The sequence below is a fragment of the Mustela putorius genome, unplaced genomic scaffold (assembly GCF_011764305.1).
Source record: "Mustela putorius furo isolate JIRA1106 unplaced genomic scaffold, ASM1176430v1.1 tig00003875_pilon_pilon_pilon, whole genome shotgun sequence".
NCBI lineage: Eukaryota > Metazoa > Chordata > Mammalia > Carnivora > Mustelidae > Mustela > Mustela putorius.
This window is the reverse complement of record NW_025422026.1, coordinates 3,953,674-4,163,956: the sequence shown is the minus strand read 5'-3', so window position 1 is coordinate 4,163,956 and position 210,283 is coordinate 3,953,674. Positions and strand designations below refer to the sequence as shown.

General features: G+C 49.4%; 4 protein-coding genes across 12 annotated transcripts; 1 reads left to right on the top strand and 3 right to left on the bottom strand.

The window, feature by feature from the left end:
• Window positions 1-5,745: 5,745 nt before the first annotated feature.
• On the bottom strand, window positions 5,746-88,474 carry HOMER2 (homer scaffold protein 2). 2 transcript variants are annotated; one of them, XM_004763668.3, is made up of 9 exons: window positions 88,300-88,474; window positions 42,064-42,220; window positions 31,422-31,553; window positions 19,254-19,346; window positions 13,772-13,878; window positions 10,785-10,941; window positions 8,932-9,042; window positions 8,038-8,118; window positions 5,746-6,975 (listed from the first exon to the last, which is right to left on the bottom strand). In XM_004763668.3, the coding sequence occupies exons 1-9, from the start codon at window positions 88,431-88,433 to the stop codon at window positions 6,787-6,789; spliced, it is 1,161 nt and encodes a 386-aa protein (XP_004763725.1). In that variant the 5' UTR covers window positions 88,434-88,474; the 3' UTR covers window positions 5,746-6,786. The 2 variants fall into 2 exon arrangements, with proteins under 2 accessions (XP_004763725.1, XP_044923180.1); XM_045067245.1 differs by lacking the exon at window positions 88,300-88,474 and adding an exon at window positions 86,254-86,449.
• A 2,204-nt stretch (window positions 88,475-90,678) lies between these two features.
• Window positions 90,679-134,674, bottom strand: CUNH15orf40 (chromosome unknown C15orf40 homolog). 3 transcript variants are annotated; one of them, XM_045067287.1, is made up of 4 exons: window positions 134,509-134,674; window positions 133,692-133,818; window positions 131,206-131,333; window positions 90,679-90,975 (listed from the first exon to the last, which is right to left on the bottom strand). In XM_045067287.1, the coding sequence occupies exons 1-4, from the start codon at window positions 134,620-134,622 to the stop codon at window positions 90,694-90,696; spliced, it is 651 nt and encodes a 216-aa protein (XP_044923222.1). In that variant the 5' UTR covers window positions 134,623-134,674; the 3' UTR covers window positions 90,679-90,693. The 3 variants fall into 3 exon arrangements, with proteins under 3 accessions (XP_044923222.1, XP_044923224.1, XP_044923223.1); XM_045067289.1 differs by lacking the exon at window positions 90,679-90,975 and adding an exon at window positions 127,334-128,848 and having other exon boundaries at window positions 134,509-134,673; XM_045067288.1 differs by lacking the exon at window positions 90,679-90,975 and adding an exon at window positions 129,040-129,919 and having other exon boundaries at window positions 134,509-134,670.
• Window positions 116,864-121,977, top strand: RAMAC (RNA guanine-7 methyltransferase activating subunit). Of its 5 annotated transcripts, none has more exons than XM_004763667.3 (4): window positions 116,874-116,994; window positions 117,527-117,574; window positions 119,877-120,055; window positions 120,766-121,977. In XM_004763667.3, the coding sequence occupies exons 3-4, from the start codon at window positions 119,886-119,888 to the stop codon at window positions 120,950-120,952; spliced, it is 357 nt and encodes a 118-aa protein (XP_004763724.1). In that variant the 5' UTR covers window positions 116,874-116,994; window positions 117,527-117,574; window positions 119,877-119,885; the 3' UTR covers window positions 120,953-121,977. The 5 variants fall into 5 exon arrangements, with proteins under 5 accessions (XP_004763723.1, XP_004763724.1, XP_044923226.1 ...); XM_045067291.1 differs by having other exon boundaries at window positions 118,420-120,055; XM_004763666.3 differs by lacking the exon at window positions 117,527-117,574 and having other exon boundaries at window positions 116,864-116,994.
• Window positions 134,675-135,600: 926 nt separating the features above from the next.
• On the bottom strand, window positions 135,601-175,047 carry BTBD1 (BTB domain containing 1). 2 transcript variants are annotated; one of them, XM_045067285.1, is made up of 8 exons: window positions 174,538-175,045; window positions 163,870-164,026; window positions 157,344-157,449; window positions 152,356-152,553; window positions 147,365-147,557; window positions 141,398-141,485; window positions 137,930-138,076; window positions 135,601-137,460 (listed from the first exon to the last, which is right to left on the bottom strand). In XM_045067285.1, exons 1-8 carry the CDS (start codon window positions 174,939-174,941, stop codon window positions 137,302-137,304), a joined length of 1,452 nt encoding a protein of 483 aa, XP_044923220.1. In that variant the 5' UTR covers window positions 174,942-175,045; the 3' UTR covers window positions 135,601-137,301. The 2 variants fall into 2 exon arrangements, with proteins under 2 accessions (XP_044923220.1, XP_044923221.1); XM_045067286.1 differs by lacking the exons at window positions 135,601-137,460; window positions 141,398-141,485 and having other exon boundaries at window positions 137,974-138,076; window positions 174,538-175,047.
• Window positions 175,048-210,283: the final 35,236 nt, after the last annotated feature.

The following is a 210,283-nucleotide window of genomic DNA, read 5'->3' as shown; positions in this document are numbered from 1 at the left end:
TTCGTGGAGACATTTAGTCTAAACATGCGATGGCAAACAATGGGGTACCAGTGCCAGACGTGTCACACAGAAAGCTCAGAAGGACACTTAATGATATAGAAGGATTGGGTATACAGTAAAAAATGGAATTTCTCTATCTGTAGAGAAAGGACACATTCCCCAATTTGGAAAAAAAAAATTCCCGATGGATCATAGATTTAGCTTTTTTTTTTTCACTTTATTTTTATTATTTATTTATTGGCCTATTTTTTAAAAAAATTCCAGTATAGTGCATACACTAACATTAGTTTCGGGCATGCGATACAGTGATCAAACAAGCCTCTCTCTCACTCGCTGCTCATCATGATGCATGTGCTCTTAATCTCCTTCCCTTTGTTCACCCATCCCCCCACCCACCATAGATTTAACTGCTTAAAAACAATGAGAGTGTAAGAATAAAATCCTGGTGACTATTTATACAGTCTCGGAATTAGGATCCGAAAGATCTTCATGAGCCTAACAGCAAAGATAGCAGGCATGAAGGGAAGGATAGGTTTGAATAAAAAGAAAGAAATGCTTAAATGTCCAAACATTTTAAAAAGCCATACGTACTTTTTTTTTTTTTTTTAGAGATATTTATGGGGAAAGGAAGAATTTCTTAGAAATCACTAAGAAAGCTACTCATCTTATGAGAAAAGGGACCAGAGCAGATGAGTAAGTGAAGTACCAAAGAATACTTTCCAACCGATAGTTTTGCGAGTGAGGGTCACACTTGAATCAAACAATGCATACCGAAACTAGCGCCACCGCCCCACGGGAACACCAGTGTTAAAGGGGGAGCAGGACATTCTCACACAATGCTGGTGGGAGTATAATTTGGAATCATCTTTCAGGAAGGCAATTAGAGGCAATATATATTAAAAGTCCCCAAAATGTGTGTAGCCTTTTCTGTTAGTCCGGATAGGACATGTTAAGCTGCAGTGACAAATTAGCCCTGAAACCCCAGTGGTGTGACGCCCGAGGCTTACCGTTTACCCCACGCTCCATTTCCGTGCAGGTGCGTGGGTGGGTGGCGTGAGGGGAGACGGAGGTTCTTCTGCAGTCCCTCAAGGACCCCGGCTGACAGACGCCCCAGGGCCGGGACATCACCCTGGGTGTAGGCAAGGGTGCACAGCCTGGAGAACGGGTCATGGGCATCTCACAGTCTTGGCCTGGGAGCTTCCCAGGTCTCTTCTGTTCAGGTCTCACTGACCAGAAGGTCACAGGACCCTGCATGACTTCAGATAAGGGGGCTCGAGTGCAGTCTCCCGTGTGCCCAGCAAGGACAGGAGGAGACACAGAGCAGCGTGGGTGCTGCTCCCCACACTTCGGAACTACCGAGTTCGATTTTAGAAATGATCCTCAGTAAGTCTGACAAGTTTACAAAGATGTTAGAACAATGGATTTCATCATATCCTTGACCGTGACTAAAAAAATTGGGAACCACCCAAGTATCCGTGGGAAAACCCATATAGACATTAAAAATGATGAAATTTACCTCGAGTGACATATAGTCATGATATAATGTCACAATTGAAAAAAGTTACGAAACAGTTATGTGTAACATAATTGTATTTCATGAAAAAGAAATGAAATGAATATAGGTGCATTAAAAACAGTCTGAAAAGAGATATACTAAAATGTTAACAGTGGTTATAATCAGATGGTCTAATAGCAGGTGATTTTTTTTCTTTTCACTCATCTGTAGTTTCTTTTGAAAAATGTATATATTATTTAGGTACCAAAAATGCATTTAAGAAGGGAAAAAGAAACACGCCCTCATACTTCTGGGAGAGTCCACATGACCACCTCATACTAATCATTAAATTCTTATATTTGTTATAAGATATGCCTAATGGGCTGTTATATCACAAAACATCGCTACAATTTATTTAAAGTCAGGACTTTACATTGAAAGCAGTACAACAGGGTAAAAATAGTAACACGTTCCCCACAGCTGCCAATCATCAGACCTGTCAATCATCTGCCAAAATGTCCCACAGTCTGGCCTTCCGCCAGGTGTGCCAGGGGTCTGTGTGGCCTCGGGGACCACTTTTCACAAGGCTCTGCATCATCAAAGAGAGTAGGGCTCTGTACAATTGGACCCAAAACAAAAGACCCACAAACTCTTCTCAGAAACAGATTCCAGAACATTCAGCATCACTACCAAGATTATCAAAGACCATTCTTAGGTATATATATATTTTTTTATTTAAAACACTTCCTTATAGTTTCTCCCACTTTTTCCAATCACACACACACACACACACACACACACACACACACACACTCCTAAGTTCACCTTACCAAAAGTCACCTTCTTGCCTGGCAGGTTTTTAAAGAGGAAAACCCCATACCCTTGAGACAGATGTACAGAAAAGACAGGTAAAGAACATACATTTCTGCACAGGATTCCCTCTCTGTGATGCCACCGCCACTGCCCCTCCAAATATATGATATTCCTTTTGAAGAAATCATGTACTCAGAATTAGGCTCCTTTTAAACCATGCTCAGAATTAGGCTCCTTTTAAACCATGCTCATCATTTAAAAATACATACAGACAATGATTGCAAGCTTCTATATAAATTGTCAGCGCTTCAAAAATCCAGTGACATTTCAAGGAAATTAAAGAGTCGTGACTTTTAGAAGGACCAGTGGCACAAACAACCCACTTTCAGTGACGAGCAAAGGGCATGACGGTCTCCATCTCAAAGGGCAGACTCTTTTGAACGCCTATTCTAAAATCCCATCACAGCTGCCCCCTTTTAAGGTACACCCCGGCACAGTCCGTGGCCTGCCCGGTTGCTGGCTCTTATCCAACACTGCCTCCATTTCTAGACAAAAGCAGTCCCTTAGAATGGTCTGAGCTCTACTCTGTACTACCCCAGACTCGATGCTTCACGCCAAATGCAGTATCTACCCAAACCACCGGGTACCCCCAATCCTCAAGGCAGAGTTCACGGGCTGCCTGAGTCTGGAGCAGTCCACAGGGAGCCTGCGGATTGGAGACCACTGCCCACCTGGACAGTCTTCCTGGGGTCAAGCCAGGTCCCGCTCACCCAACTGTAACCATGGGGCTGGCCTGCTCCTTCCCCAGAGCTGGCTCATGTCGGGCAGGAGTGGGCAGCGGCTGGACAACCTCCCCACTCTGCCCTCTCAGGGCTCCCCACCTGTTCAGGACAATCCACTCTACTACCACCAAAGCAAGCCAAAAACAAAGAACTTGCAATGTTTGTGTTCTGCAGATCTGGCCTCTCAGAGCTTGGACATTGTTTTAACCAACATGCTCTCAGAAAGATCTCTGCAGAGCCAGAGACATTCAAACATGGAACTTACGGTCTGCAATGACTATAAATATAATTCTGGTTCACTCGTTTGTAAATCATCACTTGCTGTGGACATATATTAAAATGACTTAACTGCCATGTGCCCTCATCAGGGTCCCAGAGAACTTCTGTCTTGGCACGCAAAGGTCACAGAAGGAGAGCAGTGGCATGGCGCCCAGAAAGACACCGGACCGAGGTCCGGAAGAGCTGGATACGCAGAGCCTATGAAGGCTGCTGGGTGACGGGCATGTCGCTGTCTGTCTCTGTTCCCCATCTGCAAAATGGGGAATGACAATGCCCAATGCTCTCACCCACCTGAGGTCTAACGTGACAGCACGCAGGACAGCACGGGACAGAAGGGCCACCCAAGCTCCAGGTCTCTATGGATGCTGGCTCACTCTACCTTCAAGGCGTGACCACACTGTCCCAACCTGTCATTTGGGGGTTGCAGTCCCTGGACACTAGCAAGACCCCCCCAGCCCCTGCCCCGTCCTTCTCGATTTTGATGCACCCAGTTGGGTCTTTACTTAGAAGAAAAATTATTATTATTCTTAAAGATTTATTTATTTGAGAGAGAGAGAGAGCATAAGCAGGGGGAGGGGCAGAGGCAGAGAGAGAAGCAGACCCTCTGCTGAGTGGGGAGCCCCACAAGGGGCTCAATCCCAGGACCCTGAGATCATGACCTGAGCCAAAATCAAGTCGGCCACCTAACTGACTGAGTCACCTGGGCGCCCCAGGAGGAAAATTATTTTTAAGGCCCATTATGATGAAGGGGTTCCACGGTTCACCTCGCCTCCTTCAGGCCCCAGGTTTCACAGATGCAGGAAAAGAGCTAATCCCCGCTCAGGCGACCAGCCCTGGACACGTCAACCTCAGGAGACGTGACCTGGCAAGGAAGTGGGGTCCTGGCTCGCCATGGCCGAGCAGTACGGCCTGGCCGGCGGGTGCACGAGTGTGAGGCAGGTGTGAGGCCCGTGTTCGGCCTCGGTGAGGACGACTGAAGGACATCTGTGTAGTCAGATGTTCCCGTAAGCGAGGGCATGGAACTGGCTCTGGCAGAAGGTAGGATACACGCAGCACCCATGGGACCCACCCTCATGGTGCCAGGGCCTGTCTCTCCACAGACCCTCCGTGTTGCCCCCAGGGCCATCTTTTCTTAAATAAAGTCAGCGAAGAAGCACTAAGATCTTTAGAGAAAAGCAGAAGGGAGTGAACGGCCAGCGCTCTCCTAGAGCTGGGGTGCCTTCCCCGCTGAACCTGACGCCACCCGCAGGGGAGCCCCTCCTGCTCTTGGCTCCTGGGCTGCAACATAAGAGGCCACAGTGCAGATCCTACCACCTGGAAGGCGCTGACCACACTTCCCAGGGACCACGGGTCCTGACCACGGAGGGTCGCAGCAGCCCACTGTCATGGTGCTGCCCCCACAGAGCTTCCCACTGTCACTGCTGCAGGACACACAGAGAGCTCTGGCAACTCTATCTTCCTGTGACTGTGCCCCCACCCCACCCCCAGCAGGCTCCAGTCAGCCAAGACTGTTCCTTCCAGATCTGTAAGTCACTGAGCAGACGGGGTGGCGGGCATTGACGCCCCGAGCTGAGGTTTTGGGATCCCAGCGTGGACTGCTCCCAGGCAACTAACTCCAGGTCCCGTCTGCTGATAGGTGGGCTGACCTGTCCTGAGAAGAAACCCCTGGAGTCGGCGCTGGGCCACGGGGCCGAATCATGGCCAGCCTAGCAATCTGGGCTCCTGACCAGCAGGGAGCTGCTTGCTACTCCCCTGAGAGCCATCTGGGACTCCGGGGAAAACGCAGGCCAGCAGCAGCATGTGTCAGGTCACCAAGAGTACCACCGGAGCACAAGATCCGGAGACCACCAGAGACCATAATTTCCACTTTGTCTGCCATGAGTCCAGTGTGTCCAAGCGGAGCTGCTCCCCAGCCTGCAGGTGCGCCCCCCATCCCCACTCCGAGGTGCCCGGGTGCCCAGCCGGCTGGCCTTCCCTCCCTCACCCGGACAGGAGCTCTCTGCTCAGAGACATGGTCTCAACAGCAGGGTTCATCCCAGGGCCTGGCTCACATGTGCATGTGCCCACCTGCCTCCTCAGGCTGTTTCATTGTTCACCCAGATCCACTAGGGGGAAATTCTAGAAACTCTTTCTAGAAGGAGATGTTCTCTTGGTGGTTCCCAAAGCAGGCAAGGGGGGTAAGGAGACACCAAAGACTCCACCACACAGAAAGGCATTTAGAAATGCCCATGGCCAGGGACTCAAACCATCTTGCCACATGCAGGAAGCCCAGATGCCCCTGGCCCTGCTGAGAAACTCAGTAAGAGAGGAGGGCTTTATGGCTCTGGTCCTTTCCTCAGCAGGAACAGAGAGAGGGCAGGGGCAGAAGCTCCTGTCGCTAAGGCCAAGGCTCAGACAGTTTGAGCAGACTCTCTCTTGAGAACTCCTGTGATTTATTTCTTAGTTGTCCAGTCCCAACATGGGGTCCCAGCCTACATCCCCACCCTAGAGAAACAGGGTGGTCCCAGTTCAAAGGCACCGGGGGCAGAGCAGCATGGATGGGTTAGTGAGCGGCCTTGGACCAGCTCCTGCTGCCTCCTCTGCCACCCACCCTGCCCGGGGGCACCCAGAGGCAATCCAGAAGCTGAACTGCACGCCATCAGTCCAACTCCTGTCCAGCGCTGCAAGAGGATGGATTGTCCAACAGGGTCCGATGGACTCCGCTGGGGGGGTTGATTAAAACACTAAGTGCTGTTTAAATGTTTGGTCGAACAAATATTTATTAAGCACCTACTCTATGCCAGGCACCGTCACCGCGTGTGGCTCCCACCGCACAGCGATCTGCTCCGAAATTAAAACCCGGGAAAGGACCGTTGTGGCAACCCTACACACAGGAGGTGGGAGGGAGGGGGCGGAGGGGAGGCAGGTGGTCCCCTGCGCCCCCGACACCTGTTCTTTCTCGACCAGCGTCTACTAAGTGGCTGCTGGAAAGCATCTGGGTTCTGACCCGGAGGACAGCTGCTCCCCGTGCCCCCCGCCCCCCACGGGCACCCGGACACTCCACGCTCCTCCGAAGGTGTAAAGGGTGTGCGTATTTGGATTAGAAAACACCTTGCTCAGGTGGTGCGGTTGCAACAGCCCTTGAGAAAGATACAACCGTCCCCGCCCTGACCGCGTGTTGACGGGGGACCCGGCGCGGGGTTCCTGAGTCAGCGGCTTCCCGGGGTCCGCAGCCTGGCCCGGCGGGAGAGGCGAGAGCGACCGCACCACCCACCACCAGAGCGCAAACGGGCCCCCTCCCCCCCGCCGACACACACGCCCTGCGGGGACAGAGGCACCGCCCACAGGAGGACGCCCCGCCCCCAGCCCCGCCCCCGCGCGGACAGAAGCACCGCCCACGGGAGGACGCCCCGCCCACCCCGCCCCCCCGCCCAGCCCCTAGTTGTCGGACCCCAGCTTGGAGAGGCCGCGGCGGAAGTCGTGCAGGTCGTCGATCTTGCCGTCCAGCACCTCCAGGAAGCTCTTGAGCTCGACCTTGAGGTGGCGCTGGCGGTACTTACTCTCCTCGATGTCCGTCTTGAGGGACCGCACCTTGTCCTCTAGGTTCTGATTGTCTCTCTCTGCGGCCTGCAGCGAGACCAACGCGAGAAGGGCCTGGAGCAGAGCCAAGGGGGCGCGTCCGCCGAGACCCTGCCCCAGCCCAGCTGTCCCCTCTCGCCCCCTCTCCTGGGCCTGTGACTGGGAACATCAGTGCAGAATGTGGGGCGTCCCGGTGCACCCCGCTCTCCTGCCTGTTCCCCGGCCGAGGTGCTGACAGGCGGAGCGCAGGACCCACTCTGGCCTGGTAAAGGACGGCCCTACACCGTGCAGAGCTCGGGTCCTGCCGGGAGGAGCCGGCTGCAAATGGGCCCTTTCACAGAGGCCCAGCAGAGGAAATGTGCAGGCCCTCCTCCCAGAAGGGTCCGCAGAGGCCACACGTGAGCTCAGCTATGGGAGAGAGAAAGGGGACAAACCACGCAGTGACTTGTTTCCTCTGTTCTACGGGAGAGGCCAAGGCCTCCCTGTCCTCAGTGAGGCAGGATGGGCCGTGCCAGACTCGGGGCCGGCAGTCCCCACTCTGGGATCAGGCGGTGTGACTGGGGAGCCAGTTGGGCTCCTCCTAAGGGCAGGGTGGCTTTGAGTCCCCAACAGAGGCATAGGCCAGCGCCCCACACTCCCAGTGAGGGGCTGACTTTCTGGGTTTCCAGGAACCAGCGGCTGATACTGGGGTCGTACACCTGAATAACGTGCTCCTGAAGTAGGGGGAGGTGAAAGAGGACGTGATCAGGAATCTGAGGCCAGTGAGAGGCACCGCTCAAGGTCATGTTCAAGGTCACTGGCTGGAGAGTAGAGAGGTGGCCCTGCTCTGGGGCTTACACTCTGCCCTGCCCTCACCCCGCTCCTCACAGCCCTAAGGCTCCATGGAGACTTCTGGGGGTGGGACACGGTCCCTGCACTACAGCTCTGCACAGGCCACTTTGACAGAAGCACAAAAAGCACAAGCCAGTCGTGCCGGGACTGCGGGCTCCTCCTGACTAGGAAGTCACTCTTCTTTACCAGGGGAGCTGTGAGAGGGGAGGCCCCAGAGAAACGATGACACCACACATGCCTCCTGGTCTGGGCCAAGGTGAAGGGAGACGCCCCTCCTACCTCTAACTTCTCAGAGACGTATTCACACTCTGACATGAGCTGAGGTATGATTTCACTTTGTTTGCGGAGGTCTTTCAGTTCCTACAGGGGACGAAATGAAAATGAAAAAGGATGTGAAAGCAAGTCAGATAGAGCGTCTCCTTGAAAACCTTAAAAAAGGGCGCCTGGGTGGCTCAGGGGGTTAAGCTGCTGCCTTGGCTCAGGTCATGATCTCAGGGTCCTGGGATCGAGTCCCGCATCGGGCTCTCTGCTCAGCAGCAAGCCTGCTTCCTCCTCTTTCTCTGCCTGCCTCTCTGCCTACTTGTAATCTCTCTGTCAAATAAATAAATAAAATCTTTAAAAAGAAAGAAAGAAAGAAAAGAAAACCTTAAAAAAGCACGATCTGTGTGTATGTTAGCGGAAGCAGCTCTTGGAGTCTACACCGTCCTGGATAATAACAGAGGTGCTGGAGTCAGTACTCAGCACGCGGGTAACCTCGAAGGCTGAGTGTGTCACGTGTGTTATCACGGGAAGCTTGTACACCACCACAAAGAGATGGGAATTCTCAGCATCCCCATCTTCCAGGCAAACGGAGGCGTAAGATTGGTGCCTGGTCCACAGTCTCCAGCGTCCGTGCGCTTAGTGGTCCTGTGCACTCCTCCCCCAGAAAACAAACGCCCGCACTGCAGGGGCTCTCGCTGGATGGACAGCACAAAGCCACTTCCGAGGACAGATCACCCACAAATGTTTCCGGCTGTTTTATGAATGTCCGGCTCCCCCTTGCGTCCCAGCCTCGGTGCAGCTCTTGGCTGGCCCCCGTGCTGCCCCCCTCCCACCCAGGGCTGGTCACACCCCCCTACCCCGAGACACCTGCCGGGTCCCGGGAGCACAGGGCCGGCGGGCACCTCCACTCACCGTCTCCTTCTCCCGCAGCTCCGACTCCAGCTCCTCGATTCTCCTCTTGAGCTGCGTGTTCCTCTCCTTCTCCCGGTTTATCTCGCTGCACTGCTCCTCCAGCTCGTCTATCTGTAACGCACCCATAGGCTGAGGCCGGGAGGCTCCCCTACTCCGGCCGCTGAGCTGTTCACCACAACTGAATTTCACCACGGCTGTTTACGCTCTCACAACGAACTGTGAACTAACCCACTTATGCATTGTTCCCTGTGGCTACAAGCAGACCCCGTGTGGCTCCCCCGCGGGGCTGCCCGCCCTTCCCTGCGTGCTCAAGATGCCCTGTCTAACGCCAGCAGAGCCACGGCAGTCACAAAACCTGGCCACGGGATGCTCCTGGCTTCTGTTTCCCTCTCACCGCCACAGGGGGGAACGGTAGTTTGCTTTAAAGGACTTGTCTCGAGTAGGGACCAGGTGTCCCATGAATCTATCTGCTTCTCCCCATAATGACTTTTTACATCACTTGATCATGTCCTGAATTATTCTATTTCATCTGAAAGGTTTAAGACTGCAGGGAAGAGAACTGATCAACGCTGTGGGTCACCGGCCGCCCAATGAGACGCAATGACATTTCAAACATTTTAAACCCGGGTGACCTTTCCTTACTGACGCACGCAGGAGGGCCTGGCCTGTGGCGAGGCTCCTCCGGGAGAGCTGAGAGGTACAGGCTGGACGGGTGAATCCCCAGAGTGCCTTCTCCTCCCCTTCCCAGGCCTGACCCCTCGGAAGGGGTTCAAAGGCCTCACAGCCTTGGCCTTGCGTTCCGACGCTGAGCGCTTCCCAGTGGCCAGAGAGAGTGTGCAGAGTACAAGGCAGAAGGGAACCAGCAATAACACAAAAGCCCCCCACTGGTGGGGTCCCACAAGCAGGCAGGAGTCCTCAAGGCCAAGGGCGCTGGGTGGTCACAATGACGACACTTTCAGAGGCAGCTGCACGCCAGCCCCCGGGATCTGAACCCCCAGCCCCAGGAGCCACTGGGGACTCCACCTCCTTCTACCTGGTGTCCTGGAAATCAAGTTCCCAGTGCTTCCCAATCAGGCAGCAAACTCTAAGGAGTGTACTTCCTCTCTGCCCCCATCACACTCATGCAAAGGGACAGAGCCAGCTCCCTGCTTGGAAAGAAGACCGGGCATTCGATCCCGCTGGCAGCCAGATCGGCCTGGCCCCGGCAGGGAACGCACGGAGTCAGCACTTGGCCTGGTGCCCTCACGGTCAGCACTTGCAGCATGGAAGTGAAACAATGACACGAGGCAGTTTTATGTGCCATCTGCAGCGGAGCTGGGCGAGCAGGGGAGTGGCCTCTGGTGGCTCCATTCAGGCTCCATTCAGGGCAGCTTACAGATGGGGGACCAGGGAGAGCGAAGACCTGTCTTGGGGTGATGTGACCCCCTAACACTTACACGGAAGCTGCTGCCCACGGCCTGCCAGACCAACGTGCTGAGCGTCAAAGCATGGACACACAGGGACCCCAGGGTCTCCATGGGGGATTTTCTGGCAGCGGTGGCATGGCAGTCGGGCGGCGGAGGGAACGCTCCTCGTGGTTCCCTGAATCTCTTGTCCTCGCTCACCCTCTGGCTCTCTGTCCTCTACCCAAAATGAATGCACCACGGAGCGTGCCACAGGAGGGCCACCCCTGACCGGCGTCGGAGGGTTGAGGCCAGATGAAACCTGCTCACTCCCTCGTGTTCCTGCTCGGGAAAGTGGGGAGGTGGGGGGAGCGACAGTGACAGCGACGCTTCGTCCCGCCGCAGGGAGTGGCAAGGGAGGTGGTGGGACAAGCGAGGTGGACGGGGACCCCCCGGTGCCCGGGCACCCACCTTGTTCCGGAGCCGGTCGTTCTCGTCGCGGCAGACGGAGAACTGCCTCTTCCACTGCTCCAGGCTGGCGGCCGACTCCTGCAGCGCCGTGGTCAGCCGCGCGTTGCTCTCCCGCAGGGTCTGCAGCTCCATCTCCCATTTCTTCACGTTGGCGGCACTGCGGGCGGGCCAGGCGGTGACCCGGACGCTGGGGGCCACCCACCCCGCCTGACCCCACACCATACCCTGGCCCCCCCGCTGGCCACGGGGGATCAGGTGCCACGAAGGGCTGGAGCCTCTCTAGTGCCAACAGGTCACCTTGCCAGGCTGCTTTCTTAAAGAATCGCTTCAGGAAAGCACAAAACTCTTGGGGAAGGAGCAGCCGAAGCTCGGAAGGAAGCCCTCGCTCCCTGCAGAGCCCCTGCCCCAGACGCTGCTGTCCTGTCTCTTCCTGAAGCGAGCCCCAGGGTCGCAGGCTCTGAAACAGGCCCTCGAGGGTCTCAGGAATCCCTGACACCCAGGACCCTGGGCGTGACGGGCAGCCCAGCAACACGTGACAACCTGTGCCTCCTCCCAGCCCGTAGGGAATCCAAACTGACGTCCAGAGGGCAGAGGGGACAGGGACTGTGTGTCCCCCTGGCCGACCTCATGTCACCTCAGGGGTGGGGGAGGTCCACAGGTTTGTGGGACGCCTCCATGCGACCAAAGCAATCTCGCCTTTGTCTTCCATCCTACGTGCTTCACAGAGGAGTAGTTTCAAGAAACAAACCACAATCGGGCTCCCCTCAGGGTCTGGTTCATGGTCCTTCTGCCTTCTGGCTTTGCAGCCCACACGTGCGCGGGGCTGCAGGTGCCCCGAGGCCAGAGCTGCATAGGACACGCAGGACACGTGGGCACGCAGGACACGTGGGCACGCAGGACACACAAGACACATAGGACACGTGGGCGCGCAGGACACATGGGCATGCAGAACACACAGACACGCAGGACATGTGGGCACACAACATGCAGGACACATAAGACACACGGACAAGCAGGACCCGTAGGACCCATAAGACATGCAGGGCACACAGGACATGCAGGACACGTGGACACACGGACACAAAGGACATGTAAGACGTAAGACACAAGGACATGGAGGACCCGCAAGACACACAGGACATGCAGGACACGTGGGCACACGGACACACAGGACATGTGGGCACACAGGACATGCAGGACACGTGGGCATGTAGGACATGCAAGACACAGGACACATGGACACACGGACATGTGGGCACACAGGACACATGGACACAGAACATGTGGGCACGCAGGATACGCAAGACATGCAGGATCCACAGGACACAAAAGACACAAGGACATGCAGGACCTGCAAGACACGCAGGGCATTCAGGACACGGAGGCACACAGGACACGTGGACACACAGACATGTGGGTACACAGCGCACACAGGACACGTGGGCACGCAGGACACACAAGACACACAGGACACACAGGACCCGCAGGATACACAGGACATGTGGACACACAGACACGTGGGCACACAGGACACGCAGGACACACCCCACTCAAAGTGTCCGGCTTCTAATCAATCCGGCCTGGCTGATGTCACTTCTGTCTCTAAAGGCCTTTTTTTTTGTGGGGGGGGGGGTAAGTAAATAGGAATGTTTCTCTGTAACCTGTGTTCTCCTCCATCCCACAGCCTCAAGGACAGGGGAACATGACTAGAAATACAAGCTTTCAGTTTCAAACACTACAGGCAAAAAATAGCAAGATGGAATCTGGTTAATCTCAGAACACATGATGGAGAATTTAAGCTGCTTTAGGGAAATGGCTTCACACCCATTCCTAGAATGCCCTTGCTCATTAAGTTGGGATTTAAAAAAACCTTTATTTTTAGGGGTGGAACGTTTTCATCCAACAGCATCTTGTGTCTTAACCAACAAAAGAGTGAAAAGCAGGCAGGACGGTGGGGAAATCGCCTTAACATGACCTTAAGCAAGGATGCATTTTACCACCGAGACTCAGTTTCCTCAGTTTACTCCTGTAAAATGGAGTTAATGTGATCTAGCTTTTTAATGGGGCAAGTCTGGGGAGAGCAGCTTCTCAGCCACAGAAAGGCTGGGGGGAGCTGGCCAAGCCCCCGTCTGGGATGAGGACAGCGTGATTCCCAAGGACAGCCGCTCTGAGCGGGCTCACAGGGCCGGCCCAGCCGTCGGGAAATGGGCCACGCTCTCAAGACAGGAACATGTAAGCACAGCCTGTGTAGTCATTAAAAATTAAAATCATGTTGATCTTATTATGGGGATTATGTTAAATTTATGCATCCATTTATAGGAAATGGATTCTTTTTAAATATGAAGACATTTCTACCACCTCCCAATAGAATATATCTTTCTATTTGTTAAATTATTCATTTATGGCCCTCAAAATAATTTTAAAACTTTCTTCACAGAGATTCTGTGCCATTAAGTTTTCTGTATTTATGTTTCTAGTTCATGTAATTGATGGTTTTAGTTTGTATCACAAAGGAATTTCTCATCTTCAAATACATATTTTATGTGACACTTGTTTGTATCTAGAAAAGCTATTGATTTTTGTGAGAGGTTGTATTCTTAACAGTTTTTTATAGATTTTTCTTGGATGTTTGAGATTCAGTCTTACTCTGTACAAATCAATGATATATTTGTTTCCTCAAAAAACCAGAACAAAACAGAAGCACAGGGACCAGTCTCTCTCACACTTGTATACACACACACACACACACACACACACCTCTTTCGCACAATCGGAAATCTCGCACACACACCGGCGGGCACATATGCTCCTGGTCTGGGCGGTCAGACAGAGAACAACCATGAAGCCAGCTGGCCTTGCTTTGGCCCGGAGACAAGACCAGACACTCTGAGCAGGACCTGGTCTCCTCATGAAACCCCACCTGGCGGGAAAGGCCGCGGGAGGCAGTGACCTCAGGAAAAGGCCCTGTGGATTGCAAACAGCCATACCTCTGTGTCAAGGCGATCTTCAGCTTGTCGTTCTCAGACTTAAGCTGTGCGTCAGCAGGACCCACGTGAGAGGCCTTTTCATCGTCTGTCCCGTTGACGCTGGACACCTGAGTAGAAGACGGGGTTTCACACCCAGGTTCTGGGCCAAAGGGAGTCACCTTCACACCGGATTTGCTCATAGTAGCAGCAGGTCAGGCATAATGAGAAAGTATGTTCATGAGCAGGGGACAACCAACTTGTCAGACCAGAACGCGACCAAGACTAGCACGAGAGGCTAGCAATCATTACATTCTTCCGAGGAAACTTAATTTTAAAAATGGGGGGCGGCACTTGGGTGGCTCAGTCAGTTAAGTGTCTGCCTTCAGCTCAGGTCATGATCCCGGGGTCCTGGGATCGAGCCCCGCATCAGGCTCTCTGCTCAGCCAGGAGCCTGCTTCTCCCTGTGCAGCTCCCTGCACTCCTGTTCTCTCTCTCTGTATCTCTCTGTCTCAAATAAATAAATAAAATCCTTAAAAAAAAGTTGTTTAAAAAAACAAAAAAGACCCAAGGAAAAGGCCCGGAGGAGTCCAGGGAAAGCTGAGAAAGCGTGTGAACCTTCCTGACCAGAGCACACGTCAGTCGTGGTACCCCACTCCACAGAGCCACCAGACAAGCCTGCATACCCGGTCTCCCTTATTCAACACCAAAGCCACGGACGAGAGGGGAGTGGGGCTTACAACAGGGGACAAGAAACAGTGAGTGAGGAAAAGAGAAAAAGTATCAGAAATGGAGACAACCTATAGCCCCTGGGGCCAGAGAGAGAGCAAGACGCGCGAAACCAGCAGGGATGAGCCGTGGATGTGTGTGTGGCCTCCACGGCTCGTTAGCCTTATTATAAATATTCTGAAATATTTTCTGTAGTAAGTCATGCCACAGGGTGGTGAAATCTCATTTGCTCTTGGAGAAGATCTTAGATCTTGGCCTCCACTGAGCATAAAGGCAAAGGAAAGAACCACGGAGGGAACGATGCCTACATTTGACTACCGCTGAATTTCTGCACTGGAAAAAAAAAATGCCGTAAACAAAATTAAAAATGCACAAAAACCTGGGGAAAATATCGGCTGCTGAACATTTGCATATATGAAAAACAAGATGTTAATACCTTTCTTATCTGAAAAACTTCAAGCGGCCGTGTCTTTTTAGAGCCACATGCTGACATAGCTATGGGGGAAATGATAAGATGTTTAAGATTTGCTTAAAATTAGGGGGGGGCACCAAGCAAACAATTGATCATAAATTCCTAATTGTTTAAAGCTGATCTGTATGTCGCATGGAGGTTCATTATACAATTCTGCCTAGCTTTGAGTATGTTCAAAAATAACCATGTTAAAAAATAAAATTCTTAGAAAGCAACACAAAAAGGGGACGCCTGGGTGGCTCAGTCGGTTAAGCATCTGCCTTTGGCTCAGGTCATGATCCCAGGGTCCTGGGATCAAGCCTCCCTTCTCAGAGGGGAGTCTGATTCTCACTTTCTCTCTGCCTGCCTCTTCCCCACTCCTAACCCCTCTTGTGTTCATGCTCTCTCGCTCTCTCTCAAATAAAATCTCAAAAAAAAAAAAAGTCAACACAAAAAGATGAATACTTCGATTCTTTTTTAAAAGGAAAAATATACATAATTGACATTTACAGAAGAAGAAATGGATAGAATCAATCGACACAAAAAATATTTAATCTCACTGGTAAAGAAACATGAAGTGAAAAAAGCCAACAGAATACATTTTCCTGCTGTCAAGTCAACAAAGCTTTGTTGGTGAGAGTGTGGGAGGAAAAAATTGTTCCCAGTCCCTGCTGGTGGGAGTCAGAACCATACGTTTCTATAGGCTAAGTCTGCAGTGTTTGTCAAAAGCTTTTAAAATGTCCCTATCTTTTAACCTAATCCTTTCAAGAATTTATCCTGTAGAAATTACCAAATGCAGAGATGTACAAAGACGTTGATCACAGGGTCATTTATATTCCTGAAAATTAGAAATCACATCGATGTCCCAAAGTGTGGGTTAATGGAATATGTTGCTATACAGACAAATGCTAGGCTAGCCATTGAGGTAGTTTTGAAAAGGGATATTTGAAAACACAGGGGAATGATCATGAAATATAAAGTAAAAAAGTTGGGGCGCCTGGGGGGCTCCGTTGGTTAAGCGTCTGCTTTCGGCTCAGGTCATGATCTCAGGGTCCTGGGATCGAGCCCGGCATCGGGCTCCCTGCTCAGCGGGAAGCCTGCTCCTCCGTCTCCCACTCCCCTGCTTGTGTTCCCTCTCTCGCTATCTCCCTCTGTCAAATAAATACATAAAATCTAAAAAAAATAATAAAAAGGTTAAAAAATATAAAAATATATTATAAAATTAATATACATATATATATATATATATATATATATATATAATATAAAAATATCAGGAACACACCTAAACATGAACAGTGTCTTTGTGTTGTGAGAAAGCAGGTCGTTCCCATTCTCCTGTTTAGACTACCGCATGGTTTTGATTTCTATGGTAAATAGTATTGCTTTCACCTTCAGGATAAGACCCATGTAGGATGTTTTAAGATCTTCAAATATTTGGGAAACTTACCCAAAGTGTTCATTTCCCTAAGAGATTCAGGAAAGCAAGCAAATGTATGTTTTCCAATAAAAATGCACAAAAAATGTACGATGATCTCTACATTTGGGGAAACATCAGGAAGATAAATGAAAACTAAAGCTTGGAGACAAAAAGCTGACATATAATTAATACATATATATAAAATAGCACCTTAGGGATATAGTTGTTTTTTTAAGGTTTAAATGCTTTTGCGGGGGGACGCCTGGGTAGCTTAGTCGGTTAAGCCTCTGCCTTCAGCTCAGGTCCTGATCCCAGGGTCCTGGGACTGAGCCCCGCATCGGGCATCCTGCTCAACGGGGAGCCTGCTTCTCTCACCCCTCTTTTTGCTGCGCCCTCTGCTTGTGTTCTCTGTCTCAAGTAAATAAGGAAAATCTTTAAAAAAAAAAAAACAAAACCTTTTTGGGGGGTGAACCTGGGTGGCTCAGTCAGTTAAGTCTCTGACTTTTTTTTTTTTTTAAGATTTTATTTATTTATTTGACAGAGGGAGATAGTGAGAGAGGGAGCACAAGCAGGGGGAGTGGGAGAGGGAGGAGCAGGCTTCCCACTGAGCAGGGAGCCCGATGCAGGGCTCGATCCCAGGACCCTGGGATCATGACCTGAGCTGAAGGCAGACGCTTAACCCACTGAGCCACCCAGGCGCCCCTAAGCATCTGACTCTTGATTTTGCCTCAGTTCATGATCTCAGGGTCGTGAGACAGAGCCCCACTATGGGCTCCACACAAGCAGGGAGCCTGCGTAAGATTCTCCCTCTCCTTCTGTCCCTCCCTCCATGCCCAGGCTCTCTCTCAAATGGCTAAATAAACCCTTTGAAATTAAAAAAAAAAATACTTTTTTGGTAAAAACAAACATTAAAACAGAAACCTTACATAAAGAACTTCTGATTATGAAGTTCAAGGATACTTCTATAATATGTGGTATTCAGAAAAAGATCATGTATTAGAAACTCTATTTAGGTTATGGACCATTGCTGGTATCCAATTTTACAGGTCTTCAGCGATTTACTCAGTATGGTAATTAGTGTATGAAATTAAGAGCGTCATTCAGATCATATTAAAGATTCTTTAGAAAGATTCAGGAAAGTTCCTGTTCACCTGAAGCCTAATACACATTTCGTAAATTCACACGGGGTATCTTTCATATGACGAGCCAGGACAGGCACTGGGAAATCCCGGGTCCTCGGGGCCAGCCCCGGCAGCAAATGCAGAGCCCTGCCTGCGGAGCGCGCTCCTGCCTCGGGGTCGGTGATGGGGAGAGGTCTCCTTCTCTGCAGTCTTCCGGGGCGCTCTTCCCACAGCTGGGTGCATTTTCCAAGGCTCTAGCTTTGCCCTCCCTTTTCCCACTGCTTCTTTCTTTCTTTACTGTTTTAGATTTTATTTATCTATTTGCCAGAGAGAAAGCGCAAGCCGAGGGAGCAGCAGGCAGAGGGAGAAGCAGGCGCCCCGTAGAGCAGGAAGCTGGATATGGGACTCGATCCCAGGACCCTGGGATCATGACCTGAGCTGAAGGCAGACGCTTAACCCACTGAGCCCCCCAGGCACCAGCCCCCCACACTGCTTCTTGGTATACTCAAGGCTTCAGCTATTATTTCTTTAAAGCAGACGGTCAACTTGAAAATGTCCAACTTGACAGCCCAGTCCCCTGGCTGTCCCCAACCTCCACCCCCTCCTCTTTACCCCCGGGGCTGTGTCCTTGCCAATCTGCCCGCTGTCTGTCACTCTGACTTCCTTCCCACCTGCAAGCAATGCCCTCATGTCGATTCCAGAGAAACTATCATGCAACACCTCCAATGTCTGCCCAAACGATGAATCACAATTAAGTAAATAATAATTAATAAACTAGAAATAAAGAATCTCCAAGCACATCTCTGATTCCTCCCACAGTGCACTCCGCTCCCGCCAGGCAGACTCCCGGCTGTCTTGCTGCTGCACCATGCTTAGTGCCAACCCCGAACCTTCCCCCACTGTCTCCTGTTCCCTTATCTCTCTGCGCAGAATCTTACCCCTCAGTCAGGCCTTCTGCCCTCCACTACATATGCCAAACCAGACATCAAGAATGCAGGGAGTTTTACTTTGGGTTAAAAGAGATTCCTTTTGGTCAATCACCACACTTTCAAGTAGACAGAACACTTAATTTCTGGCAAAGCCACATCTCCTTTGCTAAATCCAGAGCTGCTGGAACACCATCTCCCGTCCAGCTTTATTAAAACATAGACAGACGGACGCCTGGGTGGCTCAGTGGGTTAAGCCTCTGCCTTCAGCTCAGGGCATGATCTCAGGGTCCTGGGATTGAGCCCTGCATCCGGCTCTCTGCTCAACAGGGAGCCTGCTCCGCCCCCCCCCTCCGCCTGCCTCTCTGTCTATTTGTTACTCTGTCTGTCAAATAAATAAATAAAAATCTTAAAAAAAAAACAAACAGTTCACTTCTGCTCTCTCTCTTTAAAAAAACAGAACAAAACAGAGACCGGGGCTCCCTAGCATCAACTGAGTTTTCCGTGTCGCAGGCACGAGGCACCGTATTTTCAATGCACACCTCCCAGCACAGGAGGGAAACACCCTGCTTCTCTCTGGTGCGGAAACACAGTGACAGAGAATGCCTCTGAGCAGCCAGGGGTGTGCAGCGATTCTAATCGCATCAGTTGCTTTCTGTCCAGATGTGCTGGCACATCTGGAAAATCCGAGTCTCGTGCAAACATGTCTTATCCACCTCAGCGGGAGCACGTGAGCCGCCGGAAGAGCCTTCAAAATGCCCTCCTGCCACAAGTCCCTATTTCTTGTCAAAGTGACAAGGAACAAAGAGTCCCACTTACTGATCCCACGCCGGATTTATTTTGTGCACAAATTACGTACCTGGGAATGGTTGCTCGAGGTCTCGATTTTCTCCTGGGACTTGTCTCTGGCCAGCCTGGCAGCTTCTTTCACCTCCTGGAACTTCTCTGCAAACTGAGCGTGAACAGGAGTTACTGGAGTTGTTCTCGGCCCTGAGCGCGCCGGTTTTCAGAACCCAACTTCGGTGCTTTGCACTCATTTTAAGTCAATAAACCATATAAATCCAGAAGATGGTTTTATTTGAGATGAAAAGAAATGCACATAAGGAACGCTTCTTCCATCAAACTACCAGCCAAGGTCAGATCCAAATAACTTTTTTAAAGATTTATTTATTTTAAAGAGAGAGAGCCCATGGGCATGGGGGAGGGGCAGAAGCAGAGAGGGACCTCAAGCTGATTCGCCGACTCCCTGCTGAGCGCGGAGACTGACACGGGGCTCGATCCCAGGACCTTAGATCATGACCCCAGCTGAAACCAAGAGTGGGCTGTGTAACTGAGCCCCCCAGGTGCCCCTGATCTGATCTGATCACTTCCAGGCTGCTGAAGCTAGTTTAATAATGAAGTAGTAAAAACAAGCGCCTCCCATGGCAGGAACTTAAGTGTAGCTGTATCACAGAAGGGTCCACCCTAAACTTCACCACCTCGATGGAAAGATCCAAGAACTCCTACAATATGACAGAAACCAACAAGATCAAGAGTTGGGGAGAAGGCACTGTTCTAGATTTTAAAAGCTTAAGATATAAAATAGCAAAATGCAAAACAGCAAAAGGCAACATGTAGCCTATGACTGTGTGCTGAACAGACCATCTGTAACTGGGGGGAAACTGGGGTGCTTGGGTGGCTCGGTCAGCTGAGTGTCAGGCTCTTGGTTTCGGCTCAGGTCAAGATCTCAGGGTCATGGCATCGAGTCCTGCATCAGGCTCTGTGTTCGGTGTGGAGTCTGCTTCAGATTCTCTCTCCCTCTGCTCCTCCCTACACATGCTCTCTCTCTCTCAAATGAATAAATAAAATTAAAAAAAAAAAAAGAAAGAAACGCCAATGATGTCATGGTCATGAGGGAAAACATCATTATTTTTTTAGAGACAGACACTGAAATCTTTTGCTGTCTGCAGTGTCCTTGAAAGTACTTCAACAGGGGCGCCTGGGTGGCTCAGTGGGTTGAGCCTCTGCCTTCGGCTCAGGTCATGATCTCAGGGTCCTGGGATCGAGCCCCGCATCGGGCTCTCTGCTCAGCAGGGTGCCTGCTTCCCTTCCTCTCTCTGTCTGCCTGCCTACTCTGCCTACTTGTGATCTCTCTCTGTGTCAAATAAATAAATAAAATCTTAAAAAAAAAGACTTCAAAAACAATAAAAGAGAGGAAGAAATGTGGCAAATGTTAATAGGCACTGAGCCTAATACATATCACTAATAAGCGATATGTATATGGGGGTTGATTATATGATGCTCTCTACCTTTAAAAAACTGTTTCGGGGCGCCTGGGTGGCTCAGTGGGTTAGGTCCTGGGATCGAGCCCCACATCGGGCCTCTGCTCCACGGAGGGCCTGTTTCCTCCTCTCTCTCTCTGCCTGCCTCTCTGCCTACTTGTGATCTCTGTCTGTCAAATAAATAAAATCTTAAAAAAAAAAAAAACTGTTTCTAATATTTCCATGCTAAAAAACATCCTTCAAATGCCACGGCAATCAAATCAATCATGGGCTTATGGATACAGACAAGGCAACTGATTTTAATTAGCAAATACACAGTCGGAGCAGAGAAGATCCTAGGAGGGCGGTGTCGGCAACACAAAGCAATAGAGAGAGCAGCGTGCGGTTGCCGGGCACAGGGAGCTGGCAGGGAGCAAGGCTGCCGACAGTTCTAGGGCTTCTGCTGAGAACACATTAATTCCGGAGCGCGGGCTACCCTCTGACTGTCTGCACGGCGCAGGTGGCAGCGGTCTGCTTTGGGAAACCTCGCCGGATGACAGACCCCGGGGAACGATGTGCCCTGGCTGGCGCGGGAGAGGTCAGCCCTTCTGTTCTGACCCGTGTTGCTCCTGCAGGACCAGAAATAAAGCCAGAGCCACCGGGTTTTGTATGTAGCCGCCCCACAGCTGTCGGAGGAAAACCACATGACTTGGGTAACACATGTGAGGTCCAGCAGGGACGGACAGAGCCCCTCCCTGGCCTGCTTCCTTTTTGGGGGGCCCTTAAAGTGAACACCTTATGTAGAAGCTCCTTGATGGCGGGCTCCACGCCTTTCCCCACGGCCTCCTCGCCAGCACCTGCAGGAAGCAGGTGTAAGTCGGTTTGTTGGGTGAACGAAGGACTCGGGTTCCAGACAGACGCCCCCTCCCCCCCCTGACCACTTGAGAACAAATCATGTCAAAGGCACGGGTCTAGCCTAAGAAGGACGCAGCTCTTCCTTCGCTGGACAGATGAGAAAGCGCTCAGTGAGGAACTGTGGTTCGGTGTCCGGGAGCACCCCACTCCCTCCTCCTGCTTCCTCAGCTGACCCGACCGGATCTCTCCCGGGAGCGAGGCCAGGCTTCCCTCGGAACATGAACATGGGCCCAGGAAAGTTTTTTTTGCAGGCACCATAAAGGTCTTTCAATCTTATTAAGACATTAAAAGACTGGATTTTTAAAGGTCTTATTTTCAGTGGTTTTGTATCCAGTATCAATTAAAAGTCAAATGTGACTTGAAGGAAGCTGTAAGAGATCCCCTTGCTGACTGAGTCTCAGCCACACTGTACGCTGTCATGGGGGGGTTGGGGGGACGCCTCTCCCCCCGCAAGCCTCTCCAACCAGAAGCGCTCTCTTTCTCCTGTCCCCGTCCCCATCAGGGGCGCTTTCTCTCATGGGTCTTATTTGAAGTTGCTTCTAGACTACATTGGAAACGTCATTAGCCAGAGTCACGCTCATTCAGTCAACAAACACAGTCCAAGGAGCCCTCGCTCCTTCAGTGAACAAGTGTTTTCCACCGTCCCTGAACCAGGTCGTGCACAAAGTTGGATACCGGGGCGAGTACGCTGTGCAGCCAGATGCAGTTCTGGCTCCCAGGAGGCCAAGAGCTGAGTAGAAGACACGGGCAACCAAGTCAGTATGTAAAATTCTGCCAGGCTTTGACAGAGCCAGTCACTTCTGGACAGAGCTTGGGGCCTGCATTCCCTCTTTCTCCTACTTCACTCTGACCATCCCTACCTGGTGAAGACCTTGGTTCTACTCTTGGAGACCCTAATCCTAGGGTATCGACCTTCAGCTCCAATGGCTTCTTGCTTCTCCGTCCTGGACACACCTTCATGGCCCTCCCCTCCTCCCCCGGGCCCACAGGACAAACACATCTGTATGTTAACGAGTTTAATGGCTTCTTAACTCACGTTCTCTCTTGGGCTCCTCACCACTACTCTGTAGGGCGGGGATTCTCATTTACGGTTCCTAGATGAGAAAGGGCAGCCTTAGGCAGGTCAAGCCCATGACCACACAGCTAATAAATAATAATAAATAATAATAATAAATGTAAACCTGAACCTGGACCCAAATCCATCTTCCATGCCTCCAGTTACCGTCTTGCGCCAACAAGGACACCAGAAGTCTTGCTCATGGCAGTTGCTAAGTGTTTACCAATTAGATTTTCCATTCGCAAAGAGAAGCCCCATTACCTTAAAATGTAAGATAGAATCGTACTGGCTCCCTCTTTCAAAGAAAATTACCTGTCAAAGCTTCAACTTGAAATAGGCCATGGGGACCTTGAAGGCCAAGACAGGCCTGAGGCAAAGAATAGTGACAAGGAGTGGGGGCCCCGGCCAGCTCCATCAAGCCACTGTCCTTCTCAGTTGCAGAAGGGAGACTGCGAGCAGCTGTCACACGTACGTCTATAACACACATCCCCACAGGACTGCAGAGTGATGGTGTCATTCCCAGTAATAACCGCCTTGAACATCTCAGCCAAGGGAAAAGGACACACACTCTTGGCTCACAGGGATGCGAAGAGAAGAGCCGCCGCAGTGGCTGGTCTCACTGCGGTCACCGCCACGCTCGGGGGCTCGGGATACCGAGAAGGACAGCGTGGAGGGGGGTCTCAGAAGCACCAGCATCACACAGACCATCGGACACCAACACTGGACACTACGTGTGCTGAGATCTACCTGCTTCCCGGCTAGCTCAGGCAAGCTGCTCAGCTCTGCCTCTCACCAGCCTTTCCAACGTAGGCCACTGAGCCCCGCCGAGCCCCGGCCTCCTCCTCTGCCGCTGCCCGACAACGCACCTCGGCACCACTGGAGGAGGAGAGATGTGGCTTTGCTGGGTGCGTGGCAGGGGCACAGCAAAGGGAACTTGGGCTTCTCTGGCCTTCATTTGGTTAATTTCTTCAAGTAAAAAATGAAAGTGAAAAATCCAGGAAACCACAACCTTTAGTAAGAGAGCGCCATAAAATTCATTCATTCAGAAATAGGAACTCGTTATGGCTACGTGCCAGAGGCTGTTCTGGGGACACCGAGATATGCAAGAAAGATTGGGTTTCTGTCCCCAGAGAAACTCTGACTTTGTAGAGGGTTTGGTTTTACACTCAAACGGGTGAGAATCAGAAAATTCCAGAAAATAAGCTTAAAATGCAATGAAGTAGGATAAACCCTACCAGATAAATTTTAAGTATATAATCGTTCTAAAAGATGGGCTATCAGTAGACGCACGATGGTAACGGACCCGACCACAGATATCAGCGTGAGCTGGTGACAAAGGAGGAATCTTCCTTGGACGGGGAGAAATGATTGGATGCGTAACACGTGATACAACTTCAGTAAACAGAGGGAAATGAGTTTAAATCCCTACTACAAACGAGGTGCATGATACACTTTCAGTGAGGTAAAGGGGTAAGCATGTTTTTCAAAAATCTGCATGTGTCGGGCCCCTGGGTGGCTCAGTCGGCTAAGTGTCTGCCTTCTGCTCGGGTCATGATCCCAGGGTCCTGGGATCCAGCCCCGCCAGCAGGTTCCCTGCTCAGAGGGGAGCCCGCTTCTCCCTCTGCCTCTGCCGGCTGTTCCCCCTGCATTCTCTCTCTCTCTGTCACATAAATAAATAAAATCTACTAAAAAAATAATAAAATAAAAATAAAAATCTGGATGCAAACAGAATTGAACATTTAACAAACTCCTGCTTGAAGGGTGAGAGAGTAATTATCTAAACTTGGAAGAAATAAAAGAAAAATCACGGGAGTGACAGACTCGACTACACAACCATTTAAAGCTTTTGAACAGGAAAGGGGAAAAACATGAAATCGGAAGGGAAACAGCCACCTGAGGGGGGAATATCCGTAGCTAGGCTGGCACCCCGTTCTCTGTGCACACGGAAAAAATGAAAAGCCCAATAGATAAACGGCAAAATTCACTAATAAAAAAAAAAAAACCACACAGTAAGTAAGCAACTGATAAAAGAGACTGTTCAGTCCCGCCGGAAATGCAAATCACAATAATGAGGTACTATTCTTTGCTCGCTAAATTAGCAAACATTAAATACAATTAGAATACCCAGTGTGGACAAGATATTTCCAGGCCATTGTGTGGGCGGCACGGCCCCACTGAGAAGCCATTTAGAAATGGGGATCATCAGTGAAAAAAGCATTCATACCCACTGACCTAGTGATACCACTTCTGGGAAACAATTCTATGGAAAAATTGAGTACATTAAAAAAAAAAAAGTCTTCAATACAAAGATGCTAATCCTAGCATTATGAATAATACTGGAAACCCGGCAGCAACCAAGGGCCCCCAGAGGATTGTCCTTCGGTGAAAAAAATCCCCTGACTTCAAATCTACAGTTTTCTAATCTTCCCCTTTATTCTAAAATATCACATATGCTTGTGAATTTAGAAAGGGTAGCTTAGAAAAAAATATTTTTTAAACCTATAGTCCTACCACCCAACGATACGCACCGACTACATACATGTCCAATAGCTTCCTGTGTGTATGCATCCATTACATATATATATATATATATATATATATATATATAAAGATTTTATTTATTTATTTGACAGGCAGGGTCGGGGGAAGCGGGCTCCCTGCTGAGCAGAGAGCCCAATGTGGGGCTCCATCCCAGGACCCCGAGATCACGACCTGAGCCAAAATCAAGAGTCAGATGCTCAACGGACTGAGCCCTCCAGGGGTCCCATTACACATATCTCTTCTCAAAACCAGAACCATGTCGTCCACCTCATTTTATAGCCACTTTTGCAATTAACGGTGCAACATTAATATTTCCATGTAATCATACAAAATTCTGTTACAGCTTCTGAACTGCCATACAGCACAATATCCTGAAGGATATACTGGAGTTCATTTAGCCTGGATTCTTACCGCTGGACATGTGGATGGTGTTTTTGCTTTTTATTTTGCTTTTGCTGTTACAAATGATGCTGCAAGGAAAATTCTTCCAGCGAAATCTGTGCCCAGGTATAATTATTTCCTTAGAATAGATGCCAATAAATGAAACCAACAGATCAAAGGATATTCAAAGCATCCAGGTTTCTGAAATGTATTCCAAATTCTCACATCTTTACTTATTAGGATCATTTTCTGTAGTGTTTAAACTTGTACTAATAATCTGTTAAAAAAAATTAAAATCATCATTTTTTTCATCATTATCATGCCAGAAATGAAAGACCGTTGTTTCATTTGTGGGGTGTTTTTTTGTTTTTTTTTTTTTTTTTTTTTTTTTGGCCTTGGCCATCGAAGACCCTGCGACAGACGCTACTTGCTTATTCAGAATCCATTTCTTGTTTTCTCTTGGCTTAATAACATCTCAAATTGGATCAGAGCAGAAAATTTCCCAGGTGGGAAAGAATGAGAACCAGTCTAAGCTGGTCATAACAACCTAATTCTCTCTGCAGCCCCCAACCCCTGCTGTGGGAAGGTGGCCCAGGGACTGAAGACTGACATTGGATCCAAGGAGCTGCCAAGGGAGCTCACAAGGGACCCTTCTACGTTCTCCCTATTGCCATGAATGCAGATGTGATGGACAGAGCTTGAGAAGCCATCTTAGCACCATGAGGAAAAGGCCAATAAAAGAAAAACAGTCACGCACAGCCCTCATAGCCAACGTCATGGGGCCACCGTATGGATGCTGGCAATGGCCTGCCTCAGGACTTCAGTTTTTATGAAAAGAATAACTCTATTTGCTTCAGCACAGTGACTCGTTCCCTGTTACATTCTCCCTACAACATATCAAAAGAATGATGAATCTCCCCCACTCTAAAACAATGGCTCTTAAATAGGAGAGGTAGAAGAGAGAGCAATGTTCCTACAACAGCACGGACTTGATGAACCTAACGATACACATCTGAATGACAGATGAAATCATTAAAATGGGTCAACAGCAAACGCTGCGCGCGCGTGTGTGTGTGTGTCTGTGTGTGTGTGTGTGTGACTTTAGACAAATCAGTCACACAGCACTATCAGCGCCATCCTGGATCAGCCCCTCTGTGGCAGGATGGGCTTCCTTCTGTCTGTGATAAGTGACACGGAGCCCAACTTGGGACGGCGGCCCCTCGAGGTCAGCTGCTGGAGAGAACATTCCCCTCGACCACCGGTTCACGCTCACGCTCGCATCGCCCTCCTTGGGTCTCTGTCCAGCAGCTTGTTCTTTTATCAGCACATGCAAGCCGCTTCCCAGGATCTTCAGGAGGGCTGAGGTGGACCGATCAGCCCCCGCTTACCTCTGGGAATATGCAGCTGCTATCGTCTTTGGAAAGCCTGTCTCAGGGGCAGACAGTGTCCCTGTAGTGCTTTGGGGACTGTGGTGTGAAGGGGTCCTTATCATGGGAGTAGCAAAGACTAAGGCACCTATTTTCCTTCTGGGGGGGTAGAGAGAGATGGAGTGTAAATTGTTCTTTTTTTTTTTTAAAAGGTTATTTATTTATTTATTTATTTGACAGACAGAGATAACAAGTAGGCAGAGAGGCAGGCAGAGAGAGAGAGAGAGAGAGGAGGAAGCAGGCTCCCTGCTGAGCAGAGAGCCCGATGCGGGGCTTGATTCCAGGACCCTGGGATCATGACCTGAGCCGAAAGCAGAGGCTTTAACCCACTGAGCCACCCAGGTACCCCCGGAGTGTAAATTGTTCTTAAGCGAAAATAGCTACAGTTCCTTTCCCTCACCCAGTCAGAGGGTGTGATTTACCGAGCCCTCTTTCCGGACCGCGGGGCGCTGCTCGGAGGAGTCAGAAACGTGCGGCCACAGCCGTCCCCTCGGGCCCGAGCTCCTCTCTGCCAGCTAATTGCCACTTGTCGAGACTGCCAGCCTCACTTGACGGTAATTTATCAGTGTGTGGCTAATCGTTCCCTTCAGGGAGATGGAGAAGAGGGTGACCTGAAACATTCTGAACAAAGGAGACACCCGAGAAGCCTTTATGACAACGGCAGGTCCGACCAGCGTCGCCCAAGGTGGCCGAGGGACTCAGGGAGACGGGGCCTCCTCCGTGATGACAGGACTTTTCCCTTGGCCTGGGGGAGTGAGGGGTTTGCGGGGAGGCAGGCACGGCCTGAGGCCTCCTCGCATCTCAGAGGCCCAGGGGGTGAACATCAACAATGTGTTCTCGTTTCTGTCTTGGGTTCTCGCTTTCGATTCTTTTCATTAGAAACATTCTCCGTTTATGCTTCCCAGCTCCTCTGATTCCTCCAAAGAGGGAAGAAATTCTTCCAGGCCCCTGAGAGCGATTCTGTCAGCCGTGGACGCTTCTGGAAGGCCCGGAGCATCGGGCGGGGTCAGGGGCGCTGGGGCCCTGCCTCCCACGGGAGCCTCTGCTTCTCTGCGGGCTCCCCCGGAGGCGTGAGGACACCAGCCAGTGTGGGGAGGAGACACGGGGGGGGGAGGGCTACTCCCAAGTGTCCCCCTCGTCCCCACACCACGGCCACCTCCAGGTGCTCCTTCAGAGGGGACAGGCACCCAATCTACTGTCCACTTCGGACGGGTGCTGGTAACACTTGTTCAGCAAATCACCATCAAACCTGCTTCCACGTCACATAAATTCTCAGATTCTCACAGCCCTGTTCTTCGTTTCAGAAAACAGCAGTTCCCTCTGTCTGTCAGTCCGTCCTCATCTCAGAACCCCTGCCTCCCACGTACACTCACCAGGTCCCCCCGGTTCAGCTCCTCCGTGGTGCCCAAGTCCCTCCGGCTCCTACTCAGGCCCTCGTCATCCCTCATCGGGACCAGAACAACCCAGGCTGCCGGGAAAACCTGCCTACGGCTCTGAGCCGCTTGTTTTCCTTCTTGGCTTGAGATCTCTCACAGGCCACGGTCTCAAGTCCCGGGCTGGGCTCTGGCCACAGCCTTGCCCATCCTCACACCCCCACATCCTGGTCACAGCCTCTCTCCCGGGGTGTCATGGGTTTACTCATGCTCCTGCTGTTGTGCAGAGGATGACGGAAAAGGGAAGTCTTCCCCTGGGATGTGACTTGGAACGTCTCATTGTCCAGTGTGCACAGGGCAGGTGGCCTGGGGTCACGATCTGCCCTGAACCTTGGGAAAATGGTCAGGGGCCTCACTGCCCGGGCAGGGACCGGGAAGAAACAAATTTGGAAGGTTAGTGACAAAGAGATCAGTGGAACCCAGGGGGGTCCTGTGGAACTGGAGTCCGAAGACACTCACATCCCACGTGAGTGCTTGCAACTGGCTGGAAGCCTGTGACCCCCTCAAGTTTGTATGTTGAGATCCTAGGCCCCGGGGTGAGGGATCAGGAGGTAGGGCCACTGAGAGGTGATGAGGTCACCTCTCACCTCAGGAGGGTGAAGACCGCATAAATGGGACAGGCGCCCTCATAAGAGACCCCACAGAGCCCTGCGGCTCTCTTTCCAGCACAGGAAAGCACCACGAGAAGGTGCCAGCAAACAACCAGGCAGCAGGCCTTCGGTGCTGGCCTTGGTCTCAGCCTTCTGGCCCCCCGGGCTCTGAGAACGCAGCTCTGCTGTGTGTGGCCCGGGGTCCTGACAGCCCAAATGGACTAAGACAGTCTCCCCAGCTCCCCGCCTCTGTGCCAAAGGGAATCCTTAGGGCCAAGCTAGGGACACCCAGACCTTCTCCTCCTGGCAGCCCAGGGCCTGCCCACAAGGCTCACAGACACACTGGCCTGGGCACCATGTGACCTTGACAACTCACTCCTGCTCTCCAGGCCACCCCGATCTCTGGCGGACTGTGTGCCCACCGCCAACCACAGTGATCCCGCCGCAGCCCCCAGTTCGGCCTCATTCCCTGACGTGAGCACCGAGGTGCTCGGTCAAGAGTCACCTGCCTTGGCCCCTTCATCCACAGGACACAGTGACTCGTCCTCACCTGACAGACACGGTCAGCGTTGCCAGTCCCGCCGCTCAGAGACCCGCCTGAGGTCGTCTACACCACACAGCACTGGCTCAAACCAGCAAACCCCCTTCTCCACAGACAAAATGAAGTGAAGGATTCTCAGTCTTCCCACCCTGCAGAACGCCACGGGGCTGTCTGCCGCCACACACGCTTTCCAGACGCGTGGGACACGCTGCTTCCCCTCTGAGGCACAGCACACGAGTCCGGGGACCAAAGGACATTGTTTCCACAATGACATCCACAGACCTAGACTCAAAAAGTTTGCTTCCTTCCCGGTGTCAGGGCCCTGATGAACTGGCAGGGAGGTTTATTATTATTTTTAAAGATTTTATGTTTTTACTGGAGAGACAGTGAGAGAGCACGGACGGGGGGGGGGCAGAGCGAGAGAGCGTGAGAAGCAGGATCCTCGCTGAGCAGGGAGCCCCAATGCAGGACTTGATCCCAGGACTCTGGGCTCATGATCTGAGCTGAAGGCAGATGCTTAATGGACTGAGGCGCTCGGGCACCCCAGGAGGGGAGGTTTTGTCACCCAGAAAAGAATGCTTCTGCAAGCTTGCAGGCATAAGAGGGATGCCCAGAGGGCCACCAGGCCATTTCCGGTCTCTGGGGCTCCTAGGGAGTGGCATCCCCATGGAAGTACGTGGAGATGCCAAAGAGGACGGTCCGTGGGGTGTCCTCTATCAGGGGCTCCTTTCTGCTGGAGGCAGGATGGCTGCCTTGCGGGCCGCAGGCCTCCTCAGAAATATGCGTGTGTGCAGAAGTGTGTAGGTGCGTGTGTGCACACAGCCTGTGCTCGTGTGCTAGACAGACGCGAGGTGCAAATCTGTGGGCCCCTGCATGGTGGCTTCCCGACCTGTCTCCACCACTCTCCCCCGAAAGCTGTCTTCAGTATACACAGCGAGCCCAAGCAGCCAGGTCCATACCCAGCGACCCAGTCAAGTCCCCTGGAATCTGGGATTCTGTGAACGCCTCTGGGACGGACCACAGCTCTGTCTTCTCAGCACCGGGCCCCGCGTGGGCCCGGCCACAGCTCAGGAAGTACGTTCACAGCAACTGTCTAGAGATAAGTCCTAAAGCCAAGCCTCCTGCAGCCAGCCCGGCTCTGGCCCTTCCCTTTCCACACTCCCTCAGATTCTCCAAGACCCTCTGACATCCTTCCTGTAAGTTCTGTGTCCTGTAAACTAGCCAGTCTTGCTCTCGGGCAAGGCCTTCCCCGCACCCCGCACGGCTCTTCCAACAGCCTACGACGAGAAGACCCCTTCGCCCAGAAAAGCTCTGTCCCGCCATCTGAGGCGCTCAGACTGTTCCAACAGACCTTGGGGTTCTCCAGCTGTGTTCGGTCACCACCGGCTCCTCGACACCTTTCTGACTGTCTACAGAGTGTGTCCCAAGCCCCATCAGAGAATCAAATCAAAGCTATGAATCCTTTCCCCAGGGGAAAAAAAGCGACCCGCACCCCAAACACTGTGACCTTTTAAGGGGTATAGGGACCCCAGGACAGGAACTGTGTGCTGTCGGTATTCGGCAGCCCTGTCCTCTGCTAACCGGTCACTGATGCTGACGGCTGTCAGGTGCATGTGGGACCCAGGGATCGGGGTGACCCCACATGGGAAAAGAACCACAGGTAGAGCGGTTTGCTGGTTTGCTGGGGCCGCGACCTCAGGCTCTGCAGGGGCAGGTGGCACGTGAGCTTTCCTTCCCCAACTACGGCTCCACTTCGGGGCACCTGGGGTCTCTAAAATGTCATCGGGTCGGGCAGCCCTGCGGCACCGGAGGGGCTCAGATCAAAGCCTGGAGAGGAATCCTGTCCAGGGGCGGCATCCGGGGACCGAGGGACGAGAGCGTGCGACGGGACGACTGCCTTACCTTCGTCAGTTGCTGCTCCGAGGAGAACCCCAGGCCAAACACGGTGTTGGCTCTGCTGTCAGCCCACTGCCCGAACTTCTGCGACGTCTTGGTGAAGGTCATGTTGGGCGTGATGGTGCTGTTGATGATCACCTGCAGGAAAGAGCCAGAAGAAGAGGAGCTGAACGCTGGATCTGACCTGGACAGAGCACCCAGCGCGCACCCTCGCCCCACGGCGCCTGCCCCCAGGGCCTGCCAGCACAGCCTCCGCCGCATCAGACACACACCCATAATCAGGGGTCCCTGCAGAGACCCCAAAACAGACAGTCGCTCTACAATATCTTACAGTTGGCGGGAAAAAGTCTGCCCTAAGGAGAGACTAGTTTCCCAAACTGCTGTTTATTTCCCCAAAGCTCCGGGGCACCAATAGCCTTTAGCGGGGAGCCAGCCACGCCGCACACTCTCGGAGGAGCTGCGCTACATCCCTTTTCAAGCACCTGGAGCCCCCGTGTGCTCCATCAGTGACTGGGGCTCACCGTTCCCCGACAAGAAGGAACAGCCATGCTCCGACCGGGATGACCGTGGACGGGTAATTTACAGAGAAAGCAACGGTCGTGGTACGAGTGGGGTGTAGAGAAGCCGTCGGCAGGGGTGCAGGGACCGGGCGCTCAATGGTGCCCCCTCCGTGGCCTGAAAGGACGAGGGGAGGAAGAGGCCACAGGCTGCAGAAGGCCAGGGTCATGGTTGGCAGCCACAGGCTGTCTTGACAGACGAGTCTGCGCCCGGCATCCCCCCGGAGGGGAGCCCACAGAGCCGATACCCTCGCTTCTGCCTGTGGTCCCTGCCAGCGGCCGGCCCCACCCAGAAGCCAGAGACTCCGCGGACGCAGGGCTGGAGCCCGCAGATCAGCCTCTCGGAGACCCCGGCAGGGGAACGAGGGCACCGAGTGAAGCGGGGGTAAAAGGAGGCCCTCCAGCCCCGGCGGGGTCCGGCCGGCGGGGTCCGGCCTTCGGCGTCTACCGAGCATCTGCTCGCCCAGCGCGCTGCTCACCGAGGACAAGGGGCGGAAGAGTCCGGACTCCTGATCCTCCCGCCGCCAGGAGTAGGAAGAGGGGAGAGACGTGTAAACAAACAACCACTGAACGATCCAGAAGTGTCAGTGAGTAATCAGCAGGAGGCTCACCCCGGCAGAAGCCCTTCGAAGCCCTAGGCCTCCCAGGGACACTCGTGGGGAAAGCGGATGTCTGTGCCAGGCTGGAGGGCAGAACCCACAGCTCACGGCTCCCGTGAAAGAGTCTGTGACGATCTGAGCAGAAACACAGCCTTCTGAGTGCGGGCACACCTGGCTCCGCGGCTTCGCTTTGTCCCGTACCCCGATAACCGATAACCGCACTTTCTACCAACTGAAGGTTCGCGGCAACCCTGCGGGCGCGGCCGTCCCAACAGCTTTCGCTCCGTTCGCCTCTCGGTGTCACATCGGGATTATTCTTGTAGCATTTCAAACATTCTCAATTCCTGTCCTTGGGATAATGACCCATGATCGTTGACAGCAACTCACCGAAAGCTCAGAGGATTGTTAGCATTTTTTGCAATAAAACTGCATTTTTAAATTAAGGCGTGGACTTTTCCCAAAGTCCTGCTGTGGCACGCGGAGCGGACGGACGCAGCACACACATGACGAGCCTGTGGGAAACCACACGGCTCACGTAACGTGCTTAATCGTGACACTGGCTTTATTGCCTTGGTCTGGAACTGAACCCACGTATCTCTGCGGTGTGCCTGTAAGAATGCTAAAGGATGACTCTACTAGCAGTTTTCCTTATTAAGGGAATGTGCGTTCTCGACAGTCAGCTCCACTCATTACTGATAAAACAGGGAAAAGAAAACGCTGACGAGCATGACCTCCCTTTCCATGGTGGGAACGTCAGCCGATTATTTCGCTGAAGGACGGACCTTCTGGCCACAGATTCTTGCTTTAACTAATAAGGAGACCCAAACAGGGAGTCAGAGTCGCCTCTAGAAACAGAGGTATCATCGCTATGTGTGTATGAATGCCTACTGAGCTTTCTCTTTCTCTTTTTTAAAGATTTTATTTATTTGAGAGAGAGCGAGAGCATGAGAGAGTGAGCACGGGCAGGGGGAGAGGCAGATGGAGAGGGAGAAGCAGGCTCCTCAGGATTCGATCCCAGGATTCGATCATGACCTGAGCTGAAGGCGGACGCTTAACGTCTGAGCTCCCCAGGCGCCCCGCCCCCTACTGAGTTTTCTAAGGAGGCATTAGCTCAAGTACAAACCTTGTTTATTTGCCAAAATAACTCTGGAAGTTAATACGAAGAACAGCAATTGCTACGTATTGAGCATGTCTTGAATGGTTTACTTCCATCAGCTCGTGTGACATGTGCGGTGGGACTATCCCCTCCATGTCACAGGGGAAATGACCTGGTAAGGAGCAGAGCCTAGAGAAAAGACTCAGAAACCTGCATTTGGAATTTCTGTACAACATGCTTCTCATTCTGCACCATGGACGCCTCCACTGAACTCCCCATCCTTTCCCTTTGACCATCATAACTCCTAGAACACCACAGTTCCCGCGAGTGAAGACACGTGACCAAGCATTTTTCAGATAGCGATGCAAGCAGAGCGGGTCCAGAGCTCTGCCTGCTGTCACCCGACACTATCAGAGATGGGGGCAGAGGAGTGGGGCATGGAAAATGCAGACCTAAACCAGGAGCGAGCATGAAGAAATGCTTCTGGGACCTCAGAGGTTGGCTGGGGTCTGGCTCAGCCCCAGGCGGGACTGATATGGTGCAATCAGAGCAGGCTGAGGGCAGGTGTGTGGCGGGGCGCTGGATCAGAGTGGATCACGTGATCCCAGAAAGCCAACCCCGGTCACCTCCCAATTACCAGAATTCTGGGAGGGTGAAGCAATCACCAGACCCATTCAGAATCCTGATTCTTTCTAGATCTTTGTGCTCCTATGCCTCTAAGTCAGCCTCCAAAACCCCTCCCCAAAGCCCTCTTGAAAAGCAGAGGACAGAGGCTGAGCGGAGTACAGGACACACCTCCCGAGCTCGCCCCAAACACGCTGTCCCAGGGTCAGTCAGGCTGGAACAACAGAGGCGAGGACCCCTGGTATTTCTTTGCAGTATAATAATTCCCAAGGCACTTTTTCACACCATCTTCTTTCTCATCCCCATTTTTACAGATGGGAAAACTGAGGCTCAACAAAGTCAAATGACACGTTCAAGGTCACAGAGCTAGTAAGTGGTTAAAAGGAATATAAAGTATGTACTACTTACAGAGCAAGGACAAACAGGCTTCAAGAGCTGAATCTGTATCCTGCTGGGGGTTCATTTAGCTTCTCAAACCTGTAGACTCAATTTTCTTTCTTTCTTTCTTTTTTTTTTTTTCTGGAAAATTCTCACCCATTCTAAGAACACCGCTTCTGCTCCGTCTTCTCTGCTCTCCTCTGGGGCTCCAAGTACACATATGCTAGACCTCCTGAGTGCGCCCAACACAGTTCACGTTCCTACCGGTTCTTATCACCCTGATTCTTGGTTCTCTCTGTTTCAATCTGGATATATGTTCTATCGGTCTGTCCCCCAGTTCATTAATCCCGGCTCCTGACAGAACCCATCTGCTGCTAAACTGAGTCACTGTAACTCAATTTTAGACTCTGCATTTTTTTTAGTTCTAGAATGTTCATTTGATTCTTTAAAAAAAAAAAATGTCTAAGTCTTTGGGGGCTATCCTTCCTGTCATCTACTTTGTCCATTTCCCCCTCTGTTTCCTTGAAGATAATAATCATGGTTCTTCCGAAATGCTCGATGCTGACTCTGACGTCTGGATTGTGCCGGAACCTGGTTCTACTATCTGGGTTTTGCTTCTCTTGACTCTAGGCCGATGGTCTTGCGTCTCTGGGTGTCCAGGCTTTTTCACCGTATGGTGGGAAAAGGGTATGAAAGGACTGGTTAGGGTTCCACGGGATACTGTCGCCTACACAGGACGTGTCCTCCCTTGTCTGCTGGGCAGGTAGGAATCCAAGATATCCTTATTTCGCTCTGGGACGGAGCTGTGTCAGGGCCCCATTTCCGGTCTGGTGAGGTTCCCTCTGCCTCTGCCTCAGGGCAGGCCCTCTAGGGCTTTCCACGGGGAGCCTGGCCGGTCTCTATCTCCACTTCCCCGAGATGCTTCAGGAGATTCAGTTCTGTTTGTCAGACGTCCCCAGCTTTGCTCTGAGGCCTTCCAAATTTTAACTTCCAAATCGGGCAAACCTCAGCAGGAGAAGCTGGCCGTGTGTCTGGGCCACTCGCTCCCCAGCCTCTCATTCTAGCTCCCAAGTCCCTCCTGCTCTGCTTTTCCCGGGAGTCGAGCATGGATTTTCAGCCTCTACCTCCTGCCGCACCGGCGAGTGCCCTTCCCAGGGGAGGAGGGTACAGAGACGCCCCCCCCCCCCCCCGCCGCGAGACTCCCCGTCCCCGCTGTCTCTGGGGCTCTCGGGTCTTTGCTGTTCCCTTCCAGACCCCTTGGGGAGGCCTTCGTTCTAAGCACTGTAAATAGGACCCGCAGCGACATTCAGCCTGTCCCTGTAGACCCACACACACCTGCCGTTCAGCCGCATCTAGTGGGGAAGCCAGCCTAAAGACCCTCTGGCCCCCACTGTTCCCTGCCCCGGGGGCTTCTCTCCTCCCCCAGCAGCGTCCACCTGCAGCCTGGCCTGGCCAACGCTCACGGCAGAAAAGAGCTGCCAACTGCCATTGTCATCGTCATCTCTGAGCGGTCCTCACGTCTCTGGAATTTTAGTCCCTTGTGTTCACGGTGTTTCTATGGTTTCGATGGTTTCCTTCCTTCCTCCCTTCCTGTCGTTTCCTGATGCCTGCCTTTCTTTCTTTTTAAGATTTTGTTTATACGACAGAGAGAGAGCACAAGCAGGGGGAGCAGCAGACAGAGCGAGAGGGAGAAGCAGCCTACGTGGGGCTCGATCCCAGGACCCTGGGATCATGACCCGAGCTGAAGGCAGAGGCTGAACTGACTGAGCCGCCCAGGCCCCCCTCTCCAGTGCCTTTCAATTGCCATTATCTGGGCTCTGCTTTCAGCTGCCAGAAGGACCACCGCATGCCAGAATGTATATAATTTACTCAAAAACTCAAGTGCTGACTCTGGGAAAGTTCAGAGAGATGCAATTTACTCTGTGTCTCAGGTGACATTTTCTGCTGTGGGAAGCATTAACTCGCACAGGGTGCTGTTTATCTCAGGAGGCAAACCCGTACTGCGAGGCACCCATCTGGCTCGTTCGCGGGACTTCAGCGGGTGGGTCCCATTGGCGGCAGACGCTCCGCAGATGCCCCCCGTGCCCGCTCCGAGCAAGGATCCCAGACCCCCAAACAACTGCCCAGCTCACTGCTCCCTTTCTGTCACCCACGCGCAAATGAGTCAGTGGGGAGGTGTCCCCCAGCCTGTGATTTAGTTCCCGACCCCGGCCGGCGCCCCTTATTCTCTTGTCTCACAAGAGAAGGAGGGTCCGTTCATCTGCCCAGAAGTCAGCCAGCCTGTGCCCTAGGTCCCTTCCTCACCCCGCCTCCAGCGGCTCCTCCCACCGACACACCTGCACTGGACACTCGCCACCACAACCATCTCTGAATTCCAGTGGTGTCCTGCGGCCAGGTTCCCACTCTGCAAGTGACTCCCTAAATCGACAGGTCCCCCAAGCCAACCCTGAGCTGGCTCTGTTCCACAGCTTCGGAGTCAGCCCCCCTCCCCTCCACACCCCCCCCCATCTGATTTCTCTTAGCTGCCTGGTTTGGCTCGCACGCCACCGCACCGCCGCAGCCTTCAGGAGCCGCAGAGCTGGAGGAGAGAGCGGCTGACACTTGGACAAATCACTAAAAGCCCAGCTAAGAGGACTAAAAGCACTTTCTCAAAGCAAGTCATTTTATCTGTATTTAAGCCCAATGTATCCTTGGATAACTTCACCGACACCCATGCAAACCCAGCTCGAGGACAGCAGATGAAGTGACAGCAGATAAAAGGAAGCAGGTCAGCCTGATTCACCACCCCTAGCAGAACATCCCGGCACGAGGCGCGGCGATGCCAGCTCAGAAGCCCAGAGAAGGGAAGAGGTAATAATAATAATAGAATAGAAGAAAATAATAACAACAACAACAATAATAATAACAATAACAGAGATAATAATAATAATAGAATAGAAAAATAATAACAATAACGACAATAATATAATAACCATAACAACAATAACAACGACAATAATAATAATAATAATAATAAAGGCACCTTGCAGATATTCACTCATCAAACACAACTGCCTACCTCCTGGGTGCCAGGCACTGCCACGTGTGCTCAGCAGAACCCTGTCCTGTCTCCTCCTCCTGTTTGCTTAAAGGAGAGAACCAGCCCCTGCCAGTCTTTAGATATCTTTGCCACACCAGCTGCGGCCATCCAAACACGGAAGAAGACACGCGGCTCGCGTGACATCGTGTCAGGATGCGCTGCTCTACCGGCCGGGGCCAGCCTGCTGCAACCCAAGCGCTGGGCAGTTGGAGTCCCGGGGTCTGACCACAGGCGCCGGCCTGCCAAGCCTCACAGGCCGTGCGAAACTGGGCTGGGTGACTGCCTGTCCTCGACCTCAACTGTGAAATGAAAACTTCTGGGCTCCCTTCCTCCGTAGGAGGAAGGGTTGTGACAACTGGAAGGAAAAGACAGGATTGAGGCGCCCGACCAACGTCATCCGCAGTTTTCGCTCTGCTGAGAGAACGCAACTGAAAGGAGGGATTCTGTCTTAGGACAAGAAGCCTCGTCAGGAGATCAGGAGGAGACGAGGCTCTCCCAACTTCCCTCGAGGACATTCCAATGGAGGCTTCTCTGCTTTGGGGGCTCTGAGGAGCAAGAAGCATCCACCAGGCCCCATTCCCCTGCTCAAACCCCCAGTCCCCTGCTTCCGAGGGCTTCTGGCCTACAGGCAGAGGGTGGGGCAGGCTTCAGGCAGGAGAGGGGAGCCGGTCAGAAGGCTACAAAAAGGGGCGCCTGGGTGGCTCAGTGGGTTAAAGCCTCTGCCTTTGGCTCCAGTCATGATCCCGGAGTTCTGGGAACGAGCCCCGCATCGGGCTCTCTGCTCTGCAGGGGGCCTGCTTCCCCTCTCTCTCTGCCTGCTTGTGATCTCTGCCTGTCAAATAAATAAATAAAATGTTAAAAAAAAAAAAAAAAGAAGGCTACGAAAATTCTGAGCAAACAAAAGGTGCTCAACATCCCTCCTCCTTAGCGAAATGCAAATTAAAACCACAGTGAGACAGCACCTCACACCTGTCACAACAGCCAGGACTGAAAAGACAAGAGGGGCGTCTGGGTGGCGCAGTCTGGTAAGCGCCTGACTCTTGGTTTCAGCTTGGGTCGTGATCTCAGGGTTATGGGATGGAGCCCCCCATCAGGCTCTGTGCTCAGTGGGGAGTCTGCTTGGGGTTCTCCCCCTTTGCTGGGACTTCTCTCGCTCTCAAATAAATAAATCTTTTCTTAATGATTTTATTGATTTGTGACAGAGAGAGCGAGAGAAGGAACACAAGCAAGAAGGAGCAGGAGAGGGAAACAGGCTCCCCGCTAAGCAGGGTGCCTGAGGTGGGGCTCGATCCCATGACTCTGGGATCATGACCTGAGCTGAAGGCAGACACTGAACGACTGAGCCACCGAGGCGCTCCTCAAATAAATAAGTCTTAAAAAAAAAAAAAAAAAAAAAAAGAAAAGAAAAGAAAAAAAAGACAAGAAATAACAGATGTTGGCGAGGATGTGGAGGAAAGGGAACCCTCAGGCACTGCTGGTGGGAACGTAAACTGGTGCAGCCCTTGTGGAAAACAGTCAGAGCTTCCTCAAAAAATCAAAAATAAAATTACCCTACGATCCAGTCATCCACTATTGGGTATTTACCCAAAGAAAATGAAAACACTAATTTAAAAAGATACGCACCCTTGCGTTTCCCGGGCATTATCTACAGTCACCAAAGTAGGTGCGGAAGCAGCCCAGTGTTCATCCCCGATGAACGGGCCAAGGGCGCTGGCATATGCACACAACAGAGCATCCCTCAGGCTGGGGGAAGGAGCTCTCCCCACCTATGATCGCGCGGATGGACCTAGAAGGAGTCAGGCTACAGGGAGCAAGTCAAAGACAAATGCCATCTGATTTCACTCATTTGTGGAATCCCCAAAATAAACGAACCAACAAAAAACAGAACAAACCGACGGTTGTCAGAGGGGAGGCAGGTTGGGAGGGAAGGAGGAAATCTGTAAGGGCCCCTGAGAGGGGTGAACTTCCGGGTATAAGATAAATAAATGAGTCGTGGGGACGAGAAGTACAGCATAGGGAAAACAGCCCATAATCCTGTAAAAGTGTCTGTTGGTGACCGACAGTGACTACCCTTCTCGCGAGGAGCACCGCGTGAGGGACGGAACTGTCCAACACATGGTGCGCCTGAAACCCAGACAACACTGCAGGCTAGTCATACTCCAATTAAAAAAAAAGACTTGGGGCGCCTGACGGTTCAGTGGGTTAAAATCTCTGCCTTCAGGGACGCCTGGGTGGCTCAGTTGGTTAAGCGGCTGCCTTCGGCTCAGGTCCTGATCCCAGCGTCCTGCGATCGAGTCCCACATCAGGCTCCTTGCCCCGCAGGGAGCCTGCTTCTCCCTCTGCCTCTGCCTGCCACTCTGTCTGCCTGTGCTCGCTCTCACTCACTCTCTCTCTGACAAATAAATAAATAAAATCTTTAAAAAAACAAAAACAGGGGTGCCTGGGTGGCTCAGTGGGTTAAAGCCTCTGCCTTCGGCTCAGGTCATGATCCCAGGGTCCTGGGATCGAGCCCCGCATCGGGCTCTCTGCTAAGCGGGGAGCCTGCTTCCTCCTCTCTCTCTCTGCCTACTTGTGATTTCTGTCTGTCAAATAAATAAATAAAATCTTTAAAAAAAAAAACAAAAACAAAAACAAAAAAACCTCTGCCTTCGGCTCAGGTCATGATCCCAGGGTCCTGGGATCCAGCCCCGCATCAGGCTCTCTGCTCAGCTGGAAGCCTGCTTACCCCTCTCTCTCTGCCTGCCTCTCTGCCTACTTGTGATCTGTCAAATAAAGAAATAAAAAATCCTAAAAAAAAAAAAAAGACTTTCAGGACAAGTTATGGTCTTAAAATACTAGGCATAAATGTGAGGCCCTTCAAAAGCAGACTCTCTGACCAACTAAAAAGGGAATGAATTTGTGCTTTTTTTCTTTTTTTTTTTCCAACCTAAATTGATAGGGAATGAAAATGGGGAAGCGGTTTAGAGGGAAAATAGGGGAATTCTGCTTCAAATACAGTGAATTTCATTTTCTTCTTTTATAAGTGACTTTGTTGATTTACCTAATTATTCTAAGTAAACTACCTCCAAAATGGTGCTTGAACTCACGATCCCAAGATCAAGAGTCACACACCCCACTGACTGAGATACCTGGGTGCCCCAGATACACTGAGTTTAGGGTGACAGCAGATAATGGAAATTGTAAAACTGTCCAGTGGGATGAACACTGCCTAAAGACAGAAAAGAAATCATAAAGCCTCAAATCTACTTTTTTTTCTGTTAACTTGGCGATACTTCTGTTGCTATCCCTTCTTTACCCTGCCGCCATAGCAACGTGGCAAAAATATCAAGGAAGACAGCAGAATAATACAAATACCTGGGGAAAAAGGTATTTCAAGAAATTCTCCAAAATCTTTTAATCAAATTCGATCGCTAGGAATGATAACATAAAAACCAGACTAGATCTAACACCTATCTAGTTATAATTGCTAGGACGTGTGCAATATGCCAGCATTCTCATGCACACTAGAAGAACGGACTCTGCAGAAAGCAATCTGGTCACAGTGGTCACATGCCATGAATCAATGGTTACTATCTCAGCCTACCGTATTTCCTCCAGGAATCGAACCTAAGGAACTACCCAAAAGAAAGTAATAGGTACATGATGAATGAGTGGGAGAACTTGTTTTATAAAGATGCTCATTATCTAGACCAGGAAAAAACTGGAAGCCATGAACATAGGCAACCATAAAGGGAGAGATTAAGAAGAATGCAGGCCCTTGGTGGAACTGTTACACAAGCATTAAAATGCTAGTTACGAAGACAACGTGGTAACAGGGAAATAATCTTCTTTTTTTTCCCCTCATTTGCCATAATTTTTTTAAATTTATTTTTTATTTATTTTCAGCATAACAGTATTCATTATTTTTGCACCACACCCAGTGCTCCATGCAATCTGTTTTAAATGGAAAAAAAAAAAAAAAAGGCAGGGTGTGGCTTAGACCAGCGTCATGACTGTAACAGGAACACCTGTGTAACGTGGCAGGAATTGGGTGCATCCTTTCCCTCCACTTTGAAACATAGCGTAGTGACATTTTTTCCTAAGATTTTACTTATTTGTTTGAGAGAGAGAGAGAGGGAGGGAGAATCTGAAGCAGACTCTGCTCTGAGCACAGAGCCCAAGGCGGAGCTCGATTCCAGGACCCCGAGATCACAACATGAGCCAAAACCAAGAGTCAGACACTTAACGGACTGAGCCCCCGGGGCACCCCCGTATCCTATGGTTCTTGCTGACAAGGCAGGGACTGGGAATGGTGACACTGGCCTCCGGGTGGTACCTTGGCTCCATCCACGCTGATGATGCGATAGCTGTTCCTGGTGACATCGTAGAAGTAGGAAACGGTGACCGCCTGCTTGCTCGCCGGCACCCAGTTCTTCTTGGTGCTGGGGTCGATCTGGAAGACGTGCGCCCGCGTGGTGAAGATGGGCTGTTCTCTGCGGGAGGAGAGGAGGGCGCGTGAGGGTCAGAGCAGGATTTCGCAAGTCATTTAGGACGTCTCGCCCCACCTCCTGCGGTCCCCAAAGATCTCAACGGCTTATTGGAAGAGATGCATATACAGGAGGACAAGTAAACTAAGACCAGGGGGAAGGAGAGAGGCCGGCACGGGAGTCACGGAAACCCACCCCCCATGGGCTGTGGGCGACTGGCAAGGAGCGACTCGCTCTACATGCGGGTCCCGAGTCCTCGCTTCCTGCCAAGCGTCCCGGTCCTGTCTGACATCCCGCCGGCACACTCGGGATGCTGTGATGCATTTCTTTTGGAGGATCCTGCCACAATTTTAGGATTTGCAATCCATGTGCAACTTCCTATTATATTTCTAGTAAGTCATTCTCAAATTCGCAGCATCTTACCCAAGACGCGTTCGTTCGTAATGGACGGAGCCTTAAGGTTTTATGGTCCCAACTTAGAAATCTTTGGAGGTTCAGGAGCTTAACTCAGGAAATCCTTCCCTTTTGCTATTCTTGCCTCTGTAGGGTTGTTGCTCTTTGGCTCCTGTAAATCCTTAACATGACTGTCAACCAGATGGACACAGGATCCAGGTTTCTTTCTGGAAAGTGGGGAACTGTTTTGATCTTGACAATAAAGGATCAAGAAATAAAGCAGATGGATAAAAATCTGAAACCGATGCCACAGCATTTCATTCTGTAAGCTATCGACCTCACAAAGTAATGTAAAAGGAGACACAAACTCATTACAAAATAGACTTAATTTTAAAGAAAGGGTTTTTGGGCAAACTGGCTCAAAAAATCCTTTAAGTGTTCCAAATATGATCACACAGGGGCGGCGGGGTGTGGGGGGCGGGAAGCAGCTCCCAGCAGGTAAAAGTGGCCCCACTGTTCATGAGATGCCTCAAATCTACTTGTTGCTGTTGTTAACTTGGTGATATTTCTGTTGAAGTATCATGTTCATGAGATTTAATGAGCATTTATTAGAGATAAAAACAAAACCAAAAAGTAACTCAAAACACATTAATTTTTAACATCCTTACAGTGTCCAAAGGGGTGGCATAAAATATAGGACACTCAGTGGATATAAAAAAAAAAAAAAATCAAAGGGAGAAAGTGAATTTCAAGTGTTCTGGTCTCCAGATGGAGAGGTTTTAGGCAAAGCAGTCTTTGAACCTGTTCTGCCTAGACGAGGCTCATTACTGGAAAGAAAGCTCTTTTAGAAGAGAATCGTCTTCCTAGAAAAGCAATTTACTATTTGAGCCTCCTGCAAAGAATACTATCGCCATAAACATCAGCATCAACCATCAGTCGTGGCTGCAGACCCGTTTCCATGACCGCTCTTCCAGGAGAACAAAAGCCAAAGGCATGCTACTTGTGCTAACTCAATGCAATGGGTTCAAGAGGCCAGCTTTCCAGAAGAACCAATGGAAGCATTTCTTGCCCCCCGAAATCTCCCTTCTAGATTCCAGAGGAGGACAAGCCCTTCCGGGAACGTGGATCACTCGGACGTCTGTCTTTCCTCAACCGTGGTTAAGTGTACCCACCCTCCCGAGCCTCAACTGACACCCTCCCAGCCACGGGGTGACAGGACTTAGAGACAAAAAGAACATTCTTGCTGCAGTTTCCCGCATCGGTCGTCACCAGGAGGGCCAGCCTGCGGGGGAGCCTGTGTGCCCACGACAGCCGCGTTCTTTGTCAAGTCCCCGCGGGGAAGTCTGGCATCTGGGCTCCCCAGCTGTGTTACCACCAGCCCAGGCACCATATTTTGCTAATCATCGAAGTACAGCACCGGAAAGGAAAACGCCTGCTCACACGGAATCCTGCAGATGCGAGAGGAGGCGACGGTTGGAAGGACAGTAACCGCAGGAGAGAGTTTTAGAGGAATTCTGCAATGTATACAAACACCGAATCATGCTGTGTACTTAAAACTAACGTGATGTTATACGCTAATTATTCCTCAATTAAAAAAAATAATAATTGCGTTGTGCACAAGTCTCTCTGCCTCCCTCCCACGGAGCACTAACGAGCGGGGGAGGGGCACCGGGTCAGGCAGGAGCCCCGGCGGCTGGGGCAGGGGCCCGGCTCTCTCACCCGCACTCACGTCCTCCACACTGAGCAAGAGGGACTGGGTCTGGGCTTTAGCGCCTCCAGACCAGTGTTTCCTAAACCTCTGACGGAAATTAGCTGAGCACTTCATAAAAAGCAAGTTTCTGGGCCCCAACCTGCTCGCCACCGCCTCCCACCCCCGCCCCGCAGGAACTTGGCTCTCCAGGGACCAGCCTGGGGAGCTCCGTTTTTAATAAGAGCTCCGGGTGATTCTGATCCTCAGAGAAGCTGCGGAGAAACCCACAATGAGACATTAACAGGTGATCTAGACAAAAGACGGAAGAAGTGAGCCTATGGCCAGCATCTCGCCTCCTCCGCAAAGACACTACGAGCTTTGAATGATTCCAGATCTTCCTCCCACAGCCTGAAGGGGACTATGGTGATACCTGATACCGAGGACAGGATTTTGGGGGTGCAAAGCGTGCGGAGGCAGAAGTGCTCTGGGTAGAGATGGGGGGGGCGCGGGAAGGCCGTGTGGCCAAGCCATCACTGACTTCAAGCACTCTGTGTCCCTGAGCCCGGCAGGACAGAGGAAGTGAGGGGAGCAGGGAGACCAGAGACCAGGCAGGAAGGACAGGGAGGCTTCCTGACCGGGGATAAGCCAAAGTCAAGAGTCACCTGTGAGGTGTGATTCAGGTCAAGTTGAGCACAGGGACATGAAGACGTCCCCATCTCCAGACCTGCCGGCTGGGCTCTGGGGATGGACCAAAGCTATGGTGGGCCCCCCCTGGGGACCCTGGCCAGAAATGCAAGGATGTCAGAAGAGGAAGGACCGTGGACCCAGCTGGCCACAACGTCCGTGGCTGCAGCCCGGGTGTCCCGTGGTCAGGCCTCTGCAAGGGGAGAGGTGCGGGGAGTCCCACACCCCTGCTGAGGACAAGCATGGGGGAGACCAGAGACCTCATTCCTCAGTCCTGGGCAAGCTGGGGCCAGTGTGATCGCAGCCTTGAACCCAGGAAACTGCCCACAGGACTGAGATTTCCACAAGAATAACCGCGTCTGAGGCCAGTGGGGAGTTCTAATGAATTCTTCTAAAATTCACAAATCTAATGGTGTTTAAAGAAAAGGAAGAAAGGATTAAAAAAGTCAGTATTTACTGACTCCTTCCACCTGCCATGTTTTACACGTGACCTCTCCTCTAGGATCATAAAGATCCTTTGTGGGAGGTGTGCAGGTGACGAAATGGGGTCTCAGAGAGGCCAAGGACCTGCCTTGGGTTATACAGTCAGTGACAGATTTGAGACGCGAAAGCAGGTCCAAGGGACATGGTCCCCTTCCTCTTAAGCATTATGCTCCACTCTTTTGGAAAGAATAGCTTTCTGTAAGACACAGCTTCTGATGTGGTTCTCAGTGATCCCCACCTCCTAGTAATTACTCCCTATGGAATCCCCCTTCTCGCCCCGAGCTTGAGGATGGTGGTGGCGGAGGGACCTGTGGCTTGTTTTAAACAAAAGAGTACAGCAAAGGTGATGGGATGTCATTGCGCAAGTAAGCTACACGAGATTGTGAGGTGTGTCTTGCTAGCAGATTCTCCTGACTCTCTTGATGGCTTTGGTGAGGTGTGTTGCCATGCTGGGGGGACCCACATTTGCAGGAACTGAGAGTGGCCTCCAGCCAACAGCCAGAGGGAAACTGAGGCCCTAAACTGAGGCCCTTCGCCCAACACCCCCTGGGGAACTGAAATTCTTCCAACAAACCACTTGGAAACTTGGGGATCAGATCTCTCCTGAGACCCCCACCCCTCTTTGACACCTTAAAGATACTTCCTAAGAGACCCAGAAGCAGAGGACACAGCTAAGCCACGCCCAGACTCTGGACCCAGAGTCTTTTGTTTTAAGCTGCTAAGGTGGTGGCAATTTATTACTCAGTAAAAGAGAACTAATACCTTGACCGTCATAGAAAGTCTACTACATATCACAAATCCTGACATCGGGATGGGCAAAATCAGAGAAGTCTATAAACCTCGCCCCCAAATTCAGAAACGCAGATTCCCAGCTCTGAGAGATCATCTTGCCTCACCTGGAAAAGCAGAAGTGCTGGAACTAGGACACAGGAGTCAGTTCCAATAAGTGTGCAAATCAGTATAAATAGAAAAATTCAAGAGAAGCAGAACTTTCCAACTCAGGAGACCGCCTTTCCCTCTCAGCAGGGAAAAGCTGAAGAGAGTGTGTATCAGAGAACAGAAACTACCTTCATACCCAATTTTATTCTCTTTTCTTTGCTGTTCGATGCTTAGGGAGTGGATTTCAAAAATACTCCCATTCCTTCTTCAATGCTTTAAATAGAAAGCAGATGTTTCCGGATGGCGAAACGTTGCTTTAGGCAGACAATATAACCCACTGTTCCCTCGCACAGTCTTTTTAGAGTTGAATAAACACCAATTGCTGCTCATTGAACACATTTTGGAACCTGACAGTAATTGTCCCCGAGAATAATTAGACACTCTGTGCAACATATGTATGTTTGGAATATGAAACCCACTCAGCAGAGACACCACTCCTGCTCTAAACGGTTTCTGGCTCCGTGTAAGAGAATTCTGCAAAGAACTGGCAGGACTAATTTTTGCAGGGGAAAAAATAAAAAGAAAAATGATGTTTTAATTTATCATCACCCTCCACTTGCCACAGCAATGCTCAGCTCCACGCTTTTTCGGATACGGGTCTGTGAAACCTCACCATTCTTATTATTCCTACTTCTGCTTGACTTGAATGAAAACCAAACCATCCAGACATTATTTTGCAGCTATTTAAACAGTGTTTCATGGTCTCACAGGAAGCCCTGGCTAGTTTATCTATCTCGGGTCTCAAACCCCTCCAAACATCCAACACTCAGCACCAAGAGAAACGCTCACCACCAAGCTCGACAGATTAAGGTAAGGCACGCACCCCCCCACCCCACCCCCTCCCCCCAACTGTCGCAAAGACCTTCCCTGGCTCTAGCCCCCATCGGACACACTCCAGGTGTGTTAGAATGTCCCCCCAGCCCGGACCGCCTGGCCCTGCTCCTCACCTGTCAGCATTTCCAGGTGCCCCCGCACATGCCCTGTCTTGATCCTAAACATCCCACCCTCTTTGCCGGTCGGAAGACCTCCTCTTCGTCCTTCACATGCAGTCACGGCCTCCTAAAATGTCCCATCTGCGCCCCAGGACACGGACCCTGGACTGAGTGTCTGTCACAGGTACCAGCAGTGTAGGCTCTCCTGGCTCTGAGCCAGTTGGTTATTAACCTGGTTATTAACCGGGGTGGTTAATAAGGCCCTTCACAGGGATGCCTGGGTGGCTCAGTTGGTTAAGTCTCTTTCTTCGGCTCCAGTCATGATCCCAGGGTCCTGGGATCGAGTCCCGCATTGGGCTCCTTGCTCGGCAAGGAGCCTACTTCTCTCTCCGCCTCTGCCTGCCACTCTGCCTGCTTGTGTGGGCTCTCTCGCTCTCTCTCTCTCTGACAAATAAATAAATAAAATCTTTAAACAAACAAACAAAAAAATAAGGCCCTTCGCAGACAGGGTCAAGCCTCCAAAGACGAGGACCCAGAGTGGATAACAAAGGAAAGATGGACAGAAGGTCCGTCTAGTACATTCTCCATCCGAGACTCGAACTCATGACTGTGTTATGGCTCTCCTTGCATACCAACCCCCGTAATAAATAGAACAGAATGAGGCTACTGTTATTTGCAGCTAATGTGACCGCCACACCTACAGTGCCCAGGAAAATCAACTGAAAAAGTGAGCATGAGTAATAAAGTTCAGTAAGATGGCTAGTTACAAGATTAACAAAAAATAAACTCAACAGCCTTCTTCTAGATGCAAACAACCTTGCAGGTGATGTAACAGATTTTTAAAGATCCCTTAGAGAGCAGCAAACAGAAAGATACCATTTCTAGAAATCTATAGAAGTGTGCAAGATCTGCCTCAAAAACATCAAGACAAGAATTTCTGGAGAGAGGGGCGCCTGGGTGGCTCAGTTGGTTGGACGACTGCCTTCGGCTCAGGTCATGATCCCGGAGTCCCGGGATCGAGTCCCGCATCGGGCTCCCAGCTCCATGGGGAGTCTGCTTCTCCCTCTGACCTTCTCCCCTCTCATGCTCTCTCTCACTCAAATAAATAAAAATAATAATAATTAAAAAAAAGAATTTCTGGAGAGAATTTCTAAAGGCACAGAAAAGCAGACTTTAATAAATAAAACACATTCTGTTCTTAAATAGGAAAAGTCAATATAAAGATATCAAATACTTTTGGGGTGCCTGGGGGGCTCAGTGGGTTAAGCCTCTGCCTTCAGCTCAGGTCATAATCTCAGGGTCCTGGATCGAGCCCCGCATCGGGCTCTCTGCTCAGCGGGGAACCTGCTTCTCCCTCTCACTTTCCTCTATGTGTGTTCTCTCTCTCTCTCTTTCAAATAAATAAATTCAGTCCTTAAACAAAAAAAAAGTCAAGTACCCCTAAACTAATCCGTACATTTGTCACAGCATCAGCAGGAGTATCTTGAGAACCAAGACAGGGCTATTCATGTGGGAAACTCGCCCCACGAAGACAGCCAGGAAAATTCTGAAAATGGAGAGCAGTGAAATTCAGCCCTGTCGGATAATGAAATACTTAACTGTAGAGTCCAGCACGTGAAACAGGGGGTTATCGAGCAAAGAAGTAAATTAATGGAACAGAACAACCAAGTTAGAAGCCCGAGGAACTGAGCACATGGTGTAGGTGGTGCTTCTTATCCATGGGGGGCACGGGAGTCGCCCCACATACCCTGTTACAACAAGGGGTTAGCAACTCTCCGGGGAAAGCCTGCACCTGCACCTGCACCTGGCCAGAAGTCTGTCTCCACGCCTGGTCTGAGCCCTGCCAAGTGAGTCAGGGCGGACCCAGTCTATCAAAGTTATTTCTACCTGCCCCCAAACTGCCCAGATTAACCCAGCTGATTAAGGAGAAAGCTCACGTAAGTCACATCTGTCACCAGCCCTCCAAGGACTGGGGATTCTCTTTTCGGGTCACATTTACATCAGAGAACGGAATGAGGCAAGTGACCCTGTGGAATGCTGATGGGCTTTGTTAATGATGCTGCCTTAGGTCCCAGGAGGCGGGACAGTTTCTCGGGAGCCCTCCGCACACATTCTCTGTGGGTCCTCCTATGATATGGGGCTGACCAAGTTCCGGGACGAGGTCACAGGCTGCGGGGCTGCCCCAGATCAGATCCACTCCCATGTGCTCTGGGAAAGGGCCAGGAGTCTCCAACAGTGGGTGGGGACCCTGACAGTGAGGAGGGGGAAGAAGCAGAGTTTCAGAACATCAAAGCTGATATGGAAGGCAACTACTTGCGTGGGGGTAGCGTGGGGGCTCTTCTGAGGACGAAGGATAAGAAAACAGATTATGGGAGGACAAGACCAAGGGAGGAACAAGAGAGAACATAAAACAAAACTCACCAGGGTGACAAGTGAAAGGGACGTGAGGGAAGCTTCCGGGGGACCAGTGATGTTCCGTATCTTCATCTGGGTGATGCTTACATCATTGTGCTCACTTTGTAAAAACTCACTGAGCTGTACACATATAATTTATGTATGCACTTTTCTGTATATATGTTACAACTAAAAAAATTTTCCTTAAAAATACATCTTATGCAAAACTGACAAAAATGATGATACACCAGAAATAAATCTGGTTAAAGAACTGTTTTAAAAGAAACAACCCACCTCTCTGAAAACTATAAAACACTGATGAAAGAAACTGAGGATATTACAGGAACATTCCATGCTCATGGATTAGAAAAACAAATATTGTTAAAACGTCGTATTATCCCAAGCAACTTATACATTTTAGGCAATCCCCATCAAAATACATTTTTCAACAAAACTAGAACAAACAATCTGAAAAATCTGTGTGGAACCACAGAAGACCCTACAAAGCCAAAGCAATCTTAAAAAAGAAAAGCAAAGCTGGCGGCATCACAATTACTGACTTCAAGCTCTATCCACAAAGCTGTCGTCATGAAAACAGTATCGTGCCAGCACAAAAACAGACACACAGATCTATGGAACAGAACAGAAAACCCAGAAATGGACCCTGGACTCTATGGTCAACTCCTCTTCAACAAAGCAGGAAAGAATATCTAATGGGAAAAAGACCATCGCTTCAACAAATGGCTTGGGGAAACTGGACAGCCTCATGCAGAAGAATGAAACCAGACCATCACTCTCTTTTACCATGCACAAAAGCAAACTGAAAATGGACTAAAGACCCAAATGTGAGACCTGAAACCATAAACATCCTAGAGGAGAGCACATGCATTAATCTCTGACTTCATCCACAGAAGTATGTTTCTAGGTCTGTCTCCCGAGACAAGGGAAATAAAAACAAAAATGAACTGTTGGGACGACATCAAAATAAAAATCTTCTGTACAGCAAAGGACACAATCAACAAAACAAAAAGGCGACCCACTGGATGGGAGAAGATATTCGCACACAATGTATCTAATAAACGGTTAGTATCTAAAATCTATAAAGAACTTATCAACTCAACACCCCCCAAAATGAATAATCCAATTAAAAAACGGGCAGAAGACACGAACAGACATTTCTTCAGAGGTGGCATCCGGACGGCCAACAGACTCCGGGGAAGACGCTCCCCCTCCCTCTTCATCAGGAACATGTACATCAAACGACAATGAGGAACCACATCACACCTGACAGAGCGGTTAAAATCAACAACACAAGAAACTAAAGGCGTTGGTGAGGATGCGGAGAAAGGGGGACCCCCGTGCGCTGTGGGTGGGAACGCAAACTGGAGCAGCCACTGTGGAAAACAACATGGAGCTTCCTCAAAAAATTAAAAACAGAGCTACCCTACGACCCAGCAATCACACTACTGGGTATTTACTCCAAGAACACAAAAACACTAATGCAAAGAAAGGGATACATGCCCCTGATGTTTATAGCAGCAACACACACACACACACACACACACACACACACACACACTGGAATATTATTCAGCTCTTAAAAAAAAAAAATGGAATCGTGACATTTGCAATGACATTGGGGAGCGAGACAGTATTCTGCTGAGTGAGATAAGTCGGTCAGAGAAAGACAAATCCCGTATGATTTCACTGCTATGTGGAAGTGAAGAAACAAAGAAAAAAGATGAACCAAGAAACAAACTGCTGGTGACCAGCAGGAGGGGGACAGGGGAATGGGCAAAACAGGTGACGGGGACGCAGGAGGTCGCCCGTCCTGATGAGCGCCGGGCAGTGTACGGAAGTGTTTCATCAGCATATCGTACACCTGACACTAATATGACACTGTATGTGAAACCGGAAATGAAATAAACACTTTTAAAAACCGCACCTCGGGGGTGCCTGGGTGGCTCAGTGGGTTAAAGCCTCTGCCTTCGGCTCAGGTCATGATCCCAGGGTCCTGGGATTGAGTCCCGCATCGGGCTGTCTGCTCGGCGGGGAGCCTGCTTCCCCCCCCCCCCTCTGCCTGCCTCTCTGGCTGCTTGTGATCTCTCTGTCAAATAAATAAATAAATAAATAAATAACCGCACCTCGTCATCAGTTACGCTGTCACCCCATCTTCATGTGGCCCCGTCTATCCCCGTCCAGACCCTCTCTCCCTGCTGCGCACTTCCACCCTCCGCCGTCCCCCGCACCACTCTTCTGGGCCTGGCAGGTGCGGGGCAAGAGGCCCTCCAGACGCCGCAGGTGTGCCCGGAGACAAGCCGGCACCGCGGTGCGCGCGGCTGCGGAGCGGAGAGAGGAGACGAGGCCGGAGGGAGGGCCCGGCTGGATACCCCCAGACGCTGACCGCCACACTAAGGAAATGAGTCTCCACCTTGGGGCCACCCACTCCCACCTGGGCTCCACGGAAGGTTTATGTCCAGGCCATTTTCTCTTCAAATACATTCCAAGAAATACACGTGTAGGAAAATGTGAGATGCATCTGGCTAGTTGTTTTCTTCACCATGTGGTGTCACCTTTAGGAAACAGTACCCTCAGGGCACCTGGGTGGCTCGGTCAGTTAAACATCTGACCTCAGCTCTGGTCATGACCTTGGGGTCCTTGATTGGCGCCCCATGTCAGGCTCTGCTCTCCATGGGGAGTCTGCTTCTCCCCCTCCCTCTGTCCTCTCCCTCTGCTTGTGCTCACTCTCTCTCTCTCCAATAAATAAATAAAATCTTTAAAAAAATAAAAAAGAAAGAAATGGCATTCTCCATCGAAGACCGCTGGAAGTCATCCGGGAGCTGTGTGCTCGCCACACGCAAACTGACCGTCACCTCGATGGGCACCTTCTGTCCGTGTTCACCCTGCGGGAGGCGTCCTGTCTTGGGATTTTAGCATGGATTCGTGCTAAAATTCGTGCTATCTCCTGCTGTGTGTGGCATACTGAGCTTTTATGCTATCAGAACTCATTCTATCTGAATCTATGGTGGAAAGAAAAAAGGGAGTTTTAAACAAAAAAGCAGCGTTTTATGATTCATGGACTGTGAACACCAAGCCAAGAATCAGATCACCCAGGTGATGATTTCTGAAAAGCCCGGCGGCGAGCTGCCCAGGTCGTAACGATTAATGAGTCCTGGGACGGCTAATTCAGGGGAGCCCCAAATGCGGCTGGAGAAGCGGTCCATGCTCTTCCTCGCGCTCTAATACATCTGGGCACAGAGTTCCTTAGGACACTGCAATGACAACAAAATACAGAAGACTCGATGCCAAACGTGAGATGAGAATGTGACTTGGCGACAGTACGCCCCATCACAGCAGACGCGATGTTCTTAAAGGACCGGAAAACACATGCTCCTAACCTTAAATGCTGGGGACTGGCGTTCCCGTCTGTAGTAAAAATGGGGAGAAGGCGGTGTGACTGCTAACGGGTTCTGGGTTTCTTGGAGGAGGGATCAAAATGTTCTAAAATTAGATTGTGCTGATGGTTGCCCCAGTTCTGAATAAAAAAAAAAAATCAGTGAATTGTATATTTTATAAAACTGACTTGTACTGTACTTGAGTTACGTCACAATAAAATGACTTTGGTGTGTGTTTGTTTGTTTTGTTTGAAGATCAACTGTGCGTGAGAACGGGCAGAAAGAAGACCCAGTGACTGAGTTTTCGGGCTGCCGCGGCTGAGAGGGACCTGCACGGTGCCGAGCCCGCAGGGTGTGCGGCCACCCAGCAGAAACGCCGGAAGGCGGACAGGGTCCCTTTCTGGGGCAAGTACCTCGAGGGGTCCCCTGGGTCGACCACACCACACAGAGCCCACAGGGAGAAAGGAGGGGACACACGACCGAAGCAGGGACCCAGCACAGCAGGAAGAGGAGCAAGGAGCAGGTCCTGAAACTTAAGAAAGTCCTCAGGCCACCCAGGCGGACGACCAGGGGCTTCATGCCCTCTAGAAGGCTACCAGGCTGCTCTACCTTTTCTGAGAAAGGAAAACAAAGGGACAGAAACCCGAATGAGGGACTAACAAGATTTGAGTCCTCCTTGGTCTCAGGGCCATTACAGGACACTTTGTCCTCATCAGGGACAAGGCTGAAGAAGTGGAGGGACTTCTGGACAAGTCAGGAGGAGCCGTGTCAGGGCCCCGGGGCAGGGGATGCTCTCCCTGCCTGTGCGACCTGGGGCCAGTCACCTCACTCTGAGTCCCACCAGCCCAAGGGACTGTGCAAAATGCTTGTCACAAACAGCTGCCTGGTAAAGGGACGTTGTAAGACGCTAGTTACGGCAGAGACCCCGCTGCGCGGACGACCGTCCCTTTCCTACCTTGGACAGCTCAAGTCGCCCGGACACAATCCAGCCGAGCGGTCTCTCCTAAAAGCATCAAATTAAACAAAAAAAAAAATCTTTAAGAAGAGTAACTATGTGTGTTCATAATTAAAAAAAAATTTTTTTGTTCAAAGTTTAAAAGTCTGAGACTTGTTTTCTCCTCTACTGATGAATTAGTACTGGTTGTGGCTAATTGCTTTCATGGTCCACACTTTTAGTTTCCTGCGTGGCCGCCAGGTGGGGGGCGGGATTCTAGTTCCAGTTCGAGAAGCCAAACCCTCGTTAAGGGCATGGCTACTGCTCTGAATTCAGATTTTGGGGGAGAGAAGCTGTTTTTGTTTTCGTAGACTTACTCTTGTTCAGAACGAAAAACATGCGGTGTGAGGGGGCTGGTAACTTGCCAAGCCCCCTGCAGAAGATGTAAAACACGGAACCGAAGGTGCAGACACACCTTCAATGCACGCCCTGACGCCTTCATTTATGCCATCAACTGGCCTCTCGGGCTCTTCGATTTTTTACGTATTTCAGAAAACTTCATTCATAAAAATAGGTGGCAACTCTAAAGTTGCCAGATTTGGCGTGCGTGTGCGTGCACAGACACACAGACAGACAGACAGACACACACACACACACTACAGGATTTCTGGCTAAACTTGACTTTCAGATAAACCATGGACAGTTTTTATGTTATTGAGTTATAATTCAGACACCACACAACTCCCCCTTGGGAAGTATACGATTCTGTGGGTTTCGGTTTGCTCACGTAAGTGTGCGGCACCACCACTGTCTGACCTCAGAGCATTTTCAGGAACCCCCCCCCTCCATATCCCATGCTCATTAGCGCTCACTCCCGCTTCCCCTCTGCCCGCTCCAGTAACCACCGATGCACGCTCGGTCTCCATCGATCTGCCCTCCCCGGACACTTCCCATAAATGCAGTCACACAGGTCGTGTGGGCCACATCTGGCCGTCCTCACCAAGCACAGTGTCTTCGAGGGTCATGCATGTTGGGCATGTCTCACTACCTCACCGGGTTCTGTGGGGGACATCAGTTGGCTGTACGGACACACTACATTTCGTCTCTCCGTCCTTCAGGAGAGGGACATCTGTGTGGTTCCCACCTTTTGGCTCTTGTAAAGAATGCTGCTGTGTCCTACCTTCAGGTGGACCTGTGTTTTCTTGGCTCTTGGGTACGTCCATAGGCGTGGAATTGCGGGGTCACAGGGCCGCTCTGGGGAGGGGCTGGAGCCTGTCCGAGAGGCTGCACCATCCTGGGTCTGGTGACCACACCCCACAGTGACAGAACTGTGCCTCCTCTGTGTTCCCACACCTTCCTTGGTGGCTGCTGCCGAAGGAAGGAACCAGACCGCTTACCTCAGTCTTTTATGAACAGGAGAATTTGTTCATGCTTTGAGAAATATAAAAAACACAGAGAGGTGGGGTTTAGAGAGAGGCAAGAAAGGGATTCGGTAGATAGCGCAGCCAGGGGTTTTTGTTTTGTTTTGTTTCGTTTTTTAAAGATTTTATGTATTTGACAGAGAGAGAGAAATCACAAGTAGGCAGAGAGGCAGAGAGAGAGAGAGAGGAGGAAGCAGACTCCCTGCTGAGCAGAGAGCCCGACGCGGGGCTCGATCCCAGAACCCTGGGATCATGGCCTGAGCTGAAGGCAGAGGCTTAACCCACTGAGCCACCCAGGTGCCCCCCAGCCAGTGGTTTTTACGTAAGGCAACCTCGGAAGACCCAAGCAAACCTGTAGACTGGGGGTGGGCCACATTTCAAGGTCAGGAAGACGTCCTTCTGGGTTCTGCCCTTCTCCATTTGTCCAGAGTGACCTGGACAGTTATGGCTCTGCATCCCCGTGCCCTAGGGTGGGAGGAGTGGCTTATAGGAGCCCCCAATCCCCTGGGAGCACCTCCACTCTTCTTATAACTGCAAGGACAGGAGAGCTCCAGATCCTTCTAGAACCTCTTTTGTGCAGCTGGGAAAGCCCTGGCTGCTCCTGGCCACTCCTGGCTAATGGTGTCTACCTGCAGAGGCCCAACAGTCTGACCTGGTACCCCCCATCCCAGAGCCCGCGGCGCTCCTGTCCCCAGATCTCAGCTACTGTCCTCGCTTCTGGCATCTCATCCCAGCAAGGAGCACGTGGGGCCTCCCTCCCCACAGCCACAGGAGCCACGTTCACGGTCATCTACGGACAGCCAGTCGACCGCACCATCAAGCTCTGCAGCCTTAGGAAACTGTTCTTGCCCCAGCCCCCTGCCCGGACCCTTGGTCCAGACCCCCCAGGAGCAGGGTCCCCACACGGCACGGGTCCTGGGAGGCTGCAGGGGCCATCTCTTTGTTGTCACTTATCCGGAAAGCATGCGGGGCTTACGGAAGAAAGTTTGCAGCTCCTCCCAAGAGGTAAACATAGAATCATCCTAGGACCCAGCAACTCTAGGCACACACCCAAAAGTACTGAAAGCAGGGACTCACAGAGGCTCGGACACTCCCGCTCACGGCCCGGTTCACAACAGGCATGAGGCCGAAACAGCCCACGTGTCCACCGACAGATGAGCGGGTAGACATGCAACGGATCAGTATTTAGGCATCAAAGGGAGGGCATTTTGATGCCTGTGACAACACAGGTGAACCCTGAAAATAAAGCTAAGTGAGATAAGCCAGCCACAGAAGGATAAAAACGGTATGGTTCCACTTCTGTGACCCAAACAGTCAAATGCATAGAGACGGAAAGTAGAAGGTGATTATCAGGAGCTGGGGGGCGTGGGGGGTGTGGTGTTAGGGCTCCGTGGGGACAGAGTTTCTGTTTGGAAAGATGAAGAGGATCTGGAGGTGGATGGTGGTGACAGGTGCATGGCACTGTGAATGTTCTCCATGCCGCTGAATTGCAAATGCATCTAGAAATCGTTACAATGGAGAACTTGATGTTGCGAATGTTTTACCACGAAAGCAGAGTGGCTGGAGAACTTGAATGTCTCTCAGAATCTCTTGCTTTGGAGAAAAGAAAACAAACAGCAAGAAAAGAAGGAAGGGGAAGAAAACCTTGTAGGTTTCAGAATTCCCACAAAACCTAGCCAAAACTAGGGCTGCCAAGGACACAGTATTAAGAGAAAAGGTTACAGGATAGCATCCTGCTCTGCTCCCATTCTTATAAATACGCATACTAATACCGATACATACTTACTTAACAAACATTTACCAGCAGCTGCACGAGAGGGCTGAGCTGGGCACTGAAAACACCCCAGGAAATAAGCCTAAGGCATTGCCTCAGGATCCAGGGAGCTCCTTCCCTGTCTGTGTCCGGGCCCGTGTGTATGCAAGGGGACAAGTGTGGAAAGGTGACCATGTAGCCGGGGTGTTCTCTGGCAGGACCAGGCTCATCAAAACATGCAATGTGGACCGGTATCTGGGCAAGGGAGAGGCCCCTGTCTCTTGCTTCCCAAGCTTAAGGTCAAAGGCACAACCACGTGCACCAAACAAGACAGGGGTGAGAGGACCCCAACCCCCCCTATGGACAGAGGGAGAGAGGCAGGTACTCCCAAGAACTTTCTACAGCATGGCGTGAAACTTGCAAAGAGGGGAAATCTCATGGTAAGTGTTCCTAGAGTGCCGGTATGCACCCCCCCACACACACACAGCAATGATGATGAAGCGGGCAGGAGAAAGCTTCAGGGACAAGGGAAATATTTACGGCATACACTGGAGTGACCATTTCCTGGGTATGTACGTACCTCCGGACTCATTAAGCTGTATCCATTAAATACGCACAATTTCTTGCAAGTCATATATACCTCAATAAAGTGATTTTAAAGAGTTTAGATAGCTGGGGACAAACATGACAGGAGCTGGATGGGGACACGGCACCGAGGGGCCCTCTGAGCGCCCAGGTGCTCGGCTGGCGATCTCTAAACCAGAGGCTGCCCTGGAGAAAGCCAGAGCCTCCATCCTGAGTTATCATCTGGGTTTGCTCCTGCCGCACGGTTAACCCGCTGGTTTCCAACCTCGTGACCAGGAAGTAACTTATTATTTGTGTCTTCCCTGTGGACCCCATTTATTGAGAGAGTTTGGCCTTCTGGGCGGTATTTATGAAAGAATAATTTGTTTTCTCTTTTCTTTATCAATCAAAGTCACAGCGAACTGCCAAACAGCTTTCTACCCGGCAGGACTGCACCGAGGTGGCCCCAAGAACGGATAGGATTCCAGCCAAAGATGCAGGAACGCTCGGTGCCAGCCTCAGCCGTCTGGGCACCCAACAACTTGCCCTTTGTCTCGGGGCGAGAGCGGAACAGCGTGGACACCTGTCCCTGCTCTCCCAGGCCCCTGGGTGGGGACAGCTGGAGGGCCATTTCCCTCTGCGTCCAAGGATAGTGCATGTGACATCAACGGCCTTTGTGGGAAGTGCAAGCTCCGGCGGTCTACCTGCGGGGGAGGCAACAAAGTCCAGCACGCACAGAAGGGAAAAGCGACACGTTCAGGATTTCACATTACAAGGCCGAGGCAGTGGGTGTTTCGAGGAAGGAGACCTAGTAAGTAAAAATAAGCCCACCATGCTAGAGCTGCTTGAGTTCACTCGGGACACATGGAAACGGGGCACCTCCCAAGCTCTGTGCACACAGTAGGTCCAAAATATTTGCTAAACTGAATTATCTGGCTTTGATGTAATGTGGAAACCCCATCACTTGCCCCAGCAAGGCAAAACAACTGTTGTTTCCCACCACTGTCAAGGGGCAGAAGTGTAGACCAGCTTGTCTGGTGCAAACACACAGGTCCCCAGACAGGACTCCTGCAGTCCCTGGGGGACCCCCATGGGACAGCTGCCAACACCTGAGCCCTGCAGGAGAGCCAGACTAGTCCCGGGTGGGCCACACGCTCTGTGGGGCAGCTCAGAGCAGGGATCCTGGGGAGCCCCTGCAGGAAACCCTGGGCCGGGAGCTGGCAGGGTGCTGGTGCCCCAAGTCGCCCAGAGTCCAACTCTGGCCTTCCATCTGCGGTCATCGGTGCCTTTCAAAAGTTAGACACCAGGCCCCAGGGGCAGACCCACTGCACTCGCCAAGAGGAAAAGCCGGCGGTGCCGGAGGGTACTGGTCCGGGGCTCCCGGAAGGCGGTCAGAGGTCTCTGCCAGGGATGCCCTAGGGCAACGCGATCCTGCTGGGACAGGACTCCACCGTGCACAGCAGCAGCATCCCCTCCCATGGAGTACCAGGCCCCTCCTTGACAAGGGCTTGTTCAAGATTCTCCTCCAGGAACACTTTCTATGCCTCAGTTCCACAGGGTTGAGAACCATCTCTCCCTGGGGAGCCCCGGTGTGTACCTGCGGCCCAGGTGTCTGCGCTGAGCTCAGCGGCTGCAGCGCCCGTCCCTGCCGGCTCTGCCCGCAGCCCCGGCTCAGCGAGTCCCGCATCAGCTCCAGCAGCGAGCCAGGAGCCCAGGAGCTCATGCCCCTCGCCACCTGGGCCCTCGGTCTCCTTGCACACAGCGTGCTCGCGGGGGCCACCGGCGAGCCGAGCCAGCCTGCGACCGATGGCTTGGCACACAGTCTGAGGATGGCCGTCTCCGTGCTCCCAAAGATCTGTACTCTTCTGCCCAGCATCGAGCACGTGGCAGAGATCCGGCAGGCACTTACAGGAAGGACTGCCTTCTTCTCAACGGCGCAGATGTCTTCGGGCTGGGAGCAGGAGGCTCTCCTCGAGCTTCTGGGTGCAGAGCTCAGCCTGGGGCACAACTGGAGTGCCCGGCCGGTCACATCTGACCACGAGTGGGCTTGTCCATGTACCCGTGCGCTGAACAAAAATGTGCTCTGTGTCCGGGACATTAAAAAAGACTGGGCAGGGGCGCCTGGGTGGCTCAGTGGGTTAAGCCGCTGCCTTCGGCTCAGGTCATGATCTCAGGGTCCTGGGATCGAGGCCCGCATCGGGCTCTCTGCTCAGCGGGGAGCCTGCTTCCCTCTCTCTCTCTCTGTCTGCCTCTCTGCCTACTTGTGATCTCTCTCTGTCAAATAAATAAATAAAATCTTTAAAAAAAAAAAGATTTTATTTATTTATTTGACAGAGAGAAATCACAAGTAGATGGAGAGGCAGGCAGAGAGAGAGAGGGAAGCAGGCTCTCTGCTGAGCAGAGAGCCCGATGTGGGACTCGATCCCAGGACCCTGAGATCATGACCTGAGCCGAAGGCAGCGGCTTACCCCACTGAGCCACCCAGGCGCCCAATAAATAAAATCTTTAAAAAAAAAAAAAAAAAAAAAGACTGGGCAATGCCAACCTTGATTATAATAGTCTCTTTCTGTGTCTGGATCCTTTCTGTCAGGACATACACAAGCTCGGGTTTCTCCCATTTCAACCCGACCTGTGAGTCGGCCTGCCCGTCCCTCCCAACACGCCCTCCTGGCTGCCGGCATCTGCTCAGGGAAGCACCACCATGCTGCTTGGGCGTACAGGAGCAGGGAAGCCCACCGGCCGGTCAGCCCATAACGGGGTCGGTCTAGACCAGCCACCTCCCTTCGGAACTGGGTCATCACTCCTGCACGTAAGGCCCCTGCCCCTCCATACATAAATACACATGACTGGAGTGACAATTCATTTCTCCAGCCCTTCCAACAAGGAGGCTTCACGGATCAGACGGACGTCAGATTCCGGCATGACTTACAGAAAGGTCCACCAGAAATTACACAGAATGCCCAGCACCAGGAAGAGTTAGATCACTGAGTTAACACAAGAGTATAGTGTAACCTAACCACCCAAAAAAGAGAACATTATTAGAACTAGACAAATATTGTTCCCTGCAGAGCCAAGAAATGAGACGGGATCCTATTTCTTTCTGGACCTTTTCACTGCCCAGAGCCAAGTGCTCCTCAAAGACAAAAGCTCCCGGCACTGAGATCAGAGAGAAGCTTCTCTTTAGTACTCTCCCAACTGTTCAAAAAACAAGAAATACAGGGGGCACCGGCTAGCTCAACAGTATGGCAGGTGATGCTTGATCTTGGAGCCGTGAGTTCAAGCCTCATGTTGGACAAAGAGTTTACTTTAAAAAAAAAAAAAAAAAAAAAAAGCAGGTGGGATCCTAGTGCCTCTCATATTTGGAATAGGACGTGCCTGGGAATGTTCTTATTTTTTGTGTTTTTCCTTTGCCTTCTTTCTCCGACTGAGAAAAAGAAACACAGCCCATCCCTCCACCACACTAGCGTCTCCCAGCTTCTTGTTTGTTCTGTCCATCGTCTGGAATCCGTTCCAGTTTCTGTCCTGAAGACATTATTCTTGGAACCGGGAACTCTCGGTTCTAATCGGCGCTGGGGGGCCCGCTCACAGCCATCTGTCTGGGACTGCTTTACTTCAGACTCCTGGAAGACACGGCTCCTCCGCGTGCCCCCACCCGTCTTACTGCTGTGGACCCTCGAAGCGATTGGGAGGTATCCGTTAAGGACCCCAATATCTGTAACCGCCTTTTTGCCTGATTGCTTTGGCAGGCGCGCGTTTCCTAGGGCTGTGGCACTGAGTCCGTGCTGACTTGCGGGCTTGAAACAAGAGGTCCGGACCCCCTCACAGAGCGGAGGCCAGAAACACAACGTCCTTGCCCCTGGGGTGAAACCACGGAGCCAGGAGCGCTGCGCTCCCTCCGGAGGCTCTGGGGGAGGGTCGGGTCTGGCGTCCTGACTGCAAAGCCAGCAGCCTGGCATCTTCAGGTCAGTCTTCCTGCTGAGGGCCGCACGTCCCCTCTGTCTTCGGCCTCGGTCCCAACGGGACACCCCTAATTGCATGTAGGGTCCGCAGGCATCGTTCAGGAGAAGCTGCCCATCTCAAGGCCCTTGCTTTAATCATGTCGGCAAAGACACTCTTATCACATGCGGTCACGTTTGCTGGTTGCAGAGGTCTGGGGCCGAACAGCTAAGGGGGCGCGCTTCAGTTGCCCACACTGGACAGGAACTTTTTATTTCAGTGGCTGACAAATGGTTTTCCCTCTGAGCCTTGCTTTACCACCGTCCTGATCCCCTGTATCAGATGAGAAGCTCATTTGCTGGTTCCTCCCCTTCCAGACTCCTCGGTGCTGCAAGCACTGCCTGTCCTCACTGATCACACTTGTTCCACGGTTTCCAATGCCTCCTGCCCAGCCGGGTCCCTCCCAGACCAGCGCGACTTTATTCTACAATGCCGACCCCTCCCCCCACACCGCCTCACCTCGGCCAGTATGTTCACGTGCCCTCAGTTTCTCCTAATACACACAGCGCCCCTGGGAGCTTCCATCCAAGTTCTAGCTTCTGGCCCCATGTCTCAGGCCTGCCCAGGGCGGGACCTGTGGGCTGGGTCAGGAGGCTCAGGGGAGGGCCACAGGGCAGACTGCTCCCCCCTGGAACCCCCCCCACCTGCAGCCCCTCTGCCCAACTCCAGGCTCCTCGGACACACTGTTGGCCTCACCATTTCCCTGCCTGCTTTCCTGCATCCGGGGATTTGCAGCAATCTCCCCGCTGCTGCTACTCCCCTGGGATCACAGTTCACCTTGCCATTCTAGGGTTATGTGATCGCGATACCAGCAGGTTGATGGTTCTGGGTAGGCAAGGCGCAAGAACGCACCTGCTCTGAGTCCCCTACCTCTGACTCGGTTGCTCTCATCCACTTTTCAGTGACAACGTGCCTATGCTGAGACAGCAGACGCTCTATCCTGGGGCTCCTCTTGGAGAGAGCGGGGCAGGCAGGTTGGCAGGGCCCAGACTTACAGCCCACCCGGTCCCACCCCCGACGCCCGAGGACCCCCCCCTTGTCCGAGCAACGCAGCTCAGGGCCCAGCCCGGCGCATGCACCTGCTCGGAAAATGGCAAACTGAATGTGGGTTTCCTCTTTCCAGGATTTTGTTTAAAGAGCAAAGGACTTCTGTGGCCTTCCCCAAAACGCCGATCACATGTGCTGAGGCGGTAAATGAAAAGCAAGGACAACTTTACACTGAGAACATCTTTTGCCGGTTCCATCAGTCCGAGAGAACCTTTTTACTCAAAAGCAAAGCCTGTATGATACCTCCTGGCTATACAGAGGCGCCGGTTTAAAAATAAACACAAGCGTTTGAAGGACCACAAAAATAGTCTTGTGCCCACAGCGCCCCGGAGCCTTACAACCCGGGGCACACGCGGGCTCAGAAGGAGCGAGAGGCCGCGGTCCACGGAAAGTTAGCCCTTGTGGACCTCAAACGGGTGACAGGAGTTGAAGGGAGCCTTTTCTGTGCCTGATCCCCTGTACAACAGCGAGTCAGCCGCACTCCGTTCAAACCAACCTCAGATGTCCGCCCTGTCCAGCCATCCACACCCGGGCTCTGAAGACGGCCCCCCGACCCGGAGCTGAAATGCGAGACCCTCACCCAGCCTTTGTCTCCGCCTGACTTTGGTCTCCTCCCCAGCAATCCCTGTGCGCAGCCCCCAGGCTTCACCGAACAGAAGTCCCTGCTCGCCCCATTCTGGTGCTTTCTGGAAAGCTGTGCGCTCCTCCTGTGGCCTCTCGCTCAAGCCCACCCTCCACCACTCAGAGTCTTGCACGTTCAAGGTGAAGGGTAGCCAAGGCTGCTCTTCTGTCCCAGGCCCCAGGTTCCAGCACCAGTCGGCGCTCCCTCCCCGGAGCCCGGCTGTCCGTACCGCCTCCGTGGCCCTCCTCCTCTGCCTTGTCCTTGCGTACCTGCGAGTGCTGTGCCCCCAGACTGGGGTGTAAGACCCCTGGAGGCAGGGGTAAGTTAGTCTTCATCTCCAAAGCTCCCATGGGGCCTTGATGGAAGACCTGCTCCAAGCTGACGCCAGCAGCTTTGACTAGAGTAGCAGAGAGCCCAGGGGGACAAGGGGCCCACTGGTGGGCTCCATGCAGTTCCGCCGGGTGAGCGAGCGAGCGAGCAGACCCATGTGGGAGCGTGGGGGAGACTCTCTCTACTGCCGAGCTGCCCAGTGATGCTCTCTCCCAGAGTGTGCACATATACATGGGCCACCCCGACGTCCTGACCTTCCCAGCACCAGGTGGCACGGGGACAGGGGAAGGCTCGGCTTCTGGCTTCCCCACTAGCCTCCTCCTCCCTCTACCCCGCTGGGCTGCACGAGTGACCTTTCCCCACGAGCCCGGCCTCACCTGAAAGCACAACTGTGCCACGGGGAGCTCGAGGGGAGCTCGAGGGCCACGCACTGGCTCTTCTGGGCCGTGCCACAGCCAAGGCAAACATGCCAAGACAAAGGGCAGAGAGGGTAGGGTGCACAGAGACGGAACAGCAGGGCATGGGCGCCAACACCGTCCTCAGGTTTGGGAGGACAAGGGACAGAGCACCAGCGGGTCTGCAATGGAGAGAAAAGCCTTCTGGAAGAGTGACATGTGTTCCCATCCCTCCATGGAAGGCTCTGGAGGCTGTGTGGGCTGCAGGGTCTGACGCATCAAACGTGGGACTACAGCACTGGGTCTTCTACCGTTTCCTCCCTCTTTCGGAAAAGGTCTGACGCTGGGCTTTCTGCAGAGCGAGGCAGCCGGCAGGTGCCAGACAGCTGGGGCCTGTGGGTGTGGCCCAGAGTCTGGCCCCGGAACAGCCCCAGCCTGCTCCCCTGCACCAAGGACACATCGCCCCGCTCCTCCGAAGGGCCAGATGGCCGTGTGTAGATTTCTCCCCACTCCATTTTTATCTTCTCCAAGATTTGCGGGTCTCTGCACACATTCCCATCACGGGTGACATTCACGCTCCCTTCTGTATCTGTTTTCTCGACAGGAAATGCCTTTCTGTGGTCTTTCTGCGCCAGACCCCCCTACCCGTCTCAGCAGTCCCTCCGAAAAGGTCCTTCCTGGAGGCTTTAGCACGAGTGGGTCCGCAGCTGTGCGCTGCCATCCTGCTGGGCCCTGACATCGTCTCTCACCTGATTTTCCCACCAACCTTGAGAGATCAGCATCCAAGTCTCCATTTCACGGAGGAAAACAGAAAGGAGAAAAAAGATAAAGTGATGTGCCCAAGGTCACGGCGGTTAAGTGACAGTCACTGAAGCCGCCTGAGCCCAGCACACACTGCTTCGGGCGTATCCATTCCAGAAACCCCCAGAGATGTCCCACACCTGCGCTCTACCGCCCCCTCACCAGCCCGCCTTGGCAGGGCTCTCCCTTCTCCCATCACCAAGGGCAGGCCAAGGCTCTCCTGGGTGGTCTCTGGGTCTCAGAGTAAACCAGCTCACCCTTACCCATGTCTCACACAGACGGTCATCCTGTAGCATCCCCACAGCTCTTCCCAAAGTCCCAACAGTCAGCGGAGAGTCTGGAAAATTCTAACTGAGTTCCCCAAACCTTCAAGCTCCTGTCCAAGGACTCATGGCTCTGAATGGTACCTCTCAGCCCTGTTTGGACCATGTTGATAGACCAACCACTAGGTCAGTAAGATGGGGCTCTGCTGGTGTTTCAACAGCCCACCTGCTGGGTGGCCACAGAGAAACCTCCCTCTGGCCCCCAGGAGCTCTCTGCAGCCTCCAACTACCAAAACAGTTCTCCTCTTCCCGCACACTAAACAAATACCCTGGGAAACCCCCTCTTCTCCATGCTCCATGCCCCCCCACTGGCCCCCACACACGTGAAGCAGGCCTCCTCCTGAGTGCAGCCCTAGAAACTTCCTGTTCCCTCCTGACGGCCTTTGGAACACACGCCCCTCCTACCTATCACCCTCTCAAATGACAGCCCCTCGGGGAAGCTAAGATTCTGCACCCAATTCTAATGTGTGGTTCCCCCCCACACACCACTGAGCGATTCTCTAAGACAACAGCGGGGTGTCCTACAAGTCCACTCGGTCCTCACACCGTCGGCCTGGAGCCAGCGTCGGGTACCCAGTTCCGCCGGTTCAGGGCCCCATCCCCCAAGACCGCCCCCTGCTTCTGACTCCTGCTGCCAGTCGGGGTGGGGTTGTTCCCAGCTGGACACCCGAGGTTCCCTCCTTGGGCTCGACTCATCTACCAGAACAGCTCACAGAGCTCAGAGAAACGCTGTATTTATGAGCTCCCTGGTTTATTATGAAAGGACAGAACTCGAGAACAGCCGGGCGGGGTATGGGGACCTGGCGTGGGGCTTCCGCGCCCTCTGAGCGCGCTGTCCTCCCCAAACCTCCACGTGTTCACCGACCCAGAAGCTCTATGGCCTGTCCTTTTGGAGTTGTATGGAAACTTCGTTATGTAGCCATAATTGATTAAAACACTGGCTACTGGCAATTGATTCAAACCCCAGCCCCTCTCCCCTCCACAGAGGAGGCTGGGGCTGAATGTCCCATCCTCTAATCACAGGGCTGGCGTCCCAGGCAACCAGTGCCCTACCTCAGGTGCCGTCCAAAAGCCACTCCATTAACATAACAAAAGACACCTTTCTGGCTCTCATTCCAGAGGTTTTGGGAGCGCTGTGCCAGGAATGGCACGAGGACCAGATATGTATTGATTTTAAAATCCAGCACCCAGCAGCCATCACCAGCCCATCCACCCCAGGCTGATACCCACCACCAGCCCTGTAACTCCCCTTCCGAGCCCTTCCTGTGGCTGGACCACAAGTTCCTCCCCGCCCCGCCAGACAACTCTCTTCCCTCCCCCTCCCCAAACTCCCTAGCTTTCAATCACTTGTCATCAGACCATCACCCACTACCCCTCACTGCTGCCATCAACCAGCAACCCCCATATCACGCCCCCTTATTTCTCGATGATTTTAGCTCCCAGGCCACAGTCCCTCCCTCCCACACGACTCCCGTCTTGATTCTCAGTCATTTCAATGCACAACACCGATGATCCTCCCTCCGCCCCCAGGTGCTCAGACTTTTCTCTCTCCCTGCAGCCCTCCACCCCTCTGTCATAACCTGCCATTGATTTTTAACTCCAACCTAGCCATAATTTTCATGTCATGCGTTCCCCTCTGCAACTGACCCCCCCCCATGCTTCCAATCACCTTTACCTGCCTGTTTCCCACAGCACTTACCCGCTTCCAGCATGCCACGGAGGGGGAGCGCAATATACCCCCCAAAATACACCACTGTGGCACACTGATCGTTTTGCATTAAAGCTAGTTTAGAAACAGCAGGTGCAAGAATGAGACTCTGACTCCCCTCTGTCCCCCTGAAAGCAGGAGGTAAATCATTCCATGAGAAGGAATCTTTCCTGGACCAGGGGAGCAGAGGGCATGCTTATCACCAGAGACAGGCAATCCAAGGCTGAGAAGGTTGTTTAACCAACCCCTGTTACCCCTCACTAATTGAGCCCGCCAAGCCCAAACCTGTCTCTCCAATTCTTTGCAAGTTTATAGTCTCTTTGTCTAAAAGGTGAAAAAGCTGCCGGCTTTGGTCACTTCCTTGAGCCTCCTCTCTTGGGGGCTCCCCTAGCAATTAAATTTTTCTCTCATTTATCTGTTCTGTGTACATTTAATTATTAGACTGGCCAACGAACCGAAAAAGGAGGAGAGAGAAAGTTTTCCTCCCCTACATTCTGAAAGTTACTTGTTACATTTTCATTTGTAGTGTGTCATTTGCATGTAAGCTTCATGAAGGCAGCGATTCTGATATATCCAATACACAAACAGCTCCCAGTGCAAATACAGACGCTAAAAAATACTTGTTGAATGAATGAGTGAATTATAATCAACATCCAATTTCTCATAAGATCCACAAGGACAGGGCCAGATCTGTCTTAGTCATTCCTGGAGGTACTCAGTAACTATGGCTTAACAGAGGGCATGGAGGAGCAGAGGTAGGACACAAGATGCACCCGGCTGGGCTCACTCCACTTTGGGCAAGGTGACCTCCACCTGGACTTCAGCTCTTTCCCCCACCCCACCCCACTGGCTGCCACCTTGACACAGGTGTTGACTCTGATAAGCCCAAGCACACAACACCAGAAGCCCTTGGACACAGGGACAGGAGCACATCCATGGGTTTCTGCCTCTGCCATGCAAACATATGATCCTACGGACAAGGGGGGACTGATGTTACCTGTTACCAACCACTTGGAAATTTTCATTCCAAAACAGATGACCTAGAAAACCCTCAACTGTGAACTTCTTCCAGCCAAAAACGTGCAACAAGGTCCCATCCAGGTTTCTGATCATTCGAGCCTGTGACTTCCTCTTCTAGCCGCACCCATCATTCACCAGGTTAGTTTAGCTGTTGGTGGGTAAGAGACTTGCTCCAGGGAAGGGGACATATAAATAAACCATTTTTTTTATTTTTTTAAAGATTTTATTTATTTATTTGACAGACAGAGATCACAAGTAGGCAGAGAAGCAGGCAGAGAGAGAGGGGAAAGCAGGCTCCCCGCTGAGATCGATGCAGGGCTCGATCCCAGGACCCTGAGCTCATGACCTAAGCTAAAGGCAGAGGTTTAACCCACTGAGCCATCCAGGCATCCCTAAACTAAACAATTTTTATAAGAGTCCTGGAGAGCGCCAAATTTCATTGCTTCAGTCAGTCTGACCTCTTACCTAGGATGATGGGGCTTGAAACCTCACCCTCTACAGAGATAAAGTGTGGCTTGATTGGTAAAGCGTTCCTGAAAACCGCATCACAAAGGCGCCTTCCCATGTTTCCACTCAGGTTCCTGACGGACAAGTCCTTCTGTTGCGGCCAGGAGATCCCCAGCTACAATGATGTAGCCAGAACACACAACAGGACCCGATGGGACGGGAAAGAAAAGAAAAGAGAAAAGAAAAGAAAAAGAGGAAGAGAAGGGAAGGGAAAAAGAGCTCTCATGCGTCTTTGAGGCAAACAATGCAGGCAACCACCTCAAGTGTGAAACACTGACAAGTATGACGGGTTCTGGGTTCTGAGTCATTGCTAAGAAGAGGGAGGGAACCGGGGCTCTGGAGAGCTCACAGCCCTGCTCCTGTCAAGACTAATATCGCTGTCACTGATCAGATGCAGACCCAGACCAACGGGCCCACTTACCGGAGATTTAGATCCCCACTGCGTGATCTGAGTAACATTCCCGTCGTCGTGATCACAACGTACAGCTCAAGGCTGAAGAACGGCGTCCCTCTGAGACCCTCCACCGAGATCTGACAGAAAGGACCCTGGGAGAACGTGGAGACAAGGATGAGGAAAGAAAGACAGCAGGAGGTTCTGGGCAGAAGACATCTGTGGACGGCTCAGACAGATGTGCGAACAGCTGTGCACACATCAGAGCAAATCCCTGCTTCGAACCCCTCTCTTTTAAAGGGGGGCTGGCAGAACTCCCCGGAGGTACGTCTTTCTCAGTGACAGCTTAGACCGCAAGGTGGACTCTTGAAACAGAGGTCGGTTTTCTCAGGGAATTGTAGAAGTCTTGCAGAGTGTGAACCCCAGAGCGGAACAACATCAGTAAAGGCCGCCAGCCCGTCTGCGTCCTGGACACGGTACCCTAACCGAGGAAGTCACCCTCTCGGAACCCCGCCTGTTCCTCCTCAGTAAATCCGAACGGTTAAAGGAAAGGGTACATATGCATAAGCGATACACGGTAGCTCCCTTCCCCCGGCTAACTCACTCTTCTGCAGAAACAGAGCAAGACGGCGTAACGACCATGTGGCATGACCCTCTGTCTGTCCGGCACCTGCAGGGCCGGGGCCTCGGGGATAAGGATCCCGGGTCATCGCAGAACGCGCGGCTGGCCAGGGGGCCGGGAAAGGATGGGTCTGGTCGGAGAGACCACCAGGGCTCCGGGCAGGCGGGTTTCTTGCCAGAAGATAAAGTAGCCTTCTCTTCCCTATACACATTCTCCAGAAATTTCTACCAAGTACATACAGAAATCAGTGCCAATACTATAGTGGTTGCGAGGATACGGACTTGGCCTCGGGCCACTGTCATCAGTCGTGGGCAGTCACGTGGCCACGAGGGGACAGACAAGGCCAACTGTGAGTTTGCAGGGCTAAATGCAAACACGGATGGAGGCAGCCTCCCGGAGGAAAGCTTGCATTCTAGCACATTCCACCTTTCTCCTCTTTCGTGACATTTCCGGGGTTGCGCCACTTTCACCAAGTGCTTGAAAGGCAGCTGAGGCCACATCGATTTTCCCGAGGATAACCTCCTTCACCGACCCAAGCTCTCCCCTTGCAGAAGAGGCCCCCAGAGGCTTCGGTGTGACCCGACCGGGGTGATGCCCCACTCTTGGTATACTCTACTTAATTATTTAAGGAATGAGACATTGTTTCCTTTGTGGGCAACATTTTCAGAACATTTAAAATTCATGGGAGAAGCCAAGGAGTGGCTTTTTTTAGCTCCCTCTCTTAAAGCAAGTGATATGGCTTTCAATCAGACTGTGGGATTCCAGTTCTAGTCTTCCAGAATATTCCAACCTTGGTGAGGCATGCCTACTTTTAGAAAAAAAGACTGAGAGAAAACAAAACATTAAATACAAAAAAAAAAAAGAGGAAGTTCTGACAGAGCCAAACTTGATTAATCATCACTTTTGTCTCATGGGAGTCACTTTTAAATTTAGCGGATCTGACTCTGTTGGTGCCAAGGTAAGGTAGGAACCCAACCATCCCTCGAGCACACTGGGTGCGGGGGGCCTACAGGAGCCCCACCCAGGAGAGAAAGCTGTGCTGGACCCCAGCCCACGAGCCCCCCCAGCTCTGCGGGGTGGAAGGGAGCCCAGTGCCGCACGCCACGGAGGTGGGCGACAGAGGGCCCATGACGGGACTCACGGGCCCTGAATGAGATGTGGGGAGGAGTGAAGGAACCTACTTCCCCCATCCCCGGAGGAGTCAGCTGAGGCCCCCAGACAGGTGGAGGGCCCGCTCCCCAAGACGGTATTTAATTCTCCGGAAGGGCAGGCAGGTTTCCCAGGACGCCTGGAGCCCAGAGCTGTGCACCTGAGCACCTGTCGCGGCTTCATCTCGGAGCCACTCTCCCTGAGGACAGAGAAAACCCAGCGACACCCCGAGTGGTTTACGCCTCAGAACAAGGGCACCTGGACAGAGTTCCTGCCAGCGTCGCAGGTCCCCCTGGTTCTGTCAGCTGCCCTGCACGTACCCCACCTGCGACAGGTGCTTGCAGCATCCCTCAGATGCCCACAAAGCCAAACCCGTGCTCCCTGTGCCTCCCTCTCCCTGACTCAGGTTGGCCCAGTGGAGTTCACACACCATGAGCCCCCACACACCAAGTGACAGCTGGTGGCCTGCGTGGAAACCACTCTCCCCTCCCCCACCTGCTCCTCCAGACCCCAGTGCCCCTCCCCAGCTAAATGTACCCCCAAGTTTTTCCAACAGTGGTGCTAATCCCATCTGGGTCATAGACCCCTTTGAAAATCAGATGAAAAGCACCTGCATAGGGTGCATAGGGTGCCCCATGCAGTTTGGGGAGGGACGTTCACAGACCCCTGAACGGCAGAGAAACCACTCTTTGAGACCCTCCCAGAGTTGGGGGGGGAGGCGCTCGGCTGGCCCAGTCAGGGGAGCCTGCAACTCTTGATCTCAGGGTCCTGAGTTCGAGCCGCTTGTTGGAAGTAGAGATTAATTCAGTATTAAAAAAACAAAAACAAAACAAGATTAATCAAAGAAAAAACCACATCACCCTCACAGATCGTGTCCAGACCCCTCCCGCTCTGCTGCCCCTCCTCCCACGCGACGCCTCCTTTATCATAGCTACTACAGGCTTGGACTAAGCTCGTCAACATCTCTGTGGGCGCTTGGGACGGACACACCACCAGGGCTGACTCACACGGAGCTCACGTTCAGCTAGAAGGCCCCGAGTCTCTCACACGCTCGGAAAGATCTGTCCGTCAGCACACCCCAAGACGTGAACCCTTCCCAGCCCTTCCGGTCCCGGGCCTCTCTCGGGCTCCAGGCTCCTCCCCACACTGTCCACCCCTCCAGGGACTGGCTGACCCCCGTCGGAGATCCGCAGACACCAGCAGCCCCACCGGGGGTCACACCTTCCCTGAAACCAGGTGGGTCCGTGAGGACCACGCACAGCTCTGCTCCTCTCCCCCTGCCTGGAGGCAGAGCCCCAGCGGAGACACAGGATGGTGTCTTTGTGGCCCTGGCAGGTGACTCTTGCCATCCCGGCCCCCTGCCTTCTGCCCGTGCTCCCGCTAAGTCATTTCCTGCCACCGATCAGGGCATCAGCTCCGGGCCTGGCTTCGCTCTCCGCCTACCTCCTGTCACGGTCACCATGCACCTGGATACCCCCCAACGCCCTGAACTCAGCTCTTGTCCTCCGCTGCAAGGCCTTCTTCCCTGTACCCCTCAGGGGCCATTCTCCCACAGCCATGCGTGGGACCCCTTGTCTCCCGAAAGCAGCCCCCCCCAGAATGTGACCTTCGGGCCCCTGGCTTCCTGCCCACACGGCCCAGCCTCTCAGCCTCCACTAACCTACGTGCTCTCCGCCAGCCGCCTCCTGGCTTCCCTCTCCTCCTCCGCGGCCCCTACCCAGCCCATGGGACCATCACTGCTGCCGGCCCCGTGCGAATATCCTACCTCTCCGGCCTGGGGAAACCCCGGCCCGGTGCACCCTGCCATCCGCCTGCCTTCAGGCTCACACCCAAGCCACTGGGCGACACCGCAAAACTGGGTGGACAAGTTACGCTCTAAAGGCATGTTCTCTGACCTCCATCTGTCATTGCGCAGTGGCCCACAAGCTTGGGGTTCCCAACCAGGCTGGCCACCCACTCCCGGACAATTCATGCCTTCTTCTGCTCCAGCCACCCGCACCTGCCCTCCACCCTGGCTCTCTCGTGACCCTGCCCCCTACTTCTTGGAGAAAACAAGGAGCCACGTCCAGAGCTCACGTACCTTCCACCACACCCAAACCTGCCTGTATCTGCCCCTGCTGGGGCCTCCTCCCACGACAGGTGCCTCCCTCCCCGCTCCAAGGGACGGCCCTTCCTCTGGGACTGAACCCCAGCTCTGGCATCCCCTGGGGGCCTCCGCTCCTCCGCCATCTACCTCCTCTTGGGCGGCATCCGCGTCCACACCCACGGGCGCTGGGGGTCTTCCCATCTTGGATACGTCTCCCCTTCACCAGCGGCTTCTCCCATTTTTGTCCTACTCTCTGCTCGCGCTCTGCTGCCCAGCCTCTCTGCATCGTCAGCCGCATGGCCCGTGGTTCCACCGCGCCACTGATCCTGCTCATGTGAGGGCCGCCAGCAGGTGCCACGGCCGCCCCCGCCGGTTGGAGGCCACCTCCCCAAAGTGCAACACAGATACCCAAGCGCTCCCCTGAGACACTTCGCTATCGGCCACCCTGATGCCATCAGCCAGGTTCCTCCGCCCTCCCTGCCACTCCCCCCTCCACCCCACCCCCGCTCCTGGGCTGGCTCCTCGTCCTGTGTCCTGTACCGCTGCGGAGCCAGGTGCTCGGGGCCCGGCCCCCAGCCCTCTCTTCCTCTGCCCGCCCTCCCTCCATCCCCACCCTGCCCTATGTCCAGTCTGCCTTCTGCTGAGTCCCACACGCGCACAGTTAACTCCCTCCACTCACTGCCTCGGACTTGACACGCAGATCTTTGGCCTTGACTGCCCAGCCCTGCTCCTGACCTGCAGCTTGCCCGCATCTACTAGGCGCTTACGCCACAAACCAAAGGAGTCCTCGTCTTTCCTCCCTCTCCCTCATCCCCTACCCCACATCTAGTCCCTCTGACGGTCCTGGTGCACCCATCTCCAAGCTCTGTGGAATCCACCCATTCGCCTTCGTCTCCTCTGAGACCTTCCTAGCCTCAGACAGCATCCTCCGCCCCCCGGAGCCCAGGAGCCTTGCCCCTGCCCCGGTTCTTGTCCCCTTCCTCCCCAGGCGCCACGGAGCACAGGAATAATCTTCCTAAAAACTTAAGGAGGGCGTCACGTCTCTGGTGAAACCTTCAATTTTCCTGATTTCAGTTTCTCCAACATTCCAGGCGGCCCCTTCCCACTCTGTCTGTGCGTCTGCTCCTCCCTCTCCCTGGAATGTTCTGTTCATTCTTCACACGAGGTAGCGGCTTAAAGGTCGCACCTTCTGAGAGGCACCTCCAAGCTTCGCATCCGCAAGTCCGTCTCGGGCTCTGCCTCGTTCCCTCACAGCGCGGAGCACGACTTGCAGGTTGTTTTGTTTGTGAATCCATTCACGATCGGGTGTAAGGCCGGAGACACGTGGACTCTGTCTCCTTCGCTAAAACGCAAATTCCACGGTAAGAGGGACCATGTCTGATTTACTCGCTAGGGATTACATATCAAAAACCATGAAAATCTGGGATATGCCAGTTTCAGATACATTAAAACTTATTTCACCTGTTGCTTTTTGCTTTTTGAATGTGGACGTTACAGCATGAAAAATTCCATATGCGGCACTGATATTTCCATAGGGCTGGCGGGTCCGGTTGTCAAGGATGGGGGAGAGGCAGTTGATGACAGGTTGACAGAACATTGTGTTAGAACGAAATGCTTTAGGTGATAAGCAATACACAGGGGCACGGGCCAAGTCCTCAGGGTCCACCCGAGGACAGGCTGGGCGACAGCAGGCTTGAAATGCCACACGCATGAGGCTGAAGCCACAGATGGTTGCCATGAGCTGGCCGCCTCACCCGTAGCTCCCATCGGCTGTGCAACACGTGTGCACAAGCGAAGACCAACGCTGGGAAGACAGAGGACGTGTTCCAACATGGTCGGACAGCAAGTGTCCTAACGCCCAGGCGAACTCTAGTGGCTTCCCAGACCATTGTGAACGAACGAACACGCAGTCTGGATATTCTTGTGTGCGTGATGCTCAACGTTCCCCTCTCCTCCTCCCCCTTCTTAAAGAACTAGGCTCCTGTAGAGAGACAAGGCTTTGCTGTGACTCAGTCTCTCTGGCCGGCTCGACTTTGGGCCGTCGTGAGACTCCCTGACTGGGGCTGAGTGGTGGGGGGGGGGGGTGAAGTACAGCAGCAACCAGCCCACCTTCCTGCTCAGCCCGACAGGGGCGGGGGCCCCAGTGAGCCACCACCGCCCCGCCCCTGCCCTCCGACATCCAGCTCACCCTGCAGATCAGCACAGCAATGTTCATCCCCCCCAGAGATGATCTGCTCCCGTGGAGCAAGGAGATCCACTTCTCACAGAGATGAATAAACTCGCAGATCTCATCACTCAAAGAGGGCATGCTGGCAAGAATGTTAATGCACTTTTGAGGGAGGGTCTGAAAGGGTTATTACACAGAACGATGACTGACCCTCGGAGGAGCGAGGGCAGAAAGAGGACTGATGGGGACGAAGCAGGCTCACTCTCCTCCCGCACAGTGGCCCCGAGCTGCGGAGGGCACAGCCCTCGGGGTCCAGCCTACTCCCTCTCTGCACGCCCACCGTCAGGGTCTGGAACCGCCTGCCTGCTCCCGCCCCAGGCCGCTGGGCATGCTGGCCACCTCTGAGCTGAGGCGACTGGCCCCTCACAGACTCCTGCTCTTGGGGCTCTAGCTGGGCCATCGAGGTGACTCACATGGTGTGTCTGCCCCTGGCTAGCTCCCTGCCCCGACCTCCACAACAGATGCACCATGTTTCTCTTCCTGACTTACCCCGGTCCTCCGCTCACGCTGAGAAGGAAAAGCCCCGCCCACCGAGCTCCTTGTGCCCCTTCCCGCCACAGCCTCAGAACACCTCCCTCCCTACGCCACCCCACCAGGTGTCCATCTCCGAGGACTGCCCTCCAGCCCCTCTGGAGGCTCTGGCCTCTCCCTCTCTCTAGTATCTTCAGTCTCCTCCTTTCCTTTGCCCTCGGCTCCCGACGTGCTCAATTTATGAGGTGAAGTCAACCTTCCTACCCCCTGCTTGCCTTCCTCTTCAGCCAGACTGTCTCCTCCTCACCACGTATCCGCTCCCTGACAGGCCTTAAACGGGTTGGAGCTTTACCCTGGACTAGAGCTCCCCTTAGAATCCACCCGTGCCCCAACCCCCACCCCACACACACACTGTGGTACTTGGGATGTACCTTGGGTCCCTACGTTTCTGCAAGCTTTCTGAGGCGTTGGCTCTAGGAGCAGCCATGCTCTCTGCCTCCCCTCCTCTGGCCTCTGTCTCTTCCACTGGCTTCTTCTCAATCCCTTCAACTGTCATCCAGAACTATACTGTCATCTTCTGGACCTGTCCTCTCCTTGGGAGACGGACTCCAGAGGAGACAGCTCCCAAATCCGTTCCTCTAGCTCTCTCCTGACTGCTGAGTGCCAGAGCCGAATTTCCACCTACAGAAGCCACCCCATGCAAGATCCACCCCAGACAGAAATTCACCATATCCACCCAAAACTAAGGTCTCCCAACTGTCCCCCCCCAAAAAACTACACCTCCCCTTATGATCCTAACCTCAGCCAATGGCACCAGCCACACAGTCAAGAAACATCTCAACAGCTGGCCCCCCGGCTTCTTCCCGTCCCTCATCCCAGCAAGCAAGAGCTGTGGGTCCCCTGGCCTTGTGACTGGCACAGGGGATGTGGCCCCAGGAAGTATATCTGAAGAACATGGGCTTTGCTCCCAAACAGACTTAAGCCGGAGTCCCAAGCTCTGTCCCTCCCTGTGGGGGTCTGTGCAGATCACGGACTCTCCCCAGGGCCAGCTTCCCCAGCCATGAGAGTGGGGGCTGCGAGATGAAGTGAGATACAGACGCAGTAACACCAGCCCGCTAATGTCTCCTGAGGTGATGGCTCCAGTTGTGTCCCAAATTAGGGATGTTTTAGGAAAGACTCTGCAGCCCTCCCAGCAGGTAGGAGGCCCCAGCAAGATGCTGGACATATACGGTCCATTTCCTGGTATTTCCAGTATTCCCAGAGGCTTCCTCGGATCCCTTACAGAACTGGGCGAGGTTCACACCACGTACACCCGTGCTGGGTCTTCTCTCCCCTCTCCGCCCCTCTGCTCCCGGCATGGTCCGCGGAACAACGTCCTTGCTTCCAGTATTATTCTCATCTTCAAGCTCAAAATGTTCCCTCCTGGCCTGCAGACTGAAGTCCAAACCCCCGGGGGAACAGCACGCCTCCGCCTCCCACCCGGTCCTCTCCTGCTCCCCTCTGTCCCGCCTCAACTCTGGCGGGCTCCCTGCCACTCCCAGGACTAAGTCCCAGCACCATGGCGCAGAGGCCTATACCTTCCCGACCTTCTGCACTCCTGAATTGACTGTGCACCCCTCCCTCACCCTGGCCTCCACTGCTCCCAGCTAAGGCACATCAAAATATGCCCCTTTCCTCGGCTCCTCATGATGACCCTGTGACATCAGTACTGTTACTTCTCCCAGTTCACAGATGAAGACAATGAGGTTCAGAGGAGGTCAGCGTCTCCCTCCCAGTCACACAGCAGGTGAATGGGAAGCCAGGACCGAGTCCAGGATCTCATGCTCAAGCTCCGTGCTCAAACACTTCCCGTGGGCCCGGGCAGAGCTCTGTGTCTCAATATCTCGCACCCACCCTGCCCAAGCTCCTCCTCATCTGCCTGGGAAACTCCTATGCATCCTTCAAAACCCAGTTTGAAGGTCACCTCCTTCAAGAAGTCTTCTCACACCTTTTCTGGAAGAAAGCACTTCAGTCTTGTTTCTATTACAACACCGGGGCCAGGCCCCTCCTGACCTGCTCACCACCATTCTCCCGCAGGAGGGCGGGGAGCCAGTTCGACAACCTCTATCTCCCTGCTGCCTGGCCCAGAGGTGGCGCTCAACAGCCAGGCGGTGGTCACTGGGCAGAGGCTCCAGAAAGGTACAGGAGCTGACGAAGAGATGAGGGGTGATGAGAAAGGAGTTGGGACCCCTGGGAGCGGGTGAGGGCCATGAAATGCAGGGCCCTGAACAACACTGGTTCATAGTCTACATGGCCCCTGGCCCCGTATTCCCCGGGGCTGATCCATGAGGTAAAGTCCGTCCGGTGTGACCACCATCCCCCCTGGACTAGAAGCCTCAGGGAGCCACACACGGATGGTCTCCTGGATGAAGGAGGGAATGTAGGATTAAGCAAGCCAAGGGTTCTCCAACCAGCAGCACAAATCCTTAGTCTGAGGCCCAGAATGGGGAGAAACCCCTCATTTTCTCCTCCCCTCGAAAGCAACTGGTCAGCAGACTGGCTTTCTGGCTGGCGTACGTGGGTGGGCTCTCCTGAGCTTCCCCGTCCCCCGGCCCGTGACCGTCCTGCTCCTGCGCCCCCGAGCGCTCTCGTGCGGTGAGCAAGGCCTCCGAGGGCAGATTTCATGTTGTCCGGCCCGGTGACAGGGAGCCGCCTCTGGCACTGCTTGGGGCTGGGAGCAGCCACGGTTGTGGGGGTAGGGGTGTGCACAAGAGGATCCAAGATGAGGGATGGTGCATCCCTGACCACATATTCCAGAAGGTTCCTCAGGGCTCACCCGCCGAACCCCACCCAGCGCAGGAACGACGGCCAGGCTGATAAAGCTGGCCACCAGGCGTTGGGGACTTAGGGGCCAGGCACCAAGCTCAACACCTCACACCCGCCCCCCCCACCCCCGCTCAGTCACCTCACTGTGCAGGTACAGAGGACAGCGACCTCTGAGAGAAAGTGACCCCTTCAAGCACACAGCCTCGGGCGCTGGGTTTGCACTTTACTTCACCGTCCTCCTGGTCCCCCTGACAGGTGGCCCTGTGTGACCCGAGGGGAGCCACTGGGTGAGAGTTCTGTCCTTGGTCACCCGGAGGCGGCAAGGAGCTGTCCCTCGAAGCCAGCTCTCGGGGAGCTCCTCCTCCAGCTCTCTGGAGCCTTCCAGAACAGGCTCCATTCCTCCTCCCCATGAGCACCTCCCGGGCCCTCCTCCCCCAGAGCAACAGGAGGCAAAGCAGGTCTCCTCCCCTCCTCCATGAATCCCAATTAAAGGTCCCAGAAGGAATCCACTGGCCAGACAGCAGCGTCTGCGCTCTTCCCCTCTAATTGGGTCCCCGCGGATACCCCCGACCCAATAACCCACAGATGGGAGTACCCCCCCCCCCCCGGGGCCAGGGGACAAAGAGCCTCAGCCGCCCTGACTTGGGACCTCCCCAGGGCGAGGCCTGCCAGAGCCCCTCCCTCACTGGGGCCCCGGGACTCCGAGTGGGCGGGAGACACCTGCACCCCGCGGCTTGGCCTGCACACCTCTCGGGCTGACAGCCCGGGCTGGGGGTGATGCCACCGTCCCCGGCCCCTGGAGCAATAACCACGGGACTATCAGCTGGGCTTGTGAATAAAAATGCTTTTCTCCCCCCCTTTAATCTCTCTAGTCGTTGACAAATGTCTAAATGTGTTCCCCACAAGCATATTTTTATTCTAACAAGCTAATTTGAAATATAATTTAAATAAATTCTCCCCGAACGATACCATATGACGAACGGCGCCCGGCGGCAGAACTGCTGGAAACTTCGGGTGGTTTAGCGAGGGCTCCCAACCTGCCACATCCCACGCAGGCACACCCCACTTGGAAACCGGCCCCCCGATGCCGGGGCTCACCTCCGAACCCAGAAACACTGCACCCCATCAAGAAATACAGACACGCAGTAGGGGCCGGGGGTGGAGGGGAGTCTCACTCAAAATCTAGAAGGTCAGGACTTGGCACCTGAGAGTTCTAATCTTCTGAAAAATGCTTTTTCTCTATTGTAAATCTGCTTTGGGACTGCTGTTTACCTTTTTTTTTTTTTTTTTTACACTGTTAGATTATTAAAGCCTAATTGACATACAGTATCATAGGGGTCTCCTGCTCACTGCTTTTTTAAGAAAGGTGGAGTAAAGATTTTCTTTTCAAGTGCTTCCCATCCCCGTTCCTTTGACCGAAGGGAAGTCTTTTTCCAAAGGTCTTAAATGTGGGTGCTGGCTGAGGTGACAGGTTACAGGATTTATCCAGGTTTTGAGTGTGTTTTAATTGCCTTACAACAAAATCAGGGACTATAATGTCCTTTCCCTATGTATGTCCCTGTCAACCTTCTTGCCAAGGGAATTCTCGGAAGGAGGGGTTGTGGTGCCCCCCAGGCAAAGGGCTTTGAAGCCAAAGAGGCCCTCAGGGGTGAGTACGGGTGCTTTCGGCTCGCAGAGAACCTTCTAGTCCAGGTCTGAAAGGAGAATCACTCTGTCCTGATATTTCCAAACAAGCAGAAAGAATTTGAGCAGCTGGGTCCTAGTCCACCAACCACCCTTAGCAACAACGATGAATCCTTGATGTTCTTACCAAGATTCACTAAGGAGCAGTGACTCACCCAAAATTACACAGTCGCCGCTTAATTGTGATGCTGGTTTCTCTACCATTTCTTTCCCTTGGTAATTCATTTAGAGCAACCGATTCGCTTTAAGGAATTGTCAAAATGTCTCCCCCCCCCCCCCCGCCGAAAACCCTGCCTGCTTTAGAGGGCATTCAAACAAATTTACAAAGATGCATAAAATTTAGCAAAATGACAACTTAGAAGTAGGTGTGGATTTAAAGGCTGCTGTATTATTTATAGTTCCTGGCATGAAAAGATGTCCACTCAAGGTATTTTAAGTTGCAAAACTTATGTTACAAAACAGATGTAGGATATGATTCCATTTTGTTAAAAATACATTTGTTCCAGGTAGACCTACATCTAGACGCAGAGACGCAGACACACAGGAACAAGTCTGCAGAGGCAGACATCTGACTGCTGGCGGGGGTCAAGCCTGAGACGTGGGATGACAGGTAATTTTCACTTCCTTCTTTATGCTGTTGTGTTTTAGTATGAGCATGTAGCTTTTTTTATAATTAGAAAAAAGCAAAGCTATTTTCATGTTGTTAAAAAAAAAAAGAAGAAGAAGAAGAAGAAGAGGAAGAAGAAGTCGTAGATGAGCCTCCTAGGAGGAAGGCAGACAAGGGAAGAGCCGAACGATGGGGCAAGGAATAAAGTTAAAGGACAAGGTCTGGTAAACGGGCTGTGAGTGACCGCGCATTTAACTCCAAGTTCCCCAGGAGCCGCTACAGAAAAGAAAACCAACGATTTACAGAAATCACAACGTGCACTTGACAGAAACCAACCCCCGCTGGGCCCTGAGTCCGCCTGCAAGGGACAGTATGGGAGCAGCCAAGGTGCCCTTGACTCCGTAGTCAAGCTCTCAAGGGTAAGGGGTTTGGGGGCTGTTTTCAACAGGAATGAGGGCATCTCCCCAGAGCAAAAGTCAACCCAGTGAGGAGTCACTCATTCCCCTTCCTTCCTTCCTTCCTGCCATACGTATCCATTTGGCGTCTACCCCATTCCAAACACTGCGTTTTTTTCCCAGCTCCGGCACAGAAGGGGGCACTAAGGGCCGCCGACATCATGAGCCCCCCGGCACCCCCTCCAGCAAGCCGGCGCATCTGTCCTAAGTGCCCAGATAGGCTGGCATTGCCTCCAACACCCTTTGCAGGACAACATTTTGTTTCAACTCTTACATAAAGCTGCTACTTCTCTCTGTGGCTTATCTCCGAGGCTAAAATACAAACCCCATAAGGACAGGAATGACCTAGCAGGTCTGCTCGTCCTGCACCCTCCAAATGCCTTCCATATGGACAGACTGAATGAGCCTTAGGGAGTAGTTTTGGAAGCCCAAGGCAGGACCAAGAAAGACAAGCTCCTCAGTGTATCGGAGAGACGGTATCTGTTCTAGTCAACACGAACCCCAGAGCAAAGCCTGTACTTTGCAGGAGGAATGGAAAGTCAGAGGGGAAGAAAGGAACAGCAACAGAAGGCTAACCAGGATAGATTACCGAAAGGAGGCCCGAGGTGTCCGATGACCACGGCCGCGCCCGCCGCACATCGCAACATAACCTTGGCTGGACAAAATAAATGAGTGTGTAAACTGAAGCCAAACAGAACTACAGTAGATCCTGCTTGTAAACACCAGCAGAATCAGCTAAAAGTCACAACAGCAGGCAAGCCGGCTTCTCCGTTACCTTTGCAGGCGGGTAAAAAGATAATCTACAGCCCCAGTACTCGGGTGACAGCTGACAGCCCGAGAATTAACCCAAGTCATAATAAAAGCTAAATGGCTTGCTTTAGCATTAAAAGAAAATTGCACCCAAATGTGATTTCTTTCTCTCTTGGCCCTTGCAACCCTCAATTAAGCAAGCTATATAAAAGGTAATCCAGAAATTATCACACCTTCCAGGCCAGCATCCAAGCAAGGCCACCTGCCACAGTCAAGCATTAACTCAGTCAAGAAATCCTCGGGGCCTCCTAGGTGCCGGTCACCGCACTAGGTTTTGAAAGACACTGGGGAAAAAGCGAAGACTCGATCCTTGTGGGATACTATTGGGGAAGACAGGTTATAAACACGTACACAAAGCCCAAGTGATCGCAGGTGTGCCATGGTGAGCTCATGCAGACAAAAAGGTGTAGCCACGTTAGCAAGCAACGGCCATGCTCAGGAGAGACTCTGCAGGTGACCCTGATGTTGGAATTGGAAGCGTGAGAAGGAGGAGGGTTTCTGCAGAGGGGAGAGCAAGTTCAAAGATTCCCAGGCAGAGCAGGGGCAGAAAGGGGGCTCACATGAGCAGAAGGCAGTGAGGTACGGCCAGAGGGACCAGGAAGCTGGGGATGAGGCACAGGCCCGCCCCTTGCGGCTGAAGGGTGTTCAAGCAGGAGGGTGATGTGATCTGATCGGCAGTTTTAAAAGCCAGTCCACTCGGGGTCCCGTGTGGAGAATGGACTGGAGATACCCAGGGTGGAAGCTGGGGGACCGGTTAGGAGGTTGGTCCAGGAAGAAGGCAAGAGTGGCCAGGACCAGAGTGGGAGCTATGCTCATGAGGACGGGGGGACACCAGAGAACATGCTGGTGGTTGAACCATGGGACTCACAGATAGTGAAGATGTGGAGGGTGAGGGAGAGGAGAAGCAAGGACTACTCTTAGCAAGTGGGTGCCTGGTGGGGCCCCTGACTGAGACGGAGAAGATGAAGGGAACGGGAGAGCTGGACGGGGTATCAAGAGCTCCGCTCGTGGACAAGAGTTGGAAGCGCCCAGAAGGGCTGTGTTGGAAATAAAAACATGGGAGTCACCAGCAGGGGTGCGGTGGGTAACACTTTCAGCAGACTGGACGTGGGTCCAGTCCCGAAGCAGCACAAAGGATGCGGGTCCAGTCCCGAAGCAGCCCCATCATTCAGAGGTCAGAGAAGCCACAGCAGGGACACCGAAGAGGAACCATCAGAAAGGTGAGCAGAAAACCAGGGGAGTAGGGAGGCCAGAAGCTGGAGGGTGGTGGGAGGGTGGGGGTGGGGAGCTCTTCCAGGAAGGAGTGGCCACTGGTGAGGAACAGGGCCAAGGGGCCAACACAAGGACGGAGATCTGGCAGGTCCCCAGGGATCCCGCCGCTGGGTGCGACTGCAGAGTGTGAGGGGTAACGCATGGTAGAAGAAAGCCGATGGAGAGACTGGGACATATCTTCTGAGATGTTTTCAGGTGAAGGAGAACAAAGAAGCAAGAGAGAGAAGACAGAAGCTACAGCTAGGCTCTCCTAGATGGCGGCCACTACGCATGGGGGTATTTCAACTTCAATTAAGAATTCAGGTCCCAGGGCGCCTGGGTGGCTCAGTGGGTTGAAGCCTCTGCCTTCTGCTCAGGTCGTGATCCCAGGGTCCTGGGATCGAGCCCCACATCCGTCTCTCTGTTCCATGGGGAGCCTGCTTCCTCCTCTATCTCCGCCTGCCTCTCTGCCTACTTGTGATCTCTGTCTGTCAAATAAATAAATAAAATCTTAAAAAAAAAAAAAAAAAGAATTCAGGTCCTCGGTCACACTAGTCACATTTTGAGTGCTCAACAGTCCCATGTGGCCAGTGGCAGCTGTATCCGGCCCTGCAGACAGAGCACATTCCCATCGGTGTGGAAAGGTCTACTGGACAGCACTGAACCAAAGCCCGTGTGTATACGGATGAGACAGACCCTGGAGGGAGGGAGGGAGGTGGCCTGACCAGGCAGAGAGGGGACGGGATGGACGGTCTCGGGCGGGAGACAACAGGAGGGCCTGGCCAGCTGCTGAGACAGGGGGCAAGAAAGCCACCAGGGGCAGCCACCCGTGGGACTGCAGGGGGCAGGAACATGAGGCTTTCCTCAGTCGGTGGCTCTTGTTTTGTCAGTGAAGGTGTGTGAGGGGAGAGGAGACAGGTCTCAGGAGAGAAGGTAGAAAACAGCAGCCTCGGGGAGAAAAAGCACAAACTTACTGGGGAAATCACAGGCTCAATGCAAAACACTTCACAGAAGAGAAGCGGAAACAGTTAATGCCTGACAGAGGAAAAGCATCTTAAGTGGGGAAGACGTAAACTCAGAATTTTTTTTTTTCCCCTTAATTCTTGGCCACGTCTGCACAGTCGAGCCATAACAGGGCCGAGGACCACAGTGAGATTCTGCACTGGCTGCCCTTTTGTTCTTTCCCCGTCCCACTCAACTCTCAGAAAGCATGACATTGGTTCTATTTCCAGTGAAAATGGCTCCCTCCACCCTCCTCTGTCTGAACTGCTTATCCAGCCCCAGCTCCAACCCCATTTTCAGCCGTGCTTTGTATCACATAAGTTACAGAAGAAGGGATATATGGAGACTGGCAGAAGTAGGCAGGAGTCACGAACCAGCCCTCACCTCTGCGGAGCGAGGGACAGACATGCACTGAGTGATGAAAAAAGTACAGGGAAGCCACCTCCCACTTAAACCCGACCCCCAAGCCAGCCCTCCCGGAGGCTCCACAAACTAGTTGCCTTCTGCTGTTTTCTTCAAGCTTCTGTGCATAAACATTTTCATTTCCACAGAACTATTTGATCTCCACCACAGAGCTTCAATATTTTTGATCACGCAAGTGTGCGGAGTTGGTTCTGTGGCTGTCTGTGGGGAGGGACACGGAGTTAAAATGACCAGATCCCTTTTATCTTCCATCTTGAGACCTACATTTGCCAACTCCCTCTTCCCCCCGTACATATTTTTTTTTAAAGTATGAAATCTGAGAACCTCAAAGTTTCCCCACTGCACAAAGAGCAGCTCTTTCATAGTCTACCAAGAGGTCACTGAAAACGTTACGGAAAACTTGCTTCCCCACCAGTGTGCCTCTGGTATATGCACCCACAGTTTCTCTACGTGTGACATCTCCTGGACTGGCACCGATGTCTTAAGCAAATCTCTCGGTCCCTTTCTCTCCCCACTGTCCTGTTCATGGGGGTCTGGAGCCCTCCCACTGCCTTTCATCAAAATTCCTCTCCGCCTGCCTCTGGTTCCTTCTGACACCCTGCGGACCCCACAGATAAGGTTCACTGGGTAAGAGGACTCCAGAAACTTCCCTGGAGTGAGGTGCCACAGAGCCACTGACCGGTGGGAGCCAGGCCTCCAGGACAGTCGCGCCCCTTTCCACTCCTCCCCAACCCCATACAGAAAAGCACGCTCTCTAAACCCACCCAGCAAAAGTGATAAGGGCCGTCTGAAGGGCACTGAGCACAGCAGCAGGGGACACAGAGATTCAGGAACTCACCACATGCCCACCACCGCGGTGGCCGCTGTCAGGCTGCGGCTTCCCCTCTGCAGATGCACGAAATGTCTTTCTACACACACTCACCAGCTGTCCAACCTGGGGACAGTCACCGAACCACTTAAGGCATCAGTTTGCTCATCTGTAAAATGGGCAGAACAGCTGCGCCCGGAATAGGGCGGGCGCACCTCGCCGCTGCTCTCGGTGAGCAGGTGTCAGGAGACCGTGGTGTCGGCACAGCGACTCCCTGACTCACGGCGCCTGCTGCTCGCGGAGACGCCAAGGGGGAATCAGTCCTGCCTTTTGAATTACTTTCCGTACGCACAAGCATTAGTCACTCGGACAGAGTATTTCAACTTCTCCCCTGAGCACCTTACTCCGCTGTGTCGAGGACCGGAGCCTCCCTCCGGCTCCTTCCAGACTTCCTCACCCTCCTCCGTCTCCAAGCAAAGTCCACTATTCCTGCGCTCGGGGAGGGGGGTCGGGATGATTTCGCCCGTTCCCTCCGCAGGAAAACTTCCATTTCCATCCGCGGGCAACACACCCCGTCCTGGAGGACGACTAACTGCTGCTCGCACTCCCCAACACAGGCCCGGGAGTCGGTCGCGCCCGGGACCGCCGTCCCCGCCGCTGCCGCGCGCCCGGGGCCGGCTCGGAGGCGGAGGGCCACGCGCGCGGGGCCGAAAGTCCGCGCCCAGGCCGGGCTGCCCCCGCGGGGAGGGGGGGAGGTCGGGGCGGAGGGCGCGGGGTCGGCGGGCCCCCGGCTGGCAGGAGCCGGCCCCCGGGTCCCGGTGGGGGGAGGAGGCGCGCGCGGGCAGGGGGCGCCGGCCCCCCGGGGGCTCCGAGCCGGGCACGCGTGGCGGCCCCTCCGGCGGGCGCCGGCTCACTCACCCCATCTCCGGCGCTGCTCCGGCGACCGCTCCGACGGGCCCTCTGGCGCTCGCTCCCCGCGCGCTCCGCAGCCGCTCCCCGCGCGGCACATGCGGCGGCCCGTGCGCGCCCGGCTCAGCCCCGGCGCCGCTCCATTCCGCGGGGCTGCGCGGCTGCCGATGAAGCTGCCGCCGCCACCAGGCGCGGGCGGGAGGGGGCTGGGCCGGTGGGGGTGGGCGGGGGCTGGGCGGGGGCTGGGCGGGGGCTGGGCGGCCGCGCTCCGGCCCCGCCCCGCCCCGCCCCGCTCCCCACGCCGGCTCCTTACGTAACCTCGGGGCCGGGGCCGCGGCGCCGGGCCAGGGGCGGGGGGCGCGGCCGCGCGGGGACCGTTCCCGCGCGCCGCCGCGCGCTCCCCGCCCGCCTTCCGCGCAGCCCCCTTCTCCCGCAGGCAGCGTGGCCCGCCCCGGGGGGCTTGGCGCTGTACCTCCCGGCGGGCACCCCGCCTGCGGGACCGAGAGTCGCCCTCGCAGCTGGAGGGACTTTGGGGCCACCCAAGATTGCAGGGGAGGGAACTGAGGCTCCGGCGGGGGGCAGTGAATTGCCCCAGGTCACATTTTCAGACCCGAGCTCGGGTCTCCAGAATCTGAGATGGGCACGGTCACGCCCCTCCTCGGAGCCCTTCATTCTGCTGTCCATTCCCCGGCTCCGTGGCTCCCGGTGCCCGCCGCCATGAAATCCGGGAAGCCAACGTGGCAGGAGGTCCTGCACCTGCAGCGGGTGCTCTGGGCTCCTCCCGGGTGAAGATGGGGCTGGGCTCCCAGTGAGAGCCTAACAGCTTTTAAGGAGGCTTAATTAAGCTTGGTTTTATTCTTAGAGCGAGGGAAATTGAGATGGCAACAAACACTTGAAGAGCAGTCCCTGAATCCCTTGTCCACACATCATGTTCCGATTCCCTACCAAAGGCTGGCACCGGGACTAAGCTAACCTTGTGCCCCTGAGGGCCTCCCATCAGATCATCTGCTGAGAACACACTGCCCACATAAACCTGCCATTTCAGGACAGTTTAAAAAAAAAAAAAAGAAAAAGTAAAGGAAGAAGCATAAGAAGTAGGGCCACCATCTCAAACCTCCCCTAATCTCTTCTGGGACCACAAGTTTACGCTAACCACCAAGGTCTCCTGGGTGAGGGTGGGGGGCACCCACCCTTACTTCACACTGTGGTCAGTAATTATCTCAACTAAATCTAATCATGTCACTCTTCTTAAAATCCTTCAGGGAGTTCCTTCCCACTGTCCTCAGGATAAAGACCAAGATACTAAACATGCCTCAAGATCCTGCCCCATGGTGCCTCCACTACCCTCTCCGGCCTTTTTTCTCTCCTTCTCTTCTTCTTGCCCTTAGCCAACTGACCATCCCCCTTCCAACCCCAGGACCTTGGCACATGCTATTCTCACCCTTTGGGAAGATCTTCTTCCCTCATGTCTGTGTCACTCCTAGTCAATTCCTACTCACTCTTCAGATCGCAGTTAAACTCTCCCTTCCTGTGGAACCTTTAATTAATGCCTTAGACAAACTGTGAACGCCCATATTGCACTAGGTATCTGTGAAGCTACCAGTGTAATATCTATCTCCCGGGCCCATTTGCAAACTCTGTGGAGCCATCTCTTTTTGTTCATCATTGTCTCTCCGGTGCATAAAGCTATGCCTGCACGTCCTCCACAAACACCTGTTGAATGAATGAACTGGCATAAGCCAGGCCCCAGACAGACAGAACTGGCCGGCGTCTGTAAGCACAAGTGAGTCTGTTCGGAGTCTGTTCAGTACTTGGTCCTGGAGGAGCTGCATCTATCAGCGGCTGAATTCCGAAGACCAGGGGTTGGGGTGGGGGTGAGGGCTGTCCTGGGCAGTGTGGAAGGCAGAAGTCAGCAGAGGAAAATAATGGAGAGGCCAGCTCAGCTGGCGGGGGGTATCAGCACACAGATTCGCCCTGCGGCGGGGCTGAGCAGCCTCCCGGATCCTGAACAGGAATAGCTTTTTGTTCCACTGACGGGAGGGCGCACCCACTTACCTCGGGAGGGCGCAGCCAGGCACAACAGGTGGAGTTGGTGACTCACTCGGGCTGTTTCCCACAGTCAGTGGGAAGCAGGGCGATGCTGGAGGTAGGAGCCCACGGAAGGCTCGACATGGAAGGCTTAACTCCATGAGTTAAGTGCCTGGTCCCTCTGGACAAAGGCCTTCCCTACAGGGTGAGGATAAAAAGGAAAAGCATGGAGCAGACAAGATTTGGAAACAGCTGCCCCTCGTCTGCACCAACTCTGGAGGACCTGTGGGGAGAGGTTTCCCTTCTCTCCTTCCAACCCCAGCTCCAGGCCCAGAGTGGGGGCTGCCTCCTGGGTGGCTCCCAGACAAGCCAGAGCCTCAGGTGGGTCCTCCCAGCAGCACTTGGTCACCGTGGGATCTCCCCGAGGGGGGCCACTGGGAGTTCCTATCTGGGCCTGCTGCTCCCTCCAAACCAGCTGTCACCCCTTTTTTGTGTGAAACATCTCCCAGCAGCATGCTCTGTGTGGCCCAGTTGTCAAGGAAAAGAATGGGCCGAGTCTCCTCTTTCAAGAGGCCCGAGGTGAAGAGGAGGGAGGCTGTGCTGGCTGGAGGCTGCGGCAGGGCCAGGAGGCCTGGGTATCCTTTTAGACTGGGCAAGAGGAGCCACTGGGGGCACAGACTGAAGATGCGGGTGGGGAGAGGGAGGTCCTGCCCAGAGGAGTGCGGGAGAGCACAGGGTCCAGCCCCAGGCAGAGGTGTGAGCCTTGGAAAGGAGGGGCGGGTCTGGAGGAGAAAGCTGACAGCGAGGGTGCACTCACAGTCTTCTCCAGGGAGCACGAGCAAGAGCAGGGCTGGGGAAAGCCAACTCTGAAACATCGGCCTCTGGAAGGTCAAAGGGGATGTCTGCCTAGATCCAGAGCTGGGATTGGGTGGGGGCAGAGATGCCCCCAGAAGTCTGGGAAGCCAGACCTCGACCAGCACAAACTCAGGCACTTGGCATTCCTGCCATTCTGTGAGGGTAGCAGAGGCTTCCAGAGCTGGAGCTCCAGGAACAGACAATCGGCCCAAGGAACATTTCGCACTCTGACCAGGGCAGATCTGACCACTGGGGAGGGGGTGGGGTGGTGGGGCTCAGCCGAGAGCTGCAGGTGCAGAGAGCTGAGGAACCGAGGAACAGGGAGCAGCTTCCCATGCACCCCTCCTCTGTATGGCCTGCAACCCCCCTCAACCCCCAGCTGCCTTGGTGGAAAAGCACTGTGCGCTCTCTGTGCTTGAGACAGCAGCATTCCACGACTCTCACTTCCTGCCTCTCAACACCAGCTCCCGGAGAAATGGCCGGTTTCAGTCTGGGGCAGGGTAAGTACAAGTGAGCTAAAGCATGCTGGTGTAGCAGGAAGTAAGGACCTGCTCGAGCAGACACGAGGATGGGGACCCAGGAGCCCCTGAAAGAGCTTGCAGTGGCCAAAGCTGAAACACTGGGAGCATTCTGATAAATGATACTGATTAGCATTACGATGCAAAATAAGAAACAAACAGACATCGGTCCATGCGTAAGTAAATTATTAACGGGACACGTGACGTGGCTCAGGTCATGATCTCTGGGTCCTGGGATCGAGTCCCGAATTGGGCTCTCTGCTCAGCAGGGAATCTGCTTCTCCCTCTCTCTCTCCTTCTGTGTGCACGTGCTCGCTCTCTCTCTCTCAAATAAATAAAGTCTTTAAAAAATAATAAATTATTAAGTAAGTGGAGAAGAGGCAAATCTTCCCTACAGAAGATTTCCAAATGAGATGCACAAATATCCTCCATTCTGGGAGGTAGCGTGTGACACACCCCACCCCTCCTCTCCGTTGTGTCTTAGTGATTTGCCTTGAAAGAATAAGAGAACAGAGAGGGAAACGTGGCCACACCACAGTGGGGGAACCCAGCAGACCTCCCTTGACCAAGCGATCAAGGTTAACGTCACCAGTGCTGAAGCATGTTGGCATCTCGTGCCCCTAATAGGATGTGACAAGACGTGTACTTCACCTGCGTGACGATTTTTTCCCCTAAACCCATCACCCCGGTTGACTCACGAGAAACACACCCGACAAATCCACGTTCAGGAGCATTCTACAAAATACCTGACCACAACTCCTCCATCAAGGTCATGAAAAAGAAATAAAGACCAAGAAACCGCCACAGGCCAGGGGAGACCCAGGAGACATGAGGCCTGAGTGCATCCGAGATCCTCCACTCGGTGCTAGAAGAGGAAAAAGGCAAACGGGTAAGATCCAAAGAAAGTCAGGAGTTCAGTGACTAGCGACGCGCTAGGGCAGGCTCCCCGCGCTGCCATCCAGTGGCACATAAGACGCTGATGGCGGGGGGGGGGGGCAGTGAGGGGTGTGCAGGAGCTCTAGCCTTATCGTTCCCACTTCTCTGTATATCAAAAACTGGTCTGAAATAACAAGTTTATTGAAAAAGAAAGTAGCCCTGGGGATGTCCTATATGCCAAGTCCCACAGGCCCCTCGCCCCGGCCATGGCAGGAAGGTGAGCCCGCGGAGCTCGGGGCCAGCACCCCACCTGGTGAGGCCTGGGGCTTGACACGGTGTGCAAGACCCCCCAAAGCCAGCCGCCTGTATCTGTGCTTTGCAGGCAACTGGCGGTGAGAAACGCATCTGACACCACAGCCCAGGCCCGGCTTCGGCATTCTCCGCGGATACCTGTCTGTACAGAATGGAAACAAAAGTTACATATATATATATAGGAAAGTCACACAGAACAATGCTTACCCTCTCACCCGCAAAGCATTCAGCATCGTCCCTTCTGTTCTATTTTTAAAAGCGGTGCTGCCCACAACCCACTCCATTGATTTTGAAACCTGTAATCTATACATGTTTTTTTTTTCTCTCAACAGCAAGATGAGGCTCACCGTGTCCACGGATGATATTATTAGTGTGTTCAGATTTCTGATGCTGCTGATCCGGGGACTTTAGACACTTTTTATCTTCTGACCCTACAAGGTCAGTTCTTGACATAGGAAACAAACGTCACATGAAAGCCCTTAATTCAATGGAGAACTATGAGGGGCTACGCAGCTACTAGATGAGATCTGGGAAGACCATAGAGTAACACGGAAAAATATTTATTCTTTCAGCAAATATTCTTCACCTACTGGGTGTCTGATGTTGTGCTGGGCACCAGAGACAAAGCTGTCAGCAAAAGAGACCCGATCCTTCCATCACGGAATTATAAAACCGCGTGAAATACAGGAGTCAAATCATCACACAACATATAAACTGTGATCTGTGTGAAGAGGAGAATTCTAATTTAGGTTGAGGATGGGGGCAGGAACGGCCCCTGAAGAGGGACAGGCTGGGGATGGTGTGGAGCCAGAGGTCCTGGGCGGAGGACAGGACAGAGGCACTGGGCTGGGGGAGAAGCGGGAAGTTTGGAGGAACTGGAAAGTCAGGCTGATTCGAATGTGGTGAGTTTCACGAGGCACGAGAAGAGGTGGGAGGGGACCCAGGGGCCCGAGGCCTGGCTCAGGATCTGGGCTCGCTGGCAGCGGTGGGGCGGGGGGGGGGCGGGGGGGAGGGGACGCGAGGATCTAGTTTAGCTTCTGCAAAGCCCAGTCTGGTTACGGGGAGGAGAAGTAAGAAGGGAGCAGGAGTAAAGACGTGGAGACAAAAGATAAGGGAGGGGCTGCAGGAAGGTGGGTTACGGATCAGACCTGCATCTGGGGGTAGAGTCCACAGGACCGGGTGAGGGACGGGGTTTGTGTTTTGATAGGAAGTTTAGTTCGGACGGTAATCTAGGTTTCCATTCTCACTGTGTCAGGACTCTGGTTAGGCAGAAACTATCAGTGTGTGGGACCAAGGGCCGGACGTACAGAACATGAAAATCCGGCTCACGGGGCAGCAGAAGGAATACAGGGGGAAAAGCACCAACACCAGAGTCAGAGCTGGGCCTCACGCTGGCGGTGCCATGAACATCGGTGATGGGAGCCAGCTTTCCAGCCTCTCTGTCCGCTCGCCTGCCAGGCAAGGGACCTCACTGGACCGTGCTTGCTCCCCGTGGTCCTCCCGATCAAGCCTTCTGTGCTTAGCTCAGTCCCTGGAGCAGTACATTCCTGACACACTATAAGTACCGTTATTATTACTGGCTTTTGTGGTGGAACCAGGGGAAAATTCGAATGAATACTGATCCAATACTATTTATATAGCAACATACTACAACTTAGTGGAGTCAGCTTAAAGATTCTGAGAATGTATGAAACGGCTCACGCACTTCCCGCCTGGGGACACTCTGCAAATCTGAGTCCCAAACTCTGCATAGTGTCAAGATTCCTCTGCAGGGCACCCGAGGGTCAGAGAAGATGTCATCTTAAGATGACACCAGAGGAATACGGGACCGCCAGCGCCAGTCCCTTCTGTTTCCAATCTGGCCCAGGACCTGCCCTTAGGAAGGCGAGCCATCACCAGTTTCCAGCAGTCCCTGTGACCCTCTACTTTCCCAACCAGGGCTTTCCTAAGTCTGTCTGTCCTGCTGCGGTTCTGAAAGCATTCATTAATTCATTTAACCCTGACTGAGCACCTATTCCAAACAACCTAATACGCAAAGTTAACTGAGGTACAAGTAAATTCCATGAGACACTGACTTTCCCTGGCTTAGACAGGGGACATCCAGCTGGGTCGTGAAGAATGTATGGGGGAGAAAGCCACTTCCTACAAACAGACCAGGGCCAGGGAGTGACTCACACAGGGAACGGGAGCACTGTCCCCGTGGTTGGCTCAGTAGTGGGTGGTAGGAAGTGGCCAGGCATGAGAGGTCAGGTGAGACCCCACCAAACAATCTCGGGGACACGTGAAGACGTTGGACTTGATTCTGAGGACCACGGGGAGAAAGTACAAACCCTGAACATGATCAGATTCGGATCTTAGACCCTCTGGCAGCTGGAGGGAGAATGGCCTAGAGGGGCAGAGGCTGCGGGCACCATGGTGTTAGGGCAGCTTTCAGCCAAGGCTGGGCAGGGAGAGGTGTCTTGACCAGCCTCCAGGAAGGGACAGGAGCCTGGACTAAGAGCGGGGAGCCGGGAGTTCTTGTGACGCTGGAAAGGGGTCAGTCCAACAAACTTGAGGCGAGGCCGAACCGCCCTGGCCGTCTCCACCCAGAGTTCAGCTACGACGGGCGACACTGGAAATGACCAGAGGGGCAGCCCGGCCAACCGAGGCACCTCAGAGCGGTCTGGGTTTTGCTGCCACGCAGCCCCGAGCTAGCACCTGATCATCCCCACTGGGCCTTTGGGACGCTTCAGCAAGTGAGTCCCCCTGGACAGCGATCTCCGAGGGCAGGGTCCCTGGCTTCATCTTCCTTGCTGGGCTCTGTTCGTGGACAGGCTCTCTGCCCAGCGATGGGCCCACATCCAGATGTAGCAAGAAATGAGTGAATTCCCCGGCGATTCAAACCGCGGTCCCAGAATGGAGGCTCACCGTGTCTGACTGGCCTGCCTGGGGGCTCGACATGCCCTGATGGGCTTAGTGGGGGTCAGGCGCAGCCCCAAGTGAGGTGCGGAGGCAGCTGCTCACAGAGGACTGTGGACTGGGGTCAGGACTGGAGCAGACACCCACAGGAAAATCAAGGGCTGAGACAATCAAAGTAAACCGATGTGGGCCGGGGCAGGGGGTTATGAGGACAGATGCCCACAATGAACACATGGTTCTGTTGGTTTCCTGGGGACGGGCACAGAGGAGATGGGTGAATCATTAGATGAAAGTCAAAGCTATGACAGAATCATTCCAAGTTAAGCTATTCCTGGAGGAGAACTTGAAAGACCCAGTCTGGGGAGCTGGAGAACACTTAATTCTGAGATTCCCCCCAGAAAGAAAGAGTGGAAAGACATGCTGCATACCAGTGGCTCTCAACCTTGGCTAGAGATTGAAGTCAGCTAGGGAGCCCTGACAAAATGCCAGCACCGGCGCCCCGCCTGCAGACAGCGGGGTTTTATTGGCCTGGGTGGTGCCCAGACAGCCGTCAGCCCGTAAACTCCCCAACCCATCCCAACGAGCAGCCAGGGTCGCAAACCACCGTTCCAAGCCTCGGGATGCCCAGAGAGTGGTACGGGGTGAGGCGAGAGCCCCAGGAGTTTGGGGCCTGGAAGGGAGGAAAAGGACATATTCTAGCTCATCAGTTGGGCTTGGCTGAGACTTAGGGCTGCAGAGGGGAATTAAGAAACCCCAGGAAGCTGTGGGGCCAAGGATGTGCAGGGCCCCCTCTGAGCACAGGACAGAAGGAGGTGATCCTAAAGCCTGCTTGCGCTTTCTGAGGGGGGCTGGGTTCAGGGCAGAGTTGTCTCTGACTGGCATCAGCCCCGGAACAGAGAGGTGCCTGCTTGCACATCTAGACCAGCTTGGAGGCTCCGGAGCCCCGTCTGAGGCGACTCAACAGGACGGAGGATGAGTTAAGCAGGCTGCTAGCTGGAGACACGGGGTAGATGGTGATGCCTCTCCGGGGTACAGGGAAGCCCGGGGAGGGCGGTGCGGGGCAGCCGCAGAGCAGAGAGGAGAAGTGCTGGGTGCAGTTTTGGACGTGCTGAGATGCAGGATACCGAGGGACAAGCAAGAGGAGATGATCAGTGGGCAGTTGGAGACAGCAGGGATGGCGTGTGGAAGGGGACTCTGGGCCAGCCCCGAGACAGGACTCCAGGAGGAGCGTCCCTGTGCTGACGGGGAGGAGGTGGGGCGGAAGGCATAGGGCCCAACCACCAGGTGAGGGAGGGGAGCCTGGGGGGGTGGAAAAGTGGCCCTCGGCACCCAGGGGGCCACCTGTTGGAGATGTGGACCAATCCCCTTCAGCAAGATTTAGTTGAATCAAATATCTTAAATTAAAAAAAAAAAAATAGAAGTAACTCTTTACTAGAAAACAAAAACAAACAAAAAGCAAATCCTACGAAACAGAAACGAGTGGGTTTTCGATTCATTTCAATGTAGCACCTAGTCACTGAGCGCCTGCCACGTGCAGACCGGCCACAGATGGCTGGGCCGGCCTGGGGAGCTGGTCAGACCCACAGCCCCACCCCTTGTCCTTCCCCAGCCCCATCTGGGAGGCCAGTGGATCCGGCTCCTGGCACCGCCGCCTCCAATGAAGCTTAGCGCGTCCGCCAGCTGTCCTCAGTGAGCCCCCACCGCGACCCTGCAAATCTGGGTCCTTGTGCCAAGTAACACCTTTCCTGAAAGCCTCCTGTTTCCCATCACTGCGTAGTGGGTTTGGGCTCTGTGGGCTCCACAAAGCCCTTGCCTGTGCGGGGCTCCCGGTCAGAGACCGGTCCTGCTCCAAGACCCACCTCCGGCTCTTGCCATGAAGTGCAGGGCAGAGATGTGCCATCTGGCATCGGTCAGCGCATCCACCTTTTCTGGCCATTTCTTTCTTTCTTTTTAAGATTTTATTTATTTTTTTGACAGATCACAAGTAGGGAGAGAGGCAGGCAGAGAGAGAGGAAGGGAAGCAGGCTCCCCGCTGAGCAGAGAGCCTGACGTGGGGCTTGATCCCAGGACCTTGGGATCATGACCTGAGCCAAAGGCAGAGGCCTAAACCACTGAGCCACCCAGGCACCCCTTTTCTGGCCATTTCTAACCATCCCTCCAACAGCTCGCCCCTAGAGGTGGGGCTATGGAGGGGGGCAGGTCTCCAGAGTTTTCTTCCTCTAACAGTGCTATAATACCGGACAGCAGAAAATCCCCTGGAATCAAGACAATACCTCTCTACCCCCTCAGAAACAAGAACCCACCCTTGCTTCCCCCAGGGAGATCTCCCAATTATCATTTTCTTTCCTTCCCGGACTCCGGGCTGCTGGGAAGTGTGCGGGCTGCCTTCTCCACGGAGCCTCCCCTGTAGAACTTTGTTTTCTATTCTGTGTGAACTCCTTCCCTTGCAACATCCCACGAGCTCTGGATTCCTAACCTTCTTCAGAAACAACACAAAACCTGCCTGAGCATTTGCTTTTCTTCACTCAAGTGGCCCTTCAAGGTCACACTTTTGCTGTTTTATCGCTCCGGAAACATCTTCGGTTGTTTCTCGGGTATATCGTCTCCTGAGCAAATTGGGTTTTGTTCTTTCTTTCTGATTGCGGCAAAATACATGTCCCATAAAATTTACCATTTTAATCATTTTTAAGTATACGGTTTCGGTGAAATTGTACATTCGCAGTGTCAGGAAACCATCACCACTCATTGTCTCCAGAACTTTTTTGTTTTTCGAAATCCAAACAAAGTTGTCAACGCCCAGAGGATAGGAACATGTTTAATTTAGTTTTTGTTCCTTGTTCTACAATAATCCTTGCTCTATAAATACTCTGGGCCAACTAGTGCAGACAAGAGGTTTAATATAAAAGACACCAAACGGGAACCAAGAGCGCATCAAACCACATCTTCCAAAATTACGTCTTACTAAAGCCAGAGGGAGAAGACTGACACTCCGCCCCCCCCCCACCCCCTGAGAGGGAGAAAACCTAGAAACTTTTTCTAGATGGGACCCGACACCAGGCTACAACGCTGTCCCTGGCCAGAGGGGCCGGGTGTCCAAGACCCTCAAGGAAAATGAGAATGAGGAGGATGAGGCCCTTGTCCTCTCTGCTGAGAGAACGTGAGACCCTTGTGGGGTTCCATCTCGGACCAGAAGATGAGCCCACAGCACACAAAATCACTTGGAGGCGTGGACCGAGCCCATTGCTCTGGAGTAACAGCCCTTGAACGACCAGAGGACGATTTCCCCAGCTTGCCCCATCACAGAGACCTCTCTGGGCCTTCATTAAGCAGATCCAATCAGTACTCTCTGGGTGTGGGACCTGGAAATCTGTATATTTAATAAATACATGGAGTGATTCTTATGAAAGACAAATTTGGGAAACAATGAACTAGAATCAACTAGAATGTTCCATCAGTAAGGCGGGGCCAACCTAGAGGCCTGGGGCTGGGAAGATAAAGGCTCCCAGCTCAGACCAGTGGGTTGCTTTCCCCAGCCCTCCCTGGCCTCCTGGCCCCTAAGACTCCCTTGCGCCTGCTGCCTCTGCACGCTGGGCCCTTCCTCTTCTAACATCCTGAATGCAGGGCCCGTGTACTGCCTCTCGTTCCTTGCTCTTGTGCCGAGGGCCTTGGTTGATCCAGAGTTCTGGCAGCTCATCCCCTGGCTTGGTTCCCTATATTTGAAGGATGACAATGAGCTAGAGTCCTAATTTAGAACAAGAGGGCCAGGTAGTCATGGCTAGGTATTAATTAGGGAATGACTACAGCTGGCCGGTGACATCAGACTCTACCTTTAGCTCCATCTGGGTCATTACATGGAAATAAGTCTGGAAGCTTATATCTACCAAATCGGAGGTCGCTGTTTACCGAGGGAGACACTGGACACCAACCATATCATCACAGCTGAAATTCCACCTCGGGGCCCTCCTGATGCAAGCCAGCCGAAGGAAGCCCGAAGCCCAGGAGGCTGACTCATGTTCAGGTTGCTCTAGCCGGGGGCCCACGCAGGCCTCCGAGCGCCACAGAAACATGACCCCCCTCTCCCACAACCATTCCAGGGCACGATGGGTCAGAGCAGGTTATGGCCAAACAGGCTAGAAATTCAGATATGTCTTCCTTTTAATAAACCCAGAAAGGGCTTTGTTGTCGTTAAAACAAATTAGGAAAGGACAAGAAATTTCTGAAAAAGCTCCGTGTTGACCTTCCCTCCAGAGTTTACATAAAGCAGCGTCTCCGCGGGACATCAGCAGGTGTTACACAGCAGGAAAAGTTTCTGTCCTCCGTAGGTTTGGATGAAACTAAAATAGGTTTCTTTACATGTCTGTCTGTCTGTCTCTCTCTCTCTCTCTTGCTTTTTAGAATCTGTACTGTGTCAGTATAGACAGGAAAATCCAAGAAGTAAATGCAATATACTATCTTTTCTAAATTAAGTGAATTTACTAACAACGAAACCTTACATTTTCCTGAGGGGGGACACATTTTGGGAAATGGTGAAACAAGGGATGCCATCACCCAGCGCCAACTTGACTTATAAGAAACAAAATGAGGGTTGCTGGAGGGGAGAGGTGTGGGAGGGATGGGGTGGCAGGTGATGGACACTGGGGAGGGTGTGTGCCATGGTGAGTGCTGTGAAGTGTGTAAGACTGATGCATCACAGACCAGTACCCCTGAAACAAATAATACATTATATGTTAATGAAAAAAAATTTTAAGTTAAAAAAAAAAAAAAAAAAGTGGTTGCTACTGTGTTTGCTCTCGGGTGAATACCAACTCCCCTGTCTGTAACCACAAAAATCACTTCCGAGGGGCGCCTGGGTGGCTCAGTGGGTTAGAACCTCTGCCTTCGGCTCAGGTCATGATTCCAGGGTCCTGGGATTGAGCCCCACATCAGGCTCCCTGCTCAGCAGGGAACTTGCTTCCCCCTCTCTCTCTGTCTACTTGTGATCTCTACCTGTCAAATAAATAAATAAAATCTTTAAAAAAAAAAAATCACTTCCGAGGCTTAAGCAACACAGCACTGTAGTTAGGTGAGCAGACGGTCTCGATTCTCACCCCTGCTCCCCTCCTTTTAGGCTCAGTTGTGTTAACTAAACTCCATAGGCCTCAAGTTTGTCATCTGTAAAACGGACAGTATTGGCACCCTTGCACTAAGGTGCTGGCGAGGAGAGGAAGCCGCGCCCTGAGCTAGCACTGTGCAGCCACAGAGTCACGGTCTCCTGCAGGAGGGGGGTCCTCTCGCTCACTTCCGGGCTTGATAATCCTGCACATAAGCTAGTGGTCACTTTGGAAAGCACAGCACGTTGGGAGGAGAGTAGAACTGAGGGGTGAAGGAAGGGGTAAGAATTAACCGAAGATGAGCATCGTACTTAAGCTCCGAGCATCTGGGCAGCGACGCAGAGGTGCGGGAGGAAGGAGAACGGTCACTAAAATGTGCAGAAAGATGAACAGAAGAGAATCAAGTCCGCCTTGAGATGGGCCAGGTAGGAATACGTACTTATGCGGGTCCACCAAGGCGTTACAAGCACAAAACAGAGGGGACAAAAGTAGAGGAGAAGAAAGCAGAGAGTCAAACCTTAGAATTTCTTGGGACAGCTTCCACTGTAACTTGCAATGCCTTGAGGGCCATCACCCCCCCCGTCTTCAGGGGGCTGACGACCGATGAGGGCAGTCAAGAGAGTGTGGGGAGCTGAGAGCCACCGAGGAGTCCCCAGGGGGAGAAGGGCGGGCATCTGGAACTGCCTAAGCCAGAGGGAGAAGTTAAGATCCAGTAGCTTCCCGCCGCACACCCACTATTCACTCTCGGGGGTTTCGGTTACCTGCAGTCAACACAAGGTCTGGAAGCAGATGATCCCAACACATCCCAGGTCACCAGTCGCCCTACACTCTGTCGCAGACACGTGCCCGCGTCCCCCACCTCACGTCATCTCCTTCTGTAGGCGCTTTCTCATCTCACATCCTCATGGGAAGAGTAAGAAGTATCCCAGTAAGGTCTTTGGACGGAGAGGCCACATTAACATAACATTTTTTACACTGTATTGTTGCAATTGTTCTATTTTAGAATGAGTTACTGGGGCCCCTGGGTGGCTCAGTGGGTTAAGCCTCTGCCTTTGGCTCAGATCATGATCTCAGGGTCCTGGGATCGAGCCCTGCACTGGGCTCTCTGGTCGGTTACTGTTTTCATCTCCTGCTGTGTCTAACTGGTACGCAGGTACGCATGATCGCAGGTATCTGTGTGCAGGAAAACAGGTCGTCTGTATGGGGTGGGTGCTCTCCGTGGATCCAGGCATCTGCTAGGAGGCTTGGAACATCCCCCCAAAACGAGGAAGTGGGGCTACCATACTAATATCTGAGAGGGAAACTGGAGATGCTCTCGTTGGTGAGTTCCAGTGCTAAACTGCAGCCTCTCAAACGAGGATTTCAGTCATCTCACTGGCCTTTGAGGACTGGCCTCCATCGCCACACAGCAACGTGGGTCACGGCAGGCAAAGGGGTTCCTCCAAGAAAACGCCTGAGCAGGACTGGAACTTTAAGAGCATGCTGCCCGACTTCAGTCATCCTCATGAAGAAACCTGAATTTCTTTAAGATCTCGTTGTGGCTGGGAATGAACTTATCAGGTCGGTTCTGGGAAAAGCAGTTTGGTTTCTTTAAACCACAGAGCAATGAATCGAATCTAAAAAGCATATCTGCGAGGCAGTCTGGGAAATTTGAACACTGCCCTTTGATGATATTAAGGAATAACCTAATTTCTTAGAGATGGGTAACACACTATAAATAAGGTTTTTTTTCTTTTTCTTTTTTTTTAAAGATTTTATTTATTTATTTGATAGAGAGAGATCACAAGTAGGCAAAGAGGCAGGCAGAGAGAGAGGAGGAAGCAGGCTCCCCGCTGAGCAGAGAGCCCGATTCAAGGCTCTATCCCAGGACCCTGGGATCATGACCTGAGCCGAAGGCAGCGGCTTAACCCACTGAGCCACCCAGGCGCCCCCTCCCCCTTTTTTAAAGAGTCCTTAGCTATTAGAGGTCTACACAGCAGTAGTTGAAATTTGCTTCAAAATAATCTGGGAGATACGGAGGAGAAGCAGCTCAGTGTATCAGTGCAGCTGGGCCTGCCACAGTTGCTAACTGTTGGAGCTGGGGGTTAGGTAAGGGAGCCACTACTTTTGTGTATGTTTGAAATTTCCCATTGCAACCTCTGCAAAGCAGGGGCACCTGGCTGGCTCAGCTGGTATAGGTTGAGACTCCTGGCCATGGGGTCCATGAGTTTGACCCCTACAGTGGGTGCAGGGATTACTTACAAAAACTGTGTTTTTTTTAAAAGATTTTTATTTATTTATTTGACAGACAGAGATCTCAAGTACGTGGAGAAGCAGGCAGAGAGAGAGAGAGAGAAGGACCCCGGGACCATGACCTGAGCCAAAGGCAAGAGGCTTTAACCCACTGAGCCACCCAGGTGTCACCAAAAACTTTTTTTTAATTAAAAAAAAAAAAGACTCCACAAAGCAGGGACATCTCATTACAGAGAGAGACGATCTAATTTAGGCCTATAAATACAATAGGCATTATATCTTTTCATTCATTTGCTCATTCAAAAATATAATTACATAGAACACATAAAATTATCTGTATATAATTATGGCAAAATTCACGTAACATAAAATTCACCATTTTAACCATTTGCAAGTGTGCATGATGCCAATTATACCTCCATAAAAAACAAAGTGTACAATTCGGTGGCATTTTGTACATTCACAAGGTTGCGAGACCATCATCACCATCCAGCTTCGGATAGTTCTCTCACCCCAGGAGGACACCCGTTCCCAATTAATCTGTCACTCCCTGCTCCCTCCTCCTCTTAGCCCCTGGCTACCACGTACCTGCTTTCTGTTTGCACAGATTTACCTGTTCTGCATATTTGAAATAAATTTAACATCTATTTTTTAAATTTAAATTTTATTTTTTTTTTTTTTTTAATAAATTTTTTTTTTTTTTAATCACTAAAACATTCAACAGGGTTTAAAACTGAAAATGTTCAAAGGGTTTGCGGTGAAGATCTTTGCTCTGACTTCTCTGGCCCCCCCACGCAGTTCCCTCTCCAGAGGTACCCGTTTCTTACTCATCTTTCCAGAAACTAAAACTTTCCTCCCTCCTCGTTTACGCAGACAGTACCATCTTATGCACACTGCTTTGCAGTTGGCCTTTTCCCCCTTCAGTACCTTGCGGCTCGCTCTAGGACAGAACAAAAAGAACCGCTCCTTTTCCCAGCTGCATAGTATCCCGTGGTGCCACGCTAGAATCCGCATCCTGCTGTGCATGCTCTGGGGTTATGGAAATGAATAAAATAAGGTCCTTTCCTGGGGTTAGCTCTGGGTCTAAAAAGTACTTTCTTTTGAGAATAGAGAACTAGAGACAAACTAGAGGCTTCTGCTTCGAGGCCGATCATCATCTCATCTGTCTTCACAGTCGGGCATCGGGAAAGGGAAAAGACGGCTAATCTGGAGGGTTCTGGGGAGTCTCCAGGGATGTGCCAGGTGTGGCTGGGGAAGGGGTCAGTGAATTACTGCCTCTTCTCCACCTTCTTTTCTTCGACACAACTGATTATGTCACCCGTGTCCTCCCTTCTTTCCTGATTAGGAAAGAAAAGAATTCTCTTTAGGGAAACTTAGAAGTGCATAGAGAGACAGGATTTACCCACAGTCGTTTGCAAGCATTCTTAATAGCTGCTCCAAACTGCACTGCTTTGAGGGGCGCCTGGGCGGTGCAGTCGGTTACGTGGTCAACTCTTGATTTCGGCTCGGGTCATGATCTCAGGGTCGTGGGATCGAGCCCCGTGTCAGACATGCAGCCTGCTTGAGCTTCTCCATCTCCATCCCCTGCCCGCCTCCCCCCGCCCGCTCTCACATCTGTGGGCTCTCTTTCTCTCTCTCAAATAATAAATGAATAAGTGTTTTTTAAAAAACTGCATTGCACTGATACACCGTAACTTACTAAATTATCTCTGTATTCACTGCTGCATTTTAGAGATCCAGGCACCGAAGCCACAACAGACGTTTCAAGAGACTAGAACCCTGCAGCCCGTGTCTGTGGGGCTGGACCGAGCAGGCAGTGGGACGGAGGGAAGAGCACTGGTAGAGAGCAGATGCGTCGGCTGAACCCCATGGATGAGCAGCAGGGGCGCCCGCATCTGGGGGCGGTGGAAGCCACAGGATCGGACACGGTTCCCGTGAAGAGCGCTGAGGATGAGGAGAGACCAGGGGCCGAGCCCCGGGCACACAGACCACAGAGAGAGGAAGTGTCACAGCAGCTGAGAGCTCAGAGCAAGACATCCTCACCAACCCTACCCCAGAAACTCTTCCTGCCTGACCCCGGGGGGGTGGTCTGAGCTTGTCAGAGGGGTTGGGGACCTTCATGGGTGTTTAGATCAGCAGGAGATCGGATAGGGGAGAGGGCGGAAGGGGAGGACTGTTTGAGAGCCTGAAAAAGAGCTCCCTACGGCCAGGGATCTCATCACCAGGGCTCTGACAAAGGGACGGGACGCTTCCTTCCCTAACAATACAATTTTCCCTGAAAATGGACCTAATAATAGGCCTCACACTACTACCAAGGCTAAATTAGACTCCGCTGACTCATACGTCTTTTTATGTCTGCAGTTCCGATCTCTGCTTCCCATACCACCGGGTAAATGACAATACTGTTGTTCTTCTACTGAAGATCTATTTCGGGGATGGGCAGTGGACCGTCCGTAGCTGTGTGTGCTATTATTACCATATCTTTTACAGCATTCAGTTCAAACATAGAGGAAAAGGGAGAACGCACAGTGAGGCGGACTGCCTTCTTGCTAGGTAAATTCTTGGAGAAGAATTTGCTTTAGAATGAAATCAGCCGTGTTGGAGGTAGAAAATCAGACAAATGGCCTCTTGGTAAATCTTGCCATACATGTTTGCATGGCTCGCTGTGGTTTAGGAACAGCGTTTAACTCAGAAAATACGCTGAGTAAAACATCTCTAGCTCCTGTTCAACCAAAAAATGGCGAAAGATAAACAACGCCGATCCCCGGCAAAATTTCAGCTCAGTTTGGCAAATATTTACTGAGCACCAGCTGTGTTCCAAGGAGGCCGAGGTGGAAAGGCATGGTCGGCGGCCCAGAGGCTCAGACGCCAGGAAAGAGGCACTCTGAGTTGTGGATGGGGGTAGGGAGGGGAATAGCCCATCGGAAAGAAGGTGTATTTCTCACCGTAATTTCATAAACTGACGTCTGGTTTCCTGAGACACTGGTACGCTAGTGCGGTTACACAAGCTTGGTCGGTATAAGCCAACAGCAAGCAACTTGGAGTTCTGGATGTTTCCAGCGAGGGGGCCTGGGCTCTGAATCACGCCACAGGTGCGGGTAATTAAAATCACCTGGTGGGGAGGGGGTAGAGGCGGCTCACGTGCCCCTCCCGGCTGCCCCAGTTCCCTGGTGTGGCGACTGCACGAGGCTTCTTCCTAACCCTGGTGACGCTGGTTCTCTCAGATCTGCACCGGGTGGGGGAACAGGTGGTGGTCGAAGGCAGGGGATGGAGGGGTGGGTGGGCCTGGAGACAGACACACACACACACACAGAGGGAGACGCACAGATGCTGTTGGGGAGGCAGAGCCACTAAGGGTATCTTTTTTTTCTCTTTGGCACCCTTTTCAAATTTTAGTGACTGTGGCACTGAGAATGTCTCACCGTGACATTTCTTTTCAGAGCAACAACTTCTCTACCACAGAGAACTGATGTGAAAACTCAAATGGATTTTGAAAGATTCCTGGAAGCGAGAAAGGACAGCTCTGGCTGTTAACCTCAGACTCCGCCGAGGTCCGCCCACCTCTGGACCAGGGCCTCAAAGACCCCCCTCTCTGCGGAAGGGGAGGGTGGACATTGGGGGAGGGGACGAGGGGACCAGCCATTTCTGTCAGAGGCATTGTTAATACTATGACTGTCGGGCGCCTGCGCACATCGGCCGGCTGAGCCTCCGACTCCTGATCTTGGCTCAGGTCATGATCTCAGGGTCGTGGGACTGAGCCCCCAGTTGGGCTCTACGCTCAACGGGGAGTCTGCTTGACACTCTCTCTTCCTCTCCCTCCCCTACTCACACACTTTCCCGCACTCTCTCTGAAATAAATACATTTTTAAAAGGTTTTATTTATTTATTTGACAGAGAAAGAGAGCACAAGCAGGGGAGCAGTAGACAGAGGGAAAGGGAGAGGCAGACTCCCTGCTGAGCAGGGAGCCCAATAATGGGCTCGATCCCAGGACCCCGAGATCATGACCTGAGCCAAAGGCAGATGCCTAACCGACTGGGCCACCCGGGTGCCCCTAAAATAAGTAAATCTTAAAAAAAAAAATATTGCAATCATCCTCTTTCCAAGGAGGCCCATCAGGAGGCAGAATACTCAAGGCTGGATGTGTGACTGTAGATTCTAATGATTTGCTTCTGCTCTTAACCCTTTCTAGGCCAGAACCTTCTCTTCTGTGGTCCATGGTCTGTTAGGCTGGGGTTTCAACAAAGTGCTTGTCAACTGTTCATGAAGATCCAGAGCTGCTCCTCTCTCTCTCTCTTTAGCGAAGTTTCGGAGTTGTGCCACCACCACCACCACTATCTGGCTTCAGGATATTCCCGTGGTCCCTGACCCCCAAAAGCTCCTTCGCTGTCATTTGTAGTCTGTCCCTCTCTCCTACCCAAACCCAAGAAATCACTGATGAGTTCTCTGTCTCCATCAGAGCCTCTTTTTTGAACACAATTTTGGATGTCGCCATCCATAAATTCTCGCACCTCTGCCTGAGGAAGGGCTGGCCCTCTGGGTAAGGACACACACGACCTTCCGGGTGCTGGCACACTGGGCAGGAAGTTCAAGGGCGAAGCTGTGGCTCTCAGGTCCAGGTGATGTGGCCTTCTGAGTAGCAGACTGACAGCATTCCGTGGTGGCCCATATCATTACTGGGTCATATGCTTCGGACCTGATGGACACCTCACCCTGCGTGGGCTCGCTGGACACACTAGAGTGAGCGCACACCTCCCTGAGGCGCAGGATGGCAGGCCTCAGGGAGCCTCTCATGGACTCCTCGCCTCGTTCCCATCCCTGCTTTGGACTAAACCAAAGTCAAAGTGAACTGAGTCTCAGCTGCTAAATGGAAGTCCACAGCCAGCTCGAGCAGGTCTCATTTGAAAACCAACGGTGCCTCCTTGACCAATGCCTCGAACGTCCGGGTTCTCATTTCTCAGCCATGGGGGGCAGTCGTGACTGGCCTGTCTCACGTCGCCTATTCCTCAAACCTCCAGCGGTGTTCTTGAGGTTGTCTGGTGTCCCTTCTCTGGGGAGGGGGGCGTGGATTCCAATCTCCCTTCTGCGTGCCTGTGTAACCTTGGGCGAGTTACCTCGAGTCAGCGAGGCCTGAAGGAGATAACGAAGTTCCAAGGCAGTGCCGGGGCCTGGAGTCCGCGCTCAGCAGACGGTGCTGGTGGGAGTGTTGTGACAGACGTGTTTTCACGGGGCCATTGCAAAAGGTTCACCTCAGAGCCTCTCCCTGCTCAAACCAGCCAAGTCAGAGTGCTTCAGTCTGGAGAATGGTGAGGAAGGAGTGTGGGGGGACTCACTAACGTTTCTTAAGCCCTACAATCATCTCGGCAGTGGAAGATAATAATTGTTACCATCTCATTCTAGAAATAAGGAGAAATAGCCTCACTCTTGGTTAAGGTCACTCAGGCTGGCCTGCATGGAAAGCCGATGCTCTTTCCACCTAAAAATGCTCCAGGTCCCCATGGAGCAAAAGCTCTCGCCCCCGACACACGGCTGTGGGAGGGGGCAAGCTCTCACCCACCAGGAGGGAGGCAGAGTCAACCCTTAGCAATGTCTCACTGGAACAGGCCAAAGTCAAGGAGAGACACGCGTTGCCCCATGTCAGCAGAGGTCACAACCCACATTCCAAGTAGGAGGGGGGCAACGTTACACAGCAGTTCTCTTGGGGGCGGTGTCTCGGGAGAGAGAGGAGTAGAGAGGGAGCGAGTCGGCCTAAAGGGGAAGTGGGGAGCCTTGTCCACCCGCCACACCCCAAGCCCAGATTCCTCCCAGGGGCTCACTTCTGGCATCTGTGCTTGCTTGCTTGTGGGCACACACGTGTGCGTGTGTGTGCACGCATCTGCCCTAACTTTACTTTGCTGAGTTTTCCCTCAGCCTCGAGTCTGTCTACACCCGATACCTCGCTGGGATTACCCTTCCCTGAACTCAATGGGATTACCTCGTCCTGCTCAGATGATGCCTACAATATAGCGGGACAATCCTCTACTGGACTCCTCGCTTACATTCTACGATTTGTGTTCCACGTCTCGTCACTTCTGTCCATTCCCCCCAGCACTTACCCTAGAAACATGCTGGGTGTGGATAAGTGCTCGTAGAGAAGAGAAAATAAGCAAGGTCACAAGCTCCCAAAATGTCTCTGGGGGGAGGGGGTCCTCTAGCATTTAAAGGGGCTTTCTCTAGCATTCTATCTGGACAGAAATAAAATATTAAGTAAATGACCAAACTTGGTGTTTGAGTTTACAAAAATGAGCAAACTAAAGTGAAACGCTGAAGGGAAAGATAAAAGTAATGTTTGCTCCAGAGAAAGAAATAACGTGCTCTCAGCTCCTTCCTAGCCAGTGGCGGGGTTTAGTCAGAGGGAAGCTGTCAGACACCTTTCTGAGATGCTCTCGAGGCCCACGGATCACGGGAGCGAACATACGGAGCCCACCGCTGGGTGTAGGCCTGCGGGCGACCACGGGAGGCTGTTGGCCAGTGCTCCCCTTCCCGCGGGAGGATTCACCTTCCTTCTGACTCACTGTCTTCACTGTTTACCTTCGTATCTGCCAACTGTCTGAATCGGTGTTTCAACTGTTCTGACCATCTGCTGGGAGAAAACTTCCAGATTATGTCACAGTTTTCAGAACCTCGAATCACACAGTTTGGGAGCTGGAGGACATAGAAATCAGCAAGCCTGACTTCCTTCCTTTGCAGGCTCGCAAACGCTTCTCCCCTGCCTCGAGCCCTGGCCCCGGTGCTCAGGTGCCCGGGAGGCAGAGACCACGCATGGTGGTCCGGGGTGGGGGGAGCTCACAGCACCTACACTCCAGCAGGCACCACGGAGAGGTTCCACAAGGTGACCAGGGTGCCCAGGGAAGGGGTGTCCAGGGGACACACATGCTGTGCACAGGAGGGGGGCAGGGTCTTTATACACGCTTGGGGAGAAAGTAAGTGGGAAAAGATTTCTCAAATACGAGACGGGACAGGAAGGTAGGGGCCGGAGCAGTCAACATTCCCGAGCACCAGCTACGTACCAGGTCACTAGATTCTACGCTAATCGCCAGAGATGTGAAAGATACAGCCTTGCCCTCAAGGAATCTCTAATTTAGGGAGATGGGGCTATACACGTGCAAGATATTCAGGAAGGAATCATAGGTTCTCCTTGGAGGTGGGGACAGAGAAGGGGTGTACGACTGAGGCCGCTCGAAGGTGACATAACAGGCTAGGGTTTACCGAGTAGACCAGAGTGGGTAGGGCACCGCAAACAGAAGGAACAGCACGAAGACAACACAACACAGTCTTCCAGGAACCTGAAATGGTTTGCGCGGCCACGCATTTAGTCCGCCTGGGGAGAGTGGCGGGAGACACTGCATAGGACAGAATGAGTCTCCCCAGGCCGGAATTCCACACTCGAGTGTATGCTGGAAGCAATGAGGAGCCCCGGAAAGGTGGGGCCGTCAAGGGACAGAAGTCACCGGCTTTGTGGTTTAGAAAGACCCCACCCCCACCCCCACCCTGAGCTGGCTGGCACACCGGGGTTGGTTATGTTATTCTCGGTTCTTCTCTGCGTGTTTCATAAGAATTAAAGAACACCTGTTACGGGGTAGAGAAGCGTTTGGAGGGGAGCAGCGCTGGCTTACAGGGACAGTTAGAGGCTGTCACCTGGTCTGCATGAGAAGGGCTGAGGGTCAGAACTGTGGCAGCAGGGAAGAGTAGGCTCTCTGCTTGAAGAGACGGTCAGGAGCTGAGGTCCACAGGGCACGGGGAGGGCGGGCATGCGAGCGAGGGGGAGAGGTCCGGGATGAGCGCCAGCGTCTGGTGTGGGTCACTGGGAGAGCGCGGTCCCCGCAGATGAGTGGGTCCAGAAAGGAGGATGGGCTCGCCTCTGGACATGTCGGCCGGACCGCAGGGGGAAACTTCTAGTGGGCAGTACTGACGAGTCCAGAGCTCAGACTTGTGAGTCTAGAGCTGGCTGGGGGCACCACTGCTGAGTCGTCAGCACAGGGCTGGAAGCTGGAGTCACAGAGAAACTGAGCACGCAGAGGTGACACCTGGAGAGTACAGACAGGGTCATGGGACACCAGCACTTAGGGATGAACAGGGGACCGAGGAGTCGGCCGAGGAGATCGAGGCAGAGATGTGACAGTGACCTGGGGCCGAGGAGGATCATGGGAAACCTGGAAACAAGGGGGCGGCAAGGTGTAAGGGAGCAAGGAGAGGACAGTGTCAGACGCCGCACGGGTACGAAATAAACCGAAGCCTCAGACAGCCAGTCACTGCGTTTGGCCCCAGGTCAACTTCGTCCTGGCGAAGTGTGCCACACTGGTCTCGGAGGCCTGCCTGGGGGCAGAAAGGGGCCGGTGCAGTGCTGCAGGTGTGCAGGGCTCTTGGTGAGGGGCTCACGGTGTGGAGAAAGCAGATCCGAGGTGTTCAGAGGAGGACGCAGGATTGAGGGCAGGTATCAGTTTTGTTTTGAGACTGAGAAACTTGAGAAGGAAAGGCTCGGGGGTGGGAGTGGGGACATGAAAACAGAGGAGACAGAAGGAGCTGCAGAAGCACAGACCCGAAGAGCAGGTTGCACACTGACCCAAGACGCAGCGGCCCTGAGACCCTGGAAGACAAATGGGGGGAAGGGGCGACAAGTGGGTGCACTGTAGGTCTGGGATGGAGAAGCTGAGGGAACTGAGGCTGAAGCCTCAACTCCATCTGTGGGGTCAGGAGCAAGGTGGGGAAAGTAAGGCCCAGGGGCGGGGTGACTTGCAGGACATCGGCTGGTTTACAAACTGCCCCACCCCCCACTGAAGGCGGGGAGAGACCAAAGAAAGACGCGGGCCCCTCCAGATCAGTGGATGGCGGCTTTCATAAGCAAGGGAATGTACATTTGAGGCTTGTCTTGGCTGGCCACAAGACAGGTTGATTTCCACACTGCCTGCCAGACTCTCAGACGCTTACTAGAGGCCTCCACTGGGTTGTCTCTTGTCTCGCCAGGCTGCATCCTTGAAAACAGCTCCGGCCGTGGGCACGGTGGGCAGGACCAGCACTGGAAGGCTGAAGGAGAGGTGAGGAGCTTGATGGCTCCCAGGCCAGCTCCACGGTCATCTGGTGGTCACACCCTGTCTATGACCTCCTGCAACAAGCCACAGGGAGTAAGATTTTTAACTCAAGTGTCTTTGACTCCTTGCCTGGTGCTCTGTTCCCTACGTTACACTCACTCAGATCGAAGACACTTACTTCACATAACACCGCCCTGTTAAGAGGGGGCTTCCCATACTTTTCTTTGGAAAGATCACCAGATAAGGCTGCCTTCCCACAAGGGCAGAGGAGGCCACCCTGTCATCAAAGACAAGAAGCTTGCCAAGATCCTGGATTGAGACCTTCTTAAAATGGGGCAGTTAGCAGAAGTTCCTCCTCAGATAAGGATCCTGACTTACTCATGCCTGTCCCAGAGGCTTGGAGAATGCTTGAAACAATTAAACTGTGATGATCACCTCAGTGGACAAGTCTCTTGGCCTCTCTGCACATTTCCAAGGTCCCTTCTAAGAGTAGCAGGCATATTTGATGAAGAGGTGGACGGGAACAGGACACTGAAGTAGATTATGAGAGCCGGGCGCTGGAGCACGCAGAGAAAGCAGCCACAAAAAGCGAAGGAAGGACACTAAAGACAGAGCCATCACGGGGCCTCGCGTGGGCCTGGCCAAATGAAGCAGAATCAGATAGATATTCGAGCACAACTTGAATCCAAGTCTCCTCCACCTAGAGAACATAGACTGCGCCACTATTTACATAACACACAAGAGGAAAAGGAGAGAAAAACCCTTCATCTCACAAGAATGGGAAGAGACTTTAGTTCCAACCCACTAAGCCCAATGCATAGCTTCTTCCTCCCCAAGACTGCTTGTCTTTCCTTCTGTGATTTCTTCGAGGATACCAACCGGCTCCTACAGGAAATAGTCAAGCTCAGGTAGCAAACAAAAGAACTAGCACAGGCTTGCTTCCTACCCTCTCCTGGGGAAAGTCCCTTACGCCAAGGACTCCTCCTGTGGGAGGATGGCACCCAGGGCCGGAACTGGATTAGGATCTTGTAATCTCTGATTAAAACAATTCCTTGTAATTAAAAGTCACAGGAGGACAGATGTGAATCTACCCCGATGCCTCAGGGCGCCTGGGGGGCTCAGCTGGTTGTGTCTCTGACTTCGGCTCAGGTCACTGAACTCAGGGTCTTGAGATCAATCCCCGCAGTGGGCTCCCCACTCAGCGGGGTGTCTGCTTGACATCCTCTCTCCTTCGGACCCTCCCCTCAGTGGTGCGTGCAGGCCCGTGCTCTCTCTCTCTCCAAAATAAATACATAAATAAAATTTTAAAAAAGATTTTATTTATTTATCAGAGAGAGAGAGGGGGGGAGAGAGCGAGCACAGGCAGACAGAATGGCAGGCAGAGGCAGAGGGAGAAGCAGGCTCCCTGCCGAGCAAGGAGCCCGACGTGGGACTCGATCCCAGGACGCTGGGATCATGACCTGAGCCGAAGGCAGCTGCTTAACCAACTGAGCCACCCAGGCGTCCCATAAATAAATTTTTAAAAAAGAAAATTCTCTAAACCAATGCTGCATATAACCTGAAGCATTTTCATGCCGCTTAAATATTTATGTAGCATCTGCATAATGTCTTTGTTCACTTGAACATAAAGCACTTTGTATATGCAGTAATTATTTCTCATGATAACCTACTGAGGCAGAGAAAGAGAAAGGATTATTATTCCCATTCTGCAGAAGATAAAAGCAGGGCAGGGAAACATGTTGACATTTGCCCAGGTCAGAAAAAAGTGAGTGGGAGGCTTTTGTATTTTAATTCTTTTTCAGGAATTTATTTATTGAGCCCATCCCTGTGCTTGGCTCTATGGAAGACGGTCAGTATATTCATGGGTGGGGCAGGGAGGCTGGGGGGAAGAAAGGTAGCTTATTTTTTTTCTTCTTCTTTTTTTAAAGATTTTAATTTATCCATTTGAGAGAACACACGCACAGCAGAAGAGGGAGGAGCAGGTGCTCCCTGAGCAGGGAACCCGATGTGGGACATGATCACAGGACCCTGAGATCATGACCACAGCGGAAGGCAGAGGCTTAACCTACTGAGCCACCCAGGCGTCCCAGGAAAGGGGGTTTGAATAAAACAATACAAAGAAAGACAATTTGCGAGCCTGTAGTTCCGACTCAAGCTATAGGCACAGAAGTTCAGTCTTGCCACAGGGCACAGTTTCAGAACACAGTAGGCCACATCTGCTTGGTCCCAGAAATGAGAGACCTATTCCTCTACTCACTAGGAAAGGAACAGATGTCAAAAATAAACACAGTATTCCATCTGTATATTCCTGAGAGGGAGAAAGTATGAGAGCTCCACCTTACAAGGAAATGGGCTGAGATGAAAACCACGCACTCCCATGTTCCCTGAGGACACACTCCAAAGTGATGGCCCATTGCCCTCTGTCCTCCTGCCCTGTGGAGTCACTCTTCTGTTCACTTTTTCAACCAACCATCTTCCCCACTAGAATGGAAGCTCCCTGAGGGCAGGGCTTTTACCCTTATTCGCTGATGTTTTCAGGGCATGGCACAGAACCTGGCATCTAATAGGAATTCAAAAGACATCTGTTGAATCGTGAAGTACATCTGACGGTTCCGGTTCCAGTTCTGCCACTGACCAACACTGCGGAGAAGTCATTTCATCTCCTGTGGCATTAGTTAAAAGAAAAAAAGTAGGGATGCCTGGGTGACTCAGTCGATTAAGGGTATGCCTTTGGCTTGGGTCATGATCCTGGGGTCCTGGAACTGAGTCCCACCATCGGGCTCCCTGCTCAGCGGGCGCCTACTTCTCCCTCTGCACCCCCGCCCCTGCTCGCACCCTCTCTCTACCTCTAAGCAATAAAGAAAATCTTTTAAAAAATTATAAAAATCTTAAAAAATGTAAAAAGTGTTCAGCCAGATAGTCCTTTACAGTGCTTCAATACTGTGATTTTATGCATGCTCAGAATCGTAACCATAACACAAGGCCAAATGGAGTGTAAACCGGAGCGCAGGGCTAACTGTCACATTTCCTGTCTGCCAGCACCTTCCGAACATCCTTCCTCTGTCTGGAGGATGTGCCACCTGTGAGTCCTGCCTCTCCCAAGAGGAAACTAAAAGCTCACTTGCCCAGCCTTCCTTTCCATTGGGGATCAGCCCTCTGACTTGGGTCCTGCCTGTGAGATACATCTTTGAGAAATTCCTTCAGAGGTAGAGAACACGAGGCAACAGGTAGGTTGTCCTGGCTGCGTGTTTTGAGGGGAGGCAGCAGGGGCAGAGTTCCTGCCTTCTGGGCTCCCCGGCAGCCCCACTTCAGGGCAGTCGGGGCTGGGCAACAGCAGTAAGGGGCTCAGTGTGGCTCCCCATGTGTGGAGTACGGAAGGAATGGGAGGAAACAGTGTTTCACTGTGGAAAGAGCAAGGTTTTGTGGAAGGAGCACAGACTTGATCCAAGTCCTGCTGCCACTCACCAGCTGGGCCCCTTGAAAAACCTGCATAACCGCTGGAACCACCTTTAAAGGGGTCGTTGTCCAAGGTCACTCACAGCCTCTGAGAGTAGGAGTTTTTAGCTGCCACAACCCCCCAGGGACATCAGCTGGTGTGTTTTGCCTCCAGATGACTGGGTTGACATCAGGCTTGAAATTATGGGTAAAACTAAGTTAATTTATAGGGTTGCTTGAAGATAAAACTGAGATATAAGATTAGTAACAGAGACAAAAAAGTCAACTAACATAGGGCAATCTTTTCCAGATGTATCCACAGGCCCAGGGGCATTACTATCCAGTCAACTCTTGGTTTCGGCTCAGGTCATGATCTCCTGATGGTGGGATCTAGCCCTGCATCAGGCCCCACCGCACAGTGGGGAATCTGCTTGAGATTCTCTCCCTCTGTCCCTTCCTCCCACCCCCACCCATCACCTCCTTCACCTGCTCTTTCTCTGGAGTAAATAATTTCTTAATTTTTAAAAAATATTTTAATTTGTATTTTTAAAGGTTTTTCGATCTTTAAATTTTAAATTTTGATTTAAATTTTAAATCTTTCTCTAGAGTGGATAAATAAATCTTGTATTTTTTTTATTAGAGAGAGAGAGAAATAGCAAGAGAAAGCATGAGTGGGGGGGTAATGAGAGGGAGAAGCAGGCTCCCTGCTGAGTAGGGAGTCTGCAATGAGGCTTGACCCCAGGACGCTGGGAGTATGACCAGAGCCAAAGGCAGATGCTTAACTGACTGAGCCACCTAGATGCCCCAATAATTTTTTTTTTTTTAAAGATTCCATTTATTTATTTATTTGACAGAGAAACAGAGAGGACAAGCAGGGGGAGCAGCAGTGGGAGGGGGAGCAGACGCCCTGCTGAGCAGGGAGCCAGACACAGGACTCAATCCCAGGACCCTGGGATCATGACCTGAGTCAAAGGCAGATGCCTAACTGACTGAGCCACCCAGGTGCCCCTAAATATTTCTTTAAAGAAAGAATATTGAAAGAATTAATGGGCAGAAATAGTTGCATTGATTTGAATTGAAATTGATTTGAATACCTAGAGTTCTTTACAGAAATTCTCAGGAGCTTAGGAGCTTCTAAGTACTTATGAAATTAAAGAAATATACTCTTTCTTGTGCAAGCCCTCATCACCTGGAAATAATGCTATAATAAAGTTACAGAGCAAACAAATGGGTCTCCCACCACCCTCCTTTTTCCGACTGTCCCCCCTGACTCCTGATACCAGGTGGGGAAGCATTTTTCTAAGTTTCTCTACTGTTACACTGCTACCATGTATTTATTCTAATTTCCCTCTTCAAGTTTATATTTCCTATTCCTTCCTCCTAAATATGGGTTTTCCTGAGGCGTAGGCCTTGGCCTTCTGCTCCTCTCTATAAATACTTTCTCCTTTGGAAAGATCATATACACGGATGATTTCAACTGTTGTTTCTTCATGGATGACTCACACATTTACATATTTAGGCATAACCTCTCTTTCTTCAGCTTTAGTTCCGTATTCCTAACCTGCCATCTCAAATTCTACAAATCTTTTTGAGCACCGTGCTAACTCCTGCTTTAAAATTAACTCACCCTAGGGGGTCCCTGTGTGCCTGGGCGGCTCAGTCAGTTAGGCCTCTGACTCTCAGTTTCAACTCAGGTCATGATCTCAGGGATGTGGGGTTGAGCCCCTTGTCCAACTCTGCCCTTGCACGGAGTTGGCCCCGCTTGTGATTTCTCTCTCCCTCTGCCCCTCTCCTGCTCTCGCTCAAAGAAATAAAACCCACTCACCCTATGGCTATCCCTTCTCAGTCCCAATTTCCCAGGTTTACAGGGCTGCAGTTTTCTCTGATTCCTCATAATCCTTTGCGCCCACCATCCACTCCGTCACTAAGGAGAGTGTTACTCGAGTTACTGCAACCTTGCTCTTCCCCTCTCACCTTTACTATCCCACACGGACACTACCAGAGCTCCTCATCCATACCGTCTAGCCACTTTGCTGGCTCAGTGTTTGTGAAACACGGCTTGGAATGCTCACAGCTCCACACTCATGCCACATTTATTGAGGCTCGCTTTGTGCAAAGCACAACATTACGCATTCCAGAACGTAGGAATGATAAAGGTCTGTTTACAGTCTAGTCTGGGGAAGAGTTGTACACAATTTTAGTTCAAAATTAGAAAGTGGTACTATCTGCATGAATGATGAATGGTCCAGAAAGTAGGATGGACATTCAGCAGGAAAGAAAATTTATTTCTAGATGGAGAGGCCACTTTATCTGGCTTTAAAGACTGGACAGAATCTCAGCATCCTTAGAAGATGGGAGGGGAGGGTATTCCAAGGAGAAAGAGACAGGAGCCGTCTTTAGAAAGGTAATGGGTAATTCATGCAAGAGGTGCTTCCTGCGACCTTGCCACGGGCAAGGGAGAACGAAAGGGGAACGGCAAAAAATGAAGTTAAGAGTTTTTAACCCAAGTTAATAAACCTGGCCTTTCACCCACAGGCAACAGGGAGCCAGGGAAGACTTTTGGTCACAGAGCCGATCACAGCAGCTGTCAGCTGGGCGGGCGGCAAGCGCCGCCGGAGGAAGGGGACCTAGAAAAGCCGTGCGTGTTCCCCGTTCCGGGCCGGTAATGGGAACGTGGAGCGGGCGGACGGTGGGTAGGGAGAGCGGACGCCGGCAGTCCCGCAGAGGGACGATCGACAGAGCTCGACATCGGACGGCAGTCAAGGGGGGAAACGTCAACTGCGGACACCCAAGTGTCCAAGTCGAAGCCGGCGGTGACGCTAACACAGCGGGTGCGCCGTCTGGAAGGGCCGGGCCCGGTTCCATGTGGGAGATCCGGCGGCCACGACCGCAGAACATCCGGGAAGGAGCGGCCGAGACGCTCGGCGGTTCCTGAGCGCCGACGAAGCCAGCGGGCGCAGAGGGGTGTTTCGGCAAACCCGGTTCCGAGCGGACGACAGACACCGTCCTCCCGCGGGGCGAGGGGCGCGGCACCGCCGAGGCCCTGCGCTCGTGCCCACCGTCCCCCGCAGCCCTCGCCTCGCCGGAAGTGGCCTCCCCCCTCCTCTCCGCATAGTTCCTGAACGCCTGTCCCCACCCGTCACCGGCGCCCAGCCAGGGGACGCTTCACACACACATCCCAGGGAGCGAAGGCTGAGAGCGCCAGGGAAGTAACTTCCCGCACGCGCACCGCCCGCGCCGTCCGCACTCCGCCCGCATTACCCAGCTACTGCGAAAAAGCCGCAAGCGAGCCCGCGATCTCGCGATACCTGCTGGGCCCGCCCCCGCGCCCGCCCGCCGGAAGCGGAAGTGGGGCGAATGTCGGCTTGTCGCTCGAGTGGCTGCGTTGCCTTGGAGAGCTGAAGTGGCGGGCGATCCTTTGGCCGCGGTGTGGGCCGGAGGTGGGTGTTTCTGCGTGTGTGGCGGGCGGGGTGCGGCCCGAGCGGGATGGACGCGGCCGTCGGCGGGCCGGTCGCCGGTTGGGGAGGCCACGGGGAGCAGGGAGCCGGGCGGGCCGAGCCGAGGGGCCTCATGGAGCGGGAACCCCTGTCGGCCCCCACCGGCCGTCGCGGCCGCGGCGCTGAGGGGCCCCGGGAGGGAGCAGACCTGTCAGGACCGTGGTGGGCAAGCCCTGCCGGGCCCTGCTGGCGGTCTGCGCCGTCTCCCGGGCAGCGAAGGCCCAGGCAGGCGGTCGCGTCCGGCGCCAGTCGGCCGCGGGCAGCTGCGGGCGGTGTTACTTGCACAGACACGGGCGGTGTCGGAGGGCGAGTCTGAAGGGCGGACCCCTCCTGTCCACGAGGAGAACGGGGCTCGTTCCCGGTAGCGCTCGGACTAGCGTACTGCAGGGGGCCCGGCGGGGCGCCTGTAACCAGCCCCCCGCCCATTCTTCTGAGGGTTCCTTGGAGGGAATCAAGCGGGTTTTGCCTCCCTCAGATCGAAACAGCGTAAACATTAACGGCGGCAGCCGCGGCAGATCGCTGGGTGAGTAAAGCTCAGATGCACCGGAATCCTGTGTAACGCTCAGGAGCGCGCAGGAAGACGCCTGCCCACCCGTGGGAGGGGTCGTGGGAGCCGCACTGTGCCTGAGGGCACAGTCTGCCCTGTCTGGTGGGTGGGGGCCGTCCTGAGATTCCCGGGTTCCTGTGGAAGTCCGTAGACCTGACGACACTCCAGTCAGCCAGTCCCAGGCACACTGGGAGAAAGAGCGCGTCCGGGTGGTGCCGCTTGCTCCCGCACGGCAGTCCGGCTGTCCGTTGCTGGGGTAAGGGCAGGCGTGGACACACTGGCGTTTGAGGGACCCCGCGAAGAATCACGGAAGACGCGGTCTTCCACCATCACGTGTGCTTGTCAAAGGCGAAGTAACGCAGGAAGAAAAGGAACTGTCGGCCGTCAGGCGAGAGGGGGAGACTCAGTTTTCGTTTCAGCAGGTCCCGCACGCCCGAATCACAAAGCAGGCGGAGAGTAGAGCGACGAGAAGCCGAAGTTAGGGTTAGGAGAGGCGGGGGGTGGGAGTACTGACCAGCGCTTGGCCGAGGAAGACGGCAAGTGCGGCACGTGGGGCTACCTACCGAATACGGATGGGGCTTCAGGCCGTGCGTAAGGATGAAGAGAAGGAACTCTTGGTCCCCTCGCTTCTCAAGGACGAGGCTCGTGTGGCCTGAGCCAAATCTTTCTTCAGAGGTAGAGGGTCTCTGAGAATGTGGGTGCAGAAATTCTACTCGGCCTGCCGAACCCAGCTGGTAAGAGGTTTCAGGGGTTTTTTGTTGTTGTTGTTGTTGTTTTTTAGCTGTTAGATAGTATTTATCATAATTTTCATTTTGTTCCAGAGTAAGACTACATTGGATGCCTCTATAAAGTACCCCAGAGTTGAGTAGCTGTTCATTTAAAGGCCTATTTGCCTTTCCATTTTCACATCTTTCCTGTATTTTCAGTTTCTCTTTCTTACTGGTTTTCTTTTCCTATAAACAACCTCAGCGACACTCCTGGAAGACGGAGGTCCTCTTCCAGTAACCCCTTCGCTACTACTCTTTCCCTCTGGTGTTGAGTGAAGCATTTCGAAAGCTCACTCTGTAATCCATGTAGATTTCTAGTTCCTTAGCTCCAGTTACTTCTCCGTGAACTGCGTCCTGCTTCCATCCCTAGTACTCTAACATAATGACCTCCTGATGGCTAAGTCCTATTAATTTTCTCCTCTTGGTTCTGTCACTGTGCCATTCCACACTGAGGACCCTTCACTCTATTCTCCTGCGGGAAGCTCTTTTGCATCTGATCTGTGTGTATTCTCCTCTTATCCCTTCTTTATCTCCAACTTTCCTAGAGGTCAGTGTGCTCTAGGATTCTGTTCCTTGATGTACTTCTTACTCCACAGCCTTCCTGAGAAATCTCATCCACTCTCACAGCGTTAACCACCAACAAAACTGCTGACGTCTCCCATATGTATCATCACCCTACTTCTCAGACCCAAAATGGGTAACTGGGAGCTGCTTCTCCCATGTGGATGTACATCCTGTAACTAACTTCAGACTCCATATCCTCACCCACACTTTTTCCTGTGGTTCCTATGGCACCACAGCCCATCCAGGCATTTGGCTAGAAGTCTGAAAGTTATCCTTTATACCCGCCTCTGCCAACATCTAGTCATTGTTGTCTAGTCAGTCCATTAGTCAGTGTAGTCCAGTGTAGTCAGTCCATTCATTTCTAATGGAATTCCTACCAAATTGCACGTGCAGTTGCTGCCTCAGATTCAGCCTCCAGTCCTGCAGCAATCTGCCTTTGGTCTGTCCTCATGAGTCTCTTCCCTACCCTGTTAGCAAAGAGGTCCTTCTAAGTAGTCAGTTTGCCCTACAGGCCTCCCTGCTTATACCACTTAGGCTGAAGTCTTCCCCTTTCCTACCAGAATAAGGGCAGGGTTGTTTGCCTGGAACACAGTTTTTCACAGTTTGGTCCCTCCCCATTTTTCCAGCTTTGTTTCTGGACATTCACTGTTCCTCCCTCTGTATTTGCACCAGGTCTGTCTCTTACACTAGACTGAAAGCTCTTTGCAGGGTGGAGGCCCCGATATATCGTTCATCTTTGTATCCCAAGCACCTGTTAGCACAATGCCTGTGGTACTGAAATTAGGAAATACTGAATGAAGTATCTAAAACCATTTTAAATTTAAAAATATACTAAGACTTTTACGCATACCTTGCCTAAATTGTTCATTTCTTGGTTTTTCACTTGTCGAGTGAGAGAGTATTATGTTTTTAAAAATTCTCATAGAAACCTATTAAAAACTGTGCAGAATTTCAGGATGACAGACACTTCTGAAGCTGTTCCCAACTTTGAAGAGATGTTTGCCAGCAGATTCACAGAAGCTGACAAAGAGTACCAGGAGTACCTGAAACGCCCTCCCGAGTCCCCGCCGATCGTCGAGGAATGGAATAGCAGAGCCGGTGGGAACCAGAGAAACAGAGGCAATCGGTATGTATTACTTCAGGAGACGCAGGTGGCTGATGTGGGAGAGGACAGCTTTACTCCGTGTGCCCGTTAAGGCCAGTGAGGCCAGGGGCCATTGTTTCTGTTCAGAACCGTATACCTCTTGCCTAGTCACTGCCTGCAAGCAGTGAGTGGCTGGTAAAGATTTACTTTAATGTTTTGTCAGCACTGTGTGTTTTTTTCCTTGCTGTTCAGTTGTGTATGTGTTTTAATGTTGTTTTTTAAAATACTCTTTCTGTAGGCTAACATTTTATTTTCTCTGCCAATATAGTTTATGAACCTAGAGTTTTCTACAAAACTTTGTGCTAGGTTCCATAAAGAAGGCCTTGTCTTTGGTTTTACTTTAAGGAAGTTATACAGTGGGATTTCGTCTATTTCATAATTCAGAATAGCTCTTGTACAATCGAATAGACCTCAGTTTGATTCAGAACTGTCCTATTGTTGTGGGTTTCGTGTTGTGGTCTGCCTATTTCTCTGCAAAGTGTATCCAGTATAATACTGGAAGAATGATTTAAATCTTAGGAAAGTTTTGAACAACTGTTGCTACATATAACATTCTGCAGAGAAAAGTGTTTTTTACACTTCTGTTTATGGAGTAGGAGGTTGAGAAATGAAATGCAGCGGGATAGATTTGTCATTTGTATTTTTTAAAAAGGGAAGTATAAAAATCTTTGTTTTTTTTTTTTTTGTTGTAGGTTGCAAGATAACAGACAGTTTAGAGGTAGGGATAGCAGACGGGGGTGGCCAAGTGACAATCGATCCAATCAGTGGCACGGACGATCCTGGGGTAACAATTACCCGCAGCACAGACAAGAACCTTACTACCCCCATCAATACGGACACTATGGTTACAACCAACGGCCTCCCTATGGTTACTACTGATGGAAACGTCAGCAGCTTTTTGTGAAATCATTTCCTCTGTTAACATGACAAAAGTTTGTGTGTATCTTCTGTTGGTCATAGTTTTATATCTGATTTCAGAGAGTGGATTATAAACTTTTTGGAACTTGTAACTTAAAAAAAAAAAAAAAAAGATCTTACTAGAGATGTGCTGGTTCAGTATTCCCCTAAAAAGGTTGTGGATTCCATTGCCTGACTTCTACCTCAGATTCTTCTTTGTTTCATGACTTAATAGTGCTTTGAAATTGGTGTCTGTGTCCCTTGTTTGACCTCCAGGAGTTCTGTCTTTGTTTTACAGAGAAATAAAAATTATAAAGTGGAAAATGCTTGATTTTACTTTGTAAGATAAGGAAGTATTCATATACTCAGATTTTCTCATTCCCAAATTTTTACAGCGGTTAGTACAGTCAACTCCCGAATGCACAACTATGCACACTTGTAATGTGTTGTACATGGCATCAGCAGTTGAAGGTAAAACGACTGTAGATGCTTCTTTTTGGCTTTCGTTGTTGTGACTGTGGTACTTTTTATCATTACTCCAGGTAAGAGTGATGTCCACAACCGCTTTGGTCCCTTTTTTGAGGATGTCAGAAATAAAACCTTCAACTAGGGAAGGGAACATTCTCTGTTTCAGTGTCTTAATCTACTGGTGGGTGAGATTGGGGCACACAGTCATTTTGTTACAAACTGTGAGGCTTTTTGCTAAGTTAAAGCAGATCAAAAGTCACATGTTTTAAAAGAAGTTTAACTCTGTAAATGTTCTCCTTTCCTTTTCAGTAGTGTGTATATAATGCTGCATTCCGACTACGTACTTTTATGTACTTATATGAATTGATCGTACAATGTTATATTCACTTCCAAATGTGCATCTTCGCTGCTTCCTCTCGTACAAATACCGTGATGCCAGAACTTCCTCTCAGACCGATCAGTATATTCCAGATCATTTTAATGGCCATTTCAATGCTTTCATTCAAATAAAGTACTTACAAGATTAAGCAATTTCTCAAGTTTTGGCAGTTAGACCATTCATTAATGTGATGAACCTTTTCGTTTTTTATTGCTGTTTCCTTTATATCTGTTGGAAAGGCTTATTTGGCTTAAGAGTAATATTAAGAGTAGAAGCTTCATCATAGGGAAAAGGAGTATAAAGGCAACTCCCCAAACCTGCCTTCCGCTGCCTTCTCTCTTAGCACTGCACTCTGGGCCCTTGAGGTTGACTTCTCCAGGCACTACTTCTCCATGCTCTGGACCCAACTCTCCCCTCTACTTCCCCTTCATGAAGAGAGCCGTCCTTTCAGGTAACTCTTTGATTGGAAAGGATCTAATAAATCAGGTCTTCACACTGAGATGTAAATAAAATTTTAACAGTAAGATAAGGGTTTTCCCTATACCCCTCTGATTACATCAGTAGGCACAGTGCTGTTGCATCTCTTTCTGGATACTGCAGATATGTAGCCTAGACAGTCCAGAATGGCCTCACTGCACACCACGATCTTCTCTGCAGGCGGGTGGGTTATTAAAACTACCCATCAAGTGACAAAGCACAGGCACTGACTCACTGGGGTGGCAGCGGCCGCAGCTTTAGAGCAGGACCCTGAGGGCTGGGCTGTCTGCTGTGCCGGCTGCTGGCACTACTTACCGGGACCTATGGGCCCACGGGGCAGGGCTTGGAGTGAGGGATGGGTCTCTAAGGAAAGGTTATTTTCCAATAGTATTGAAATATTCACAGATGGCCTAAGTATCAGCCCTGCCTGCTGGAAAATACGATGAGTCCTTTTAACATGAATTATTTCTGTATTCTGCATAAACAGCCCATGTGGTGGTAGTGGTTCGTCTTTGTTTTTTTTTTTTTTAAACAGTCACCATTAGACTCCCCTTTATGCTTAAAACGGAGAAGAGGGATGCCTGGGTAGCTCAGTGGGTTAAAGCTTCTGCCTTCGGCTCAGGTCATGATCCCAGGGTCCTGGGATTGAGCCCCACATCAGGCTCTCTGCTCAGCGGAGAGTCTGCTTCCCCCTCTCTCTCTGCCTGCCTCTCTGCCTACTTGTGATTTCTGTCTGTCAAATAAATAAATAAAAATCTTTAAAACAAAAACAAAAACCGGAGAGGAAATGAAAGTCATGGTTTCTGCTTCATGTGGGAGAGACAGAAAATAACGTTAAAAAATTTAAGGATAATTCAGAGAATGATCTGAAGAAAGAATTAAAATAGTGTTAAATGGAATTAATCTCAAATAGTCTGTTGTAATAGCCTATAGCATTAAGCGTAAGGAGCCGTGACTTCCAGTCCTGTTCTTACCAGGTAGAGGACCTTGAGAAAAATCGGTTAAGCATGGAGCTTATGTGCTCACCTGTAAAAATGAGGAAAATACCCTGCCCCTCTTCACAGGGTCATCATAAAAAAAGTGACCAAACATACAAGAGCTTAAGATAGAAACTAGGGCTTCGGACCATTAACTCCCACTGGCACGTAACTGGTGCTGCATAAACATTTGCAGAGTCAATGGGAGGGAAGTATTTGGTAAATTATAAAGCACAGTGTTGATTTAAAGGGTATAGAGTAACTGACAGAAGATAAGGTAGAGCAGGAAATTTATTGAGAGTAAAGATTTGTCATTCTTACGTGAATTAATATATGAATTAGAAAAAAATTCTGTCCTTCAGAATAGAACAAATTTCAAATATCAAAGAAAATTTATATAAATATTGAGCTAAAATTAGCATTTGCTGTTTGAAATTGACACATTTTAAAATGTCAAATGCTGATTATGGAAACATACCAGATTAACATCCTTTTGAGACCAGCTTGCTAGAGACTTGAGCTAGAGGATTTTTTTCGTTTGTTTGTTTTTTCTTTCTTTCTTGAGTGCTAGGATTTGAGGTTATCCAGAGTACTCATAACCATGGGTCACGGTTCTGAGGACAGTTGGAACTCTTGAAACCAGATCGGAAAAAAAGCCATCTGGTGAGATTTCTAGCATGGTTTGGGTTTTCAAAGCTGCATTCCTTATAATGCTCAACGGACAGGATTTAATTTTAATTTTCCCTTTGTAATTTATTCGCCTAAAGGAAAATCTATAATTTTATGATAGAATTGAGTAGTGAAATGTCAGGGTTTTGTTTTTTTTTAATTAATTTATTTATTTGACAGAGAGAGAGATCAAGATCACAAGCAGGCAGAGAGGCAAGCAGAGAAAGAGGGGGAAGCAGGCACCCCACTGAGCAGGGAGCCCGACGTGGGGCTCGATCCCAGGACTCTGAGATCATGACCCGAGCCAAAGGCAGAGGCCCAACCCACTGAGCCACCCAGGTGCCCTGTGAAATGTCAGTTTTAAGTTTAGAATACTAAAACGGAAGGAAATTATCTCTTGCCCTGAAGATTACTAATTCTGAATTCCACATCTTGTTTCTAAAGATAGTTTTTTTAACACCTTAAAATTTTTCCAAGACCCATTCCCTCTGATTCATTCAACCCAAACACAGATTTGGTTGTGTATGGAAACCTATGCCCCTGGCCTTTGACTTCTTTTATTTAGTACTATTTCTTATAGTGAAAGGCAACTTATTGTTTTCATAGAAAATGTAGGAAATAAGACTCCCAGCTCACAGCAGCTTGTAGTATGATTTAATAACTTCAGTTAGCTGGGAAGCTGGCTTGTGAACGTGCTTACTTTGGTAGCGTTAGACAAACAGGTATTATAAACCTGAAATTCATATAAACCTTTTCATTCACCGAAAAGCTTATTTGGGATTTGTCTTTCAATATCTTGTATTTTAACCACAGAATCATATTTGAGATATAAATGAGGATTTTGAAGTACTAGATAGACTTGGGCTAATTCTGTGTGAAAAAACCAATTATATAGGTCACTCAGTTCCTTCCTCTCTATATAAATTTAGAAATGTGTGCTTTTACAGTCCTCTGGCTTTTAATTTAGAATGAATTAAGGCCAACAGGAGTAAATACTCAACATTGGCAGGAATTATGATGTTAACTTTTAGAGTTCTACTTCAGAATTCACATAGACTCTTCTTGCTGTGTTCTATCTAAACAAAAATTTCTCTTGGCTCCAGATAAATTATTATGGAACCAAATCAACAACTAGATTCAAATAGATTATACCACTGGACTCCAAGGTAGCCTTGGGCAAGTATCTCCTCCTCTCTAGAGGTCTAGACCTCTACTAGGACCAAGTTTTGAGGAAGATAGGGACAGTAGTGGAGATCCCTTAACCCGTGGATGTTCTGGGAGAGAATGGCCTGGGTCGGGCTGGCTGCATGGGCCTCATCGATAGGGCTGGACACTCTCAGGACAAGCCAGGGTTGAAGAAGCAGCTTCAGCTCCTGCACCACTGCGGAGGCTGCCAGGTGCCAAGAAACATTATCTGAGGAACTGGTTACCAGTGCCCTCAGACGGGAAGTGGAGATAAGTTGTGGATAATACCCCCCGGATTTAAAGATTTACAGGACAGTATGAGACAGTAAGAGGACAGGTCTTCCATCAAAACTGCTAACGTGTAATCTGACTGTCCCCTTGCAGGATTAAGTGAAAGCATTTACAGAAAGCGTGCGTCACGGGGCTGGGTACATGGTAGGCTGCAGGTCTGGGTCAGCTGTGTGTGTCCGGAAGTGCAGTGGGCTGGGGGGTGCCTCTGAGCTCGCCTGGTGCAAGAAATGCAGCTCACACGTCTTTCCCCAATGTCTCCATGGGCTCACGGGCTAATTCATTTGCTGTTTTCATTCCTGTCCCTAAGGGACACACAGAGCCCCATGTATTAATTACCAGTTAGATTTTCTCTGGGTTTCAGTGGCTTCTCTTGAGACAGCTTCAGGGCAATGATGTGATGATGATCTCATGGTTTTTTTCCACTGTCAGTGCCTTTAACTCCCTAACGGATCTCCAGCCTTTGTCTGAATTACATAAATAAAGCTGCTCTCATTGCTAAAGGCCAGAGCTTTTGCATTTGAGTGTTTTCTCATTTTAAAATTTCCTTCACTGTATAGGTTCGGTGTGCATACAAAATAATAAATACTGTAAGGAAGTGAAACACGAGCCATCACTGCACTCACCCAGCGATATCGCCTGTTGTGTACGCTGCTCTTTTACCATGCCCACAAATATGTCTAAATTTGATAGTTTTCCTTGCTTACTGAAGTGAGATTGTATATAAATATATATACACACACGTCTATCATTCTTTGTTCGTGCAACGTAACAAACAGGACTCTAGTTCAGTAATTACAGATTAAAAATTAACAGTCTAATACTCTCACGTATGGATTTTCTGTTGATTATATGATTATTCTCCGGTAGGTATACATTTAGATTATGTTTCCCCATCTTTGCTCATTTTCAGATACTCCTTGGCATTTTTATTTTTGTGTGTTCTATGAGGTATTCTCCAACGTAGAATATTAGGTTAAAACACCTATATTTTTAGTTAAGTGCCACATTTTCCAAAACACTGTAGCAGTTCACATTCCCAGGTGACAACATATGAATGTACATATGCGTCTCCCCTCTCCCTTCCTAGGACTTCAACTTTTTGTCTAGATGGCCACAGGCGTTGTTTTTGAATTCCGAGAACTTCACTTGGTTTTATGTCCTTGTCAGCCATGCTTTGTCAGTGTTTGCCCTGGGATGCTGCACCTTTTATTCCTTAAAATCCTTTTTTTTCCCCGGTATTTTCTTGATTATATCTTGAAATCATTGTTCTCTTGCACTTTTGGGGTTCTTTTTCAGGACCCCAATTATGTTGTTGATTTCCCTTTGCCTGACTTTTAGATCTGTCATTTTCCTTTCTTTGCTCACCTTTCTCCCTCCTGCCCTCCAAATTTTGTGCCCTATTTTCAACCTCTTCTCTGTTGTTTCCAACGAGGCCTTTTTCCATGATGCTTTTGTTTAAAAAAGAAGAAATCTGGTAAGCCACCTTTCAAGTGCTCAGTGAGCACATGTGCCTAGCAGCTGCCATCCTGACGGCACAGTTTCGGAAGAGGACTAAAGGCTTGGAGTTCTGTTGACTTGACTCACTCCCCCTCTGCCCCAGTTCTCCAACCCCCGAGGGTATCTCTGGAGAAACACAAGGCTCTGACACAACTTGAAGGCCAATGTGGTAGCAAAACCATATCATGGAGGCATCTCATGTAGAAATGACCACTGAGCCTGTAAATTGCGCTGCTGAGTTTGGGGGTTCCCCCTGCCCAGACTCTGTATCAAAGGGATTAGATGGACCCACACAACCAGAAGAGGATTAGGAAATGCTGAAAAACTTATCAACTGAAGTGTAGAGGCAGAGGAAAGCCTATCCGGGCAGAAGTAGGTGGTCTTCTCACAACCTTGAAAAGGGCAGTTCCTGTATCAAGAAGTGTGAGTGTCCAGTGTTGTCCCAGGAGAGGGGCTGAGACATGATGAGTCTCTTCGATGGTCCGAGCTCCCTTGCCCCATCCCCTAATTTCTTGGGTTCGGATCCCACGCTCTCCAAGCAGTCTTCAAATGATGACTGGCTTCTTGAAGAGATTTCCCGAAGCAACACAAGCTGCTCACTCGGGGACCCCCACTACACAGTCCATTTGGCAGGTGTGTTCTTCACTCACATTAGTAAACTGGCATTGTGTTTAGAAATGAATTCCTTGCCAATTTTCCAGACCAATTCCATTTTCAAAAACACCAACTAAGCTGGCGATTTCTGCAAACTGCACAATGGAGACACTGGGGGCCACGCTGACTCCACTGAGGTACTGAGCCAGGACCTCTGAGAACCCAGCCAAGGAGGTTACACCATGGAGCAGTTAACACAACACTCTGGCCAGAACCGAACTCGAGGAATGTGGGGCTAAGCCTAAGTAATGTCTCCAAGACCAGACAAGAAGGATTAGCGTGTGACACTGGTAGTCAGGCACTACGGAAGATATCTCCTACTAGTGTTGCTCTCTTCAAAAAGGAATCGTCAGTCCCTTCAGAGTCTCGGTGGCTTCCTGCTGTTGCGTTATGGTGCCACCTCTTGGATGTAAACTGAAAATCTAGATTCTTAAAATTTTTAGTCTCTAGTCACATGCATTTTAAAAATCCATAGTGGGGGTCACAGTGTGTTTTGGGAACTTATATTTTGCATTACAGTTAAAAGGAACTACTTAACCAAATCCCTTACCACAAATTCCAGGTGATGGGGGGTATGCTAGCAATTCATAGCCCAGAAAAAACCTGCCTCCTGAAGTCTGAGTTTTTGGCTGCTTGGAACTTTAAACATTGCAAAGGTGCCACCTACATTCTCCGGTTCTCTCCCCCACCCGCCAAACCCTTAGACACAAAGGAGCAGGAAGAAGCTTTAGAGCTTTTAGAAAATATCAGAGCTCTTCTCGGTGAGTGGCCTCTTTGCCTGATGGAGGGAGTGATATATGGTCCTGAAACCTAGAGCTGTTGCCTTTTGGCCTCCATGAGGGAAGCGGGCTTAGGGCTGAAGCTGGCCCTGCTAGTTAGAGTCAGGTAAGGAGAGAAAGTGGGTCCTTGTGAACTCACTTAGCTGCTGCATCAGGCTAACCCCTAAGCCAGCCCTGCCTCTGGACTTGCCAGGTAGTGGGCTAATAAATCCCTTCGTTGTGTAAGCCAGACAGAGCTGGGTTTCCATTACTTGTCAAGGAAAGCATCCTAACAGTGATCCATGTAAAACAAAACAAAAGAACCACAAGTAAAATGCCGCTAGCACACACGCTGGAATGTGTGGGAAAAGTTCTGAAGCTGAGATCAGGTACAGTAAACCACATTTGGGGGCAATATGGCACAATGGCTTCGAGAAGAAGGCAGCTGAGCGTAACTCATGTTCCGCCATTAGGACTGGTTATGCTCTTGGGTAACCCAAGTGACTCTTCTCCTCCTTGGTTCCTATCAATAGAGTAAGAGTTGTACAAGATAATTTTTATTAGTAGTCCTTGGGGATTTTGTATTTTTAAACATTTTGTCTACCAATATATTTTCTCAGGTACTTAGACAAAAGCACAAAACTGCTTTGATTCTGATCAGCAAAGGTAATGAATTTGTTATTTACCTGACCAAATCACTGTTTTTGCATTGGATATTTAAAAACAAGGCATTTATTACTAGCTTTTGAAGCTTTCATGTAGGAGAGATTCCTGATGGGCTTTTACAAATATAGAAAGTAGCTTCCAGGCCCTCTTCTTTTAAGGCTCCTTGCAGATTCACAGGAACGACCAGATTTGAAGACTACACCCTCCAATGAGGACAAAAATTCAGTGACTTCCCTAAAATAATTAATAGTAAATTACAAGTCCTGAAAACTCTTAGTTTTTCACTCCACAGTTTTCAAAAGACAAAAAAGGCATTTTTGTATGTAGATAAGCCTTTTAAAATATAAAGACAGACCACAAAGCAGTATGACAGGTTTTTTTCTGTCACTTGTAAACTCCAGACAAGGCAATCCTCAGAACCCTAGAGGTGCTGTGGAAACCTGTTCATTTACGATTGGCATAAAATGTGGCCAGGAGTCAAGGGACCGTGGTTCTGGCTGCCACACCTCGTGGTGTGATCCCGAACAAGTCTCTGAACTTCTGGAGAGTGGAAGCCCCATCACGGGATCAGAGGGGTGACAGGTCATCCTGAAGGTGTCTTCCAGCTGTCATTGTGTAATGCGATGAAATCGGACTGATGTGTTCCAAACTCTTTGGACGTCAGAACCTACACTGAACATACAGTACTTTTAAAATTCCTACTTCTCTTCTGAGTCCTGTTCTTAAATTTTCTTTTCATGTTCTTCAGTGCGCTGAGGTATATTTTCCTACTGAACAGCCTCTTCACGAATAGCAAAGCGCTTCTCAAGGATGTACTTCTCATAACTTGCTTTTATTGTTTTTCAACTTGCTGCTTTAATTTCTCCAAGATCTCCTCTGCCGTTGTGGACGCTAACAGCTTCACCACTTTTTCACGAGATTTACCGCCCTGGACCAAAAGCAAAAAATGTTGTCAGGACGACTCACCGAACAGAGAGCGCGGGGCTCGGCCGTGTCCTCAGGGCTGCCCGGTGGCTGCAGCCTTCCTGACCGCTGAGCTACAGCGCCTTCTCCTGTCAGTTCTGCATTCCTGGTCTAACCGACGAGTGTATCTTATGGTCTACCTTACTACAAATGTTGACAATTCTCCAGGGTTTTTACCTTCACATATCAATCTCTCTAATAAAAACTGGCATTCAAATTTCAAAACGAATAGAGTCCAGAAGTAGAATACTGTGTTTTTAAGTAACTTTTTTGTTTAAAAGTGAAAATTATTTTCTAAATTACCAAATATTGGAACTTTCTATAAACTTTGTATAAAAATAATTCCAAATACAGAACTATTCTGTTACACATTTCTGAAAATTAAAAAAAAAAAAAAAAAACCCACCAGAACAAATGCTCCAATTCCACAACCAACTGGGCCAAGAGTTTCATTTGGAAACATCCTTTAAAGAAGGTAAAATCTGAGCAGGGATCATCTATTGGGGTAGAAGAGTGGGAAGCCCCTTTCAGGCCAATGTCAGAGCATGTGCACTGACAGACTCAGAAATGACCTGCCACAGGCGGGAGAGCTATCGAGGGAAGTGGCCGAGGGGAGAGATTTTTAGATGCAGCCTATTAACCAACGACCGACTGCCAGCGAGAGCCTGGATGCAGAGAGTGAGCCACCAGCAGCACCGCTGAGTCCCACTCCTGCAAGTTCTCTTTCAGTAAGTCTTGAGTGACGCCAGGATCGTGTGTTGTACATCTCACTCCCAGGTGATCTGATACCCACCCCCAGAGGAAACCCATGATATTAATGACTTCATCTCTTCCTCTCTCTTCCTAATGAGCTTCTCCAGGGAGCCAGGACAACGTGGGGGACCAGAAACATGTGATAGAGTCACTAAAGGACCCTTTCAGACTTCTTAGCATGGTAATGACTTGAAGAGACAGACAGATCAATCTGACAGCAGGTACAGGAATACATGTAGAAAGGAGAAAATGCTCAAAATGGTTTCAACCAAGGAAGAAATGTACAGAGTGTGGTCAGCCTAAGGATCAAGCCAGTAGGAATGAAGGTGACTACACGTGACTACACAGAATCACACATGTTAGTGATTAAATGGATGAGAGTTAAAAAACAAACACACAAACAAAAAACCCCAGCTTTTCAATTACTTGGAAAAGAGCCCATATTTATAAAATAATGACTGATGCGTAATCATCAAAGCTGTTTCCAGAGAGACCTACCTTATCCAAAACCACGTCACTCTTCCTGAGCTCCAAGACCTTGGAAAGGTACCGACAGAGCTCGGCATTAGCCTCTCCTTCCGACGGGGGGGCTGCTATGGCCACGCTCACCGCTTCCGCTGTCACGTCTGGAATGAAATCAGTGTGGACTGTGTCTTTAAGGAATGAGGATATTTTGCAAAAGGGTTTACACTTCCCTGGCACAGAGTGGATTTTCCATCAATAACTACTGCGTGAAGAAATGAGTGAGTAAACTACTCACACCTGAGGGAACGTTATAATAAATATGGCTCCCCCGTTTGAGGAAAGAAATCCAGAGTAAATTGACATCTTCCCTGTCCTGCAGACCAAGATGGGCCTGGAGTCCTTCCCCGGCCTCACGCAACTGGAAACTGCCCGAGTGGTACGCAGAGCCCTACGGTAGGATCAGGAGCCGGGTGAGAACGAGCCAGCCCACAGGTTCCGCCATCAGGAAAATGAGAGCACTGGACTGATTCAGCTCACGTGAAATGCCTCTAAGGTTTTTAAAATGCAGCATTTAAACATTTACACAGCACTTGTATCCACAAATTCGATGGCATACAAACATGTTTTAGGGACTTCACAAATATTAACTTGTTCAATCCTCATAAGAGCTTTATGAAGAAAATATTAATGCCACTAGGATCTCCGGTTTACAAATGGGGCAACAAATCCAGATTTACCGAAGGGCACGCGGCTATAAAGCGATGTTGTGAGTCAAAGTTAAGTTTAAATGCATGCTTTGACATGCTGGGCCAAAGAGCTTTGCTTTGGAGGAGTACCCCTGCCTCCCTGGTCGATGCAGCCTCTATCAAGCACTCCTGCCCCTAGTCCCCCATGGCTATTCCGGAGAGAGAGAAATGTCTACTCAAAGGGTTTGCAAGTGCGCTGAAGCTGGTCCCCACCTGGGGTTACGCAGGCATTTTCACACACTTACACCGCGCCCGTGTGAACGACGTGGCCACAGAATCCATAAGCACAAAGTGGCACAACAAGCCGCCTCCTGTCCTGTCACCAATTCCCATTCTGCGATGTGCCCTTTTCCGCATTTTAGTAGCTTTCACATCCAGACGGGTCTCACAACAGATGGTAAAGAAAGTGTTCACAGGGATTCTGTCTCGCTGGTACACAGAATACTTGTGTACCTTCTAGTGGCTGGCATCTCGAGACTTGACGACACACGGTATGCCGACCGGACTGTCAGCCGCGACTACTCCGAAAATGCGGGCCACGGTGGGTGCGGCCCACACAGACAGGCTGACGCAGCCACTAGCACAAACCAGGCCCAGCACCGCAATTAGGAGGTCTTGTTTTCAAAGTGTAAAAAAAGAAAAGGAATAAAGAGCTTTGGAGGAGAAAAAGACCTTCACCTTCACCCAGAATGCTGCCCCCCCCACAAGTTCCCCTGGACTCCCCACATTTACAGTAAATGAAAACACAGCTTCTCAGGAGCCCTGCCTGCTGGCCTCCCGGTGTCCACCTAAGAGATCCCTGAGGCACCTTTTTGGGCTCCAGGGAATCACCTGAAAGCCTCTTAGTTCAATATCCCATCCCACAGACAGAAAGAACTGGACCCAGAAAAGTTTTGTATTTAACTCAAAGCAAGTTCACACAGGAGGTGACGACCAGGGATCTCAGAGACTAGATTTTCTCTTCCTCCTTGGGCCCGTGGTCTTTAAACTCAACCAAAATGTGTCTTCTTTCTTTCTCTGGCCAATGTCTCCAGTTCTGAAATAGGAGAAACTAATAATTCTAGGCTACATATCTTTCTAGATGTGTCCTTTCTAAAACACCATTATTTATTTATTTATTTTTAAAGATTTTATTTATTTGACAGACAGAGATCACAAGTAGGCAGAGAGGCAGGCAGAGAGAGAGGAGGAAGCAGGCTCCCTGCTTAGAGAGAGCCCAGCATGGGCTCAGGACCCTGGGATCATGACCTGAGCCGAAGGCAGAGGCTTTAACCCACTGAGCCACCCAGGCGCCCCTAAAACACCATTTTTTAAAGGATTATTTATTTATTTGACAGACAGAGATCACAAGTAGATGGAGAGGCAGCAGAGAAGAGAGAGGGGGAAGCAGGCTCCCCGCTGAGCAGAGAGCCTGATGCGGGACTCGATCCCAGGACCCTGAGATCATGACCTGAGCTGAAGGCAGAGGCGCTTTAGAGGCAGAGGTGATTGTGCCATCCAGGCGCCCCTAAAATACCGTATTTTTAAGAAGGAAAATATACGTTTTTTTTTCATCGAAGTTGGTATGCTGTAACTGTGGTATATTCATTCACTTTTGACACTGGATTTACTCCTTTACATTAGAATCTAGAATTCTCAAACGGGGACGCCTCTAATCGCAGAGGTGAGAAATACACCAACTGTAGATCAACCTTCAGCTCAGCAAGGCAAAGGGAGGACGGAGGGGACTCCCCTTCCCCGCTTAGGCCCCCCGCCCCCATTGTCCACATATACCTGTGACAGCGTTTTGTTTGGACCCGGGTTTGGCATGGATGGCTATGGTGACACAACCTTTAGGATCAACTGCCACAGGACCTAAGGGAGGAAGTGGTCTCTCGGGCTCCTTGCTCTGGCTCTTACCCTAAAACGATAACAACCACACTACAACTTTACAGGCTATAAGGCGCTTTCTCACACGTTCGAGCCTTCCCCGACTCCCTTTCTCCTTAACCCAGGACAAGCTCGTCGCGCCCGGGCACTTCTGGCCACCTGGAAAGGTTTCACCAGCATCCCCAACCAATTCTCGCCCGAAGCCCTCCGATCAACCCAACCCAGTGTTCCCCTCCCGCGCTGGGAAGACGGGGCTCTGGCTCCCCCGCTCAGTGCTGGTCCCCAACCCCAGGCGCAGGGGCCGCTTCTTACTCGTCCCTGCGCCTCCGGCAGCACGAGCTGACAAACTGCTGTGCGCAACCAGGCGGGAAGAGTGTGTGGGGACAGGAAGGGCCGGCCACGGCCACGAAGGGCTGCCCAGCGACGGGAGCTGCGGCCGGACTCCGCGCGCAGGGCACTCGGCGGCGGGGCGGCAGGTGCGCGGACGGTGCGCACGCGGGGGGCGAGGACGCGAGGCGCGCACCGGCGGCCCAGCGCGGGAAGGCGCCTGCCCGGGCCTCCGACGCCGGGGGACGCTGGCCCTGCGGGGACGCGGCCGTCCGGACGGAGTGGGGCGGCCCAAGACCGCAGGAGCCCCGGGTCTGGGGAGCCGTGAGCCGCGGGCCCCGCCTCTCTCCCGCACGCCGCCCACCCTCCCCCTGCCACGGGGCTTGCCACTGGCCTTGTTCGTCGCACCGGCTTTCTTGGGCATCTCGGCGCTTAAGGAGAGCCGGGCAGAGGCTCGGAGCCCGCGCCCCGACACTAGCGGCCTCAGCCAGCAGCCCAGCCACAGCATCCCCGCGGGGAAGCCGGGCAGAGACGAACGGGCGCCGGAAGATCCCTCTGCGCCTGCGCACGTGGGCAGGAGCGGCTCCGCAGGCCCGCGCCTGCGCTCCTGCCCCAGGGCGACCCCTCCCGGCCGGCGGGAGCATGACTCCTCGTCCTCAACAGCAGCCCAGGACCAGGACGGAGAGCTGGGCCTGGACCCTGTAGTGAGGGATGGCCTCCCAGACTCCCCAAGGAGGAAGGCTGTGCTACCGCTGGTCTTCTCTTGCCTCCTGGGAACAGAGGATAGCAGGGAGCACAGTCCATGTGTGGATGGAGCACCTGCTTTGTGCCCGTAGCTGAGGATTCCACAATGTAAGAGAGGAAATACTCTGATGGACGATGTGGCAAGCGATGAGGCGGGGGTGGGGGGGGGGGGCGGGGGGGGGGGGGGGGGGACCTGCCTGCCGCTCGGTCGGAAGATGGTGGCCTGAACGACGACGGCAGCGGGGCCGAAAGCGGAGAGTGGATCATCTCTGGGGCATTCAGGAGCTGCGGCTGGCGGAGGAGACCTGGGTTTGTAGTCGGCCTCCCCACGACGACCTTTTGAAACATGCCATCTCTCTGCCCGGGAAGTGGGTTTTATAACAGTCTCCCCTCATACTGATGGGAGGCACAGAGGTGAGCTCCTCAGTGCACAGCCAGCACCCAGCGACCACTCTGGTGTCCATGAACACCACACAACCATCCCAGAATGACAAGACATTCTCCCACCTCCTGAGATTAGATCAAGGGAGAACAACTGGTGGCCACAAAAAAGGATCAAGCAGCAGAGAGATGGGCAGCACTGATTCTCGAGTTCCAGTGACTCACTCCAAGTGGTGCACTCTTACTTTGTGTTGAATTACCTCCATAAATTAAAGACAAGGTTAAACCTCAATCAGCTAGAACCCTTGTTCCCAGTGTCTTACACTCAACTTTCAGAAGAAAAAGACAAATGACAAAAACCTAAAAGGATAATAGGTATTTATTTATAAAATTCCAGGGGATGTCCCATATCAGTAAACAGTTCCGTTGCTTATCCCTTCTACAGCTACCTTCAGTGACAATCATTGTTCAGTGCAACATACTTGAAAAGCATTTGAAACGCCTCAAATGTCAAAAAAACATTAACCCAGGGCATGCCATACATCGTAAGGTAGAAGGACATTCCGTAACAGTCACTATAGGGTGTTCGCTGGTTAATCTTTAATCAGAACCACACATTTCATCAATATTCCAGTTAGCTGAGGTTTATATCCACAAGATACCAGAGATAGAAAATGTCCCTTCTTCAGCAATTTTGAGACCTCCGCCACCAACACACCTTACTACCTTCTTGAAATATAAAATGAAGTACTATTTTAGATGAAAAATTTTTACGTCCTAATTACTATTATTTAGAAAACCTTAATTCTTTTTAAGTTGTTACTTAAAAGAACTGACTTTTAACCATCTTCCCAAACTATTTGCATATCTTAAACTTAATTACACATAAGCTTTTTTTTTTTAACAAGATAATCACTTTGGAGGGAAAAAGAGAATGTTATTTATATAAAAATTTTGCTTTATAAAAAAGTATACAAATGTTATTCTACCAGATATACTCCCTATCCCCTCCTAATACAGCTGTACCTGTGACATGAGCTGAGGTCAGAAATATGAAACCTATCTTACTTCTTGGTTCTGTAGAACTGTGTAGGTGACAGAAAGTATACTTTTCAGCAGGAGTGATTCTGTTGTCTATCTTTAAAATCTCAAAGTAGTTGTTAGAAAGGTCAGTATTTTATTCAGTTTCCTGTTATGTAAGATTATCGCCACAATGCTGAACTGATGCTGGCTAGCTGGTGGCCCCCAGCAGCGCCGTCTCGACCTCGGGCATTCTCAAGGGCATCCCCCATACAGACACACTGAGTACAATGGTGCAGTTTAGTGATCAAGAATCCAGTCTTAGACTCTACCTTTAGATCCTCTGTTTATGTCACATTATTGTGAATCTGTACAAACTCCATTTATAGTTTTAAATTGTACTACATAACACGACTAATATACTACTATAAAATATCCTTTTTTGTAAATACATAGAGAATGCTCTTGGGCATTTATTAGGCCTACTTCTAGCAATATTCTGAATGCTAACGACCAGATACTTCAAAACTCCAAATATAAGGTCAGTTTTCTTAATTTTCTGAAATTAGTTATGTGAATTAATAGGAATTCTGTAGGAATACTGACCCATCTCATTCCATATAACCTTCAGAATAGATAAGCCTGTAAGTCCAACTCACCTAAACTTCACAACAGTTAAAACTACGACAATAACAACAACAATGAAACCAGCTGTCTGAAACTAGAATCTTTCTATAAAACTGCGGAAAGATCATGAGTCAGCTGATTTATGAAATTATACAAGGTAAAGCTGAAAGCTGCATTTATTTTTTTAAACACTTATGCCCAGTTTTCTTTTCCTCTAAGGTTATAAGAAAATGTAAAATTCCTTTTAAACCATGCACAGCCTTAAATCATTCTTCATATCCTCTAAGAAACTAAAATGTTTCTTATAAATATTATAAATATTCATGACACTGAAACTATTTTTTGTGGCCAGTTTTTTATGCCTTTGAGACTAGATGGTATGCTACTATTTAGCCAAAATGTCCAGAATGCTGAATTATGTATAAAATATTATTTCTGGTATCTGTCCATCCTCTATTGACGTGCCATTATTATTGCCGGGAGAACTGAAAAAGAAAAAAACAGTCTTGCTAGCAGTAGGTGTCTCATGCATGACTTTCTTCAATCCTTTTGTGCCATAGTGGGAGTCTGGACCCTAAATGAGAACAAAAGGTTCATTAGTAATTTTCATTTCATAAGCACTCAATTTAATGTGGTGCTTTAATTAGATTAATGACCTATTATATTGCATTATAATCCTTGTATGAAATTTTATGCTAAGCCATGTCATGAAAAATAAAGTTTTTGCTACAAAGTCAGTTAATTAGTAAAAATACTGAATGCAGAAGTCAGCTTTTAGGCAACAGTGAACGGTTTTAAGAAAATAATTATTTTATTTTCTGTCAAACATTCAAACTCCTACTCAAGCAAAGGGCTACTTCTTGTGAAGAACATTTCTGAGCAGAGCTGTGCTGAGAAGCACTAGAGCACTCTAACTCCCAGCCTCCTTCCTTCCCCTCTTCCTAAAGGCTTTATTGTCAGGTACTCTCACTGTCTCTGGAAGACTGCTCTGTAACAAGAGGAAACCCACCAGTTCACCCTCTGGAACATTCTAGAAGACTTACTTTGAGTGTCGCGCATGCCGTGTAGCACACGTTGGGCAGGATCTCTATGGGTTCTTTGAACATGACCCTGAACGTGTTAGCAGTCCCGTCACAACTGAATCCAGTATCGTTCTGTCCCAGAGTTTGTTTCTTTTCATATTCAATGATCTGTAAGTTTTCAAAGAGAAGGTACACCTCAGTTACATCACCTGATGCCAGGGTTCACAGAAAGGAGTACGGAGCCCTGAGGAACAGTGACGCAGTGTCCCTGTGTGATTCTTCTGTACTTACCGCGAACCCACCCGCTCCCCACAAGACGTCTCTAATAGGTTGTCAAGGGCAGGGGGATGCCAGCTAACTGGGGCCGGGCCTGGTCAGAGGGGTTTCCACAGAAGACACAGGGCTCGGGGGACTGCTTTTTAGAGCATCTGGATTTTATTATTTATTTATTTATTTTTAAAGATTTTGTTTGACAGAGAGAGATCCCAAGTAGGCAGAGAGGCAGGCAGAGAGAGAGGAGGAAGCAGGCTCCCTGCTGAGCAGAGAGCCCGATGGGGTCTCAATCCCAGGACCCTGAGATCATGACCCGAGCTGAAGGCAGAGGCTTTAACCTACTGAGCCACCCAGGCACCCTGAGCATCTGGATTTTAGACACTGAGGAAAATGGGCCTTGACTCCTTGCTAGCCTGTGTCTTGCCACTAGAAAATTCCCTCAGCATTTCCTCTGTTATTTGCTGAGATTAAAATGACCTGAAATTCGGGTATGCAGATATTGAAAAGGTGAACATCGTGTGTTTTCGATTTAGCTCCATACTCGGCGCCAGGCCGCAGGGACACCCTCTCACGAAGCTTCTGGCACCGGCCGTGTGCGCGGGGACGCTTCAGCGCGGCGCCGGCAGCAAGCGCCCATGGAGGGCGAAGCGGCTCGACGGAGGACGATTTTACTCCGTCGCGAAGGGGTGAGGCTGCACAGAGGAGTTTTAAAAGCTCCAGTCAGAGCTTCCCAGGACACAAAGCCCGTGCGAGGGAACAGGCCGCGCAGAGGCGGAGGCTCGCAGACCCGCCTTTTCACACCCATGAGACAAAAACAGGGCAGTGGTCACCTCCGCAGGGACAGTGACTGGAAAGCTCACAAGGGGTCCCCGGGGAAGCTCTAAGGCCCTGTTCCTTGATCTGGCTGCCGGCTGCACGAGTGTAGTCAGTGTGTGACAAGCAAGCCACATGTGCCACTTAGAATCAGACATGTACTTTCCTAAATGCCCCGCACGGTTCCATATAGAACTTAAACCCGGGGCGCCTGGGTGGCTCCGTCGGTTGGGTGACTGCCTTCAGCTCAGGTCACGATCCCGAGGTCCTGGGACTCAGTCCCCCATCGGGCTCCCTGCTCACTGGGGAGCCTGCCTCTCCCCATGCTTGTGTGTGCTCTCTCTCTCTGTCAAATAAATAAAATCCTTAAAAAAGAAAACAAAGCAAAACAACATGGAAAACCGTGGCAGGCTGGTGTCCCCCCCACAGCAGACCCCTGCACTTCTCTGAGCAGTCACACTGGTTCACTGAGAGGAACACTTGCTTCGCCTTCTCCCTAAGGCTGCGGGGAGAATGCCATTAGAAACTGTACGGCGGGCACCACGGTTGCCACAGCAAGACAAGGAAACTGAGGCTGGGAGACGCTGCCTGACTTGGGCCACCATCACACCTCGAGGTGGAGCTAACACGCAAACCCACAAGGGTCTACCCGCTGCTACATTTGGAGGGTGTGTGATGCCAGCCCCTGGGAAGAAAATAAAGACAAGTCCGATTTCCATTCATTTTACTCAGTTTTTATATTTCTCCCTTTCAACAGACCTACATCCCTGATGCCTTCTCTTGGGCCTGCAAATGACAGAGCCTGCTAAAGTGGGTTCCCGGATCCTACCGGGATGGGATCTTAACATCCCCTCGGATGTGAAGTGAAACAGGAAGTACCTGTGAAAAGCTTTTGTACCCCTCTGAGGTTTGCTGTGGTTTTACTGCACTTAAAACGGTAAAAATAAAATTTTCTAACCTTTAAAATCTTTCCAATTTCAGTGGGTTTTGAAAGTATTTGTTAAAAATATTAAAAATGTCACCTTCTGGGGTGCCTGGGTGACTCAGTCAGTTAAGCACCTGCCTTCGGCTCAGGGTCCTGGGATCAAGCCCTGCACCAGGCTCCCTGTTCAACAGAGTCTGCTTCTCCCTCTGCCCCTCCCCCTATTCATGCTCTCTCTCAAATAAATAAAATCTTAAAAAAAAAAGCCACCTTCTAGTTGGTTTGTAACAAGTAACAAAATGGCGCAAGTAGTGTAAATTTATCAGCTGATTCTTTATTTATTTAACCAATCTCCATACCCAAGGAGGAACTCGAACGCATAGCCCCCAGAATCAAGAGGTGTATATTCTACAGACTCAAGCCAGCTGGGGACCCATCAGCTGAAATTTTTTAATTAATTCATTTAGTTAGTTAGTTAGTTATTTGAGAGACAAACAGAATGAGCAGGAAGGACAGCAGACTCCGCACTGAGCACCGAGCCCAACATGGGGCTCCCTCTCACGATCCGAGCCAAAACCCAGACTTGGGGCCTGACGGACTGCAGCCGCCAAGCGCCCCAGCTGAAGTTCAAGGGGACTGCAACAGACAGGATTAGACAACGAGCACGATGTCGTGAGCAGGGCCAGCAACGCGGCTCTTCCCTCGGATGCCAGAGTCTTTGTGAGGCAGTGAGGCATCTTTTTCAACCGTCATCAAATCAGATGTTTGAACTGATCCGTATTTTGAAAACTAATGATGTATTTTGAACACAAAGTTCACCAAGGTTTTTACTATTAAAATAATATATTAACAACATTTCAGAGAAGGCAGTTATTTTCTACTGATATAAGTTTTTAAACACTGTTTACTTCCTTTTCTCATTTCTATTTTTCTTTTAACTTATGCAAAATGTCAAAGTACAGTATGCGCAGTAAATACAAATCCAGTGTAGATGTGTTTCAAAAACAATTTTACTAACTGGACAGCAGGAGAACACTGGTTTACTGAAAGAGAATGCGAAAGGTATTTAACTTTCTACCAGATTAAGAACTGGGGTGGAGAAGATCTAAAGCATGAGGCAGGGTCTAGTCAGACAATCAGAGATCAGGTGTTCATAGTAGTTCTGAGAAATTAAACAGTTTCAAGCCCTGGAGTTCGAAGTGCCACGGAAAAAGCCGGTGGGTATTTTAAGACAATACACAGCAGGAATGACCCACAGAAGTGCTTCCTGGAGAAAGGAGCGCTCCTTCGATGCTAATGCTTCTAGGAAAGACCCCAGGACCCCGATTCTCTGAAACCACTCTTGATCAGTTGCAAAAGAGAACTTTCTAGGCTTTTTGATGCCTTTGATAATTATATTGAAATCTGGTTTGTCAAAATGAGATCTTACTGTAAAAATACGCTTGTTATATTTCAATTATATAGTGAGGTAGAAAGTGTACCTGTATATTCACTTGATAATCCGTGGGACCATGAATAGATCCGTATAAACCAAATCCGACTACAGAGATTCTTCTATTAACTGTGAACCTGAGAATGAAATCAGATATAAAATAGACATATAATTCAGTGAATGTTCATATTCTGAAGGCTCATAAAACTTCTAAGTGTTACCTGGAATAACTAACATTGCTCATAAAAAGGCAAACTGTCATAAATGTGATCTCCTTGGAGGTGTTATCTGTTTACTAAAAAACTCTTTCTAGAGTAAATTTTAACTTAAGTAACTTAAGTAGAACTTGTGTTCTGTACTGTACATTTCTGACGGTCAAACAGCCACTTTTACTGTAATGATAATATTAATGATGTATTAGTCCAAATACATGTGCCCACCTCCTTCATGAACACAAATGTGTGAGTCATCAGGCCTGAAGCCCAGCGGCCCGAACTAGAAAACTTCTTGGCAGGATGAACACTTACTCAAGGCCTGTCAGACTTGGGCATCGGGCCTGGCACCAGGGAAACAATGGTCAGCAAGCTTGTCTACCCACACTGCACCTGTGGCCTAACAGAGGACGCCAGTAACAGGCAAGTAAGCGAAGGACTCAGTCGGTAATTCCAGGTTGGGCGCAGAGCCGTGAAGGAAGAGGCTGCCGTTCCCAGAACACGGAGGTGCAGTGTGGGGTCAGGACCCGATTGACGCAGGTGGATCGGAATGAGATCTTCCACAACAATTACCAAGTCCAGTTCGGTCATAACAGTTAAAAAACAGACCCACCTTACTCCATTTTATGAATGTACAAAAACTGACAGGAAGTACTAACAGCCCCAAAAGACCCTATGACCAGCGGTCATCGGTGACATAAAGCAGGGCCCCTCGGCCTCTTCTGTAGCAACGTCACTGCTTACTACTCCCACACACCGAGTCCTTCCCCAGCCAGATGCAGGGCTTCGAGATTTTACATTATTTCCTTTAATCATTGTAACAGCTCTATAAACTCAGTAACGCAGGACTGTTTTTATTATCCTCAGTGTGGACGGTTGAAGAAACTGAGGTTTAGAGAAATTAACTTGCTGGGTCACAAAGTGTGGCATAGCTGGGGGGCTGCAGACCTGCTTGGGCCAAAACACCTGTGCTCTTACCCACTGTAGTCCAGGGCAAAGACTGTCTCAGGAGTTTTACATCCTGGGATAGAGTCCCTCATGAGGCTCCCTGCTCAGCAGGAAGCCTGCTTTTCCCCCTCCTACTCCCCCTGCTGGTGTTCCCTGTCTCTTTCTCCATCAAATAAATAAATAAAATCTTTAAAAAAAAATGGTAATATATTCTCTGTAAAAAAAAAAATAGAAAATGCAGCTAAACAAAGACAATTTTAAAGCATCACTAAATCTACGACCCAGAGAGAGGCCCCACTTATCCTTTGGTGCATTCTCTTTCTAGACTTTTGGTTCTGTTTTCTAACAATGGGAAAGTAAGACTTGTTTTCTATGAACACGTTGCTTTAAAAAATCATCTCGGAACACACACACACACACACACACACACACACATATATTTTTTGCAACTTTTCATTTAAAAAGCTGAACAATTACTACTGGTCCACTACATTTAACTACTTTCTCATTGTTGGATAATCTAGGTTACTCCCAATTTTGTTATTATAAAACAGTGCCATCATGAATAGTCTTGCAGGACTTTAATTATGTCCCTAGTATAAATTCCTAGAAGTATAACTGCTAAGGAAAATGAAAGGCATATTCTTAAAGCTTTAGATTAACATTATCAAATTGCTTCCCAGGAAGACTAGCACACTTTCCACCCCACAGGGAACAAAGATTGATTCTATCTCAGGCTAGCAGTGCTGAGTGAGTCTATTTATATTTCTTTGATTACTAATGAGTTAAAACATTTGCTCATATGCTTACCATTATTGGATTTTCTCTTTAATGAAATAAAAGAGATTTTTCTCTGCTGATGAGTGTCTTTTTCATGTGGATTTGAAAGGCCATATTATATAGCTGTGCTTTGTCAGTAAACATCCACTATGGAAAGTAGCCTGTTTGTCATTTATTTATTAACTTCATGGTGGCTTTGGAAGAAAAATGCTGTATTATCTGTAGTCAAATTATATGATCTCCACCAAGTTCAAAGAAGCCTATCTCACCCCACTGTAACATTCATCTCCTCTAGCACTGTCATGATTTCATTTTTTTAATGTTAAAATTTAACTTCATACAGACAGTGCTAGATGGGATCAGAAAGGATCTAACTTGATTTTCCCAGAGGTTAATCCTTTCTTCCCTTTCTAAATTTCCTCCCTTATATTCTAAATGCTCATCTACGTCAGGCTGGTTTCTGAACTCTCTAGTGTGTTCCATACAGCACTTATTTCAGCATTATAATACTTCTCACATTCGATCCATGCTGCTCTTTTAAAGAGAGATACATTTAGTCTTCCAGGTCAACTTTAGAATAGTTTTGCAAACCACTCCTCCATGTCAACTTTAGAATAGTTTTGCAAACCACTCCTCCGTACCAAACACACGCAACTTCTGAAAGGAACTGCACACACAGGGTTAATCTGGAAAGACGCGGATTCCAGTCCAAGTTCTCCAATTTTTCATAAAGGTAGTCGACTGTGTGTTTCTTAGGATTTATTCCTGCTCCTTTATGTTGTCACTGTAAGTGATACGTTTTTTATTTAATATTTTAACCGAAAATCTAAATATTTTTCAAATTTTGTCTTTTTATGGTGGCAAACTACACAACAAAACATACCATCTCAGCCATTTTTTAAGTGCTCAGCAGCACTGAGCACACTCAACCCTTGCCACCGTCCATCTCTGTAGCTGAATTCTGAGGACACGCAGGAATGCCACTGGCTCTTGCATACACCTTTCACAAGTGGTCACTATTCTCTTTCACTGGTTCCAACAGATTTTTACTGATCCTGAGATTATCCAGACGGATCCCTTGTTCTCAAAATGAGTCCGGTCCTCAAGAAGGCCAAGCTCTGTTTGCACCAAGGTGTAGAGTCAATACTGGCAGGGAACCAGGGGCACCAGATTAACTGCAATGCTTAGCATAGTCTCCCAAAACAAAGAATCCCAATCAACTTTCAAGTGTCCTATCAGAATTCATGCAGGTTAAAAACTCATTTATAACTACATGAGTTCAACCTAATTCTACCTAATTCCTAATTTATTTATAAATAAACAAACCAAACATTTTTTGTCATCGTTGTCATAAAGCAAGATCACTTCTGCAGAGAGGATGTGTCTTTTGCCTGTGCAAAGAATGGAATTAGGGCATTATAACCAGTCCTCTGTTCTCTTTGCAAAGTGGGGTCCCCAAGTCCTTAGCATCACTCAGTGCTTCAACACAAACCAAAGATTTTTTTGTGACAATTTTTATATTCACTGACCTTTACAAGAGGTGATCAATATAGAGCAGAAATATTATATAGTTAATTCTTGTATTTGTAGTAATCATATTCTATAAAGTTGCACAAATACTAAACCATTGCTCCTGGCGGGGGGGGGCATGTGTACACACACATACACTCACACACACCTCACATGCGTTATAATCCTAAAAACAGCTCATCATAGTATATTCCATTTTATTTTACAAAAGAGAAAACAAAGGTTCAGAAGTGTTCCGTGACGTGCCTGAGGTCCCCCACCAACAGGTGCAGAGTTAGGGTTCACATGGCCCAGAGCCTGTCCTGCAGGACCCTGCACGGCCCTCTTCTATCTCCATTCGCACAGGATAGAGAAAATAAGGCACAGAGCATCTCCTTGTGTGACCTCACATAGGAACACAGTCCCCCAGCCCCAAAAAACTCTCCTGTGACTTAAGAAAGCACCTCAAGTTCTGATATGGGGAGTATAAATAAGTTTTAGAGAGTCAGCGAGTTGCAAATCTAAAAACAAAATAATAGGAGTGACCGTATTTTGTTTTATTTGAAACCTTTAAAAAAAATGACACGATCAGCAGCAACACCGCTCCTGGTTTTTGACACATCAGGATGCTACACCTGTCCCCCACCAGCGTAGTGGTCTCAGCACGCTGGTGTGCACGCGCACTGCCTGCTTCTGTCTGTACAGTGCCCACACACCAAAGCACGGCTTTTACTTGATCTCGGTTATGGTTACTGCTCCATTACAACTAGGTCATCATGGCAATTAAAAGCAATGTGTGAAGCATATGGTCTATGAATTTCATCAGTTTAGTAAAGAGGGAATATAAAATATTTTATTATAAAAAAGAACTGGTACTAACGTAGATAATATCATCTGCAAATAATGAAAAAGACTTCTTCCTTTCCATTATTCAAGGCTCTAATTTCCTTACTCTTTATGACAATCATAAAAAAATCCCATCACCCAGAATTATAATACTGCTGAGACCCAGAAAGGCTGGCCAGCATTGCTCTCTTGAGGTTTTGACAGTCTACCATGTGAAAGAATTTTTCTAGACCAAGTCTATGAACAGTTATATCTGGAATGAAGGTGAGATTTTATCAAGTCTTTCTGACACCTACTGAAACAATCATATTCCTTTTTTTCTTTGGTCTGCTACTGTGGTTAATGGGTATTTAATGTATTTTATAATACTGAGCATTTTTTCAATCTTCACATACACCCTGTTAGCTCATACAGTACTGTTTTTTCTGAGGTACTGCTAGATTCAAGACACTGGTATCTTATACAGAAGTTCTTCTGTAGCAATGAGACTGACCTAGAAATGTTTCTGTCTCATCAGACTCCTGTATAAGGGTTATGCTTCTTTTAATAATTACCCAAGAAGTACTTTCTTCTTTTAAGCCTCAAGGAAATGACCTATTCCTTGAAGGTTTGATAAAACTCACCTGTAAAAACCACCTTGTGAAGGGACAGTTCTTTGATAACTTTTAATTCCTTCCACTGGTAATTGGTCTATTCAGGCTTTCTTCTCCAGTCAATTCTGATAATTTATATTTGCCTATAAAATGATCCATTCCATCGAGATGTTCAATTTATTAGCACAGATTAAACTCAGAAGTAAAATAAAGACTGCCTTAGTATATGATTATATTATATCCCCACTATTATTCCTAAATGTGTGTTTTCTTCCTTTACCATTTTTGAGGTTTATTTATTTTGATTTTTTTAAGAAACCAGTTTATGGATTTCTTAATTCTACTGTTTTAAATTCATTAATTTCTACATTTTTCCATTTCCCTTCTCTTTTCTATTTTTTGTGGCTATTCATTTTCTAGCTACTTTAGCTGAATGCTTAAAATTATTTATTTCTACCCTAATTTTATTAAAAGAAGGTTATTATTACTGTCCTTTTGTGTGACACTTTTGCCTCATCTCATAAATTTTCCTATATAATATTCTCATTGTGAATGATTATTAAGTAGTCCACAAATGCATTTCCATTTTCACCCAATAATTAATGAGTCCTCCCCCTCAGAATTCTATCTTTTAACAAACTTATTATTAGTTCCTCATTTGATACTAAAGTGCCATCACCTAAGTAAAAATCCATTTTACAAAAACAGGTACTCACTCTATTTTGATATTTAACCTAAAGAAAAAACAACAGAGCAGAGATAAATTCCTCCACAGGTTTATATCCACGTGTCTTTCAGGACTCTGATTTTTTCCCCCATTCAAGCTTTTGTGACCGCCCATGCAAAGGGAGCGCTCAGGCTAGACGCCCTAAGAGCAAGGGTTTGCTTAATGAAGGTGCGGAGTCCGCTGCCCAGCAGTGGCCATCCGAACAGAGCCCAGGCCGCAGAAGCCCACCCCAAACCTTTCTACCTTCACTCGCTTCCCGAGAGGTCCTCGCAGTCCCGGTCCAGCGAGGAGACAGCTGTATCCCCCTGACTCTGGACCGCGGATCACACACAGTGGCAAACAAAACCCGGTCAGCGATCTGCAGTGGGAGCCGCGCACCGGCCCCTGCACGAGGCAGCTACCTGATGCGGTCGCTGGTCCCGCTGTAGCCCCAGCGGCTCTCCACCTGCTGGAACCTGTTGATGCAGCACTCCTTGCCCCGCAGGCAGCACCGCGGCCGGTCGATGTATTCCACCCGGGGCTTAGGATTGACGGTGAAATGAAGAAAGAGATTGACCACTTCGCGGTCGGACAGAATCCCAGACTGAGCGGGACCTACAGAGAGAAAGAGAGAGCCTCAGGAAAAGCGCCTGGACTTCAATTCCTAACCCTCTAATACTTCACATGACAACGTGAATTCAAATCTAGAGAACGTAAAGTAACAGAGAAGTAGAGACATTCTGGTTATGTATTCGAAGATTTCTAAATGCGCTTGAGGTTACTCTAGTGGAACATAACCGTTAATAGCGCTCCCTCTCTAATAAATAAATAAATCTTTAAAAACAACAACAAACAAAATCTTCCACAAAGAACTCTAGATCCTCACTGGTGAATTTTCCTAAACACTTAAGGAAAAAAAAAACCACCAATCCTACACAAACTCTTAAACACTGAAAAAAGAAACATCCATAACTTTTGTATGCGACCAGTAGAAACTTGGTAATCAAAATTCCACAATTTCATTCCAAGAAAGGAAAGTTATAGACTAATTTCTCTCATGAAGTAGCCATAAAAATATTTTTAAAAGTTTAGCAAATTAGGGGTGCCTGAGTGGCGCAGTGGATTAAGCCTCTGCCTTCGGCTCAGGTCATGATCCCGGGGTCCTGGGATTAGCTCCTGGGATTGAGCATCGTGCTCTCTGCTCAGCAGGGAGCCTGCTTCCCTTCCTCTCTCTCTCTCTGCCTGCCTCTCCGCCTACTTGTGATCTCTGTCAAATAAATAAATAAAATCTATTTTTTAAGACGTTTAGCAAATTGGATTCGGTAATAGGATAAAGAATGACAACTAAGTCTGGCTTATATAAGGAATCCAAAGTAGGTTTAATTTGGAAAAACAAGTGGAGTTCACCGTATTAAAAAAATACAGCAAAGAGCATCTCTCTGCTTGCTAGACGGAATGCTGCCCAACTCATGCATTGTTTAATAAAGTCAATTCCATATTTGAAAAAACAAAAATAAAGGGGGGAACTATTCTATCACTATCTGAAAAGAATAGAAGCAGCTGATAAATGATAAAACTCTCAGCAGACTAGAAATATTATAAAATATAAGTATGAGTGACAAGTAATATTATAAAAATGTCAATTATCTCCACACCAATCTACAGATTCAACACAATTCCAATCAAAATCCCATGATTTTGCGGGGGGAGGGGTGGAAACTGACAAGCTGAGTAAAAAATTTATTTATACAAAAATGCAAAAAGACAAAAAATAGCCAACATAATCTTGAAGAAGAATAAAGCTGGAGAATTTTCACCACCAGATGTCAAGATCTGGTGTAAAACTATGTAGAACTGGTCAAGAATAAACAAATGTAACAGTGGAACAGAGCACACACTCCAGAAACAGATTAATTCAAACAAAATCACCTGATTTACAACAAAGTTGGCCCTGCAATGGATGGGGCAAGGGTAGTTTTTTAATATGTAGTTACATGGGGAAAAATGAACCTTAACTTCTACCTTATACCATACACATGCGTGAGAAAATAATACCAAAAAAACCCCAAAATCCAATTGGTTTACCGATCTAAATGTTAAATGTGAAACATTAAAACTTCTTTAAGAGAAATTAAGAGAGTATTTTAATAACCTTGAGGCTGGCAAATTTCTTAAAGACAAAGAAAGCCTTCACCTTAATAAAGAAAAAGATTGATAAATGAACTCTATTAAAATTAAGATTTTCTATTTATCAAAAGCCAAGACAGAGAAGCAACCCAAGTACCATCGACAGACAAAAAGATAAAGAAGATGCGGTATATATTACAAGAGAATACTACTCAGCCGTAAAGAATGAATCTCGCCGGTCTGCAACAACATGGACGGAGCTAGAGGGCATGAGACTAAGTGAAATAAGTCAAACAAAAACAAATACCATATGATTTCACTTATGTAATTTCACTCTTAAAATGACTAGCAAACAGGGGCTTGCGTAGCTCAGTTGGTTGAACGACTGCTTTCAGCTCAGGTCATGATCCCGGAGCCCTGGGATCAAGTCCCACGTCAGGCTCCCAGCTCCATGGGGAGTCTGCTTCTCCCTCTGACCTTCTCCCCTCTCATGCTCTCTCAGTCTCTCTCTCTCTCTCTCATAAATAAATAAAAATCTTAAAAAAAAAAAAAAGCAAACAAAAATAAACAGGCTCTTTTTCTGTTTCAAAGATTTATTGATTTGAGAGAGGAAAGAGAGTGAGCGAGAGAGAGCACTTAACTGACTGAGCCACCCAGGTGCCCCCGATCGACGCTTCTGATGTTAACCTAGCGAGGAGTCTGCTGCTCTCCCTCTCTCTCTCCCCCCACCTCCCCACTGCCTGTGTGCACGTACATGCTCTCTCTCTCTCAAAGAAATAAGTATCTGCGAGGATGTGGATCAAGGGGAGCCCTCTGGCACTGCTGGTGGGCAAACTGATACAACCACTCCGGATAATAGTATGAAGGTTCCTCGAAAAGTTAAAAACAGAACTCCCCTACAGTCCAGCAAATCACACTAACTGGGTATTTACCCAAAGAATGAAAACCACTGACTCAAATGGACAGATGCACCCGGTGTATACAGGAACATTACCCTACGACAGCCAAAACACACAAGCAGCCCAGAGACCATAAACTGATGAATGGATAGACGATGTGGTGCGTATGCGCATGTGCACACACACACAGAGGAATATGACTCAGCCATAAAAAAGAATGAAATCTTTCCATTTGCAATGACCTTGATGGAGCTAGAGAGTATAGCACTAAGAGCAGTCAGTCAGAAAAGACAATTACCTGATAATTTCACTCACATGTGGAATTTAAGAAACAAAACAAATGATCATGGGGGTAAATAAAAGAAAGAGACAGACCAAAAAACAGACCCTCAGAACTGATCGTTACCAGAGGAAAGGCAGGACAAACAGGTGATGGGGATTAAGGAGTGCATTTGGGGTGATAAGCACCAGGTGTTTAAAATAAAAACTAAAAAAGTTCAAAAACAGACAAAACTAATTTACAGGCGCCAGAAAAACTAATTTACAGGCCCCTCCTTTGGGAGGGAGAGCAGGGACCTGGAGGACCACGACGAAGGCTTCTCGGTACTGGTAATAAATGACAAACTGATAGCAAGTGTGGTTCTGCAGGTGTGTTCACTTTATTATGTGGCTGTTACACCTCAATAAAAAAGTCTGCAGAAAGAAAAAACATTGATTCCAACAAAAACAAATTCAGAGAAAATTAGAACATTTATGATAAATCAACAAGAAAAATTTGAATACCCAACAGAAAAAACAAAAGTCACAAATGTTAAGAAAAAATACAAATGGCCAGTAAATAAAAATATAGTTTTAAACAATAATGAAATTTCCTTTTTCCTTTAAATCAACCTGGCCATGACTTAAAAGCAGATAATACTCAATGTCAATATGGATAAGAAGAATGGGTCACAGAACGAAGATTCAAAACATATGTATGCATATATATACACATACATACATATATGTGTATTTATTTATAAGATATTTCTTTTTTTTTTTTTTAAGATTATACTTATTTGACAGATCACAAGTAGTCAGAGAGGCAGGCAGAGGGGGAGAGGGAGGCAGGCTCCCTGCTGAGCAGAGAGCCCAATGCGGGGCTCCATCCCAGGACCCTGAGATCATGACCTGAGCTGAAGACAGAGGCTTTAATCCACTGAGCCACCCAGGCACCCTGTATTAATAAGATATTTATTTCTTTTATAGAGAAAGAGCGAGCACGTGCACACAGACAGTGGGGAGGCCGGGAGCGAGAGAGCGAGAGAGCAGCAGACTCCTCGCTGAGCAGGAAACCCTAATCAGGGCTTGATCTCAGGACCCAGAGATCATGACCTGAGCTGAAGGCAGACACTTAAGCCCCCCAGGCACCCCTGGGTCTCTCTGATTTTACATCAGAAGCGTCGATCAGGGGCACCTGGGTGGCTCAGTCAGTTAAGTGTCTTGCCTTCGGCTCAGGTCATGATCCTGGGATCCTGGGATAGAGTCCTGAGAGTGTGGGCTCCCTGCTCAGTGGGCAGCCTTGCTTCTCCCTCTCCCTCTGCCCCTCTTGCCCCCCCACCGCTCCCCTGTTCATATTTGCTTGCTTTTTCTCTCTCCATGCTCTTTCTCCCTCTAATAAATAAAATCTTTAAAAAAAAAAGCAGCATTGATCTTAAGAATCAGAAAGATCTATCATTATAACCTTGAGCAAGGCACTTAATACCTTTCAGATTCAGTTCTCTAATCCATAAAAATATGATTTTTATATATACTCATAGTATTTTAAAATTATAACCTATATTCACTCATACATGTGGAATCTAAAAAATAAAAATAAAAACATATGGATAAACAAAAAACCAGGATCAGACCCATAAATACAGAGAACAAACTGGTGGTTGCCAGACGGGTGGGTGGGGAGCGGGGGGACGGGCAAATGCGTGAAGGCGAGGGGGAGTCCCGGCTTCCAGTTATGGGATGAAGAAGTCACAGGAACAAAAGGCTCAGCAAAGGGAATGCAGTCAATGCCGCTGTCATAGTGCTGCGTGGTGACAGACGGTGGCTACACTGTGGAGAGCACATGGGCCTTGCTGAACAGAATCACCCTGTTGTGCACCTGAAACTAACGGTAACCTGCGTGCAACTCCACTCGGAGGGGGGAAAAAAAAGAACCCAATGCACATATCAAAATAAATAACGTATAATGTTATCTTGAAGGGCTCTCAGGAAAAGTAAATGAAATCACACACACTCACACTCATGTATCATGGGACTAGAACTCCTAAATACCAGCTGTTTCTCCTCTAGCACACAAAGGCTGGCTGACGGCCAGTTGCACACAGATTCTGGCCAGGGTGTTGCCCTACCTGCTGCAAACTCCTCAATGGTCATCAGCGGAAACCGGATCAAGGACAGCGCTTTTCCTAGAACTTTCTGTTTGTTTCCAAAAGTCACAGGCAACTGTTGTCTTTGACATTCCGCTTCTGCCCATCGCACAACAGCTCCGAAAAGTCGACTTTCTCTAATACTAAGTGTGTCTCTCTCGAGAACTGCACAGAGTGTGTCTAGAAGTAAAATACAAAAATAAAGCGAATTAGGAATATTTTGCTCTTTAACAAAACAATACCAACAGACAGGCTTACATTAAGTTTTCAAATTTCAATAAAAAACAGGCTAGAGATTTAAAACTATAGACTCTATATAGAAAAACATTGAAGAATGAGAGGAATTAAACAGCAAAGTTTTCTTTTAAAAAAAACTGTTATAAGGTTAACAACTCCTTATCATACAAGGCAACTCAGGTGTAGTATCTCCTTGTGTATCCGTGCCATCTATCAAGGAAACCCCAATATCCAGATAAGATTAACAGTCAGTCAGTCAGAGAAAGTGGCTTCAAGTTAGTAACATACATAAATTCACAAAGCCTACAGAACCATTTACCCATTCCCCAAAGACTTCCCATTAGGTACTCTTTATGTGTCAGGCACTGTCCTAGATGAGGAGGATACGTCACTGAGTAAATCTGCCTTCATGGCACTTAGATTCTAATGGGGGTAAATGTTATGATGTTAGATGACAAGTGTAGGACAAGAGCAGAGTAAGGGGAACCGTAAGTACCGTTTAAAATAGGATGGCTTGGGTGGCTCACGTGAGCTAGTAAGATTTGATCTGGGGGTGGGGTGGGGGGGAGTCAGCCAAACAGAGGCCTAGCCAGGAGTACCAGGACTGCCTGTACAAAGGCCCATATATGAACTTGTGCCTTGCAAGTGTGAGGACCAACCAGGAAGCCAGCGTGGCCAGACTGCAGTGAGCAAGAGGGAAAAAGTGGTCAGTGATGAGGCCACAAATGGGGAGCAATGAGGTATAGTCCTACAGTACCCTACAGACCATCTGACTTTTACTCTGCGCGGGAAGGGGAACCAAACCCCTAGAGGATTTGGGGCTGTGACATTCTATGTTGTAAAAGGACCACGTTGGCGGCCGTGTTGAGAAGAGACTCTAGTGGAGGCAGAGTGGAAATGAGATCAGTTAGCAGGCTCCTGCTCTGAGCCAGGACCAGCAGGAAGAGGTGAAAACGATCGGCTTCGGGATGCATTCGGGAGGATGACTCAGTGTGATGTCCTCACAGACTGAATACAGAGGGTGACGGAGAGGGGCAAGGATAACTCCGGCCTCAGAGTCTACGCCACGGACGGATGGCAGCAGCATCGACTGAGACGGGAAAGCCTGTGAAGGAGGTAGTGAGGGACGGTGAGAGCTGTGATCTGGAGTTAATCCAGGACATCTTGAGTCTGAACTCCCTATCTCATGTCCAAGTACAAATGTCATGCCTGGAACTCAGGCCTTCACTTGGAATCCTTCTTCTTTTATCAGAGGCAAAACTTAAAAACAAAACAAAACAAACAAAAAAACCAACTCAGCTTCTCTACAGTAGACCAGAAGCAGCAGTCCAGAGAGGGCGCCTTGGAGGCCAGCAGACTACAGTAAAGTGATAGGCTGCCCACAAACAGGGGCTGAGAAGAGAGGAAATCTGGAAAGTAGATGCAGGTGTCTGAAAAGCACTAGAGTCAAGAGTCTTTCATACAAAGAGAAAGATTAAAAAACAAACACAGGGGCAGCTGGGTGGCTCAGCTGGTTGGGCATCCTACCCTTGGCTTCAACTCAGGTCAAGAGCTCGGGGTCATGGGATTCGAGCCCTGAGTCAGGCTCGTGCTCAGTGGGGAGTCTGCTTGAGGATTCTCTCCGGCTCCCTCTGCCCCTCCGTCTGCACTCACCACCTCCCCACTCCAAAATAAATTAATAAATAAATCGTTAAAAACAAAAGTACACAAACAAAAAAACACTTCAGAGTCCTGAAGGCTTCACTATACAATAACTGATATTCATAATAATGAGCACGAATAATCACAAAATTCAAAAAAAGGGGAAGATGCCAATACAGTAAAAATCTAAAGACATTAAATATGCTTAAATTACCCAGTATTACACATCTAAGAAAATTTTATCTTAAAAAAATTGCATTCTGTAACGGTCTACACACTCAATCTCTGGTCGGTATCAAACCACAGCTATCACGCCAGCAAAGACGTCTCAGTCCCCAGAACACAGCAGGGGCCCAATAATATGTTAAAAATGAATAGGTTATACATGTATTTTTTTTAATGACATTTTTCCTTCTTTTGTAGCTGAGCAGATGAATATAAATTAAGGCTCCATAAAAATTTTTCACAGGTAAATGAATGTAAACCCTTATGCCTCGATACTTAAAGGATTAGGAATATACACTCACCATAACTTATCACTCGTGGGAAAACTGGATCTACTAATCTCTATGCTGTATGCTGACAAGCTTCAGCAAAGATAAACACAAAAACTTAAATTATCAGCAGGGGAAAAAACAGTGCATTATACTGCCTTTAGCATAATGCAAATTTGCTTTTTTCTCCTATCAGTGTGATATACTGTCTTCTTCCCTTAGCAAACAGCAGTGAGAAAAATGGTATCTCTCTACTTGGAAAATGGCAAGCACATCCCTCCAGCACATATATCCCAATCCCAGAGGAGAAAAAGCTCCCCCCGAATCTAAGACCATAACCTGCATGAAGAGCTCCTGAAGCCCGGCCCAGCATCCTCTCAGCATCTAGGCTTCTCTTCCAATCACAGTTTTTAACAAGTGCATCGAAGGCCAACTAGACTGTGGTGTGGAAACACACAGGTCTTCTATTGGCAGCTGAGCCTAATAAAGATCATAAAAACACCCAAGGCTATGTTTTGCAAACATGATGCAAGGCTAGATCTTAATACAAGCATCTGGGGTGGGGGGGGAGGGTCAAAGCAAATCAACCAATATTTGAGGATCTACACCCCCTTCAGGGATTCTGGGTTCCGAGGGCGTGCCGACCTACTTCAAAAAGTTTCCAGGAGGAAGCCACCCAGATGCAAACAGTATTATGTCAGACCCAGACTGAAGTACCGATGGTGTACTTGCCAACCCCTTATGGGGAAGAAAATCAGGATGAAGCACTGTTTCCTCAGCAATGTGGGTGGTGCCTAGGGCTCTCCACCATCCAGTCAGCGGCCTACTACGTATAGTGGGGAGGAATCTAGCCCTCGCCCTTCAGGATAATTGATGCGAAATGAGTATAAATCCTTCCCAAGGTACTGCGAGACAGACAGACAGACACGCTGTCAATGGGATGTTGTTGTAATCGAACACACTCACTGTCACTGAAGAGGGTGGGACGTTAGCTCTTCAGAAAGGAGTTGCTGCGGAAGTAGAATTTGAGCCAAGATGAGAAGACTGAGTGAACTAGCCAAGGCAGAAGGAAAGGCAGCGTTCTAGACGGACCAGCTGGTGAGCGAATGTTAACTCAGCACCTACTATGTTCTCCTGTCGTCAGTGTTCGAGACACCATGGTAAACAAGGCAAAGTCCCGGACTGCAAAAGAGTTGACAGGAGTACCTGGCTGGCTCAGTCAGTAAGCACATGACTCCTGATCTCAGGGTTTTAAGTTCAAGCCCCATGTTTGGTGTAGAGATTACTGAGAAATAAAGTCCTTAAAAACAAGTTTATAATCTAGGTGGGAAAGCTAGACAACCATCATGAACAGACAATACTTAAGAATTTCAAGTAGTAAAATGTATCATGAGGAAAATCAGTCAGAGCAACAGCACAGGGACAGTTCAGGGGAATGTGTATCTACTCGGGCTAAGGTCTGAGGTTTCCCTAAGGTCAAAGGTGGTCTGTCTCAGGTCTCGTTTAACTCGGTATCGGAATAATATAAAGGAGGAAGCCACATACAGATTCGGGGGAAAGGATTCTGATCAATGGAACAGTAAACACAAAGGCTTAAAAGAGAAATGAGCCTGGCCAGTGCATATGAAAGGGCGAGAATGACGGGAGAGGACAGCAGGAGACCAGGTCAGGCACAGACAGAGGCAGCAGCGGGTGCTGTTTTCTCTCCTTCCTGACCTTCCTCGGAAGTTACATGGGATCATGAGACTGAATTTGAGACAATGAGGAGTGAAAATGCCGGTTCCACTTCATGGCCAAAGCTTTCAAGATGGGGGTGTTCTCCCTGCCCATGCTTTTTTCTGTCTGCCAGCAAGATAGATAATAACAGACAATCACAGATATCGAATATACATTGTGTCCATCATGATGAAGATAATATTTCAGGTCACAGGCCTGGGTCAGCTCTCTCAGCTCTCCTGTAACAAGAGTCAAACTCCTCCACCGTCCTTAGCCAGTCCCACGCAGCCCGGCTGGCGGGCCGCACACCGCCCACCCCCCCATCCGCTTTTTCCTGGGGCTCTAACTGCCTCGAATGCCCTCTCCTCTGCACTACTCAAATGCTACCCATTCTTCACAGCCCAGATCAAACTCTCCCCATCAAGACTTTTCTAACGCTATTCAATGGGAGGTAATCTTTCCATGTTTTGGATTTGCATAGTGATTATTTTCTAGATCTCTAGCTCAGAAAAGGCAAAATCACATTTTGCTGTATGCTATCCAGAATTTTCTGTGTCTTAACTCTTAAATTTCACATATGTGTCCCTTGAGTCTCCAATTAGATCATAGTTTCCTTAAGAAAAATCACATCTCACTCTGTATGTCAATGACCCAACTATAATGTTGCACAATGCCATGCTTTTTTTTTTTTTTTTTAACGAGGTTGTAAGTAGAGATGACCTTTAGGAATATATCACTATAATAAAGCAGCACTCTTAAGAGACAGACTTACCCAATTTGGTACAAAGTGCCACTTTACAATAACAGCCCACCCGGCAGTGAGGCTGACTGACACTGCGTAACCGTCTGTAGGCGGCACAGCCCGCCCACGGGCGCACTTACCGATATCAATGTCGGTAAAGCCCTCTGCGCTGATCGCATCCATCGTGCTTTTGTCTATCGTGTCGAGACAAAGACTAGCTAGCTGAGGTTCATCAAACAATCGAGCCTAAACATACAAAAAGATAGTTATTTTATTTTCATAGTTATTTTACTTTCAGACCATACATATTCAAAGTTAACTCTGCAAACAGTTATAGTTATAACTGCTAATCATGTAAAACACCTATCTTAAATACCATTATAATGTGTACCTATTTTTAAAACTTTCCATTCTGTAGCCAGAAATGAAAAGCCAAAAGCACAAATGCCTTGCTTAGACAACAAGTTCACATTACCACTGGCAACCTTGTTACTTTTCTTTTCATATGCTCCTATATATACATACTGCCTGGTTCTTATACTTATTTTGATCATTACCAAACACTCTAGGTTAGATGAGGCAGACAGAATCATCCCATTTTCCAGATGTGGATCAAAAGGTATACTGACTTGCCTAACATGATCTAACTAGTTATACTGTAAAGTCATTATTTAAATCCAAGTTTTAGGATATTTTCACCAAATGGTAGCAACTATCAAGCATACCAATACAAACAGATTTTTTCCCCTTCCATTTCCATCTTGACTGTGGAGAGAGAATGAAGTACAAGAGTTTCAGAGCATGCAAACTCTGGGTGCCTGAGGGAAAAGCAGGCCCAACAACAGAAAAGCATATAGTCCCAGGACCGAATCCTACACAAGAGCGAGCTACAGCCACGTACAATGATATGAACAAATCCTACAAACACTGACAAACAAAAGAAGCCCCAGCATAAATTGAGCAGAACTACACTATAGGAGTCCAAAAAAAGCTATCTGGGCTTTAAGAAGTCATAAGTCAAGCTGATAATGTGGTTAATCAGGGTGCATATTATAATTAACAAAAAAAAAGTTTGGGGCACCTGGGTGGCTCAGTTAGTTAAGTGTCTTTTGGCTCAGCTCATAATACAGGGTCGTGAGATCCAGCCCCACACTGGGCTCTGTGCTGAGCATGGAGCCTGCTTAAAATCCTTTATCTCTTGGGGTGCCTGGGTGGCTCAGTGGGTTAAGCCTCTGCCTTCGGCTCAGGTCATGATCTTGGGGTCCTGGGATCGAGCCCCGCATCGGGCTCTCTGCTTGGTGGGGAGCCTGCTTCCCCTTCTCTCTCTGCCTGCCTCTCTGCCTGCTTGTGGTATCTTTCTCTCTGTCAAATAAATAAATAAATTATATTTTTTAAAAAAATCCCCTCTCTCTCTCTTCCCCCTATCCTGGGTTCCTTACTCTTTAAAATAATATAAAATAAAATAAAAACAAAAGCAAAAGAACACAAAAATAAAAATAAGTTTAGGGGCACCTGGGTGGCTCAGTGGGTTAAAGCCTCTGCCTTCAGCTCAGGTCATGATCCCAGGGTCCTGGGATCGAGCCCCGCATCAGGCTCTCTGCTCAGCAGGGAGCCTGCTTCCTCCTTTCTCTCTGCCTACTTGTGATCTCTCTCTCTGTCAAATAAATAAGTATTATCTTAAAAAAAAAAAACCAAACAACAACAAATTTAAAAGTCAGTCGTGGAGGAAAGGGGCAGAAAATCCAAACTCAAATGAGATTTAAAAACCATTGACAGGGGCACCTGGGTGGCTCAGTGGGTTAAAGCCTCTGCCTTCGGCTTAAGTCATGATCCCAGGATCCTGGGATCGAGCCCTGCATCGGGCTCTCTGCTCAGTGGAGAGCCTGCTTCCCCCTCTGTCTCTGCCTGCCTCTCTGCCTACTTGTGATCTCTGTCTGTCAAATAAATAAATAATATCAAAAAATAAATAAATAAAAACCATTGACACTGGGGGACCTATGTGGCTCAGTTGGTTAAGTGTCTGCCTTGAAGTAAGGTCATGATCCTGGAGTCCCAGGATCAAGCCCCACATTTGGGGTGGGGGGGGGGGTTTCCTGCTCAGCAGGGAATCTGCTTCTCCTTCTGGCCCTCACCCCGCTCATGCTTTCTCCCTAATAAATAAAATCTTAAAAAAAAAAAAATGCTGAAAAAAGATGTGATGATAATAGGTATGCTGATGACCAAGCTTTCAGCCTGGCCTAGGGTCAGATCTATTTACATTTAACAGTATGGACAAACACAAAGCACACAGAAATATTCACCCCGGGTCAGGCAGAATCCTGCTGACAATACTGCCAATTAACTAAGCATTACCTGACATGGCTGATGAGTCTTCATTTATTTATAAAGTAAAATCCATTTTCTTTTTTTTTTTTTTTAATTTATTTATTTGTCAGAGAGAGCGAGCGAGCACATGCAGAGTTCCAGGAAGAGACAGAGAGAGAAGCAGGCTCCCCGTTGAGCAGGGAGCCCGATATGCGACTCGATCCCAGGACGCCGGGATCATGACCTGAGCTGAAGGCAGCCGCTTAACCAACCCAGGCGTCCCGTAAAATCCATTTTCAAGGGATTCAGTAACTCAGATGCCACAGAATAATAAACGTCCCTAAACTCAACCATTATCTTGTGTTTTATGGGGGAAAGTAGAGACCAATGAAAGCAGTGGATTAAATTTAAAATAGATATATATATGGGACCACCAGAGTGGCTCAATCAGTTAAGAGCCCGACTCCTGATTTTGGCTCAGGTTACAATCTCAGGGTCATAAGATCGAGCCCCACATCAGGCTAGGCATGTGGTGGGGAGTCTCCCTGAGAGTCTCACCCTCCATCTCCCTGTGCCACCCCTCCTGCTCGCTCATTCTCTCTAAAATAAAATCTTTATTAAAAAAATAAAAGATAGGGGCGCCTGGGTGGCTCAGTGGGTTAAAGCCTCTGCCTTCGGCTCAGGTCATGATCCCAGGATCCTGGGATCGAGCCCCGCATCGGGCTCTCTGCTCAGTGGAGAGCCTGTTTCCCCCTCTCTCCCTGCCTGCCTCTCTGCCTGCTTGTATCTGTCAAATAAATAAATAAAATCTTAAAAAAAAAAAAGATACATAATACATGATATATATTTACATATATAAAATATGTATGTTAAGTCAGTAGAATATTTCTTAAAATTATAGAATACTCGAACATGTCTGAAAATGCTATTCCTAGATTATATATTGGCCTTGTATTAATTTGCTTAGTCAAATTTTCCACAAAAAAAAAAAAATCTGATCTAGGAGGATAAAATTAACTCTATTTCTTGTAATTTTCTCTTAGATTTTTTAAATTTAGAAATACTTTCAAAAAAAAAAAGAAATATTTCAAATTTACAGAAAAGCTGCAAGTGAAAAGAACACCCATACACCTTTACCCAGATTTACCCATCTAAATATTACTTGTCTTGTTCCATCATCTGCACTCTCTCTACACACACAGACACATTTCATATCTATACATATTTGTATTTATACATACATATATAAATGGGATAATAATGTGTAAGAAAACAGGCAATGTATAGTGTCTGCATGTGTACTTGAGGCAAACTGTTCAGGAATAAATGACACACATCCCTGCCCTTACCCTTAAATACTTCAGTACGTATTTCCTAAGAATAAGAATATTCTCCTATATAACCCATAGTGATTAACTTTGGTAAATAACCGTGTAATATTTTTATCTACTATATTTCAATTTTGCCAACAGACCTTTTTTTGAGAGTGAGTGAGCGCACATGCATGTGCAGGGGAGCAGGGGGCAGGGGGACAGAGGGAGAGGGAGAAAGACACTGAAGCAGACCTCAAGCCGACTGCGGAGCTGGCCCAGGGCTCAATCTCATGAACCTGAGATCATGACCTGAGCAGAAACCAAGAGGTGGTCACTTAACTAACTGCACCACACATGGGCCCCAAACTACTGTTTTTTTATAACACTTTTCCTTCCGGAAGAGGATCCAGTCTAGGATCATAGTTCATGCATTTTTAAAATATGGAAACTAGTACATTTTTATCAAATGAAATTCTAATATCAGGAAGTATTTTAACGGGCCAACTCAACTATATTTTTAGTTAGTGTTTACGTAAAAACTTGTGTTTCAGTCTTTGGTAAAAATTGTTTTTATTCAGAATAGCAATATTTCAGTTACTCCTCAGGTTACACAGGCAATATTAAGTTTCCTATGGGATCTATTGTTGCTACTTAGAGTAAAATACATTTTCCCAAAATTTAGTTTGGGTCTGGCATTATCTCTGAAAAAATATCAGTATGATTGCTTCACTTCATAAAAAATGTTTTCCCCTGTCTAACCCATACTGGTACAGCATACTGGCCTTTTGTGTTAGCATGAAGCTGGCACAGGTCCTCTCAAATAAATGAACATGTTCAGTTCAAATGACTCACTTGGCTGAAATAAGAAATTCACATGACACTTTGTGGGCTAAGTCACATGACGCCACCAATGAAAATGTGCAATAGTACTACTGGGTTCTCAGACCAACAGGGCACTGAAAAGTTCCTTTTTGTTCTCCTAGTGACACGCGTTAACCTTTACTACTCAAAGTGTGATTCAGAAGCACCGGGGTGCTCTGAAAGCTCGTGAGAAATCCAGACTCAGGTTTCACCCTGGACCTGAACTAGAAACTGTCCTGTGCTCACGGTTTAGTTTATTGGTTTCTGATTTTTCACTCAACTTTTAAAATAAAAGTAATTAAGTGATCCTCTCCACATACCTTAAAAGCCTTGAACATAAAAAGAATCTTAGGAATATCAACTGCCGTATTAGATTTTCATCACATACTCAGAAGAGGAAGAAATGTAGGGAGACACTGCCTCATAGTTCTATGACCTTGGTTATTTCATGTCTCTCTGCCTCTATCTCCTTAACCATAAAATGGGGACAGTAAGAAAACTCTCCCCTAGAACACCTGCGCCTCCCAAAAGTTACTGCCAAGACAGCACACGAGGGGCTGGCGCACAGGCGTCACCCAGTGCGCTCTGCTGCCGTCACGCCATCAATACGCCGCACCTTCACCACCACCGGCTGAAGGCTACGATCTTCGTTTTACCACTTGCTGTCTAACGTTAAGTAAGATACTTCCCTGAGCTTTCATTTCTTCATTGTCCAAAAGGGGATAATAGTAAATTACAGCCGAGCTGGAATGCACATAACCGTGATAATTCTATCACTTGCTGCAGTAAGTAAATGCGCTGATACATGCAAAGCAACTAGCTCAGTGCTGGGCGGACTATATACAGACATCGGTTCTGAGATTACGTCCATATGTCAGCATGTTCTTTCTTCCATAACTACACATGTCTGATGACAGAAGATGGGAAAAAAACCAACAATAAAAGGTGGCACCAGACATTCTCTATGCAACAGAACAGTTGCAAGGCCAGAAACCCTGAGCTTGGGGCTCCGGCCCCAGCTAGCCTGCAGTTCAGCAGCCCAGGTTTTAGTTTTTCCATTTGGAAAATGAAAGGGTTGAGCTAAGGGACATCTGTCAGTAGGTCCAGCACTAATACTCAATAGAATTACATATTATCAGCTTACAATTTTTTTTTCTTTGTCCTCATTTTAACTTGCTTACCCCTGTAAAGACCCTATCTCCAAATAAGATCACATTCTGTTGGAGACATAGTTCAGTCCTTAACAAATGGCTATAGGCTAGCTTATAATTTTTTTTTTAAAGATATTATTTATGTATCTCACAGAGAGACAGCGAGAAAGAGAACACGACGAACAAGGGGAGTGGAGAAGGAGAAGGAGGTTTCCCGCAGAGCAGGGAGCCCGACACGGGGCTCGGTCCTAGGACCCCAGAATCATGACCCAAGCTGAGGGCAAACAGACGCTTAACGACTGAGCCACCCAACCACCCTTATCTTGGAATTTTTAAAACAATTCATGTAAGGGTATTATAACTTTGTCTAAAGAGAAAAACAGTGATTTATTTATAGCTAAAGTATAAAGCTCAGGTTACAGGCACCTAATAAATGCCAAATAATATGGTAAAGACTGGTTAATGCTTCCATAGATGTGTTCAGTATGTGAAAATCCATCAGCCTGTGTATTTACGGGAATGTGTACTTTTCTGTATATATACTGCCATTTAGTGAAAATGTTTATATATCAGAGAAAGAGTATTTCATATAAATCTTAAATTCTAACTCCTCCAAGCTTTCCGATTAAGTCCAAAAACAGTAAATCTTAGAACTTTTCTGGACTTGCAACCTCAATCTTTATTCCAGATCCAACAAAAATTAAGACCAAAGATGTCCAGAAAACCTCATGCTATTATCATACTCTCAAATCATACCAAGAACAACAGTGGATGCTTATTCCAACTCCAACCATAAAGAACTGTATCTTTGAGTCTACTTACGTAAGGCTTCATTTCTTTACCTATATGATACTGTATGGACTTTAATTTGCTTTTCTATTATAAAAACATTATGAATCTGATATAGTTCCCTGAATGGTACTATAAAAATAATTACATATACTTTATGATCTAGAACTAATTCTCCAGGAAATATGAAATACTCATATGTAGTTATACTCAATCTTTAAAATTAGCTATTAGCTACATTTACTTACCTGAGTAAGTAACATAAAGGCATTATCTGCCCGAAGATGTTTGGTGAGAAATTCCACACAATGAGCTTCCAGGGCTGGGACTGCATATTTCTTAGCAGTATACAGAGTGGTCATAACTGTCTCCGGGCCAATTTGAACTTCATCTGAATACAGAAATCTGGAAAGCAATTGGGAATTGACAGAGATGGCCATTAATATTTTAGATAAGCAATCAATCCATCAGAGTGAAACCTCTGAGGAATATCTTAAAAGATAATGAGCAAACCCAACAACAACCTGATAGGAGACTTTGTAGGCCATAGGGCATTTGCACATACATCATCTCATTTATTCTTACTCAGGCCCGAGAGGTAGGTAGTGTCTCCATTTTACTAACAAAACTGAAGTTAAGTGAGATCTCAAGACAGACCCATCTCTCTTAAAACCAAATTTTCAGAGGTCTTTTAGCACCCCACTGCAGTTCAGGGCAGCAATGGTTTACTAACATCTCCTTCACCAAAGGATGTTCATTTAAACAAATGTACAGGTAGCTGAAGTTCACATCTCTAGATGACAAAACATTCATTTATTTCCTGATAATGGTGTCTTGTTAATCTGGGCATCTTTTAACCTTTCATTGTTATTCCCAAACTAGCACAATGAGTCTTTGGAGGAATAAAACAATTTAATAATATCATAAATGACTCATGTTGTTTTGTGTTTTTGGGTATCTAGGTTTAATTTTCTCTCAAAACACTATCAGTCTGATACTGCCTCCTCCCAGTTCGCTGCTTCTGTTAGACTGCTGGACAGATCACCTTCACAGAACTGCAAACAAGGCAGAAGATTCTCAGCGAAAGCCTGGACAGTTCTTGAGAGATCTTGCAGCTTTTGCCTACCAACTTTAGGCCTCTTTTGTGGCTCCTCAGAGACCCTGTGTGTACTGCCCAGTTCTCAACTATATACAGGAAGCCGGGAGCGGAGGGCCGTAGAGAAGGATGGCATGAAGAATAAAAATTGCATTTTAGTGAGGCGCCTGGGTGGCCTGGGTGGCTCAGTCGGTTGGGTTTCTGACTCTTGATTCGAGCTCAGTCATGATCTCAGCCATGGGACTGAGCCCCACATTGGGCTCCGTGCTTAGCAGGGAGTCTGCTAAGATTCTCTCTCTCTCTCAAATAAATAAATCTTCTAAAAATTGCATCTTAGTGATACTAAAGACATCAGAGTAATTATATGTATATTGCTAGGATCCAAGTCATAAAATAAGAAAACCCATTAACATGTCTCAGAACCCTCTATTACACTGGAGTGAAGGAAGTTCTAACTCCTGTCCCCACCCTCTACTGTTCCACTTCCTCTTCTTTCATTCCTGTCTCCATTATCACCACCCAAGATGAAACCCCAGCCCATGAGAGCCTCCAGTCTGTCGCCCTAACCAAATGCCTGTGCTCCTCTAACAATATCTCTGTGCTTACAACTATCTCTAGCCGAGACTGTTCATTCTCATTCTCCTCAGCCTTCAAAGTGAGGGTTGCTGATTCTCAGGATCACACCATTTAAAAAAAATTTTCCCCCAAAACCTTTTTAGAGAGTCAAGTCAACTGGCTGTACTACCCTCATAATATTTACCTTAAAGTTACGTGCCACTTTGTGATGAGTACAGGGAATTAAAAAGCAAGTAAGGTGTCATCGCTTACAGTCAGGGGAAGGGGGATGAACAGAAAAGAGAGAGAGAAAATCAACATTTGTTGATTTGTTGATTCAACCCTCCCACAAGGCAGGCAGTGGCTATTACCCTGCACAGGGAAGGTGGGGAAACTGCCTATCAGAGAACGCGCCGCTTCTGGGCCCAGGCCTGCTTCCAGGGTGAGACTGGCAGGCCCCCCAGGTGAGAGCTAAGTGTTCTCAGGACCTCAGGCTCGGGTTTGAGCCCGTCCCATCACTGCCAGCTCTGAGACTAGAAACAAGCTATCATCGTTTCTCCTTTCTGAAAAGAGAGTGACAGCATTTCCTTCATCATGCTCTCGTGAGGATTAGTATAAACTGAAAAAAATGAAGTGTTTTAAATAGTGCCTGACAAGTACTCAGCCTCGGCAAATGTTGGCTGTTTATTTTTATGTTGCTTCATTTCTTCCTCTCTGCTGTTTCCCTCTGTTTTAGAAGATGTCCGTGCCGTTGTCTTCTGGCCTTCTGTTCTCCCCAGTAACACATGTTCATGTTTCTAAGAATTCCTGCTTCTTAGTCATTCCTTTTCTCCTCCACAGCACTCTGTCTTGGTTTCATGGGTGCAAAAACGTCTTCAAGTCTCCAAGGTGGTATTAACCAGAGTGTTTCAGGTTCCCTTTTGTTCCCAGTTCCGAGGATCAGCTGCTCTTGGTCTCCGTGGTTCACATTCTCATGCCCTCATACGTTAATGATCAATGGTGGTCTCCAGTTTGGTGTTCCCGCAGCCGGTCTAGGTTTTCCTTGCTGCTGTGTAGATGGGCCTACTCTCCAGGGAAAACCACCCCCAAAGCGAACGGGCTGGCTGAGAGCTCTGTGTATGTGGGAGGCTTGTTGACTGGCACCTGGGATCCCCTAATGCCATGACTCTAGAGTCCCTAAGCTCTCCCAGGCAGTTTGTTCAATTTCTTTAAGAAGAGCCTGCCAGGAGGCTGTCACTAGCAGTTAGTCTGCAAGAGCTGGCTGAGGGTGCATCTATAAGCAAGCTTTAAGTTAACTCCCCCGGGGGCACCTGGGTGGCTCAGTCAGTTAAGCGGCTGCCTTGGGCTCAGGTCATGGTCCCAGGGTCCTGGGATCAAGTCCAGCATCAGATTCCCTGCTCAGCGGGGAGTCAGCTTCTCACTCTGACCCTCCCCCTCTGCTCAAGTGCGATCTCTTGCTTTCTCTTTCTCAAATAAATAAAATCTTTTTTTTTTTTTTAAGATTTTGTTTATTTGACAGAAGAGATCACAAGTAGGCAGAGAGGCAGGTGGAAAGAGAGAGGAAGGGAAGCAGGCTCCCCACTGAGAAGAGAGCCTAATGCAGGGCTTGATCCCAGGACCCCAGGATCATGACCTGAGCCAAAGGCAGAGGCTCTAAACCTACTGAGCCACCCAGGTGCCCCTCAAATAAATAAAATCTTTATAAAAAAAATTAATTGCCACATTTTAGCTCCACCTTCTCATTTCACACATCTCCCTACCAGCCCTGGCCTAGAACCACTGGGGGATGGCGGGGGGGGGGGGGGTCTGCCAGGGAAGCCAGCTGCAGCTCCCCGAGCTCTGGATTCTGGGGTCCTGTCACCCCCTCCCTTTCATCAGCAGCACACTCTCAACTGCTCTGTCCCTTTTCCACAGTTGGCTCCCACCCCATCTCCCTCTTCCCCATCACTCTATCAGGTTTAAGAGAAGGCCTACTGCATGCTCCGTTCCCTTCTTGAGTCAGAAACCTGTGACATTTTAATTTAAAGGGCAAGGTAGAAAGAATCTTTACATCTGCTTTAATTTTTTTTTTTTTTCAGGCAAAATACCAGAGTTATAAAATAAAGAGCGGAAACACGGGGCCGTTATCACCGTTTGCCTTTGCATGTGCGGCGGCAACAAGGAGACAAACCCCACAGAGCTGAAGGACCCGGTCTCACAGGCGTCTGTAACCAGGCGCTCTGTCAGGGAGATTGCAAAACCGTCCTGGAGAAACGTCTGCTTGAGATAAGACTAAAGGATGACAAGACGGGGGGAAGAACACGCCAGGAACAAGAGAGAATTGTTTTTAGGCTCTTCTATTTGAGATACACACACACACACACCCCCATTCAAACTGCTTTTATTAAATTCCACTTTGGTAATATACCTTTAGCTTATAGCAAGGAATATTTTAAAGAAACATTTACATCTAAAGACAGACTAAGGATACTATTGACTTCAGTAATGCCTTCTTTATGAGCAAACCTCACAAGCATTTTCTTGTTGGTCAGATTATCAGACAGAGTTGTGCATTCACTAAGCAGATGCTTTGTTTTATTTTTAACCTGACAAACACTATGAATTGTACTGACTAGCTAGGTTTCTCTTTCTCCGTTAGCTGCTAAACAATTAAAATTAAATTTGTAGGGGTGCTCGGTGGCTCAGTTGATTAGGCATCTGCCTTTGGCTCAGGTCATGATCCAGGAGCCATGGGAATGAGCCTCACACTGGGGTCCCTGTTTGGTGGGGAGCCTGCTTCTCCCTCTCCCTCTGCCGATCCCCCCACTTATGTTTGTTCTGTCAAATAAATAAAATCTTTAAAACAATTAAATTTAGGGGCACCTGGGTGGCTGAGTGGGTTAAGCCTCTGCCTTCACCTCAGGTCATGATCTCAGGGTCCTCGGATCAAGCCCCTCATCTGGGAATCTGTGCTCAACAGGGAGCCTGCTTCCCCCACCTCTCTCTCTACCTGCCTCTCTGCCTAGTTGTGATCTGTGAGAAATAAATAACCTTTTAAAAAAATTAAATTTCTAGCTTGCCTACAGCATGCATTTTTATATTAGCTTCATCTTGGCTTTATTTCTTACCTTTGTGTTTTTTTAAGATATTTTAAATTCTTTTTGGAGCAATGCAAGTTATAAATGATGTTCTATTAACAATAAGAAATGGGGGGCCCCTGGGTGGCTCAGTCGGTTAAGCGGCTACCTTAGGCTCAGGTCATGATGCTGGGATCCTGGGATCGAGCCCCGCATCGGGCTCTGTGCTCAGTGGAGGGCCTGCTTCTCCCTCCCTCTGCCTGCCACTCCGCCTACCTGTGCTCTCGCTCTCTGTGTCAAATAAATAAAATCTTAAAATTAAAAAAAAAGTAAGAAATGGATCTCTGTGTTTCCCATACTTTGTGTGCATTTTTCTACAATACCCAGCTCGGTGTGGGCACATGGCTAAGCATTAATCAGTACGTGTTAAGTGACTAGACAATTCAGTACAAGTTTCTATGTAACACAACTGAGGAACCATACTCACCTCTAATGAGAAAACAGACTACTTAAAAATCCAGGAACCATGTTGGTTCATATTTTACTTATATGTTTCTTATCTTCTATTTAATTATTAAAATGGCTATAATAAAAAAAAGCCAAGGTTTATAAAATATAATTAAAAATTAATCAATTACCACAGGTTTTTGTTTTTTAGAAAGACTTATCCATTTATTTGAGAGAAAGACAGAGTATGCGTGCGCTGTGGGGAAGGCCAGAGGGAGATGGAGAGAGAGCAACCCCAGCGGAACCCCCACCGAGTGCAGAGTCCAATGCTGAGGGTGATCCCAAGACCCTGAGATCACAACCTGGGGTGAAACTGAGTCAGATGCTCAACCAACTGGGGCCACCCAGGTACCCCAATTCTTTGTATTTTAAAATGAACCTTTCAGCCCTCATTCACTACCTTTAAGGATGAGAGCGCAAGAGAAATGATATGTCGTTAAACTACTCCTTTTCCCCCACCCTAAAGATTAAAGGTTTTCTAACCTAATTTAGGTTATATTTAGTAAAAATTTCAAAAAACTATGGCAAAAACTTGATCTTAAATTACAGAAACTAGGGGCGCCTGGGTGGCTCAGTGGTTGGGCCGCTGCCTTCGGCTCAGGTCATGATCTCCGGGACCTGGGATCGAGCCCCACATCAGGCTCTCTGCTCAGCAGGGAGCCTGCTTCCTCCTCTCTCTCTGCCTGCCTCTCTGCCTGCTTGTGATCTCTCTCTGTCAAATAAATAAATAAAATCTTAAAAAAAAAAATTACAGAAACTATAAGATCGTGCATAAGAACCTTTGGATCACTACTGACTCATTCATTAAGGGACTCCCTCTTGGTTGAAACACTTTCTTCAACTTGACTTTCAAGACCCTCTTGGTTTAAACACTTCCTTCAACTTTGACTTTCAAGATCCCAGGCTCCTTGCTTTCCAATCTAATTCACTGACAGCAGTGTCTGTGTCATCTTAGTCTCCTCAGCTACACCTCCACACGGTGGAGGTCCCCAGGGCTCATCCTGGCACCTCTTTTCACAACCGCATCCCCTCCCTAGGTGACCCCATTTGGTCTTATGGTTTAAAGACCATTCACTCTTAGCTTTCAAATTTATGTTCAGCAAGAAGCTCTTCCCTCAACTCCAGGTTCATATTTCTGGCTGTACTCTTTTAGATAAGCCTTAGAAGTCTTCTTGGTTCTACCTTTACAAAATGCAGTTGACCCTTAAACAACACTGCCATTAGGGGCATGGCCTCCACTCCCTATCCCCCTCCCTCCAAACGGCTGAAAACCTGCATGTAACTCTCCCAAAACTTTACTAATAGCCTACTGTTGATCAGACGACATACCGATAACAATTAACACATTCTATTTTATGTTGTATTATTATATACTGTATTCTTACAATTGCGTGAGCTAGAGAAAAGAAAATGTCATCAAGAAAATCCAAAGGAAGAAGGGGTGCCTGGGTGGCTCAGCTGTTCAAGCATCTGGGTTTGGCTTGGGTCATGGTCCTGGGATGGAGCCCCACATCGGGGCTGCTCGGCGAGCAATCTGTTTCTCCCTCTCCTTCTACCCCTATCCCTGCCTGTGCGTGTTCTCTCTCTCTCTCCCTCTCTCTCAAACAAGTAAATAAAATCTTAAAAAATTTTTTAAAATAGGGGCGCTTGGGTGGCTCAGTTGATTGGACGACTGCCTTCGGCTCAGGTCATGATCCTGGAGTCCCAGGATCGAGTCCCACATCAGGCTCCCAGCTCCATGGGAAGTCTGCTTCTCCCTCTGACCTTCTCCTCGCTCATGTTCTCTCTCAAATAAATAAATAAAATCTTTAAAAAAAAACAATTTTTTTTTTAAATAAATGCATTGGGGCACCTGGGTGGCTCAGTCAGTAAAGCACTGGACTCTTGGTTTCGGCTTGGGTCATGATCTCTGTGGTTGTGGGATCAAGCCCTATGTTCGGTTCTGTGCTCAGTGTGAGGTCTGCTTCAGCTTCTCTCCCTCTCACTCATCCTGTCTCTCTCTCTTTCTCAAATAAAGTCTTTTTTTTTTTTTTTAAAAGAAAGAAAATCCTAAGGAAGAGAAAATACATTTACAGTACTATACTGCATTTGGTGGGGGAAAAAATCCACATATACATAAGCCCATGTAGTTCAAACTCATGTGGTTCAAAGGTCAATCAGCTATCCACAGTCTGACCACTTTTTACCCATCTATCACTCCCAAGCTGGTAGATACAACCCAGTAGCATACCTCTTGCCTGGAATACTGCAAAAGTGTCTTAATTCAACTCCCTGCTGCCCATTGTACTTCCTCCCCAGTCTAATCTCCAAACAATTGCCCAAATGAGTTTTTAAAAATGTAAATCAGATCATATCACAGCCACACTGAAAACTCTCCAAAAGTTTCTCACCACACATCAAAGTCCTTCCATAGACTATCCAGCCCTGCACAACCTTGTCTAGCCTCTCCTTTGGAACTCATTTTCTACCACTTTTTCCCCAATTCATTCTGCTCAAACAGCACTGGTTTATTCTTGAAGTTCCTCCAGCAGGAGAAATTTAGGACCTCAGACATGCTTTGCCTTGCTTAGAATGCTCCTACCCTCACAGTCTGATCATTTTTCTTTAAAATATTTATCAGTACTTGACATTTTATCTTTGCTTCTCCTTGCTAGATTATAAACTACCTGAGGGCAGGGACTTTTGCTTGTTCCTTGCTGAATCCGACATCTGAAACGGGGACTGGCACAAGGGCACACAGCGTTTCTCAAACAAACAACGAAGAACATCAGTTCAAGGTCAGGCAGATCAAAACAAGCAGGTTTTTATAACGTAACTAACGTAACTAATTCAATCTGTAAACATAATAAAAATAGGCCCAAGCTAACTTGTTTTCCCCACTCAGCAAGTACAAACTAGGAGACATCTGTTTGTCACACAATAGTAAGGACAGCATCTATGCTCCACCGCCGGCCAATACCTTTCGGTCCAGGTATCATGTAACAATCAGGCCAGATATCATTTCAGAACAGAACAATGACTGGAATCTGAAGAAGGACAAAAACCAGGACCACGCTGAACACAGGAAAATTTCAAGGACTTTAAAATTAATCCACTTACCTTCTATTGACAGGAAAGGATTGAGTGACCACCAGCTTCAGTGAAAATACCAACTAAACATTTTCCCCTCTTCGTTCTTACTCTACCCACTCTAGTTTTAAAGGAAAGAACTCGACAGTCTTTTTAGATCAGTGGCTCTCAGATTTAGCTGGTATTATTAGTATTTACAGAGAATTTTTTTTTTAAGATTTTATTTATTTATTTGACAGAGAGAAATCACAAGTAGTCGGAGAGACAGGCAGAGAGAGGAGGAAGCAGGCTCCCTGCTGAGCAGAGAGCCCGATGTGGGACTCGATCCCAGGACCCTGGGATCATGACCTGAGCTGAAGGCAGCGGCTTAACCCACTGAGCCACCCAGGCGCCCTATTTACAGAGAATATTAAAAAATGCTCTCAAGGCCCCACCTCTAAACATTACAATCCTTCAAAGAGGGAGGAAGAATCTGCAAATTTAACAAGCACTCCAGGATGCAATGCAGGTAGACCAACAAATCCCTTTAGATACCTATAGTCTAGAAAAACCAATCCTCCTGTCAATGCCAAACCAAAACCAAAAGACCTAGATCCCAGCTCTTAAGCTGGCTTTTTTCTCTGTCTTTATAAATATAATTTCACTAAACTGCAGAAAATATATGAAACAAAAAGAAGGACAAAAAGGCAATTATCATCTTACCACTCCAATACGCTTCAGGTAGCATTCGGGTGCGCTTCCTTCTCTCCATACCTCTGGGTATGCGCCTGGTTCTGTTCCTTCTGTTTTATTCCCAGCACACACAGCTTCAATGCTATGTATCATACACACTTCCTATGTTAACAGTATCGCCTAGTATTCCTCAGTATCACACTCGGTGGCATTACCCTGCATGGAGTGCCCATCACTGGTATCTAACCATTCCGACCAGCTGACTACTTCCTCTCTACTGCAATAATCCAGCCGTAAACATTTTTATAGACAACATTTTGTACAGTACTTGAATACTGGGTGGGGGGAATCTACAGTGTCAAACTATTTTACCACCACCTTAGGGCTCTTCCAACAGATCTCTAAAATACTGAGGTGGGGCTCCTGGGTGGCTCAGTCACTTAAGCATTTGTCTTGGGCTCAGGTCATGATCCTGAGTTCCTGGGATTGAGCCCTGCATTGGGCTTCCTGCTCAGCTGGGAGGCTGCTTCTCCCCCTCTCTCTCCCTCTGTCCCTCATCCCTACTCTGCTCTCTCTCTCTCAAATAAATATAATTTTTTTAAAGATTTTATTTATTTATTTGACACAGGCAGAGATCACAAGTAGGCAGAGAGACAGACAGAGAGAGAGGAGAGAGGGAAGCAGGTTCCCCTCTGAGCAGAGAGCCTGATGCAGGGCTCGATCCCAGGACCCTGGGATCATGACCTGAGGCGAAGACAGAGGCTTTACCCACTGAGCCACCCAGGCGCCCCTAAATACAATCATTTTTTTTTTTAAGATTTTTTAAATTTATTCATGGACAGACAGAGATCACAAGTAGGCAGAGGCAGAGAGAGAGGAGGAAGCAGGCTCCCTGCTGAGCAGAGAGCCTGATGCGGGACTTGATCCCAGGACCCTGACATCATGACCTGAGCTGAAGGCAGAGGCTTAACCCACTGAGCCAACCAGGCGCCCCCCTATATACAATCTTTTAGAAAAAGTTAAATATTGGGAGAGAAAGTGCTTTGCTTTTAATTTCCACTTCTTTAATTACTGAGGTTAAACATTCTTTGTTCATTAGCTATATTTTTCTCTACCTATCTATCCTGCCCTTTATCCATTTATTTATGGGATCTTGGTATTTTCTACTTGGTTTAACTTTATAGTCAGCTTCCCACTGAGCTCCCTGATTGAGCTTTGAGCCTTCGTCGACTATGTGCCCGTTCAGTGGTCTGTTTTCTGCCTCTGTACCAACCAAGACTGTGTTACTTTGGGGACACACTGTCGTCAGGCAGCTAAAACCCTCTCGATGTAATGAAGCACGCATGGTCTTCCTTATGAGGTTGCTGTTACCCTGGCCAGTCACTTGACTTTTCCGGGCCCCGATCCCACTTGCAAAAGTGTGGAAAACACCACCTACAGCTCCCCAGCCGGACTTTCGTAAATACAAGCTAATAATGCCAAGCGACTGGCTCCCTCCCGTTCACCACAATTCATCAGAGTCAGTGTGTTACCCCCCAGTAAGCCGAAAGCAAACTCCTAAGAACACGGGAGGCTGGCTTCGCTTTTAAGCGAATGTGACCTTGTCCGCAGAACCGCGGCGGCAGGAACGGCCGCGCCTACCCGTCCCGGTCCTCCCCTCCCCCGGCCCCACCACTCACACACACTAAGAGCGAAACCGAGTCAGGACCTCAGACACACACAAAGGCCCTCGGTCGCACGCGACTTTTCCGCTCTCCCGCTCTCCTCGGCAAAAGCATACACAAAACGACGTCAGCGGGCCCCGCCGCGGCGCCGCCGCTCCTCCAGCCCCGAGGCCGGGCCCCACGCCCGGAGCGCACCCGACGGGCTCGCTGAGCGGCCGCAGACGCGGGACGCTGCCCCGACCGCCGGCGGCCCGGAGGCGACAGGCCGGCGCGCGCGGCCAGCGGGGAGCCGCTCACCTCAGCAGCGCCAGGAAGGCGGCGGGCTCCACGTCCGGCAGCTCGATCTCGGCCGACGTGGTGGCCATGCCGCCGTTGAACATGGCGTCGAAGACGGCGCTGCCGGCCGCCAGCACGAAGCGGTGCGCGGGGATGCGCTGCGGGCCCCCGGCGGCCGCGGCGCCGCGGCCCTTGCCCAGCACGAAGCGCACATCGCTCAGCAGCTCGGAGTTGAAGAGGAAGGCGAAGCGCTCCTTCAGCGACGCCTTGGTCGCCTGCCAGTTGTACAGCGGCTCCCGCTGCAGGGGCAGCAGGGGCCCCAGAGAGGACGGCGGCGGCGGCGGCGACGGAGGCCCCGCGGCGCCCGGCTCCGCCTCGGCCCCCGGCACCTGCTCGCCCGCAGCGGCCGGCCCGAGCGAGGCCATCCTCCAGCGGCGCGGCTCCTCGGGCTAGGCAGAGAGCTCCCGCCGCTCAGCCGCCATCGCCGACGCCGCCCCCGGAGGCCGGCGCCGCCTCGGTGCCTTCCGGGAAAGGCGCTTCCGGCGGCCGCGCACCTCCCCGGCCCCGTCCCGCCCCCGGCCCCGCCCCTCCCCGGCCCCGCCCCGCCCCTCCCCGGCCCCGCCCCGCTCGCGGCTACCGGGCGCGCGCCCTCGCCACGCGGGGATGCGGGAGCGCGCGCGACCGCCCGAGCCGGGCCGGCGCAGCGTGGAGTCCTTCGCGGCACGCAGGGCGGCGTTTTCCGCGCCCGGTGCACCCCTCCCCGGGAGGGCCGACGCACAAGCCCCTGCGTCTCCTCCGACCCGGAGCGCCCGTCCTCGCCTCGGGCCCCTCATCATCAGCTCCAGCGCCTCCCACGTATCCCAGGGGCAGGTTCCTGGGCTGTCCCTTCAGGAGTTTCCCGTGGAAATGGGAGGCCCCGAGGCCTCAGCCAGGGAGCGCTTCGGAGGGCGGCAGGATGACCCACGGCCTCCCTTCCCCAGTAATCTCCAAGTCACCCCTCCGGAGACGGGCGAATCTTGGACCCCTCCAGATCCAGCAGCCCACATTCTTCTGCTCTAGTGTCTCAGTGACTGTCACTGTGGATCACGGAACTATTTTTTTAACGTTTTACAATCCATTGCTAAAAATTAACACTATTTTAGGGCAACACTTTTGGGTCCCTTCCCTCCCTGGGAACTCTGTACCATCACCTTGATATCACTCAAACCTTGCTTTGGTGCCCACCAAAAATAATAAACAACAATATTTTAAATATCAGAAAAAACCCACAATCTCTCAAATGTACCAGAGGTCATATAGTAGAGGCCGCATTATCAACAATAATTATAATTTAATAGAAAATATGAGGACGCTGTGTATGAAAACTTGTGGAATGCAATCAACGCTGAGTTCAAGCTAAAGTATAGCCAAAACCACTCTTTCTGCGAAAGTGGAAGTAATGAAATGAAGTACAGGATTCTGGGAAGGTGGCAGAGGAGGAAACCCCAGGAATCTGTCTCCCCTCCTAGACAGCAGCTGCTGGCAGGGTCTGTCTGATGTGGCTATTTTGGCTTTCTGGAGCCTGTTAAAGGCTGGTCATTTAGGGGAAGATTTGGACTAGACACTGCTGTTAATTTCTGTCGATTTCAGTTCTGTGCACAGAAGCAGCCACTCATCCCTCAACCCCAGCCACATGGAAGGGAGACAGCTGCACCCGGCCTGTGGGAGCCACGTGGGCAAAAGGAACCTGCCCTCCAAATATCTGGGCTCTGGGCACTGATTCCTGCTTCTAATCCCAGAGTCCGAAGAGGTGGGCAGCATGTTGTTGAACTTCCCGCTTTGCGGCAAGCATCTCCTTCCTCCAGCTGAATTGATTTCCACTGCATTTAAAAGACCAGTACCCAATTCACCCTCCTTAATTTTCTTACCATTTCACTGAGCTTGTAAGTTCAGGTCCCACCCAGATGGAGGAGCTTTCGTAAAGACAAGAGACTTCTGGCTGAGATCCCAAAGGGCCATGCTCTAGAAGTAGGGGTTACACACCAGTAGTTAGAGAAAAATTAATTAGCTACAGCCAATCTTTGACAGGTTCAAGGTGCTCTGTACAAGCTGCCATAAAGAGACTAAATCATATAAATCAAGATATATCATCCAGAAAGTCAACATTTTTTTCTTCTACAATGTTGTGGGGGGGGGGGATTAAAATTATGAGGCATGCTGGGGCGCCTGGGTGGCTCAGTGGGTTAAGCCGCTGCCTTCGGCTCAGGTCATGATCTCAGGGTTCTGGGATCGAGTCCCGCATCGGGCTCTCTGCTCAGCAGGGAGCCTGCTTCCCTCTCTCTCTCTCTGCCTGCCTCTCCATCTACTTGTGATTTCTCTCTGTCAAATAAATAAATAAAATCTTTAAAAAAAAATTATGAGGCATGCTAAAGAGGCAGGAGAGACAGAGGAGGACCAAGAATAGACAAGAGAATCAGATCTGTGGATGGTTCGGATATTGGATTTATCGGACAAGGACGTTAAAACAACCATGTTTGATATGATCAGGAAAATAGAAGAAAGATGGAGAATTTCAACATTTAATCCATGAAAGTGGAGGCTCCTAACCTGAAAAAAAAATACTATAAACACATTAATACCTAAATAATGTGTGTTTAATAGCCAAGTAGAGCAGAGCAGATGATGACTATAACTAGAACACAAGTCAGTAGAGGCTGAAATTGAAATACAGGGAAAAGGGCAGAAAATATAGAAAAGAATGTATGTCTGTGAATCGTATGAGAAAGGACTAATATATATTGCAGTATTAGAAGGGGAACAGGAAAGAGGTGGGGCAGCATGTGAAGAAACACTGGCTGGATACTTCCTAGAGCAAGTGTCCCAAGAAAACCAGGTAGAACTGCATCACTCTTTTGGACATAGCCTGGAAGTCATGCAAGGTCATATCCACTGCATTCCATTAGTTACATATGCTAATCTGTAATCTGGTCCATCCAGATTCCAAGGGGTATCAGAGAATTTATGGACATGTTTCAAAACTACCACACCACAAAAGCTCTGGCTGTTGAACTCCTAGGTATAATCCCAACAAAAACTAAGACATATGTAAATCCAAAGAAAATACGGAAGTGTGCCTAGCAGCTTTGCTCATCATAAATGGCCAGTGATTCTCAATAGTAGAGTACATAAATGGTGGTATAGTTATACGATGAATGAAAAAGAACAAACCTTAATCCTGAAACAATGTGGATTAATTTCATTACTTATTGAGCTAAAGAGCCACATGAAAATACATCACGATTCCATTTATATGAAACTTCACGACTGGCAAAACTAAGACGTGGTGCTAGGGGTCAGAATAGTGATTACCTTCCACTGGATGGTTGACTAGGAGGGTAGATGAGGGAAACTTCTGGGTTAACAGAAATTTTCTTTATCTAGAACTGGTAGTAGTTCCATGGGTGTTATTCAGGGTATATATTACTGTGTAAGAAACCAGGCCCAAACCCAATAGTTTGAAAGAGTTACTTGTTTTTCTCATGAATCTGCAACGTGGGCAGGGCCTAGCAGGGAATACTCATGTCTGCTTCACCCAGAATCATCTGGGGTGGCTTGACTGGGGTCTAGAAGATCCCTTTCCAGGGCTCATGCCTGTGGCTGCAAGTTGATGTGGGCTGTTGTCTGGGAGCTCAGCTGGAGTAGAGGACCCAGAAGGACCCAGAACCCTGGCTTCTCTCCGCGTGAGCCTCTCCGTGTGACTGGGGCTTCCTCACAGCATGGTGGCTCCAAGGGCACATGGTGGTCTGAGAGAGAGATAGAGACAGAGAGCGCATCAGGAAGAGGTTCTATCTCCGTCTATGTGCTAGGCTTGACAGCCACATAGAATTTCACCTCCCCACAGAGGTGGTCACAAAGTTCTGACCAGGTTCAAAAGGAAGGGGCTTGGATTCGACTTTTGATGGGGGAGGGGTCAGCCACATTGTGAGAGAGCCACGTGGGACTGGAGACCTTATTAAATCGTCTTTAGCAAAGACAGTAGGCTCTAAGTATTCACATATGCAAACTAATGTTAGCTTTCTACTTGGGACTTGTGTCCTCTACTACATGTAAGTTGTACCTCCCGAGAAAAGTAAAATGCAAACAACTTATAAAAGCATATATAGAGATCAAGGTACAGGTGGAGACTGACAATTCGTGCCTTTCTTTCTTGTGTAGCTGCTCAGCAAGGGTCACTATTGGTCATTATCTGTTTGGTATGTACACTTTTAGACTATTTCTTGTATACTTAATTAAGAGCATTCTCTGTCTACCTGCCTATCCAAGCACATAAACCCATAAATACAATTAAAAAAATCAGAACAGTTTCATATTGTTTCTGAAGCTTGATTTTTTTTTTTTTTAAACTTAATACCTTGTGGAAATCTTCCCAGGCCATGCAGTTGGGAGCAAAGTGTCTTCAAATGTTCAAAGAACAGATGCTAAATAAATTATCGAAAGCTTAGAGGATGGGTTCCAAATTCACATTATGACCTTGGCTCTGATACTTACCCCTGAGACAGCTCACAGGAAGGAAGCTACAGATAGACAGACAGACATCAACCAAACACATAGATGGATAGTCTATGGGAATCTCAAATATGGTAACAGCAAATCACATTTGGCACTAGTGGAGGCATAATTAACCACAACTAAGTACAATTTATTCAAATAATTCAGAGGTAGCTCAATATAAAGAAATGGCACTGGTAATTATTACCTCCACTACAGACATCTCAAGCCTAGTATCAAAAAGACGTCGCCATATATTCTTTGACATAATAGTTTCCCTCTTGGGTATTGATCTGATTTAAATATATTCCCATCTTGGTGAAATGACATAAGTACATGGATATCATGACAGTTTTATCTGTAATGAGAAGATGGCAATTTCCATCTTTTTGGGTGGCTCAGTCGGTTGCATGTCTAACTCTTCATTTCAGCTCAGGTCGTGATCTCGAGGTTGTGAGACCCAGCCCCGCATGAGGCTCCCTGCTCAGTGGGGCGTCTGCTTCTCCCTCTCCCTCTGCTTGACCCCCTGCTCATTCTCTCTCTCTCTCAAACTGATAAATAAATCTTTCAAAAAAAAGAGAGAAAGACCTGGCTAAATTACAGTAGCCAGGAGGGTAGATGAGGGAAACTTCTGGGTTAACAGAAATTTTCTTTATCTAGAACTGGTAGTAGTTCCATGGGTGTTATTCAGGGTATATATTACTGTGTAAGAAACCAGGCCCAAACCCAATAGTTTGAAAGAGTTACTTGTTTTTCTCATGAATCTGCAACGTGGGCAGGGCCTAGCAGGGAATACTCATGTCTGCTTCACCCAGAATCATCTGGGGTGGCTTGACTGGGGTCTAGAAGATCCCTTTCCAGGGCTCATGCCTGTGGCTGCAAGTTGATGCGGGCTGTTGTCTGGGAGCTCAGCTGGAGTAGAGGACCCAGAAGGACCCAGAACCCTGGCTTCTCTCCGCGTGAGCCTCTCCTTATGGAAGGGAAAATAAATGAGGCAGTATGATATGTACTGATACGGAAGCAGTCCAAGTTATATGGGAAAATAAATGAGGCAGTATGATATGTACTGATACGGAAGCAGTCCAAGTTATATGGTCCGGTGAAAAAAAAAGATTAAAAAAATAGGGGCGCTTGGGTGGCTCAGTGGGTTAAAGCCTCTGCCTTTGGCTCAGGCCACGGTCCCAGGTCCTGGGATAGAGCCCCGAATCAGGCTCTCTGCTCAGCAGGGAGCCTACTTCCTCCTCTCTCTCTGCCTGCCTCTCTGCCTCTCGTGATCTCTGTCTGAAAAATAATTAAATAAATAAAAATCTTAAAAAAAAAAAAAGTAAAATGAGCTACAGGGGCGCCTGAGTGGCTCAGTCAGTTAAGCGTCTGGCCTTTGGCTCAGGTCATGATCCCAGGGTGCTGGGATTAAGTTCCCTGCTCAGCGAGGAGTCTGCTTTTCCCTCTCCTCCTACTCCTCCCCTTGCTTGTATTCTCTCTCTGTCCAATAAATAAGATCTTTAAAATAAGCTAAACACTGAAATAAGGCAGAATTTAATAGGGCATTATAGTGTGTGACAATACTCCTACGTGACAACGTAGTATTCAACTGTTGACCTTGTCCTCTCTCTGCCCCAGTTTTCTTGTCTGTAAATTTATTATTAAATCATAATAAAAGCTCTATCATAATATCATAGACACAGGCTTTATGAGTCTGAATCTTACACAAGAAATTAATGCAAAATCAAATAGAAATTTGGAGTATGGGTCTTCATTGCATCCAGCCTTTCAAATTTTTGTTTGAAATTACCAGAAAAATGAGAAGAAGTTATAATTGAGGAGATAATCATAACAAAGCACACTTTTTGAAAAAGATTTTATTTATTTATTTGTGAGAGAGAGCATGAGAGGGGAGAAGGTCAGAGGGAGAAGCAGACTCCCCATGGAGCTGGGAGCCTGATGCGGGGCTCGATCCCGGGATTCTGGGATCATGACCCGAGCTGAAGGCAGACGCTTATTCAACTGAGCCATTCAGGCACCCACAAAGCACACATTTTTAGAAAGCCAAAAAATATCACAAATAGCACAAACCCAGAAAAATAACATTATCTTTTTTTACCAGATAACTGCCTAAAACATTTCTATAATACTCTTTCCGCCCTGCCATTTTGGCTTCATACCCTTTGATCGTCGCTTCACATGAAAATGATTTTGGTGTGTCATTTTCTAGAGGAAAAAAATGAAAAATCATTTGTATTTTTTCTCCAGCAGGATAAAAAAAAATCTATTATTGGCTACTTAGCAAAGTTTCTTGAGTTTTAGAACTTGTTGATGAAAATAAACACATTTTCAGGACTATCGTGAAATCTGGGAAACCCTCTTAACCCTCCGTGATGTTTCTTTTCTGTACAAGCTGTAGCCAATCCTTAAACAGGACAGCAAGAGAGTTGTGCCCCACAAACCCAGGCATTCCAATATACGTTATTTTGCATGATTCCTGTTTCAAAAGAGTATGATTATCTTTAAGTATAATAAATGAATTATCAAGACTATTCCTGACGAGAGGACTCCTTTTTTTTTTTTTTTAAGATTTTATTTATTTATTTGACAGAGAGATAGAGAGACATCACAAGTAGGCAGAGAGGCAGAGAGAGAGAGAGAGAGAGAGAGAGAAGCAGGCTCTCTGCCAAGCAGGGAGCCCAATGCAGGGCTCGATCCCAGGACCGTGGAATCATGACCTGAGCCGAAGGCAGAGGCTTAACCAACTGAGCCACCCAGGAGCCCAGGACTTCTTTTTAGACCAGGTGTTCATAACCATATTTTACACTTTGGTGGACTAGAAAATATTCTGCGCGCTAGTTTCTGTTGCCATATATTTTTAACCTTATTTTCCTTCACTAACTGTATACTGCTAGAGGGTCCCAGAGGGACCCTTTTATATTGGAATAGCACCACGTTGGGTGTAGAGAGTACTTAAAAATAAAATCTTTAAAAATGAAAAGAGAAAGTGTTCCAGCTCTGTACTTCTGTGCCATGATGTTGGGTAAGTTGGCCTAACAGGCAGGAGGAGTATTTGTGGAAGCTATTTCTGTAAGGGGCATCGAGCAAAGTTGACTGGTAACCATACAAGGAAATCCCACTAAACCTACCTGAATGTATTCTGGACTCAGCTTCTCCTTAATGCCAGAGGCCATTCCAATGCCCCCCCTCCCCAGCGATATCGGGGTACTGTGAAGGAAGATTTGTCAGAAACAGTGGTTTCTTAACCAACTGTTATTGCAATATCTTACTCTGCAAATTTTACCAAATATAACACTGTGTTATAACTTGCTAGAGCCCCCTCCAGGGTCTGGGAGGAGGTTTGTGCAACTGAAGGGCCCTGAAGCTTAGATTCATTCGTTTCATAATAAACTGCCTCTGCAAAGACTTGATGGGACAGTTAATCAAATTAATATATGGAAAACAGACAGCCTGGCAAGAGGGTAAGTGATCAATAAATATTATCTATTATACATTACTGATACAGAAATAAACAGACAAATACAGCAGACTAAGAAGTCCAGAAACAGGTTCAGTTTTATGTGTGTGTGTGTGTGTACACACACACACACACACATATGTATTTTTTTAACTGGAGCTAGATTATATGTCATTTTATACACCAAAATATATACCTGAAAGAATAAATCCATATATAAAAGATGACATAAATAAAGAAGAAAAAGAATAACATTAAGACATAAGAGAACCAAAATGAAGTGCAAGTTAAATGATCTGGTCTTGAGGTGGGGAATGCTTTTCTAAACAAAATACCAAAGACTATATCCATAAAATACAAATACTGGTGGATTTAACTACATAAAAATGTTAAAGTTCTGTTCATCTACAAATAAAGCATAATATTCTTAGAAGTAAAAAAAAAAAACCAGGAAAAATTTTTGTATAATATATAATTTTATGAAAAGGGAAGTATCCTTCACATATAAAGAGCCCTTACAAATCAATAAGACAAATACCACTCATCTCATTTCTTTAACAAAGGACATGAACATAGAATGCATAGAAGTATAACTTATTGTAAGAGTGATTCAGAAGGGGTGTCTCGGTGGCTCAGTTGGTTAAGTGTCTGAGTTTAGCTCAGGTCATGATCTCAGGGTCCTGGAACTGAGCTGTACATCAGACTACCTGCTCAGTGCGGAGCCTGCTTCTCCCTCTGCCTCTCCCCCTACTCATGCTTCTCTCTCAAATAACTAAATAAAATCTTAAAACAAACAAACTGTGAATCAGAAATGTGTGTTACAGTTTAAATCTACATACCTTTCTTTTTTTAAAAAAGATTTTATTTATTTATTTGACAGACAGATCACAAGTAGGCAGACAGGCAGGCAGAGGGGGGGGGGGAATCAGGAGGAAGCAGGCTCCCCGTCGAGCAGAGAGCCCAATGTGGGGCTTGATCCCAGGACCCTGGGATCATGACCTGAGCTGAAAGCAGAGGCTTTAACCCACTGAGCCACCCAGGCACCCCTGGGTACAGAATTTAAAAACAACAAGGATATAAAAACATGATACTTTTAAAAATGAAAACAGCCCCCTGCAGCTAAAAATACATTATATGTTAGTAAAAAAAAAATAAAAAATTATAAAAAGAAAACAACCTAGGCAGATGATTGCTTAAGTAAATTATTGAACAATCGATCGTGTAATGGGGCAATAAATGCCTACTGAAGAGTGTGTACGGATTATGAGAGAATGTTCTCGACCCACAATGCTGAGGGAAAGCAGGCTACAGAACAAGGTGTGCAGCCTCCCATCTTGCCCTAGGGGCTCAGAGTACACCATCTTGTTTAAATGTCTGGATTATGTATATCAAAGACCGGAGGTTTACAACCACTGTTATGAATGTGGTCTTTTTCAGTGTGATGGAATTGTGATTCCTCTCCCTACTTTTTAATTTGAGGATAAGAAAGGGTCTTTTTTTTTTTTAAGTAAAAATATTCTGAGATTTGGGGTGCCTGGGTGGCTCAGTTGTTAAGCGTCTGCCTTTGGCTCAGGTCATGATCCCAGAGTCGTGGGATCAAGCCCCATGTTGGGCTCCCTGTTTTGGGTCCCGGGGGGGGACGGGGTGGGAAGTCTGCTTCTCCCTCTCCAACTTCCCCTGCTTGTGTTCCCTCTTTTGCTCTCTCTCTGTCAACTAAATAAATAAATAGAATCTTTAAAAAATACATATATTGTGAGATTTGACTACATATGATTTTTGAGTTAGGTAACCGGTAATCTTTGGCAAGGACAGTAGCATGCCCACACCATAAGATGGTTTATTTCTTTGATGTTCTCTGACCTGCTATTAAGTATCACCTCTCATTTGACTAAACGCAACTTAACTCAGATCCACACTCAGAGCAAACCCCTAGGTTCAAGGCACTAGACATGAGATTGCCAAGATGACTAGAACATATGACTTGCCCCAGAGAAGCTAATAATTTAGTAGGAGGGGGAAACCCACTGGGACTTACTCAGCTAGAAATAAAACTTTTTTGGATTTAAAAAAAAAAAAAATGCCCTAGCAAAGGCAATTTGCCATGCCCGAGACTAAATTCAGCTTACTTAAGGAGCCCTTCTTTCTTTCTTTGCTTGTCATTGCTTTCTGGAATTCAGCCTAGGAAAGTAATATATGTCACCATGTGTGCTAGTTTATAATTAGAACAAATGTGAGGACTTATAAGAAAAAGACCTATTGGCAAAAAAACATTTAGTAAAACTCTAGAAAGGCAGGCAGGAGAGAGAAGGAGGGAGAGATCTATTTTGGAAATTAATTTAATGCCAAAGAAAGAGAAGACATTTAAAAAGTATAAAAGGCAATTATTATGTCCTTAGGATTTTTATATTCCAGAAGAGCATGAAAATGTAGCTGCTATTGGATTACCCTCGATTTGAAAGGATGAGCATTGTAGGTATAAATAGAAGCTAAGGTCAAGAAGCTAAAGGCAGAAAAAGACTCACGTGTCCCGCAGAGGCCGATAAGCATGTGAAATCATACCCCCAGCTCATAAGGCTCCAAACATGCCTGTGACCCGAGTTTGAGCTCCAGGGAAGAAGGGGAGGGTAAGAGTCAGATGGACCCAAGGTTGCCCTTCTTGTAAATCTCAAACCAGCCCCAATCTTGAGCAAACTTCACCGGAACTGGAACCCAGAGCAGAGACTTAGTTCTAAGATCTCTGAGCTGACGCAGTCATGTTCTTCCCACACTTCACTGGTTTCCAGCTGGGCATCAGCAACACAGTTCAGGAAGGTGTGGTTGGCCTTGGCCCTAAAAATCTCAGGGGAGGTTGCCCTTCGGGTTATAAGGGTTATTGGTTTCTGAAGGTTTCCTGGGGGCTTGCCTGAGAAGTCTTTTCTGGAAGCACGGCCCCCAGAACTAAAGAGCAGACAGGCAGAGGGTCATCCCTAGTCTGAAGCAGCCTGGCTTTCCACCATCTTTCCACACCCTAGCCCCTCACTTCGCCGACCTCCTCTGTCAGAGTCCCCACCGTCCGCTGTCTCCACTTGCACAGATCAGGGCTGTCCAGCTTTCATCCTTCTCCTCTGTCCTGTCTGCTTTCATGTCTCCTCAGACTCCAGCAGGACACGTCCCTGAGTCTCCCCTTCCCCTGCCACCTGGACCGTCCCCTCTGTCTTGGGCTCCAAGTGGCGGTGAGCTACCTGGGCTCTCTGTGGGTTGTCTCTCTCTTCTTTACGTCTGACCCCCGTCCCTCGGTGTCAGACTATTCTTCAGTAAGAGGAGAGAGAAGCCAGGGATGTTCCTCAGACAGGCCTTGCCTCCAGGTAGAAAGAACATTTTCTTTGGACTTTGCCTACGAGTCATTCTTCTGGACCTGAATGAGAATCGATTGACCGACACACAGTTTTAGTCTGTGCCTCGCCTGGGAGAGGGGACAAGTCTACCCACAACAAAGAGATTTCTAGCCCTGAGGTATGTGGCTCCTGTCTGAGAACAGGAGATCATGTCTACACTTCCTTTACCTGTGGACCTCTCCTATCTCCAAGGTTCCCTCAGGCGGGAACATTCCTTGGATCCAGCTTTCTGGGAGAAGAATGTGGGAAAGCTGTTGTTTGTAACTTCAAACAGCCCTGGTTTCTTCACTCCAACATCTGCCACGTTGGCTGGCCCCAAACCAAAGCACACAGTTTATCTTTATTGCTTTCCCACCATGTTCTCAGGAACCCCAGATCCTACAAAGTTCTCACGGACTCCCTGAACCCATCATCTTATGTCAAAACTTCACCCCCATCCTCTGCATTGCATTGTCCTGGGCCAGGAGAACAGAACCAAATGTTAGGTTTTTAGCTGACTCGTGCACAGAGGGTTGTTCAATAAAGAGGAGTGTATAGGGAAGCTTGACTTGTTAACCAAATAGAAATCTAAGTCGGGGAACACTGAGAACGGTTTATGTAGACACTGCCATAGTTGTGTTAGTGATAATTTCATGTATCTATTATGAACCTTTCATAACAACTTTTTTTTAAACCCTGGCCTATTGTTCTTAGATATATGTCCTCTTTTCTCTCTTTTACAAATGGTGGACCTCACATGATCCCCCCCAAATCTATTACAGATCTAAATGTGAAAGACTCCCTCCAAAACAAAACAAAACAAACAAACAAACAAACAAACAAAAAAACCCAAAACAAACCAGAAGAACATACTGGAACAGACAGAAATGTCACAAAAAGGAAATAAAGAGCATTTCGCTCACCAAAGAAAAATGAATAAGCAAAAGATGCCAATGAAGAGAATAAAAAAGGCAAGTCATAAGTTAGGAAAATATGTCTGAATACGTACATCTGACAAAGAACTACATCCCATGTGTGTGAAGGGATAAAAGAAAGGAAGCTAACTGAATACAAAATGGGCAAGAGATTTGGATAGGGCCTTCATTAAGGAGGTAATGCAAAAGGGCAGAAGCACAGGAAAAGCTTTTTGACATTGCCATCATCAGGGAAATGTAAGCTAAAACTATAGTAAGATACCACTGCACTAGGACCACGATGGCAAAAAATTAAGTGGCTGGTAACAACAAGTGTAGGCAAGAACGTAGAACAATTAGAATGCCCAGGGGAGACTCAGGGGATGTAAATCAATTTTGTGGTTCTGGAACATGATTTGACATTATTTCACAAAGGTGAACACACCTATCATCTATGACCTAGAGATTCAACTCCTAGGGATAATTCCAACAGAGTTACATACACATGTTCGCCAAAAGCAGACTCCCCACTGAGTGAGGAGCCTGATGTGGGACTCGACCCCAGAACCCTCATGACCTGAGCCAAAGGCAGGCGGTTAACCAACTGAGCCACCCAGGATGCTTATCTTCCCAGAGTGCTATTTGTAATAAAAACTAGATGCTAGTGTTCATCTTCAGTAGAACAGAAATATAAATTGTGGCATACTCACACAATGAAAATCTACAGAAAATGAATTGATACAAGTAACAGAATAAATGAATTTCACAAACATACTATTGAATTAAAAAGAGCCAGACCCCAAGGAGTATATGATGTATGATCCTGCATATGTAAAGAGCAGAACCAAGAAATTAATCTTTGGTGTGAGAAGCTAAACAATGGAAATGGCATGAGGGGGGCTTCTGGTGTTGCTTATGTTCTGTTTCCAGATCTGGGTGTTACTGAAGGGGTGTAGAACCCATTTTGAACATTCACTGAACTATACATTTAGGACGTGTGCCAGTTTCAGTGAAGACTAGATTCCATTAGAGTTTTCCAAAAAATGTTGGAGATCTGTTCTGCAAATGCTTGCATTTCTTCAAGATGGTTTAGTCAAGAAATTTTCCTTAGGCTCTTCCTTTTACTGTCATTTCCCTTAGATCGGTTTTGCCCGCGTGTTGGTAACGATGTTCTGCACACAAGAAATGGTTGTGTTTTATTTCCCTCTTACACAGTGTTCTCTCGTAGCCTTCTCTCTCTAAAACAGGATGCTTCTCTTCCCAGAGCAGGGAAGGGTGAATGTTTGGCCTCTTTATGGAGGAGAATGGTTTAAAATTAGGGTGGCTAGGAAGAAGATGCAGTGTTCACTCCTGAGCTGCTTTTAGACCCCTGGAACGCAGGCTTGAGAGCCAGTGGCCCGCCATGGATCTAAAGGGATGAGAGTAAGGTGACCCCACCGCCTGGACCTCCTGGCCAGGGGCCGGATGGACAATGTGGTAGTGATTCAGTGGGGCCCATAGGCCAGTGAGAGCCAAGGTGAGGTAGGGCCAGCTGGAGAGCAACCCTCAGGCTCCAACCAAGAGAAACAAGACTGGACTATGGGTGACAGTAACTGCAGGGGTCAGCTGTGGACACCAGAAGCCAGGGCCCAGGCCAGCTACACTTCAGCGGTCACCAGCCCAACCCGGGCTCAAGGGCAGCATGAGGTGGCAATATCTTGAGGTCCCACAGGACCCCTTCCCAGAACCCAAATGCTACTGGAGATAAGCTGGAGAGGTGAGTGGGTGATGGACTGAGTGGTTCTGCCTCCGAGGCAGCCTGACGTAGATCAGTCACAATCCCTGCTTGGACTAACTGTGCTGGAATAGACTAGAATACATTTGTCTCCTTGTCATCTGATCAGTGGGTCCTGGAAAGACCAGATCACTTAAAAATAAACAAAGGAGGGGCGCCTGGGTGGCTCAGTGGATTAAGCCGCTGCCTTCGGCTCAGGTCATGATCTCAGGGTCCTGGGATCGAGCCCCGCATCGGGCTCTTTGCTCAGCAGGAGCCTGCTTCTCTCTCTCTCTCTCTGCCTGACTCTCCGCCTACTTGTGATCTCTCTCTCTGTCAAATAAATAAATAAATAAAATCTTTTAAAAAAAAATAAAAAATAAACAAAGGAGCTGTATTTCGGCAGCGCTTCCGACCCTAGTGTGACTGGATTTGCAGCTCTCTTCTCCTCTGGTGTTCATTCTTCTTTGACATTCTTCAACTCGTAAACTTTCACTGCTGCTGAAAATAGTTCGTTTTAGGACTTTTTCTAGGTATTTGAACAGATTTGAGAAGAAATCTCCTGGCACTGCAACTGCCCACCGCCATCCCTTTCTTCATGAGTTAAACAATTTGTTTCTCTTACTTTGTCAATTTATTCATCGTCTGACCATCTACCTAACCCACCCAAACAACAACCACGTGCCAGGTTTTGATCTAGAAGAGGAATGGCAGTCTTGGGGTGGCTCAGTCGGTGCAGTGTCCAATTCTTGGTTTCAGCTCCGGTCATGATCTCAGGGTCATGAGGCTGAGCCCCACGTTGGGTTCCACACTCAGTGTGGGGCCTGCTTAAGACTCTCTCTCCCTCTGCCCCCCCCCCCAAATAAATAAAAAAATCTTTGAAGAATGACAGACCTTGCCAACAAATTTCAAAGACAGAAGGCATGCAGACAACCAACATGTTCCCTGGTCACCATCCCACCTATGCCTCTGAGCTTGTTTTCAGCTCTGGTGTCTAGGCATTTTCATTGTCAGCCAGTCACTGCTCAAAGCTCTGCATTTCTGAATCACGGGACACGAGGACAGTAGTCTTGGAGAGCTTCCTTGCTTTGGAGTATCTGCTGCCCCAGACCTGGAATCAACCTTTTCTCTAAGGAACCTTTGTTCCTTTTAGTGAGAAATATATTTAGAAACCAGAATCTGGCCTCTAAGGAAGCTCACTTATTCTGGGTTGGTTACTATTTCTAGTTCTCTTCAGTGGACAGAGATGAGAGAAAGAAACGCAGGAGAGGAGCAGATTTTAGACGGTAAAGGAAAAACTAATTTTTCTCAGTGATTCTTCTGTTATTGGTCACTTAGATTGCATTTTCATTATAATAAGGAATACAGCTAACGTGCCTTTATTTGTAGGTTTCTCCCCCTTCGAATTCGTTTGCTGAGGATAATTTCCTTTTGTAGCCTCATTAGGACAGAGGGCAAGAACACTCAGGTGTCTTCTTAATTATTTCCTCCGAGACTAGATGCAGGACCTACTACATACTTTGCAGCCCCCTAAAAAATGGAAATGCAGGCCCTGGTCCAAAAAGCAGTAAATAAGTACCTCTAAGGTACTCAAACTGGAAACTTTGTGTTTTCCACTGTCCCTCTCTCTTCTCCCCTCCCCGTTTGTCCTGGTGCTTTCTGTTTGCGATTTAATTTAATGTGCCCATCCCTGGGCACAGGGATACTGGCAGGCTGAGTAGCCACCTCACAGGTGCCCCCAAGGGCCGTCCCCAAGCAGCGTGTCAGGACCACACCAGCTGCCAGCGCCCTACCCCCAGCCAGCCACCTGAGTGATGTCAGAGATGTTCCCCTCCCATGGACCTGCTGCCCCAAGCCATTGGGAGGGACACCCAAGGGCACTGCCATCTTCGTGCCAGGACTTGGAAGGTACTAGGTCTGGGGGTGGGTGAGGGATTTGCCCTGTGGACTGTCTGCTGAATGCACCATGGCATTTCCGCTCCTGGGGGACGTCAGGTGCGGCCAGGCCTTCCTCGGAATCAGCATGGGGTGTATGTGCCAAACTTGGGTCCTTCCCATTCTGAGCCAAGGCCCCCACCATGGATGAGGGTGACCGTGTTGCTGGGCAAGAGCTGGGAGGGGAGGCCAGGTAAGGCCCAAGGCACCAGCGAGGAACAGGTGACTTGAGTTGGTCCCTGGAGGCAGCAGGAGGGGGCAAGAGTAGATGAGCCAAAGTTCTAAGCCTTGGTGCATGCCCCATCAGCCCAGCGGACTTCACCTACAAAACATAAATTCAAAGATAAAATCTCCCCAGAATTTAAAGATGGGGACAGCAGAGCATAAAACCTACTTAGCATAGGGTCCTGTGTGACTGCACTGGTCCTACGCCCATGAAGTTGTCCCTTCTTGTATGGCATTCAGCAGCAGGTTTTAAAATACGATCAGGGCCCCTGGGGTTCTTGGGGGCTCCAGGGGTCCTGTGAGGTCAAAACTACTTTCACAGTAACACAGAGACATAATGTACCTTCTTCACACTCACTGTCTCAGGAGCGCAGGCTGAGCTTCTTCCAAAGTTGCCTGACAGTGGGGTATTTTAACGGGCTGAAAGCAGAAGAGAGAATGCCGCTGTCTTCTATTACGCCAGGCATTCGAGAGGCTTTTAAAGGTGTCAAGCAATCCCACTCTTCTCCCTAATCTCTGTTGTGGAAAATAAAGTTATTTTCCATAAAAGAATTTTGTTCTTATTTTAAAATTTTACATATTTATTCCTCTAGGTATTCATTTTTGTTCTTATTTTAAAACGAATGCCTAGGGGCGCCTGGGTGGCTCAGTCGTTGGGCATCTGCCTTCAGCTCAGGTCACGATCTCAGGGCCCTGGGATGGAGCCCCACATGAGGCTCTCTGCTCAGAGGGAAGCCTCCTCCTCCCTCTCCCACTCCCCCTGCTTGTGTTCCCTCTCTCGCTGTGTCTCTGTCAAATGATAAATAAACAAAAACTCTTAAACAAAACAAAACAAAAAAGCCCCAAATGCCTAAAGATACTTTACATTTCCCCGCTTTGATTCCTGACACAACAAATACTGATAGATATTAACCCCAAACGAAAGCTCCCGCACATCCTCAATGCTTTCTTAAGTAAATACATTGTAAACATTGAGGTTAAATTCATAGAACACAAAATTAACCATTTTGAAGTGCACAGTTTGGTGGCGTTTAGCATAATCGCTCTACTGTGCAAGGATCCTCTGTTTTTAGTTGTGACATTTCATTGCCCCCGAGGGAAACCCCGTGTGCATTAAGCAGTCACTCCCTGTTCCTCCTCCCGTGAACCCTTAGTAACTGATGGATCTTGAGTTCTGTCTCTATGGATCTGCCGATCTGGTATGTTTCATATCGAGGAAATCACCCGCTCTGTGACTCTTCTTTCACTCAGCACAAAATTTTTTTTGTTTTTGTTTGTTCGTTTGTTTTATTTTTTGCACCATGTTTCTGAGGCTCACACAGGGTAGCACATACCAGTACTTTACTCCTTATATCCCGTTGTACAATCAATATATCCTATTTTCTTTATCCATTTATCGGTGGGTGGACATTGGGGTTGTTTCCACCCTTCAGCTGCTAGCAACAGCGATGCTGTGAACATTTGTGTGCACGTATTTGCTGGGATGTGTGTTTTGAGTTCTTTGGAGTATGCTACCTAAGAGAAGAATTGTTGGATCACACGACGATTCTACATTTACTTGTTTGTTTGTTTAGAGAGAGATAGAGAGTGAGTGTAGGCATGAGCGGAGAGGAGGGGCAGAGGGAGGGAGAGAGAGGGGCTCTGGAGCAGGTTCATGCCTGGGGCAGAGCTCAACATGGGGCTCCATTTCATGGGACCCTGGGATCTTGACCCAAGCCCAAACCAAGAGTTGGTTGCTTAACCGACGCAGCTACCCAGGCACCCGTCTACATTTCATTTTTGGGGGAAGTGACAAACTGTTTTCCAGAGCAGCTGCATCGTCTTATATTCCCACCAGCAGTGTAGGATGGTTCCAATTTCTCCACGACCTCCACATTTGTGGCTTCCCATTTTTTTGATCGTAGTCATCCTAGTGGGTATCAAGTGGCATCTTCTTTGTGGTTTTGGTTTGCATTTCCCTAATGATTAGTGATGAGCTCTTTTCATGTGTTTCCTGGCCATTTGTCTCTTCAAATTCTCTGCTCATTTTTAAACTGGGTTGCCTTTTTGTTGTCGAGATGGGTTGTTTTTTGTTGTAGAGTTGTAAGGGTTTTCTATATTCCAGATACCAGACCTTTATCAGATAAATGAATTACAAATATTTTCCCCAATTTTGTAGGTTATTGTCTTAGTTTCTTGGTAGTGCCTTTTGATGAACAAAAGTTTTAATTCTGATTGAGTCAATTGGTTTGGTCTCTCTTTTGTCACCTGTGGTTTTGGTGTCATTTCTAAGAATTTCTTGCCAAACTCAAACTCATGAAGATTCACCCTGATGTTTTCTTCTCAGAGTTCTTAGTTTTACCTTTCACCTCTAGGTCTACGATCCACTTGAGTTACTTTTTGTATATTGTGTGCAGTGGAGGTTTAACTCCATTCCTTTGCAGGAAGATATCCAGTTGTACCAGCACTATTTGTTAAGGAAATTTCTTTTCTCCATTGAATGCTCTTGGCATTTTTATTGAAAATCAATTGACTGGAGATTTTTGGACTTATTTTTGGTCTCTCAATACTATTCCCATGATCTACAGATCTGTTCTTATTCCAGTACCAAATTGTCTTGATTCCCTTTTTAAAAAATGATTTTATTTATTTATTTGGGAAAGAGAGAGAACACAAGCAGGGGGTGGGGGAGGGGCAAAAGGAGACGGAGAAGCAGACTACCCACTGAGCAGGGAGCCTGATGCGTGACTTGATCCCAGGACCCCAAGATCATGACCTGAGCCGAAGGTGGTGGCTTAACCCACAGAGCCACACATTTGCCCCATGATTCCTATACCTTTGAAATTGGGAAATGTGAGTTCTCCAGTTTTGTTTTTCCTTTTCAAGGTTATTTGGGCTATTCAGGGCCCCTTGCAATTCTTTTTTGATTTTACAATCACCCTGTCAATTTCTGCAAAAAACAGCATTGGGATTTTTGTAGAGCTTTTATTGAATCTATAGATTACAATGGGCAGTATTGCCATTTTTAAAAAAGATTTTATTTATTTGAGAGAGAGCAAGAGTGAGAGAGAGGGAGAGAGCACAAACAGGGGGAAGGGACAGAGAGAGAGGGAGAAGCAGACTTCCTGCTGAGCACGGAGCCTGATGCAGGACTTGATCCCAGGGTCCTGGGATCATGACCTGAGTCAAAGGCAGACGTTTAACCAACTGAGACACCCAGGTGCCCCCAGTATTGCCATCTTAACAGTGTTAATAAGTCTTGTAATCCATAAGCCCAGAATGTCTTTTCCATGTATTTAGAAATATATTTTTTTCAGCAATGTTTTGTGGTGTTCAGTGCACAGGTCGTAACACCAACTTGGCTGAATTGATTGCTGTGTATTTTTATTCTTTCTGATGCTACTGATGCTATTATAACTGGAATTTTTTTAAAGGATTTTATCTATTTATTTATTTGACAGACAGATATCATAAGTAGGCAGAGAGGCAGGCGGGGGGTGGGAAGCAGGCTCCCAGCTGAGCAGAGAGCCCAATGTGGTGCTCGATCCCAGGACCCTGGGATCACGACCTGAGCCGAAGGCAGAGGCTTAACCCACTGAGCCACCCAAGAGCCCCTGGAATTGATTTTTTTTTTTTAATTTTATTTTCAGATTGTTCATCACTAGTATATAGAAATACAACTGATTTCTGCATGTCAATCTTGTATATGACGATTTTGCAGAATCCAGTAAGTAGCCCTATTAGGTTTACTGTGGCTGTCCTCTTTGGGATAGTCTATATATGATGCTATCTGTTAACAGAAACAATTTTACTGGGGCACCTGGGTGGAGCAGTCAGTTAAGCATCTGACTCTTGGTTTCGACTCAGGTGATGATCTCAGGGTTGGGAGGTCGAGCCCCACGCGGGGCTCTGTGCCCACCACGGACTCTGCTTGGGATTCTCTGTTCCTCTCCTCTGCGCGCCATCCCTCCGCTTGCACATACCGTCTGTCTCTTTCTGTGTCTCTCTGTAAAATAAATAAGTAGATCTTCTGGGGCGCCTGGGTGGCTCAGTCAGTTAAGCGTCTGCCTTCGGCTCAGGTCATGATCCCAGGGTCTTGGGATCGAGCCCCACATCGGGCTCCCAGCTTGTCAGGAGGTCTGCTTCTCCGTCTCCCTCTGCCTGCCTCTCTGCCTACTTGTGCTCTCCATCCTTCTGTTAAATAAATAAAATCTTTAAAAAATTTTTTAAATAAATAAACAGATCTTTAAAAAACAATTTTACTTCCTCCTTTCCAATTTGGAAGCCTTTATTTCTTTTCTTGCGTAATTGCTCTGCCTGGGACTTCCTGTACAGTGACTGGCAGTCGTGAAAGTAGGCACCCGTGTCTTGCTCCTGATTTTAGGTGTGAAGGTTTTAGTCTTTCATTGTTGAGTATTTCAGCTTTGGGTTCTGTTGAGTGTTTTCAGCACAAAGGGTCGCTAAGCTTTGAGAGTGTCGCGGCTGCTGCAGGAATCGAGTACTGGCTCCGAACAAGGCTCTGAAATCCAGCTTCCGGGCTTCAGGGGTGGCGGGGTCACCTCCTTGCTTCCTGACCTTGGACAAGCTGCTGAACTCTTGGAGTCAATGCTCAGTAAACATTAGCAATTATTCAATGAGCTGAACCAATTTCAATGTTCCCTGGCACTTTCCGTATTGCTCTTTTCCTAAAGTCAACCTCACATAGATTGGATCATTTGACTTTGCTTTTGATTACTTAACAGACAGAGCCTCATTTTTCAAATGATATTGACATTCCTGTAATTACCATGGAACGCAAGGTAGTTTTTAAATTTTTGTCACCGTTGCGGCTTTTTCCCCTTTTTAATCTATTTTAATCTTTTTTTTTTTTTTTTTTAAGATTTTTTTTTATTTATCTATTTCACAGAGAGAGAGATCACAAGTAGGCAGAGAGGCAGGCAGAGAGAGAGGAGGAAGCAGGCTCCCCGCTGAGCAGAGAGCCCGATGCGGGGCTCGATCCCAGGACCCTGGGATCATGACCTGAGCCGAAGGCAGCGGCTTAACCCACTGAGCCACCCAGGCGCCACCCCTTTTTAATCTATTTTAACTGCCCAGTTGTACTTGCCTTATCAGCTGTCTCACATACTACTCTGATGCAATCAACAATAAGATAAACAACCGAAGTGAGTCCGGTGTATACCCCCATGACCAAAGCTGTTGTCAAGTTCATAAAAATAGTATTAGGGCTCCGAGGACATTCAGGAGCCGGAATGATCTGCCCCATATGTTCTGAGCCTTTGAAAGCAGCCACGGAGGCTGAGTGGTTGCTGAGACGGCTGCGGGGAACTAAATATGACCTTCCACGAAAAAGCATGTCATGGCCAGAAATGCGATTCAGAACAGCGGGCTGGGTTTCAGAGTGCACATCCCTAGGACATGCCGCTCTCCGGTTACAGGAAAGTAAATATAGACCAGCCTGATTATGTGAACACATTTCATTTAACTTTGCCCATCTCGACTCATTTCCCAGCAACAGACACAAGATTAACCCAGTTCTAAGTCGGTCGTCGTCTTACTTCCCCGTCCGCCTCTGAAGGGAACCTTCTTGCCGAGGCTGGTTTGTCTGCCTTCGCTCTGAGGTCATCCCCTCGCTCTCTTGCTGACCATCTCCTTTCTTTCTGGAGACTTCAGCTCTCTCTTCCTGCTGGCACTTTTGGCTGGTACCCACAAATATTTACATATGTCCCCTAACAGAAAAGATGTCCTCAACCCTATGTCAGCCTCGAAGTGGCCTCTTTCTTTCTCCTTCCTATCACAGAATCTTCACGGCACACCTTATCTCTTGCCATTGCCCAAGCCAGCAAGAGTCTGGCTTTGGCCCCACTACGCTGGGCACCTCAAGGCTGTTGACTGACTGGTCATCTTCTAACTGCCAAATCCACATGTCATTCGATCTTGCTGGCTGTGGTACGGGACCAGCCCCTCTGCCTGGGTTTTATGCTGCAGTTGGGTGATTTTTTTTTTTCATACCTCTCTAATCTTTCCTTCTCAGTTTCTTGCAGGATGAGCTCCTTGTCTGTCCCCAGCCATAAGCACTGGTACCTGATTTCTCTTTCCTTTTCCCTCCTCCAAACTCACTCTCTGCACAACCTCATCTGTTCCCATGATTTCAGCCAATGCAGGTGATTCCTCTGTCTCTGTCTTCACCCCTGATCATTCTTCTTAGCATAACCCTGGTTTGAGACATCTGAATGTCCACTAGAAATGCAGCTACAGGAGTCCCACAAGCACATCAGACCGAGTCAATGACATCTCCTTCCCTGGAACTTCCTCCAACACCTTCTAAAGTTAATTGCTGCTACCTGGCTTAAAAAAAAAAAAAAATCCAGCTGAAATCCTGATAATCAAGTGAAAAGAACATCTGGCTGTTTGATTTTAGCCTGTGGCCTCAATAGATCAGTTGATGTCCGAAAGCAGCAGAATTGTGTTCTGTATGTGGTAAAACTGTGTTCAGGGCTGAGGGAAGCCATGGGCTCAACCCCCTGTCCTGGTGTCAGCGGGAGCTCTGGCTGCAAAGCCTCAAGCCTTTCCTGGCCTGCTCATTGCTGGCAAGGTGAGTGTGGCAAGGTTTTCAGCTCGCTAAGGGGCCCCTTTTCCATCTCTCAAGCAAGGATAACAGCACTGCAGCTCACCTACCTGAGATAACACAAAAGTTGAGATTCTTCCATCAAACTCACAAGAAGTCAGAGATCTTGTCCAGGATTGGCCTTTTCTAGTCATTCCAAAGCTCCAGGAGCTTTGAGACTGGAGACACGAAGAAGTGTGGGCCGCCCAGGGTAGCTCCACATCCTTCCTCATCACGCGCTGGCACGCCCTGGTCCAGAGTGAACGTGAGCGCTGGTGAGAGCTGCACGTGGGGCACTGCGTGCGTAGACGGGGCAGGAAACAGCTTCGCTTTACCCTCCGGTAATGACCCAGCTGATGCTCGCGCTTTCCCGTAGGTTAGGCCCCACCAGGTCGTCCCTTCCCGGCATATTTTCCATAAGGAACTTAAATAGACCAGTTGTATCCTGGCAAGTGCCTCGTATAGATAAGGCCTTTTTGTTTTCCTTCCCCTGTAAACGCGATCAGGAGCTGTTTAGGAGGAAGCTGACTTGGGTCATTTCTTTTTGTCTTTTTGTCCCCCTTCAAGACTCCTGGGTCTTGAAGGCAGGAAATATGACTTAAGATCACTACCTACCTCTTATCTCATCTTTCTAGGCTGTCAGACCAGATTGCATTTGGGCGACAACACCTACAAGGGAGGGACTGGGCCACCGAGAAAAGCTGTTAATTGGTTGGAGGCTCGCCACTGCCCTGTTAGCGCCTGGTCTGCAAAGAGCACACAAGCAGCCAGGGGGATGGAAGGAGTCCGGGAGCAGGCTCTTGGGAAGCATTTCGCAGGCCAGTCAAAAACAAAAGGCAAGAGGGGCACCGGGCTGGCTCAGTCCATGGAGCCTAGGACTCTTGATTTCGGGGTTGTGAGTTTGAGTCCCAGGTGGGGTGTAGAGATGACTTAAAAGTGAAAACATAAATCTAGGGGTACCTGGGTGGCTCAGTCGGTTAGGTGGGCTCAGGTCATGACCTCAGGGTCCTGGGATTGAGCCCCACACTCGGCAGGGGAGTGGGGGGGAGAAATCCCTGTTCAGCAGGGAGTCTACTTCTCCCTCTGCTCCTGCTTGTGCTTTTCTCTCCAATAAATAAATAAAACCTTTACAAAAAAAATAAAAATAACATAAATAAATCTAAAAACATAAAAAAATAGAAGCCAAGAGAGGAAAGAGCTGTGTGTTGACCAGTTTAAGGGGGAGAAGCCACCATGCTGAGGATGGGGGTTAGGAAGGCAGAAAGTGGCCCTGGATCCTCAGGGACGTCCTCAAGCCGCTGCAGCGGACCAGGAAGCTGCTTTCTCCAGGATTCTTGTCATGTCGGATTTTCAACTGTCTTCATGGCTTAAGCCCAGCGTGAGTTATCTTGTTACTTGTAACTCGAAGTGCTCCAAACAGCCCTGCAAGGTGGTCCCAGTTCTTTCTCTCCTCGTTTCTAAAACTTGGTTTTATTTGGGCAGCAACAAGCCCCAGCGAGGAGGACCGTCTTGGAGCCTTAGAGGAGAACCCAACAGGTTTCACTACATCTGAGCCTCCGAGTTTAGTAGAAATTCCCATCTCCAATAGTTACAGAATGGCTGTTCCTTTCCTTCTCCCCAGCCAGCTGCCATTCCTAATTCCTCCTCTGGTCCCTGCCCCTCCGATCCAAGTAGCCACACACTCTGATTTCGAGTCCTAATTAGCTTGGCCTTCCTGCCGTCACCCTCTCTGCCCTGATTGCAAACTCCTTTGTTTCTTGGGTCCATTACTGCCCCTCTCCTCCTTCTGCCCCATTTCAGCCACCTCAATCTCTGCACATCTCCCAGGGTAGGCTCCTCAGAGAGCCAAACAGAACCTATCCCCCTACAGCTTAAAATTGTCACTAGCTTCCCTGCCCGGGGTGGGGGGCGGGTGTCATTTGCACAGGCGTTCCTCTTGCACACTAGCGCTTGGAACCGTGGTGAAATGCACAGTCTGTGTAGTCCTCACTTGTCTTTCCTTCTTCCTTCTCTCTGCTGCCCACCGTTAGGCCAGTTTCTTCCATGCTGGACGTCAAGCAGGTGGTGAACCAATGACTGAGCCGTGAACGTGGCTGTCAGGACAGTCCGTTTTCCCACAAGCAGAATTCTTATGGACTATTCGTTAATCAAGACCCCACAGTTTGAGTTTATGTAAAGTAACAAAAGCCATCAGCCCTGCAGCAAGTTCACTAATGAACTGGTCCAGTGCGAAACTGGTCCCCACTGGATTAGCCTCAACGTCTATCCCCGCCCATTGAAAGAATGGCTTTTTATCCCAGCAGTCAGCCCGCGTCTCCGGGATTGTTGGGTTGGGGAGTTTCACAAAGTTGATGAAAGCGATGCCGGAGAAAGGCATCTTATTCACAAAAGAGAATTTGATCATAAAACCAATTAATAAACGAAGAACAAAGTGGCAAAGATGAAGACAGGATGGGTGTCCCGGAGATGGCGATCCAAGCATGAAAGGGTTAAGAGCTGCCTTTGGAAAACTGAGTCATCTCTTGAACACTTACGCAAAGATGCCTATCTTTGGATCAAAACTGTCCTGCTGCAAAAATCAACAATGAAATGAACACTGTCTTATGCTATCATACCCATTCTATTTACTGATTTATTTTTATCCAAGCTATATGTGTATTGAATGAAAGTACATTGACAAGGCTGGATATGAAGGCAGGAGTCACACTTATCCGACCTTCCCACCCCTGATTTCCGCTTCCAAAGGCAACCTCTCCCAATGCTTGCTTTTGCTTGCATATTTCCAAGCAACACGTTGACGCTGCTATGTTGTGATTTTTCTCAGGTCTTAGTGTTATTTATTGACTTTCTGCTATGCGGGAAATGATGACGGTGTGCTTAGTTTCGACTTCCTCTCACTACTTCAGCCTCAAACTCTGTTGTTTCTCCTCTCTAAGAACCTTCACACAAAACACTCGGTCATCTAACGACTCCATCATTTTCTAGAGATGCTCTCCTGGAGTTGCCTTCTTTGTGCCCTAAGCAGGCTGCGTGTTCTCCAGGCTACACAGCTGCTGCCCCTCATCCTGGGGACCCCTTGGCCCTATTCATGGGCTGGAGCTTCTGTTTCTGAATCAGCGTTGGACACGTCCCTATATCAGTGGAACACATCCTCCAGGAGTTTTCTGAGAAAAAGATCAAGGGAGTTTGATTTTTTGAGAACTCACATTTCTGAAAATGCCCTTGTGGTGGTGGTGGGGGGGGCACCCGTTACCTGATAGTTTCATTTTTTCAAGTTTTCTTCCAAGTTAAATTTCTGAGCTATCTGGACCGAATCGTCTGCAAACTCTCCCACTAAAAAAACACCTGAGGGGCACCTGAGTGGCTCAGTGGGTTAAACCTCTGCCTTTGGCTCAGATCATGATCTTGGGGTCCTGGGATCAAGCCCCGAATTGGCCTCTCTGCTCAGCAGGGAGCCTGCTTCCCTCTCTCTCTGCCTGCCTCTCTGCCTACTTGTGATCTCTCTGTTAAATAAGTAAATAAAATATTTTTTTAAAAACACCTGAAAATAGTCACATATAATTCATATAACAGAATCACTTAAGCACATGGGAAGACCCGCACAAACATAAGGGAAACCCCCAGAGGCTAAGAGGAAACCAGGCTTGGGGGCCTGGAGTCTGTGAGTGATAAGGCATGTGCAGCTTAGGGAGGGTGTCCTTTCAAATACTTGGAAACTTGGTTTTCATGTCTATCCTAGGCTGGGACACCTGGCTTCGAGTTCGCTGGTTGCAGAAGGTTGAAACTGACATTGCTGAAGATAGCTGGGACCTTTAAGGAGATACATATCTGTGATAAAAGGGTGAACCCCCCAAACATTTCCCATCATTTAAGAGTTAAAAATGAAACTTATGTGTCGTGGTTTGAGCTCAGAGTAGGGGGAAAACTCTCCCTTGTGAAACTATACCATTCTATACCACTGTTTGAGATGTGAACTTCTACTGGTGGTTTGTTCTGGGGGAAATGGCTGATTTTCCCACTGGGTTCCTCTGGTGATCAATCACACCTCACTTCCCAATGCCTAATTTAGGTTCGCAGATGTGTCTGCTCTAGCCATGGACTGGGACAGTGTTTCTCAGGATGTAGAAGAGAGCAACTTGCTTATTTTCCAGGCTCCGCTGTTATTAATGTTAGATGACAGTTCTGTTTCTCGTCCTATTGTAGGAAATCCCAAAGATTCTAGGATCTGTTTATATCCGGCATGTCTATCTAGATTTTAATTCAATTCAACACAAATATTTACTCACGCCTACTAGAGGGCAGGTGCCAGGGTTCACTGAACAAGGGACAAATCGGAAACAAATTCCTGTCCTCCTGGAGCTCACAATTTAGCAGGGAAAGGTGGGTCATAGATTATATGCACAATGGATAAGAAAGTATATAAGAATGTGCATATATAAGATTATATGCACAATGGATAAGAAAGTATAGCATGCTAGCAAGTGGAAAGTGCTCTGGGAGAAGGGAATGAGTGGATCAGGGTAAGGGAGGTTGGTAAACTTAGCAGGGAGAGTTTAGTCTCTTTTCTTTAATTTTGTTTAGTGGGCCTTCTCAATCTTGAGTACTCATGGATTCCTTGACCTTAAGAAAATACTGTTGTTCCTTCTCTGGTAATTTTCTCTCCCTACTTTCTCTATTCTTTCCTAATGAGACTGATGATAGATCTCTTGGGTTCCTCTCCATGCTCTGATACTGTCTTCCTCTTTCTTCCTCTTGCTCTACATTCTTTAAGATTCCATGATTCCAGATTAACTGCTTGGCCTTGTGCAGCATCAAAATTACTATTCAGCCCCTTAACTGAATTTTTCCTATTGCAATCCCATTTTTCATTTCCAAGAACTTTCTCTTGTTCTCTGTTCCCTTCTGATGGCCATTCCTTCCCCTTCCTCAGCCAACACATCTCAAGTTTCTCTAAGGGTATTAATTGCAACTTTTATGAAGTCCTCTCTTCCTTCCTAAATTGTTCTGTTTCCTCCAAAGTCAGTTTTTCTTTTTCTTCTTCTGCTTTTTTTTAAGATTTTATTTATTGATTTGAGAGAGAGAGGTCGGTGGGGGGCACACAAGCAAGGGGAGTGGCAGAGAGAGAGGAAGAAGCAGGCTCCCAGCTGAGCAGGGAGCCTGATGTGGGGCTCGATCCCAGGATCCTGAGATCATGATCTGAGCCAAAGGCAGACGTTTAACTGAGTGAGCCACCCAGGCGCCCTCAAGGTAAATGTTTCTGTTGGTTTAACTTGACCCTCCTCTTCCATGCTATGGATTTTCCTACTACATTTAGCAACCTCGCTTTTCTGTTTGCAGACATGACAGAAGGGCTGTATGAATGAGCCTGGGTAGCTTCCGTGAGCCTCTGCAGATCTGTCGGCCCCTTTCCGGCCTCTCCCTTGGCCGACGGAGCCGTCTGAGGGTTCTCTGGCCGTGGAGTTCCAGACACAGAAATCTTTCTGGGTACCAGGATGAGGCATAAGCAGTCAGTCAGGCTAGGGACTCCCACAGTTGTCCCAGAGGGTTCTGCTTCATTCTTTGGCCCTACAGCCTACCTCAGACCTTCTCAAGGCAGACGGCCCAGCTTCTCCACAGAGCAGGGCTCCTGATTACCACCCCTGCCTCTGGCTACTCCGTATTCTCGCCTGGAGACAGAAGGATGGCCTGACAGAGTGGCCCGCGGCGCCGCCCCTCCCTGAGCGCTGTTCAGAGCCGCCTCCACTCCGTGTCTATTTACTCTGAACGTGGACCTGCTCCCTGTCTCCCTCGGGAGGCGTCCCGGGTGTGAGCCTTATGTTCCCTCTGCTCTTCCTCCAGCTCTGCTTTCTGCTGTCAGCCGTCCGCTGCTGCACCACAAACCATCCCAAACTTCAGTGCTTAAACACCAAAAATGAGTTACTTTCTTATGATCCCGTGGGTTGACCATGCAGTTGTTTTGCTTCATGGGAGGCTGATGTCGGGAGGGTCAGGAGGTCTGGACCAGCCTTCCTCCATGTGGGGGCTGGCTGCTGGCTGGGATCTCAGCTTGGGCTGTCGGCCCATGCCCGCCTCTCGGCGTGGCTGCTCGGGCCTCCTCACTGCACGGTGGCTGGCTTCCAAGACAGTATCCCCAGAGGACACACTGTAACGTGTAAGCTCTTACCGATATCTATTTTAATTATGCTAAGGTCCCACTGGCCAGAGCAAGCCAGAGTCCAGGCGGTAGGATCTACCACGAGGCATGAACGGTGGCTCGTGGGGCCACCAAAGCCAAGGCTACCACAGTCTTCTAGGTATCTTTCACGTTTCTGGTTGACCAGGAGTATCCTTTCCTGCTTCAAGCACTGGATTATTTCTTCTTTCTTAAAAGTATATAGTTATTGGGGCCACCTGGGTGGCACAGTTGGTTAAGCATCAACTCTCGGTTTCAGCTGGGGTCCTGATGTCGGGGCGGTAAGATGGGCCCTGTGTCAGGCTCTGCTTGGGATTCTCTCTCCATCTGCCCCTTCCCACTACATGCGTGTGCGTGTGCGCTCTTTCTCGCTCTCTCAAATATATATATATATATATATATATATATATATATATATATAGGAAGGTAGGTAGGAAGCTACGCATAGCTTCCTACCTACGTAAATGTATATATAATATATATATTTTAAGATTTTATTATTTATTTAAAAGAAAGAGAAAACATGAGTGGAGGGGGGTGCCAAGGGAGAGGGAGGAGCAGGCTCCCCACTGCTCAGGGAGCCTGGCCCAGGGGTGACCTAAGCTGAAGGCAGATGCCATTCAAGCACCCCCCAAATATATATACACACATTTATTGGCCAGTTAATAATGTTAATTATTCTGTTACCTATTATGTCACCTCTGGAATCAGAGGTTCAAAAGGCATCTAGAGGAGGGGAGGAAACTGTCAAGGAAGCCTCCTACCTCCTCTTCAATCACTTCTGTCCAACCCAAACCCTAACTAGGTCTTTCTGCTATCCCCCAGGAGCGGTCTGAATACCGCAGCAACCCTGGGTTTGAAATCAGTCCTTGTCCAAGTGCTCAGCTCCTTCCCACAGGAAGGTCAAGTCGCCCTCCGTTGGCTTGCCAAACCGTAACGTTCTGTCCTTACTTAACATCGTAGATGGTTTCTTCCTTCTTGCCGGCTCTAAAATGTCAAACTGCCTGTGGTGTTGTTCGAGGGAAACATTATGACGTGAAATGCTATTCCTTGAGCGTAGCCTGGAGGGATATTGCTGGATTCCCTTTGACCCCAGCTGGAGATGGCTTCAGGTTGGCAGGGGAGAAGAACCCTGTGGGGCGGTTGAGAAGGTCTGTGAGGTGATGCTCTATCTCCGTGGGAGAGCTCTGCCCTCATTATAAAATGCAGCACAGCCCCACGCCAGACCTTCAGAGAGTTGCTTATCTGGTGAAGTTCTTTTGGCTCCTTGAGTGGGTCTTGGCGCCATGCCGATCACCCGCACCGAGGCTGTACTGAGAGACAACTGTTCAGAATTTGATTCTATATTTACTGTAGGAATGTTGCTGAGGACATACTATATGACACAGTGTTCCTTTAAGAGGAACCAGGGAAGAGCTTCTGAACAACTGATCTGTTTTTATCCTATGGATACTGTGAATGTTATTATGTTTCCTTCCTTGCTTTGGTTGCTAGGAAACCCAGGGCAACGGTCCAGGCCCCAACCAGCGAGCGAGCGCACTAGACCTTTTGACGAACATTTTATAGCCTAACTTCATCTCTCCTTTCATTTATTTCCGTCTCACTGTCCTGCAGACGTCTGTCCTTCCATCTCTTCCCCTCCCCTCCTATTTTAGTTTAAACCCCACCTTCCCTTCTTCCTCTCCCCCTTTTTCTCTCCAGTCCACATTTATTGGGCATCTGCTCTATGCCTGGCACTGTATTAGGTGCTGGACAGACAGCGGTCGTCACCCCAAACCGCAGCCCTTATCAGGGCACTCATGGTTACCAACGAGAAATCTAGTGTTGAGTGTGACTTAGTGTTCAGAGTGACTTGGGGTTTCTCCGAGGGGTTTCATCACTGTCTGGTGCCTTCTTTGGACAGGATCCTAGTGGTCTACCCACGAAGGCACAGCAGCCTTACCTTGGTCACTCTCAGGTTATCTGTCTCGTCCCTATACACCCCACAAACCAATCTGTTTGATGACCCCTTGCACGTTCATCTCGAGCGTGCGGCCTTTCATAAAAACATGAACACAACATTTAAAGGAGGATTAAAAAGGGCGAAACCGAAACGTGCAGAACAAGAGCTCTGGGGCTGGGGGCCAGCAGACGTGTGGGCTGACTTCCACTTTACTCTTTCAGAGGAGTTACTCCGTCCTACCCTCCCGACGTTCTTTCTTAGCTCCTGAGGACCAAGTTCCCTCATGTTCTGCTTTCACTTCCCCTCTGTGGCAGAAACGGGCATGGTGAGGGCTGCTTCCGTTGAATTCCTGATCTGTCAATTATTTTGAATCAATGTGACAAAAACCTGTGTCTTTCTTACCACAGAACGGTGCGTACCTCCACGGGTCTATTTTTGCTTGCTTGCAGGAAGCTTGGAGTCAAGTTTCACAGCTACAATATTAGTCTCCATGGCTTGCAAGATTGATGCTCCTAAAAAGCATACATACACACAAACTCACAACAAAATAAAAAACCAAACTACTTTGTTGTCCGAGTACCGTTGAAGTCATATCCAGCCCTTTTTCAAGATGGGGATTTAATGCTTACTGCTCGGCGTGGAATAGAACTCCGGACCTCAGCTTCCTGAGCAAGGAGGCAGCTGGCTAAGCCTGTAGCGTGTCCATCCACCATTTCTAAGGAGTCCAACGTGGTGCTCAGTGAGCTGTGGCAACGTGGGTCTAGTGACTTAGGCTCAGTCACTGGGCATAGATTCACAGATACAGTGACTGAATTCAGGTTGACCCTCTCTCTTAGCCTTTTGACCTTGGGCAAGTCACGTGGCCTCTTTGAGCTTCACTTTCTGCATCCATAAAGGGCTCTCTCTCTTCTTCAGATAGCTGCTGTGAAGCTTAAAAGAGATAATATTAGTGGAAATACCCTTGACCCTGGAACAACATGGGTTGGGACTGCATGGACCCACTTATACGTGGATTTCTTTTTTGGTAAATAAACAGCTCAGTTCTGTAAATGTATTTTCTCTTCTTTATGATTTTCTTAACATTTTCTTTTCCCTGGCTTACTCGATCATAACAAAATAGTGTAGAATACAGATAACATACAAAATATGCATGAATCAACCATTTATGTTACTGGTAAGGCTTCTGGTCAACAGTTTCTGGGGAGTCAAAAGGTATATGCAGATTTTTGACTGAGAGGGTAGAGAGGGGGTCCCTAACCCCCCTGCATTATTCAAAGGTTAACTACACTTTGGAGTCTCCACAGTACAGTAGTGTTGTGGAATGAGATAATTTTCACTGGGTTTGGGCAGGTTGCTGGAGGGTTTCTAGTGCACAGGCTCCTCCACTACAAGAGTTCTGGCCACTCATACTTTCAGCATTAAGAGGAACTGTTATCAAGAAAATCACAATCTCCAACATGTATATCATAGCACCTGAGCTTTGCAGTGGCCCCCGGGTCTCTTGCGGACTCTGAGGGAACAGCTCCTGAGGTGGGGGTGTTGAAGGCCTACGCCACTGCGTTCAGATGCCCTTGGGCAGGGCCCACCACCCGCTCTCTGGCCGTGTCTGTTACTATTCTCTTTGTCTCTACCCTCTTCCTGGGACAGGGAATTCATCTCCTTGATATTCAGCCACATCTCCAGGCTCCTGACCCCCCAGATCTATATCTGTCATTTGTACCTCTCTTGGTGCCACAGGCTGGTATCCCCAGTTGCCAATGAGACCATTCCTCCCAGGAACTCCATGGGCACTGGCAGCCCCACGTGTCTGAAACCAAACCTGTGCTCAGTCCCCGCCTCCCAACTTTCTCCCCTTACGATCCCTCTCCAGACCCTTTTCTTCCTCGAACTTCCTTGGTTCGTGTCCTCATGATCTATCGCTGGACCCCTGTCCTAGCTTCCTAGTTGGCCTTCCTGCCTCCTGTCTCTCCTCTTTCTAAACCGTGGTCCCCACCAGCTGCCAGGCGGGGCTTTGAAGATGGTACTCTCTCCCACTCATGAACCTTACATGCTCCCTGCACTTGATCCGAGATCGAGTCCCGGGTCACCTGTCCAGCTTCACCTCCTGCCAGCCCCTTTGTGCATGACATCCTGGTATTTTCAAGCAAAGCAAGTGACTTGAAGTTCATCCCGTGGCATGTGCCCACCCATTTCTGCCATCACGTGTGCTGTCTCCACTGCCTGGGAAGCCCCACCCGTTCCTGGTCTGCTTGGCCAGCTTCTACTTGCTCTTCGAGTCTGGGCGCAAGCCTCACCTCCTCCTCGTAGCTTTTCTTGACTCCTCCGGACAGAACCGGTGGTTCCTCTAACAAGCTGTACATACATCTTTGACGCCTTTTATGGTAATTGTTTACATATCCCTTTCTCGCACCAGATTGTGGCCTTCTTGGGAAGATGTGTTTATGATTCATCTTTGCATGGCCATGTCTTAGAACAATGCTAGAAACATGGTAGACTCTCTGAGGACACTTGAATAAGCTTATAAGTGATTTAATATCACACCCATTCTTGACAGTAGCCAGCAGAGAGCACAGCTGAAGCCAGGACAGTACGAGAGGGGGAGAAAGTTCTAGAACCATGATTCCGGTATAGATGCCACTTGCCACATGTGGCCGTTGCGTGCTTGAAATGTGACTAGTCTGAAACAGAACATACTGTTATGTGTAAAATACATGAAATTTGAAAGATTTAGTGTAAAATATCTTAATACCTTTGACACTGATGACTTGTTGAAACAATCATCTTTTGGACATACGGCTTCAATAGACTATATCATGACAAATAATTTCACCTGCATCCTTCTTTTGTAATGTGGCTGCTAGAAAATTTAAGATTACAGGGGCACCTGGCTGGCTCGGTTGGTGGACCATGTGACTCTTGGCCTCGGGGTCTTCAGTTCAAGCCTTATGTTGAATATAGAGTTTACCTAAAGAAAAAAAAAATTAAGATTACACATGCGGCTCACATATTTCCAATGCACAGTGATGACTTGAGCATTCATTCACTGAACAAAGATTTCCCGAGCACCTCTTCTGCTAATAGAAATGATAGGAATAGAACCATAAACACGACGGGTGCGTTCCTGACCTTGCCGAGCTTACGTCATAATGGAGAGAGAGACACAGAACAGAAAGCAGACACGTAAGCAAGTTAATCTGGAAGAGTGGAAGCGCTCTGAAGAGCAAAGCTTGATGCAGGGGGAGGGAGGCCCAGGGTGGGGGTCAGGTGAGGTCTTCTAGAATTGGCAGGATCAGAGCCGGAGAGACGATGGAAGGGGTAGGACACGGGAGACAGACCCGGACAGACGGTGGGGGCGCAGACTTGAGAAGTATTAGAAGGGAGCGCCGGCAGTGCTGCCGAAACCAGAGGAAGGGGGATCGGCCAAAACTGAGGTGCATTCCCAGGTGTCTGGCTTGGCCTGTCGGGTGAGGGGTGGTGGCCACCAGATGAGAGGAAGCTGGTCTCATGGCCGATGAGGAAATCCATTTTGGCCATGTTGACTGGGATGAGTCCGTGGGGTGCCATGCAGCAGCGCTGAGGGGAGACGCCAGCAGGAGGACCGTAATTTGGGATCTCTCAGCGGAGCTCGGCCATTAAATCAGAGCGCGCGTGAGAAAGGAGAGAAGGCGGCTAACAGAGGAGCCGCTGGCCCAGGGAGCCATGGCTACACTGGGACGGAGTCCTGCGTGTGCCTAGGTTGAGGGGAGGGACCCAGGGCAGCCAGAGGGGTTCAAGGTATAAGAGAGAAGGTAAAACGCATGTAGCGGGTTTGGGTGGTGAGGGAGGGGCTCGGCTGGCCTCAGGGAAGGGCTAGGAGGAGAGTGGGGGGCTCAGAGGGGTTTGTTGTCTGGAGGAAGAGAGAGTTTAAGGACAGTGACAAGCACCCGGAGTAGTTGTGAGGGAGGGTGACAGCCCGGTCAGAGGTACGGATGTCTCTTGGGGGAAACTTTGGCTGTGTCACGATTTGGGCCAAGGTTTTATCATTACCCCCTCAGAGTTAGACCCCAGCCTCCCGGGTGCACCCAGGTAGGCGATCAGGAGAGCTGGCTTGGGAAAGTGCAGTGGCCCCAGAGGGGTAGGTCACGGCCTCTCTGTGGCTCATCTCCGTCCTCTCTAAAAGGAGCCGAACGATGCCTACAGGCCCTGGGCCGCTGCTGGCTAAGTACTGAGTACCGCTCCCCTCTCCGGGTCGCCCGAGCTGCTGTCTGTCTGGAACTCCTTGTCCTCCACTTTCCCGGGACAGCAGACGACGGTGCCAGGCTGAGGCCCAGGGGTTCTGAGACCTCGCCCCCAGCACCGTCAAGCAGCCTCGGGCATAGTCGGCGCCCGTCTGACTGTCTGACGGCGGTCTGAGCCCCCGGCCCTCGCCTCCCGGTCTTCATTCCCCGTGCAGGGCCCCGCGCCTCCAGTCCCGCAGAAGCCCGGCCCCCGGAACGCTACCTGGTCTCTCAAATCATAGCGTTTCTCCCAGGGTGAGTTTCAACCCCCCAGAAACGGGAATTGCAGGAGACCCCGGTGTTCCGAGCGGCGCGGGGGGTCAATCCGCACACAGCGGCTCAGTTCATCGCCTCCTGCGCTGTGCGCGCTATTCCCATTGGACAGAGAAGGGAAAAGACCAAAGAGCTAAGTAACTGGACCAAGGTCAGCGGCACGAGCGCGAGCAGCCCGGGGTTGACCCGGTTCTCTGCACCGAGCTGTGCCTGCTGCCCGCTGTCGGCCTCTGGCGGGGACGATCCACGGTTTCGGGATCATCGTCCCTCCCGTCCCCCCGGCCTAGGGCTCCCCATGTGGATGAGCTCGCGGGGCCCTTCCCGCTCCGACGCCCGAGGGTCTGACTCCGCCCCCCGCCCCACCCCCGCCGCCC

Excerpts from the sequence above, each read along its gene's own strand:
- HOMER2 (XM_004763668.3), bottom strand. The coding sequence starts at position 88,433 with ATGGAGTTAAGCCTTCCATGTCGAGCCTTCCGTGGGCTCCTACCTCCA. Across the intron at positions 9,043-10,784 it reads ACGACCGGCTCCGGAACAAG|ATAGACGAGCTGGAGGAGCA; the intron begins GTGGGTGCCCGG and ends GGTGCGTTACAG. Across the intron at positions 6,976-8,037 it reads ACGTCTCTGAGAAGTTAGAG|GCCGCAGAGAGAGACAATCA; the intron begins GTAGGAGGGGCG and ends GTCTCGCTGCAG.
- RAMAC (XM_045067290.1), top strand. The coding sequence starts at position 118,291 with ATGTGGGTGCAGAAATTCTACTCGGCCTGCCGAACCCAGCTG. Across the intron at positions 118,333-119,876 it reads CGGCCTGCCGAACCCAGCTG|AATTTCAGGATGACAGACAC; the intron begins GTAAGAGGTTTC and ends AAAACTGTGCAG. Across the intron at positions 120,056-120,765 it reads CAGAGAAACAGAGGCAATCG|GTTGCAAGATAACAGACAGT; the intron begins GTATGTATTACT and ends TTTTTGTTGTAG.
- BTBD1 (XM_045067285.1), bottom strand. The coding sequence starts at position 174,941 with ATGGCCTCGCTCGGGCCGGCCGCTGCGGGCGAGCAGGTGCCGGGGGCC. Across the intron at positions 157,450-163,869 it reads CCTTTATGTTACTTACTCAG|GCTCGATTGTTTGATGAACC; the intron begins GTAAGTAAATGT and ends TTGTATGTTTAG. Across the intron at positions 138,077-141,397 it reads ATTATCAAGTGAATATACAG|ATCATTGAATATGAAAAGAA; the intron begins GTACACTTTCTA and ends GAAAACTTACAG.
- CUNH15orf40 (XM_045067287.1), bottom strand. The coding sequence starts at position 134,622 with ATGCTGTGGCTGGGCTGCTGGCTGAGGCCGCTAGTGTCGGGGCGCGGG. Across the intron at positions 133,819-134,508 it reads AAGCCGGTGCGACGAACAAG|GGTAAGAGCCAGAGCAAGGA; the intron begins GCCAGTGGCAAG and ends TTATCGTTTTAG. Across the intron at positions 90,976-131,205 it reads GTGACGTGGTTTTGGATAAG|ACAGGTATCCGCGGAGAATG; the intron begins GTAGGTCTCTCT and ends CATTCTGTACAG.